The sequence below is a fragment of the Narcine bancroftii genome, chromosome 1 (genome assembly GCF_036971445.1).
Source record: "Narcine bancroftii isolate sNarBan1 chromosome 1, sNarBan1.hap1, whole genome shotgun sequence".
Classification (NCBI taxonomy): Eukaryota; Metazoa; Chordata; class Chondrichthyes; order Torpediniformes; family Narcinidae; genus Narcine; species Narcine bancroftii.
Window position 1 is genome coordinate 116,163,814 of NC_091469.1, and position 288,358 is coordinate 116,452,171.

General features: G+C 38.6%; 4 protein-coding genes across 9 annotated transcripts in view; all 4 read right to left on the reverse strand.

The window, feature by feature from the left end:
* fam151b (family with sequence similarity 151 member B) overlaps positions 1 to 64,184 on the reverse strand; it is a 404,076-nt gene extending 339,892 nt beyond the window's left edge. Inside the window, exon 1 of the mRNA XM_069936502.1 lies at positions 63,798 to 64,184. Within this exon, the coding sequence (XP_069792603.1) occupies positions 63,798 to 63,816 (19 nt within the window). The 5' untranslated portion in view covers positions 63,817 to 64,184. The remainder of the gene's footprint in view (positions 1 to 63,797) is intronic.
* Positions 64,185 to 78,327: 14,143 nt separating this feature from the next.
* zfyve16 (zinc finger, FYVE domain containing 16) lies at positions 78,328 to 204,073 on the reverse strand. Of its 4 annotated transcripts, none has more exons than XM_069936515.1 (20): positions 203,980 to 204,073; positions 182,760 to 182,936; positions 175,742 to 175,837; positions 162,918 to 165,121; positions 158,909 to 159,008; positions 152,732 to 152,914; positions 151,324 to 151,401; positions 132,083 to 132,231; positions 131,699 to 131,930; positions 127,507 to 127,632; positions 119,195 to 119,350; positions 118,611 to 118,835; positions 110,042 to 110,124; positions 108,050 to 108,154; positions 99,053 to 99,203; positions 98,884 to 98,964; positions 86,107 to 86,269; positions 83,419 to 83,524; positions 82,499 to 82,675; positions 78,328 to 80,684 (listed from the first exon to the last, which is right to left on the reverse strand). In XM_069936515.1, exons 3-20 carry the CDS (start codon positions 175,809 to 175,811, stop codon positions 80,523 to 80,525), a joined length of 4,551 nt encoding a protein of 1,516 aa, XP_069792616.1. In that variant the 5' UTR covers positions 175,812 to 175,837; positions 182,760 to 182,936; positions 203,980 to 204,073; the 3' UTR covers positions 78,328 to 80,522. The 4 variants fall into 4 exon arrangements, with proteins under 4 accessions (XP_069792616.1, XP_069792625.1, XP_069792631.1 ...); XM_069936524.1 differs by lacking the exon at positions 203,980 to 204,073 and adding an exon at positions 203,785 to 203,957; XM_069936530.1 differs by lacking the exon at positions 151,324 to 151,401.
* Positions 204,074 to 216,736: 12,663 nt separating this feature from the next.
* ccdc125 (coiled-coil domain containing 125) lies at positions 216,737 to 280,912 on the reverse strand. 3 transcript variants are annotated; one of them, XM_069936545.1, is made up of 12 exons: positions 280,868 to 280,912; positions 257,434 to 257,802; positions 254,514 to 254,572; positions 253,666 to 253,752; positions 244,671 to 244,748; positions 243,354 to 243,439; positions 240,220 to 240,302; positions 236,148 to 236,263; positions 229,639 to 229,746; positions 223,589 to 223,763; positions 221,525 to 221,661; positions 216,737 to 219,068 (listed from the first exon to the last, which is right to left on the reverse strand). In XM_069936545.1, the coding sequence occupies exons 2-12, from the start codon at positions 257,744 to 257,746 to the stop codon at positions 218,817 to 218,819; spliced, it is 1,494 nt and encodes a 497-aa protein (XP_069792646.1). In that variant the 5' UTR covers positions 257,747 to 257,802; positions 280,868 to 280,912; the 3' UTR covers positions 216,737 to 218,816. The 3 variants fall into 3 exon arrangements, with proteins under 3 accessions (XP_069792646.1, XP_069792652.1, XP_069792661.1); XM_069936551.1 differs by having other exon boundaries at positions 280,861 to 280,887; XM_069936560.1 differs by lacking the exon at positions 280,868 to 280,912 and adding an exon at positions 258,765 to 258,827.
* Positions 280,913 to 287,207: 6,295 nt separating this feature from the next.
* ak6 (adenylate kinase 6) overlaps positions 287,208 to 288,358 on the reverse strand; it is a 15,790-nt gene continuing 14,639 nt past the window's right edge. The window contains exon 5 of the mRNA XM_069936573.1: positions 287,208 to 287,470. Coding sequence (XP_069792674.1) covers positions 287,281 to 287,470 — 190 coding nt within the window. The 3' untranslated portion in view covers positions 287,208 to 287,280. The remainder of the gene's footprint in view (positions 287,471 to 288,358) is intronic.

A 288,358-nucleotide genomic window follows, 5' to 3' on the forward strand; every position in this document is an offset into this window, starting at 1 on the left:
ATACTGTCCATTAAACTACCAGATATTGTCCACTATATTAACAAACATTGTCCACTATACTGTCCATTATACTCCCATATACTGTCCATTATACTACCAGATATTGTCCACTATATTCACAAATATTGTCCTCTATACTGTCCATTATACTACCAAATACTGTCCATTATACTACCAGATATTGTCCACTATATTAACAAATATTGTCCTCTATACTGTCCATTATACTCCCAAATACTGTCCATTAAACTACCAGATATTGTCCACTATATTAACAAACATTGTCCACTATACTGTCCATTATACTACCAAATACTGTCCATTATACTACCACATATTGTCCACTATATTAACAAATATTGTCCACTATACTGTCCATTATACTACCAAATACTGTCCATTATACACCGGATATTGTCCACTATATTAACAAATATTGTCCACTATACTGTCCATTATACTACCAAATACTGTCAATTATACTACCAGATATTGTCCACTATATTAACAAATATTGTCCACTATACTGTCCATTATACTACTAAATACTGTCCATTATGCTATCAGATATTGTCCACTATATTAACAAATATTGACCACTATACTGTCCATTTTACTACCAAATACTGTGAATTATACAACCAGATATTGTCAACTATATTAAAAAATATTGTCAACTATACTGTCCATTATACTACCAAATACTGTCCATTATACTACCAAATATTGTCCACTATACTGACAATTATACAACCAAATATTGTCCACTATATTAACAAGTATTGTCCACTATACTGTCCATTATACTCCCAAATACTGTCCATTATACTACCAGATATTGTCCACTATATTAACAAGTATTGTCCACTATACTGTCAATTATACTCCCAAATACTGTCCATTATACCACCAAGTAATTTCAACTATATTAACAAATATTGTCCACTATACTGTCCATAATACTACCAAATACTGTCCATTATACAACCAGGTATTGTCCACTATATTAACAAATATTGTCCACTATACTGTCCATTATACTACCAAATACTGTCCATTATACTACCAAATATTTTCTACTATACTGTCAATTATACAACCAAATATTGTCCACTATATTAAGAAATATTGTCCACTATACTGTCCATTATACTCCCAAATACTGACAATTATACTACCTGATATTGTCCACTATATTAACAAATATTGTCCACTATACTGTCCATTATACTCCCAAATACTGTCCATTATACTACCAGATATTGTCCACTATATTAACAAACATTGTCCACTATACTGTCCATTATACTAGCAAATACTGTCCATTATACTACCAGATATTGTCCACTATATTAACAAATATTGTCCACTATACTGTCCATTATACTAACAAATACTGTCAATTATACTAGCAGATATTGTCCACTATATTAACAAATATTGTCCACTATACTGTCCATTATACTAGCAAATACTGTCCATTCTACTACCAGATATTGTCCACTATATTAACAAATATTGTCCACTATATTGTCCATTATACTCCCAAATACTGTCCATTAAACTACCAGATATTGTCCACTATATTAACAAACATTGTCCACTATACTGTCCATTATACTCCCAAATACTGTCCATTAAACTACCAGATATTGTCCACTATATTAACAAACATTGTTCACTATACTGTCCATTATACTCCCAAATACTGTCCATTAAACTACCAGATATTGTCCACTATATTAACAAACATTGTCCACTATACTGTCCATTATATTAGCAAATACTGTCAATTATACTACCAGATATTGTCCACTATATTAACAAATATTGTCCACTATACTGTCCATTATACTCCCAAATACTGTCCATTAAACTACCAGATATTGTCCACTATATTAACAAATATTGTCCACTATACTGTCCATTATACTCCCAAATACTGTCCATTAAACTACCAGATATTGTCCACTATATTAACAAACATTGTCCACTATACTGTCCATTATACTCCCAAATACTGTCCATTAAACTACCAGATATTGTCCACTATATTAACAAATATTGTCCACTATACTGTCCATTATATTAGCAAATACTGTCCATTATACTACCAGATATTGTCCACTATATTAACAAATATTGTCCACTATACTGTCCATTATACTCCCAAATACTGTCCATTAAACTACCAGATATTGTCCACTATATTAATAAATATTGTCCACTATACTGTCCATTATACTCCCAAATACTGTCCATTAAACTACCAGATATTGTCCACTATATTAACAAACATTGTCCACTATACTGTCCATTATACACCCAAATACTGTCCATTAAACTACCAGATATTGTCCACTATACTGTCCATTATACTAGAAAATACTGTCCATTATACTACCAGATATTGTCCACTATATTAACAAATATTGTCCACTATACTGTCCATTATACTCCCAAATACTGTCCATTAAACTACCAGATATTGTCCACTATATTAACAAATATTGTCCACTATACTGTCCATTATACTCCCAAATACTGTTCATTAAACTACCAGATATTGTCCACTATATTAACAAACATTGTCCAATATACTGTCCATTATACTCCCATATACTGTCCATTATACTACCAGATATTGTCCACTATATTAACAAATATTGTCCCCTATACTGTCCATTATACTCCCAAATACTGTCCATTATACTACCAGATATTGTCCACTATATTAACAAATATAGTCCTCTATACTGTCCATTATACTCCCAAATACTGTCCATTAAACTACCAGATATTGTCCACTATATTAACAAACATTGTCCACTATACTGTCCATTATACTCCCAAATACTGTCCATTATACTACCAGATATTGTCCACTATATTAACAAACATTGTCCACTATACTGTCCATTATACTAGCAAATACTATCCATTATACTACCAGATATTGTCCACTATATTAACAAACATTGTCCACTATACTGTCCATTATACTAGCAAATACTGTCCATTATACTACCAGATATTGTCCACTATATTAACAAATATTGTCCACTATACTGTCCATTATACTCCCAAATACTGTCCATTAAACTACCAGATATTGTCCACTATATTAACAAATATTGTCCACTATACTGTCCATTATACTACCAAATACTGTCCATTATACTACCAGATGTTGTCCACTATATTAACAAATATTGTCCACTATACTGTCCATTATACTCCCAAATACTGTCCATTATACTACCAGATATTGTCCACTATATTAACAAATATTGTCCTCTATACTATCCATTATACTCCCAAATACTGTCCATTAAACTACCAGATATTGTCCACTATATTAACAAACATTGTCCACTATACTGTCCATTATACTACCAAATACTGTCCATTATACTACCAGATATTGTCCACTATATTAACAAATATTGTCCTCTATACTGTCCATTATACTCCCAAATACTGTCCATTAAACTACCAGATATTGTCCACTATATTAACAAATATTGTCCACTATACTGTCCATTATACTACCAAATACTGTCCATTATACTACCAGATATTGTCCACTATATTAACAAATATTGTCCACTATACTGTCCATTATACTCCCAAATACTGTCCATTATGCTATCAGATATTGTCCACTATATTAACAAATATTGTCCACTATACTGTCCATTATACTAGCAAATACTGTCAATTATACTACCAGATATTGTCCACTATATTAACAAATATTGTCCACTATACTGTCCATTATACTACCAAATACTGTCCATTATACTACCAGATATTGTCCACTATATTAACAAATATTGTCCACTATACTGTCCATTATACTCCCAAATACTGTCCATTATGCTATCAGATATTGTCCACTATATTGACAAATATTGTCCACTATACTGTCCATTATACTCCCAAATACTGTCCATTAAACTACCAGATATTGTCCACTATATTAACAAATATTGTCCACTATACTGTCCATTATACTCCCAAATACTGTCCATTAAACTACCAGATATTGTCCACTATATTAACAAACATTGTCCACTATACTGTCCATTATACTCCCAAATACTGTCCATTAAACTACCAGATATTGTCCACTATATTAACAAACATTGTCCACTATACTGTCCATTATACTAGCAAATACTGTCCATTATACTACCAGATATTGTCCACTATATTAACAAATATTGTTCACTATACTGTCCATTATACTCCCAAATATGTCCATTAAACTACCAGATATTGTCCACTATATTAACAAATATTGTCCACTATACTGTCCATTATACTCCCAAATACTGTCCATTAAACTACCAGATATTGTCCACTATATTAACAAACATTGTCCACTATACTGTCCATTATACTCCCAAATACTGTCCATTATACTAACAGATATTGTCCACTATATTAACAAATATTGTCCTCTATACTGTCCATTATACTCCCAAATACTGTCCATTAAACTACCAGATATTGTCCACTATATTAACAAATATTGTCCTCTATACTGTCCATTATACTCCCAAATACTGTCCATTAAACTACCAGATATTGTCCACTATATTAACAAACATTGTCCACTATACTGTCCATTATACTCCCAAATACTGTCCATTATACTACCAGATATTGTCCACTATATTAACAAACATTGTCCACTATACTGTCCATTATACTTGCAAATACTGTCCATTATAATACCAGATATTGTCCACTATATTAACAAACATTGTCCACTATACTGTCCATTATACTTGCAAATACTGTCCATTATACTACCAGATATTGTCCACTATATTAACAAACATTGTCCACTATACTGTCCATGATACTAGCAAATACTGTCGATTATACTACCAGATATTGTCCACTATATTAACAAACATTGTCCACTATACTGTCCATTATACTAGCAAATACTGTCCATTATACTACCAGATATTGTCCACTATATTAACAAATATTGTCCACTATACTGTCCATTATACTAGCAAATACTGTCAATTATACTACCAGATATTGTCCACTATATTAACAAATATTGTCCTCTATACTGTCCATTATACTAGCAAATACTGTCAATTATACTACCAGATATTGTCCACTATATTAACAAATATTGTCCACTATACTGTCCATTATACTACCAAATACTGTCAATTATACTACCAGATATTGTCCACTATATTAACAAATATTGTCCACTATACTGTCCATTATACTAGCAAATACTGTCCATTATACTACCAGATATTGTCCACTATATTAACAAATATTGTCCACTATACTGTCCATTATACTCCCAAATACTGTCCATTATACTACCAGATATTGTCCACTATATTAACAAATATTGTCCTCTATACTGTCCATTATACTAGCAAATACTGTCAATTATACTACCAGATATTGTCCACTATATTAACAAATATTATACTGTCCATTATACTCCCAAATACTGTCCATTAATCTACCAGATATTGTCCACTATATTAACAAATATTGTCCACTATACTGTCCATTATACTACCAATTACTGTCCATTATACTACCAGATATTGTCCACTATATTAACAAATATTGTCCACTATACTGTCCATTATACTCCCAAATACTGTCAATTATACTACCAGATATTGTCCACTATATTTACAAATATTGTCCTCTATACTGTCCATTATACTAGCAAATACTGTCAATTATACTACCAGATATTGTTCACTATATTAACAAATATTGTCCTCTATACTGTCCATTATACTAGCAAATACTGTCAATTATACTACCAGATATTGTCCACTATATTAACAAATATTGTCCACTATACTGTCCATTATACTCCCAAATACTGTCCATTATACTACCAGATATTGTCCACTATATTAACAAATATTGTCCTCTATACTGTCCATTATACTAGCAAATACTGTCAGTTATACTACCAGATATTGTCCACTATATTAACAAATATTGTCCACTATACTGTCCATTATACTAGCAAATACTGTCAATTATACTACCAGATATTGTCCACTATATTAACAAATATTGTCCTCTATACTGTCCATTATACTAGCAAATACTGTCAATTATACTACCAGATATTATCCACTATATTAACAAATATTGTCCTCTATACTGTCCATTATACTCCCAAATACTGTCCATTAATCTACCAGATATTGTCCACTATATTAACAAATATTGTCCACTATACTGTCCATTATACTACCAATTACTGTCCATTATACTACCAGATATTGTCCACTATATTAACAAATATTGTCCACTATACTGTCCATTATACTCCCAAATACTGTCAATTATACTACCAGATATTGTCCACTATATTTACAAATATTGTCCTCTATACTGTCCATTATACTAGCAAATACTGTCAATTATACTACCAGATATTGTTCACTATATTAACAAATATTGTCCACTATACTGTCCATTATACTAGCAAATACTGTCAATTATACTACCAGATATTGTCCACTATATTAACAAATATTGTCCTCTATACTGTCCATTATACTAGCAAATACTGTCAATTATACTACCAGATATTGTCCACTATATTAACAAATATTGTCCACTATACTGTCCATTATACTAGCAAATACTGTCAATTATACTACCAGATATTGTCCACTATATTAACAAATATTGTCCACTATACTGTCCATTATACTAGCAAATACTGTCCATTATACTACCAGATATTGTCCACTATATTAACAAATATTGTCCACTATACTGTCCATTATACTCCCAAATACTGTCCATTATACTACCAGATATTGTCCACTATATTAACAAATATTGTCCACTACACTGTCCATTATACTAGCAAATACTGTCAATTATACTACCAGATATTGTCCACTATATTAACAAATATTGTCCTCTATACTGTCCATTATACTACCAAATACTGTCAATTATACTACCAGATATTGTCCACTATATTAACAAATATTGTCCTCTATACTGTCCATTATACTCCCAAATACTGTCCATTAATCTACCAGATATTGTCCACTATATTAACAAATATTGTCCACTATACTGTCCATTATACTACCAAATACTGTCCATTATACTACCAGATATTGTCCACTATATTAACAAATATTGTCCACTATACTGTCCATTATACTCCCAAATACTGTCAATTATACTACCAGATATTGTCCACTATATTAACAAATATTGTCCACTATACTGTCCATTATACTAGCAAATACTGTCAATTATACTACCAGATATTGTCCACTATATTAACAAATATTGACCACTATACTGTCCATTATACTAGCAAATACTGTCAATTATACTACCAGATATTGTCCACTATATTAACAAATATTGTCCTCTATACTGTCCATTATACTAGCAAATACTGTCAATTATACTACCAGATATTGTCCACTATATTAAAAAATATTGTCCACTATACTGTCCATTATACTACCAAACACTGTCAATTATACTACCAGATATTGTCCACTATATTAACAAATATTGTTCACTATACTGTCCATTATACTAGCAAATACTGTCCATTATACTACCAGATATTGTCCACTATATTAACAAATATTGTCCACTATACTGTCCATTATACTAGCAAATACTGTCAATTATACTACCAGATATTGTCCACTATATTAACAAATATTGTCCTCTACACTGTCCATTATACTAGCAAATACTGTCAATTATACTACCAGATATTGTCCACTATATTAACAAATATTGTCGTCTATACTGTCCATTATACTACCAAATACTGTCCATTATACTACCAGATATTGTCCACTATATTAACAAATATTGTCCACTATACTGTCCATTATACTCCCAAATACTGTCAATTATACTACCAGATATTGTCCACTATATGAACAAATATTGTCCACTATACTGTCCATTATACTACCAAATACTGTCAAATATACTACCAGATATTGTCCACTATATTAACAAATATTGTCTACTATACTGTCCAATATACTACCAAATACTGTCCAATATACGAACAAATATTGTCTACTATTTTAACAAATATTGTCCACTATACTGTCAATTATACTACAAAATACTGTCCATTATACTACCAGATATTGTCCACTATATTAACAAATATTGTCCACTATACTGTCCATTATACTACCAAATACTGTCCATTATACTACCAGATATTGTCCACTATATTAACAAATATTGTCCACTATACTGTCCATTATACTACCAAATACTGTCAATTGTACTACCAGATATTGTCCACTATATTAACAAATATTGTCCACTATACTGTCCATTATACTACCGAATACTGTCCAATATACGAACAAATATTGTCCACTATATTAACAAATATTGTCCACTATACTGTCCATTATACTACCAAATACTGTCCATTATACTACCAGATATTGTCCACTATATTAACAAATATTGTCCACTATACTGTCCATTATACTGCCAAATACTGTCCATTATACACCGGATATTGTCCACTATATTAACAAATATTGTCCACTATACTGTCCATTATACTACCAAATACTGTCAATTATACTACCAGATATTGTCCACTATATTAACAAATATTGTCCACTATACTGTCCATTATACTACCAAATACTGTCCATTATGCTATCAGATATTGTCCACTATATTAACAAATATTGACCACTATACTGTCCATTTTACTACCAAATACTGTGAATTATACAACCAGATATTGTCAACTATATTAAAAAATATTGTCAACTATACTGTCCATTATACTACCAAATACTGTCCATTATACTACCAAATATTGTCCACTATACTGACAATTATACAACCAAATATTGTCCACTATATTAACAAATATTGTCCACTATACTGTCCATTATACTCCCAAATACTGTCCATTATACTACCAGATATAGTCCACTATATTAACAAGTATTGTCCACTATACTGTCAATTATACTCCCAAATACTGTCCATTATACCACCAAGTAATTTCAACTATATTAACAAATATTGTCCACTATACTGTCCATAATACTACCAAATACTGTCCATTATACAACCAGGTATTGTCCACGATATTAACAAATATTGTCCACTATACTGTCCATCATACTACCAAATACTGTCCATTATACTACCAAATATTTTCTACTATACTGTCAATTATACAACCAAATATTGTCCACTATATTAAGAAATATTGTCCACTATTCTGTCCATTATACTCCCAAATACTGACCATTATACTACCAGATATTGTCCACTATATTAACAAATATTGTCCACTATACTGTCCATTATACTACCAAATACTGTCAATTATACTACCAGATATTGTCCACTATATTAACAAATATTGTCCACTATACTGTCCATTATACTAGCAAATACTGTCCATTATACTACCAGATATTGTCTACTATATTAACAAATATTGTCCACTATACTGTCCATTATACTCCCAAATACTGTCCATTAAACTACCAGATATTGTCCACTATATTAACAAACATTGTCCACTATACTGTCCATTATACTCCCAAATACTGTCCATTAAACTACCAGATATTGTCCACTATATTAACAAACATTGTCCACTATACTGTCCATTATACTCCCAAATACTGTCCATTAAACTACCAGATATTGTCCACTATATTAACAAACATTGTCCACTATACTGTCCATTATACTAGCAAATACTGTCCATTATACTACCAGATATTGTCCACTATATTAACAAATATTGTCCACTATACTGTCCATTATACTCCCAAATACTGTCCATTAAACTACCAGATATTGTCCACTATATTAACAAATATTGTCCACTATACTGTCCATTATACTCCCAAATACTGTCCATTAAACTACCAGATATTGTCCACTATATTAACAAACATTGTCCACTATACTGTCCATTATACTCCCAAATACTGTCCATTAAACTACCAGATATTGTCCACTATATTAACAAATATTGTCCACTATACTGTCCATTATACTCCCAAATACTGTCCATTAAACTACCAGATATTGTCCACTATATTAACAAACATTGTCCACTATACTGTCCATTATACTCCCATATACTGTCCATTATACTACCAGATATTGTCCACTATATTCACAAATATTGTCCTCTATACTGTCCATTATACTCCCAAATACTGTCCATTATACTACCAGATATTGTCCACTATATTAACAAATATTGTCCTCTATACTGTCCATTATACTCCCAAATACTGTCCATTAAACTACCAGATATTGTCCACTATATTAACAAACATTGTCCACTATACTGTCCATTATACTACCAAATACTGTCCATTATACTACCACATATTGTCCACTATATTAACAAATATTGTCCACTATACTGTCCATTATACTACCAAATACTGTCCATTATACACCGGATATTGTCCACTATATTAACAAATATTGTCCACTATACTGTCCATTATACTACCAAATACTGTCAATTATACTACCAGATATTGTCCACTATATTAACAAATATTGTCCACTATACTGTCCATTATACTACCAAATACTGTCCATTATGCTATCAGATATTGTCCACTATATTAACAAATATTGACCACTATACTGTCCATTTTACTACCAAATACTGTGAATTATACAACCAGATATTGTCAACTATATTAAAAAATATTGTCAACTATACTGTCCATTATACTACCAAATACTGTCCATTATACTACCAAATATTGTCCACTATACTGACAATTATACAACCAAATATTGTCCACTATATTAACAAGTATTGTCCACTATACTGTCCATTATACTCCCAAATACTGTCCATTATACTACCAGATATTGTCCACTATATTAACAAGTATTGTCCACTATACTGTCAATTATACTCCCAAATACTGTCCATTATACCACCAAGTAATTTCAACTATATTAACAAATATTGTCCACTATACTGTCCATAATACTACCAAATACTGTCCATTATACAACCAGGTATTGTCCACTATATTAACAAATATTGTCCACTATACTGTCCATTATACTACCAAATACTGTCCATTATACTACCAAATATTTTCTACTATACTGTCAATTATACAACCAAATATTGTCCACTATATTAAGAAATATTGTCCACTATACTGTCCATTATACTCCCAAATACTGACCATTATACTACCTGATATTGTCCACTATATTAACAAATATTGTCCACTATACTGTCCATTATACTCCCAAATACTGTCCATTATACTACCAGATATTGTCCACTATATTAACAAACATTGTCCACTATACTGTCCATTATACTAGCAAATACTGTCCATTATACTACCAGATATTGTCCACTATATTAACAAATATTGTCCACTATACTGTCCATTATACTAACAAATACTGTCAATTATACTAGCAGATATTGTCCACTATATTAACAAATATTGTCCACTATAGTGTCCATTATACTAGCAAATACTGTCCATTATACTACCAGATATTGTCCACTATATTAACAAATATTGTCCACTATACTGTCCATTATACTCCCAAATACTGTCCATTAAACTACCAGATATTGTCCACTATATTAACAAACATTGTCCACTATACTGTCCATTATACTCCCAAATACTGTCCATTAAACTACCAGATATTGTCCACTATATTAACAAACATTGTTCACTATACTGTCCATTATACTCCCAAATACTGTCCATTAAACTACCAGATATTGTCCACTATATTAACAAACATTGTCCACTATACTGTCCATTATACTAGCAAATACTGTCAATTATACTACCAGATATTGTCCACTATATTAACAAATATTGTCCACTATACTGTCCATTATACTCCCAAATACTGTCCATTAAACTACCAGATATTGTCCACTATATTAACAAATATTGTCCACTATACTGTCCATTATACTCCCAAATACTGTCCATTAAACTACCAGATATTGTCCACTATATTAACAAACATTGTCCACTATACTGTCCATTATACTCCCAAATACTGTCCATTAAACTACCAGATATTGTCCACTATATTAACAAACATTGTCCACTATACTGTCCATTATATTAGCAAATACTGTCCATTATACTACCAGATATTGTCCACTATATTAACAAATATTGTCCACTATACTGTCCATTATACTCCCAAATACTGTCCATTAAACTACCAGATATTGTCCACTATATTAATAAATATTGTCCACTATACTGTCCATTATACTCCCAAATACTGTCCATTAAACTACCAGATATTGTCCACTATACTGTCCATTATACTAGAAAATACTGTCCATTATACTACCAGATATTGTCCACTATATTAACAAATATTGTCCACTATACTGTCCATTATACTCCCAAATACTGTCCATTAAACTACCAGATATTGTCCACTATATTAAGAAATATTGTCCACTATACTGTCCATTATACTCCCAAATACTGACCATTATACTACCTCATATTGTCCACTATATTAACAAATATTGTCCAATATACTGTCCATTATACTCCCAAATACTGTCCATTATACTACCAGATATTGTCCACTATATTAACAAACATTGTCCACTATACTGTCCATTATACTAGCAAATACTGTCCATTATACTACCAGATATTGTCCACTATATTTACAAATATTGTCCACTATACTGTCCATTATACTAACAAATACTGTCAATTATACTAGCAGATATTGTCCACTATATTAACAAATATTGTCCACTATACTGTCCATTATACTAGCAAATACTGTCCATTATACTACCAGATATTGTCCACTATATTAACAAATATTGTCCACTATACTGTCCATTATACTCCCAAATACTGTCCATTAAACTACCAGATATTGTCCACTATATTAACAAACATTGTCCACTATACTGTCCATTATACTCCCAAATACTGTCCATTAAACTACCAGATATTGTCCACTATATTAACAAACATTGTTCACTATACTGTCCATTATACTCCCAAATACTGTCCATTAAACTACCAGATATTGTCCACTATATTAACAAACATTGTCCACTATACTGTCCATTATACTAGCAAATACTGTCAATTATACTACCAGATATTGTCCACTATATTAACAAATATTGTCCACTATACTGTCCATTATACTCCCAAATACTGTCCATTAAACTACCAGATATTGTCCACTATATTAACAAATATTGTCCACTATACTGTCCATTATACTCCCAAATACTGTCCATTAAACTACCAGATATTGTCCACTATATTAACAAACATTGTCCACTATACTGTCCATTATACTCCCAAATACTGTCCATTAAACAACCAGATATTGTCCACTATATTAACAAACATTGTCCACTATACTGTCCATTATATTAGCAAATACTGTCCATTATACCACCAGATATTGTCCACTATATTAACAAATATTGTCCACTATACTGTCCATTATACTCCCAAATACTGTCCATTAAACTACCAGATATTGTCCACTATATTAATAAATATTGTCCACTATACTGTCCATTATACTCCCAAATACTGTCCATTAAACTACCAGATATTGTCCACTATATTAACAAAGATTGTCCACTATACTGTCCATTATACTCCCAAATACTGTCCATTAAACTACCAGATATTGTCCACTATACTGTCCATTATACTAGAAAATACTGTCCATTATACTACCAGATATTGTCCACTATATTAACAAATATTGTCCACTATACTGTCCATTATACTCCCAAATACTGTCCATTAAACTACCAGATATTGTCCACTATATTAACAAATATTGTCCACTATACTGTCCATTATACTCCCAAATACTGTCCATTAAACTACCAGATATTGTCCACTATATTAACAAACATTGTCCACTATACTGTCCATTATACTCCCATATACTGTCCATTATACTACCAAATATTGTCCACTATATTAACAAATATTGTCCCCTATACTGTCCATTATACTCCCAAATACTGTCCATTATACTACCAGATATTGTCCACTATATTAACAAATATTGTCCTCTATACTGTCCATTATACTCCCAAATACTGTCCATTAAACTACCAGATATTGTCCACTATATTAACAAACATTGTCCACTATACTGTCCATTATACTCCCAAATACTGTCCATTATACTACCAGATATTGTCCACTATATTAACAAACATTGTCCACTATACTGTCCATTATACTAGCAAATACTGTCCATTATACTACCAGATATTGTCCACTATATTAACAAACATTGTCCACTATACTGTCCATTATACTAGCAAATACTGTCCATTATACTACCAGATATTGTCCACTATATTAACAAATATTGTCCACTATACTGTCCATTATACTCCCAAATACTGTCCATTAAACTACCAGATATTGTCCACTATATTAACAAATATTGTCCACTATACTGTCCATTATACTACCAAATACTGTCCATTACACTACCAGATGTTGTCCACTATATTAACAAATATTGTCCACTATACTGTCCATTATACTCCCAAATACTGTCCATTATACTACCAGATATTGTCCACTATATTAACAAATATTGTCCTCTATACTGTCCATTATACTCCCAAATACTGTCCATTAAACTACCAGATATTGTCCACTATATTAACAAACATTGTCCACTATACTGTCCATTATACTACCAAATACTGTCCATTATACTACCAGATATTGTCCACTATATTAACAAATATTGTCCTCTATACTGTCCATTATACTCCCAAATACTGTCCATTAAACTACCAGATATTGTCCACTATATTAACAAATATTGTCCACTATACTGTCCATTATACTACCAAATACTGTCCATTATACTACCAGATATTGTCCACTATATTAACAAATATTGTCCACTATACTGTCCATTATACTCCCAAATACTGTCCATTATGCTATCAGATATTGTCCACTATATTAACAAATATTGTCCACTATACTGTCCATTATACTAGCAAATACTGTCAATTATACTACCAGATATTGTCCACTATATTAACAAATCTTGTCCACTATACTGTCCATTATACTACCAAATACTGTCCATTATACTACCAGATATTGTCCACTATATTAACAAATATTGTCCACTATACTGTCCATTATACTCCCAAATACTGTCCATTATACTACCAGATATTGTCCACTATATTAACAAATATTGTCCACTATACTGTCCATTATACTACCAAATACTGTCAATTGTACTACCAGATATTGTCCACTATATTAACAAATATTGTCCACTATACTGTCCATTATACTACCGAATACTGTCCAATATACGAACAAATATTGTCCACTATATTAACAAATATTGTCCACTATACTGTCCATTATACTACCAAATACTGTCCATTATACTACCAGATATTGTCCACTATATTAACAAATATTGTCCACTATACTGTCCATTATACTACCAAATACTGTCCATTATACACCGGATATTGTCCACTATATTAACAAATATTGTCCACTATACTGTCCATTATACTACCAAATACTGTCAATTATACTACCAGATATTGTCCACTATATTAACAAATATTGTCCACTATACTGTCCATTATACTACCAAATACTGTCCATTATGCTATCAGATATTGTCCACTATATTAACAAATATTGACCACTATACTGTCCATTTTACTACCAAATACTGTGAATTATACAACCAGATATTGTCAACTATATTAAAAAATATTGTCAACTATACTGTCCATTATACTACCAAATACTGTCCATTATACTACCAAATATTGTCCACTATACTGACAATTATACAACCAAATATTGTCCACTATATTAACAAATATTGTCCACTATACTGTCCATTATACTCCCAAATACTGTCCATTATACTACCAGATATTGTCCACTATATTAACAAGTATTGTCCACTATACTGTCAATTATACTCCCAAATACTGTCCATTATACCACCAAGTAATTTCAACTATATTAACAAATATTGTCCACTATACTGTCCATAATACTACCAAATACTGTCCATTATACAACCAGGTATTGTCCACGATATTAACAAATATTGTCCACTATACTGTCCATCATACTACCAAATACTGTCCATTATACTACCAAATATTTTCTACTATACTGTCAATTATACAACCAAATATTGTCCACTATATTAAGAAATATTGTCCACTATTCTGTCCATTATACTCCCAAATACTGACCATTATACTACCAGATATTGTCCACTATATTAACAAATATTGTCCACTATACTGTCCATTATACTACCAAATACTGTCAATTATACTACCAGATATTGTCCACTATATTAACAAATATTGTCCACTATACTGTCCATTATACTAGCAAATACTGTCCATTATACTACCAGATATTGTCCACTATATTAACAAATATTGTCCACTATACTGTCCATTATACTCCCAAATACTGTCCATTAAACTACCAGATATTGTCCACTATATTAACAAACATTGTCCACTATACTGTCCATTATACTCCCAAATACTGTCCATTAAACTACCAGATATTGTCCACTATATTAACAAACATTGTCCACTATACTGTCCATTATACTCCCAAATACTGTCCATTAAACTACCAGATATTGTCCACTATATTAACAAACATTGTCCACTATACTGTCCATTATACTAGCAAATACTGTCCATTATACTACCAGATATTGTCCACTATATTAACAAATATTGTCCACTATACTGTCCATTATACTCCCAAATACTGTCCATTAAACTACCAGATATTGTCCACTATATTAACAAATATTGTCCACTATACTGTCCATTATACTCCCAAATACTGTCCATTAAACTACCAGATATTGTCCACTATATTAACAAACATTGTCCACTATACTGTCCATTATACTCCCAAATACTGTCCATTAAACTACCAGATATTGTCCACTATATTAACAAACATTGTCCACTATCCTGTCCATTATATTAGCAAATACTGTCCATTATACTACCAGATATTGTCCACTATATTAACAAATATTGTCCACTATACTGTCCATTATACTCCCAAATACTGTCCATTAAACTACCAGATACTGTCCACTATATTAATAAATATTGTCCACTATACTGTCCATTATACTCCCAAATACTGTCAATTATGCTACCAGATATTGTCCACTATATTAACAAATATTGTCCACTATACTGTCCATTATACTACCAAATACTGTCCATTATGCTATCAGATATTGTCCACTATATTAACAAATATTGACCACTATACTGTCCATTTTACTACCAAATACTGTGAATTATACAACCAGATATTGTCAACTATATTAAAAAATATTGTCAACTATACTGTCCATTATACTACCAAATACTGTCCATTATACTACCAAATATTGTCCACTATACTGACAATTATACAACCAAATATTGTCCACTATATTAACAAGTATTGTCCACTATACTGTCCATTAAACTCCCAAATACTGTCCATTATACTACCAGATATTGTCCACTATATTAACAAGTATTGTCCACTATACTGTCAATTATACTCCCAAATACTGTCCATTATACCACCAAGTAATTTCAACTATATTAACAAATATTGTCCACTATACTGTCCATAATACTACCAAATACTGTCCATTATACAACCAGGTATTGTCCACTATATTAACAAATATTGTCCACTATACTGTCCATTATACTACCAAATACTGTCCATTATACTACCAAATATTTTCTACTATACTGTCAATTATACAACCAAATATTGTCCACTATATTAAGAAATATTGTCCACTATACTGTCCATTATACTCCCAAATACTGACCATTATACTACCTGATATTGTCCACTATATTAACAAATATTGTCCACTATACTGTCCATTATACTCCCAAATACTGTCCATTATACTACCAGATATTGTCCACTATATTAACAAACATTGTCCACTATACTGTCCATTATACTAGCAAATACTGTCCATTATACTACCAGATATTGTCCACTATATTAACAAATATTGTCCACTATACTGTCCATTATACTAACAAATACTGTCAATTATACTAGCAGATATTGTCCACTATATTAACAAATATTGTCCACTATACTGTCCATTATACTAGCAAATACTGTCCATTATACTACCAGATATTGTCCACTATATTAACAAATATTGTCCACTATACTGTCCATTATACTCCCAAATACTGTCCATTAAACTACCAGATATTGTCCACTATATTAACAAACATTGTCCACTATACTGTCCATTATACTCCCAAATACTGTCCATTAAACTACCAGATATTGTCCACTATATTAACAAACATTGTTCACTATACTGTCCATTATACTCCCAAATACTGTCCATTAAACTACCAGATATTGTCCACTATATTAACAAACATTGTCCACTATACTGTCCATTATACTAGCAAATACTGTCAATTATACTACCAGATATTGTCCACTATATTAACAAATATTGTCCACTATACTGTCCATTATACTCCCAAATACTGTCCATTAAACTACCAGATATTGTCCACTATATTAACAAATATTGTCCACTATACTGTCCATTATACTCCCAAATACTGTCCATTAAACTACCAGATATTGTCCACTATATTAACAAACATTGTCCACTATACTGTCCATTATACTCCCAAATACTGTCCATTAAACTACCAGATATTGTCCACTATATTAACAAACATTGTCCACTATACTGTCCATTATATTAGCAAATACTGTCCATTATACTACCAGATATTGTCCACTATATTAACAAATATTGTCCACTATACTGTCCATTATACTCCCAAATACTGTCCATTAAACTACCAGATATTGTCCACTATATTAATAAATATTGTCCACTATACTGTCCATTATACTCCCAAATACTGTCCATTAAACTACCAGATATTGTCCACTATATTAACAAACATTGTCCACTATACTGTCCATTATACTCCCAAATACTGTCCATTAAACTACCAGATATTGTCCACTATACTGTCCATTATACTAGAAAATACTGTCCATTATACTACCAGATATTGTCCACTATATTAACAAATATTGTCCACTATACTGTCCATTATACTCCCAAATACTGTCCATTAAACTACCAGATATTGTCCACTATATTAAGAAATATTGTCCACTATACTGTCCATTATACTCCCAAATACTGACCATTATACTACCTCATATTGTCCACTATATTAACAAATATTGTCCACTATACTGTCCATTATACTCCCAAATACTGTCCATTATACTACCAGATATTGTCCACTATATTAACAAACATTGTCCACTATACTGTCGATTATACTAGCAAATACTGTCCATTATACTACCAGATATTGTCCACTATATTAACAAATATTGTCCACTATACTGTCCATTATACTAACAAATACTGTCAATTATACTAGCAGATATTGTCCACTATATTAACAAATATTGTCCACTATACTGTCCATTATACTAGCAAATACTGTCCATTATACTACCAGATATTGTCCACTATATTAACAAATATTGTCCACTATACTGTCCATTATACTCCCAAATACTGTCCATTAAACTACCAGATATTGTCCACTATATTAACAAACATTGTACACTATACTGTCCATTATACTCCCAAATACTGTCCATTAAACTACCAGATATTGTCCACTATATTAACAAACATTGTTCACTATACTGTCCATTATACTCCCAAATACTGTCCATTAAACTACCAGATATTGTCCACTATATTAACAAACATTGTCCACTATACTGTCCATTATACTAGCAAATACTGTCAATTATACTACCAGATATTGTCCACTATATTAACAAATATTGTCCACTATACTGTCCATTATACTCCCAAATACTGTCCATTAAACTACCAGATATTGTCCACTATATTAACAAATATTGTCCACTATACTGTCCATTATACTCCCAAATACTGTCCATTAAACTACCAGATATTGTCCACTATATTAACAAACATTGTCCACTATACTGTCCATTATACTCCCAAATACTGTCCATTAAACTACCAGATATTGTCCACTATATTAACAAACATTGTCCACTATACTGTCCATTATATTAGCAAATACTGTCCATTATACTACCAGATATTGTCCACTATATTAACAAATATTGTCCACTATACTGTCCATTATACTCCCAAATACTGTCCATTAAACTACCAGATATTGTCCACTATATTAATAAATATTGTCCACTATACTGTCCATTATACTCCCAAATACTGTCCATTAAACTACCAGATATTGTCCACTATATTAACAAACATTGTCCACTATACTGTCCATTATACTCCCAAATACTGTCCATTAAACTACCAGATATTGTCCACTATACTGTCCATTATACTAGAAAATACTGTCCATTATACTACCAGATATTGTCCACTATATTAACAAATATTGTCCACTATACTGTCCATTATACTCCCAAATACTGTCCATTAAACTACCAGATATTGTCCACTATATTAACAAATATTGTCCACTATACTGTCCATTATACTCCCAAATACTGTCCATTAAACTACCAGATATTGTCCACTATATTAACAAACATTGTCCACTATACTGTCCATTATACTCCCATATACTGTCCATTATACTACCAGATATTGTCCACTATATTAACAAATATTGTCCCCTATACTGTCCATTATACTCCCAAATACTGTCCATTATACTACCAGATATTGTCCACTATATTAACAAATATTGTCCTCTATACTGTCCATTATACTCCCAAATACTGTCCATTAAACTACCAGATATTGTCCAGTATATTAACAAACATTGTCCACTATACTGTCCATTATACTCCCAAATACTGTCCATTATACTACCAGATATTGTCCACTATATTAACAAACATTGTCCACTATACTGTCCATTATACTAGCAAATACTGTCCATTATACTACCAGATATTGTCCACTATATTAACAAACATTGTCCACTATACTGTCCATTATACTAGCAAATACTGTCCATTATACTACCAGATATTGTCCACTATATTAACAAATATTGTCCACTATACTGTCCATTATACTCCCAAATACTGTCCATTAAACTACCAGATATTGTCCACTATATTAACAAATATTGTCCACTATACTGTCCATTATACTACCAAATACTGTCCATTATACTACCAGATGTTGTCCACTATATTAACAAATATTGTCCACTATACTGTCCATTATACTCCCAAATACTGTCCATTATACTACCAGATATTGTCCACTATATTAACAAATATTGTCCTCTATACTGTCCATTATACTCCCAAATACTGTCCATTAAACTACCAGATATTGTCCACTATATTAACAAACATTGTCCACTATACTGTCCATTATACTACCAAATACTGTCCATTATACTACCAGATATTGTCCACTATATTAACAAATATTGTCCTCTATACTGTCCATTATACTCCCAAATACTGTCCATTAAACTACCAGATATTGTCCACTATATTAACAAATATTGTCCACTATACTGTCCATTATACTACCAAATACTGTCCATTATACTACCAGATATTGTCCACTATATTAACAAATATTGTCCACTATACTGTCCATTATACTCCCAAATACTGTCCATTATGCTATCAGATATTGTCCACTATATTAACAAATATTGTCCACTATACTGTCCATTATACTAGCAAATACTGTCAATTATACTACCAGATATTGTCCACTATATTAACAAATATTGTCCACTATACTGTCCATTATACTACCAAATACTGTCCATTATACTACCAGATATTGTCCACTATATTAACAAATATTGTCCACTATACTGTCCATTATACTCCCAAATACTGTCCATTATACTACCAGATATTGTCCACTATATTAACAAATATTGTCCACTATACTGTCCATTATACTACCAAATACTGTCAATTGTACTACCAGATATTGTCCACTATATTAACAAATATTGTCCACTATACTGTCCATTATACTACCGAATACTGTCCAATATACGAACAAATATTGTCCACTATATTAACAAATATTGTCCACTATACTGTCCATTATACTACCAAATACTGTCCATTATACTACCAGATATTGTCCACTATATTAACAAATATTGTCCACTATACTGTCCATTATACTACCAAATACTGTCCATTATACACCGGATATTGTCCACTATATTAACAAATATTGTCCACTATACTGTCCATTATACTACCAAATACTGTCAATTATACTACCAGATATTGTCCACTATATTAACAAATATTGTCCACTATACTGTCCATTATACTACCAAATACTGTCCATTATGCTATCAGATTTTGTCCACTATATTAACAAATATTGACCACTATACTGTCCATTTTACTACCAAATACTGTGAATTATACAACCAGATATTGTCAACTATATTAAAAAATATTGTCAACTACACTGTCCATTATACTACCAAATACTGTCCATTATACTACCAAATATTGTCCACTATACTGACAATTATACAACCAAATATTGTCCACTATATTAACAAATATTTTCTACTATACTGTCCATTATACTCCCAAATACTGTCCATTATACTACCAGATATTGTCCACTATATTAACAAGTATTGTCCACTATACTGTCAATTATACTCCCAAATACTGTCCATTATACCACCAAGTAATTTCAACTATATTAACAAATATTGTCCACTATACTGTCCATAATACTACCAAATACTGTCCATTATACAACCAGGTATTGTCCACGATATTAACAAATATTGTCCACTATACTGTCCATCATACTACCAAATACTGTCCATTATACTACCAAATATTTTCTACTATACTGTCAATTATACAACCAAATATTGTCCACTATATTAAGAAATATTGTCCACTATTCTGTCCATTATACTCCCAAATACTGACCATTATACTACCAGATATTGTCCACTATATTAACAAATATTGTCCACTATACTGTCCATTATACTACCAAATACTGTCAATTATACTACCAGATATTGTCCACTATATTAACAAATATTGTCCACTATACTGTCCATTATACTAGCAAATACTGTCCATTATACTACCAGATATTGTCCACTATATTAACAAATATTGTCCACTATACTGTCCATTATACTCCCAAATACTGTCCATTAAACTACCAGATATTGTCCACTATATTAACAAACATTGTCCACTATACTGTCCATTATACTCCCAAATACTGTCCATTAAACTACCAGATATTGTCCACTATATTAACAAACATTGTCCACTATACTGTCCATTATACTCCCAAATACTGTCCATTAAACTACCAGATATTGTCCACTATATTAACAAACATTGTCCACTATACTGTCCATTATACTAGCAAATACTGTCCATTATACTACCAGATATTGTCCACTATATTAACAAATATTGTCCACTATACTGTCCATTATACTCCCAAATACTGTCCATTAAACTACCAGATATTGTCCACTATATTAACAAATATTGTCCACTATACTGTCCATTATACTCCCAAATACTGTCCATTAAACTACCAGATATTGTCCACTATATTAACAAACATTGTCCACTATACTGTCCATTATACTCCCAAATACTGTCCATTAAACTACCAGATATTGTCCACTATATTAACAAACATTGTCCACTATCCTGTCCATTATATTAGCAAATACTGTCCATTATACTACCAGATATTGTCCACTATATTAACAAATATTGTCCACTATACTGTCCATTATACTCCCAAATACTGTCCATTAAACTACCAGATACTGTCCACTATATTAATAAATATTGTCCACTATACTGTCCATTATACTCCCAAATACTGTCCATTAAACTACCAGATATTGTCCACTATATTAACAAACATTGTCCACTATACTGTCCATTATACTCCCAAATACTGTCCATTAAACTACCAGATATTGTCCACTGTATTAACAAACATTGTCCACTATACTGTCCATTATACTAGAAAATACTGTCCATTATACTACCAGATATTGTCCACTATATTTACAAATATTGTCAACTATACTGTCCATTATACTCCCAAATACTGTCCATTAAACTACCAGATATTGTCCACTATATTAACAAATATTGTCCACTATACTGTCCATTATACTCCCAAATACTGTCCATTAAACTACCAGATATTGTCCACTATATTAACAAACATTGTCCACTATACTGTCCATTATACTCCCATATACTGTCCATTATACTACCAGATATTGTCCACTATATTCACAAATATTGTCCTCTATACTGTCCATTATACTCCCAAATACTGTCCATTATACTACCAGATATTGTCCACTATATTAACAAATATTGTCCTCTATACTGTCCATTATACTCCCAAATACTGTCCATTAAACTACCAGATATTGTCCACTATATTAACAAACATTGTCCACTATACTGTCCATTATACTACCAAATACTGTCCATTATACTACCACATATTGTCCACTATATTAACAAATATTGTCCACTATACTGTCCATTATACTACCAAATACTGTCCATTATACACCGGATATTGTCCACTATATTAACAAATATTGTCCACTATACTGTCCATTATACTACCAAATACTGTCAATTATACTACCAGATATTGTCCACTATATTAACAAATATTGTCCACTATACTGTCCATTATACTACCAAATACTGTCCATTATGCTATCAGATATTGTCCTCTATATTAACAAATATTGACCACTATACTGTTCATTTTACTACCAAATACTGTGAATTATACAACCAGATATTGTCAACTATATTAAAAAATATTGTCAACTATACTGTCCATTATACTACCAAATACTGTCCATTATACTACCAAATATTGTCCACTATACTGACAATTATACAACCAAATATTGTCCACTATATTAACAAGTATTGTCCACTATACTGTCCATTATACTACCAAATACTGTCCATTATACACCGGATATTGTCCACTATATTAACAAATATTGTCCACTATACTGTCCATTATACTACCAAATACTGTCAATTATACTACCAGATATTGTCCACTATATTAACAAATATTGTCCACTATACTGTCCATTATACTACCAAATACTGTCCATTATGCTATCAGATATTGTCCTCTATATTAACAAATATTGACCACTATACTGTTCATTTTACTACCAAATACTGTGAATTATACAACCAGATATTGTCAACTATATTAAAAAATATTGTCAACTATACTGTCCATTATACTACCAAATACTGTCCATTATACTACCAAATATTGTCCACTATACTGACAATTATACAACCAAATATTGTCCACTATATTAACAAGTATTGTCCACTATACTGTCCATTATACTCCCAAATACTGTCCATTATACTACCAGATATTGTCCACTATATTAACAAGTATTGTCCACTATACTGTCAATTATACTCCCAAATACTGTCCATTATACCACCAAGTAATTTCAACTATATTAACAAATATTGTCCACTATACTGTCCATAATACTACCAAATACTGTCCATTATACAACCAGGTATTGTCCACTATATTAACAAATATTGTCCACTATACTGTCCATTATACTACCAAATACTGTCCATTATACTACCAAATATTTTCTACTATACTGTCAATTATACAACCAAATATTGTCCACTATATTAAGAAATATTGTCCACTATACTGTCCATTATACTCCCAAATACTGACCATTATACTACCTGATATTGTCCACTATATTAACAAATATTGTCCACTATACTGTCCATTATACTCCCAAATACTGTCCATTATACTACCAGATATTGTCCACTATATTAACAAACATTGTCCACTATACTGTCCATTATACTAGCAAATACTGTCCATTATACTACCAGATATTGTCCACTATATTAACAAATATTGTCCACTATACTGTCCATTATACTAACAAATACTGTCAATTATACTAGCAGATATTGTCCACTATATTAACAAATATTGTCCACTATACTGTCCATTATACTAGCAAATACTGTCCATTATACTACCAGATATTGTCCACTATATTAACAAATATTGTCCACTATACTGTCCATTATACTCCCAAATACTGTCCATTAAACTACCAGATATTGTCCACTATATTAACAAACATTGTCCACTATACTGTCCATTATACTCCCAAATACTGTCCATTAAACTACCAGATATTGTCCACTATATTAACAAACATTGTTCACTATACTGTCCATTATACTCCCAAATACTGTCCATTAAACTACCAGATATTGTCCACTATATTAACAAACATTGTCCACTATACTGTCCATTATACTAGCAAATACTGTCAATTATACTACCAGATATTGTCCACTATATTAACAAATATTGTCCACTATACTGTCCATTATACTCCCAAATACTGTCCATTAAACTACCAGATATTGTCCACTATATTAACAAATATTGTCCACTATACTGTCCATTATACTCCCAAATACTGTCCATTAAACTACCAGATATTGTCCACTATATTAACAAACATTGTCCACTATACTGTCCATTATACTCCCAAATACTGTCCATTAAACTACCAGATATTGTCCACTATATTAACAAACATTGTCCACTATACTGTCCATTATATTAGCAAATACTGTCCATTATACTACCAGATATTGTCCACTATATTAACAAATATTGTCCACTATACTGTCCATTATACTCCCAAATACTGTCCATTAAACTACCAGATATTGTCCAATATATTAATAAATATTGTCCACTATACTGTCCATTATACTCCCAAATACTGTCCATTAAACTACCAGATATTGTCCACTATATTAACAAACATTGTCCACTATACTGTCCATTATACTCCCAAATACTGTCCATTAAACTACCAGATATTGTCCACTATACTGTCCATTATACTAGAAAATACTGTCCATTATACTACCAGATATTGTCCACTATATTAACAAATATTGTCCACTATACTGTCCATTATACTCCCAAATACTGTCCATTAAACTACCAGATATTGTCCACTATATTAACAAATATTGTCCACTATACTGTCCATTATACTCCCAAATACTGTCCATTAAACTACCAGATATTGTCCACTATATTAACAAACATTGTCCACTATACTGTCCATTATACTCCCATATACTGTCCATTATACTACCAGATATTGTCCACTATATTAACAAATATTGTCCCCTATACTGTCCATTATACTCCCAAATACTGTCCATTATACTACCAGATATTGTCCACTATATTAACAAATATTGTCCTCTATACTGTCCATTATACTCCCAAATACTGTCCATTAAACTACCAGATATTGTCCACTATATTAACAAACATTGTCCACTATACTGTCCATTATACTCCCAAATACTGTCCATTATACTACCAGATATTGTCCACTATATTAACAAACATTGTCCACTATACTGTCCATTATACTAGCAAATACTGTCCATTATACTACCAGATATTGTCCACTATATTAACAAACATTGTCCACTATACTGTCCATTATACTAGCAAATACTGTCCATTATACTACCAGATATTGTCCACTATATTAACAAATATTGTCCACTATACTGTCCATTATACTCCCAAATACTGTCCATTAAACTACCAGATATTGTCCACTATATTAACAAATATTGTCCACTATACTGTCCATTATACTACCAAATACTGTCCATTATACTACCAGATGTTGTCCACTATATTAACAAATATTGTCCACTATACTGTCCATTATACTCCCAAATACTGTCCATTATACAACCAGATATTGTCCACTATATTAACAAATATTGTCCTCTATACTGTCCATTATACTCCCAAATACTGTCCATTAAACTACCAGATATTGTCCACTATATTAACAAACATTGTCCACTATACTGTCCATTATACTACCAAATACTGTCCATTATACTACCAGATATTGTCCACTATATTAACAAATATTGTCCTCTATACTGTCCATTATACTCCCAAATACTGTCCATTAAACTACCAGATATTGTCCACTATATTAACAAATATTGTCCACTATACTGTCCATTATACTACCAAATACTGTCCATTATACTACCAGATATTGTCCACTATATTAACAAATATTGTCCACTATACTGTCCATTATACTCCCAAATACTGTCCATTATGCTATCAGATATTGTCCACTATATTAACAAATATTGTCCACTATACTGTCCATTATACTAGCAAATACTGTCAATTATACTACCAGATATTGTCCACTATATTAACAAATATTGTCCACTATACTGTCCATTATACTACCAAATACTGTCCATTATACTACCAGATATTGTCCACTATATTAACAAATATTGTCCACTATACTGTCCATTATACTCCCAAATACTGTCCATTATACTACCAGATATTGTCCACTATATTAACAAATATTGTCCACTATACTGTCCATTATACTACCAAATACTGTCAATTGTACTACCAGATATTGTCCACTATATTAACAAATATTGTCCACTATACTGTCCATTATACTACCGAATACTGTCCAATATACGAACAAATATTGTCCACTATATTAACAAATATTGTCCACTATACTGTCCATTATACTACCAAATACTGTCCATTATACTACCAGATATTGTCCACTATATTAACAAATATTGTCCACTATACTGTCCATTATACTACCAAATACTGTCCATTATACACCGGATATTGTCCACTATATTAACAAATATTGTCCACTATACTGTCCATTATACTACCAAATACTGTCAATTATACTACCAGATATTGTCCACTATATTAACAAATATTGTCCACTATACTGTCCATTATACTACCAAATACTGTCCATTATGCTATCAGATATTGTCCACTATATTAACAAATATTGACCACTATACTGTCCATTTTACTACCAAATACTGTGAATTATACAACCAGATATTGTCAACTATATTAAAAAATATTGTCAACTATACTGTCCATTATACTACCAAATACTGTCCATTATACTACCAAATATTGTCCACTATACTGACAATTATACAACCAAATATTGTCCACTATATTAACAAATATTGTCCACTATACTGTCCATTATACTCCCAAATACTGTCCATTATACTACCAGATATTGTCCACTATATTAACAAGTATTGTCCACTATACTGTCAATTATACTCCCAAATACTGTCCATTATACCACCAAGTAATTTCAACTATATTAACAAATATTGTCCACTATACTGTCCATAATACTACCAAATACTGTCCATTATACAACCAGGTATTGTCCACGATATTAACAAATATTGTCCACTATACTGTCCATCATACTACCAAATACTGTCCATTATACTACCAAATATTTTCTACTATACTGTCAATTATACAACCAAATATTGTCCACTATATTAAGAAATATTGTCCACTATTCTGTCCATTATACTCCCAAATACTGACCATTATACTACCAGATATTGTCCACTATATTAACAAATATTGTCCACTATACTGTCCATTATACTACCAAATACTGTCAATTATACTACCAGATATTGTCCACTATATTAACAAATATTGTCCACTATACTGTCCATTATACTAGCAAATACTGTCCATTATACTACCAGATATTGTCCACTATATTAACAAATATTGTCCACTATACTGTCCATTATACTCCCAAATACTGTCCATTAAACTACCAGATATTGTCCACTATATTAACAAACATTGTCCACTATACTGTCCATTATACTCCCAAATACTGTCCATTAAACTACCAGATATTGTCCACTATATTAACAAACATTGTCCACTATACTGTCCATTATACTCCCAAATACTGTCCATTAAACTACCAGATATTGTCCACTATATTAACAAACATTGTCCACTATACTGTCCATTATACTAGCAAATACTGTCCATTATACTACCAGATATTGTCCACTATATTAACAAATATTGTCCACTATACTGTCCATTATACTCCCAAATACTGTCCATTAAACTACCAGATATTGTCCACTATATTAACAAATATTGTCCACTATACTGTCCATTATACTCCCAAATACTGTCCATTAAACTACCAGATATTGTCCACTATATTAACAAACATTGTCCACTATACTGTCCATTATACTCCCAAATACTGTCCATTAAACTACCAGATATTGTCCACTATATTAACAAACATTGTCCACTATCCTGTCCATTATATTAGCAAATACTGTCCATTATACTACCAGATATTGTCCACTATATTAACAAATATTGTCCACTATACTGTCCATTATACTCCCAAATACTGTCCATTAAACTACCAGATACTGTCCACTATATTAATAAATATTGTCCACTATACTGTCCATTATACTCCCAAATACTGTCCATTAAACTACCAGATATTGTCCACTATATTAACAAACATTGTCCACTATACTGTCCATTATACTCCCAAATACTGTCCATTAAACTACCAGATATTGTCCACTGTATTAACAAACATTGTCCACTATACTGTCCATTATACTAGAAAATACTGTCCATTATACTACCAGATATTGTCCACTATATTAACAAATATTGTCCACTATACTGTCCATTATACTCCCAAATACTGTCCATTAAACTACCAGATATTGTCCACTATATTAACAAATATTGTCCACTATACTGTCCATTATACTCCCAAATACTGTCCATTAAACTACCAGATATTGTCCACTATATTAACAAACATTGTCCACTATACTGTCCATTATACTCCCATATACTGTCCATTATACTACCAGATATTGTCCACTATATTCACAAATATTGTCCTCTATACTGTCCATTATACTCCCAAATACTGTCCATTATACTACCAGATATTGTCCACTATATTAACAAATATTGTCCTCTATACTGTCCATTATACTCCCAAATACTGTCCATTAAACTACCAGATATTGTCCACTATATTAACAAACATTGTCCACTATACTGTCCATTATACTACCAAATACTGTCCATTATACTACCACATATTGTCCACTATATTAACAAATATTGTCCACTATACTGTCCATTATACTACCAAATACTGTCCATTATACACCGGATATTGTCCACTATATTAACAAATATTGTCCACTATACTGTCCATTATACTACCAAATACTGTCAATTATACTACCAGATATTGTCCACTATATTAACAAATATTGTCCACTATACTGTCCATTATACTACCAAATACTGTCCATTATGCTATCAGATATTGTCCTCTATATTAACAAATATTGACCACTATACTGTTCATTTTACTACCAAATACTGTGAATTATACAACCAGATATTGTCAACTATATTAAAAAATATTGTCAACTATACTGTCCATTATACTACCAAATACTGTCCATTATACTACCAAATATTGTCCACTATACTGACAATTATACAACCAAATATTGTCCACTATATTAACAAGTATTGTCCACTATACTGTCCATTATACTCCCAAATACTGTCCATTATACTACCAGATATTGTCCACTATATTAACAAGTATTGTCCACTATACTGTCAATTATACTCCCAAATACTGTCCATTATACCACCAAGTAATTTCAACTATATTAACAAATATTGTCCACTATACTGTCCATAATACTGCCAAATACTGTCCATTATACAACCAGGTATTGTCCACTATATTAACAAATATTGTCCACTATACTGTCCATTATACTACCAAATACTGTCCATTATACTACCAAATATTTTCTACTATACTGTCAATTATACAACCAAATATTGTCCACTATATTAAGAAATATTGTCCACTATACTGTCCATTATACTCCCAAATACTGACCATTATACTACCTGATATTGTCCACTATATTAACAAATATTGTCCACTATACTGTCCATTATACTCCCAAATACTGTCCATTATACTACCAGATATTGTCCACTATATTAACAAACATTGTCCACTATACTGTCCATTATACTAGCAAATACTGTCCATTATACTACCAGATATTGTCCACTATATTAACAAATATTGTCCACTATACTGTCCATTATACTAACAAATACTGTCAATTATACTAGCAGATATTGTCCACTATATTAACAAATATTGTCCACTATACTGTCCATTATACTAGCAAATACTGTCCATTATACTACCAGATATTGTCCACTATATTAACAAATATTGTCCACTATACTGTCCATTATACTCCCAAATACTGTCCATTAAACTACCAGATATTGTCCACTATATTAACAAACATTGTCCACTATACTGTCCATTATACTCCCAAATACTGTCCATTAAACTACCAGATATTGTCCACTATATTAACAAACATTGTTCACTATACTGTCCATTATACTCCCAAATACTGTCCATTAAACTACCAGATATTGTCCACTATATTAACAAACATTGTCCACTATACTGTCCATTATACTAGCAAATACTGTCAATTATACTACCAGATATTGTCCACTATATTAACAAATATTGTCCACTATACTGTCCATTATACTCCCAAATACTGTCCATTAAACTACCAGATATTGTCCACTATATTAACAAATATTGTCCACTATACTGTCCATTATACTCCCAAATACTGTCCATTAAACTACCAGATATTGTCCACTATATTAACAAACATTGTCCACTATACTGTCCATTATACTCCCAAATACTGTCCATTAAACTACCAGATATTGTCCACTATATTAACAAACATTGTCCACTATACTGTCCATTATATTAGCAAATACTGTCCATTATACTACCAGATATTGTCCACTATATTAACAAATATTGTCCACTATACTGTCCATTATACTCCCAAATACTGTCCATTAAACTACCAGATATTGTCCACTATATTAATAAATATTGTCCACTATACTGTCCATTATACTCCCAAATACTGTCCATTAAACTACCAGATATTGTCCACTATATTAACAAACATTGTCCACTATACTGTCCATTATACTCCCAAATACTGTCCATTAAACTACCAGATATTGTCCACTATACTGTCCATTATACTAGAAAATACTGTCCATTATACTACCAGATATTGTCCACTATATTAACAAATATTGTCCACTATACTGTCCATTATACTCCCAAATACTGTCCATTAAACTACCAGATATTGTCCACTATATTAAGAAATATTGTCCACTATACTGTCCATTATACTCCCAAATACTGACCATTATACTACCTCATATTGTCCACTATATTAACAAATATTGTCCACTATACTGTCCATTATACTCCCAAATACTGTCCATTATACTACCAGATATTGTCCACTATATTAACAAATATTGTCCACTATACTGTCCATTATACTAACAAATACTGTCAATTATACTAGCAGATATTGTCCACTATATTAACAAATATTGTCCACTATACTGTCCATTATACTAGCAAATACTGTCCATTATACTACCAGATATAGTCCACTATATTAACAAATATTGTCCACTATACTGTCCATTATACTCCCAAATACTGTCCATTAAACTACCAGATATTGTCCACTATATTAACAAACATTGTCCACTATACTGTCCATTATACTCCCAAATACTGTCCATTAAACTACCAGATATTGTCCACTATATTAACAAACATTGTTCACTATACTGTCCATTATACTCCCAAATACTGTCCATTAAACTACCAGATATTGTCCACTATATTAACAAACATTGTCCACTATACTGTCCATTATACTAGCAAATACTGTCAATTATACTACCAGATATTGTCCACTATATTAACAAATATTGTCCACTATACTGTCCATTATACTCCCAAATACTGTCCATTAAACTACCAGATATTGTCCACTATATTAACAAATATTGTCCACTATACTGTCCATTATACTCCCAAATACTGTCCATTAAACTACCAGATATTGTCCACTATATTAACAAACATTGTCCACTATACTGTCCATTATACTCCCAAATACTGTCCATTAAACTACCAGATATTGTCCACTATATTAACAAACATTGTCCACTATACTGTCCATTATATTAGCAAATACTGTCCATTATACTACCAGATATTGTCCACTATATTAACAAATATTGTCCACTATACTGTCCATTATACTCCCAAATACTGTCCATTAAACTACCAGATATTGTCCACTATATTAATAAATATTGTCCACTATACTGTCCATTATACTCCCAAATACTGTCCATTAAACTACCAGATATTGTCCACTATATTAACAAACATTGTCCACTATACTGTCCATTATACTCCCAAATACTGTCCATTAAACTACCAGATATTGTCCACTATACTGTCCATTATACTAGAAAATACTGTCCATTATACTACCAGATATTGTCCACTATATTAACAAATATTGTCCACTATACTGTCCATTATACTCCCAAATACTGTCCATTAAACTACCAGATATTGTCCACTATATTAACAAATATTGTCCACTATACTGTCCATTATACTCCCAAATACTGTCCATTAAACTACCAGATATTGTCCACTATATTAACAAACATTGTCCACTATACTGTCCATTATACTCCCATATACTGTCCATTATACTACCAGATATTGTCCACTATATTAACAAATATTGTCCCCTATACTGTCCATTATACTCCCAAATACTGTCCATTATACTACCAGATATTGTCCACTATATTAACAAATATTGTCCTCTATACTGTCCATTATACTCCCAAATACTGTCCATTAAACTACCAGATATTGTCCACTACATTAACAAACATTGTCCACTATACTGTCCATTATACTCCCAAATACTGTCCATTATACTACCAGATATTGTCCACTATATTAACAAACATTGTCCACTATACTGTCCATTATACTAGCAAATACTGTCCATTATACTACCAGATATTGTCCACTATATTAACAAACATTGTCCACTATACTGTCCATTATACTAGCAAATACTGTCCATTATACTACCAGATATTGTCCACTATATTAACAAATATTGTCCACTATACTGTCCATTATACTCCCAAATACTGTCCATTAAACTACCAGATATTGTCCACTATATTAACAAATATTGTCCACTATACTGTCCATTATACTACCAAATACTGTCCATTATACTACCAGATGTTGTCCACTATATTAACAAATATTGTCCACTATACTGTCCATTATACTCCCAAATACTGTCCATTATACTACCAGATATTGTCCACTATATTAACAAATATTGTCCTCTATACTGTCCATTATACTCCCAAATACTGTCCATTAAACTACCAGATATTGTCCACTATATTAACAAACATTGTCCACTATACTGTCCATTATACTACCAAATACTGTCCATTATACTACCAGATATTGTCCACTATATTAACAAATATTGTCCTCTATACTGTCCATTATACTCCCAAATACTGTCCATTAAACTACCAGATATTGTCCACTATATTAACAAATATTGTCCACTATACTGTCCATTATACTACCAAATACTGTCCATTATACTACCAGATATTGTCCACTATATTAACAAATATTGTCCACTATACTGTCCATTATACTCCCAAATACTGTCCATTATGCTATCAGATATTGTCCACTATATTAACAAATATTGTCCACTATACTGTCCATTATACTAGCAAATACTGTCAATTATACTACCAGATATTGTCCACTATATTAACAAATATTGTCCACTATACTGTCCATTATACTACCAAATACTGTCCATTATACTACCAGATATTGTCCACTATATTAACAAATATTGTCCACTATACTGTCCATTATACTCCCAAATACTGTCCATTATGCTGTCAGATATTGTCCACTATATTGACAAATATTGTCCACTATACTGTCCATTATACTCCCAAATACTGTCCATTAAACTACCAGATATTGTCCACTATATTAACAAATATTGTCCACTATACTGTCCATTATACTCCCAAATACTGTCCATTAAACTACCAGATATTGTCCACTATATTAACAAACATTGTCCACTATACTGTCCATTATACTCCCAAATACTGTCCATTAAACTACCAGATATTGTCCACTATATTAACAAACATTGTCCACTATACTGTCCATTATACTAGCAAATACTGTCCATTATACTACCAGATATTGTCCACTATATTAACAAATATTGTCCACTATACTGTCCATTATACTCCCAAATATGTCCATTAAACTACCAGATATTGTCCACTATATTAACAAATATTGTCCACTATACTGTCCATTATACTCCCAAATACTGTCCATTAAACTACCAGATATTGTCCACTATATTAACAAACATTGTCCACTATACTGTCCATTATACTCCCAAATACTGTCCATTATACTACCAGATATTGTCCACTATATTAACAAATATTGTCCTCTATACTGTCCATTATACTCCCAAATACTGTCCATTAAACTACCAGATATTGTCCACTATATTAACAAACATTGTCCACTATACTGTCCATTATACTCCCAAATACTGTCCATTATACTACCAGATATTGTCCACTATATTAACAAATATTGTCCTCTATACTGTCCATTATACTCCCAAATACTGTCCATTAAACTACCAGATATTGTCCACTATATTAACAAATATTGTCCTCTATACTGTCCATTATACTCCCAAATACTGTCCATTAAACTACCAGATATTGTCCACTATATTAACAAACATTGTCCACTATACTGTCCATTATACTACCAAATACTGTCAATTGTACTACCAGATATTGTCCACTATATTAACAAATATTGTCCACTATACTGTCCATTATACTACCGAATACTGTCCAATATACGAACAAATATTGTCCACTATATTAACAAATATTGTCCACTATACTGTCCATTATACTACCAAATACTGTCCATTATACTACCAGATATTGTCCACTATATTAACAAATATTGTCCACTATACTGTCCATTATACTACCAAATACTGTCCATTATACACCGGATATTGTCCACTATATTAACAAATATTGTCCACTATACTGTCCATTATACTACCAAATACTGTCAATTATACTACCAGATATTGTCCACTATATTAACAAATATTGTCCACTATACTGTCCATTATACTACCAAATACTGTCCATTATGCTATCAGATATTGTCCACTATATTAACAAATATTGACCACTATACTGTCCATTTTACTACCAAATACTGTGAATTATACAACCAGATATTGTCAACTATATTAAAAAATATTGTCAACTATACTGTCCATTATACTACCAAATACTGTCCATTATACTACCAAATATTGTCCACTATACTGACAATTATACAACCAAATATTGTCCACTATATTAACAAATATTGTCCACTATACTGTCCATTATACTCCCAAATACTGTCCATTATACTACCAGATATTGTCCACTATATTAACAAGTATTGTCCACTATACTGTCAATTATACTCCCAAATACTGTCCATTATACCACCAAGTAATTTCAACTATATTAACAAATATTGTCCACTATACTGTCCATAATACTACCAAATACTGTCCATTATACAACCAGGTATTGTCCACGATATTAACAAATATTGTCCACTATACTGTCCATCATACTACCAAATACTGTCCATTATACTACCAAATATTTTCTACTATACTGTCAATTATACAACCAAATATTGTCCACTATATTAAGAAATATTGTCCACTATTCTGTCCATTATACTCCCAAATACTGACCATTATACTACCAGATATTGTCCACTATATTAACAAATATTGTCCACTATACTGTCCATTATACTACCAAATACTGTCAATTATACTACCAGATATTGTCCACTATATTAACAAATATTGTCCACTATACTGTCCATTATACTAGCAAATACTGTCCATTATACTACCAGATATTGTCCACTATATTAACAAATATTGTCCACTATACTGTCCATTATACTCCCAAATACTGTCCATTAAACTACCAGATATTGTCCACTATATTAACAAACATTGTCCACTATACTGTCCATTATACTCCCAAATACTGTCCATTAAACTACCAGATATTGTCCACTATATTAACAAACATTGTCCACTATACTGTCCATTATACTCCCAAATACTGTCCATTAAACTACCAGATATTGTCCACTATATTAACAAACATTGTCCACTATACTGTCCATTATACTAGCAAATACTGTCCATTATACTACCAGATATTGTCCACTATATTAACAAATATTGTCCACTATACTGTCCATTATACTCCCAAATACTGTCCATTAAACTACCAGATATTGTCCACTATATTAACAAATATTGTCCACTATACTGTCCATTATACTCCCAAATACTGTCCATTAAACTACCAGATATTGTCCACTATATTAACAAACATTGTCCACTATACTGTCCATTATACTCCCAAATACTGTCCATTAAACTACCAGATATTGTCCACTATATTAACAAACATTGTCCACTATCCTGTCCATTATATTAGCAAATACTGTCCATTATACTACCAGATATTGTCCACTATATTAACAAATATTGTCCACTATACTGTCCATTATACTCCCAAATACTGTCCATTAAACTACCAGATACTGTCCACTATATTAATAAATATTGTCCACTATACTGTCCATTATACTCCCAAATACTGTCCATTAAACTACCAGATATTGTCCACTATATTAACAAACATTGTCCACTATACTGTCCATTATACTCCCAAATACTGTCCATTAAACTACCAGATATTGTCCACTGTATTAACAAACATTGTCCACTATACTGTCCATTATACTAGAAAATACTGTCCATTATACTACCAGATATTGTCCACTATATTAACAAATATTGTCCACTATACTGTCCATTATACTCCCAAATACTGTCCATTAAACTACCAGATATTGTCCACTATATTAACAAATATTGTCCACTATACTGTCCATTATACTCCCAAATACTGTCCATTAAACTACCAGATATTGTCCACTATATTAACAAACATTGTCCACTATACTGTCCATTATACTCCCATATACTGTCCATTATACTACCAGATATTGTCCACTATATTCACAAATATTGTCCTCTATACTGTCCATTATACTCCCAAATACTGTCCATTATACTACCAGATATTGTCCACTATATTAACAAATATTGTCCTCTATACTGTCCATTATACTCCCAAATACTGTCCATTAAACTACCAGATATTGTCCACTATATTAACAAACATTGTCCACTATACTGTCCATTATACTACCAAATACTGTCCATTATACTACCACATATTGTCCACTATATTAACAAATATTGTCCACTATACTGTCCATTATACTACCAAATACTGTCCATTATACACCGGATATTGTCCACTATATTAACAAATATTGTCCACTATACTGTCCATTATACTACCAAATACTGTCAATTATACTACCAGATATTGTCCACTATATTAACAAATATTGTCCACTATACTGTCCATTATACTACCAAATACTGTCCATTATGCTATCAGATATTGTCCTCTATATTAACAAATATTGACCACTATACTGTTCATTTTACTACCAAATACTGTGAATTATACAACCAGATATTGTCAACTATATTAAAAAATATTGTCAACTATACTGTCCATTATACTACCAAATACTGTCCATTATACTACCAAATATTGTCCACTATACTGACAATTATACAACCAAATATTGTCCACTATATTAACAAGTATTGTCCACTATACTGTCCATTATACTCCCAAATACTGTCCATTATACTACCAGATATTGTCCACTATATTAACAAGTATTGTCCACTATACTGTCAATTATACTCCCAAATACTGTCCATTATACCACCAAGTAATTTCAACTATATTAACAAATATTGTCCACTATACTGTCCATAATACTGCCAAATACTGTCCATTATACAACCAGGTATTGTCCACTATATTAACAAATATTGTCCACTATACTGTCCATTATACTACCAAATACTGTCCATTATACTACCAAATATTTTCTACTATACTGTCAATTATACAACCAAATATTGTCCACTATATTAAGAAATATTGTCCACTATACTGTCCATTATACTCCCAAATACTGACCATTATACTACCTGATATTGTCCACTATATTAACAAATATTGTCCACTATACTGTCCATTATACTCCCAAATACTGTCCATTATACTACCAGATATTGTCCACTATATTAACAAACATTGTCCACTATACTGTCCATTATACTAGCAAATACTGTCCATTATACTACCAGATATTGTCCACTATATTAACAAATATTGTCCACTATACTGTCCATTATACTAACAAATACTGTCAATTATACTAGCAGATATTGTCCACTATATTAACAAATATTGTCCACTATACTGTCCATTATACTAGCAAATACTGTCCATTATACTACCAGATATTGTCCACTATATTAACAAATATTGTCCACTATACTGTCCATTATACTCCCAAATACTGTCCATTAAACTACCAGATATTGTCCACTATATTAACAAACATTGTCCACTATACTGTCCATTATACTCCCAAATACTGTCCATTAAACTACCAGATATTGTCCACTATATTAACAAACATTGTTCACTATACTGTCCATTATACTCCCAAATACTGTCCATTAAACTACCAGATATTGTCCACTATATTAACAAACATTGTCCACTATACTGTCCATTATACTAGCAAATACTGTCAATTATACTACCAGATATTGTCCACTATATTAACAAATATTGTCCACTATACTGTCCATTATACTCCCAAATACTGTCCATTAAACTACCAGATATTGTCCACTATATTAACAAATATTGTCCACTATACTGTCCATTATACTCCCAAATACTGTCCATTAAACTACCAGATATTGTCCACTATATTAACAAACATTGTCCACTATACTGTCCATTATACTCCCAAATACTGTCCATTAAACTACCAGATATTGTCCACTATATTAACAAACATTGTCCACTATACTGTCCATTATATTAGCAAATACTGTCCATTATACTACCAGATATTGTCCACTATATTAACAAATATTGTCCACTATACTGTCCATTATACTCCCAAATACTGTCCATTAAACTACCAGATATTGTCCACTATATTAATAAATATTGTCCACTATACTGTCCATTATACTCCCAAATACTGTCCATTAAACTACCAGATATTGTCCACTATATTAACAAACATTGTCCACTATACTGTCCATTATACTCCCAAATACTGTCCATTAAACTACCAGATATTGTCCACTATACTGTCCATTATACTAGAAAATACTGTCCATTATACTACCAGATATTGTCCACTATATTAACAAATATTGTCCACTATACTGTCCATTATACTCCCAAATACTGTCCATTAAACTACCAGATATTGTCCACTATATTAAGAAATATTGTCCACTATACTGTCCATTATACTCCCAAATACTGACCATTATACTACCTCATATTGTCCACTATATTAACAAATATTGTCCACTATACTGTCCATTATACTCCCAAATACTGTCCATTATACTACCAGATATTGTCCACTATATTAACAAATATTGTCCACTATACTGTCCATTATACTAACAAATACTGTCAATTATACTAGCAGATATTGTCCACTATATTAACAAATATTGTCCACTATACTGTCCATTATACTAGCAAATACTGTCCATTATACTACCAGATATAGTCCACTATATTAACAAATATTGTCCACTATACTGTCCATTATACTCCCAAATACTGTCCATTAAACTACCAGATATTGTCCACTATATTAACAAACATTGTCCACTATACTGTCCATTATACTCCCAAATACTGTCCATTAAACTACCAGATATTGTCCACTATATTAACAAACATTGTTCACTATACTGTCCATTATACTCCCAAATACTGTCCATTAAACTACCAGATATTGTCCACTATATTAACAAACATTGTCCACTATACTGTCCATTATACTAGCAAATACTGTCAATTATACTACCAGATATTGTCCACTATATTAACAAATATTGTCCACTATACTGTCCATTATACTCCCAAATACTGTCCATTAAACTACCAGATATTGTCCACTATATTAACAAATATTGTCCACTATACTGTCCATTATACTCCCAAATACTGTCCATTAAACTACCAGATATTGTCCACTATATTAACAAACATTGTCCACTATACTGTCCATTATACTCCCAAATACTGTCCATTAAACTACCAGATATTGTCCACTATATTAACAAACATTGTCCACTATACTGTCCATTATATTAGCAAATACTGTCCATTATACTACCAGATATTGTCCACTATATTAACAAATATTGTCCACTATACTGTCCATTATACTCCCAAATACTGTCCATTAAACTACCAGATATTGTCCACTATATTAATAAATATTGTCCACTATACTGTCCATTATACTCCCAAATACTGTCCATTAAACTACCAGATATTGTCCACTATATTAACAAACATTGTCCACTATACTGTCCATTATACTCCCAAATACTGTCCATTAAACTACCAGATATTGTCCACTATACTGTCCATTATACTAGAAAATACTGTCCATTATACTACCAGATATTGTCCACTATATTAACAAATATTGTCCACTATACTGTCCATTATACTCCCAAATACTGTCCATTAAACTACCAGATATTGTCCACTATATTAACAAATATTGTCCACTATACTGTCCATTATACTCCCAAATACTGTCCATTAAACTACCAGATATTGTCCACTATATTAACAAACATTGTCCACTATACTGTCCATTATACTCCCATATACTGTCCATTATACTACCAGATATTGTCCACTATATTAACAAATATTGTCCCCTATACTGTCCATTATACTCCCAAATACTGTCCATTATACTACCAGATATTGTCCACTATATTAACAAATATTGTCCTCTATACTGTCCATTATACTCCCAAATACTGTCCATTAAACTACCAGATATTGTCCACTACATTAACAAACATTGTCCACTATACTGTCCATTATACTCCCAAATACTGTCCATTATACTACCAGATATTGTCCACTATATTAACAAACATTGTCCACTATACTGTCCATTATACTAGCAAATACTGTCCATTATACTACCAGATATTGTCCACTATATTAACAAACATTGTCCACTATACTGTCCATTATACTAGCAAATACTGTCCATTATACTACCAGATATTGTCCACTATATTAACAAATATTGTCCACTATACTGTCCATTATACTCCCAAATACTGTCCATTAAACTACCAGATATTGTCCACTATATTAACAAATATTGTCCACTATACTGTCCATTATACTACCAAATACTGTCCATTATACTACCAGATGTTGTCCACTATATTAACAAATATTGTCCACTATACTGTCCATTATACTCCCAAATACTGTCCATTATACTAACCAGATATTGTCCACTATATTAACAAATATTGTCCTCTATACTGTCCATTATACTCCCAAATACTGTCCATTAAACTACCAGATATTGTCCACTATATTAACAAACATTGTCCACTATACTGTCCATTATACTACCAAATACTGTCCATTATACTACCAGATATTGTCCACTATATTAACAAATATTGTCCTCTATACTGTCCATTATACTCCCAAATACTGTCCATTAAACTACCAGATATTGTCCACTATATTAACAAATATTGTCCACTATACTGTCCATTATACTACCAAATACTGTCCATTATACTACCAGATATTGTCCACTATATTAACAAATATTGTCCACTATACTGTCCATTATACTCCCAAATACTGTCCATTATGCTATCAGATATTGTCCACTATATTAACAAATATTGTCCACTATACTGTCCATTATACTAGCAAATACTGTCAATTATACTACCAGATATTGTCCACTATATTAACAAATATTGTCCACTATACTGTCCATTATACTACCAAATACTGTCCATTATACTACCAGATATTGTCCACTATATTAACAAATATTGTCCACTATACTGTCCATTATACTCCCAAATACTGTCCATTATGCTGTCAGATATTGTCCACTATATTGACAAATATTGTCCACTATACTGTCCATTATACTCCCAAATACTGTCCATTAAACTACCAGATATTGTCCACTATATTAACAAATATTGTCCACTATACTGTCCATTATACTCCCAAATACTGTCCATTAAACTACCAGATATTGTCCACTATATTAACAAACATTGTCCACTATACTGTCCATTATACTCCCAAATACTGTCATTAAACTACCAGATATTGTCCACTATATTAACAAACATTGTCCACTATACTGTCCATTATACTAGCAAATACTGTCCATTATACTACCAGATATTGTCCACTATATTAACAAATATTGTCCACTATACTGTCCATTATACTCCCAAATATGTCCATTAAACTACCAGATATTGTCCACTATATTAACAAATATTGTCCACTATACTGTCCATTATACTCCCAATACTGTCCATTAAACTACCAGATATTGTCCACTATATTAACAAACATTGTCCACTATACTGTCCATTATACTCCCAAATACTGTCCATTATACTACCAGATATTGTCCACTATATTAACAAATATTGTCCTCTATACTGTCCATTATACTCCCAAATACTGTCCATTAAACTACCAGATATTGTCCACTATATTAACAAACATTGTCCACTATACTGTCCATTATACTCCCAAATACTGTCCATTATACTACCAGATATTGTCCACTATATTAACAAATATTGTCCTCTATACTGTCCATTATACTCCCAAATACTGTCCATTAAACTACCAGATATTGTCCACTATATATTAACAAATATTGTCCTCTATACTGTCCATTATACTCCCAAATACTGTCCATTAAACTACCAGATATTGTCCACTATATTAACAAACATTGTCCACTATACTGTCCATTATACTACCAGATATTGTCCACTATATTAACAAACATTGTCCACTATACTGTCCATTATACTTGCAAATACTGTCCATTATAATACCAGATATTGTCCACTATATTAACAAACATTGTCCACTATACTGTCCATTATACTTGCAAATACTGTCCATTATACTACCAGATATTGTCCACTATATTAACAAACATTGTCCACTATACTGTCCATGATACTAGCAAATACTGTCGATTATACTACCAGATATTGTCCACTATATTAACAAACATTGTCCACTATACTGTCCATTATACTAGCAAATACTGTCCATTATACTACCAGATATTGTCCACTATATTAACAAATATTGTCCACTATACTGTCCATTATACTAGCAAATACTGTCAATTATACTACCAGATATTGTCCACTATATTAACAAATATTGTCCTCTATACTGTCCATTATACTAGCAAATACTGTCAATTATACTACCAGATATTGTCCACTATATTAACAAATATTGTCCACTATACTGTCCATTATACTAGCAAATACTGTCAATTATACTACCAGATATTGTCCACTATATTAACAAATATTGTCCACTATACTGTCCATTATACTAGCAAATACTGTCCATTATACTACCAGATATTGTCCACTATATTAACAAATATTGTCCACTATACTGTCCATTATACTCCCAAATACTGTCCATTATACTACCAGATATTGTCCACTATATTAACAAATATTGTCCTCTATACTGTCCATTATACTAGCAAATACTGTCAATTATACTACCAGATATTGTCCACTATATTAACAAATATTGTCCTCTATACTGTCCATTATACTAGCAAATACTGTCAATTATACTACCAGATATTGTCCACTATATTAACAAATATTGTCCACTATACTGTCCATTATACTCCCAAATACTGTCCAATTATACTACCAGATATTGTCCACTATATTAACAAATATTGTCCTCTATACTGTCCATTATACTAGCAAATACTGTCAGTTATACTACCAGATATTGTCCACTATATTAACAAATATTGTCCACTATACTGTCCATTATACTAGCAAATACTGTCAATTATACTACCAGATATTGTCCACTATATTAACAAATATTGTCCTCTATACTGTCCATTATACTAGCAAATACTGTCAATTATACTACCAGATATTGTCCACTATATTAACAAATATTGTCCACTATACTGTCCATTATACTACCAAATACTGTCAATTGTTCTACCAGATATTGTCCACTATATTAACAAATATTGTCCACTATACTGTCCATTATACTACCGAATACTGTCCAATATACGAACAAATATTGTCCACTATATTAACAAATATTGTCCACTATACTGTCCATTATACTACCAAATACTGTCCATTATACTACCAGATATTGTCCACTATATTAACAAATATTGTCCACTATACTGTCCATTATACTACCAAATACTGTCCATTATACACCGGATATTGTCCACTATATTAACAAATATTGTCCACTATACTGTCCATTATACTACCAAATACTGTCAATTCTACTACCAGATATTGTCCACTATATTAACAAATATTGTCCACTATACTGTCCATTATACTACCAAATACTGTCCATTATGCTATCAGATATTGTCCACTATATTAACAAATATTGACCACTATACTGTCCATTTTACTACCAAATACTGTGAATTATACAACCAGATATTGTCAACTATATTAAAAAATATTGTCAACTATACTGTCCATTATACTACCAAATACTGTCCATTATACTACCAAATATTGTCCACTATACTGACAATTATACAACCAAATATTGTCCACTATATTAACAAATATTGTCCACTATACTGTCCATTATACTCCCAAATACTGTCCATTATACTACCAGATATTGTCCACTATATTAACAAGTATTGTCCACTATACTGTCAATTATACTCCCAAATACTGTCCATTATACCACCAAGTAATTTCAACTATATTAACAAATATTGTCCACTATACTGTCCATAATACTACCAAATACTGTCCATTATACAACCAGGTATTGTCCACGATATTAACAAATATTGTCCACTATACTGTCCATCATACTACCAAATACTGTCCATTATACTACCAAATATTTTCTACTATACTGTCAATTATACAACCAAATATTGTCCACTATATTAAGAAATATTGTCCACTATTCTGTCCATTATACTCCCAAATACTGACCATTATACTACCAGATATTGTCCACTATATTAACAAATATTGTCCACTATACTGTCCATTATACTACCAAATACTGTCAATTATACTACCAGATATTGTCCACTATATTAACAAATATTGTCCACTATACTGTCCATTATACTAGCAAATACTGTCCATTATACTACCAGATATTGTCCACTATACTGTCCATTATACTCCCAAATACTGTCCATTAAACTACCAGATATTGTCCACTATATTAACAAACATTGTCCACTATACTGTCCATTATACTCCCAAATACTGTCCATTAAACTACCAGATATTGTCCACTATATTAACAAACATTGTCCACTATACTGTCCATTATACTCCCAAATACTGTCCATTAAACTACCAGATATTGTCCACTATATTAACAAACATTGTCCACTATACTGTCCATTATACTAGCAAATACTGTCCATTATACTACCAGATATTGTCCACTATATTAACAAATATTGTCCACTATACTGTCCATTATACTCCCAAATACTGTCCATTAAACTACCAGATATTGTCCACTATATTAACAAATATTGTCCACTATACTGTCCATTATACTACCGAATACTGTCCAATATACGAACAAATATTGTCCACTATATTAACAAATATTGTCCACTATACTGTCCATTATACTCCCAAATACTGTCCATTAAACTACCAGATATTGTCCACTATATTAACAAACATTGTCCACTATACTGTCCATTATATTAGCAAATACTGTCCATTATACTACCAGATATTGTCCACTATATTAACAAATATTGTCCACTATACTGTCCATTATACTCCCAAATACTGTCCATTAAACTACCAGATATTGTCCACTATATTAATAAATATTGTCCACTATACTGTCCATTATACTCCCAAATACTGTCAATTATACTACCAGATATTGTCCACTATATTAACAAATATTGTCCTCTATACTGTCCATTATACTAGCAAATACTGTCAATTATACTACCAGATATTGTCCACTATATTAACAAATATTGTCCACTATACTGTCCATGATGCTACCAAATACTGAATATTATACTACCAAATATTGTCCACTATATTAACAAATATTGTCCACTATACTGTCCATTATACTACCAAATACTGTCCATTAAACTACCAGATATTGTCCACTATATTAACAAATATTGTCCACTATACTGTCCATTATACTCCCAAATACTGTCCATTAAACTACCAGATATTGTCCACTATATTAACAAATATTGTCCACTATACTGTCCATTATACTGGCAAATACTGTCAATTATACTACCAGATATTGTCCACTATATTAACAAATATTGTCCACTATACTGTCCATTATACTAGCAAATACTGTCCATTATACTTCCAGATATTGTCCACTATATTAACAAATATTGTCCACTATACTGTCCATTATACTCCCAAATACTGTCCATTAAACTACCAGATGTTGTCCACTATATTAACAAACATTGTCCACTATACTGTCCATTATATTAGCAAATACTGTCCATTATACTACCAGATATTGTCCACTATATTAACAAATATTGTCCACTATACTGTCCATTATACTCCCAAATACTGTCCATTAAACTACCAGATATTGTCCACTATATTAATAAATATTGTCCACTATACTGTCCATTATACTCCCAAATACTGTCAATTATACTACCAGATATTGTCCACTATATTAACAAATATTGTCCTCTATACTGTCCATTATACTAGCAAATACTGTCAATTATACTACCAGATATTGTCCACTATATTAACAAATATTGTCCTCTATACTGTCCATTATACTCCCAAATACTGTCAATTATACTACCAGATATTGTCCACTATATTAACAAATATTGTCCTCTATACTGTCCATTATACTCCCAAATACTGTCCATTAAACTACCAGATATTGTCCACTATATTAACAAATATTGTCCACTATACTGTCCATTATACTCCAAATACTGTCCATTAAACTACCAGATATTGTCCACTATATTAACAAACATTGTCCACTATACTGTCCATTATACTCCCAAATACTGTCCATTAAACTACCAGATATTGTCCACTATATTAACAAACATTGTCCACTATACTGTCCATTATATTAGCAAATACTGTCCATTATACTACCAGATATTGTCCACTATATTAACAAATATTGTCCACTATACTGTCCATTATACTACCAAATACTGTCAATTATACTACCAGATATTGTCCACTATATTAACAAATATTGTCCACTATACTGTCCATTATACTAGCAAATACTGTCCATTATACTACCAGATATTGTCCACTATACTGTCCATTATACTCCCAAATACTGTCCATTAAACTACCAGATATTGTCCACTATATTAACAAACATTGTCCACTATACTGTCCATTATACTCCCAAATACTGTCCATTAAACTACCAGATATTGTCCACTATATTAACAAACATTGTCCACTATACTGTCCATTATACTCCCAAATACTGTCATTAAACTACCAGATATTGTCCACTATATTAACAAACATTGTCCACTATACTGTCCATTATACTAGCAAATACTGTCCATTATACTACCAGATATTGTCCACTATATTAACAAATATTGTCCACTATACTGTCCATTATACTCCCAAATACTGTCCATTAAACTACCAGATATTGTCCACTATATTAACAAATATTGTCCACTATACTGTCCATTATACTACCGAATACTGTCCAATATACGAACAAATATTGTCCACTATATTAACAAATATTGTCCACTATACTGTCCATTATACTCCCAAATACTGTCCATTAAACTACCAGATATTGTCCACTATATTAACAAACATTGTCCACTATACTGTCCATTATATTAGCAAATACTGTCCATTATACTACCAGATATTGTCCACTATATTAACAAATATTGTCCACTATACTGTCCATTATACTCCCAAATACTGTCCATTAAACTACCAGATATTGTCCACTATATTAATAAATATTGTCCACTATACTGTCCATTATACTCCCAAATACTGTCAATTATACTACCAGATATTGTCCACTATATTAACAAATATTGTCCTCTATACTGTCCATTATACTAGCAAATACTGTCAATTATACTACCAGATATTGTCCACTATATTAACAAATATTGTCCACTATACTGTCCATGATGCTACCAAATACTGAATATTATACTACCAAATATTGTCCACTATATTAACAAATATTGTCCACTATACTGTCCATTATGCTCCCAAATACTGTCCATTAAACTACCAGATATTGTCCACTATATTAACAAATATTGTCCACTATACTGTCCATTATACTCCCAAATACTGTCCATTAAACTACCAGATATTGTCCACTATATTAACAAATATTGTCCACTATACTGTCCATTATACTAGCAAATACTGTCAATTATACTACCAGATATTGTCCACTATATTAACAAATATTGTCCACTATACTGTCCATTATACTAGCAAATACTGTCCATTATACTACCAGATATTGTCCACTATATTAACAAATATTGTCCACTATACTGTCCATTATACTCCCAAATACTGTCCATTAAACTACCAGATGTTGTCCACTATATTAACAAACATTGTCCACTATACTGTCCATTATATTAGCAAATACTGTCCATTATACTACCAGATATTGTCCACTATATTAACAAATATTGTCCACTATACTGTCCATTATACTCCCAAATACTGTCCATTAAACTACCAGATATTGTCCACTATATTAATAAATATTGTCCACTATACTGTCCATTATACTCCCAAATACTGTCAATTATACTACCAGATATTGTCCACTATATTAACAAATATTGTCCTCTATACTGTCCATTATACTAGCAAATACTGTCAATTATACTACCAGATATTGTCCACTATATTAACAAATATTGTCCTCTATACTGTCCATTATACTCCCAAATACTGTCAATTATACTACCAGATATTGTCCACTATATTAACAAATATTGTCCTCTATACTGTCCATTATACTCCCAAATACTGTCCATTAAACTACCAGATATTGTCCACTATATTAACAAATATTGTCCACTATACTGTCCATTATACTCCCAAATACTGTCCATTAAACTACCAGATATTGTCCACTATATTAACAAACATTGTCCACTATACTGTCCATTATACTCCCAAATACTGTCCATTAAACTACCAGATATTGTCCACTATATTAACAAACATTGTCCACTATACTGTCCATTATACTAGCAAATACTGTCCATTATACTACCAGATATTGTCCACTATATTAACAAATATTGTCCACTATACTGTCCATTATACTCCCAAATATGTCCATTAAACTACCAGATATTGTCCACTATATTAACAAATATTGTCCACTATACTGTCCATTATACTCCCAAATACTGTCCATTAAACTACCAGATATTGTCCACTATATTAACAAACATTGTCCACTATACTGTCCATTATACTCCCAAATACTGTCCATTATACTACCAGATATTGTCCACTATATTAACAAATATTGTCCTCTATACTGTCCATTATACTCCCAAATACTGTCCATTAAACTACCAGATATTGTCCACTATATTAACAAACATTGTCCACTATACTGTCCATTATACTCCCAAATACTGTCCATTATACTACCAGATATTGTCCACTATATTAACAAATATTGTCCTCTATACTGTCCATTATACTCCCAAATACTGTCCATTAAACTACCAGATATTGTCCACTATATTAACAAATATTGTCCTCTATACTGTCCATTATACTCCCAAATACTGTCCATTAAACTACCAGATATTGTCCACTATATTAACAAACATTGTCCACTATACTGTCCATTATACTCCCAAATACTGTCCATTATACTACCAGATATTGTCCACTATATTAACAAACATTGTCCACTATACTGTCCATTATACTTGCAAATACTGTCCATTATAATACCAGATATTGTCCACTATATTAACAAACATTGTCCACTATACTGTCCATTATACTTGCAAATACTGTCCATTATACTACCAGATATTGTCCACTATATTAACAAACATTGTCCACTATACTGTCCATGATACTAGCAAATACTGTCGATTATACTACCAGATATTGTCCACTATATTAACAAACATTGTCCACTATACTGTCCATTATACTCCCAAATACTGTCCATTATACTACCAGATATTGTCCACTATATTAACAAACATTGTCCACTATACTGTCCATTATACTCCCAAATACTGTCCATTATACTACCAGATATTGTCCACTATATTAACAAATATTGTCCTCTATACTGTCCATTATACTCCCAAATACTGTCCATTAAACTACCAGATATTGTCCACTATATTAACAAACATTGTCCACTATACTGTCCATTATACTCCCAAATACTGTCCATTATACAACCAGGTATTGTCCACGATATTAACAAATATTGTCCACTATACTGTCCATCATACTACCAAATACTGTCCATTATACTACCAAATATTTTCTACTATACTGTCAATTATACAACCAAATATTGTCCACTATATTAAGAAATATTGTCCACTATTCTGTCCATTATACTCCCAAATACTGACCATTATACTACCAGATATTGTCCACTATATTAACAAATATTGTCCACTATACTGTCCATTATACTACCAAATACTGTCAATTATACTACCAGATATTGTCCACTATATTAACAAATATTGTCCACTATACTGTCCATTATACTAGCAAATACTGTCCATTATACTACCAGATATTGTCCACTATACTGTCCATTATACTCCCAAATACTGTCCATTAAACTACCAGATATTGTCCACTATATTAACAAACATTGTCCACTATACTGTCCATTATACTCCCAAATACTGTCCATTAAACTACCAGATATTGTCCACTATATTAACAAACATTGTCCACTATACTGTCCATTATACTCCCAAATACTGTCCATTAAACTACCAGATATTGTCCACTATATTAACAAACATTGTCCACTATACTGTCCATTATACTAGCAAATACTGTCCATTATACTACCAGATATTGTCCACTATATTAACAAATATTGTCCACTATACTGTCCATTATACTCCCAAATACTGTCCATTAAACTACCAGATATTGTCCACTATATTAACAAATATTGTCCACTATACTGTCCATTATACTACCGAATACTGTCCAATATACGAACAAATATTGTCCACTATATTAACAAATATTGTCCACTATACTGTCCATTATACTCCCAAATACTGTCCATTAAACTACCAGATATTGTCCACTATATTAACAAACATTGTCCACTATACTGTCCATTATATTAGCAAATACTGTCCATTATACTACCAGATATTGTCCACTATATTAACAAATATTGTCCACTATACTGTCCATTATACTCCCAAATACTGTCCATTAAACTACCAGATATTGTCCACTATATTAATAAATATTGTCCACTATACTGTCCATTATACTCCCAAATACTGTCAATTATACTACCAGATATTGTCCACTATATTAACAAATATTGTCCTCTATACTGTCCATTATACTAGCAAATACTGTCAATTATACTACCAGATATTGTCCACTATATTAACAAATATTGTCCACTATACTGTCCATGATGCTACCAAATACTGAATATTATACTACCAAATATTGTCCACTATATTAACAAATATTGTCCACTATACTGTCCATTATACTACCAAATACTGTCCATTAAACTACCAGATATTGTCCACTATATTAACAAATATTGTCCACTATACTGTCCATTATACTCCCAAATACTGTCCATTAAACTACCAGATATTGTCCACTATATTAACAAATATTGTCCACTATACTGTCCATTATACTGGCAAATACTGTCAATTATACTACCAGATATTGTCCACTATATTAACAAATATTGTCCACTATACTGTCCATTATACTAGCAAATACTGTCCATTATACTACCAGATATTGTCCACTATATTAACAAATATTGTCCACTATACTGTCCATTATACTCCCAAATACTGTCCATTAAACTACCAGATGTTGTCCACTATATTAACAAACATTGTCCACTATACTGTCCATTATATTAGCAAATACTGTCCATTATACTACCAGATATTGTCCACTATATTAACAAATATTGTCCACTATACTGTCCATTATACTCCCAAATACTGTCCATTAAACTACCAGATATTGTCCACTATATTAATAAATATTGTCCACTATACTGTCCATTATACTCCCAAATACTGTCAATTATACTACCAGATATTGTCCACTATATTAACAAACATTGTCCACTATACTGTCCATTATACTAGCAAATACTGTCAATTATACTACCAGATATTGTCCACTATATTAACAAATATTGTCCTCTATACTGTCCATTATACTCCCAAATACTGTCCATTAATCTACCAGATATTGTCCACTATATTAACAAATATTGTCCACTATACTGTCCATTATACTACCAAATACTGTCCATTATACTACCAGATATTGTCCACTATATTAACAAATATTGTCCACTATACTGTCCATTATACTCCCAAATACTGTCAATTATACTACCAGATATTGTCCACTATATTAACAAATATTGTCCTCTATACTGTCCATTATACTAGCAAATACTGTCAATTATACTACCAGATATTGTCCACTATATTAACAAATATTGTCCACTATACTGTCCATTATACTAGCAAATACTGTCAATTATACTACCAGATATTGTCCACTATATTAACAAACATTGTCCACTATACTGTCCATTATACTAGCAAATACTGTCAATTATACTACCAGATATTGTCCACTATATTAACAAATATTGTCCACTAAACTGTCCATTATACTAGCAAATACTGTCAATTATACTACCAGATATTGTCCACTATATTAACAAATATTGTCCTCTATACTGTCCATTATACTAGCAAATACTGTCAATTATACTACCAGATATTGTCCACTATATTAACAAATATTGTCCACTATACTGTCCATTATACTCCCAAATACTGTCCATTAAACTACCAGATATTGTCCACTATATTAACAAATATTGTCCACTATACTGTCCATTATACTCCCAAATACTGTCCATTAAACTACCAGATATTGTCCACTATATTAACAAACATTGTCCACTATACTGTCCATTATACTCCCAAATACTGTCCATTAAACTACCAGATATTGTCCACTATATTAACAAACATTGTCCACTATACTGTCCATTATATTAGCAAATACTGTCCATTATACTACCAGATATTGTCCACTATATTAACAAATATTGTCCACTATACTGTCCATTATACTCCCAAATACTGTCCATTAAACTACCAGATATTGTCCACTATATTAATAAATATTGTCCACTATACTGTCCATTATACTCCCAAATACTGTCCATTAAACTACCAGATATTGTCCACTATATTAACAAACATTGTCCACTATACTGTCCATTATACTCCCAAATACTGTCCATTAAACTACCAGATATTGTCCACTATATTAACAAACATTGTCCACTATACTGTCCATTATACTACCAGATATTGTCCACTATATTAATAAATATTGTCCACTATACTGTCCATTATACTCCCAAATACTGTCAATTATACTACCAGATATTGTCCACTATATTAACAAATATTGTCCTCTATACTGTCCATTATACTAGCAAATACTGTCAATTATACTACCAGATATTGTCCACTATATTAACAAATATTGTCCACTATACTGTCCATGATGCTACCAAATACTGAATATTATACTACCAAATATTGTCCACTATATTAACAAATATTGTCCACTATACTGTCCATTATGCTCCCAAATACTGTCCATTAAACTACCAGATATTGTCCACTATATTAACAAATATTGTCCACTATACTGTCCATTATACTCCCAAATACTGTCCATTAAACTACCAGATATTGTCCACTATATTAACAAATATTGTCCACTATACTGTCCATTATACTAGCAAATACTGTCAATTATACTACCAGATATTGTCCACTATATTAACAAATATTGTCCACTATACTGTCCATTATACTAGCAAATACTGTCCATTATACTACCAGATATTGTCCACTATATTAACAAATATTGTCCACTATACTGTCCATTATACTCCCAAATACTGTCCATTAAACTACCAGATGTTGTCCACTATATTAACAAACATTGTCCACTATACTGTCCATTATATTAGCAAATACTGTCCATTATACTACCAGATATTGTCCACTATATTAACAAATATTGTCCACTATACTGTCCATTATACTCCCAAATACTGTCCATTAAACTACCAGATATTGTCCACTATATTAATAAATATTGTCCACTATACTGTCCATTATACTCCCAAATACTGTCAATTATACTACCAGATATTGTCCACTATATTAACAAATATTGTCCTCTATACTGTCCATTATACTAGCAAATACTGTCAATTATACTACCAGATATTGTCCACTATATTAACAAATATTGTCCTCTATACTGTCCATTATACTCCCAAATACTGTCAATTATACTACCAGATATTGTCCACTATATTAACAAATATTGTCCTCTATACTGTCCATTATACTCCCAAATACTGTCCATTAAACTACCAGATATTGTCCACTATATTAACAAATATTGTCCACTATACTGTCCATTATACTCCCAAATACTGTCCATTAAACTACCAGATATTGTCCACTATATTAACAAACATTGTCCACTATACTGTCCATTATACTCCCAAATACTGTCCATTAAACTACCAGATATTGTCCACTATATTAACAAACATTGTCCACTATACTGTCCATTATACTAGCAAATACTGTCCATTATACTACCAGATATTGTCCACTATATTAACAAATATTGTCCACTATACTGTCCATTATACTCCCAAATATGTCCATTAAACTACCAGATATTGTCCACTATATTAACAAATATTGTCCACTATACTGTCCATTATACTCCCAAATACTGTCCATTAAACTACCAGATATTGTCCACTATATTAACAAACATTGTCCACTATACTGTCCATTATACTCCCAAATACTGTCCATTATACTACCAGATATTGTCCACTATATTAACAAATATTGTCCTCTATACTGTCCATTATACTCCCAAATACTGTCCATTAAACTACCAGATATTGTCCACTATATTAACAAACATTGTCCACTATACTGTCCATTATACTCCCAAATACTGTCCATTATACTACCAGATATTGTCCACTATATTAACAAATATTGTCCTCTATACTGTCCATTATACTCCCAAATACTGTCCATTAAACTACCAGATATTGTCCACTATATTAACAAATATTGTCCTCTATACTGTCCATTATACTCCCAAATACTGTCCATTAAACTACCAGATATTGTCCACTATATTAACAAACATTGTCCACTATACTGTCCATTATACTCCCAAATACTGTCCATTATACTACCAGATATTGTCCACTATATTAACAAACATTGTCCACTATACTGTCCATTATACTTGCAAATACTGTCCATTATAATACCAGATATTGTCCACTATATTAACAAACATTGTCCACTATACTGTCCATTATACTTGCAAATACTGTCCATTATACTACCAGATATTGTCCACTATATTAACAAACATTGTCCACTATACTGTCCATGATACTAGCAAATACTGTCGATTATACTACCAGATATTGTCCACTATATTAACAAACATTGTCCACTATACTGTCCATTATACTAGCAAATACTGTCCATTATACTACCAGATATTGTCCACTATATTAACAAATATTGTCCACTATACTGTCCATTATACTAGCAAATACTGTCAATTATACTACCAGATATTGTCCACTATATTAACAAATATTGTCCTCTATACTGTCCATTATACTAGCAAATACTGTCAATTATACTACCAGATATTGTCCACTATATTAACAAATATTGTCCACTATACTGTCCATTATACTAGCAAATACTGTCAATTATACTACCAGATATTGTCCACTATATTAACAAATATTGTCCACTATACTGTCCATTATACTAGCAAATACTGTCCATTATACTACCAGATATTGTCCACTATATTAACAAATATTGTCCACTATACTGTCCATTATACTCCCAAATACTGTCCATTATACTACCAGATATTGTCCACTATATTAACAAATATTGTCCTCTATACTGTCCATTATACTAGCAAATACTGTCAATTATACTACCAGATATTGTCCACTATATTAACAAATATTATACTGTCCATTATACTCCCAAATACTGTCCATTAATCTACCAGATATTGTCCACTATATTAACAAATATTGTCCACTATAGTGTCCATTATACTACCAAATACTGTCCATTATACTACCAGATATTGTCCACTATATTAACAAATATTGTCCACTATACTGTCCATTATACTCCCAAATACTGTCACTTATACTACCAGATATTGTCCACTATATTAACAAATATTGTCCTCTATACTGTCCATTATACTAGCAAATACTGTCAATTATACTACCAGATATTGTCCACTATATTAACAAATATTGTCCTCTATACTGTCCATTATACTAGCAAATACTGTCAATTATACTACCAGATATTGTCCACTATATTAACAAATATTGTCCACTATACTGTCCATTATACTCCCAAATACTGTCCATTATACTACCAGATATTGTCCACTATATTAACAAATATTGTCCTCTATACTGTCCATTATACTAGCAAATACTGTCAGTTATACTACCAGATATTGTCCACTATATTAACAAATATTGTCCACTATACTGTCCATTATACTAGCAAATACTGTCAATTATACTACCAGATATTGTCCACTATATTAACAAATATTGTCCTCTATACTGTCCATTATACTAGCAAATACTGTCAATTATACTACCAGATATTGTCCACTATATTAACAAATATTGTCCACTATACTGTCCATTATACTACCAAATACTGTCAATTGTTCTACCAGATATTGTCCACTATATTAACAAATATTGTCCACTATACTGTCCATTATACTACCGAATACTGTCCAATATACGAACAAATATTGTCCACTATATTAACAAATATTGTCCACTATACTGTCCATTATACTACCAAATACTGTCCATTATACTACCAGATATTGTCCACTATATTAACAAATATTGTCCACTATACTGTCCATTATACTACCAAATACTGTCCATTATACACCGGATATTGTCCACTATATTAACAAATATTGTCCACTATACTGTCCATTATACTACCAAATACTGTCAATTCTACTACCAGATATTGTCCACTATATTAACAAATATTGTCCACTATACTGTCCATTATACTACCAAATACTGTCCATTATGCTATCAGATATTGTCCACTATATTAACAAATATTGACCACTATACTGTCCATTTTACTACCAAATACTGTGAATTATACAACCAGATATTGTCAACTATATTAAAAAATATTGTCAACTATACTGTCCATTATACTACCAAATACTGTCCATTATACTACCAAATATTGTCCACTATACTGACAATTATACAACCAAATATTGTCCACTATATTAACAAATATTGTCCACTATACTGTCCATTATACTCCCAAATACTGTCCATTATACTACCAGATATTGTCCACTATATTAACAAGTACTGTCCACTATACTGTCAATTATACTCCCAAATACTGTCCATTATACCACCAAGTAATTTCAACTATATTAACAAATATTGTCCACTATACTGTCCATAATACTACCAAATACTGTCCATTATACAACCAGGTATTGTCCACGATATTAACAAATATTGTCCACTATACTGTCCATCATACTACCAAATACTGTCCATTATACTACCAAATATTTTCTACTATACTGTCAATTATACAACCAAATATTGTCCACTATATTAAGAAATATTGTCCACTATTCTGTCCATTATACTCCCAAATACTGACCATTATAGTACCAGATATTGTCCACTATATTAACAAATATTGTCCACTATACTGTCCATTATACTACCAAATACTGTCAATTATACTACCAGATATTGTCCACTATATTAACAAATATTGTCCACTATACTGTCCATTATACTAGCAAATACTGTCCATTATACTACCAGATATTGTCCACTATACTGTCCATTATACTCCCAAATACTGTCCATTAAACTACCAGATATTGTCCACTATATTAACAAACATTGTCCACTATACTGTCCATTATACTCCCAAATACTGTCCATTAAACTACCAGATATTGTCCACTATATTAACAAACATTGTCCACTATACTGTCCATTATACTCCCAAATACTGTCCATTAAACTACCAGATATTGTCCACTATATTAACAAACATTGTCCACTATACTGTCCATTATACTAGCAAATACTGTCCATTATACTACCAGATATTGTCCACTATATTAACAAATATTGTCCACTATACTGTCCATTATACTCCCAAATACTGTCCATTAAACTACCAGATATTGTCCACTATATTAACAAATATTGTCCACTATACTGTCCATTATACTACCGAATACTGTCCAATATACGAACAAATATTGTCCACTATATTAACAAATATTGTCCACTATACTGTCCATTATACTCCCAAATACTGTCCATTAAACTACCAGATATTGTCCACTATATTAACAAACATTGTCCACTATACTGTCCATTATATTAGCAAATACTGTCCATTATACTACCAGATATTGTCCACTATATTAACAAATATTGTCCACTATACTGTCCATTATACTCCCAAATACTGTCCATTAAACTACCAGATATTGTCCACTATATTAATAAATATTGTCCACTATACTGTCCATTATACTCCCAAATACTGTCAATTATACTACCAGATATTGTCCACTATATTAACAAATATTGTCCTCTATACTGTCCATTATACTAGCAAATACTGTCAATTATACTACCAGATATTGTCCACTATATTAACAAATATTGTCCACTATACTGTCCATGATGCTACCAAATACTGAATATTATACTACCAAATATTGTCCACTATATTAACAAATATTGTCCACTATACTGTCCATTATGCTCCCAAATACTGTCCATTAAACTACCAGATATTGTCCACTATATTAACAAATATTGTCCACTATACTGTCCATTATACTCCCAAATACTGTCCATTAAACTACCAGATATTGTCCACTATATTAACAAATATTGTCCACTATACTGTCCATTATACTAGCAAATACTGTCAATTATACTACCAGATATTGTCCACTATATTAACAAATATTGTCCACTATACTGTCCATTATACTAGCAAATACTGTCCATTATACTACCAGATATTGTCCACTATATTAACAAATATTGTCCACTATACTGTCCATTATACTCCCAAATACTGTCCATTAAACTACCAGATGTTGTCCACTATATTAACAAACATTGTCCACTATACTGTCCATTATATTAGCAAATACTGTCCATTATACTACCAGATATTGTCCACTATATTAACAAATATTGTCCACTATACTGTCCATTATACTCCCAAATACTGTCCATTAAACTACCAGATATTGTCCACTATATTAATAAATATTGTCCACTATACTGTCCATTATACTCCCAAATACTGTCAATTATACTACCAGATATTGTCCACTATATTAACAAATATTGTCCTCTATACTGTCCATTATACTAGCAAATACTGTCAATTATACTACCAGATATTGTCCACTATATTAACAAATATTGTCCTCTATACTGTCCATTATACTCCCAAATACTGTCAATTATACTACCAGATATTGTCCACTATATTAACAAATATTGTCCACTATACTGTCCATTATACTCCCAAATACTGTCCATTAAACTACCAGATATTGTCCACTATATTAATAAATATTGTCCACTATACTGTCCATTATACTCCCAAATACTGTCCATTATACTACCAGATATTGTCCACTATATTAACAAATATTGTCCACTATACTGTCCATTATACTCCCAAATACTGTCCATTAAACTACCAGATATTGTCCACTATATTAATAAATATTGTCCACTATACTGTCCATTATACTCCCAAATACTGTCAATTATACTACCAGATATTGTCCACTATATTAACAAATATTGTCCTCTATACTGTCCATTATACTAGCAAATACTGTCAATTATACTACCAGATATTGTCCACTATATTAACAAATATTGTCCTCTATACTGTCCATTATACTCCCAAATACTGTCAATTATACTACCAGATATTGTCCACTATATTAACAAATATTGTCCACTATACTGTCCATTATACTCCCAAATACTGTCCATTAAACTACCAGATATTGTCCACTATATTAATAAATATTGTCCACTATACTGTCCATTATACTCCCAAATACTGTCAATTATACTACCAGATATTGTCCACTATATTAACAAATATTGTCCACTATACTGTCCATGATGCTACCAAATACTGAATATTATACTACCAAATATTGTCCACTGTATTAACAAATATTGTCCACTATACTGTCCATTATACTCCCAAATACTGTCCATTAAACTACCAGATATTGTCCACTATATTAACAAACATTGTCCACTGTCCTCCCAACTTTGGCGTCTATTGCAAACCTCCTCCTCTCTCCACATCAAGTCGTCCATGTCTCCGATAAACAACACGATCCTCGTGCTGGGAAATCTCCAATCTTTAACCATCTCCTTCAGACTCAGCCTCTGACTCTCATGTCGTATTTGACCGGGATACGGAGGGGTGTCGCCTGGGCCGCCGAGGCCCACAGTCAGGATCCCGTCCATGTCTCTGTCCTTACCTGCTCTGCAGGCCTCCATGTCGGGTGGTCTCCGGGCCCGGGCCCGATGTCGAGCGCTGCGGTGCTGCCGTCTCCTTCAAGCCGCGAGCCTGCGAAACGGGCTGAACGTGCGGGAGCCGCTGCCGTGGGCAACCTCAGCCGCCGCGTCGCCACCGAGCTGCTGCACCGCCTGCAAGCCTCGAACCCCAGGCCAGGTTGCACGGAACCTGAGCCATTCCCAGCCACACGGCAGGTGCAGGGAACCTGGACTTTTCCAGGTTTGGGGGAAGATCTGGGCATTTCAACTGTTTTTTGCCCAGATTGCACCTCAACTGTTTGGTCTCGAATTTTCCCAGGTCTATTGCATCAGAAATCTTGCCTTCATGGCTGAATTTTCGAGTGGATTTGCACTATCCATCTCTTGCTTCAGGAGCATGTCTCCCTTTCCTCCCAGCTCAAGGTGTGCAAAGAGGGGCACCTGTCCTCGAGATCAATCCTCGAGTTCACATTTCTACCACACTGCCTGTTATCGGCTGGGATGTTGCACAGGACCTCGAGGAAGTACAAAACAATTATGGTGGAATAAAGACTGGGCCTATTTGAACTCCACCTCAGAGTGTTCACTTTGTTTGACCTCAGGAATAGGCATTGGTGACGAGGATGAACTGAGATTCTTGATATTGAGCTGCACAGGAGAAAATGTGGCATTTGGAGGAATTGAAGCCACGGGAATTAAAGCTTTGTCTCCATTCCACCCGACTGGAGAAGCAAGCACAGTTAGTGCTCGCTGGGTGGCTTGGTACGAGGCGTTCGATTCATATGCCGACAGCTTGGGACTGTTTGTCGACGGGGCGACGCTGGCGAAGCTCACACGGAAGTGGGCTCTACTCTTGAATACCGCTGAAGCTCAAGACGATTTAAAAGACGCTGGCTGACATGGCCAGCTGATTATAACGGGGCTGTTGAAGCCTTGAAAAAGCATTTTGTTGTGGAATCAAATGCCACATTCCAACGCCTGATCTTTTGACAGATCAAACAGAGGGACATGGAAAGCATTGCTCATTGGTCACACAACTCAGGAAGGTGGCCAAAGGTTGCAATTATGGAGCAGGTTTGGAAAACCAGATTCAAGATCAGGTGGTTCAAAGTTGTACAACCACTTGAGACATGTTGTTGGAGAAAGATGCAACACTCACACTGGCAGAAACATTGACAATAGCAGCATCATTTGAAGCAGTGGAACCTCAATTTCAGATAATGAAATTGGATCGTGCCCCCAGTTGGACATGATAGTGCATGTTCTGGTCAAGTACATAAGATATTTACCCCCGCAAGCAAAGGACAGGAACTTGGCAAGCACACTTGTCATTCAGAAAGTGATCGTGAATGTTATCGATGTGGCAATATCAAACATTTTGGCAAGGATTCGTCCTGTCCGGCCAGGGGTCAAGTGTGCAGAAGCTGTAGTAGGAAGGGCCATTTTGCCAAGACATGCAGAGCCCCACCCCAGGCAAGAGGTGAACCCGGACATACAAATAATTGAGGAGGAAGAAGAGGGATGAGAGGCGGACATCGGTCGAGGGGCGGACAAAATGGACATCATGTTGAAAATGGCTGGTGTGAATGTGAATGTACACATGATGATGATCAGGAGAAACAAACTGAGACAAGATCTACTTTTGCCATTAACAATAAACATGCAAATGAAAAGGTGCCAGTCGTGATTGGAGATGTGAAGGTGGACACCATGGTGGACAGTGGGAGTGACACCAACATGATAGACAGTGGGAGGAACTGAAAAAGATAAAATGTACAACCAGAAGATGTGAGAAAAAGTTGTTTCCATACACTTCATCAAAGCAGCTTCAAACAATTGGATGCTTCTTGTGCAATATAAAAGCTCACCAGTACTGCACCATTTACTCAACATATGGAAGAAGATTCATGTAGAAAGGTAAAAAACAAATTACCAACTACCAAAATTATTATTGACGCAAAATCAACCTTTCACAATAGATAACCTTTCCTGTAGAGAATGGGAGAGTAAAGGAATTAAAAGAATAGAAAATTGTTTTTTGGGAAATAATTTATTATCTTTTGAACAAATGAAGTACCAATATGGGATAACTCACAGTACAATGTTTGCATACCACCAACTGAAAAAGTACTTAAAGGACAAACTGGGAAGCAGGCTGAGATTACCAGAAGGAAGCAGCTTTGAATATGTGATTACAGACACAACGATAATTAAAAGATTTATAACGAACATGTACATCAAGCTGCAAGAGAAGGAAAATAATGAAATAAGCTATAAACCCAAACAAAAGTGGGACAAAGATTTAAACATAAAGATAAAAAATGAAATATGGGAAAAGTTATGCTCTGGAACTATGAAAAATATAATAAGCATGAGGTTACGCATGATACAATATAATTGGTTACACAGGCTATACACCATGCCCCAAAAGTTAAATAAATGGGACCCAACAGTATCAGATAGATGTTTTCGCTGTAAGAAGGAAACGGGAACAACAGTACATGCAATTTGGGCATGTGAGAAAGTGGAAAAGTTTTGGGAAGATCTAAATCAGGTATTAAATAAAATCTCAAAAAGCAACATACCAAAAAAATCCAGAGATCTTTCTTCTAAGTAATATAAGAAGTAAAGAATTAGGCCTCAAACTGGATGAAGTGCAAAAAAAGATTTATTATGATAGCCTTAGCTGTAGCAAAAAAATGTATAATGTCAACTTGGAAATCAGAAGAGAGCCTGAGAGTATAGCAATGGTACATAGAAATTAATAAATGTATTCCATTGGAAAAAATAACATAACATTTAAAAAATCAAGTCACATTATTTGAACAAATTTGGGAACCGTACATGGAACACAATAGAGATGGCCTACCGCGGACCTCCATCCCCTAAATTGATAGAATGAGAAGACGACGAAATGAACTGATCCAGTGTGTAAAAGTAGATGACACAATTTTCTTGTTTATTTTGTGTGATGACATTGTTTAATGGTTTTATTGTATTGTATATGTTGAATGTTTAATGGGTTTGGAGGGGGGTGTGAAGGAGGGAGGGAAGGTGGGGGGGGGGGAAAGGGGAGAAAATGCCACTGTGTATATTTCAAGAGGGAAATGTTTGTGTGTATTTTGATTGATATGCTTCATAGTGTGAAAAATAAAAAAAAATATTTAAAAAAAAACGAACAATTGGATGATTTACAGGTGGGTGTTCAGAGTAATCTTACACCACCTACCACGATGGCAGAGTTTGTTGTCATAGAGGAACAAGGGGAACCTCTGCTGAGTAGGGAGATGGCGCAGGCAATGGGTATATTACGTATAGGTCTGAATGTGAACTCAGTGCAATCCTATATTGATCTGAAGGAGGAATTCCAGTCAGTTTTTGAAGAATTTGGAAAACTAAGGAACAGGCAGATCAAACTGAAAATAGATCCAGAGGTCAGGCCAGTAGCACAACCCATGAGAAAGACACCATTTGGGCTGAAGGAAAAAGTAGAAGCAAAAATACGTGAACTTATCCAACAAGACATAATTGAACCAGTGAGTCAATCCAGTCGTTGGAGATCAGACTATGTATTGATATGAGGAAAGCAAACAAAACAGTAGTGAGGGAAAGGCACCCCATTCCTACAGTGGATGAAGTCCTGCAGGAACTATAGACGAGCAAAGTCTTCTCGAAGTTGGATTTGAAATGGGATTTCCACCAGCTAGAACTAAAGCCAGAGTCAAAAAAAATCATTACATTCGTCACACTTTGTGGATTGTTTAAATATAAGAGGTTACTATTTGGTGCAAACGCTGCTCTGGAGATCTAGCAACACGAAATCCACAAAGTGATCTAGGGAGTTCCAGGCACAGCTAACATCTCAGATGATATCATTGTTCATGGTGCCACACATGAGGAACATGATGAGAGACTTAGACAGACATTAGCTCAGTTGATTGTCAATTGACAATTGTCAATTGACAGTTGACTGTCAGTGGATTGACAGTGAATGCAGACAAATGTTTGCTGGATGTATCTGAGATAGTGTTCCTGGGTCACAAGCAGACTAGTGAAGGTATCAATCCAACTGAAGATAAAATCAAGGTAGTTGCAGAGGTTCGAGAACCAAGGAATGCAACAGAAGTGAGGAGCTTCCTGGGCCTAGTGAACTGTTTGAAAGACTGTCTTACAACCTACTCACTCACATTGGTGGCTCAGAGTAGGCTTAGCTGATGTCGTGTGTGCCTTGTGAAATGCACAACAAGTCTGGCCAATGAGTTGCAAAGTCAGCAACATTTTAAACTGTCTTCAGACATCAAAAGGTTGCATACCATTAGAGCCTTAGTTTTCCCAGAATGTTACTGCACCCCGCATTCCAATACGCTGAAGTGGTTGTTTATAAGCAAGTTGTCTGCAGCCGGCAGCACAGGCATTTAAAACTTGCCTGTTCACATTTCGGGAGATTTGCATCTCAGCAGCTGTGACCAGAGGGAACATCCCTTGTGTCTCACCAACCTCCCCCAAAGACCACTCGACCCAGGAATGACCAGCAACCCCCCCCCTTGAGAGAAGAAGCCCGCAATCCGGGGGACAACCACTTCCTCCCCTGTGGCAAGATCACGCAACCCAGGGGGGCAGTCAGCCAGCCATCCCCCGATGGAAGATCCTGTGACCCAGGTGTTAACCTGCGAACGAAAGTGTAAAAAAAAAAGCCGCCGGTCGATGATGCCGCTGAGACCTTTTCCTGCCGACCAGGCAGCACCGCACTGCTAAACATAACACAGTTTACCGGCTCGGCAGCCAGCCAGCAAACTTCCAGCAGCAATGGAGAGTCGCTCAGCACAGCGCCACCTGTCAACTCCTGTATGACACTACAGACTTTAAGCAGCAACAGATAGTCACTCTGCAGAGCACCACCTGCCAGTTCCTGTGGGTCATTGCAGACTTTAGCTGCCACTCGACTTTCTACAGTTAACTCTTTCTTACCAGACTTTGAGATTAGCACTATAGACTCTCCCAATTACCAACAACCTGCTTACAGTACGGACTTCCAGCTTTGGTAATGTGTTTCCAACGTTTGATACTGTTCTGGATTTCTCACGTGCCTTAACTGAAATTATCTGTAATCAACTCTGAGTTTTTACATCTGTCTGTGATTACCTTTTGCATGCGTTAAGGGTCTCACATGATTCCTACTGTATTTATTCATGTTGTCAATAATTGCTTGCAGCTTCCAATTTACTTGGGTGTGGTGATTTCAGAAAGAAGCTGGTCAGATTGATGTAAGGACACCATGACATTAATTACAAATGCAAGATATGGACAGGTTCAGTATAATTTTTTACACCAATTATATTTTACCCCACAAAAGTTATACAGATCAAAAGCAGAAATTTCAGAGATGTGTTTCAGATGTTGGACTGAGACAGGAACCTTTTTACATGTTACATGGTCATGCGTGAAGTTGAAGCCATTTTGGCAAGAAATTACAAAAAAATTAACTAACCAGGAGTGGCCTTCACGGTGACCTAGAGCTATATCTACAAGGCAATTTTACAGAAATAAGCAGCAAATTGAATAAATATCAAATCTCATTTATAAAAATAGCACTGGGAGTAGCGAAAAAATGTATCGCGATCACCTGGAAGTCCAATTCCACTCTCCTCATAGCACAATGGATTGTGGAAATGAACAGCTATGGAAAAAAAGTCACATATAGTTTTAAAGAATAAATATGACACTTTTGTAACGATCTGGCAGCCACACCTGAACCAGATAGGGCCCCAAATACAGTAATAAGAAAGAAAAAGGACTATAAATGCAACTATTATATATATTTAAATATGGTTTCCGCAACTGTATTCTATATTGTTCTATGCCTCAAGCTTTGCCAAGGTGAGGCAGAATGCAAACGAGGAACAACCCAATGGAATTAATGTCACTTTTTCTAATTTCCTCTTCTATTTGATTCTATTTCCATTTCTTACCAACTTAATTGGGTTTAATTTAGAATACCTAAAATAATCACAACTAATGCTGGACATCGTAGTGGAGTAGTGGCCGGTAGGAGAATACCAGCCCTCTCCAGAAAAGAAGAAATAAAGTGAAGAAAATACAAAGTTCAAGAAATACAAAACATATTGTTTTAATTTTTTAATATTTTCTTTTATTAGTCCTCCCAAGCAGTTTCTGCATAGATCTGTTCTTTGATCATTACCTGTGATGTGAGACATGGAAGAAAGCCTCTACTTCCTCAGGAGTTGGCGGAGGAGCTAGTGGAGTTGTTCAAGTGAACCGGTACGGACTTGAAGGGCCGACATGGCCTGTTTCCGTGCTGTAAACGGTTATATGGTTATATGGTTATATATTTAAAAGATATGTAAGCTCTGACAGTGTGTATGGAAAGAGGGAGGGATACTTTTGTTTTAGTTGTTGTTTGTAAGGAAAAGTTTTATATATATTGTTAATTTGAAAATTTCATTTTTTATACTTCTGAGAAAAAAAATCAAAAATAAAATGTTTTTAAAAAGCCTATGAGCTCTACTTCAGTTGTAAAATTGGAGGCCAAGACAAACCCTGGGCTCCTCACATTTGTTATGCAACTTGTGCAGCCAACCTGAGAGCTGAGCTTAGCTCAGCATTATTATACAAATTAACATGTTAAATTCAATAAAAGTTCATTTCTCCAACTTCCTCATGATACAGAACATCTGAAATTATCTTTGTGTTCATCTTGAAGTTGTCTATTATAATCCCCAATTTTTAAAAATTGTTGCACAGTGTTATATTGCCATCTCAAGTTTAGATTCCTCACCTTCAAGAGCAGGCTTTTGGTCAACTGCTTGTAAAGAATCTCTATCTTCAAACCATTTAAAGAACTCTGCTTCAACCTTCCTTTGAGGAAGTGACTTAAAAGTTTGTGGCACTCAAAGTAAAATGTTTGCTCTCTTAAATGAACAGCATCTTATTTTTAAAGAGAAACCCACCAATTCCTAATTCATCAACATGAAGAAACATCCTCTCCCTTCAGACCATCAGGGCATTAAACATTTAAATCAAGTCCTTCAACCCCCCACCCCCCAAAAAAAATTGCTGTGGATGTAAGCTTTTTCAGTCTTAATGCAACTCATCTATTTCCTGGTACAAGTGTAGTAATCATTCTCTGAAGTGCCTCAATACTAGGTGCTAGATGTGGCATCACCAAAGTCATATACAAGGGACAAGTCATCAACCCTTTCAAATTTGCTCCACTATTCATCTTGATGGCTGATATAAGCTGTTTAGAAGAATGTGAGGTGATCCTGTTGGAAGTAACAAAACCCTAAACTCCTGAGATTGCAACTCTGATAAATGGAATTCAGAACACGAGTATAACCTTTTTATTTGTGTTGACCTCCTATTGTGCATCTATAATTACATGTTCCGACCTGTATATTTGGCTTTTCTAGATCATACATGATGACACCAAGTTCACCCTCCATTTCAGGTTCCACAATGACTTAATATTTATAAAATATACCACTTTTTTTCCTTACCAAAATGGACACATTCACTTTTTTTTAATCCATTCTGATCATTAATTTACTCACTCTAACTTTTTAAATAAAAAACAGAAAATGCTAGAAACATTCAACTGCTTAGACAGCATCTGTGGAAAGCAAAAATTCTATAAGCTTTTGAGAACTTCTACAATTTTCTCTTATAAATTTTGTCATTTGCACTTTTGATTCCCAATTTTCTCCTTATCCCTGTGTGGCTTCCTTTTGTCCTTGGCACACCTTACTTTTCTATTTACCTTGGCCTCTAACAAATACTGCAAACATACTATCGATGGCTTCATCCAATTCATTTTAATGAAAAATTGAGGTTCCAGCACCAATACCTACAAATATTTCTTGGAAGGTTTTGGGTTTGCACTCATCCAGGTTTCTGATTTATCAAATGCTTTTGATTTGCATCTTTTAGTTGAAGGAAAATGTAATGTTTGCAAATGATATATGTGTGTGATGTCATTACATGATGTTTTTAGTACATGTCGAAGGTCCTCCATGGCTGCAAGCTGCAAGAGTCTAATAAGCATCCCGTTTGAACCTTCCTTCGATTGAATGCGTGAGTTATTATATACCTACATACTCAACACTGGCGACGAGATGAGGATGGACACTGCTGGACTGAATTTTTGAATGGGAAGGTGAAGTTTGCAGCCATGTGTGGGAGTGAACTTCAGCACGCTTCAAAGCTACAGTCCGCTCCTCAGTACGTCTCACCTGTTCGTTGGCTGGCGGAGGAAGTATAGAAGAGAAGAAAAGACAGGTTTGCGCATTTTATTTGGGTGAAAGAAACAAGCAGAGAGGGCCATTAGGAATGGAATGTACCACACCTGATGTAAAGATTGCCTGATACTGTGTACTACTGAGATATTAGTCACATATTGGAACATTAGTTTAAGGAGAATTGTAATTTTAATTGGACGTTGGATATGTGTACGCAATGAACACGGTGTTGATGATGGAGTGGGAATCGGATTTCTGAACATTTAAACCTCAGGAAGGGAACATGGATTCCTACATCAATAGACCAGAGCAGTTTCTTGTTGCTTTGGACATAGACGATACTGAGTGCAATGCATATAAATGTCAAGCCATTTTACTGAGGTGTTGGGGACGAGCTGTACCAAACGCTGCAAGATTTGGCATTTCCAGACAAACTTACTAATGAGAGTTTTGGTGAACTGTGTATGTTGCTAAGAAAGTATAATTGTCCCAAGAAATTGGCAGTGACTGAGAGATTTAAGTTTTATAATACATTACAGGCTCCTGGCCAAAATATGTCGTGGTACGTTTCACATTTGAAGAAAATGTGTCACTTGTGAGTTTTCAGGTGTGCAATTGACAGAGGTGCTGCAGGATCGATTTGTTGGCATCTACCAGCATTCAGAAGAAACTTCTGGCCAAAAACTATTTGTTTTCACAAGCCGTGGAAGTGGCGCTGGCTAATGAAGTGGTGGTCCTTAATGCCAAGGACATGGCAAGGAATGATGAACCAGTTAACCAGTTGTCCAAGGGATCAAAAGGTAGGTAGCCTGGTTCTTCAGGATGGGTGAAGAAGAGGTGTGATCGCTGTGGTCTGTCGAATCATAAACAGGATCAGGGTCAATACAAGAATGCAGCCTGTTATCGATGTTAGAAGACGGGGTATCTTTGATCAGAGTGTTGTGCTAAATCTGTTGAACAAGTCCGGGGCAAGACCTCTTCAATCAGGACAACAAGGCAAGGCAGCACCAGGGCGACAAAAAGGAAATGGATCCATCAAGCAAGTAGATGAGAACAGTTTTGTGGAGAGTTTGTTTAACATTGATCGGAAGTCGTCAGCCGTGGCATTCAAGATGGTGTTGCAAGTGAACAGGCAGGACCTGGAGATGGAACTTGATACGGGGGCAGTGGTATTCATCATCAACTTCTGAGATTATCAGGAGAAATTCAAGCATTGTCCTCTTGAACCACACCTATATGGATAATCAATTGAAGTAGCAGGAGTAATTTCAACCAATATATTCTACCAGGGACAGAAGGAGGCACTTCCTCTGCTGGTAGTCCAGGCTGACAGAAATGCACCTCCTTTATTAGGACACTTGTGGTTAGCTAATCTCCAGTTAGATTGGTCAAAGATCTTTTCATGAGGACAGTACATTACCAGCATAAATGTTGGATCAATGCTACAAGAGAAGTGTTCTGACGTATTCAGACAAGAGTTTGGAAGTGAAGGAATTCAAGGTAACACTCCATGTTAAGGGGAATGTGGTTTCTGTTTTCCATAAGGCCCACAATGTAACGTATGCTCTACATCCCTCTATTGACAAGCAATTGGGCTGCATGCAACATGAAGGGGTGATTGTTCTGGTTGAATTCAGTGAATGGGCAACCCCACTAGTGTGCATTCCTAAAGCGGATGGACGAGTTAGATTATGTGGTGATTACAAGGTAACCGTCAACAAGAACATTCATTGTGATCAGTACCTGATTCCCACTCTAACAGAGGTGTTCAGTAAGTTGGTAGGACGGAAGACGTCCTCAAAGATTGATCTCAAGTGTGCCTATCAGCAGATTCTGCTGGATGAGAAATTACAATAGTTAGTGACCATCAATATGCATCGGGTGTTGTTCTCATACACCAGGCTTCCATTTGGGATCTCATCCAGTCCTGCAATATGGCAATGTTTCATCAAACAAGGGTTGGCTGGAATAGAGGGTGTCTGTGCAACCATGGATAATGTGCTCGACACTGGAGCTGATGATGAGGAGCACATGCAGAACCTAGACAAGCTGTTTGCTCAAGTCTCCAAGTAGCATCCTGCTTGTCAAGCGTGAGAAGTGTTCGTTCATGCAAGGTGAAGTAACCTACATAGGAAGGAAGCTATCAGCAGAGGGGATCCAACCAATGCAGGATAGGGTTGATGCCATTTCTCGGGCTCCTGCACCCAAGAATGGAACAGAGTTGAGGTCATGGTGAACTTCCAAGCTCCTTTTCTCCCACATTTGTCCACAATGCTACATCCACTGAACACACTACTGGGTGATGCACCATGGAAATGGAGAGATAAGTGTGAGGAGTCCTTCAATGCTGTGAAGAAGGCGATCAGTTCAGACCCACTGCTGACTCACTACAACTCTTCAAAGGCAGTGGAACTGAGTACAGATCCATCTCACTATGGCATAGGAGCAGTCACTTGCCATATCAAAGATGAAAGAAGATGCCTACAGATTTCCTGTGCATCGAGAAGTCTGAACAAACATGAGAAAGGTTACATGCAACTGGACAAGGAGGCATTGGGTATCATGTTCGGAGTACAACCTTTTATTTGTATGCATGAAAATTCATCATTTGCATTGATCATAAACCACTGGAAAGGATTTTGGGTCCAAAGACATCAATTCCAGCACTGGCTACTCAGGGACGATCATACTTTTTGCTTTTGACTATGAGTTGAAGTTTGTGGCTGGGAAGGACACATAGTGACAGATGTTCTGTCATGTCTCCCACTACCTGAGACAGTGACAGGAGATGATGCCTTGTACAATATTGTGATACATCATTTGGAAAATTTACCAGTTACGAGTGATGGTGTGAGAAGGAGGATGCTTACAGACCCGATATTGTCACAAGGGCGCGGATGGGTCAAGACCAGGAATTGGCCGAATGATGTCCACAATGAGCAGTTGAAGCCATTCCTACATCAATGTCATGAGTTAACAGTGGAGCAAGATTGCATTGTCTGGGGATACAGGGTGGTCATTTCCCAACACCTCCAAGAAGGTGTGTTGTTGGAACTACAAACATCACATCCAGGAACAGTACAGATGAAATAAATCGTGTGGTGGGTAAACATTGACAGGGACGTTGAGGGACTAGTGAAACAATGTGTAACCTGTCATCAGTCTCACAATGTTCCAGCAGTGTCACTACTGATGCCATAGGTCTGGCCAAGAAGTCCATGGAGTCGCATCTACATTGATTTCTCCCAGGAGAAATAGGACTTCCTAGTCATTGTGGATGAACATTCAAAGTAAAAATCATCATGTTGACTCAAACAACAGCAAGTGCAACCATCAGAGTGCTGAGGGACTTCTTTGCTAAGAACCGCATACCAAACTAAGTAGTGAGCGACAATGGACCAGTTTTGTGGTGAAGAGTTTCAACACTTCCTGAAAATGAACGGTATGAAGCAAGTGCTAGTTGCACCCTACCATGCTGCAAGCAACAGGGCGGCAGAGCGAAAGTTGAGTGCCAGCAAAAGTATGACTCGTAGCACACAGCAGTCTCTGGACAATTTCTGCTATCATATAGATCAACGAAGCACCCAACCACAGGACAAACACCATCCAGTTTGTTCCCGAGACCGTGAACTTTGCACAAGATTGTCCCTGTTTAAACCCAATGTGGAAACCACATTAGAAGTCAAGCAGAATAATCAGAAGCGACATCACAACCGAATTTAGGAGAATTCTATCCAAGTGATCAAGTACTGGTGAGACTTCAAGGTGGAAGGTACCTGGCATAGGGGTACAATCGCTGAGCACATGGCGCCCAAATCATACACTGTCAGCATGGATGACAGCTGAGTGTGGAAACACCACATTGACCAGATGAGAAGGGCAGATTTTGACTCGTCTTTTGCATGTGATGCGCAGATAACCAAGGAACAAGCCCGCATTGATCCATCTACTGCTGAACAAACAGTGGCCAGATGATCAAGAAGCAGGAGAGAGAGGTATGATCGTCACCATCTCAGCTAGTCAGAGAGGAGATTGCAGAATCTGAGAGGCCAGAACTTGAGACACTGGATAAAAATTCAGAAGAGTCTGTGCCCCAGGCTACCCAGCTACACCAGTGAGGCTTATTGCATAGATGTAATAAACAGCTGAAGATTGTAAATGTAGATAAGTTACCCTTGCAATGTAATGTTCTGGGTTTTTTTAAAAAATGTAAATAGGTAATGTGTATCACAGATAAATAGTTAATCTAGTTTCCTATAAAGGGGGGAAGGTAAGAAACATTATTGTGGGAAGCTAGATATTTCTGTCATAGGACAAGGAAGTTTAGGGAGGAATGTAATGTATGGAAATGATGTGTGTGACATCATTACGTGACATTTTATTACATGTCAAAGGCCCTCCATGGCTACAAGCTGCACAGTTTAAGAGTGTAATAAAGTATCCCATTTGAACCTTCCTACAATTGAACATGCGAGTTATTGTAGACCAACATATTCAACAGAAAGGGCTTAGTGATATCAGGAATCAAGCCAATTTTTGCATGGTATCCAACTTCTGATCTACACTTGTAGTTCGCTACATGGGTTGAGTTTCTGTTAATTGTAAATCCCAGGGTGGTGATGGGGGATGGTGAGATGATGACATTGAATATCAAGGCATTGCCTGGCACTTACCTGGCATAAATGTTATTGAATATTTATCAGCCCATGTCTGAATGTTGTTTAGGCAGACAACAGTTTCATTTGCTGAGAGTTTGTGAATAAAATCATCATACTGTAAACAGGATCAAACATCCCCACTTCTGACCAGAGATGGGAAGTCATTGTTAAAGCAATTGAGGTTAATTTGGATCCAGGGTTTTGTGCTGAAAAACGAGTGATGTCCAGAGACTGGGACGATTGACCACCAGCCACAACTATCTTCTTTTGCATATAGTATTACCTTAACCGCTGCAGTTTTTATATTATCCATAGACCAGTTCTACAAAAACAACTGTTAATTATTTAATTCAGGCTTTTCAATTTTTTATTTCTATGAAGTTCTCCAAGGTCAATGTTAATTTGTGCAACATTTCTTTCTACATCTCCACCAAATTTCATAACTTGTTCATGACAATAATTTCTAATTCTGAAATTCTGATTCATCTTACACCACCATCCAGGGATCTAAACAGTCCTTTCCATGTGAGACAAAGATTCACCATATCTAACCTCTTTTACTGTATTTAGTACTCATGGTGTGCCCTTCTCTATAATCAGCAAGTCCAAATGCAAAATAGATGACTGATCTGCAGAGTAGCTGCATCTGTCATTACAGCCATCTGATCTCATGGCTACATTTCATTTTATTGCAGGGTCGGTGCCAGAATGAGTGTTAGCGGTGGGAGGCCCATTAAAAACCAACAGTGCTACTCAAGTACCATCATATGTGCTACAAATTACATACCGGTCAAATAGCAAAACAAAAGAGAACGTAATGAGATTTATAGCTCAATAATCACAAGCTCCTTTAAAAGTAATTTGCTTTGAATCCATATCCCAATATTTTTATTGAATTTTAGAGATGGAAGAGGACACAATGAAAGGCTTGATGCCTTAAATTATAATTTTTTTGTGGGCAGTTGTGATGCAGCCAGTGAGCCCGTGATGCCTCTACTGGTTCTATGAACGCACTACCCAGTTTGTCCAGTTTTCTGACCTTTCCTTGTCTCCCTCTGAATGTTAATCTTTTCATCTTTTTACCTATTTCTTTCTTTCAGACAGTTTGCTCGAGATCATTACTTTACTTCAAAATATTATCCAATTATAGTTGCTTTTAATCATCACTTTCCAACAATAAACACTTTTTGCCACAGAAGCAGTTTCCTCTTAATTACTTTGTTTCAAAGCTCTCATTGGAAGGACACAAAGATTTTTCTGAAGCTAACAAGCTTCAACCTAGATGTGCAACAATAGATTGCATTCATTTCCCCCCACCAAATACAAGTTGGAGAAAGTTTGATCCCCTCAATCACAGTAAGTAAAACTTAATTCCTAAAGGCATTATTAAAAGTCCTTTTGGTAATGTTTAACTGCCTAAATGAGAGAAGATGGAATAAGTCATATCTAAATTTGGCCACCAATGTAATTTCCCCCAATGGATTTTACACCAGCGACCCCTCACCTTCAATGTCACAACACTAATCTTCCTCAATCCTGGTTTTCAATTGTTCCCTTCTTAACCACTTTAATACTAGAAGAGCAATGATTGAATAGCTTGGTTTAATTTTCTGTTATTTATTTTCATCATAAATATACAAGGATACATATAAATAAAAATATGCATGAAATTAATAGTTTCTCATTTACAAATTTGAGATCAATGCATTTAAATTCCTTAACATTTAAGGAGAGTACAGTTTGACTTTGCCATATGTTACAAAACATGTTGCATATTACATTTGTATGTGCAACATAATTTACTACTTTGACCTTCCAAGCACATTGTTGAAATGATTTGAATGACAACTGCCAATCCATCCATTAGTAGTAAATAGCCAAGCACTACACTTGGAGAAATAGAAAATATTAATTCTACATACATGTAATACAAAACCTACAAGAAATTAGGTGAATAAGCACAATTAACACTTTTCAGAAACCCAAATAAAAACAGATCCACATGTCCTATGGTAGAAAAATTGTCTGTAGTGAAACACCAACTCCAGATTAAAGCACACAGTTCCTGTACTCTTAAGCCGATGTTTGGTTTGGTTTTTAATTTAAATATACCCGCTCATGAATCTCAAAATTGTAGGCTGATTTACCTCTTGTATATAATGCTTATTTGAAATTATAACTGTCACTACATTTTATAAACCTAATAAAAATGTTAAGAAAGAATTATGCTGGAAGTATTTTACAATTGAACATTACTGAAAATCTAAGCCTCATACATATCACTGTTATTAGCATAAATCTTGTGCAAACAAGTTTATGAAAATGTATTTTTATTTTTGTAAGAAAAAGTTATTGTACATAAAGACTATTAAAGAGCATAATTAATTATTTAACAGATTCAGAGCCTCACAAAGGAATATCAAGAGCATGAACTACGCTAAACGAGAAAATAAATTTGTTCAACATCCTTATTATGGCTTCCTGAATGCTCCATACCTCAGGATAGAAGCCTGATGAATCCAAAGCAACACTGCTAGCAGATTCATTTTCTTTAATTGAAAACCATTGCAGAGTGAGTCTCCTTGTTCTATATTTTACCAAATGGAGGAAACAACTCAAATTAATAACAGTTGCCAAACAAATGGCATTATCCATAGCAGAACTTGTATAATTCACATAGAGGATATTGACTGCTTGAATGGCTTTTAAACTCTCCAACCTCCAGTCAACTTTAAAAATCTGCATTAAGTTCCTCACTTTTTATATGGAACTAGCAAACCTATGAAAATAGAATCAGTGTTCTGATTGTGGTTACATATGTTCTTTCCACAAACTTCAGTTTATAAAACAAGCTTTGTGCAAGATTTTGGGAGGTGCAGTTTCCTTTTCTTTATTTAATTTGAAGATTTATGACATTTAAAAAGGCTTAAAGAATAACTACAAATCTGTGGGCGCAACGTAACCAAATTTTTAAAAACAAATATAGTGCCCCCCCCTCCTTTATCTGCAGTTTCAGTTAACCCATAGTCAATCACGACCCGAAAACACATATTCAGATCATCTGTTGTGGTATTGTAGTGCTTGTGTTCAAGTAACCCTTTTAAAATATTGTTATAATTGCTTTATTTTATTATTATTGTTATTAATCTCTTATTGTGCCTAATTTATGAATTAAACTTTATCATAGGTGTGTATGTATAGGGAAAAAACAGTATTTATAGGGTTCAGTACTATCCACGGTTTCAGGCATCCGCTGGGGGGGCGGTCTTGGATCATACTTCTCATGGATAAGGCGGACTACTGTAATTTTTCTTTCTCAATTACTGCATATATTTTGAAAAATTACCTTTAATTGAAAATGACCTAAACACTGCTGCACCAGTTAACTTATGAACTTATTATTCAGGCTTTTGTCAACACTCAGCCATACCTTGGTTTTGTTAATTTGATACACATAAATTATTAAACATATGACCACATTAGCACCAGATGATCTTGTGGTCTTCATTTCTCCTTGAAAAGATTGAGGTATGACAAGTATTCAAAATGGGAGCGCAAAAATCTGGAGCACCGTGTGATTCTGAGACTGGAGATTTCACATTTGAGATTCTCTAAGGGGACTATATTACTAAATATAGAGAGGCTTCTGAAAGGGAAAATAGTCATTGGGTTGTATGGATTGAGCCCTGTATCCTTGAGAGAATTCAGAGCAGGTAAGCAGTTCGCAAATTCTGTGCAATTTTCAATTGTACTTCAAGGCTAAATGGATCCAGGAAATCTATACTTTCTTCCCTCTTCAAAAAAGACGTTCAAAAATAAAGAACAACAACTCCATTTCCAGAGGACCATTGCCAGTATACGAGCTTCCATTATGAATTACTGGAATTATAGCACTATCCAGATCATTCATGTAATGTTGGGGAAGAAGCTGGCCCCTTGACCCAGCTTGGTATTCAACCTGCAACACAGAGAAAAACACACATGCTTTACATACTCAGAAGTTACAAGACATTTTCATGCTTAATTCAATTTATTGTTCTGGCTATTTGGGGAAATAAAACTGGTGGAATAGGTAGCTATGTGACAACTGAATTTTAATGCTGAGACATATTATGTTACATTTTGGTAGAAATAAACAGTGGAAAATGAGTGAGAATGCAGAATTCTAAAACAGTATAAGAACAGAGAAACCTAGATGCATACGTGTTTAAAATGCACACAGCATGCTAAGCTTTATAATTAGGGACATGAGGAATACAAGTGCAAAAAAATTGCATTCAAAACTTTACAAAACACTGTTTCAGGCATAAATGGAATATTGTGTTCTGTTGTGGGCACCATATTTTAAAAGATGGAAAGGCTTTAAACGGTGCAGAAGAGATTTACTACATAATTTTAAGGATAAGGCATATTAGTAAAGAAGAGATCGAGAATCTCAGGTTGCTTCCTAGATCAGAAGAGGCAGCAAATCAATCTGATATAGGCACCAAAATCATGAGAAAGACATAGGAAAAGAACTTGTCCCTTTTGGAGGAAGTGACAAAAATGTGGAGACATAAGTGAATAAATGAAGGATCACAATGTGACACAAATGATTTGGGTCTAGGGTAGTAATGCAGACAAATTCCACAGAAGTGTTCAAACGGAATATGAATAAATATCTGAAATAAAAGAATTTCCCAGGTAATGGTGGGGGGGTGGAAGAAGGAATAATTGAATGCAATGGCTTCACAGGGCTGAATATCTTCCTCCTGTGCTATAACTATTTCACGAATCTGTGAAACTACGGAGTTCACTGTTTCGGCAAATAGGTATGAACTCAGTAAATCAAAATCAACCAATAAAATTAATGAAATGTCTAAATAGGTGGAAGCTCCTTCCTCAGTAAACTTCAGTTCATCTAAAACTCTTTTGCTCCTATTTGATTCTGTGCTGACTGATTTAGAATGACTCTTGAACTAGAATAAAAAAAGTCAACTTCATATCTGGGCTCTTTGAGACCTTACCCCTCAGTATGGCAAGCTGCTTGAGCCCCATTATCCTCCAAAATTTGACTTTAATCTTGTCCCATGTAGATCCTGGTCATTTGTGGCAGTGCTTTCAGTTATTTAAACTCCAAGTTTGAGTATTCCTCTTTCTGCATCTCCAATATTAAAAATTTCCTGAAAACTAGGTGCAGCCCAGAAAAAGTCTGATTCTTTGTCACCAACTTTACTGATCCCTTTTTTAAAAAGACATAGAGCATTGTAACAGGCCTTTCTGCGCATGAGCCTGTGCCCTCCAATTACACCAATTAACCTACACCCTGGCAATGGACAAGGCCAATGACAGAAGGAATAATGAATGAAATTGAAATGGTTGACTATTGGAAGTTCAAGGTTTGATCCACAGAGAGCCAGTGTTTGGCAAAGTGGTCACGTGGTCACTCAATCTGCATTAGTTATTACCAGGTAGAGGACGCTACATGTCTGCTATACATAACACATGAGATAAAATGGAGGGAATTGCAGAAGAAAACCAAGGAGCAGGGAGGAAAAGGAGAGGTATTTCTCTGAACAGCACGTACTAAATGGACAAAACATTAAAATATTTACTTTTATCATTAGTTTTATGTTCAGGTTGTAAATACCTGTGATTAGGAAGGTGAAAAAATCTACAATCTGCAGTTGATTACTAAAAAGGATTTACCATATTTTACATACAGACAACACACACATTCTTGTTAAAAATATACACTTCTTCCAAAAGCAGTTATATGATGCTTTCATTTACCTTGTCAGTTTCTAAAGAGACTCTGAGACTCAGTTTATTTATTTCAATTTCTTTCAAGCTTTTCAGGTGAGGACACAGTGCAGAACAGCAAGCTGTTGCAATCTCCTTGCTCAGTTGACTCTGCACAGTTGGAATGGTAGGACTATGTGAATCATGATTTATTTGCAGATAGAATACCTAGAATGAGATTAAATGCACTCGTTAATTTTAATTATCACGGTGACACATTTACACTTAAATAACTTTGCACCAAAGGGACTTGGGAGTCCTACTGCAAAATTCCCTAAAGGTTAACTTGCAAGTTGAGTCAGTAGCAAGGAAGGCAGATGCAACGTCAGCACTCATTTTGTGAGGATGAGCGATATAATGCTGAGCCTTTCTATGGTGTTGGTCAGGCCACATTTGGACCCTACAGCTAAGGAAAGACCACATAGTGTGGATGTGGAGAAGATGTTTCCAGTACTGGGAGAGTCTTGGACCAAAGGGCACAGTCTCAGAATAAAAGGATTTCCCTTAAAAACAGAGATGATTAGAAATTTATTCAGCTAGAGGGAGGTGAATCTATAACATTCGTTGCCACAGACTATTGCGAAGGCCAAGATATTGGATAGCTTTAAAGAGGAGGTCGATAGGTTCTTGATTAACAAGGGTGTCAAAAATTATGCGGAGAAGGCAGGAAACTAGGGATGAAGGGAAGAATACATCAACCATGTTTCATATGGCAGAGCGGACTCAATGGGCCGAAAGACCCAATATTCTGCTTCTATCTCTTACTGTTTTACAGGGAGTGCTTCCTGGAGTATTACATAATTTAATGCATAATTTTGAAGGTGGAAGAAATAAAAAAATACATTGATTGCTTCACTGTTTATTCTCAAAATGGGCTTTGTCATACAGTTCTAAACAAAATAATCACTGACCTCAGTACACTTTATAACAATGCCATCTGATTCAAATTCATTTTCTTGCAAGATCTTGTTGCTAGGAATATTTTCCATAGACCGCCCATCAAGAGGACTTATAATACTGTAAATGAAATGTGAATAGTTTATCAGAATACAATCCCAGAAACAAAAACACATTTAATATATATCAACATTTACAGGGATCCATGATGGGACCATTGCTGCTTGTCATTTTTATCAATGATCTGATGATAATATGATAAACTGGATCAGCAAATTTGCAGATGGCACTAAGATTGGGGGTGCAGTAGACAGAGAAAGGCTCTCAAAGCTTGCAGAGAGATCTGGACCAAGCTGGAAACATGGACTGTAAAACAGTAGATCAAATTTAATACAGAGAAATGTGAGGTGCTGCACTTTGGGAGGACAGTCAAGAATAGGACTTCAACAGTTAATGTGAGAGAACTGCAGAGTGTGAGAGAACAAAGGAACCTGAAAATACAGATAAATAATTCCTTAAAGCCAGCATCACAAGTAGATAGGGTTGTAAAGAAAGCTTTGACCCACTGGGTTTCATAAATCAAAGTACTGAGTACAGAGGTTGGGATGTCATGTTGAAGTTGAATAAAACTTTGGTGAGGCCAAATTTGGAGTATTGCAGTTTAGTCACCTCCCATCAGGTATCAATAAGATTGAAAGAGTGTAGAGTGTAGTGGGACTGGAAGAGCTGAGTAATATGGAAAGGTGAAATAGGTTAGGGAGTCTTGAAGTTTCAGAGAGGGGAGATTTGATAGAGTTATACAAAATTATGAGGGCTATAGATAAGTGTAAATGCAAACAGGCTTTTCCCACTGAGGTTGGGTGAGGACAAAGATCAAGGGTGAAAGGTAAAATGTCTGCAGGGAACATCAGAGGGTAATGAGAGTAGGGAACAAGCTGCCAACAGAGGTGGTGGATATGGGTTCAATTTCAAGTTAAGAGATAATTGGATCCATACATTGATGGGACGGGTATGGTTAGGGTGTAGGTCAATAGGATGAGGCAGTATAAATAATTCAGCACAGATTAGATGGGTGAAGTCCTGTTTCTGTGCTGTAGTGCTCTATGGTTCCATCAAAATAGAGTTCAAAAATTAAATCACTGCAATATTCAAGATTAAATTATATCAAATATAAATTCAACGCAACTATATCAAGGAGTGTGGCAAATTCATGCCCTTTCTTGATTCTTTGGTTACATTTTGACCATGTTCTTTGAAGCAGAGCATAGAATAACTAACTTCCAAAGGGCCAAACTTCATCTTTCAACTTGCACCTGTTACATTGCACCATGTGCAAATTCCAGTGTTTGCATTATTGGTAAGAAAACAAAACGTCTTTGAAATTCTATCTTTTCCACTTTCAGTTTGCTTAACAGTTCCAAACTGTATCCAAACTGACATCAAAATCTCACTAATCCCCTTCTTCTGCCAGAATTGCAAGCAAGCCAATATTCAAAGGAAATCTCTAACTTCCACTGCCAGATCATTCCAGTCAGCATCGAGACCTATTGGTCAGACCCCTTTGTTCACATAGCCGACACAAGACTTGAAACAGATACTCAGCTGTGGCTAGACATTATAAGGTGGACAGAGGAAGAGATTCAAGCTTGTTCATAAAAAGGTCCTTGTAAAGGCAAACCCCATAACTCCAGGGAATCTCTAGCCATTGTTATGGAGTCCAGAGGACCCCACAAACCAGCAGCAATAGATATGCACCACAACACAGGGTCACTTAAACAAAAGTAGTTTTTAATTATAGTTAAAATTTTAACCTACTTACTTAACCTACCTAACCTACTTAATTCCCCCCCCTCCCCCCCAATACTAAGCGCAGGTGTGTGTAATGTATATTTAAGATTAGAAAAGTTCTTTGGATCACAGTCCAATCTCATTGGTTGCAGACAATTCTTGTACTGTGCACAGAAGCTGCATTAACAAAGTTCACCAAACTTTGGTGTTTAACAGGCAAATGGTTACCACTCAGGAGGGTTCTTGCTGGTTTACAGAGAGAGATTCCTTTTGTTCCAAGACATCTGCAACTGATTCCTTTCCAATCAGCCTTGCTGACGAAACTTGCCCCCTTCAGGGTTCTCCAGATGATCCTCTTTCTTTCAGGACACCTTTCAGACAGACAGCCTTCTCCTTTGACCAGACAGTCTTTCAAAAGTTTGCCAGCTTTGTCTTTCTGGAACTGATTTCTGTCTCCTCTCTCTCTGTTTCACACCCTCTCTCTCTGAGACAAAACTGTTCTCCCCTGCCTGCAAAATTCACATGCTCTCCAAGGCGAGCTGCATTCTGCAACTTTGTTGCTCTCTTTGCAAAAAAGCATTCTGCAAAAGTCCTGCAAAAATTCTGTGTTTTAAAATGTGTTTATGTGCTAGCTACTCTAGCAATTCATCCCAAGCCATCTCTAAATACTCTGTCACACCATTGATCACTCAAGACAGAACAGTCGCATTCAGATTGGCACTGAGAATTTAAGATATGCCCAGCTGCATTAAAATGCCCAGCGTAAATAGTGGACTTTAAAAATGAATGAAATCTTCCAAAAATGATACTTCTCACTCCACAAACTAATTCAAAACAGTCAAAATTTTGTTTTGATATTTTACAAAATGTGTATTTTACTCTTCAAATATTTACTAATGTAAAAAAAATCATACCCTTTATTAATAGGTTCATCACCATCTATCCACTGAATATTTACAAATTCTCTTCTGTCATCAGAATCCAATTTTCCACAAATTATTTGAAAGTCTCTTTTCTCCCTTAATGCACGCCTTATATCATCCATGGTTTCTGGGGTTACTTGCACCATAAGTCCATCTAAAATTATAACGTATTTTCATTAAAGGAATTATAAAAATGATAAATTTAATGGCGTTTTATCCATCAACCGGGAAGCAAAAAGCAGACACATGTTGAATAAAACTACAATGCAATTTTAACAACACATATAAGGTAGCACAAAGCTTCTCTGGAGGAAGTTCTTCAAGATTTTTTCACCAATTTTAAATTTAAATTTAGACATACAGCATGGTATTAGGTCCTTCCTGCTCACAAGCCCATCCCGCCAAATTACATCCAATTAACCAACAAACCCCATACATTTTTGAAGAGTGAGAGGAAACCGATGAACGTACAAACTCCTTATAGACAGCACAGGATTCAAACCAGGCCGCTGACATGAGTGATTTGTGAAAAGTAAGCAGACAGTCATTTCAAGCTTTTATTGATATTAAATCACAATTTAATTGGATAATTATTTATTGCATGAGATTATAAACATGTCTAACATGTACTAGGGACATTTGGGGGAGAGGAACTGAAATTCAGAACTATCTATAAGAATCTGGGATCATGCAGCTTGAATTGCTTGAGCAAAAGATAAACATTATATATATTTCTTTGCAGCTTTCTGCATCTCCTTCACCCCACTTATAAAAATTACACAAGCTTGAGGTGAGAATTCATTGTATTTCAAACAGGTGGCAATTCAGATATCAATCTGAAAATATGGACAGATATGAACTGAGCACATCAAGAAAATACATTTTGCATCTAAATTTTTGTTTTAAAAATGTGTGGCGCTCTCAGGAGCTGAAGTAAATCACTGCCACCACACCGAAGGTCGTTAACGACTGTTTTTATTAAAATTCAGCACGGCCCTTTAAAGGCAGCATGAGCTCAGTCACGTGGTGCATTGTGACATCATAATCGCTGCCCAGGACGTGTGCTGGAAGGGATGCTGGAGTCAAGAAGAAAACCCTGACGATGCCATTTCCTAATGGCTTCCCCGCCACATGGCAATACAAGTGGGCTCGGTTCGCCATTAGGCTGTGCGCCGCCACACAACCGGCTATGCGTCCTGTCGCTTGGGCAGCCGGCCCTGCCATTTGGGCACGGCCGCCTGGATTGGTTGAGATAAGTCTAGGTGGGTGGCTTTCAAGCGGTCCACGGTAAACAATTCCTCCCTGCCCCCCACGTCCAAAGTAAAAGTTTTGCCCGACCGCCGGAGAACCTTGTACGTCCCCTTGTAAGGCCACTGCAGCGGTGCTCTCTGTGGTCCCTTTCTGAAAAAGACTAATTGCGCCATATCGAGTTCTTTGGGCCGACGAAATGGTCGGGTGCCGTGGAGCGACGGGGGCAGTGGGGTCAGGTTGCCCAGGCATTTACTGAGGTCGGTGAGCTGCTTGAGGTCCGAAGAATTCCCCTGGCAGGGAGAGTGGTGCGCCGTACAGCAGTTCAGCAGATGAGGCTTGCAGGTCCTCCTTGGGCGCCATTCTGATTTCGAGGAGGACCCAGGGCAATTCGTCCACCCAGTCGGGGCCGGAAAGCCTGGCCATCAGGGCGGACTTTAAGTGGCGATGGAACCTCTCTACCAACTGCGGGTGGTAGGCCGTGGTGTGGTGCAGTGTTACCCCTAAAACCCTCGCCAGCTGCGACCATAGGGTGGAGGTAAATTGAGTGCCCCTGTCGCTCATAATATGCGCCGGCACGCTGAAACGAGCGATCCATTGGCCGACCAGGGCTCTAGCACATGTCTCTGCCGATGCTTCACGGACCGGGATGGCTTCCGGCCATCTGGTAGCTCTGTCCACTATGGTGAATAGGTACCCCGACTCCCTGGACACCGGCAAGGGGCCCACGATGTCTACATGGATATGTTGGAACATTCACAGTGCCGGGTCAAAATGTTGGACAGGGGCCTGCATGTGCCTATGGACTTTGGAGGTCTGGCATCGGACGCAGTTGCGGGCTAGTGCTGCGACCTCCTTCTTGAGGCTGTGCCCGACGAATCGCTGAGCCACCATGCAGACAGTAGTCTTTACTGAGGGGTGGGCGAGATCACCCAAGCCCTCCGTTCTGTGGAACTACCGGGCACGGTGAGCCGATGGAGGTATCGCAGAGTAGCGGCTGGGCTGAAGCTGGAGCCCTGATACTGCGGTGTGGAGAGCCTGGGTTTTGGTGTCGCGCTGTTGAGCCTGTCGAGACCGGGAGCTAGCATGTTGACGGCCGGGCGGGAGAGCGTGTCAGTGACTACGTTGTCCTTACCCGCTGTGTGCCGGATGTCCATTGTGAATTCCGAGACGTAGGACAGGTGGCGCTGTTGCCTGGCTGACCACGGGTCCTTGGCCATCGATAGTGCTTGGGTGAGGGGCTTGTGGTTGGTAAAGACGGTAAAAGTCCTGCCCTCTAGGAAATATCGAAAATGGTAGATGGCCAGATACAGCACCAGGAGTTCCCGGTTGAATGCATTGTATTTGAGTTCTGGAGGCCGCAACTGCCTGCTGAAAATGGCTAGCAGGCACCACTGTCCGCCCAGCCACCACTCAAACACCCCTCCAACAGCCGTGGCAGAAGCATCGACCGATAGTGCCATGTGTGCTTCCGGGCGCTGGAAACATTGGACAGCTGCCTCCTTCTCCGGAGCTGCCCAGACACTGTGATGGCACACTGTGATGGTGTGCTCCAAGAACTGCAAAGTTTGTTTCCTGAACTGGCATTTGGCCTTGTTGACCGTAAGGTCGAATTCTGCCAGCCAGGCGAACAGGCCACGGAGATGGGCCTTGTGCTTTTCGCAAGTGCGGCTAGTAGCTACCAGGATGTCGTCTAGGTAGATAAAGACAAAGTCCAAATCCCTACCCACTGTGTCCACGAGGTGCTGGAATGTCTGGGCGGCGTTCTTCAGGTTGAACTGCATGCAGAGAAACTTGAACAGGCCGAAGGGGGCTATAATGGTGGTCTTTCCAATGTCATCTGAGTGAACCGGGATCTGGTGGTATTTGCGCACCAGATCGACCTTTGAAAAGAACCGTGCGCCATGGAGGTTGGCTGCGAAGTCTTGGGTACCTGTCTGGAGTTGTGGCGTCATTCAGCCATCTGTAGTCTTCGCAGGACCTCCAACCTCCCGATGACTTCAGGACCACGTGTAGTGGCACCGACCAAGCGCTGTTCAATCGCTGAACGATGCCCAACTCCTGGAGTCTGGAGAATTCCTCCTTGGCTTGCTTCAGTATCTCCGGAGGCAGCTGTCTAGCCCTGGTGTGGATCGGGGGGCCTTGTGTGGAGACATGATGGAATACTATGTGTTGGCTGGAGGCGATGTTGAAGCAAGGCTCCAGCATGGCAGGGAACTCACTGAGGATCCCTGCAAATTAGTCTTTGGCGGCGGTGACTGTGGCAATCTCCAATCTGGCATCGTCTGCCGTGCCCAAGCGCACCGAGAGGAAGGTGCAGGCATTGACCAGCCTCCTGCCCCTCACGTCCACCAGCAGGCCGTGAGCCCTTAGGAAGTCAGCCCCCAACAGCGCCGTGCTCACCAAGTGAACTTCTCTTACACGATCTGTATCTGTGCCCTATGAGTGCCAAAGGTTTTAATTGTGGAGCCATTGGCAGCCCGCAGGGTTGGACTGGGGGTTCAAGTCCGTGTTTCCAGCGCTGTGAGAGGGAAGGATGCTTAGCTCAGCCCCTGTGTCGACTAGGAACACTATAAATTCTTCCCTTCAATCTATCTAATCCAGCAGCATGCAACTGTTTTTTTATATTTTACAGAGGATGACTTTTTTTTATTTTGTAGAGGACTATCCAAATCACTTTTGAGGGCCATTTATATGAAATGTGGTTTAACAACTATAACCAGATGTTGTACTGATATTTTTAGATGCGTATATGAAGCTTCTAGAGTTAAGAATTTATTACCTATCTTGATTCTGGTCAGATTGCTGTCATGCAACATGCCAATAGTAATTTCCATATTTAAAGGACAGAAATTCTGACTGCTATTTTTGCATGCTAGGTCATACAGTTTGCTTAAAAGTGAGCACAGGTTGAATAACAATGTGTTTTGATAGAACCAGGAATCTCAATATTCACAGCCTAACAAATCAATCATATTTTCATGTTTACTTTGATTCCAATAAAGAGCATTTGTGGCAATTTTGGAAGAATATGATTTTTTTTCCAGTGCATGTAAAACTTTAAAACCCTCAATGAAAAATGTACTTTTGTCTTTTATTTCATATGTTCAGAACATCTACACAAGCTGGCAGTAGTTCAATTCCTATTTGTATCCAATTGCACAGGGTATCAGAACATATTTTTGTACTCAATTCTTTTTCATGGAATTCACTCCATTCTTTAAGAAGGGAAAATAAAGTTAATTCTAAGCTGGTTTGCCTAATTTACGAAAGATGAAGTTTCAGGATACTTGTGAGGGGTAGGTCATGACTCATGAGCCTAATCAAGTTTTATGAGGAAAGAATAACAAAAAAAATTGATGAAAGTAGGGTAATAGATGACGATGATTCACTTTATTGTCTTTGTATCAGTAAACCAGCCAATGAAATACAATCAGCATTGACCGGAAGTAAAAAATAGTGCTATATACATTAAAATAAAACATGTGGAATTAAAACCAACCACAACACTATATAACAACGAACTGTTAAAAAGTCGTGATTTGACAGTGTGAGTGCAGGACCACTCAGTGCCGTGATTCAGGGTTCAACATAGTCACAGCTTTGTCAAAAAAGCTCTTCTTGAGCCCACTGGTGCGTGATCAAAAGCTCCTGTAATGTCTGCTTGAGGGGAGAAGAGTGAACAGTCCGTGATTCAGGTGTTTTGCATCTTTGATAATGTTTCTCGCCAAACTCAGACATCTATCCCTATAGATATGTTCGATGGTAGGCAACTGGATTCCAGTAATCCGTTGGTCAGTTTTCACTGCCCACTGGAGTGCCTTGTGATCTTGTGCAATACAATTCCCATACCACACTGAAATACCATAGGTTAGATGTAGGGTATATTGATTTTAGTAAGGCCTATGACAAGGTCACCCATGATGAACATTCAGAAAGTCATGAGGCACAGGATCCATGGAACCTTGGCTGCATGGATTCAGAATTGGCCTGCGGAAAGCAGAGGGTAGTAGTAGATGGAACGTAATTTCCTGGAGGTCAGTGACATGACAGTGACAGACAGGATGCAGAGCTGGGTGGAAAAGTGGCAGATGGAGTTGGACAAATGTAAAGTGATGCATTTTCAAAGGGCAAACTTTAAGGCAGAGTACATGGTTAATGGCAGGATTCTTCATGTGCAAGAACAGAAGGACCTTGGGATCTATCCATAGCTCCCCCAATTCTGGCCGCCTCATTACAGGAAGGATCTGGAAGCTATGGAGAGGGTGCAGTGGAGATTTACCAGGATGATAACAGGATTGGAGAACGTGTCTTCTTTTTTTAAATAATTTTTAAATTTAATACTTCACTGCGAACCACGTTAGTAACAATGTGTGGAAATATTCAACGTTAAAATATACACAGTGACATTTTCCTTCCCCCCACCTTCCCCTACCCTCCCCATCCCATAACTTAAATAAAGAAATGAAAGAAAAAAGGAAGAAATAAACAAACAATAGAAAAATAGAAAAAAGAGAAAAAAAATCGTGTCATCCAATATTTCATACTTAATTATTTTCATGTAATTTATCATGTCAAGGAATGGAAGTCTGAAATTGGCAGGTTCTAATAGACTCTAGGTGTGGTTCCCAAATTTTTTCAAATAAAGCATATTTGTCTTTTAGATTGTAGGTAATTTTTTCTAATGGAATACACTTGTTCATTTCTATGTACCATTGTTGTATTTTTAAGGTTGCTTCCATTTTCCAAGTTATCATTATGCACTTTTTTGCTGTTGCAAGAGCAATCATAATAAATCTTTATTAACTGTTGGTAATTTAATTTATTTTAAATTATTATCTATCCTGATATAGTTTACTCTCCCTATTAAAGTTAATGGTAAAACTTTCTATTTCTCCAAGTCCTCCTGTATTTTTTTTAAATTAAGTTAGTAATTTAATTTATACAAATGATTTAAATTATTATCTATCCTGATACCGAGGTAACGTATAGCCTGTGATTGCCATTTAAAAGTGGATTCCCTTTTACACATTTTGTTCATTGGGCATCACTTCACTTTTTATCAATACAGGTACATAATCCTTTATCCGAACCCTTGGGGGACAGTGTGTCCTGAATTTCAGATTTTTCCACATTTCAGAACAAAAGCCAACTGCCCCAGATTTAAGCCCACCCAAATTGTGCTGCTGTATCCTTCCAGTCATGCTGTCATCTCTCTCCCACCCGCCCGAGTTGCGCTGCTGCCTCTCTCCCTCCTCCCCGAGTCGCGCTACCGTCTCTCTCCCTCCTCACCCGCCTGAGTCACACTGCCGTCTCTCTACCCCCCACCCCCCAACCTAGTCGCACTGCTGTCTCTCTTTCTCTCTCTCTTGCTCCGCTGTACCAGCACTAGGAAAAAAATGCTGGATTTTGGAGCTTTCCAGATTTTAGATAAAGGATTGTGTATCTGTATTAACCTTGTATCCTGATATCGCCCCATATTCTTTCAGTTTTGTATATACCCTTTTTATTGATATATCTGGGTCCGTTAAATATAGAAAACATAGAAGATAGGAGCAGGAGTAGGTCATTCGACCCTTCGAGCCTGCTCCGCCATTCAACAAGATCATGGCTTATCTTAAAGTTCAGTACCCCGTCCCGGTCTTCTCTCCTTAACCTTTAATACCCTTATACTGAAGAAATAGATCTAATTCCCTCTTAAATATATTTAATGAACCTGCCTCTACTGCCCTCTGTGGCAATGAATTCCACAGATTCACCACCCTCTGGGTAAAGAAATTCCTCCTCATCTCAGTCCTAAATGGTTTGCCTATTATCCTCAAACCATGACCCCGGGTTCTGGATTTTCCCATCATTGGAAACATCCCTTCCGCATCCATTCTGTCCAGTCCTGCCAGAATTTTATATGTCTCTATGAGATCCCCTCTCAATCTTCTAAACTCCAGGGAGTACAATCCCAATTTGCGCAATCTTTCCTCAGAAGTCATTCCTGCCATTCCAGGTATCAGCCTGGTGAATCGCCTCTGCACTCCCTCCATTGCAAGAACATCTTTCCTTAGATAAGGTGACCAGGTGTGGTCTCACCAAGGCCCTGTACAGCTGCAGTAAGGTATCCTTGTTCCTATACTCAAAGCCTCTTGATATGAAGGCCAACATATCATTTGCCTTTTTAACCACCTGCTGTACCTGCATGCTTCCCTTCAGAGCCTTCAAGTACCCCTAGGTCTCTCTGCAGTTCGCCATCTCTTAATCTATTGCCATTCAAATAGTAATCTGCCCTCCAGTTTGTATTACCAAAGTGGATAGCCTCACATTTATCCACATTGTAGTACATTTGCCATGTATCTGCCCAGTCCCTCAATTTATCCAAATCACACTGGTGCTTCCTGACCCCCTCTTCCGTGCACACAACCCCTCCTAGCTTAGTGTCATCTGCAAACTTGGAGATATTACATCCAATCCCCTCATCCAGATCATGAATGTAAATTGTGAACAGCTGGGGTCCCAGTACAGATCCCTGTGGCACCCCACTGGCCACCGCCTGCCACTCAGAAAAAGAACCATTTATCCCAACTCTCTGTCTTCTACCTGCCAGCCAGTTCTCAATCCACATCAATACTTTGCCCCCAATCCCATGAGCCTTGATTTTGGAAGCCAGTCATTTATGCGGGACCTTATCGAAAGCCTTTTGGAAGTCCAGGTACACCACATCCACTGGCTCTCCCCCATCTATTTTACCTGTCACCATCTCAAAGAATTCCAATAGATTTGTCAAGCACGATTTACCTTTTGTAAATCCATGTTGACTCCGTCCGATCCCTTCTCTGCTATGATATACTATCATATCATCCACAAATAAGCTAATTTTACTTTTATTCCCCTTTATCGTGGTCACTAGAGCTACTGCCACAGTTGGTGTATTTTTTTTTTGTGCTGTATAGATTAAATTAATAAATTTATAGACATTATCTGCTGCTTTTCTATTTTTAACAAATCCTGTCTGATCTAGCTTCACTAATTTCGGTACACAGTCTGTTAATCTATTTGCCAATAATTTTGCTATTAATTTATAATCTGTATTTAGTAAAGATATTGGTCTATGTGTAATTACTGTAATTATTGCCGTTTTACATGAGTCAGGCAAATTCTGAGTCTCTTCCACCTATTTCATTATCTCTAAGAAGGGCAGAATTAATAGACTATTGAATACCTTGTAAAACTCTACAGGGAATCCATCTTCGCCTGGCCCTTTATTATTTGGTAATGTCATTAGTGTATCATGAATTTCTGTTCTTGTCAGGGGCTTTAGTAATTCATTTTGATCTTCCAATTGTAATTGGGGCAATTCAAATTTTGACAAAAATTAATCTATTTTGTCGTTCTTCCCTGGGTTTTTGGTTTTAATACAATTGCTTATAATTTTTTTTTAAATTTCCATGAATCTCTGATGGGTTAGTTTATCCTCCTTCCTTGTTGCTGTGATAATTCTTGCTGCTTGTTCTGTTTTTAGTTGCCAAGCCAATATTTTGTGGGTTTTCTCTCCTAATTCATATCTTTGCTTTGTTTTTATAATGTTTTTCTCCACTTTGTATGTTTGCAATGTATCATGTTTTAATTTTTTCTGTCAATTCTCTCTTTTTCTCTATATTTTCTCTTCTCATTAAATCTTTCTCTATAGTTACTATCTTTTTTTCCAACTGTTCTATTTCCCAATCACATTCTTTTTAAATCTTAGTCATGTAACTAATTATTTGTCCTCTAATAAAGGCTGTCATTGCGTCCCATAAAATAAATGTCTGTTACCGAATTTACATTGGTCTCGAAATATATTTTAATTTGTTGTTCTACGTATTCCCAAAAGTCTTTCCTTTTAACAATATGGGGTTTAGCCTCCATCTATATGTTTTCAGCTAAATATCCTCTGAAGCAATTGTCAATAACAAGAGTGAGTGATCTGATAAAAGTCTTGCCTTATATTCAGTCGTTCGAACTCTCCCTTGAATCTGAGCTGACAAGAACACATCAATCCTAGAATAGGTTTTATGTCTGTTTGAATGATATGAATAATCTCTTTCTTTTGGATGTTGTTTTCTCCATTTATCAACTACCTTCATATCATGCATTGAGTTCAATGTAAATTTAGCTGCTGTATTTTTTATAATAGTCTTCCCAGTTTTATCTATTGATAGGTCAAGGTTAAAATTAAAATCGCCCCCTAGTAAAATGTGTCCCTGTGAATCTGCTATCTTTAAAAAAATATCTTGTATAAATTCCTGGTCATCTTCATTGGGTACATAAGTGTTCAACATATTCCAAAATTCTGAATTAATCTGGCACATCATCATTACATATCAACCCGCTGGGTCTGTTATTACTTTCTTTGTCTTAATTTGCAGATTCTTTTTAACTAATAGAACAATTCCTTAGGCTTTTGAATTGTATGATGATGCCACTATGTAACCTCCCCAGTCTCTCATCAGTTTGTGATGTTCTAACTTAGTTAAGTATGTTTCTTGTATAAATGCTGTCTATTTTCTCCTTTTTAAGTAGTGTCAGTAACTTTTTTCTCTTAATTTGATTTTGAATTCCATTAATATTAATAGTCATATAGTTCAATGTATTCATCTTACCCATCTATTTTTACCTCCAACCCACCTCTTCAACCCTTCCATCTCCCTTCTTCTAAAATCACTCTTTAGATTGTTCTTACTTTTTACTATACGTGAAAATAACAAAAACCATAAGAAAACTAAAGAATACTATTAAAGAAAACAACATTAAATCCTCCTTTACTGAGTTGCCCTTGCCACTTCGCAAGACATCCACAACTCCCTTTTCTACGTGGGTAGTGGTATTTACCGCAAATGTCAACAGATTTCGCAGTGGACAGATCCTTCCCCCCTCCCCAGCTCCACCACCCCCGCAGAGAAATCGCTATATATTATTTTTAAAAATATAACAAACCTTTTTTTAAAACCTCTTTTTTTCTTAAATGTCTGTAATCAAACTGTTAACATTCCAACTTATTTATACATTATCTAAACAGTCCTTTTATTATTTTCTTTATTCCTCTTCTTGTTGCTTATTTGGTAATTGGTCTGCAAAGCGAGAAGCTTTTTCTGGATCTGAAAACAGTCTATTTTTCCCACCAGGAATGAATATCTTCAACACTGCTGGATACCATAACACAAAGTTATAACCTTTTTTTCCTATAGTACATTTTTGTTAAACTCCTTTCGCTTCTTTAAAAGTTCAAAGCTTATAACTGGATAAAATAATATTTTTTTCCCCCATTGTACTCCATTGGTTCCTTATTTTCTTTCACTCTTTTCACTTCCAGTTCCAATATTTTCTATCTTGTTGTATATCGTTGTAATTTTATTAGTATGGATCGCAGTTTCTGATGTGGCCGCGGCTTTGGCACCAATGCTCTGTGGGCTCTTTCATTTTCTATTTCTTCTTGGAGTTCTTCTACTCCCAAGATCTGTGGGATCCATCTTTTTTATAAATCCTTTTTTATCTGCCCCATCTTCACCTTCTTTCAGACCCACTATTTTTATATTATTACGTCTGCTGAAATTCTCTAAAATGTCCATTTTTTGGGCTAATAGGTCATGTGTCTTCTTAATCTCATCTCCATCTTCCAATTTTTCTCTTAACTCATTCACCTCCATTTCCACTCCTATCACTGTCTTCCACTTCATCATTTCACTTTCTCATTTCTGTCATAGCATTCTCCACTCTTTGTATTTTTACATCTGTCTCTTGCATGATTTTTTTAATGATACTGAACTCAGCCATTATTGCTTCCATTAGAATCTTTATTTGACTGTCAAAAGTATTCCTTATCTACCATCTGCTTCTGTTTTTTACCTTGTTTTTCTTTACCTTGAATGTCTTTATCTTGATCTTCTTTCTCTTGCTCCATTTCTTCAGTCCGTGCTGATCCTGCTTCTATCAGTGGCCTCTCCCATCACAGAGTCAGTGTCTTGCTGTCGGGATCCGTTCCCTTTGGCGTCCTCTTTAGAATGCATATCACACATGCGTGCTGGAATTTCTTTTTCAGGCTCCGCAAGCCAACGGCTCCAGACTGCCCCGGGGACGTCGCCGCCGAGCTGCCTGATACCGGCTTCACAGCTCGGGCCATTCTCTCTGGGAGAGCTCCGGTAAAGCCTTCCTCTTTTTTTCCCTGGTGATTTCTTCATCTCTTCTTTGCTTGGTCTTGTAGTCTTTTCCTTCTTAGGAGCCATCCTCAGGTTCTTATACTTTTTATCTTGCAACCTTTTTATGTTTTTCTTCTTTGTCTTGTTTTTCTACCTTTTTTTTCAACTTTCTCTGTGGAGGGCTGGTTATCCCAAACTAGCCACTACTCCCATCACGTGACCACCCCCCAGAATGTGTCTTATGAAGCAAGGTTAGAGAACACGTCTTATGAAGCAAGGTTAACGAAGAAGGATGAGAGGCACATGAAAGATGGACAGCGAGTACCTTTATCTCGGGGTGATAGTAGCGTACACCAGAAGCAACCTGTACAAGGTGAAGGGAGGAAAATTTAGGGGAGATGTCAGGGATAAGTTTTTTTTACACAGAGAATAGTAGGTCCTTTAAATGTATTGTCAGGAGTGGTGGCGGACTCTGGTATAATAGAGACTTTCAATGACTCTTAGACAAGAACATGGATACAAGAAAAATTATGGGTGTAAGGTGGGGAAGGTTTGGTCTGTTAAGATTTAAAATGGTCCGCACAATATCGTGGGCTGAAGGGTCTGTACTGTGCTGTGATATTCTTTGTTCTATGTTTAAAAGCACATGATAGAATAGACCATAGTCAGCGTGGTTTCCTTCAGGGGAGATCTTGGCTGATAAATATATTGGAGTTTGTTGTGGAAGTAACAAAAATAACAGACAAAGGAAGTCATTGGATATTGTAACTTAAGATTTTTCAGAAAGTCTTTAAGAAGGTGTCACACATGAGGCTGTTAAACAAGATAGGAGCCCATGGTATTATGGGTAAGACAGAAGCATGGACAGAAGATTGGATAGTGGCAGAAGGCAATGAGATGGAATAAGAGATGCTACTCAGATGAATTATTATTAAATTTTGTGATTAATGTAACGTTAGCCTTTATTCAACTTGACAAATTCCAAAATACACTGTATCAGTTTAAAATCAGCCTATTAAAATATCCTGAACAACTAGCAAGGTGAACCAAGGAACATGAAAGTGAAATAGTGACAAGGTTTGGAAATTGTGAAGATATTTTGTGGAATACATCAAAACCATTGGTGCTCCTTACTCTTTCATGGAACAAGTTATAATAATTTCACTCCGCTGTATTTCCGTAACATTATTAAAATATATTTTCTTTCAATAATCTATGAGGTAAAGCATTAGTGGCAAACATTTCAAAATACAATTTGACAAGGAGATGTAACTGAGATAGGAATAAATGTTTCTGAAATGGATTTTTAAAATATTTTAAAATGCTACCATCAACTTTGTATTTCTTTTTTTCTTACCTTCCACTGAACTGCATTTAGCAATAAATCCCGAAGATGTTTTCAATGCTCCATTAAACACCACAAATGAGGCTCCTGTAACTATAAGTGCAGGAAGAAACTTAAATCGTGCAACAATGAACTATGCAGAATTCCACAAGTATAGCAAAAACTAAAACACAAAGGTTACCTCTTCTGGACTTCCCAGCAATAGTGTTCACTTGTGTTTGATAATTTTTATCATCACTTTGTATGCAGACCAGGTGTGAATCAGCGTCCAAACTAAAACACATTCCCAAAGCAATCACATGCTCATTTGAAGAGGTTACCACTTTCATGACCTGAGAAATAGAAACAGGTAATCATTAAATAACATCAATCTGATGCTCTAACTCAATACAAAAGCTATTTTATTCCACAAGAGCATAGAGAGAGGAATGCTCTAATTGCAGAATGTGGGAAATCAAGGATAGCACAAGAGTCCCTGATGACATATGCAAGAGATGCATCCAGCTCCAGCTCCTTACAGACTGTGTAAAGGAGTTGGAGCTGGATGAACTTAGGATCATTCGGGAGGCAGAGGGGGTGATACACAGAAGTGATAAGGAGACAGTCACAGCCAAGAAGTGGGTAATAGGGTGACTGTTAGAAGAGGGAAGGGGAATAGGCAGTCAGTGCAGAACACCCCTATGGCCATACTCCTCAGCAACAAGAATATCCCTTTGGATACTGCTGGGGAGGATGATTTATCTGGGCAAGGAGGCAGCCAAACCAATATCACTATGATTGGCTCTGAGCCTCAGTAGAGAAGGCAGGCAGAACAATAGTCAGAGGGGACTCAATAGTTAGGGATATAGAGAGGAGATTCAGCGGCCGCAAAAGAAGCTCCAAAATACTGTGTGGCCTCTCACCTGCTCGCACCAGCAATCCTGAGTGGTTGCAGAATATTTTTAAGGGAGAGGGTGAGGAACCAGAGGTATTGGTACCAAAGACGTAGGGATGAGTGGGGGTACAGGTTCTGCAAAGTAAGCTCAGAGAGTGAAGACATGGGTTGAAAAACAGGACCTCCAAGGTAGTAATCTCTGGATTACTCCTGGTGCCATAAACTAGGGAAGGTCAGAACAGGAAGATAGCACAGATAAATGAGTGGCTTATGAAATGGTGCATGGGGCAAGATTTCTAGTTCATGGATCATTAGAACCTTTTTTGAGGAATGGGTGACCTGTACAAGTGGAATGGGTTGCAAATGAACTGGAGAGGAACAAATATCCTGGCATGCAGGTTTGCTAATGGTGTTGCAAGAGGGTGGGAACCAAAGTGAACCCCTTCTCTAAGGCAGAAGAGGTGGTTGGCACACAAGTCGAGACAGCTGTTAGGAGGTTGTGTAGGACAGGCAGATAGGACAAAATTCCACTGCCACAAGGAGTTAAAAAGTATCAAATGCAGGGCAAAAGGTTTTATATTTAAAGACACGCAGCATAAGAAATACAGTGGCTGACCTTGTAGTATAGCTACAGATTGATAGGTATGATGTGGCCATCACAGTGTCCAGTTGGAGGAGAGACAGAGTCGGAGGTGGGTCGAGTGGGTCGTGTTGGTAAGTAGATTTTAGGAGAATTTAAAAAGGGTCCGGGGTCAGGACTTTGTGTAATCAAGTTAACTGGCAAGGACCAATAAAGGGTGAGCTAAATAAAGGAGTGGGACTTCGAGGCTTTGGCTCAGTAGGCTTTGGTAAGCAGAGGTTGAGGAAGGCCTCCCAGTGAGGTAAGGTTGGTAGTTTATTTTAATTAATCTTATTTAATTTAAGATTAGGTTATGGACGCAGTTGGGGTGGTCCTGTGCTCTGAATGCAGGATGTGGGAGGTCAGGGAGAGCACAAATTTTCCTGATGACTACACTTGCAAAAGGTGCATCCAGATGCAACTCTTGGGAGACTGTGTTAGAGAACTGGAGTTGCAGTTGGATGAGCTTTGGATCATAAGGGAGGCAGAGGCAATCATAGTTAGGAGTTACAGGGAGACAGTCACCCCAAACAGACAGGAGTCAGCTAACTGGGTGACTGTGAGGAAAGGGTGGGTGGGGGTGGGCAGCGAGAGACAGACAGTGCAGAGTACCCCTGCGACCGATCCCCTCAATAATAAATATACTGTTTTAATTACTGTGGTGGGGGTAAGCAGAGACAACCAACCAGGAACAAGTTGCAGTGATCAGGTCTCTGGCACAGGGGTTGACCCTTCAGCTCAGAAGGGAAGGGGGAAAACGAGGAGAGCTCTTGTAATTGAGGACTTGCTGGTTAGGGGAGCAGATAGGAGGTTTTTTTGACAAGATCGGGGCTCCCGGTTGGAATGTTGCCTCCCAGGTGCCAGGATCAGGGATGTCTCTGATCGAGTACATAGGATTCTGGAGGGAGAGGATGAGCAGCCAGATTTTGTGGTCCACATGAGAACCAATAACAAAGATAGAAGTGGGGATGATGTCTTCAAATAAGAATATATGGAGTTAGGAAAGAAGTTAAAAATCAGGTCTTCAAGGGTGGTAATCTTGGGATTGCTATCTGTGCCGTGCACTAGAGAGGGTAGGAATAGGAAGATACGGTGGATGAATGTGTGGATAAAGAGTTGGTACAGGGGTTCACATTTGTGGATCATTGGAATCTCTACTGGGGAAGGGTTGACCTGGACAAAAAGGAAGGGTTGCACTTGAACTGGAGGAAGAACCAATATCCTGGCAGGCATTTTCGCTTGAGCTGTTGGGGAGGGTTTATACTAGTTTGGGGGTGGGGGGGGTCGGTGGGGGTGGTGGGAATCAAAATGAGAGTGAGGAGAGTAGGGTAGAACAGCACCAGATTTGAAGGGAGAGTGGAACCAGAATGTCAAAGTTAATTGGTGGGGGAGCGGGTGGTAAAAGTAGTACATGGTAATCAAAGGAATGCATGTGGGGGACATTCTCTTAAGTATGTATTTCAATGCAAGGAGCATTGTAAGAAAGGTGGATGAGCTTAGAGCATGGATTGACCCATGGAAATATGATATTGTAGCCATCAGTGAAACTTGGTTGCAGGAGGGGCATGATTGACAGCTATATAGTCCAGGATTCCGTTGTTTTAGGCATGATAGAACAGGGGAGATAAAAGGTGAAGGAGTCACATTGCTTCTAAGAGAAAACATTACATCAGTACTATGGCAGGAGAGATTGGAGGCTCATCCAGTGAGGTTATTTGGATGGAAATGAGGAGTGGGAAAGGCATGAAAACACTAATGGAACTGTATTATAGGCTAGCTAATGGGCTAAGGAAATTAGAGGAGCACATTTGTAAGGAGATAGCAAAATACAAGGTGGTGATTATAAGAGATTTTAAACTTTCCACACATTGATTGGGACACCCATATTGTTAAAGGACTGGATGAGTTGGTTTGTCAAATGTGTTCAGGAAAGCTTTCTAAATCAATACATAGAAGAACCGACTAGAGAGGGGGTTCATTGGATCTCCTATTAAGGAATAAGATAGGTCAAGTGACAGAGGTTTGTGCTGGGGAACACTTTGGGTCTAGTGATCATAATACTATTAGTTTTAGGTTAATAATGGAGAAGGATAGGGCTGGGCCTAAGGTTGAGATACTCAATTGGAATAAAGCAAATTTCAAGGAGATACGAAAGGATTTAGAGGGTGTGGATTGGGATAATTTATTTTCAGGGACGAATGTAACAGATAAATGGAGGATATTCAAAGGGGAAATTTTGAGAGTACAGAGTTGGTGTGTCCCTGTGAAGATTAAAGGATAGAAAATATAGAGAGCCTTGGTTTTTAAAGGATATTGGGAATTTGGATCTGAGAAAGAGGGATGAATACAACAGGTATAGTCAACAGGGAATATAGGAGCTGCTTAAGGCATAAAGGAGTGTAAAAAAATCTTAAGAAAGAAATTAGAAAGGCTAAAAGGATCTATGAGGTGGATTTGGCAGGCAAGGTAAAAATAAATCCAAAGAGTTTCTACAGCTACATTAAAAGTAATAGTGAGGGATAAAACTGGGCCCCTTGAGGATCAGAGGGGTAGGCTCTGTGAGGAGTCAGAGAGTTGGGGAAATTTTAAATGATTTTTTTCTTCAGTATTCACTAAGGAAAGGAATATCGAGCCAGGTGAAGTAAGGAACACTAGTAGTGAGGTCATAGACAATATACAGATTAATGAGGAAGTAGTATTGGCTATTTTAAAGAGAATAAAGGTGGATAAATCTCTGGGTCCTGACAAGATATTCCTTCGGACTCTGTGGGAGGTTAGTGTACAAATAGTGGGGGCACTGACAGAAATTTTTAAAATGGCAGTGATCATGGGGGAGATGCTGGAGGATTGGAGGGTAGCTCGTGTTGTTCTACTGTTTAAAAAAGGCTTCAAAAGTAAACCTGGTAATTATAGGCCTGTGAACCTGACGTTGGTGGTGAGTAAATTAATGGGAGAGTGTTCTTAGAGATGGTATATACAATTATTTGGAATGATAGGGATTGATTAGAAGTAGTCAACACGATTTTGTACGTAGTAGATCAGGTTTAACAAATCTTAGAGTTTTTTTGAGGAGGTTACTAAGAAGGTTGATGAGGGGAAGGCTGTGGATGTTGTCCGTATGGACTTTAGTAAGGCCTTTGATAATGTTCCGCATAAGAAGTTAGTAAGGAAGGTTCAATCATCAAATATTAATGTTGAAGTAGTGAAATGGATTCAACAAGGGTTGGATGGGAGATGCCAGAGAATAGTGGTGGAAAATTGTTTGTCAAATTGGAGGCCGGTGACTGGTGGAGTGCCTCAGGGATGAGAACTGGGTCCATTGTTGTTTGTCAGATATATTAATAATCTAGATGTTGGGGTAGTAAATTGGATTAGTAAGTATGCAGATGATACAAAAGAAGGTTGCAGTGGGATATAGGAGTTAGAAGAATGGGCTGAAAGATGGCAGATGGAGTTTAATACTGATAAATATGAGGTGCTACATTTTGGTAGGACTTATCTGCAAAGGTCATACATGCTAAATGGTAGACAATTGAGAAGTGTAAAAAAACAAAGGGATTTAGAAATTCTAGTACATAATTCTCTGGAAGTGGAGTCTCATGTAGATAGGCTAGTGAAGAAAGAATTTGGTATGTTGGCCTTCATAAATCAGAGTATTGAATACAGACGTTGGGATGTCATGTTGAAGTTATGTAAGGCATTGATGAGGCCAAATTTGGAATATTGTGTGCGGTTTTGGTCGCTGAATTATAGGAAGGATAGAAACAGAATAGAGAGAGTACAGAGATTTACAAGAATGTTGCCTGGGTTTCAGGATTTGAGTTACAGGGAAAGGTTGAGCAGGGCTGGGACTTTATTCTCTGGAACATAGAAAATTGAGAGGTGATTTGATAGAGGTATTTAAAATTTTGAGAGGGACAGATAGTCAATGTGAACAGGGTTTTTCCATTGAGAGTGGGGGAGATACACACAAGAGGACATGGATTGAGATTGAAGGAGGAAAAGTTTAGGGGAAACATGAGGGGGAATTTCTTTACTCAGAGGGTGGTGGGAGTGTAGAATAAACTTCCGGCTGAAATGATAGATCCGGGTTCAATTTTAATATATATTTTTAAAATTTTTTATTTTTCACACTATAAACCACACTGATCAAGATATATACATTTTCTTTTTCAAATATATACAGTGTTTTTTTCTCCCCCCCCTCCCTCTTCCCCCCCCACCCTCCCTACCTCCCCATCCATTCATTTAAAGTTCAGAATCTAAGATACATTAAACCCGTCAAACAATGTTGTCACTCAATAAAAATAAACAAGAAATTCCACTGAGTCAGTTCTTTTCATTCTCTTCTCCTTCTGTCATTTTAGGTGGTAGATGTCCCCAGTAGGTTTTCTCTATTATGTTTCATGTATGGCTCCCATATTTTTTCAAATATTGTAATATTATTTCTTAAATTGTATGTTATTTTTTCTAATGGAATACGTTTATTCATTTCTATATACCATTGTTGTATTCTCAAGTTATCTTCTAATTTCCAGGCTGACATAATACATTTTTTTGCTACAGCTAGGGCTATCATAACAAATTTTTTTTGTGCACCATCCAAATCAAGTCCAAATTCTTTGTTTTTTATGTTACTTAGGAGGAAGATCTCTGGGTTTTTTGGTATATTGCTTTTTGTGATTTTATTTAATATCTGGTTTAGATCTTCCCAACATTTTTTCACTTTCTCACATGTCCAGATTGCATGAATTGTTGTTCCCATTTCCTTTTTACAGCGAAAACATCTGTCAGATACTGTTGGGTCCCATTTATTTAACTTTTGAGGTGTAATATATAGCCTGTGTATCCAGTTATATTGTATCATACGTAACCTCGTATTTATTGTATTTCTCATAGTTCCTGAGCATAACTTCTTCCATGTTTCCTTCTTTATCTTTATGTTTAGATCTTGTTCCCATTTTTGTTTAGTTTTACCATTTGTTTCCTCATTCTCCTTTTCTTGTAGTTTAATATACATGTTTGATTTAAATTTTTTGATTATCATTGTGTCTGTAATCACATATTCAAAATTACTTCCCTCTGGTAACCTCAGACTGCTTCCCAATTTGTCCTTCAAGTAGGATTTCAGTTGGTAGTATGCCAACACTGTATCGTGAGTTATATTATATTTATCCTTCATTTGTTCAAAGGATAATAATTTATTTCCCGAAAAGCAATTTTCTATTCTTTTGATCCCTTTTTTCTCCCATTCTCTAAAGGAAAGGTTATCTATTGTAAAAGGGATTAGCTGATTTTGCGTCAGTATTAGTTTTGGTAGTTTGTTTTATTCCTTTCTACATGAATCTTCTTCCAAATATTGATCAGATGATGTAATACTAGAGAATTCCTACGTTGTACCAATTTTTCATCCCATTTATATATGTTCAGGTATCTTCTCCCCTATTTTATCTAGTTCTAATCTAGTCCAATCTGGCTTTTCCCTTGTTTGATAAAAATCTGATAGGTATCTTAATTGTGTTGCTCCATAATAATTCTTAAAGTTTGGTAGATGTAAGCCTCCTTGTTTGTACCATTCTGTTATTTTATCTAGTGCTATCCTCGGTTTCCCCCCTTTCCATAAAAATTTCCTTATTATTTTCTTTAACTCCTTGAAGAATTTCTCTGTCAAGTGTATTGGCAATGCCTGAAATAGGTATTGTATCCTTGGGAAAATGTTCATTTTAATACAGTTTATCCTTCCTATTAGTGTTAGTGGTAAGTCTTTCCAATGCTCTAAGTCGTCCTGTAATTTTTTCATTAGTGGATAATAATTGAGTTTATATAGATGGCCGAGGTTTTTATTTATTTGTATACCTAGGTATCGCATTGCTTGCATTTGCCATCTGAATGGTGATTCTTTCTTAAATTTTGAGAAATCCACATTGCTTCACTTTTATTTGCGTTAATCTTATATCCTGACACTTCTCCATATTCCTTCAATTTCTTATGTAATTCTTTTATTGATATTTCTGGTTCCGTTAAGTATACTATAAAGTCATCTGTAAATAAACTGATTTTATATTCCTTGTCTTTTATTTTTATCCCTTTCATTTTATTTTCTGTTCTTATCAGTTCTGCTAGTGGTTCTATGGCTAACGCGAACAATAAGGGCGATAGTGGGCATCCCTGCCTTGTTGATCTAAGTTAAATTGTTTTGATATATATCCATTTACTGTCACTTTCGCTAATGGCCCCTTATATAATGCTTTAATCCAATTAATATATTTCTCTGGTAAGCTGAATTTTTGTAGTACTTTGAATAAATAATTCCATTCTACTCTGTCAAAGGCCTTCTCTGCGTCTAAAGCAACCGCTACTGTTGGAGCTTTATTTCTTTCTACTGCATGAATTAAGTTAATAAATTTACAAATATTGTCTGTTGTTCGTCTTTTTTTAATAAATCCAGTTTGGTCTAGATTTACTATTTTTGGTACATAGTCGGCTAATCTGTTTGCTAATAGTTTAGCTATTATCTTATAATCTGTGTTAAGTAAAGATATTGGTCTATATGACGCTGGTGCGAGTGGATCTTTCCCTGTCTTTGGTATTACTGTAATTATTGCTGTTTTGCATGAATCTGGTAAGCTTTGTGTTTTATCAATCTGGTTGATTACTTCCAGGAGGGGAGGAATTAATAAATCTTTAAATGTTTTATAGAATTCTATTGGGAATCCATCCTCTCCTGGTGTTTTATTATTCGGTATCTCTTGTATTTTTACTATTTCAAATGGTTCTGTTAATTTATTTTATTCCTCTGTTTGCAATTTCAGTAGTTCAATTTTAGTTAAAAATTCATCTATTTTGTCTTCTTTCCCTTCGTTTTCAGTTTGGTATAATTGTTCGCAGAATTCTCTGAAGTTTTCATTAATCTCCATTGGATTTATGTGATTTGTTTGTCTTTTTTCCTTGATGCCAATACCATTCTCTTAGTTTGTTCTGTCTTAAGCTGCCACGCTAGAATTTTGTGCGTTTTTTCTCCTAGTTCATAATATTTCTGTTTTGTCTTCATTATGTTCTTCTCCACCTTATATGTTTGTAATGTTTCATATTTTATTTTTTTTATCTGCCAATTCTTTTCTTTTAGTTGTGTCTTCCTTCATTGCTAATTCTTTTTCTATATTTGCTATTTCCCTTTCCAACTGCTCTGATTCCTGATTGTAGTCCTTCTTCATCTTGGTTACATAACTTATTATTTGCCCTCTGATGAACGCTTTCATTGCCCTCTGATGAACGCTTTCATTGTGTCCCATTTTGCCCTTTTGTCCTATACTTTCCTACTATGGAAAACAACTAGAATTGAAGGGCATCCATTTTGCCAGAGAGTGGTGAACCTCTAGAACTCGTTGCCACAAGTGGCTGAGGAGCCAGGTACATTGGGTGTATTTAAGGCAGAGATTGATAAGATATCTGAATAGTCAGGGTATCAAAGTTTTGGGGAGAAGGGAATCTCCTGTTCCCTGTGTTAGCCTCCAAAAGGTAAATGGCCAAGGTGGGTATGGAATCAGGGCAGGGTGGGGTACTGTTGGGGCTGGAGCAACAGGCAATTTCTGCCAGACTAAATCCAATTTTGTGTAATATTACATCTGTTTTATTACATGTCAATGAAAGAATCTTGAATCTGGTAATTAATTGATCTTACAAACCTCACTGTATCTTCTCTTAGGGATTTTAATTGTACTTTTCCCCATCTCCAGATGGAGCACTAATCCCTCAATTGCAGGCAAAGTATACTGATAATTTCGAAGATCCTACAAATAGAGGGAAAATTTTAAGAATGAATAGCAAAGTTTCAACAGGGAAATACTCAATATTACTTTTTAATCTTGAATACTTATTATCACAGCAACACAAAATTCTCTTGAAATTCAGCTGATTAATGGATACCTAGTCTGCAAATTGAAATAACAGAGTCATTTTTAAAAATTAAAATGATTTGGTTAAATATAGTATAATTAATTGTAAAAGCAAATTATGTATTAAATTCCCAAGGAAGAAAATCTGCCAACCCAACATGCAACTTGAGTTGCTTCGACATTCAATGTTACACAACTGTGCGCTGACTGATAAAGGAGTAGAACCAATCATCAATAGTCTAACTCAAAACAGGTTAACTCAGAAGTCAAGTTGGCAAAAACAAATCAAGCGACAATTTAACATACATTCATAAATGCACTCATCACCCAATATGCCAAATTCATCCATTTTTAAAACTTCAAAATGGAGAACACAGGCCCATCCTCTTATTTCAATCAAACAGAAACATGGAAGCGCAGCCAGCATCACTTGGCTCATTGTATCAAAACTGTCCCTCGACTAGAACAACTCATTGGTTTCACAGCAGACAGCTTTTTGTAGCCTTGCAAATTTTTCCTCTATTTATTTATCCAATTCCAAGGCCACAAGTGAACCTCTGCTCAACATAGAGAAAATGCTTTCCAGATTCTAGCCACACACTACATTAAAAACAGTCCTCATGCTACTCTTCTTCTATTCTCTGTGACCTTGGATGTGAATAGCCTGCTACTACCTATTCTGTCCTCAGTCTTCATTGTTTTGTATATTTCAAAAAACCTTCTCAATCTGCCATGGTAACTTGTGGGACACCAACTTATAAACCCATGGGTCACACATAAATTTACAAATTATCCAAGTCTACATTATTAACATAGATCATAAAAAGTAAAAGCTTTTGGGGAACAATTCTACTTCTTCTTGTCAGAGATACACTATATTTTCAGAATTGTCTGATCATGGACCGCTTTCAGAAGAGAATCCATGATTTTTTATTGCCTCTCATTCTTCCTATCAAAATACATCACCTCACATTTCCTTGCATTGAATTTCATATGTCATGACTGTCCATTCTTTGAATTGGTTTATATCCTGTTGCAATATATTACTACAGTACTCTCTTTGCAGTATACAATACTTAGGTCAACTGCATATTGACAAATTATGACTCATACTCCAAGTCATTAATAGATACCGTAAAGACATGGCACTAACACAGATAACTTAGAAAACACCAGCACTCACCGCAACCTCTGTTATTTAGCCAATGATGTCATGTGCATCAACTTTCTACCAATTTATTTAAACCTAACTTGTGCTCAATAAATCTGTTCTGGCCCTCCTCAATTTTCATTTTCCTCCAAATAATTATTAATCCTGTCTCAAATCAATGTTTCTAAAAGATTTTCCATCAGTATGGTTAAACTAGTTGGCCTATAACATTAGTCACTCCCCAGTCCACTGGTAGGACCCCACCATCCAATGAGCCAAATCAATACTCTGCGATTTCTACCAATATTTCTCATAAATTCTGAGGATGTTTCAGCTAATCCAAGTGACTTACATTATATTCAGTGAGCTTCCATGCCATCAACTTTTACATTGCACCTCTTATTTCTCTTCCTTTGTTGCAAAAATTCCAAACACGCAGCATCTAAATAAATTTTTACATGCTTTCTTTTATTTACTTGTATTAAATTTGTTTAATGCTGTAATCTGGGTTTATCAACATCAGAAGCAGGAATAAGCCTGCATTAGTTTAAAAATGTTTATGCATGAGACGTGAGTAGGATAGAAAGGTAGGTAAAAATGTGAGAAGTCAAATATAAACTACAAATACTTACTGCTAGCAAATTTAGAATGGTGTGACCAGTTTCTCCAAAGAGTGCTTTACGGAATCGAACACTAATTAAAGGACAAGGATAAACTGTAAATGAAAATACAAACCAATTAATACCAATTGAAAATTGAAAAAAAACCTAAAGGAGCCCTATTCCATTACTTGCAGGTATCAGAAATTAAAGCGAAGAAGTGCAAACAACAATCCTGTGACAACTTGAAAAAGATAACAATTGCTGTAAAGAGATAAAGTGAGACAGTGGAGACATTCCTTGGTATCTTTCTTTGGCTTGGCTTCGCGGACGAAGATTTATGGAGGGGGTAAAAAGTCCACGTCAGCTGCAGGCTCGTTTGTGGCTGACCAGTCCGATGCGGGACAGGCAGACACGATTGCAGCGGTTGCAAGGGAAAATTGGTTGGTTGGGGTTGGGTGTTGGGTTTTTCCTCCTTTGCCTTTTGTCAGTGAGGTGGGCTCTGCGGTCTTCTTCAAAGGAGGCTGCTGCCCGCCAAACTGTGAGGCGCCAAGATGCACGGTTTGAGGCGTTATCAGCCCACTGGCGGTGGTCAATGTGGCAGGCACCAAGAGATTTCTTTAGGCAGTCCTTGTACCTTTTCTTTGGTGCACCTCTGTCACGGTGGCCAGTGGAGAGCTCGCCATATAATACGATCTTGGGAAGGCGATGGTCCTCCATTCTGGAGACGTGACCCATCCAGCGCAGCTGGATCTTCAGCAGCGTGGACTCGATGCTGTCGACCTCTGCCATCTCGAGTACCTCGACGTTAGGGGTGTGAGCGCTCCAATGGATGTTGAGGATGGAGCGGAGACAACGCTGGTGGAAGCGTTCTAGGAGCCGTAGGTGGTGCCGGTAGAAGACCCATGAATCAGAGCCGAACAGGAGTGTGGGTATGACAACGGCTCTGTATACGCTTATCTTTGTGAGGTTTTTCAGTTGGTTGTTTTTCCAGACTCTTTTGTGTAGTCTTCCAAAGGCGCTATTTGCCTTGGCGAGTCTGTTGTCTATCTCATTGTCGATCCTTGCATCTGATGAAATGGTGCAGCCGAGATAGGTAAACTGGTTGACCGTTTTGAGTTTTGTGTGCCCGATGGAGATGTGGGGGGGCTGGTAGTCATGGTGGGGAGCTGGCTGATGGAGGACCTCAGTTTTCTTCAGGCTGACTTCCAGGCCAAACATTTTGGCAGTTTCCGCAAAGCAGGACGTCAAGCGCTGAAGAGCTGGCTCTGAATGGGCAACTAAAGCGGCATCATCTGCAAAGAGTAGTTCACGGACAAGTTTCTCTTGTGTCTTGGTGTGAGCTTGCAGGCGCCTCAGATTGAAGAGACTGCCATCCGTGCGGTACCGGATGTAAACAGCGTCTTCATTGTTGGGGTCTTTCATGGCTTGGTTCAGCATCATGCTGAAGAAGATTGAAAAGAGGGTTGGTGCGAGAACACAGCCTTGCTTCACGCCATTGTTAATGGAGAAGGGTTCAGAGAGCTCATTGCTGTATCTGACCCGACCTTGTTGGTTTTCGTGCAGTTGGATAATCATGTTGAGGAACTTTGGGGGACATCCGATGCGCTCTAGTATTTGCCAAAGCCCTTTCCTGCTCACGGTGTCGAAGGCTTTGGTGAGGTCAACAAAGGTGATGTAGAGTCCTTTGTTTTGTTCTCTGCACTTTTCTTGGAGCTGTCTGAGGGCAAAGACCATGTCAGTGGTTCCTCTGTTTGCGCGAAAGCCGCACTGTGATTCTGGGAGAATATTTCTTGGTAAAATTCTGGGAGACATTCCTTGGTAAAATACTACAAAAACCTCTCAACGTGACTTGTGATTTGACTTCCATTGTACTTGATGGTACTTTAAGACAATTATTAGTATCACATTTAATTATAAACATTAATTTTATCAACTACAATAAAAAAATGCAGATACTATATATCTTAAATAAAAATAGATAATACTGGAAACACAATTGGGATGGCAGCATATATGGAAAGAAAAATAAAGTTAACATTTTAAGTTTAGCAGGTTTAGATGATAACTTGGTATATTATCAATTGTTATTTAGAAGAGATTGAAATTTCTATTCCTGCAAAGCACCTGACTCTGATATACTGTTTAATAAAATCATCGAGCATAGCTGGAAAATTTCAGTACTTCACTGTTGGTTACAAGCCTGCTGAGTGGCATATTAGCAAATTCCTTCTGAATAAATGATTGGTACTTTAACAAACCATATACCAAAAACCTACAACATGGTTGGAAGTTTTCAGCAATTCCCAAAGCAGACTGCGAGCAGTATTGGGTGCTACAACTCAAAGGGATTAACTTTCCAGTGATATTGAACTTTTATTACTTTTATAGGTAGGCAATATTTTTAACAGAAATAAGATTTATTAGGTTTTGTTCAATCAATTTCCGGAAATTCAAGACAATTGGGAAAACCTTTCCACAAATGTGGCTTTCCCTTCACCACTATCAACTCAGCCCTCACCCGCATCTCCTCCATTTCTTCTTCATCTGCCCTGGCCCCCTCTGCCCCAGACGCATCAGAGTCCCCCTTGTCCTCATCTACCACCCCACCAGACTCTGCATCCAACACATTATCCTCTGAAATTTCCAGCACTTACAACAGGATCCCAATACCAGACACATCTTTTCCTCTCCTCCCCTCCCTTCCTTCCGGAGGGACCATTCCCTCCATGATTCCCTTGTGCACTCATCCCTCCCCACCAATCACCCCCCTCTCCCCCCAAACCGGCTCCTTCCCCTATGGCTGCAGGAGGTGCCACACCTGCACCCACACTTCCTCCCGCACCACAATCCACAGCCCCAAACAGGTCTTTCAAGTGAAGCAACACTTCACTTGTGTATCTGCAGGATTGATTTAGTGCCTCCAGTGCTCCCTTTGTGGTCTTATCTACAGTGGAGAGACTCGGCGCAGACTGGGAGATGGCTTCGCTGAGCACCTTTGCTCTGTCCACACCAGTGACAGAGACCTCCCAGTAGCCAACCATTTCAGTTCTGTGTCACATACTCTTACTTACATGTCTGTCCATGGCCTTATGTAACATCCCACCAAGACCACCCACATATTGGGAACAACATCTGATTTTCCATCTGTGCACTCTCCAGCCAGATGGCATTAATATCAACTTTTCCAGTTTCTGCTAACTTGCTCCTCTCTTCCCCCTCCCAGCTCTCCTCTCCAATCATCCCTCCTCCCCTCGCTTGCTGTTGTCCCCTCCCTCCCTTCTCTACCTATTATTCCTGCCTTTGCGACCACACCTCCCCACAGCCCCGTGTTGGATCCACACTGATCCCACTGCCTCACTCTCTCCCCACAGTGCTGTGTCAATTCCCACACTGATGCCACTGCCCTGCTCTCTCCCCCTACACCCCCGCGTCAGTCTCCACACTGATCCCACTGCCTCATTCTCCCCCCCCCCTCACATCCCTGCATCAGTCCCAATTAATCCCCAGAAGAGATACCAATGATTTAGAAACAAAAACTTTTGTTGCATCCATGTGCATAAGAGTCTTTTAATGTCCCTATGGTAGCAGCCTTCACCACCATCTGTGGCGATGCATTCCAGGCATCTATTTCTCTTATGTAAAAAAAGTTACCCCTGATCTCACCCAGCAGCCACAATCTTGTCCTTGTGTCAATCAAGTCTCTGTAACAGTCACAACATCGTAATTCCACGTATTGATCTATGCTCTAGGTTCATCTCCCTTTTTCCTTCTTGCATTGAAGTAAACACATTTCATTTCTTTCAAGTGACTACATTTATGCTCCCTCCACTGCCTGTTCTTCCTCACAACCTCATTACACATTGCATCAACCTTTCCAGACAGCCTGCGGCTCCGACGAGTTCTTTCATCTGTTGCTTTTCAAAACAACAATCCATTAGTGAAGTCCCTTGGTCACTTTCCAAAATTATTGCAAAGGCTCGGGGAGCCAGTCTGTCTGGCTTGAGCAGAGCCCCAGTATTTCAAATGAGATCCGTTTTGAAATGTTCGTTTGTGACCTACACTAAAAAATCTGCTACACTTTATCTCCCAAAATCATATCTATAAACAATACAAACACAACATAATCTGTCACATTATAAGCCAATTTTGTATCCATACCTCTAATTTTCCACTGACTTTCTGGATGACTCTCTCATGCAGCACCTTGTCAAAAGCCTTGCTAAAATCCATGTAGACCAAATCTACTGCCCTACCCTCATCAATTATTTTGTTACCTCCTGAAAAACCTCAATTAGACTTGTGAGACACGACCTTCCCTTCATAAAACCACGCTGACTATCCTTGAGGAGATTGTACTTCTCCAAATGCTCATAGATCCTATTCTTTAGAATCCTCTCCATTAGCTTACATAGCACTAATGCAAGACTCACCAGTCTATAATTCCCAGGGTTCTCCCTATTACCTTTTTTAACAAGGAGACTACATTTGCCATTCTCCAATCCTCTGGCACTTCCCCTGGTGCCAAAGAGGATTAAAAATCATAGCTACTGACCCAGCTATCTCTTCTCTCACTTCTAACAGCAGCCTGAGGAATATCACATCTGGTCCCAGAGACTTATCAATCTTGATTTTTTTTTTTAATTTTATTTTTCAATTTTTACAAAACAAATATAGTATCATATCTGAAAAAACAATTCTTTTTAAAGTATTTACACTTTCTTTTAGTATAATTCACTTCTCAGACACACTGTCAGCTTACTTACAATTTTTTTTCCTCCCAAAACTTTGAAAATTAAACAACTAAACCAATTAAAGTGACAAACAGAAAGATGATAAAACAAAAAGAAGCAATTCAGTCTACTGCTAGTCTTTCTAATCTTAATTCCATTCTTTGAGGTGCTTCATTGCTGTCGGCTTTATGTATTTTGATAGCATTTTAAAACCATGGGTTTTTGTTGTAGCTGCATACCTAAGTGCTCTAGATAAGGTTGCCATATTTTGCCAAAAGTATCGTACTTATTTCTTAAATTATGTTATTTTCTCCACGGGCACACAGTTGTATCTGTATCTCCATGGTCTATTGCATGATGAGTGGGGGCGGGGGGGGGGGGGTGCGGACTTCCAGGTGATATCAATCTTGATGTTTTTAAGAAAATCTAATATTTCTGCTTCCTTAATCTCCACATTGTCCAGCACACAGGCCTGTTCAATTTTGACCTCACCATGATCAAGGTCCTTTTCTCTTATGAATACTGATGTAAAGTATTCATTTAGGACCTCCTCAACCTCCTCCGCTTCCAGGCGCATATTGCCTCCCTTATCCTTGAGCTGCCCCACTTTCATTCTCGTCATCCTTCTGTTCTTCACATACATAAAGAACATACTGGGGTTCTCCTTAATTCTACATTCCAAGGCCTTCTCATGCCCACTTTGAACTCTCCCGAGTCCTTTCTAAAGCTCCTTCCTGGCTACCATTATACACATTCATTACCCACATTCCTAAATTATCCCTTCCATCCTTTATTTTCTGCCAATCACAAGTTTGTACTTGTGTGTTCAATTTGCTTGATCCCTTCTGTGATTCTTTTTCAGGAATAGAGTGCTCAAGCACCCCTATTATCTCAAATGATTTCAATAAATTTGTACTGTGCCCAAAGCTGTAATACCTTTGGCAGTCCAAATTGTTAACAATAATCCATGAATTAGTGAATAAACTTTTTTTTAAATTACATCATCGATGATTTGATTTTTATCCATTTAACCATACAGCTTAACACTGCAATTTTTAATGCAACATCACCAAATCACTGATCTGTTACTTTTCTAGAGTTATTTTACTTAATTTATTATGTTATGTCCTTTCACTCATTTCATGATCTTTTTTTAAGTTTTCCAGATCAGGTTTTACATTGCTTTGCCCTAAATATCTTGGGATAGTTTGTTAACAAAAGGTCCTAATTCAAACATCTTTGAATCTCAGTGCAGTTTGGCCTTATGTACATATTACAGTTGCTCTGTTTGTTACAGTTTCTTGCTCTAAATTAGTGGTTTTCAAACTTTTTCTTTCCACTCACATATTATCTTAAGTCGTCCCTATGCTATAGGTCCAAGCCACCCACCTGAGACAACTGTACACCCAGTTGAGAAAATTCAGCTTAACTATTAATCCCGAAAAGTGCCAATTCAGCCAGGACACTATTGATTTCCTGGGATACAGAATAAACAAACACAGGGCAAACCCCTTCCCGAAAAGGAGGTACAGGAGTTCACTGGTATGATAAACTTTTACCACAGATTCATACCAGCAGTAGCCCACATCATGCACCCCCTCTTTACGCCAATGATGGGCAAGTCAAACGTCAATGAGTCTTCGAGGGCATCCCAAAACGCTAAAGGCACACTGGCCAACACCACCCTCCTGGTACACCCCAGACCAGAGGCGCCTACAGCTCTGACAGTCAACACCACCAGCACAGCGGTAGAAGGCGTACTGGAACAGCTCATTGAAGGCCAGTGGCAACCTTTGGCTTTCTTCAGCAGACACCTCCGTCCACAGAGCTCAAAAACAGCACCTTTGATCGAGAGCTATTGGCGCTGTACCTGGTGGTCAGACACTTTAGTTACTTTTTGAGAGGTCGGCAATTTAAGATCTACACTGATCACAAGCCGTCGACCTTCACCTTCCATAAGGTATTGGACTCGTGGTCGGCCCGGCGGCAGAGACACTTGTGCTACATATCAGAATTTACCATGGATATACATCACATTGGGGGGAGGCGGGGAAAGCACTGAGGTAGCCGATGCTCTGTCACACCCCGCGATCAGGTTGGTCCACACCCTGTCCCAGGGGATTGACTATGTGGCCCTCGCCAAGGCGCAGCCGCAGGACCCTGAGATCCCCACATATAAGGCAGCAGTCTCCCATCACAGAGTGAAAGATGTCCCAGTTGGCCCAGGTAACCTGACACTTCTGTGTGATGTTTTCACCAGCAGTCCTCACTCCATCATCCCGGCCACATGGAGGTGCCAGGTTTATGACGCCATAAATAACCTGGCACATCCGGCCATACGAGCCACCGTCAAGATGTCTGGCATGGCCTCTGGAAGCAGATCAGCCAGTGGGCCAAGACCTGCATTCACTGCCAGTCCTCAAAAGTGCAGACTCACACGAAGGTGCCCACACAGACTTTTGAACCAGCGTGGCACAGGTTCAGCCATATACATATCGATATAGTGGGGCTGTTACCAGTTTCTCGTGAGGCTTAACCTACTTAACATGGTTGACCACTTCACAAGATGGCCTGAGGCGGTCCTGCTGGCTGAGCCCTGAAACCTGCGCCAAGGCACTCAACATTGATGTCCAGGTTCGGGGTCCCAGAGCACCTAACCTCAGACAGGGGGGCACAATTTACTTCTGGGCTCTGAGCAGCACTGGCTAACTTCTTGGGGTCACAGCTGCACCACACCATGGCATATCACCCTCAGGCCAATGGGTTGGTGGAGGGGTTTCACATGCACCTAAAGGCAGCCTCGATGGCCTGGCTTAAGGGTCTCATTTTACTGGGTGGTCAAACGGCCTTGAGTCCAGCTGGGGATTTGCCCCGCGCCAAAGGAAGACATCAACGTCTCGGCAACGGAGATGGCCTACAGCGCATCTTTAATCATACCGGGGGAGTTTCTTTCCCCTGACAAATGACCAGAAGACCCCATGGCCATCCTTGAAAAATTGCGGCAAAAATTGGGGTCCCTGGCCCCGCAAAAGCCCCTACCACACAGCCAGCCCAAACATAAAGACTTGCCAATATGTGTTTGTGTGAAGGGGCACACGCCGCTCTTCCTACAGTGATGGCCACTACAGGGTCATCAGGGACAATGGCTCCACTTTCGTCCACATCGTCAGCGGTAAGGAGAAGACCTTTACTGCCAACCACCTGAAGCCGGTATATCTAGACTGTAACCAGCTGGTCTCCACGCCTCCCCTGCAACACAGGGGCAGACCGCCTAAGTCACTTCTGGTGGGGGGGTCATGTAGTGGCCTGCACATGGAGACTGAATGGCTAATGAATGCGGCGACCGTGCAAACCTGGGGTGACACTGACCATTGTCCCAGGTGACCTTCTGCACAGCGGGAAGACAGCGAGCTGTGGCGGGAACGCCAGCCAATCCCAGGCCGGCGCTCCGATGACGTGGTGCCCTGATGTCAGTGCCTGGGGCCCATATAAACACAACAGCCAGAGTAATAAACCAGTGTTGACTTCAAGGCTTTGATGTGCGTGCCATTCTTCTCCATGCTCACATTGCGCGAATGCTACAATATATTGAATAATTGAGGCAAACTTATGCCGGTTTTGCTAATCTTTAATCGTCCATCCAGATTAAGTTCTCTTCATTACTCAAAAAGTGCCTCAGTATTCTATTTTCTCAAACCATCCAATTAAAATTCAATATGTTCTTCTACCTAACCTGAATCATAGAGAAATAAAGAGATGATGCACACTAATGGATTCAACTAAAGAAATAATGTATCAGTGTTACATCAAATAGATCCAAGGCATTTCAGAATTGTGTTAATATAATTATCAAACAAGTAAAAACTCACCATTGTACTCTTTTCCCAATCGCAGCATGAGTCGAATGGGAAACACCTTGGCCCAAGGTATTTCCAGCTTGTGAATGAGAATTCCAAACAAAAATGGGCTACTTGGAATTAGTAGATCTGCTAGCATCTGAAAAGTAGGCATAACAAACAGGAAGCCACCATGATCTTTGCTACCTAGAAAACTTTCGGTGAAGGAAAATATTCCTAAATTTCCAATGGTTTTTCCTGTTTCAAGAAAGAGAAGAATTAGTAAGATTTATTTTCAAGGGTTCAAAGTTTAGCAACATTCAAGGCTCCAATTTTGAAACTAAGATTAGAGCTATTTGTGTGAAATATAATTTTTTTTAATTTTTAAGCTCCAAGTTCATGCATACAACATCTTTTAATTCAGATCATTGGCAAGAGATATATTTTCCTCCAAACTGACTTTAAATATAATTTATAGTAATATTTTAACCAAGATACTACAAGCAATAAATTTTCAAGTTTAGACCCGTTAAAATAAAAACTTTTAAGATCAAAGTATATTGTATTTGAGGAATTTTAATTTTGATTATTTGTATAATGGAGTCTTGAAGCCATACCTTTAGATGCATCCTGATATAGTGTTATATAAAAGTTAAGGATGTCTTTGGGAATTACATTTTCTTCAGAAGAACACAACAACAAAATCACAACTTCTGCCTGGCCTACGCCATGTAATCCATTAGATACAAAGCACCAGCATTTATTCGCAGCATCTAGGTATGTGAAAGGAAAAGATGAAACAAATTGACGAATTTAATCCTAATTTAAGTTTTGATTAATTTTTCAAAATATAAATTTAACAGTATTAATCATTTGAAAAATAATTTGTATTGAAACTCTACCAGCTATAATATTTTTCAGAATTACCAAATAGACTACTGGAAAGAAGCAAGGATAAAAAGGCAATTGGTGTCTGAAAAACTTCATGCGACAAGCAAGCAGCTGGGGATTAATGCTTGTATTGTGAGTGGAAGACCTGATGCCAGACAAAGATGAAACTTGAAAATTTGATAACTCAGGCTTAATGTAGAAATCATTTTGCAAATAATATCTGCCTGTATCTGAACAATATCAAGAATAGGTCAGATGGAAATAAAAGTAATCATTACAATTCAATTTGGTGAAGAGAGCAAAGAATGCAAAAGAATATATCCCAAGTGGTAAAGTGTGAAGTACTTGTATAAAGGAATAGAGGGAGCTTGAAGTACATAGAGTTTTAAAGGTGGCATGAATGAAAATGAAGATGGTTTAAAAAAAAGCATATGGAATATTTAACTTCAATGGGTGCATTACATGAGGGAGAGGTTCACAAGATTGAAGACAATGGCAAATTTATAAACATATTCTGTGTTTTCAATTTATTTTCAGTTGTAAGGAAAGATTAGATGCACTGGGATCATTTACTTTATGGCTGAGAAGATGAAGTTGTCAATGAACTGGCCTGGTAGGAGGAAAATAATAAATAGAATTCAAGAAGATTTACAAGGATGTTGCCTGGCTTACAGCATCTAGATTACAGCGAAAGATTAAGGAGACAGGGACTTTATTCATTGGAATGTAGATGGCTGAGAGGGGATTTGATAGAGGTATTTAAAATTATGAGGGGAATAGATAGAGTAGACGTAAATAGACTCTTTCCCCTGAGGGCAGGGGAGGTTGGAACAAGAGGGCATAAGTTAAGGGTAAAGGAGCAAAACTTTAGGTGAAATATTAAAGGATGCTTTTTCACTCAGAGAGTGGTGGCAGAATGGAATGATCTTCCAAAAGAGATCATTGCGGCAGGGTCCCTTCTGTCATTTAAGATAAGGTTGTTTTGTGTACATGGATGTGAGGGGTTGGAGGGTTATGGGCGGAGAGCAGGAGGGGGAAACTAGTGGAGTTGTTCAAGTGAATCGGCGTGGACTTGAAGGGCCGACATGGCGTATTTCCACGCCATAAACAGTTATATGGTTATATGGTTAATATGGTTAAATATAGAGTTGCATAGTCTAAAGACTCAACCTAAGCTTAACATGACCTGACTATCTATGCCAGATTGAAGTCAGGTTGGGTATAAATAAAGGAATAAATCTTCAAACTCTGATTGGGTTAGGTTGAGTCAGGTGTTAACTTTATATACAATGTGGAGAGAACAAAGAAAGGGATACATTTAAAAAACAATGGTATGTGTTCTCAAATATGAGGGGTGGGGAAGAGGAATGGGAGATGTGGGGGAAGACTTGAACTCTGTGTCTCTAGGTTTCTGACAGAAGGATAAAGTGGGAAATTTATGCTGGTTTCGCCTGCAACGCCCACATCCCATTTTTTAAAATGGCTGACCAACATTATATGGAAGGAGAGGTTTAGGGTTTAATAAGGGGAACACGGATGGCATATTAACTTTCGTTCTTCAAAGGATATGATGCAAACAACTTTCCTTTCTCTACAATTTCATAGCATTACAACAACACAATAGACAATTTGGCCCACTGTGCCTAAGGCAGGAAGAAAAAAGAAAAATATTATCATCGTATCTTCTTTGTTCATTTCATTTCGTGAATGTTCTCATTGGTGAATCAATAATACCCTCCATTGTCAACATCATGACAGAAAATATTAATCCAAGGAATATGTAACAATTGTTGATCCATTGATCAAGGGAACAATGGTGAACGAATTAAGCAGAAAATGATAGAGGTCAGTAAAATTAACTTCAAGTGAGAATACTAAGAAGAAGGAAGATATAAATTTGGGGTTTCTATGCTGCAGTCCATAAATGCCAGTAAACATATTTGCCTCATTATTCAGACTATTGAGGAAGAAGCACAGAGAGTTGTTGTGGATTACTTAAAAGAGATTCAAACTAGAAAATTATAAAGATAGATTATGCGAATAGTGCAAAGATTAAAAAAAAACACCTGGCAACATCTGTAACCTGAGAAGCACAATTAACATTTTATGCTAATTTTCCATTTTTCAGGAGTGGTCACTGAATTGAAACTCTGAAATCTGATCTCCTGGCTATAATTCTACTCCTGGCATACAAGCAGAAACTGAAGACTGCAGCATCGATGGTGAAAGTATGGTTGAAGGAGGATGAGGTGCACCTTCAGGACTGCTTTGAATGAATGAACTGGATCATAGTCAAGGACTCATCCTAAGACCTGAATGAATATGCAAGAGTTGTCACAGACTTCATCAAGACTTGCATGGATGAATGTATGCCCATGCACACAAACCAGGAGTTCCTCAACCAGAAGCTGTGATTAAATCAAGAGATTTGCAACCTGCTGAAAGTGAGATGGAAGGCATTTAATGCAGGTGATCCAGATCTCCACAGGAAGTCTGGATACAACTTGTGGAAGGCTATCTCAGCAGCAAAAGAGGCAGTTCCAAGGGAAGCTAGAGTCAGAGTCAGATGGCAGGGATTGCAGGCCATTACATCCTACGAGGCGAGGCCGAACACCATAAATGGCTGTGCTGCTTCACTCCCCGATGAGCTGAACACCTTTTATGGTCACTATGAGAAGGACTCAACAGTGCCAACGAGAATCCCTGCGCAAGCTGACGACCTGTGATATCTGTCTCTGAGGTCAACATCAGAATATCATTAAGGGTGGTGAACCCTCATAGGGTGTCAGGCCCTGATGGCGTATCTGGCAGGGTATTGAAAATCTGCGCCAACCAATTAATCAGAGTGTACACGGACATTTTCAACCCCTCATTGCTGTAGACGGAGGTTCCCACCTGCTTCAAAAGGGCATTAATCATCCCAGTACCCAAGAGAAGAGTGAGCTGCTTCAATGACTATCAATCAGTATCACACACACCTACTGTGAGGAAAAGTTTTAAGAGGTTGGCCATGGCCAGAATTAACATGTATTTAAGTAAAGATCTAGACCCACTGCAATTTCCCTACTGCCACAATCATTCTACAGCAGAGGCAATATTACTCAGTTTCACTCAGTTCTCGATCACATAGACACATACATCCCACTACATTGATTATAGCTCAGCCTTCAACACCATCATTCCCTCAGTGGTGGTCAACAAGTTCCAAAACGTGGGCATCTGCAGCCCCCACTGCAGCTGGATCCTTAACTTTCTTATCAAAAGGTCAGTACAAATTAGAAACAGTGTCTCCTCCTCATTGATGATCAAAGCGTGCTTAACCCACTGCTCTATTCACTCTACATCGATGACTGTGCAACCAGGCACAATTCCAACACTATCTACAAATTTGCTGATGACACCACGGTCGTCGGCAGAATCACAGACAACAATGCGAAAGGTACGCAAGGGAGATAGATCAACTAGTTATGTAGCATCACAACAACAATCTTACACTCAATGTCAGAAAAACCAAAGATATGATTGTGGGCCAGAAGGAAATCAGGAGAACATGAACCAGTCCTCATCGAGGGCTCGATAGTAGAGAGGGTCAAAAAACTTAAAAATTCCTTGGTGTCAACATCTGAGAATCTGTTCTGGGGCCTACATATCGATGCAGTCACGATGAAGGCTCACCAACAGCTGTATTTCATGAGGAGTTTGAAGATATTTGGTATGTGTCCAAAGATTTCTGAAAGTGTCTACAGGTGTACTGAAGAGAGCATTCTGATTCATCGTATCATGGTCTGGATGGACGTAACAATGCACAAGAAAAAAACTTCAGAGAGTTGTTAACTCAGCCAGCAACATCACGAGCACCAGTCTTCACTCCATTGAGGACATCTACAAGAGGTGGTGTCTTAAGAAAGCAGCCTCTATCCTCACCATCTAGACCATGCCCTCTTCATACTGCTACCATCAGGAAGGAAGGTACAGGAGCCTGAAGACAAGAACCCAACAGCACAAGGTCAGCTTCATCCCCTCTGCCATTAGATTTCTCAATGGTAATGACCCACAGACACTACCTCACTTTCTCTTATATTTTACATTATTTACATATTTTGAAATATAATTTATAGAAATATTTGCAATGTAATGCTGCCACAATAGAATAAATTTTGTGACATGTTCATGACAATAAATTCTGATTCTGATGAACTGAACAATTATAATGTTATACGGATATTTGTGTCCAATATAGAGTTCACTCATAACAAACAATTAAACTTTTAATTTGAAACTGACCAGCAACTGTACTGGCCATCTGAATTGGGTTGCTTGAAAGAGTTGGATATCCAGATGTAAAAACACAATGCTGGAGAAACACAGCAGGTCAAACAAATAAAGACACATAAGCAATGTTTTGGGCTTGAGGCCTTCATCAGGGTATGAACAAAATGTGGGAAGGCACCCGAATAAAAATGGTGAGGGGCAGGTAAGGAAAGGCAAGGGGAGGAGCACAATCCCACAGGCAGGAGGTAATAGGTGGATAAGGGAGGGAGGGCACACAAGCAAAAATGGAGAAGAGGATGGCTCTGTGAATGGAAAGGGAAGGGGGTGAAGAGCTGAAGGAAAGAAGACAAGAGGTATGGGAAAGAGAGAGAGAGAACAGGAATTAGGCTAGCAAAAACTAGAGAAGTTGCTGTGGATGTCATCACCTTGGAGAGTACACAGGTGGAAAATTAGGTGATGTTCCTCCAATTTATGGGTGGTCTGGGTTTGACAGTACGAGGTCATGGACAGACATGTCAGTGCGTAGTGGAGAATTGAACAGGTTGCTACTGGGAGATTTTTGTCACTGATGTAGACAGAGCGAAGGAATCTTGCTTTGCGGTAAAGGTACAAGATAATTAAAACAATACCATCTATGTGAAATAATTGTTTAGATTGGATTGACATAATGCATAGAAATAATGGTGGCACTGCTGGAGATGCTGTAACGGTAGCACCACTGCTGGTACGAACCCGGGAGACTAAGAAGCAGGGACACAGCCTTGCTCCCTAAGGTTCTGGATAATTAAAACAATACCATCTATATGAAATAATTTTTTAGATTGGATTGACATAATGCATAGAAATAATGGTCGCACTGCTGGAGATGCTGTAACCGTAGCACCACTGCTGGTACGAACCCGGGAGACTGAGAAGCAGAGATACAGCCTTGCTCCCTAAGGTTCTATCACCTGGTTCTGATGCCGACGACTGTGTAGGCTTTAAATGGCCTGTGAAAGAAGCCTTTTTTTTTAAATATATAAAACTGGAACATTCAGTACAAGGAAATAAGATATCAACAGTGGCTGTTGCTTTATAAGCAGAGAAAGCCTTTGACAGGGTAAAATGCAATTATTTATTCAAAGTATTACAGAGGTTCAACCTACCAGAGAAATAGATTAATTGGATTAAAGCATTATATAAGGGACCATTGGCGAAGGTGACAGTAAATGGATATATATCAAACCAATTTAAATTAAGTAGGTCAACTAGGCAGGGATGCGCACTATCTCCCTCACTGTTCGCTTTAGCAATAGAACCATTGGCAGAACTGATAAGAATAGAAAATAAAATAAAAGGGATAAAAATAAAAGAGAAGGAATATAAAATCAGTTTATTTGCAGATGGCATCATAATATACTTAACAGAACCAGAAATATCAATAAAAGAATTACATAAGAAAATGAAGGAATATGGAGAAATATCGGGGTACAAGATCAATGCAAATAAAAGTGAAGCGATGCCAATGAATAATGCGGATTACACAGAGTTTAAAAAAGAATCACCATTTAAATGGCAATCACAAGCAATCTAATATCTAGGTATTGGATTAGATAATAAGTTAGGCCACCTATACAAATTAAATTATCAGCCATTAATGAATAAATTACAGGATTACTGATAAGAAAGGTAAATTGCATTAAAATGAATATCTTCCCAAGGATAAAATACCTATTTCAATCATTACCAATTTTCTTAACGGAGAAATTCTGAACTAAAGAGAATAATAAAAAAATTCTTATGGAAAGGTGGGGGAAACCAAGGATAGCACTAGATAAATTAACAGAATGGTACAAACAAGGTGGTTTGCAGCTACCAAACTTTAAAAATTATTATAGAGCAACACAATTAAGATATCTATCAGATTTTTATCAAACAAGGGAAAAACCAGATTGGACCAAGACAGAGCTAGGTAAAATAGGGGAGAATGTACCAGAACATATACTTTATCAGTGGGACGAAAAACTGGTGCAATATAGTTCACCAGTACTGCACCATTTACTCAACATAGTTCACCAGTACTGCACCATTTACTCAACATATGGAAGAAGATTCACGTCGAAAGGAAAAAAAACAAATTACCAACTACCAAAATTATTATTGACACAAAATCAACTAATCCCTTTCACAATAGATAACCTTTCCTTTAGAGAATGGGAAAGAAAAGTAATTAAAATAATAGAAAATTGTTTTTTGGGAAATAATTTATTATCATTTGAACAAATGAAGTACAAATATGGAATAACTCATGGTACAATGTTTGCATACCACCAACTGAAAACCTACTTCAAGGACAAATTGGTAAGCATATTGAGATTACCAGAAGGAAGCAGCTTTGAATATCTGATTACAGACACAATGATAATTAAAAGATTTATAACAAACATGTACATCAAGCTGCAAGAGAAAGAAAATGATGAAATAAGCTACAAGCCCAAACAAAAGTGGGACAAAGATTTAAACAAAGATAAAAAATGAAATATGAGAAAAGTTATGCTTCGGATCTAAGAGAAATATAATAAATACGAGATTTTGCATGATAAAATATAATTGGTTACACAGGCTATATATCACGCCCCAAAAGTTAAATAAATGGGATCCAACATTATCAGATATATGTTTTCGCTGTAAGAAGGAAACGGGAACAACAGTACATGCAATTTGGGCATGGTAGAAAGTGAAAAAGTTTTGGGAAGATCTCAATCAAGTATTAAATAAAATCACAAAAAGCAACATATCAAAAAAATCCAGGGATCTTTCTTCTAAGTAAGATAAGAAGTAAAGAATTAGACCTCGAACTGGATGAAGCGCAAAAAAGATTTATTATGATAGCCTTAGCGAAAGCAAAAAAATGTACAATGTCAACTTGGAGATCAGAAGAGAGCCTGAGAGTACAGCAATGGTACATAGAAACGAATAAATGTATTCCATTGGAAAAAATAACATAAAATTTAAAAAATCAAGTCACATTATTTGAACAAATTTGGGAACCATACACGGAACACAACAGAGAGGGCCTACCACGGACCTCCATCCCCTAAAATGATAGAATGAGAAGACGACGAAATGAACTAATCCATGTGTAAAACAATTTTCTTGTTTATTTTGATTGTGTGATGACATTGTTTAATGGTTTTATTGTATTGTTTATGTTGAATGTTTAATGGGTTTGGAGGGGGGTGGGAAGGAGGGAGGGAAGGTAGGGGGGAAAAAGGTATATTCAAGAGGGATATGTTTGTGTGCATTTTGATTAATATGGTTCATAGTGTCAAAAAAAAATTAAAAAAAAAAGAGGGTGCTGAGGGGAATGGGGGCTCCTGAAAGGCCTCAGGTGCCAAAGGCTTCCTGATCATATTGAAGGTTTAGATGTGGAACACAGGTTTGCTAATGAGTTGAACTGGAGACTGTGTGGCTACAGAGGTTGCATGAGTGCTGGAGATGAATCTACTAACACACTGTTTTGAAGGGACTTTCTTTTCCTTATCTTTCTCCTATTGTTAGAGGGTGCCAGGCAATGCTCATAATGAATTTTTGCCTTACAACAGACATAAGTTGAAGTATATCATGCATATTACATTTTTATTATGTGACAATAAAAACAAACGCTACAGATCCACATTCTTGGATAACTGCAGAAGGCAATAACATCAGGAATAAAAACATTAACAAATTTCAATCTCAGTGTAAGAAGAGATACATTTCTTAGTTAATTAGTGGATCTACTCACAATTCACAAGTTTCACATCAATTAAAAGATTGGCATTCAGCACAAAGGTCAATAAATTTGCTTCTCCATCTTGTAGCAGCAACATTGCCTGGTTCTGAGTTGGATGCTCCTCCACCATGACTTGATCTTCACCATATACAAAAAGAGAATAAAGCAAAAAGTGAATGTGAATAGTGAAGGCATTTTGCCTTTACAGAATAACCAACTTCATAATCATCACCTTTAATAAAAACAGAAAAAGAGGGGTGGACAATGCCTTCACATTTCAACCATGGTACTAAATCAAGAAAACATAAAGGCAATATTGAATTATATATAATAGTGAATTAAGCCATTAATTATAAGCTATAAGCACACAAGATTAGTAAATACAGCATCCTGGAAGCATCATTGTTGTCAGAATCATTGTTGTTGGACTGGATTCCAAGTAAGAATCAGGACCCTACCCCCTTCCTAGCATCCTCTTAGACAATGTACAATCTCTGGAGAATAAAACTAAAGACCCAAGGGCAAGATTGCTGTACCAGAGGGACACGAGGATTTGCTGTGTGCTTCACAGAGACACAGCCTGCCCTTATCTCTCTGAACTTGGGCCTTTATCTGAAAGGTTTTCTTTACATCACATAGACTAAGTGACATCCTTGGGTAAAGGAAAAGGAAACAGTGTCAACTTCATGGTTAATTCTTCATGGTGCTCAGAGATTCTGTCCCAAGCCTGTTTCCCTCATTTGGAACTGAACTCCTGACCCTTCTACCTCCTGAAAGAATTCAACTCCATTGTCCTGACTGTAATTTACATCCTTCCACAAGCAGACGATAAGCTAGCACTGGATGATCTACATGCCATGATCAACAAACATCATACAGCACATCCTGATGCCTTCTCTATCATCACTGAGGACTTCAACTCAGCCAGCTTAAAGAAGGTACTCCCAAACTTCCACCAACACAAATCCTGCAACACCAGGGGATCGAACACTTTCGACAGCAGCTATACCAGCATCAAGGCCCGCCAACCACTCCATTCCATATTTGCACTTTGGAAAATTGGACCACCTGGCTGTGCTTCTCCTTCCTGCACACAGAGAGAAGCTGAAGAGCAAGGGACTAGCAGTGACGACTCTATAGAGGTGGTTGGGAGAAGCAGAAGAGTAGTTTCATGACTGACTGGAGTCAGTGGACTGGGCCATGTTCAAGGACTGGGCAGTGGATCTAAATGAATATGCCACAGTGGTTAACAATTTTATAAGAAAATGCGTTCATTAGTGTGTTCCTACTAAGACTGTCCGGGTACCTTCTAACCAGAAGCCAAGGATGAACCAAGACATCTGTAAATTGTTGAAGAACAAATCTGTGGTGTTCAGATCTGGGAGTTCAGAAATGTACAGAGAGACAGGCACAATCTCCAGAAGGCAAATACGACCACAAAAAGATAATTCCAGACCAACCTGGAGTTTCAAATGGACCTGTGGCTGGGCTTGCATGCCACACATCTGACAAAGTGAAGCAAGGTAATATAATTAATTACAATTTGTTTTCCCGGGCGAGCTCAATAACTTTGTGCTCGCTTTGAAAGGGAAAACTAAGCACTCTTGCAACTTTGCCAGTGATTCTGTGCTTCCAGATGAGGCTGAGGTGAACAGAACCTTCAGGTGGGTGAATCCTTAAAAAGCATCCAGACCAGATGGTATACCTGACTGGGTGCTCAAAACCTGTGCGAACCAACTGGCTCAAGTTTTTGTGAACATTTTTCTTGCTACCACAGTCAGAGATCCCCACTTGATTCAAAAGGGCATCCATTATTCCAATGAATAAAGTGGTCTGCCCGATACATCATGATGAAGTGCTCTGAGAGGTCATTTATGGAGCAGGTCAACTCCAGATCATTGCGACTATCATCACAACAGGTAAATGGCAGACACCATTTCGCTGGCCCTCCACTATGCGTTGGGTGACCTGGAAGACCAGAACACCTACTGCATTCCATGCGGTTGTTCACTATCTAAAGCTCCAAGTTCAAAATCAGCATTCCAAAAAAAATTATGACAGAGCTAAGGGATCTGGGACTCAGTTCATCCCTCTGCATCTGAATCCTTGACTTCCTCAATCTCTTGAATGCAGATCAATAACATCATTCCTCCTGGCTGACCATCAACACAGGGACACCTAAAAGCTGCTTAGTGCCCTGTTCTGTTCCCTCAACCGTGTGGCCATGTGCAGGCAATATACAAAGGTCACTGATTACACTTTTGTTGTGGGCCAAATAACCGGTAAATGATGAATCAGAACACAGGATGGAGATTGAGAATCTGTTTGGGTTGTCCCAGAAGAACAATCTTGCTCTCAACGTCACCAAGATCGAGGAGCTTCTTGTTGATTTTAGGAAGGGGAGACTGAGGGACATACACCTGTCCATGTTGATGAGAGGCAGTGGAGAGGGTTAGTAGCTTCAAGTTCCTGGAAGTCCATATTTCAGACGTCCTTTCCTGGACCCAGCATATCAAGACAACCATGAAGAAGGCACCCGAAGGCCTCTACTTTCTAAGAAGTATGAACAGATTTGGCATGTCATCGAATACTCCATCAAACCTCTAAAGATGCACTGTGAAAAGTATACTGAATGGTTACATTACGGACTGGTTTGGAATTTCAACTGCTCAGGAATGCAGAAAGATCCAGAAGGTAACATATAGAGCTAGGTCCATCACAGTCTCCAACCTCCCATCCATTGAAGACTTTAATATGAAGCTTTGCCTCAAAAAGGCAGCCAAACAAAGAACTGCCATCATCCTGGTCACAATCACTTCTTACTGCTGTCTTCAGGTAGAAGATACCAAAGCCCGAGACCTGCACCTCTTGGTTGAACAGTTTCTTTCCAAAGGCTCTTGCACCTGCCCTTATAACACTTGTCATAAATACTCTGCACCATTGAAACACCATTGTTTTCTTTTGCAATATGATAATTGTAAATATTATCTATCTTTTGTATTTTCTTTTTAATTTAATTTAAGGTATACTATTGTAGTTTTTCTTGACAAAGTACCTGTTTGGCTGTTTGGTGAGAAAGAATTTTGGTGCATATATACTTTGTACAATGTCTAGAAAAATAAACTCATTATCATTTTAGATTTTGCTCTTAAATTCTCAATAAAGTGACTGACCTTTCAATCTTTTTAACGAAACATGCCAGTTCTATCGAATGAGCCAAGAAGATGGCAAACATGATAGCATTAGAGATGCAAGCAAAATCTGCCAGTTTAACTCAACATGTCACATGTCCATTTTTGTTCATTTAAAAATATTAAATTTAAATCAACTTACATAAAAAGCATTCATTTGCTGATCCATTGTCTGAAGTGCTTTAATACACAAAAAAATGAGGACCTCTCCATGAAACAAGCAAAGATTAGATGCATATTTGCCTCTTACTTTTTCCTTTACATAGATCCATCCCTCAAAATGGAAAGATTTATTTGAACAATAAACATTAACGCAAGTTGAAATTTTCAACAATTTTAAAGTCACAATTATTTTGGTTTTTAGTGGTATTCAAGTAAACTGCTATTTATATGATTTTTCTTTATTTTGACTTCAGCATAGATCAGCGCTTCTCTTTTCTTTCCACTCACACACCACTTTAAATAATCCCTATGCCATCAGTGCTCTGCGATTAGTAAGGCATTGCTTAAGGTGTATGTGAGTGGGAAGGGAAGGTTGAGACCCAATTGTTCTAGAGTTGAGACCCAAACTGCTCTAGATCCAATTGTTACTGAAACATTTTGCTTGAGAAAACTTGCCAGTGGCCCATTTCCTTTGGAGTTATAAAACTATGCACGTAACCAGTCAATTAGGTACAATTAGAGCAGTGGTTTTCAAACCTTTTCTTTCCACTAACATACCACCTCAAGCAATTCCTTACTAATCACAGAGCATAGGGAATACTTAAAGTGGTATGTGAGCGGAAAGAAAAAGGTTGAGAACCACTACATTGCTACAAATTCCTACAAATAAATTGATGCTAGATAAAAAATATTTTAGGAAATATATTTATACTTCACAAAATGTGACAAGAATTTTAATTGCACTTATTTGCAATAGAAACTTCACATTTCCTTCTGATTTTTATGTTCGAAACAATTTGAATGGAATGTGCAAAAAGATTTCATGAAGCATTTCAGATATCCAGAATTACCTTTTTGCTCTCCTGTTCTAACAATAGGAGGCAGGCCTTGCTCATCATTTGGAATGAGGTTCATAATCTTTGGAACATACTTTCCAACAGCTGTCAGTGCTCTGTAGTCTGTCTGAGAAATGTCAGACTTCATATTTTGAACATGAGCTGAACCTGCTGGATCAGTCTTCAGTGCATCAACTTGACTTGAAAGATCAGAAAGTAAGTTATCACCTGCATTCTGTGATGAAGGCTGTGAATTGGAGGGAAGGGAAAAACATTGATCTTAAAGCAATTCAGAAATTTATGTTATAGAATTCTCCAATTTTTTTGCAAATTTATTTTAGTAAAATACAGAATGCAAAGTTATTGTTTAAGGAGAAGCTCGCTTGCATTAATCAATACCATTTTTAGTCCTTGGCACACATCTTCAGGTGTTCCTTTGCATGTACCAACTGGTGAACTTCCTGTCATTGTCGTTGGGTCTGCTACTTCTCCATTTGGCAGAATACCATCTGCAAACCAAACCCTTCTGTGCTCTCTAGTATAGTTACCTGTAGAAAAAGAAAAATATTCAAACATATCACACAGAATCAGAAACAAACCAGCTTTTAGGATAAGAAATAGATTTTAATATAGGAAATACTGTATCAAAAACACTAACATTAAAAGGACCAGAAGCTTCAAAGTAGAATAAACATAATTCAAAACAATGTTTACTTCTCAACTCTAAGCAGACCAAGCAATAAAAATATTCAGGAAATTGCTTGTGCAGGCAACATAAATTTTTACATATACTACCAGTTAAATGACCATAGATTTACTGTTTGAGATTTGGTTTATACCACACTTAGTAAAAGAGTAAAATAAAATCAAAAGGCACTAGTGGGGGTGTCAGTTAGTTGTATAATACCAGAACTATAAAGTTACACAATCAGAAGGATCAACTATCTTTGACTCTTATCTTGAAGCTGACCAAAAGTATGGCTTCAAATTAAGAAAGAGCTTCAAAGAACAAAAAAAAAAGGATGCTTCCCACAAGAAGAAAACCAGAGGCCATCAATACAAGATGGTTACCCAAAATCCAATTAGATGTTAACAGGAACTCTTCACCAAGTCCAGGAAAAATGTGAATTCACCACCAGGAGATTAGTTGAAACAAAGACCGACATGCGCATGAAGAAAAAATTGTAACATTAATCGATTAAAATAATGGAAATAGAATTTACAGGCAAGAAATGCACCTTTTGGTCCATCTTGTTATTAGTCCAGTTAAGCCTTGGCTTTTAATTCCCTAACTCCATACAAAAACTTTTTTTAAACACTCAGCACCTGATCAAAAGACATTTGTATTTGAAATAACCATGCAACTTTAAAATATCAATGGCTATCATCCACAAATAGTATTCAACAAAATGCATTCCAAAAAAATTCTAAAATATGTAGAATGAAAGTAGTCTCCTGGTATACATGTGTGAGTGTATTCTCTGACAGCAATAAACAAGAATTAAGAGCAGGAGAGAATGGTGTACTCTGCCATTCAGAAAGAACATGGCAGATCTGACCGAGAAGTCAGTTCCATATAACCATATACAGCACAGAACAGGCAAGTTTGGCCCTACTAGTCCGTGCCGGAACAAATCCCCACCCTCCTAGTCCCACTGACCAGCAGCTGGTCCATACCCCTCCAATCCTCTCCCCTCCATGTAATTATCCAGTCTTTCCTTAAATGTAAATAACGTACTTGCTTCAAACACCTCCGCCGGAAGCTTATTCCACGTCCCAACCACCCTTTGCGTGAAGAAATTTCCCCTCATGTTCCCCTTATAATTTTCCCCCTTCAATCTCAAATCATGGCCTCTGGTTTGAATATCCCCCACTCTTAATTGAAAAAGCCTATCCACGTTGACTCTCTCTGTCCCTTTTAAAATCTCGAACACCTCCAGCAAACCCCCCCTCAATCTTCTACGCTCCAGAGAAAAAAGCCCCAGGCTGCTCAACCTTTCTCTGTAACTCAAATCCTGACATCCTGTCAACATTCTCATGAACCTTCTCTGCACTCTCTCTATTTTGTTTATATCCTTCCTATAATTCGGTGACCAGAACTGCACACAGTATTCCAAACTTGGCCTCACCAATGCTTTGTACAATTTCATCATAACATCCCAACTCTTGAATTCAATACTCCGATTTATGAAGGCCAACATTCCAAATGTTTTTCACCACTCCATCTACCTGAGTATCAACTTTGAGGGTACTATTTACCGTAACTCCTAAATCCCTTTGTTGCTCTGCACTCCTCAATTGTCTACCATTCAATGTATATGACCTATTTAGATTTGCCTTTCCAAAATGCAACACTTCACACTTATCCGTATTAAATTCCATCAGCCATTTCTCAGCCCACTCCTCTAGCTTTCCTAGATCTCTTTTTAAGCTACGGTAATCTTCCTCACTGTCCACTATACCACCAATCTTTGTATCATCTGTAAACTTACTTATCCAATTCACCACCCCTTCTTCCAGATCGTTAATATATATATAACAATCGTGGACCCAGGACCGATCCCTGAGGAACTCCACTAGTCACCAGCCTCCAATTTGACAAACAATTTTTTACCACTACTCTCTGACACCTCCCATCCAACCATTGCTGAATTCATAACTGAACTTTCAGGAGAGCCGGTGAAAGAGTGGACATGGATATTAAGGGCGCTATATAAATAGTCGTTTAAATTTCCAGAAGAAATTTTATTGATATCCTTCACTGAACGTGATGAAATTGAAAACAAGTCACCGAAATAATTCAGGAAAATGCTGAGTAGCACGAGGTGGAAATGGCACTTTAGGCAGGTACATAAATTATGTTCAACGAAGCCCATGAAAGTCTGTAAAAGAGCCACATGCTGGGACAGTAGCCATCAGAGAGAAAGCCACCTGTGCAAGTTCTCTAATGTTACGCAGATTAGTGGCAGCTGGAAGCATTAAATCACCGATAAAGACAGATTAAACAAATATATCAGGTCAGGTTTATTTTCATGAAATTTGCTGTTTTATGGCAGCGGTATTGTGCATTTCAGATGCAAAAATCAAAAATTTAAATTTAAACATACAGCAGTTACAGGTCCTTCCTGCCAATGAGCCCACACCGCTCAATTAGACCAAATACAGGTACAATCTCCATAGGTTTTGGGAGGGTGGGAAGAAACCAGAGGCCCTGGGGAAAACCCATGTAGACACGGGGAGAACTCCTTACAGACAGTGCTGGATTCAAACTGAGCTCACTGGTGCTCTCATAACATTGTGGTAACCGTGCCAGCCTATAAATTACAATCCCTACATGCAAGCTTTTTTAAAATAAATAATTTGTGCAAAAGGACAAACCAGAAAGGACGTACATGGTGAATGGTCGGGCACTGAGGAGTGCGGAAGAACAGAGGGATCTGGGAATACAGGTGCATAATTCCCTGAAAGTGGTGTCACAGGGGGATAGAGTTGCAAAGAGAGCTTTTGGTGTCTTGGTCTTCATAAATCAAAGTATTGAGGCCAGGAGTTGGGATGTTATGGTAAAGTTATATAAAACATTGGTGAGGCCAAAAGTGGAGTATTGTGTGCAGTTTTGGTCACCGAACTACAGGACAGATATCAATAAGATAGAAAGAGGGCAGAGACAATTTACTAGGATGTTGCCCAGGCTTCAGGAGCTGAGTTACAGGGAAAGGTTTAACAGCTTAGGACTTTATTCCCTGGAGTGTAGACAGGGCAAATGCGGGGCCTGTGACATATGTTATAACCATGTATAATTACAGTACGGAAACAGGCCATCTCAGCCTCTCTAGTCCACATAGATTCGTGAAGTTCTCCAGTCTCACCTACTTGCTCCCTGTCCATAACCCTCCAATCCCCTCTCATCCAACCCTCTCTTAAATGACAAAATTGACCCTGCCGCGACCACCTCTTCCGGAAAGTCATTCCACTCACTCTCTGAGTGAAGAAGCCCCCTCTCATGTTAATTCTAAACTTTTGCCCCCAACCCTCAACTTATGACCCCTCATTCCAATCTCACCTACCCGCAAGGTGTATAGTACGGATTCTATCCCTGATGTATATATGTGTATATTGTAGTATAGGATGGCTGTGATTGGCTGACAGCGTAGCCATGCCGACTGGCAGGTCTTAAAGGGTTGCTCCTTGCCAGACCCAGATAATTCTGGACTGGTCGACCTACATGTGATACGCTCCAGTCTTTTGTTAATAAAAGCCTTGGTTCGGATCAACAAGTCTTTGATTCTTTCGACGTATTCTACAATTTTATTAATAAAAATCTTTCTAGGGATGGAGTATATGCTGCGACTGGAACGTCTCAACATCAACCCGCAGTCAGTTACTGCCCTGAATGACTTCAAGCACTAGGTGAGGTGTTTCAAGGCTTACCTACAGCTCTCTGACCCTGTCGTGGTGGAGGATGGCTAGTATTGATGTCCCACTTTTATAGCCTGTTCCCTATAATCCTTAATTTCCCTATTCTTCAAAATTCTGCATGTCTTAAATACATTCAATGAGGTAGCTTCTGCTGCTTCCATAAGCAAAGGATTCTACAGATTCACTACTCTCTGGGAGAAGCAGTCCCTAATCTCTGTCCTAAATCTACTTTTTCCACTCTATATGTTTATAAACATTTTTGCTATCTGGTTTCATTATACAATAGTGCATACCATTATGCACCTCAAAATCAAATGACCATTAGCAAAATCAGAGAAGATCTCTAGGTACACAGCATAATTTTAAGAAGTCCCAGATAACTTCCTACATCATATCTCACAATGCGCTTTTCAACAGATTTACTTCCCTTTTTCTGTGCATTAGCTTAATCTGTTATGATATCTTCTTGAAGTACTATTACTGGGTTCAGTTCATTTGAATCAACGAGAGCAAACACAGCTTGGATTCCTACTCCTGATTCCTATAGGAAATTTCACATGCCAATGTCGCAGGAAGATTCAGTCCACCATTGGGATTCATTTGCAAAGGAGTTGAATACAAAATGAGGAACTAACTCGTGGTTCTGTTGTACAAAAGACAAAGCATTTCATTAAAAAACTATTGCACAATAACTTATGATATCGGGGAGAATGTGTTAATACTGATTTGAAGTCTGGTGCTCACAAACACAGAGTAAGAATAAATGGGTCTTTTCCAAACTGGAAGGATGTGACTAGTGGTTGAAGCATCAATTGTTGGCAATAAAATGTTTTTCATCTATGTTAATGAGTTAGAGAAAGTGAGAGTGCCATTTGTCAATGATGTTGAAAAAGATGGAAAAACATACTGAAATGAGGATATTTGTAATCTGCAACAGGATAATGAAATGATGAGTAAAATCTTATTAAATGGAGCTTAATGGAAAAAGTTTGATGTACTTCAGTAAGGGAATCAAAAGACAAACTATTATTTAACTAGTGAAATTGCAATTAAGTGAAGAGAGATCTAAGTGTTCTTGTGCACGAATTGCAAAAACTCATCAAGCAAGTGCAGTAAGTCAGAAAATGGCATCTTGGCTTTTGTTTCCAGGGTGTTCCAGAAATCTATAAATGTACTAGTGCTGGTAAGGTCATGCATATCTGGGGACTTGGACCTGTTTTTGAAAGTGATATAAGCATTAGAGACAATCTAGAAGAAATTAGTTTGACTAATTCATGAGATGAGTAAAATCTTATTAAATGGAGCTTAATGGAAAAAGTTTGATGTACTTCAGTAAGGGAATCAAAAGACAAACTATTATTTAACTAGTGAAATTGCAATTAAGTGAAGAGAGATCTAAGTGTTCTTGTGCACGAATTGCAAAAACTCATCAAGCAAGTGCAGTAAGTCAGAAAATGGCATCTTGGCTTTTGTTTCCAGGGTGTTCCAGAAATTTTGGTGTAATTTATAAATGTACTAGTGCTGGTAAGGTCATGCATATCTGGGGACTTGGACCTGTTTTTGAAAGTGATATAAGCATTAGAGACAATCTAGAAGAAATTAGTTTGACTAATTCATGAGATGAGAGAGTTGTCCTATCATGAATGACTAAAGAACATGGAACTATATTCTTTGGAGCTTAAAAAATAGAGGGGTTGAAACACGATTAAAAGAGGCACAAATGGGTAGATGTTAAGATGTTTCTACTGGCAAGAACCTTGAACAAAGGGACATCATTACAAGATTGCAATGGCGAGGTCATTTTAAACAAAGATGTATACTACTACTTTCTTGCTGAGAGCAGAATTCTCTACCATGGAGGATTATGGAGGCTTGATCGCTGGGAATATTTAAAGAGGAAGGGGATACATTTTTGAATGATCAGGGAAATTGAACGCTCCAGGATACTCTGACAGAAGTTAAACCTGGGCATAAATCAGCCATAATTGTGTTGACGAGCAGGGCATCCTGGTGACATGGTCTAACTTTGTTCCCATTTTCTTGTGCCTGGTCTGACCTCATCTGGAATACAGCATTGCATTTCATCTAGGATACAAGGCATGTATGGTATGGAATGATCTCCAATTTAAGTTTTCAGGAATTTAAACAACTAAATGAAACACTGAATATACAAAGAATATTGGAAATCAAGACTACATACCAGAAATACTCCAAATCTAATTTGGATCCCCCAATCAACATGCAGAAATAAAGGAAGCAGCATCAACCACTATATTTTAAACTTACAAAAATCTTTACCTCTGTCAATCAGGAGGAACTAAAGAGCAACCTCCTCAAATTTGAATGCTCTCAAAATTCTCTTCTACCCTACAGCTGGTGTTACTGTGATGTTAATCAGCAGGTCTGCAACATAATCAATTTCAGTTGCATTTGAGATAAATGAGAATCAATCATTACCCAAATACTCTTCTTACCACAAATTGCACCTCACTTCTAACAAGTTTCCTACAGGAGTGAAGTTAATCTGCAGGGCAAATGGATAACTGTTCAGTCAAGATCACTCCAATCTCAGTTGTCAAGCATAATCTGAGACCAAGTTTAGTGACTTGTTCAATGAAGCACACCACAGACCTTACACCAAACAATGGTCCTTTGTTAACCTGCCTCAGCTGCATAACATTGTCCCTCAACCCCAACCCAATAAACATCCACCTCAAGACCTTAAGACCTATATCCCAGAAGCAAAAGGCAAACATCAGTAAAATCCACCTCCATCTTCAATGTCAGGAAATAGCTTTTGGCAATTTGAGGAACGATGTATATTTCAAAATCAAGGCCTCAAACTTGGTATAAAGTTCATGTTATATACACAGCTGTACTGTAATGCTGTGATTCCTGCACCCTTTATCCTTCTGAGAACCAGACTGCTTGCAGCAGGCATCTCAAAACACTGAAGAGATACCACCAATATTAACTCCACAAAATCCACTGCATTTTGATACTCTAATTAAGCTTAGTCAGCTGCGATGGACAGGGCACTTCATTTATATATACATCTAATGCAGTGATTCTCAACCTTTTTCTTCCCACTCACATACCACTTTAAGTATTCCCTATGCCATAGGTGCTCTGTGATTAGTCAGGGATTGCTTAAGGTGGTATGTGAGTGGGAAGAAAAAAATTTGAAAACCACTGTTTTAATCGTACCTAATTGACTCGTTATGTGCACTGTTTCATAACTCCAAAGGAAATGGGACAATGACAAGTTTTCTCAAGCAAAATATTTCAGTAACAATTGGGTCTAGAGTAGTGATTCTCAACCTTCCCTTCCCACTCGTATTCCACCTTAAGCAATCCTTTACTAATCACAGAGCATCTATGGCATAGGGAATACTTAAAGTGGTATGTGAGTGGAAAGAAAAAGGTTAAGAACCACTGATCTAATGTGAGAAACAAGTGCTATGAGCATCAGCAGAGCAGCAGAGAAAGGATACTACCCAAAGATTTTCTTTTAAGAAATACAGCACGATAACATTCCATTAACTTCTACTTTCAACTGGTCCACAAGCCAATACACCCATACAAACCAATTAATCAAATACATCTTTGCAACATTGAAGTAAACCAGAGCACCTGGAGGAAAACCAAATTGTTAGAGGGGAACGTACTAACTCCTTACAGACCACGGCAGATTCAAACCCGAGTCACTGGCACCGTAACAGCATTTCATTAGATGCTATATTAACCGTGTGGTTTTAGAATTTAAAATGAACTTTAAAGTTCATTTAAAGCTGAAACGAATTTTGTCCACATCCAGAGAATATACAGAACTAGGATTAACTACAAGGGAGAACCTGGGTGGTGGGGGAGCATGGCCATGCTTAGGACATCTTAGACAGACGTAGATTGGAAGAGCTCTGTGAAAATTGATTAAAAGACCGATTTAAAGTCATCAAAATATTTTTTTTTGTGTTAAAAACAGAAGATCCATTGGTAAGAACAAGACCCAGAAAAATAAAACTGAAGAATCACCGAGATCATCAACAGAAAGAAGGTGCAGCCGCAATGTCGGCACAAACTCAAGGAAATGGGAGATCGACACAGGATTTTACAAAAGTGATAAAATCTATGGAAGTTCTGAGTGAATGATTCTCCAAGGTGGAAAATGTTCTAAGAGTAATGACAACAGTGATTGAAGACCTGACTACTCAAGTGGGCCAGGTTAAAAACAACTTGATAATGACTCAACCCTGGAAAAAAATGCTAAGAAGTGAAAAGCAGATAAAGAGCTGATGGTGGACAAAATCGGCCACATGGAAAGTTTCAGCAGAAGAAATAATGTACAAATAGTCAGGCTGAGAGAGGTGAGGGGAAAGATCCAGGGAATTTCTTTGAAGAGTGGATCCCACAGCACTGAAAGTGGAAAAATTCAATGAAAAACCACTAATAGAGTGAGCTCATCAGCCCCAGAAGAGCAGATGACCAAAGACCAAGACTGGTCCTAGTGAGACTTTGAGTTACCGGGATTAGGAGCAACATTAGCAGTTTACAAACAGAATTTTTACATGATTTTAACCTGCCAATTTGGCAGGTTTTCTATCTGTGAATGGGCCAATTGGTGGGTACAATCTAACAAAAAACTGCACGGGTAGGCAAACCACCTCGGAGGTGGATTGTCTACCTGTGTACATGCACCGTGTGGCTGCTGGTGGTCAATTTGATGGCTGCCCAGGTAAAAAATGACATCAGTGCTTGCATGCAATGGCCGTCTTTCTTATCCATAATCCCCCACACTGCTTGAATGCCACAGCGGTTTCAGCAACATGGGGAATTATGGGTAAGAAGGATGGCCATTGCTCCTGCCCCACCTCTGCTCCCCGCAAGCCCACTGCATTCCCTACCGTCCCACTCCCCTCCACACAACCCACTCTGCTTCCTGCCGGCCCAACAGCATTTCCCCCCTCTGGCCCTGACTCCGTGCATGCTTCTGCTCCAACAGCGCCACCCTTCCCCGCTCCCCCACCCTGCTCTGCCCACACACTCCCCCACTCCAGTCATTTACATTTTGGAGGCCAACATAGAGAACAGGCATCGCAGTGAGTGAGCGACATGTCATTCAACCCATCACCGAAGGGGTGGGAGCGCCCTTAAATTCGACTGGTGTCACTACATGGGTAGGATACATGGGTCCCAAGAAGCTCCAGTTTATAAACACCTAGTGAGAGCTGTAGTGGAGTATACCAGGGAAAAGGATGGCCCAATCAAGAAGGAAGGAGGAAAGGGAGATTTCTACAAGAACTGTAAAGAGGATCCAAAAACACATGCCAGAAAGAAAAACAAGAACAAAGATAAAGTGAAGTGTAAATGTTAAAAATTGGATAAAAAAAACTATAGTTATATTTTTGAACAATTTATTATCGGTTATTTAAAATAATGTTGAAAGGTATACAGAGAGCTCAACAAACAGCAAATATTTAGTAGCAGGTTGGAGTCTTCGATTTAAGGGGATTAGTGGTACTGAAGCTAAGGGGAAGGGTTCTACCTCGAATAGTACCGCGGGTTTCCGGGGTTTCTTGATTTCGTCGACGTCACAGCATTTGTTCAAAGGGGAAAATCACTTTACTATATAATTAATCAAAAGGGTCTAATGATAGAACTGAATATGTACAAATGTAAATATGAATAGAATGTTAAAATTTATCAGTTATAACCATAACCATAAAGAGGAAAAGAGTTTTGGCACAGTTAAAAATAATTAAAGGCAGATATAGTTTTCTTACAAGAAACACACCGTACAAAATCAGAACACAATAAGTTAAAAAGGGACTGGGTAAGACAACTCATATCCTCCTCTTTTAACACCAAAGCAAGGGGAGTAGCTCATGAATATTTATGCTTCAAATATTGATGATGAATCCTTTATTCAAAATGTCTTCTTAAAAACAGTAGAGGGTAGATAAAAACAATTGGAGGAGATTTTAATTTTTGCTTGGATCCTGTTCTTGATAAATCAGCAAGAGTGACAAAGGCAAAAACTTTGAAAGTTACTCTAAACCTCTATTTAAACCGGACAAATGTATGAAAACAGTTAGACCCCTCAACGAGAGAGTACTCATTCTACTCAAAATTCATGTATCCTATACAAGAATAGATTTGCTCTTAATGTCTGCACAATTGAAAAATAGAATGGCTGAAATGGAATACTTAATGAGACTACTCTCTGACATTAATGATAATAATGACTGAGAAACAAAAGAATGTATACAGATGGCGTCTTAATACAGTTGAGAAGGACAGAATTCTGTAATTTTATCAGGGAACAAATAGATTTGTAAAACAGATATGTGGCCGACATATGATTTTATTGCCTGAAACTAGTTTTGAGAAATATGTACTTTCCATACCAAAAAAGGGGTATATATCTGATTTGTATTGTATTTTACAAGAAAATGAAAACAAGATAGATTGGGATAAAGATAAGTTGAAATGGGAAAAAGATTTAGGTTCTATAATAGCTGAAGAAGCCTGGATGGAAATTTGTCAGAATAGTATTCGGAAATTGATTAATGCTAGATTAGCAATGATTAATTATAATTTTATACATCAATTATATTTAACACCAGAGAAATTAAAAAAGTTTGGTCTTAGTAAGGTAGATTGTTGTTTTCGTTGTGATCAGACGGCCAATACTTTTTTACATACAGTTTGGTTTTGTGATCGATTGCAAAAGTTTTGTAAAGGTATTCAATCTATATTTAATAGTTTATATAATATCTATGTTGCATTAGATCCTGATATATTTTTATTAGGGAATATGCAATCATTAATTGACTTAGGCTTAAATGATTATCAGATTTCTTTTATCTATTTTGCCTTAGCGGTGGCTAAGAAATGTATAGCGCTTACTTGGAAAGATAGAAATATATTAACCTTAGATAGGTGGTATTTAGAGATGAAGTTTTGTTTAATTATGGAAAAGATATCTTTTTCAATTCAAGATAAGATGTCTTTTTATAAGCTGAAGTGGACTCCATTTGTTAAGTACATGCAATTAAGTTTGACTTAAATATGTTTTATGTGTGATATTTTAGATTTGATAACTTTTTTTATTAGTATTTTTTATTTGTTTTTTTTGTTTGTGAGTGTTTTTTCTTATATATAATATTACTAACTTTATTAATTCTTCACTCTTTATTTTGGGGGGAAGGGTGGGTTTTTTTTATATATATAGATTTTTTTTTAAGTGGCCGTATATATGGGGGGGAGGTTAGACAAGTTAGGTCATTAATGCTGTGTTGTAATAATTACTTTATTTTTATTTTTCTTTAAATGTAATTTTTTTTTGTTTTATTCATGTGATAAAATCTTTAAATAAAGTTTAAAAAAAAGGAACAAATAGATTTGTTTTGTGAAACAAACAAACCCTCTACTAATGATAGTTTCCTAATATGAGATACATTAAAAGCTTGCTTGAGGGGACAGAGAATTTCATATACAAAAAAAAAGAATATATGGCAGAGGTCAATAGCCTGGAGAAAGAAATAATAGAATTGAAAAAAATACCAGAAAATGGGTTTGAAAGAAAAATACAAAATTTTGGTAAACAAAAAATTGAAATATAATACTTTACAAACATATTAGATAGAAAAAGAAGTCAAAACAAAAATAAAGTACTATGAATTGGGAGATAAAGCACATAAAGTTTTGTCAAGGCAATTAAAGGCAGAGGAGACATCAAGGATGATAAATGCAATTCAAAAAGAATTGGACAAATTAACATATAATCAGAAAGAAATCAATGACACTTTTTAACAATATTATACAAAGCTATAGGAATCAGGCTTGAGAGTGACTCTACTGAAATGGATAAATTTCTCTCGGCGATTGAACTACGAAAATTGAGATCAGATGGAATTAGATGCCCCCTTTACTAGTGAAGAGATCAAAAAAGCCTTGAATACATTACAGGCAAATAAGTCACCAGGAGAGGATGGTTTCCCACCCAAGTTTTAAAAACAGTTTAAAGATCTTTTGATACCTTTCATAATAGAAGTATTGGATCATGAGGTGGAAACTAAGACTCTTCTGGAATCTTTCTCAACATCTATCATTATGGCACTACCAAAAAAAAAAGACCCACAAAAACCATCTTCATACGAACCTATTTCCTTGTTAAATGCAGATTACAAAATTTTGGCAAAAGTACTAGCCAATAGACCAGGGGAATATCTACCTAAACTGATAAATTCAGATCAAGTGGGCTTCATTAAAAAAAAGACAAGCTGCAAATAATGCAAGCAGACTATTTAATATAATTCATTTGAATATGTCTAAAGAAAGTCCAAGCATAATTGTATTGCAGAAAAGGGCATTTGATCAATTAGAATAACCATTCCTATTCAAAGTATTAGAAAAGTTTGGAATGGGCCAAATATTTATTGATGGATAAGAACTATCATAAACCACAAGCCAAAATTATAACTAATGGATAAATGTCATCAGTGTTTCCTTTGAGTAGATCCACTATCTCCAGGCCTCTTATTTTGGTGATCAAACTATCAGCAGAAATTATCAGGAGAGATCCGGATATAAAGGTATTCAGAGTTGGCCAGGAAGAACATAAAATCAATTTATTTGCAGATGATGTGCTGTTATATTTATCAGACCCGACTGAGTCTTTGACCAAACTAAAGGCCACACTGGAAAAATATAGGAATTTCAGGATATAAAATTAATTTTGAAAAAAGTGAAATTATGCCATTAACAACTTTTGTCTATGAAAGATACCAAAAAGGAAGTCAGTTTAAATGGAAAATGGATGAAGTTAAATATTTAGAAATAATGGAAGTCAATAATCTACAAAATTTATACAAACTTAACTATCTCTCCTTGCTTGGAGGAGGACTTACAAAGATTGAAAAATCTACCTATTACTTTAATTGAAAAGGTTAATTGTGTGAAATTGAAAGTGGTGCCAAGACTACAATATTTCTTTCAATCGTCGCCAATTTCTTTGCCTAAAAACTTTTTAAAGATACTTAATGGTCATATAAGACAATTTTTTTGCAATACAAAGTGTCTAGATTGCTATGGAAAAATTAACGCGAGAAAATAGGCTGGGAGAACTAAAATTACCAGATTTTTAAAAATATTGTTTATCAGCCAGGCGAGGTTCCTCTCATCCTTTTTCGAAGAGAAAATACTCCCTCGTGGATCCAAAAGGGACTACATACTATGAGAGAGAGAGTAGAGCAAAAGATTTCATTGATAAATGGAATGTCAAATTGATAACAAAAATAACCCCATTCTAATACATATGATTAAAATTTGGCATGAGATTAATGAGTATTGTAAAAAATAAAGTGGGGATATCACCAAAAGCACCATTGTGCCAAAATGAGCTATTGCCCATGAACTTAGGCAATAGAATTTTAAATATTTAGCATGAGAAAGGAAAAATATATTGAAGATTGCTATGAAGAAGGGGTACTTATGTCCTTTTAACAATTAAAACAGAAATATAATCTATCAAATGGAACCTTCTACTACTTTCTTCAGTTGAGGACTTTCTTGCGAGATATGGGGTCCCACAATGGCCCCACTCTCAAGTAACGAAGAGGAGGAGATCCTTCAACTGGGAAACACACTTAAATTTATAACTAGATGTTTTCTGCCCTCCAAGGCAAAAGCCAGGCCTACAAAGGTCGAGAAAGAGGTGGGAGTCAGATCTAGGTGTTACAATACCAAAGGATTGCTGGTCTAACTGGTGCTTGGACAATATGACATCAACGATTAATGTGAGATATGGATTACTTCATTTTTTTAACATCAATTATATCTTATGCCACAAAAGCCAATAAATCAATATCTGAAATGCACTTTAGATGCATTGGAAAATTTATACATTCTACATGGTTGTGTGTGAAGTTTAAGACCATACTGGCATGATATTGCTGAAACACTAACAAGAACAATAGGGGTGACCTTAACATACGATCCAGAGCTGTATCTTCTGGGCAACTTTATGGACGTCAGCAACAAATTAACTACAATTCAAATCTATTTTGTAAAGGTAGCCCTGGCTGTGGCCAAGAAGTGTATAGCAATCACTTGGAAGTCCAACTCTTCCCTACTTATTGCTCAATGGGCCAGGGAGATGCGTAGTTGTATACCCATAGATAAAAGCACTTATAACTTTAAAAAAATAAATGACACTTTCATTAAGATATGGCATCCATACTTAGATTATGTAAACCTGACTCTTCAAGGTAATGTAAAGATGTGATATGAAAGAAATGAGAGCTCTGACTGTACAAAGTTATATTCTTGAGAAGTGGGGAGGGAGAGGGAAAAGGGCAAAAGTTTTTTCTGTATTCTTTTGTTTGTGAATATTTAATATATATTTGAAATGTATAAAAATTTTAAAGACTGTATGAATATATTTATGTAAAAAATGAAAAAGTATTTAAAAAAGGGAGAACCTAACTGTTTTCAATTTTGTTGTGCAACTTATTTGTCTAAGATTTAAATGAAATTTCAGAATATCTCATTTTCCATATTTATTTTTAAAAATTGCAACTTGAAATGTAGTTACTGCACAATATGCTTTTTATTGTTCTTTTAAAAAAATAGGCTACTGTTACAGATTCCATGCACCAGATAGATTGTTTTAAGTTGGTGCAACCTTGCAATTTGCACCAGAATGATAAAACCTGCAATAAGTCTATGGGAAGAAAATGCACTGATCTCCACATATAAATTGCTGTTAAACCATTATATACCATAATTTGATGTGATAAACCAGTGCTGGATTTAGACTTGGTGAGGCCCCAAGATATATAAAGCTTGGAGGCCCTTGCTAAAAAAAATTACAAAACAAATTATTTTCAAATGAATGCATTTACTGATTACATATTTGGTTGGCTTGATCTCGATCATAGTTTATAATATAGTATAGACTGGAAACAATACTTTAATGTCATTTTTAAAATAGCTTTAACATATATTAATATATTTTAGAGGCTCCTGCGGATTGTGAGGCCTTGAGCTGTAACTTGTTCAGCTTATGCCTAAATCCAACACTGTGATGAACCTAACGATTGCTTTCAAGCAATGCCAATTTGAATCCATGAATTACAGAATGAACACAATTTAGCTTTGCAATGTAAGTTTTCCATCAAATAGATATAATTTATTATTTTCAATCCATCTTTTCACATTTCAAGGGATGACTAATTTTAAAAAATGAAAACAATTATATTTTTGATGCCCAAAATAAGTTATTAATTTTTCAGCATACTTCAGAATCTGAAAGTAAAATCTTATTAAAGAGGCAAGGCCCAAGACTGCAGATGCTGAAATCTAGAGCAAAAAGAATCTGCTGGAGGAACTCAATGGGTCAGGCAGCATCTGTGAAGGCAAAGGATAGCCAATAGAACCATCGAAGATTACAGCAAAATAGGCCATTCGACCTTTCTGGTTTGTGCCGACCAATAAAACTAGCTAGTCTCACTGACCTATTCTCATTCCATAACCCTCCAGACCACTCCTATCCATGTATTTATCCAATTTATTTTTAAAACTCAAGATTGAATCTGCATTCACTACACAAGATAGCAACTCATCCCACACTCCTACCATTCTGAGTGAAAATATTTCCCCTAATGTTCCCCTTAAACCTTTCTTTCAGCCTAAAGCTATGACCTCTCATATTAATCTCCCCCAATCTAAGTGGAAACATCCTACTCACATCTACTCTGTCCATTCCCCTCATAATCTTATAAACCTTGATCAAGTCTCTCCTCATTCTTCTTCTTTCCAACGATTATAGTCCTAACCTGTTTAATTTTTCTGGTAACTCAACTCCTGAAGACCTAGCAACATCTTAATAAATCTTCTCTGCAATCTTTCAATCTTATATCTTTCCTGTTGCTGGGCGACCAGAACTGTACACAATATTCCAAGTGTGGCCTCACCAATGACTTGAATAACTTCAACATAACATCCCAACTTCTATACTCAATATTTTGATTTATAAAGACCAAGATGCCAACAGCTTTCTTTATAACCCTGTCCACATACAATGCCACCTTCAGGGAACAATGTATATGTATTCCCAGATCTCTTTGCTCCTCCGTACTCCTCAATGGCCTACCATTTTCTGCGTACATCCTACCCTGATTCGCTCTTCCAAAGTGCAGCATCTCATACTTAACTGCATTAAATTCCATCAACCATTTACTGGCACAATTTCCCAGCTGGTCCAGATCCTTCTGCAAGCTTTGAAAATCTTCATCACAGTCCACTACACCTCCAATCTTTGGTTCATCAGCAAACTTGCTGATCCAATTCACCACGTTATCATCTAGGTCATTTATATAGATAACAAACAATAATGATCTCAACACAGAGTCCTGAGGCACACCACTCGACAAAGACCTCTAGTCTGAGAAGCAACCACCCACCACCACTCTCTGTTTTCTCCCACCAAGCCAATTTCAAATCCAGTTTGCAACCTCTCTATGTATACCTAGTGTCCTAACCTCTGAACCAACCTCTCAATGGAACCTTGTCAAAGGCCTTACTAAAGTCCATATAAACAACATCCACAGCCTTTTCCTCATCAACCTTCTTGGTAACTTCCTCAAAAAACTCTACAAGATTTGGCAAACATGACCCTCCACACATAAATCCATGCCGACTGTCTTTAATCAGCTGGTGATGGTCCAAATATCTATATATCCAATCTCTCAAAAATCCTTCAAATAATTTACATACTATTTAAAACAATGAAGCTAAAGCACTGAAGTATAAGCAATTTGGTCACACAATCTTTTAATTCATTCCACTGGGAATTTCATCAAACCAGACGTCATAACATTCCTCAAATGCCATGTCTGAAGCAGAACACAGAAGTTCCAATCTTTACTCTGCTGAAAAGCAACCAAGAAACTTCAAGTCAATGTCTTCAAGTCCCCCCCCCTTGGGGGGAAAACAGTATCATGGAATATAGAACATTACAGCACAGAACAGGCCCTTCAGCCCCCAATGTTGTGCTGACTATATATTCCTACCAAAATAAAAATCTAAACATTTCATACCTCATAACCCTCTTTTTATCTTTCATCCATGTGCCTGACCAAAAGTTTCTTAAATGCCCCTAATGTTTCAGCCTCCACCGCCATCCCTGGCAAGGCATTCCAGGCACCCACAACTCTCTGTGTAAAAAACACTTAACCCTGATGTCTCCCCTAAATTTTCCTCCCTTCACTTTGTAGAGATGTTCCTCGGTGTTTGCTATTCCTGTCCTGGGAAAAAAGTGCTGGTTGTCCATTTCATCTATGCCTCTCAGAATCTTGTAGATCTCTATTAAGTCTCCACTCATTCTTTTTTGTTCCAAAGAGAAAACTCCCAGCTCAGCTAACTTTGCCTCATGAGACTTATTTTCCAATCCAGGAAACATCCTGGTAAATCTTCTCAGCATCCTCTCAATAGCTTCCATATCCTTCCTATAACGAGGTGACCAGATCTGAACACAATATTCTAAGTACGGTCTCACCAGAGATTTGAGGAGTTGCAACAGACCTCTCGACTCTTGGACTCAATCCCCTATTAATGAAGCCCAGCATCCCGAAGGTCTTCTGAACTATCCTATCAATTTGCACGGCAACTATGAGAGATGTATGGATTTGGACCCCAAAGTCACTGTTTCTTCATATTAGAAAATTCGATACATTCTATCTTTCCTTTTTTTATTGCTTTCATTGTTTTCCCAATCTCTTAATTTCCCACTACTCATGGCTGCTCTGAATAGACTAGCTTTTAATTTAAAGCCATTTTTTATTTCTTTAGTTATCCATGGCTGCCAATCCATAACCTTAATGTCCTTGTTTTTAAAATCAAAGATACTTTTGTTGTGCACCATGAAAAATCTGTTTGAAAGGCCCTCACTGTTCCATCACATAGCCTGTGCTCCTACTCTATTCTCACCAACTCCTCTCTCATCCCAATGTAGTTTCCTTTGTTAAGGCATTACATGCTTGTTTGTTGTTAAAGATCTTTCTCACCCTCCATATGTATTAGAAAAAGATTTTCAATATTTTAGTTTGGAATTATTTGTATGGTTAAAGTTTTGCTTTACTTTATTGGTGGATTTTGACTGCACAATTTGGTGTCAAATTGGAGGGTGCAAAATACAAAATTAATCAAAATATAAGAAGCTAAATATCAGCAGAGATTAATACAGGAAAACTACCATCAGTAAACCTTGATGAAGATCTTGAGGTTGGATCAGAATTGGATTGGTCTGCACTGCAGTTCTACATCTAAACAATCTGCCAAAATTCTGTCAAAACAGAAAATACTTTTAGCAGCAAAATAAACCAGATAAATAAATAAAAACAAATTAACAAAACAAGAATTGCTGCCTCACAACTGTGTTTAATACTGACGTCTGAGCAGTTTATGCAAAGTATTCATGTTCTTCCTATTACTATATGCATTTTCTCTGGGCTCTCCAATTTGTGTGCAGATCCACATTCCAAAAATGTGCAAGTTGGCATTTTAATTGGACTCAGAAAGTGTAGAATCTGCTGCGAGTAGATGAGAATGTAATGAAAAATAAAATTAGATTAGTGTAGATAGGTGCTTGATGACTAGCATGGACTCAGTGGGTCAAAGAGCATGTACTCAGAAGATAGACATCAGCCTTTATTTAAAAATCTCCAGCAACTAAGTCAACCACAAGCCAAGTTAAATAGGATCAGTCACCCATTTCTTTAGTTGTTAGGATCCGACAACTTAGTTCCTACTGCTAGTCAATCTGAAGCACAGGGCATTTTGTAATTGGCATTTGAACTCTGGTCACAGAGAGCTAATGAGAGAAGTGGAAAAAAGTCGCATTGGTAGAATAAAAATACTCTAATATCTAATATTATACATGACTGTATTATACTAATGAAATTAAAAGTGATTTACTAACCTTGCCAGGACTGAAAAAGAATGTTTGTAAATTACCCAAGAAACCAGGAAACTTAATGTTCTAGAAATAACTAATTTCTGTTTCTATGTTGTAATTTTCAAATTTGACTGAAGGTAATTTGGAACAATAATTGTATCCTTTGAAGATGGAGTTCCAATGCACAAATTTTCAAGCAACCAATTGAAATAAGTGGAAATTCAGGAAATCAATTCTAACCTGAAGTAAAAATGCTCACAGTTCTTACATTTTCCTTTCATTTCTTCACCATTGGTTATGGTTAACAGTACTGAGAGGATCTGATCTCTTGAGACTGAAGAATATTCTGGACCGCAATTTTTTCAGGAAGGGAGAAAATGGAAGAAGAAATAATTACCAGGACAGCAGGCTTAAAATACAAGTGACATTCTGCCTTGGAGTGTAGGAGATTGAGGAAGGCCCATATGGTGATTTACAAAACCACAAGGAGCACTGGTAAGGTGAAAAAGCCATGGTATTGTTCCCAAGGTAGGGGAATCTACAAATTAAGGGTATAGATTTAGGAAGAGTGGGAAAGACTGAAAAGGAACCTGAGGGCTGTCTTTTCCCAGAGAAGGTGGTGGGATTCTGGAATGAGCTGGCAGAAATAGTAGAGGCAGGTACAACTGTAGAAGCCAATTCTGGCCATTGAAATCTGTTCTGCTGAATTATACCCAATTAACCTACAGCCCCATTTGATTTTTGGGAGAAAACTGGAGCACCCAGAGAAAACCCACGCAGACATGGAGAGAACACACAAACTCGTTACAGAATGTGCCAGATCCAACAAGGTTGCTGGCGCTTTAACAGCATCTCCAGTACACTGAACATATATTTAAAAGATATCTATACGTACGAGAAAGGGATAAAGGCATAAGGACTGAACACGAGCGAATGGGACTAGCTTGGCTGGCATGGACAGGTTGGGCTGAGAGGCCTGCTTCCACACTAACAAACATCTATGATTGTTTATCCAGCTATCCTTTTACATTGGAAATAAATCTAAGTCCAATCAATAGGATCAAGATATTGTCTTCTTTCTCTTGACCACAGAAATTCCAAAATAATGTACTGAACTAGCCCAATACAGTCTATTGGGCATGAGTACAAAGATAACCATCAGTTTGTACATTCTCCCCATGACTGCATGTGTTTTCCATTGGGGCTCTGGTTTTCTCCCACTGTTTGAAACATACAGGGTTGTAGGTTAATTGGGTGGCAAGGGCTCGTGGGCCAAAGTGATCTGTTACCGTGGCTGTTTGTCTAAATTTTTTAAAAAAAAACAATGAATGAAACTTGTATACTCTGTGTGCCCTGGTGGACACAAAAGGACATAGCTGAAGAACTATCATTAGATTAGGGGTTCACTTATTCTGACTGTATAAATTGGACCATGGAACTACCTTAACTGACACTGAAGAAAAAAAAAATGTTGCATGGTTCAGTACCAACCTACTGTGTGAATAAGAGATTACCCTCCCAAAATACAGAATATTTCTGTATAAAACTCAATGAAGATGTCGATGGCATTGTGAAATTAAAACCTGCTTTTATTTTAATAGAACACAAATTTTCATATACCTGTTTTTTACTACACAAAGCAAAATCTAATAAAACTAAAACAAATTAACAAATACCTGTGCTTTGGTTTCTTGGGTGTTTTAGTACCGAAACAGGTACCATGACAGTAGGGGGAGGGGAGTTGAGGATACCAGATGCCTGAGCTTGTTGTAGTGGTGGAACAGTGGAACAATATTCTGATGGAATATTAGGGTTAGGGCTTGGACCAGTTGGACTCATCATTGTCTTAACTGCTTGAGCTGCAAAAGACCAAATAGTTTATCAACAGTTGGTCTGAAACCACCCAACACTTCTCAAAATTACCAAGTGAAATTGATCACAGCAGCTCAAGTTCAATGCCAAGAATTCAGAACTTGTGCCACAAGGAAAACACTTTTTACATTGCAGCGTCTTCCTTCCTTCCTCCCAACAAAAATATTAAACTTCAACAAAAATAAAAACTTTTACAATACAAAAGAAAATTCAGAATTATTTAAATAAAGGATTTGAAAGCAACTCCTTGAAAAATAAAATTTATGATGAGTTGGATCTTATTCCACAGTTTGAAATATTTATAATTTGATTTGAGCACCACACTAGTAACATTTAGGCTAGTAACTTTAAATTCACTTTCTCCACTTTTATGATCGATCTCCAAGTGTCACTCTTGTTAACGTCCATTTTCACAGGAAAATAACATACAAAAGTGAATACCTCATATTCAAACATTTTACACAGATTTTTCTCGGCACAACTAAGAAATGTAGAGTGAAACCTACAAAGTGAAAAATGTATGAACACTAATTTCTGTATAGTACAACTCCAATTACCCAAAATGGACAGGACCAGCCCTATGTTGAATAAACATTTTTTTTCAGAGAACATGTCATTTTTTAAAAACAGCCCGCTTGTTTCAATGTTTAAACAATAACAAACAACAAGGGAAGGCTTTTTAAGCATTAAAATATTGTTTAATTCTCACCGAAAAATAATGTTGGCCACCACCGATTACCAAGACCTCCCAACTGCAGCTGATCCCCGATATGTCCCCATCGCTGATCCCTTGAGCAGCTTCCCAGATCAATGGAACACTCACAAATGAGTCAGCAGGCTCTGCCTTCTAAGTCATTGGAGCTCCTGACCCCAATGCCCAACTCCGAATCCTCCCGTGAGACCTACAGCACATGCACACCAGGTAGTCTGGTGTGCATGTGTGATAGTTGGCCGAGGGGAGGGTTCGGAGTTGGTGTAGGGGAGCTCCACTGTGCTGAGGAGGGAGGGAGGGAATGGGAGGGAATGCCACTGAACCTGAGATCCTGCTCCACCCGGAAGGCCACTCTTCTTGTTGACGCCAGGACAAGAGATTCTTCCGACCGCTTGCAGCTGGGAGACAATGGCGCTCAGTTTGAGAGGTAGAGTTGGAGATAAAAGTCAATAGGGGTAGGTAAAGAAGAAATGGAAAGAGAGGAGGGAGAAACCTGAAACAAAGACAATCATCGTTCTAATTTCATGTCGGGTGAATTTTTTTTTAAAGTTGTGAGGTCAATTTGGCTTCAAAAACATTTCAGATAAATGAGGATTTCTGATTTGTTTCAGATATCCTCATTTATCTGAATTTAAAATTTTTTTTGGGATAAATGAGGATTTTGGATAATTGGAGTGGTACTATATTTCATTCTCAAAGAACATGGAGAAAATAGTGAACTATCTTTATGAATGATTGTGGTTTTAACTTTATTTCATCTTTTTGGATGAAAGAGTGATCATTGGGGTTGCTACTCACACAGGAATCATCCTTGGCATAAAACAATCAATACATTGGTGTTTCTCCAATGAGCTCAATGAATAGCAAAGCGGACATTAAATACAATGACAGCTGAACTAGTGTATGATCAGCAACCCCATTGATTTTAATGGGGTTGTCAATCCAATGGAGAAGGTAATTATGGGTTTTTAATTATTTGGTATTATTTTACATTCTTAATTATATAAATATTTCTAACTTTTCAGTGGGGTCAACCATGACTAAAACAGCAGAACCAAGACATTTCTGATTTCCCAGTTTCAATAAACACTTGTTGAAATCCAAAATATTCCTGGAATTAAAAGGGATGATGTTGACTGAAAAACAATTAAGCTCAGTAAATTTTTTTTTAATTAATCTGAAGAGGAGTGGAATGCAATGCCAATATTTTTGTAATGAAAACTACAATGGCAAAGAAAAGAATGCTGAAAATATTCCTTGTCATCTTTCCAACTGTCACACTCATGATCCCAAGATGATGTAATCATGACTCTCACATAATCCAACTGAGTTGTTGTAGCAGTTCAGCTTTTTTCAAAGCCCAAAGGAGCAGGTACATGGAAAAATAAAATAAAGAATGGGTCACCATATATAAACACTGCAATACACCACAGTGCTAAGGAAACTCAGCAGGTCATGCAGCATTCATAGGAAACAAAAGGTAACCAACATTTTAGGCCTAAGGAAAAACAGGTAGATTTCTGAATAAAGAGGAGGGAGAAAGAGGAAGGAACACAGGCTAATAGGCAAGTGGTCATTGGTGAATACAGGGGGCAGGGTCGAAGAAAAAGCTGAGAAATTATAAGAGGAAAGGGAAAAGGAGGTAGGGAGCTGGAAGAATAGAGAGGCATAGAGAGAGATGGGGGGGGGCGGCATTATAATAAATTGGAGAAGTCAATATTCATGCTGTCTAGTTGGATTCTGCCAAGATGGAATACATGGTTTTTGTTCCTCTAATTTGTTGGTGGTCTTGATTTGGCAGCACATGATGCAATAGACAGAAACATCACTGAAGTGTGGAATGGTGTGTGGAATTAAAATGGTTGGCCACTGAGAGGTCCTTGCTGTTGCAGCAGACAGAGTAAAGGTGGTCAACAAAACTATCTCCCCTTCTTCATCCAGTTTCCCCAATATGCAGGAGGCTGCATTAGGAGCACCAGAAGCAGTCAATGGCATCTACAGATTCACAGTGAAGTGTTGTTTTATTTAGAAGGATGTTTGGGGCCCTGAATAGCAGGGAGAGAGGAGGTACACATGTAGTACTTCTTGCAGGCACACGGGTAGGTACCAGGGGGAAATTAATGGGAAGGAGTGGACAAGGGGGTCCTGCAGAAGCGACCCCTATGGAAAGCAGACAGGGGAGGGGATGATGTGCTTGGTGATGAGATCCCATTGTAGGTGACAGTAATTGTGAAGAATATTGTGTTGGATATGAAGGTTGGTGGGGTGAGAGATTAGGACAAGGGGAACTCTGTCCTTGTTCTGTCTCAGAGGAGTAGGGGCCAGGATGTGTGGGAAATAGAGATGAGAGGAAGGGCTGAGGTAATGGCCAGCCTGAAATGTTGGTTACCTTTTACCTCCTAAGGATATTGCGTGACCTGCTGAATTTCTCCAGCACATTTGTGTATTGTACTCAACCAGAGCATCTACAGATTCTCTTGTTGAACATCAAATGAACTCTGTTTTGCACTCACATTTGTGGCCTGATCTACTGAGCATTTCCAGTCATTGGGACTTTCTTTTAAAATTGTATTTCAGCAGATGTATTGTGTGGACTTAATAATACCAAATAGGCAGATGATCCCCAAGTTTTCTTGAACCGAGCAACATAGTAAAATTGAACAGAGATGCTGGAGAGAATAAAGTAAATCAATTAATTTCAATAAAGTATCCAAGAGTAAAGTCCTTTATGATCTCCAACTGATTCTATATCTTTGACTTAATGTTAAACTATCAAAGCCTCAAAAATTAGAAACGAAGTTAAAATAGTGTTTCTTGGAGGCTTTTGTGTTACACGTAGCACTTTTGAAATAAAACTACTGGAGGAGAATTTTGTTTAGAGTTCTTTCCAAGTCATAACATGCTGGTGGATTACTCGAAAGCTATCTCTAATGTTATCTGATGAACAGAGAACCTATTGCAAGTTTTTTGGGAATGTTCCTGAATACTGAATTAGATTTTGTAGTCATCAGCTTTGACCCAACAAAAATCTACATTTTAAGATCAAAATTCCCTCTGGTATGATTTTTTTTTCCCTATTCCCAACATCAATTGCTAGAGAAACTTACTAGCATCCAGCAACAGTAAGGTCAGCAGAGAGGCTGTGCAGTCAAATCATGTTTTAAAGAATTCTCAAACAGCTAAACAAAAATAATGAAAACTAAAGAGTGAAGAATTAAGATCGAAATTCATAAAATAAAAGGCAGAAGTATCAAAAAATTTTAAATTTGGATGTTGAATTATGTTTCTGAGTTTAAAAAAAACCTCCGCACATAACTTGTTTGATGATAAACACTAAGTAGAATTATTAAAATGTCAAAGCACGACTTGTAATTAAGAATTTTCTTTTAGCTTTTATACCTATAATATTTAGAAAAATCCTTTTCTTGTCAAAATCACTGCTCTCTGATTATGCTGACAAAGTTAAAGCTGCACCCCTTGTGTGAGCAAGGAATTACTGACACCATCATCTAGAATTGTGCATTCAACCGTTCATGCATACTCCAGAAGCTGCTTTCAGTGTCACATTGTCAATGAAACACAAAAGTGTTTTGCTGTTATTGCAGTCATATTTCAGGCCATTATCATTTTTGTTTGTCAACTACATTTCTCCATCTGATGAAAACACTTTTTGTTGCAAAAAGCTAGTTCCACAACTAGGTATCTAAAATACATGTTGCATTTAGTCATTCATTATGAAATGCACTGGGTTAGCAAGTGTCCACAATCTATTTTTTTTCAAAAGAGAAGTCTAAGTTCATCCTCCTCATCTTGCATTCATCTCTTGTCCACATGAATATTTTTAAAAGCATTAGTCTTCAGAAAGAGGAACCAGAGGAGCTTGTCTCTCTTCTCCATAAATATTCAAATTCTCAACCTAACATTCAGGCAGATAGCCAGTAACTCAGCGCTAATCAGAATGTGAATTTTGGACTTCATGGATCAGTAATGCACTGCTTTGCCTGATTCAATTAAGTTACTAGAATGAGCAGATTATCAAAACAACCATAATATGACCCACACATGACAACTGTAGTAAGTATATACCATTTGCCAATATCTTTGCACATATAAAAGAAGCATGAGGGAACACTGGAATAAATGGATGGGAGAAAAAGTTCGTGCACTAACACGAACAGGAAGAATGAAATGTCCCACCATGACACAGGTGTGTGATTGGGTGACGACTTCTTGGGACTCTGTAAGAGCTGGAATTATCATTAAGGCTTTTAAGAATTATGGAATTCGTAATGCCCCTGATGGCACTGAGGATGATACATTATTTGAAGACAGTGATACCAGCAACACTGATGCTCATTTTTTGGGCTTTGATGTGACGGTACTGATGCATGTTCGGGCATTGAAGATGATTAAAGTCTTTGTTACAGAACACTAATGTTTTATTGTGTGTTTGTTTATGATAGTTACTTTTCATAGAAGGTTTTGGCGTAGCGATTAGTGCAATGTCTTTACAGTGCCAGCGATCAGGACCAGACTGGAAGTCAAATTCTGCGCTGTCTGTAAGGAGTTTGTATGTTCTCCCCATGTCTCCATGGGTTTTCCCCGGGGCTCCAGTTTCCTCCCACCGTTCAAAATGTACCAGGGGTGTAGGTTAATGGGGTGTAATACGAACTAGTGGGTTATTGTGTTGCATATCTAAATTTAAATTAAAAATGTTAATCTAGTTAATTACAGCAGTATTATTATTAAAAAGATTTTTACCGACATCCTGATTGCATGTTCTATCCAAGTTTTATCTGTAAATACACTAAAACAATTTTTCCTAAAGTTTCCCGCTAAAATGGAGGGGTCTTATATACCAGTGGGTTCTATATGCCATAAAATACAGTAATAAAAAAAAATCAAGATCCACTGAACCTTTTGGAATGGAGAAAATGTGCACGTCAAGATCCTTACTTTTAACATCTGACCAGCCCATCTATGGCGAACATGAGAAACAGAAGTGGCATTCAAATCAGGTAAATTCCAATTTGAGTCTTCTGAGGCTGCTCTCAGCCCCCTCAAAAGGAAACTTTTTTGCTCACTTCCAGAAGAATTTTTTTAAATGGAAAAAAGCTTTCATTTTGTTTCTTTCTCTCCCTCATAAATTGACTTCTATAAAATGAAGCATTAGTCAATAAAATTAAAACTGAAATAACAGATGACTGCTTAACAATGTGAAGATATATATTAAAATAAGGTGAAATTCATGGTGTCATAAATTGCTTACCTTTCTGTATGGTGTTATAACAAACAACACAAACACGAGCTTCTTTATTTTCCAAATACTGAAGTTTACACTTTTGATTACAACAGGCAGCACAGAAAACCTAAGAGAGACATTGTTAGAATTATTATTAAAAATAACAATGAAAACAAAGTAGATGGGAAGAGTGCAAACATTCATTATATTGTGCAAAATATGTGTAAAAAAATTAAATATAATTACATTTGAAAAGAGATCTAATGAATAATTTTATTTTAAAATCATGTTGATTTCCAGGAAAAAAAAGGTGGAAGCAAGGAAATATTTTTAAAGTCCAGTATTTTTTTGGGAAGATGGACATGATTTTAGGAAAAACAATTCTCTTTGATAGACACTAGACTAGCTGTGTGAGGATGCAAAAACATGGCAGATAAAATACAATGTGGAAAATAAACAATTAACCAGGTCCCACAAGGAAGGTTAGTTCAGAAGGTTCAGGCACTATGTTTCTCAGACTGGAGGCCTGTGATTAATGGTGTGCCTCAAGGGAACAGTGCTAGGACCGCTATTGTTTGTTGTCGATATCAATGAGCTGGATGATAATGTGGGAAACTGGATCAGCAAGTTTGCTGATGACATTAAGACTGGAGGCATTGTGGTCAGCGAGGAAGGGAAAGCTTTCAAAGCTTGCAGAGGGATCTGGAACAACTGGAAAAATGGGCCAGAAAATGACAGAATTTAATAGACAATTGTGAGGTGCTGCATTTTGGAAGGACAAACCAAGGTAGAGCACTGTAAATACACTGTGAATGGTAGAGCACTGAGAGTGTGGTACAAAAGAAAGACCTGGAATACAGAAACATAATTTCCTGAAAGTGGCGTCATAAGTAGGCAGGGTTGTAAAGAAAGCTTTTGGCATCTTGGCCTTCATAAATCAAAGTATTGAGTACAGGAGTTGGGATGTTATGGTGAGGTTATATAAGACATTGGTGAGGCCATAATTGGAGTATTGTGTGCAGTTCTGGTCACCAAACTAGAGCAAGGGTATCAGTAAGATTGAAAGAGCGCAGAATGTTAGGATTAGGAGAGATAAATGTGAAAGGACTTGGCTTTAGGGTGAAAGTGGAAAGATTTGGGGAAACATTAGGCAGAACTTCTTCACTCAGAGTGGTGAGAGTGTGGAACAAGTTGCCATCTGATCTGGCAAATGCGGGTTTGTGGCAGCTCACTCTCAGGGTGAACCGGCCCCGGGTGTAACGTCACGTGGCGGGGCAGCCCTGGGAAGATGGCATTGTCAGGGGTTCTTCCTCACTCATGCCTCCCGCTCAGCGCGTGCCCCAGGCAACGATTATGACATCATGACGCACGTGGTGACTGAACCAACGCTGCCCTTAAAGGGGCACGCACTAAATCCAAATAAAAAGTCGTTAACGACCCTCAACATGGTGGCTGTGCTTTCTTCAGCTGCGCTCAGCGCCACAGGCTCACTTTTAAGTTTTAAGAATAAATTGGATAGATACATGGATGGGAGAGGTCTAGAGGTTTATTGAATGGGTGCAGGTCAGTGGGACTAGCGGAATAATGTTTCAGCACAGACTAGAAGGGCTATTCTGTTGTTTTCTATGTTTTTCTAATCATAAAAACAGAAACATTTTATTAAATGTTAAAACTTCAAGAAATGTTGCTATTTGAAGGGTCCCAAGCTTCCTTGTATACAAGTTACTAAAATCTAACATGCAGATGTAGTGGGCAATAAGGAAATTGAACAATATATTTGCTTTTATTGATGGAGAATATAAGTACAAAAATAAAGATGTCTTACTACAATTATGTGGGTGTATGGTTACATTCAACTGGAGATCCGTGCACAATTCTGGTCCCCTTGTCTAAAAAAGGACGTACTTGCTGTAAAGCAAAAATTCATCAGACTGGCTCCTTTGATGGTAAGTTTGACATGCATGGAAAGAGGGCCTATTCTCCAAATATACAAAAGTAAAAGGTGACTGAATACAAATTTTGTCAGAAGGTTTAAACACAGGTGCATAGCCAGGTTTTAATGGTAAGGGGAGTGAGAAAACATTAAACAGCGCCACTTTCACAGCTGTGAGCGTTGTGCGCATGCACACACACACACACACACACACACACACACACACACACACACACACACACACACACACACACACACACACACACACACACACAGTGACTCTTAAATTGGCAGCCACAGCCAGGCATCCAGGACTTGAAACACCCAGAACACCCAGACCCAAGTCTCGAGGTGCCCATCTCAGTTGGATCCAAACCAAACAAGTTGGTCCACTAATGAATGCAATGGAGAAGCGATCCCTTCCCCCTTTAACACTGAGGTGAAGTGCAGTATAACTCTGATTATCCAAAATCGGATTCTCTGGAATCCTGTTATCTGAATTTTTAAAAAATTTCAGATAAACAAGGATATCCGAAATTCACATTTATCCAAATTTTTTCTGGAGTCGAACTGACAAGGGACGGTGGGCTCCTGGCGCTGGGAGCACCGGACCTTAGGCTCTCGGAGCTGGCAGCTGCAGACCTTGGGCTCCTGACACAAGTAGGGCCTCAGTGGGGAAGTGTCAGTGATCAGCAGAAGCTAACATTTTTTTTTGTGAGAATTAAACATTATTTTAATGCTTAAAAAGCCTTACCTTGTTGTTTGTTGTTATTTAAACACTGTTACAAGTGATTTGCTGTTGCTACTGGGCTGCTTTTAAAAAAATGACCAGTTCTCCTGAAAAAAGTATCCGAAATGGGCCCGGCCATTTCGGATTATCGTTGTACTGTAATTCAATTAGGGAACACTAACTTAGGCGAACCTGGAGGAAATCGGCTCCCTTCAGCTCCACTGGACCAGCTACTATTACAGTTACAAAGCTTTATCCAATACAACAGTGGCCCACCCAGAACAGAGCCAGTGAGGATGAACACTCCACCAACAAAATGTTAGGAATTCACCTCCTGCTGGTAACGGCCTTTTTTTTCCCCCACTTCCAAAATTCCGTGCATTGAAAGCCAATCAAGCAGAATTTCCGACACAAACACACAAATGCTCCTTGCCAGGGTGCATCAATTTCACCCACTTGTTATTGCTTCTTTTGGTCTTATTTTGTTTTAGTTCATGCCATTGGCACTTGAGGCTAGGAGTCGACACCCAGTGCCCACATCTTTCTTCTGTGTGTTTGTGTGTGAGTACATGCAGGCCTGTTCCTGTGAAATGTGTCCATCATTTTGTCATCTGAACAGTTCCGAATGCAGTGCGTGAAGTGACTTTGTGCATTTGATTTCGTGCAGTGTGTGAATACGGGAGCATTACTGTGGAAACAATGAATCACTGTGCATTTTTCCTATCAAGAGTGTGTTAAGTTTAAGAGTCTGGTTGATTTTGGGGGGAGGGGTACAAACTTGAAGGGCCAAATGGTCTATTCTGTGTGGTGTGACTCTTGGATTCCAGGAGTGTTCAAGAAAGTAACTTGCAGATGCTAGAAATCTGAAAGAAATATGAACAAATGCTGAAGCCACTCCGCTGGTCTTACCAAGTATTTTCCAGCAGTTTGTGTTGCCATGGTGAAATGATTGTGATTTCTGAGTGTGTGGGCAAAGACCATTTACCTGTGAGTGGATTTCTTGCTCATTCTCGGAGGTGAGGGGAGAACATACGTTATGAACTGCTCCCCAAGTCCAATGCTGGCTCCTCGCACTCGGAATGAGGAAGGGCTAGGGGGAGTTTTTGGTGCGTAGATTCAGAATAAACGTGCCATCCAAGGGAAACAACACTTTCCTTGCGATGTGCCAGTGGCCCCACCAGCGCAAAGGAGGTAGTGCCTTTTTAAAAATAAACGAACGATTGATGGCATTTAAAACAAAGATCAATAGATTTCTGGATACTAATGGAACCAATAGATAGAAGAATACACTAGGGATTGATATCTATAGATGAGCAATAATTATGCTGAATGGCAAAGCCTATTTCATAACTAAATTGTGATATAGTACTCACTTTTCCACATGCTCTGCAATGATGTCTCCTCTTGGTGAAAGTAAACCTAGCATGGCACCGTGAGCAGGTTGGAGCTTCAGAATCTGGTATCCATTGTGGCTGGTTTTGTCCAAGTAGAGCTGCTTCTTTGATCAATTGTTCCGCAGCTTCTTCTACATTTCCAATATGATCACACACGATGGAATTATATGATGGCCCCAACACTTGGGTCCCATCTTCTGTACCACCAACGTAATTATAAGTGGTGTTTGAGATTGATGTACTTTGGTCTTTCTCAGAAACAGTGTCTTTTGTATCAATATACACTGCACATTGATCTACACTACCACTATCATCTGTTGGGTTGTTCTGATCTTGTTTTGGTATAGGTTTTACTTGAGAATTGAAGAGTTTGGGTCTAGCACCTCCAAAGTTCATTTGATTATTATAGGCATTGTTAATTACCTGATTAGTGTCAGTGGAAGACACTGGCTGACTCTCTTTGGTTCTGAAAGGCTTAGGAGTTGTCTCAATCTGTACATCATTTGTGAATGGAATGCTTGGAATATTTGCAGTCAGAGACTCTTTTTCACGATCAACCAATTTTAGACGTTCTTCCACCTGAGCATCAGGACTCACATCAACAGCCACAGTAGCTTCAGGATGATTCAGAAAATCATACGTCTTGAGCAGATCAATTTGACCTACACTAAGTTCTAAAGAGCCATTAACTGAAGGATTTATCATAGGTTCTTTTGAATTGCAGTGATCATTTTGCTCCATTAAGAAGGCATCAAGCTCGGCATCACTCACTAAAACATCATTTATATTACATCCATCCTTGACATCATCAAATGAAAACTCAGCTGCAAACACTGCTTCGGTGTCACTTACATGATTCGGTATTTCTTCACATGGTTTCACCATAGCTTCTTCCAATGTGTTTGTCATTAACAATGTTCTCTTGCGTTCTATCCATTCTATACATGGATAATTTTCATTCTTTTCAGCAATATTCTCTTTGCCTCCTGCATGTTCCTCTAAAGAGGTGTCACTATTATGTCCCAAATTCTGATTGGCCTCATCCGCAAGAGATATTTCTTGATGATATGGTTCTGCATTCAACTTGGAGTTCATAACTGAGCACTGAGCTGAGTCAGAGTTTACAGTTTCATGACATTCTGTTGGAGGTGATCTGGGCTCCAAATCCCCCTCTGGCTCCCCTGAGTTTACTGTGGAATCTGCCCCAGAATGTGGATTGAAGAAAGAACTAGCAGAGTTGATGGAATTATTTGTTGGATGGTCCACCTTATCAGCATTTTTTGATGAGACATTGCATGTATATCTGACTTTTAAAAAATCATTTTCCAGTTCCAATCCAGTTTCAACATCCCCTAACTCACAAGATGCCACAGTTCTAACATTATTCACATCTGCACATTCAGCCATCTTCAATCTGTCAGGTGATTCCTGTATTTTGCCATCATTGTATCCAATCGTACCTTCAAATATTGAATTGATTTCTTTGGTTTGCTGTGAAACAACCAAGAACTCTTCAGTTTGTTCATAATGAGATAATTTATCAGGACTCTCCTCTTCCTTTTGAGATTCATCATCTTTGAGTTCATCAGAATTCGCATGCTGGATTGACTCTTCTTGGTTTCTTACTCCTCCATTAAAATGTCCTGAATTATGCGGCTCTTTTTCTAGACTAGTGTGAGAAGAAATTATTCCAAAATTCCCTTCTCTCGAACATACTAATTCTCCAGCATTAACTGGAGGAGGGAACTGGTTACAATCAATCAGTAGGGAGCCACTGGTCTGGTCTTCAACAGGTTTAATTTCAAGTTCATCATTAACCTCATGATCATTTGTTTCATGAGTCACGCTTTCAGTATCACTAATTAAGTCACAGACAGGCCTATTGCCTCTGCTGTGACCTAACTGTTCTGTATCACCAGATGATCTGTTAGCAACAGTAGATAATAAGTCCAGTCCTGTAAGACTTTTTTGAGATTGTTGCAAAGTTTCTTTAGAATCAACTGTACTTGGCAAAAATGAATCAGATCCAACCAGACCACAAGATGCACCAAATGAAAGGCCGTCGCCTGCAGTCTGAGCATTGGCTTCAGACAAGTCTATGGAATACTTTGATTTTGAGTGATGAGATGGATAGTCTGAAGTTGTGGTCTCTCTTACAGGAGTCCTGCAAAATTTGTTCTCATCTGAAAAGAACAAAATGCTTGATGTTAACTGACAGTTTATCTGAAGTCCAAAAGTAAAACCAGGGAATTTTATAAAAAATGTGGTTAAAGAGTACACCGATATACCTTATTTAGGCATAGTTTCAGAAAAACAAAAATCATTTCAGAATACATCTCTTGAGGTTCCATAGGGGTTAACATTTTCACTGTGCAAAAACATATATATCCCTTGATTTTCACAAGTAATGTCAGATGACATGATGGTTTTTTAAAATTTTTTTATTTTTCACACTATGAACCATATTAACCAAAATACACACAAACATTTCCCTCTTGAATATAGTGTCATTTTCTCCCCTTTTTCCCCCTCCCTTCCCTCCCTCCTTCCCACCCCCTCCCTACCCACTAAACGTTCAACATATACAATACAATAAACCCATTAAACAATCTAAATAAACAAGAAAATTGTGTCATCTACTTTTACACACTGAGTCAGTTCATTTTGTCTTCTTCTCATTCTATCATTTTAGGGTGGAGGTCCGCGGTAGGCCTTCTCTGTTGTGTTCCATGTATGGTTCCCAAATTTGTTCGAATACTGTGACTTGATTTTTTAAATTATATGTTATTTTTTCCAATGGAATACATTTATTCATTTCTATGTACCATTGCAGTACTCTCAGGCTTTCTTCTGATTTCCACATTATATATTTTTTTGCTACAGTTAAGGCTATCATAATATATCTTTTTTGTGCTTCATCCAATTTGAGGCCTAATTCTTTACTTCTTATATTACTTAGAAGAAAGATCTCTGGATTTTTTTTGGTATGTTGCTTTTTGTGATTTTGTTTAATACCTGATTTAGATCTTCCCAAAACTTTTCCACTTTCTCACATGCCCAAATTGCATGTACTGTTGTTCCCATTTCCTTCTTACAGCGAAAACATCTATCTGATACTGTTGGGTCCCATTTATTTAACTTTTGGGGCATGGTGTATAGCCTGTGTAACCAATTATATTGTATCATGCTTAACCTCGTGTTTATTGTATTTCTCATAGTTCCGGAGCATAGCTTTTCCCATTTTTCATTTTTTATCTTTATGTTTAGATCTCATTCCCACTTTGGGTTTACAGCTTATTTCATCATTCTCTTTCTCTTGCAACTTGATGTACATGTTTGTTATAAATCTTTTAATTATCATTGTGTCTGTAATCACATATTCAAAGCTGCTTCCTTCTGGTAACCTCAGCCTGCTTCCCAATTTGTCCTTTAAGTAGGTTTTCAGTTGGTGGAATGCAAACATTGTACCATGAGTTATACCATATTTGTACTTCATTTGTTCAAAAGATAATAATTTATTTCCCAAAAAACAATTTTTTATCTTTTTGATTCCTTTTCTCTCCCATTCTCTAAAGGAAAGGTTATCTATTGTGAAAGGAATTAGTTGATTTTGCGTCAATAATCATTTCGGTACTTGGTAATTTGTTTTTTTTCCTTTCTACGTGAATCTTCTTCCAAATGTTGAGCAGATGGTGCAGTACTAGTGAACTTCTATGTTGCACCAGTTTTTCATCCCACTTCTGGTACCTTCTCCCCTATTTTATCTAGCTCTAACCTGGTCCAATCTGGTTTTTCCCTTGTTTGATAAAAATCTGATAGATATCTTAATTGTGCTGCTCTATAATAATTCTTAAAAGTTTAGTAGCTGTAAGCCCCCTTGTTTGTACCATTCTGTTAATTTATCTCGCATTATCCTCGGTTTCCTCCCTTTCCATAAGAATTTTCTTATTATTTTCTTGAGTTCATTGAAGAATTTCTCTGTTAAGGGAATTGGTAACGATTGAAATAGGTATTGTATCCTTGAGAAGATATTCATTTTAATGCAATTTACCCTTCCTATCAGTGTTAGTGGTAAATCTTTCCAATGTTCTAAGTCCTCTTGTAATTTCTTCATTAATGGCTGATAATTTAATTTGTATAGATGGCCTAGAAATCATATAGTCTAATACCTAAGTATCAGATTGCTTGTGTTTGCCATTTAAATGGTGATTCTTTCTTAAACTTTGTGAAATCCGCCTTATTCATTGGCATCGCTTCACTTTTATTTGCATTGATCTTGTACCCTGATATTTCTCCATATTCCTTCAATTTCTTATGTAATTCTTTTATTGATAATTCTGGTTCTGTTAAGTATATTATAATGTCATCTGCAAATAGACTGATTTTATATTCCTTCTCTTTTATTTTTATCCCTTTTATTTTATTTTCTGTTCTCATCTGTTCTGCCACGGGTTCTATAGCTAAAACGAACAGTGAGGGAGATAGTGGATATCCCTGCCTAGTTGACCTGCTTAATTTAAATTAGTTTGATATATATCCATCTACTATCACCTTCGCCAATGGTCCCTTATATAATGCTTTAATCCAATTAATATATTTCTCTGGTAGGATGAACCTCTGTAGTGCTTTGAATAAATAATTCCATTCTACCCTGTCAAAGGCTTTTTCTGCATCTAAAGCAACCGCCACTGCTGGCGTCTTGTTTCCTTGTACTGCATGGATTAAGTTAATGAACTTACAGATATTGTCCGTTGTTCGTCTTTTCTTTATAAATCCAGTTTGGTCTAGTTTTACTATTTTTGGTACACAGTCGGCCAATCCGTTTGCTAATAGTTTTGTTATTATCTTATAATCTGAGTTAAGTAGAGATATTGGTCTATACGATGCTGGTGTTAGTGGATCTTTCCCCGTCTTTGGTATTACTGTAATTATTGCTGTTTTACATGAATCTGGGAAGTTCTGTATGGTTCATTACTTCCAGGAGAATTAATAAGTCTTTAAAAATATTATAGAATTCTATTGGGAGTCCATCCTCTCCAGGTGTTTTATTGTTTGGTAGTTTTTTTAATATATCCTGTATTTCCTCTATTTCAAATGGTTTTATCAATTTGTTTTGCTCCTCTTCTTACAATTTCGGTAGATCAATTTTAGCTAGAAACTCATCTATTTTGTCTTCTTTCCCTTCATTCTCAGTTCGGTATAATTGCTCGTAGAATTCCTTGAAATGTTCATTGATCTCTGTTGGGTTATATGTAATTTGTTTGTCTTTTTTCCTTGATGCCAATACCGTTCTTTTAGCTTGTTCTGTTTTAAGTTGCCAAGCTAGTATTTTGTGCGTCTTTTCTCCTAGCTCATAATACTTCTGCTTTATCTTCATTATGAGATGACATGATGGTTGAAGTCAGAACCTCAAGTTAAATCAAAAGTAAATTGCTTGGGGCGTAAGAATCAGCCGTGCCTTCCAGTCCTCTCCTGACTCTATCTTATTGTTTTGTCTAGAAATGCCCGTTAAAATTCTTTAAAAGTTTAGTTAACTTCAGTGCTGTTAATTTAACTTATGATGATACAATTGGTGGAAAAGAGCAAAAAAAACGTCAACAGATCATCAAAAAACATTTTCCAAAAGTTCAAGTTTTGGAGCCTACCTACAGGAAAGACACCGGGACTCAGCCTGAAATGGATCCCAGGAGAGAGGTACAGCTTTCGGATGTAGAGATCAATGTTACATCGGTAGAGCCCTCTAAAGAGGGCGCCAAACAGCCTTTAGAACAAAGAGTTACTCAGGTTCGCACATGTGCAGTAGCATCTGACGGCAATGTTATGAATGAACCACTTGTAGTAACATCAATTGAAGTACCGGCTGGGGAAAGGCATTTATCAACTGTAGCGGTGGCACTGCAAACTGCACCTCTTGAGATAAAAGAACCTATACAACTTGATGTACTGGGAGAAATTAATACATTATGGACTGGGGAAAATCCCGGCCAGCGTCCTCCAGTCACTGCTGGAAAGGCTGTGGCTGGGGTTTCCACACGCAGCTATACTACAAGGAAGGCAACCAGAATGAAGGAAGCAACAGAAGACCCTTTGGTTATGCAGAAGAAGCAGGAATCTGTTGAGCCAGAATCTCTTCCAATTGAAAAGATTCTTGTGAATCTTGAATCTAAATTATCTTATACAATGCAGGGATTATCTAAGATTATGACTGAACTTGGTACTAGGTTCAATACTCTGATGGAAATAAATTCTCAACAGATGGCTGAGTTTGGAGCTTTTAAGCTTGAAGTGAGAGATAAATTTAATTCGTGTGAAGAAGATATAGACGAAATACGAGATCAAGTTTCAGATATGACCAAAATGGTCGAAGATTTACAAACTCAAAATAAAAATTTGGTGAAAAAGATTGATTATTTGGAAAACCAATCCAGACAGAACAATATAAAGATTATTGGTTTGCCGGAAGGAATGGAGGGACCAGACCCAAGAAAATATTTTACTGAATGGATTCCACAGGTGCTGGGTCAAGAACATTCCCCGGAAGGTATAATATTGGAACGTGCTCACAGAGCCTTGCGTAGAAGACCTATTTCAGGTCAAAGTCCAAGACCTGTTTTGGTTCGTTGCTTGAATTATTACGACAGAGAAATAATTTTACGAGTGGCTATTAGAAATGCACAACAGAGAAAATCACCCTTGATGATTCAAAATAATCGAGTTTTCTTCTATGCGGATTTGAGTCAAGAAGTTATGTTCCAATGACGGGAATTCAACTCTGCTAAAGAGTTGTTGTGGAAGAAAGGTTATAAGGCAACCTTTAGATATCCAGCTGTTTTGAAGGTTTTTCAAGATGGTTACCAACCAAAGTTCTTTGATTCTCCAAAGGAAGCTATAGCATTTGCTCAAGAGCCGCCAATTACTCAGTTTCAACAAAGACGTAGTCCGCCGCGATCTCTAAGGAGACAAGAGATGGAAGAAAAGAGCCATGCTCCAAGAAGGAATGGTTGTAATGGTGACTCGGTAATTGGAGTTGATTAAAAGAAGAGTTGTTCTTTTTTTTCCTAATGTTTTTGTTAAAAAAAAGGAATATTAAATAATGATGATGTTAGTTTAAGATGAAGTGAGAGTTGGGGAGAGAACTGGATAGGCACTATTTCCTGAAAGTCATCTGCTACGTGTGAGTTATCTCACACCCATTTTTTTTTTGGGAGTTACCACATTGCGCGGTTTAGACGGGAGGGGGTATTTTTAACCTCCTACCCGTTTTTTTTTTCCTTTTTTTTGTATTATTAGATTAAAGAGTGAAGGGTTTTTTTTGTTTAAATATAAAAAAAAGCATAAGTATTTGATTGTTTAAAAAACTAAAAATTGATGTGTTTTTTTTGTAAAGTTTATTTAGTAAATAAGGAATATTTGAAATTTAAATGTGAATGGGATGGATAAGTTTTTTTTAATATTTTTTCTTTAACTTTAAGGTGAAAGGAGTGGTAATTCTGGTGTATATTATTTTGCTATTTTAGTTATAGAACGAAGGGAATAATGGTGAAAGTTATAAATTGAATTGTACAATTCTTAATGAGGCTTGAATTTTGTTTGTGGTTTATGCTCCATTTGTTGAAGATATAGATTTCGTTGTAGATGTGTTTTATTATTTGGATATCTGAATTTTAACGTAATGATTGGGGATATTTAAATGTGGTATTGGAGCTTTTATTGGATAATTATTCAAGAGTAAAAGGGAAAAATGGTGGAAGAGTACTAAAATTGAATTGTACAATGCTTAATGAGGTTTGAATTTTGTTTTAAGATGGTGGTTTATGTGACTAATATGATGATAGATGTGAAGTTAGTTGATATTTGGTGAAGGTTTATCTCTATAGAGAAAGTTTTTTTTTCATCTTTTTTTCTCATGCTACAATTTTTTTTAAAGAATTGATTATTGTTTAAGAATTTTTGATAGACAATGTTACTAACTTTACTAATTTTTTATATTAAGTTTGAGTTAAATATATGTTTCATCTTAACTCTGTTAAATATATGCATTTAAGTTTGATTTAAATATGTTTTTTAAGTCTGATATCTTAGTATTAATTATTTCTCTTTTTGTTAGTATTTTAATCGGTTATGTTTTTGGTTTTTTTTGTAAGTGGGTTTTTTTCTCACATATATTATTAACTTTATTAATTCTTCACTCTTTATTTTGGGGGAAAGGGGGGGTTGGACTAATTTGAGTTGGGTTATTAATGTGTAATAATTATTGGGGAGGGTATAGTTTATTTAGATTACTGATACTGTATTGTAATTTTATTATTTTATTCTTAATTTTTTTTTAATGTAATCCTATATGTTATTCATGTTATAAAATCTTAAATAAAGTTTTAAAAAAATAAAAAAAGTAAATTGCTTGTTTTAACAAACCCAAACATGCATGCTAACACTTGAATCAGTCATTGCATGGCCAATGTTGCCAGAAAAAAGGGCACGGGTGCTCAAGAGAGATTTTTTTTCCATTTTACATAGCTTTATTTCACAAGCTTATTTCCATTAAATTGATCAAAAGTCTGTAAATATTACTGGTTTTAATGGACCTGTTTGAAATGTTATCTCCAAATGTGTAATTTAATCTTCATTGCAGCCAATTAAAACTTTGTTAAGTGGCAAACTGAAATAAGTAGCTTTGCAAAGATTAAATGAATATTTCCTGTATTTAATAAAAATGAATTGCTATATCGTTAAAACAAATAAAAACACACAGTAAATGCTGGAGGAAATCAGCTGGTCTGGTAGATTCCACAGGAAGTAAAGATATATTACTGATGATTCAGGACTGACCCCTTCTTCAAGGTAGAAGCAAAAAGCATGCTGCATGCATCTCAATAAAGATAGGAAGAGAAATGGGGGGGGGGGGGGGGGGGGAGGGAAGAATGCGAGGAAGCGGAGTCCAGACCAACAAATAAAAGATATTGACTGGATATGAGGAGAGATGAGAATTGATTTTGGTTTTGTGTAAGGAGACAGAAGGAAAAGAGCATGAGAGAGGGAAAGAGTGAGAGAACTAGAGGAAAGGAAATAGGGCCCAAAAATTGAGGGGGGGGGAGAAGGGGGAAGAATGGGAAGAAGTGGAGTCCAGACCAACAAACAAAAGATGTTAATTGGATATGAGGAGAGATGAAAACTGATTTTGGCTCTGTGTAAGGAGACAGAGGGAAAAAAAGTGTGAGAGGGAAAGAGAGAGATAGAGAATTAGAGGAAAGGAGATAGGAGGCCTAAAATTGAAGGGGGGGGGCGGAGTTTTAAGGAAACCAGAAAAGTTGATGTTAATGACATCCAGTTGCAAGATGCTCAGATGGAAGATGAGGTTCTGATCCTTCAATTTACGAGAGGTCTCAGTCTGGCAGTGCATGATACCATGGACAGATATGTCAGCAAGGGAATTGAAAAGGGTGACCACTGGGAAATTCACACTAATGAAGTGGACAGAGGCAAGGTGCTCAGTCAAGTGATCTCCCAGTCTCTCTGATGTAGTAGAGACAACAACAGGAGCACAGGATGCAAAAGATGACCCCTATAGATTCACAAGTGAAACATTACTTCACTTGGAAGCACTGTTTGGGGCCCCAAATAGTGGGGAAGGAGGAGGTATGGGCATAGGTGGAGCATCTTATGCAGTCACAAGGGTAGGTGCCAAGGAGATAGAACACTACAGCACAGAAAACAGGCCATTTGGCCCCTCTAGTCTGCTAGTCCCATTGACCTGCACCCAATCCATAAACCTCCAGATCTCTTCCATCCATCCAATTTATTCTTAAAACTTAAGAGTGAGCCCACATTTACCACATGTGATGGCAGCTCGTTCCACACTCCCACCACTCTCAGAATGTAGAAGTTCCCCCTAATATTCTCCCGAAACCTTTCCCCTTTCACCCTAAAGCCTTGTCCTCTCATATTTATCTCTCCTCATCTAAGTGGAGCCTACTCACATTTACTCTGTCTATACTCCTCATAATTTTGTAAACCTCTATCAAATCTCCCCTCTCAATTCGTGGAGAGAGAGGAGTGGATGAGAGTCCCTCTGGAAGGCAGAGAGGGGAATAAACGTTTGGTGGTGGGATCAAGTAGGAGGTGGCAGAAATGGCAATGGAGGATATGCTGGACCCAGAGACTACTGGGGTGACAAGGGGAATCCTGTCCTTGTTGCACATGTGGGCCGAGGGGCCAGGGCAGACATGTGTGTAATTGACGATATGTGGGCATATCCCACATGATGCCATAGAGGGAAAGCAACTTTGTTTGAAGAAGGAGAACATCTCTTATGACACTGGCATGGAAGTACTTACTCATCCTGGGTGCAGATGTGATGGAGACAGAAAAATTGAAGAAAGGAATGGAATTCTTACAGGGTACAGGGTGTGAAGGGATGTAGTCAAGGCAGCTGTGCGTGTTGGTGGGTATGTAGAAGATTTCTGTCCAGAGCACGTCTCCCGAGATGGAGAGATAGAGAGTGAGTAAAGGAAGAGTGTTGCTAGAGATGGACCAAGTGTTGCTAGAGATGGACCAAGTTCATCATGGGTGTATGAGGCAGCACCAAAGTAGTATTCAATGTAGCAGAGGAAGAGTTGAAGGACGTTGCCTGTGTAGCCCCGTAGCATGTATTACTCCACGAACCCATGGCTACCCCTTTGACTTGAAGAAAGTGGGATAAGCCAAAGAAGATGTGGAGGGTGAGGATAAGTTCTGCCAGCAGGAGGAGGGTGGTGATGGAGAGGAACTTGTTGAGCCTGTTGAGGCTTGGGGGTTTTCAGTATGGTGGATTGAGGTGTGCAGTGATTGGATGTTCATGGTAAAGATGAGCCAGTTGAGTTCATGAAACTGGAAGTTGATGAAGTGATGGAGGGCAGGTGGGGAGGGTGTGGACTGGGGGGGAACAAAACAAAATAGAGGTAAGCAGATATTAGTTCAGTAGGGTAGGAGCACATGGAAACGATCGGTCTGGCGGGGCAATTGGGTTTGTGGATCTTGGGTAGGAGATAGAAACAGGCAGTGCGGGGTTGGGAAACGAGATTGGAGGCTGTGTTAGGGAGATGACCACATGATGAGGTCAGAGATAGTGGGTGACACAGTGGTTTGATGTTTGGTTAAGAATGCCTCTATTTAAATCTTAAAAATCGTTGATAAAAATTGAAAGATATTCTCTCAATATCTTCCTAATTTGGAGCACTCCCAAAACATATGAATCAATGAGGCTTCAAAAATTTTGCACTTTTCACATAATGGATCAACATCTGCATAAAAACAAGATAATTTAAGTTTAGACATATGTATTCTATGTACCACCTTAAATTGTAATGCACAATGCCTTGCACAAAATGAAGAAAAAAAAAATTATTGATCAAACTAAGAGTGGAGTACTAATCTTCATCTGAGAATGTTATATTGAGATCACGCTACCAATCATTTTTAATCCTAGCTATTAAAGCTGATCTTAAATCCAATAAATCATTATAAATTCATGATATCAATCCACTATGAACAAACTGCAAGTCAAAAAAAATCAAGAATATTTGAATCTGCAATTTGAGGAAAATCATGTCGTTTAGACTGAACAAAATACCTAACTTGCAAATATCTAAAAATGTCTATGAGACAGACTAAATTTAACTGACAATTATTCAAAAGAAGCAAAGTTATCACAAATAAATAAATATTTATAACTTTTAGTGCCAAACCTGTACCATTCCTTATCTATAATTGGACTATCCAGAGAAAAACTGTTATAACCAAATAATTTTCTCAATCTATTTCTCATTATTGGATTGTGTCATTTTAGAAAATAAAAAGGGTAAAACTGAACCTAAAATTGCCATTTCCAAGAAAACTTCAGTTCCATTTCAAGAAGGGTGACTTAGTAATTTAAAATAGACCCACGTTCTTTAATGACTTTGGTTTTTCTTGTGAACTGGATAGACTTCCGTCGGCACCTCAAGAGAAAGTTTTAGCTTTTAGCACGTTGATAATTTTAATGAAATGAAAAGATGAACTCTCACTGATTCATGCACAGTGGCTACATGATGTAATGACACATCTAAGTTTAGAGAAAATTAGATGCAAAATTAAAGATAGAAAGTTTCAGTTTGAAAAAATATGGGGCCCAATCATAGATCACTATCATAATTGGCAGTTTTAGATGATTTGGATACTCCAGCGATGCTTTGCAACTACATCCGTTTTTGTATTTTTTTGGTCTTAATAAGTAACCTTGATTAGAGGGAGGGATTAGATTAGTACTAATTTTAGGGTTTTTTTTCTTTTTTGTAGATAAGTTGATCATATATGGTTTAATTATGATTGTCCTAGACCATAACAATTACTTGGATATTATACCAAGGTATGACGAGTGACAAGTGATTTATATTCATAATTATTTTAACAAATAATGTCAAATTAACAATTATGGATAAAATTTGAAATTTGTTGTAAAGAGCATTTATATTAATTATATGACATGTATATGCTATGATATTCCTTTGTTATATTAGTACAATATGTATATAGGATTATTATGTTAAACTCAATAAAAATATTTTAAAAAGAAAGAACAAATCGCTAGGCTTATTAATACAAATCCAATGCGGAAACGGACAGTTAGTCTAACAAATGTGCAATTAAAGGGAAAATATAGTAACCACATTTCAAATTTTATATATTACACAAAGTTAATATGATATACTAAACAATAAAGAAAGATTGTCTAAAATAAAAGGGAGTGAGGGAAAAAAATCAAGTCCTAAAAAAATTGTTCAGCCTACCTGGATTTTGCTCAAATTCATCAAGTAGTTTGTCCAGGTCACAAACTGCTGATTTAAAGAAGCTATCCATTTTGAATACTTATAAACTTGTCACCCCTGTACGAATGTAGAAAATAAATTTTGCAGTTAATTATGTCCATTTATTATAAGATGTTCCATATATTTACAGATAGATGCACTATCTCTATGCAGCCTGCGGATGGAGATGGCAGCACAGGTACAGCCTCTCAGGAACTCCCCAAGTAGGTGCCGTGCACAATCTTTAAGTGGACAAGGATGGACATTGGAACATAAGGAGTCGGGCAATGAAATTTGGGAAATAGACCTCTGAGAAGAGGCCGCAAAGTTGTGCACTTGAGTGCTGAGGGACAGAGCTTACATTGTGGCCTCAAAAACTGAAGCATCAAGGTCTCTACTGAGGCGATGTGGCCTTCAGTCTTCAGCACCAGAGTTGACGTTGTCTGTTGCCGGAGGGGGGAAAAGACGGAGGAGGAGTCCCATGCAGTGGAGTCAGAGGAGATATCCCAAGGTGTCCAGAGTGGCAGAATCGTGGCCTCAGTTCGGGGGTGCCAAGGATGCATGCCCAAGATACAGGACATCGTGGTGGGCGGTGCCGTGGCTTCGATCTCAAGAGACTGCGAACTGTGGGGTGGTTTCCCTTTAAAGTTGGCGTACACTGAACATACAGAGTTCAGTGTTATGAACCAGAGGACCCCAAAACTCAGCAGCAATATTCACCAAGACAAATGGTTACTTAAACAAAAGTTACTTTTAATTATCTTTAAACATGAAAATAGAATCAAACTTTAACTTATTATTGACTTCACACACTTCTAATTCTAAGCGCGCGTGTATGCAATGTGTGAAAGTTTAGATAAGTTCTTTGGTTCAGTCCAATCTCACTTCTCATTCCTCCAAGTTCACTGGTTCCAGGCAATTCTTATACTGTGCACAGAATTTTACATTTATAAAGTTCACCAGGCTTTGGTGCTTGAAAGATCAATGGTTACTGCTCAGGAAGGTTCTAGTCAGTTTTCAGAGAGAAAATTGTACGCTGGACACCCACAACTGATTCCTTTTTAATCAGCCACTTCAGGGTTCTCCAGATGATAACCTCTTTCTTTCAGGTCACCACAGAGTTCCTTCTTGTTTCTCTTATTTCAAGTAAAACATTAGACAGCCAGTCCTCTCCTCTTGCATGAACCACAATGGCTTTGACCAGGCTGAACTAAGCACTCACAACTCATCTTCCAAATGGAGTTTTCCACAAGCTTGCCAGCTTGTCCTGTTCCAGTCCCAGCTGTAACACTGCAGAACTGATCTCTGTCTCTTTCTCTCTGTCATAGGAAAAAAACCTGTTTGACTCTCTCTGCTTGCAAAAGCACATGAACCTCTTAGAACAGCAAATTCCCCTCCAGACAGTCTACGGTTCTGACAAGTTCTTTCATCTGTTGTCTTTTTGTAAACAACAATCCATTAGTGAAGTCTCTTGGGCACTCTCCAAAGCTTTTGCAAAGCTCTGGGACCGATATGTCTAGCATTAGCAGAACTCCAGCACTTTAAATAAGATCTGCTTTAAACTGTTTGTATGTGACCCACACTAAAAAACCTGCCCCAATTTATCTCCCAAAAACTTATTTATACACAATACAATCACAACATAATCTGCCACACCAGCAAATGCCGATAAACCTGGTCTAAGATGGCAGCGCAGCAGTACCCTGCAGCGGCCTCTCTGGTTCATTTGAACCAGTGGACATTTTAACAACTAAAGTCATATTCCAACTTGTAATCAAGACCTAGCCTTTGACAATCCATGTTCTGTGACACAGTTTTTATATATTTTAAGTAGCTTGTATGTAATTGGTGTTGTGTGTAAGAGAAATAGCTTATTTTTGTAATGTTTTATTGCCTTGTGGGGATATAGTGGTGGCCAAGACCCAAGATGACAGTGCAGCTGTCGGTCGCAGCAGCCTCTTTGGACCAGGTGCTTCTGTTCTTACACTGTTTGTAGCTGTACGTTATTTTAATGTAGCACTGCAGTCTCGGGGAAACATCTTGTTTTTCTTTTAAAGCAACAAATAAAGGCTATTACTATGACCATGCCCCCCAAATTACAGACAATCCCTGCATGATTTTAAAGAGTGGGAGGAAGCCCATGAAGACACAGAGAGAAAATTGAAACTCCTTATAAACGGTGCTGGATTTGAACCCAGGTCGCTGGCACAGAGAAAGCATTGTGTAACCACTAGGCTAACTGTGCCATCCCAAATAATTACCAAATATTTCATTCTCTCTGTATTTACACCATCCTCAATATTCTTTCTTTCTTTGGCTTGGCTTCGCGGACAAAGATTTATGGAGGGGTAAAGTCTACGTCAGCAGCAGGCTCGTTTGTGGCTGACAAGTCTGATGAGGGACAGGCAGACACGGTTGCAGCGATTGCAAGGGAAAATTGGTTGGTTGGGATTGGGTGTGGGGTTTTTCCTCCATTGTCTTTTGACAGTGAGGTGGGCTCTGCGGTCTTCTTCAAAGGAGGTTGCTGCCTGCCGAACTGTGAGGCGCCAAGATACACGGTTTGAGGCGATATCAGCCCACTGGTGGTGGTCAATGTGGCAGGCACCAAGAGCTTTCTTTAGGCAGTCCTTGTACCTCTTCTTTGGTGCACCTCTGTCTCAGTGGCCAGTGGAGAGCTCGCCACATAACACGATCTTGGGAAGGCGATGGTCCTCCATTATGGAGACGTGACCTACCAGGCGCAGTTGGATCTTCAGCAGCGTGGATTCTATGCTGTCGGCCTCTGCCATCTCGAGTACTTCGATGTTGGAGATGAAGTCGCTCCAATGAATGTTGAGGATGGAGCAGAAACAACGCTGGTGGAAGTGTTCTAGGAGCCGTAGGTGATGCCGGTAAAGGACCCATGATTTAGAGCCGAACAGGAGTGTGGGTATGACAACGGCTCTGTATACGCTAATCTTTGTGAGGTTTTTCAGTTGGTTGTTTTTCCAGATTCTTTTGTGTAGTATTCCAAAGGCGCTATTTGCCTTGGCGAGTGTTGTCTATCTCGTTGTCGATCCTTGCATCTGATGAAATGGTGCAGCCGAGATAGGTAAACTGGTTGACCATTTTGAGTTTTGTGTGCCCGATGGAGATGTGGGGGGGCTGGTAGTCATGGTGGGGAGCTGGCTGATGGAGGACCTCAGTTTTCTTCAGGCTGACTTCCAGGCCAAACATTTTGGCAGTTTCCGCAAAACAGGACGTCAAGCGCTGAAGAGCTGGCTCTGAATGGGCAACTAAAGCGGCATCGTCTGCAAAGAGTAGTTCACGGACAAGTTGCTCTTGTGTCTTGGTGTGAGCTTGCAGGCGCCTCAGATTGAAGAGACTGCCATCCGTGCGGTACCGGATGTAAACAGCGTCTTCATTGTTGATGTCTTTCATGGCTTGTTTCAGCATCATGCTGAAGAAGATTGAAAAGAGGGTTAGTGCGAGAACGCAGCCTTGCTTCACGCCATTATTAATGGAGAAGGGTTCAGAGAGCTCATTGCTGTATCTGACCCCACCTTGTTGATTTTCGTGCAGTTGGATAACCATGTTGAGGAATTTTGGGGGGCATCCAAGGCGCTCTAGTATTTGCCAAAGCTCTTTCCTGCTCACGGTGTCGAAGGCTTTGGTGAAGTCAACAAAGGTGATGTAGAGTCCTTTGTTTTGTTCTCTGCACTTTTCTTAGAGCTGTCTGAGGGCAAAGACCATGTCAGTAGTTCCTCTGTTTGCGCGAAAGCCGCACTGTGATTCTGAGAGAACATTTTCGGTGACACTAGGTATTATTCTATTTAGGAGAATCCTAGCGAAGATTTTGCTTGCAGTGGAGTGCAGCGTGATTCCCCTGTAGTTTGAGCAGACTGATTTCTCACCTTTGTTTTTGTACAGGGTGATGATGATGGCATCACGAAGGTCCTGAGGCAGCTTTCCTTGGTCCCAGCAGAGCTTGAAAACCTCATGCAGTTTGGCATGCAGAGTATTGCCGCCAGCCTTCCAGACCTCTGGGGGGATTCCATCCATACCTGCTGCTTTGCCACTTTTCAGTTGTTCAATTGACTTGTATGTCTCTTCCCGGGAGAGGACCTCATCCAGCTCTAGCCTTAAGGGCTGTTGAGGGTGCTGGAGCAGAGCGGATTCTTGGACTGAGCGGTTGGCACTGAAAAGAGATTGGAAGTGTTCTGACCATCGGTTGAGGATGGAGATCTTGTCGCTGAGGAGGACTTTGCCGTCTTGAGCTGCGCAGCGGGCTTTGGACTTGGGGTGAGGGGCCGTACACAGCCTTTAGAGCCTCGTAAAAACCCCTGAAGTCTCCAATGTCCACGCTGAGCTGGGTTCGTTTGGCGAGGATAGTCCACCACTCATTTTGGATCTCCCGGAGTTTGCGCTGAAGATGGCTGCAAGCGCGATGGAAGGCTCGTTTTTTATCTGGCCTCCGCCTGATCCTCTATATCTTCTTCTTTGGCTTGGCTTCGCGGACGAAGATTTATGGAGGGGGTAAAAAGTCCACGTCAGCTGCAGGCTCGTTTGTGGCTGACAAGTCCGATGCGGGACAGGCAGACACGATTGCAGCGGTTGCAAGGGAAAATTGGTTGGTTGGGGTTGGGTGTTGGGTTTTTCCTCCTTTGCCTTTTGTCAGTGAGGTGGGCTCTGCGGTCTTCTTCAAAGGAGGTTGCTGCCCGCCAAACTGTGAGGCGCCAAGATGCACGGTTTGAGGCGATATCAGCCCACTGGCGGTGGTCAATGTGGCAGGCACCAAGAGATTTCTTTAGGCAGTCCTTGTACCTTTTCTTTGGTGCACCTCTGTCACGGTGGCCAGTGGAGAGCTCGCCATATAACACGATCTTGGGAAGGCGATGGTCCTCCATTCTGGAGACGTGACCCATCCAGCGCAGCTGGATCTTCAGCAGCGTGGACTCGATGCTGTCGACCTCTGCCATCTCGAGTACTTCGACGTTAGGGGTGTAAGCGCTCCAATGGATGTTGAGGATGGAGCGGAGACAACGCTGGTGGAAGCGTTCTAGGAGCCGTAGGTGGTGCCGGTAGAGGACCCATGATTCGGAGCCGAACAGGAGTGTGGGTATGACAACGGCTCTGTATACGCTTATCTTTGTGAGGTTTTTCAGTTGGTTGTTTTTCCAGACTCTTTTGTGTAGTCTTCCAAAGGCGCTATTTGCCTTGGTGAGTCTGTTGTCTATCTCATTGTCGATCCTTGCATCTGATGAAATGGTGCAGCCGAGATAGGTAAACTGGTTGACCATTTTGAGTTTTGTGTGCCCGATGGAGATGTGGGGGGGCTGGTAGTCATGGTGGGGAGCTGGCTGATGGAGGACCTCAGTTTTCTTCAGGCTGACTTCCAGGCCAAACATTTTGGCAGTTTCCGCAAAGCAGGACGTCAAGCGCTGAAGAGCTGGCTCTGAATGGGCAACTAAAGCGGCATCATCTGCAAAGAGTAGTTCACGGACAAGTTTCTCTTGTGTCTTGGTGTGAGCTTGCAGGCGCCTCAGATTGAAGAGACTGCCATCCGTGCGGTACCGGATGTAAACAGCGTCTTCATTGTTGGGGTCTTTCATGGCTTGGTTCAGCATCATGCTGAAGAAGATTGAAAAGAGGGTTGGTGCGCGAACACAGCCTTGCTTCACGCCATTGTTAATGGAGAAGGGTTCGGAGAGCTCATTGCTGTATCTGACCCGACCTTGTTGGTTTTCGTGCAGTTGGATAATCATGTTGAGGAACTTTGGGGGACATCCGATGCGCTCTAGTATTTGCCAAAGCAGTATTTGCCAAAGCAGCAGGTATGGATGGAATCCCCCCAGAAGTCTGGAAGGCTGGCGGCAAAACTCTGCATGCCAAACTGCATGAGTTTTTCAAGCTTTGTTGGGACCAAGGTAAACTGCCTCAGGATCTTCGTGATGCCACCATCATCACCCTGTACAAAAACAAAGGCGAGAAATCAGACTGCTCAAACTACAGGGGAATCACGTAGCTCTCCATTGCAGGCAAAATCTTCGCTAGGATTCTACTAAATAGAATAATACCTAGTGTCGCCGAGAATATTCTCCCAGAATCACAGTGCGGCTTTCGCGCAAACAGAGGAACCACTGACATGGTCTTTGCCCTCAGACAGCTCCAAGAAAAGTGCAGAGAACAAAACAAAGGACTCTACATCACCTTTGTTGACCTCACCAAAGCCTTCGACACTGTGAGCAGGATCCTCTATATGGGTAATCATAAAACAGGTATATACAATTTGTGACATTTTCTTTAAGAACTAGTGTGCACGGAAGTAGCAACTCAAACAGTTTTTCTTTAAGAAATTAGGTAATTTCAGAGTACTCATTCCTACAAAACAACCTCAAAGATCAACAAGGAGACCATTGTCAATAATTGGCAAATTATTTAAACAAATATGGTAACTGAAGTTATTAATTAGTGCAACTGCTGAAGAACCAGTATTTAAAAGTTAAAAAGCTGGATTTTAAAAATTAAAAATTATGTAGCAGACAAATTATATGACAAATGACACAAACTAAGATTTAATTTAATTTCGACCAGGTTTATCGGCATCTGCTGGTGTGACTGATTATGTTGTGTTTGTATTGTGTATAAATAAGTTTTTGGGAGATAAATTGGGGCAGGTTTTTTAGTGTAGGTCACATACAAACACTTTAAAGCAGATCTTATTTAAAATGCTAGAGCTCTGCTAATGCTAGACATATCGGCCCCAGAGTTTTGCAAAAGCTTTGGAGAGTGCCCAAGAGACTTCACTGAAATCTGAATATTTGAGGGCATGGATAATATTCTTTTCTCTAAGATGAGACAAGAAGTTAACAAACTAATAAAATAGCAATGAAGTACAAATACGAAAAAGAAAATCTGGAGCAACTGATTTATCAGAACCAGAACAAATGCATGGAACATGGAATTAATACTGATAACCAAAAGTCCTAACTCAAAGTTTTGACTTGAACTGTTGACTTACCTTTGCCCTCTCAGATGTTGCCTGAACCACTGAGTTCCTCCAGCAGATTGTTTTCAGCTCTTTACATCTCACTTAAGATTTTCATTTGGGTGTATTCTGCAGTCTTTCCACATTGCACTGTATTCCAGTACAACAAATCCAGAGTTTAAGAGCACGTGGACAAGATGCTGGTTTATGCTGCAGTAATGATAACATAATTATTGCTCCAAGAATGTGCCTCACCGTAGCATTCCATATATACTTAATTAAAAGTCAGTGTATAAGACTATGTAACAAATCACAATTACCAAACTCTATGTCCCAAAAATCTAATTTTGTGAAAGTATTAAAACTCCCTCATAAATATAACAAATAAAGAAGAAACAAGCTTATTTAAAAGATTAAAACCACCACCTTGCAACTTAATCATAAAATCATAAAATACTGACTACCATAATTTCAAGCCACGCTCAAAATTAACTACTTGAATTTAGCCAGTTAATACAGTAGAACTTAACAGTATGACAAAAGACTTTCCTTTTAATTTCCTCCACTTTTGTCCTCCCTTGCATCTTAAAAGTTGTGTACTGCTAACATTTTCTTTTTTGAATAAAAGATCTTTAAAATAGGATCATTCTTTTTCTCTTGCAAAAGATACTGCCTGACCTGATGAGAATTTTAAGCAATTTTATAATTTATTTTTCAGATTTCCCACCATGCTTTTGAATCAGTTTCCTGTCCTGGTATGAGAAAAATCTAAGGCAGTGGTTTTAAAACTGCCCCTAAACTCAGATTCCACCTGAAGTATTCCTATGCCCTACTGTGATTAGTTGGTTGAGAACCACTGCTCTAGACCCAATTGTTACTAAAATATTTTGCTTGAGAAAAATTGTTGGCCCATTTCCTTTGGAGTTCTGAAACTGTGCACATAACGAGTCAATTGGGTACGATTAAAACATTTTTCAAGCATTTTCTTTCCACTCACATACCAATTTAAGCAATCCCTTACTAATCACAGAGCACCTATGGCATAGGGAATACTTATTTGAAAACCACTGATCTAAGGTAACAAACCAGAGCAGCACAATATTCAAAAAAATGAACCATGTAATCTTCCTGACAAATTAAAGCCAAGGGTTTTCTATTTTCTCAATACAAAGATGTTTCAAACCTTGGCTGTTATTCCTGATATCCTGCCCAATATTTATCTTTCAAACCACAAAGGAAAATGTCTAATCATTGTGACTATGCAACATGTAGGATCTTCCTGAATGCAAAATAACTGCAGTGCCCACCAAAATGTTTGAGACAGGCACATTTTTTTTTTCCTTTATTTGCTCCAGTTTTAAATTTCTAATCAAACAATTCACGTGATTAACATTCCAGGTTGTTTTCAAGGTTAGTTGTGTACATTTTGGTTTGACCATGTAGGAATTGCAGCACTTCTTTAAATACACAATTCCCTCATTTCAGGGCACCATAATGTTTGCTCAAGTTCAAGCAAACGCCTCCAAAATCACTGGAGGAGCTGCATCCTACAGCAAGACCATGATCCCAGACATACTACTAAAGAAATAAAGTTTGCCAAAGCTAAAAACTTCAATCAATAATGTTGTACAAGATTTTTAAAATATTCTGTTACCAGTTTGCTTACTGTGTTCATGTTATGCATCAATATTTTTTCTCTATGTATAAATTATGTAAAAACAAGAAAAATATTGAAACAGAAAGCTAAAATCTGGAAAATTTTGAATGGCCAATCACCCAATCTAAATCTCATTGAGCATGTCTTCCATATCCTGAAAAGAAAACTTAAGGAGACAAGCCCCGAAAACAGGCAGGAGTTGAAGGTGGCTGCAGTGGAGGCCTGACGGAGCATCACCAGAGAAAATAATCAACACCTGGTGATGTCTATGAATCACAGGTTTCAAACAGTCATTGCAAGGGAGTGCTAAACGTGACTAATATTCATGGCGATGCTATGTCCCAAATATTATGGTTCCCTGAAATGAGGGGACTACCATATATTTCGGCATACAAGTTGATCAACATACAAGTCGACCCCCATTTTTCAGCCTCATTTTAAGGGTTTTATGGTTGACCTCAATTTTCTTGTTGTCTGAGTTGGCCTGTTGACCTGTGTAAAAGTCAACCCCCAAAGATCACGACATCTGAGATTGGCCTCTGACCAGCGTACATGTCGACCCCCAAAGATCACACGGATTGATCAGCTGGGCGTTGGCTGGTAGTGATTGCTATCATGGAGGGTCCATCGACACAACACAACTCGCGATGAAAGTATGAAGCATTTCAAGTTGAAAGTGATAGAAATGGCCAAGAAAACCAACACTGAGCTGCTGCAAAAAAATATGATGTATTCAGGAAGTTGGTAAGAGATTGAAGGAAGAAAGAAGAGACTTTAAGAAAAATACCAAAAAGGCAATGTTCATTGAGAAAAGGAATCACTCGTTGGCCAGAGTTAGAAAATCATATTGCAGAATGGGTCAGCCCCTCCAGTGCCAGCTTGATATTAGCCTGGGGCGGAATGCAAATTGTGACCAAGATGATGGCAGTGAATTCCCTCAGCAGGTAGAATGGGCAACACTTGATCGCCAAATGTTCCAGGTCGGCAGCGTAGGACTGGGACATGACCATCACATCTGTGCACCACGTTGAATTGATGATGACACAAATGCCGCCTCTCCGGGTTTTTCAGACACCAGAGTTCGATCAGCACGATGGAGGGTTAGCCCCTGGGCTTCATGTCCCGAATGTCCGTGTTTAGCCATGTTTCCATAAAGCACATCACGCAGCACTCCCTGATGTTGAAGTCTGGCTTGGAGTTCATCAAGTTTATTCTCCAAGGACTGTACATTAGCCAGGAGAATGGTAGGGAGCAGAAGCCTCAGGTCCCAGAATCTCAGCTTGACTTGTTGACACCCATCCCCCAACCCCACGATCATGTGGTCAGTTCTTTACCTGGCTCATGGGTCCACTGCTGGAGTTGTTGTTGTATCTATCTTTAAAACACCTGTGGAGTTGTTGTTGTACTTGCACGAGCTGGTTAAAGGTCCCTCGGCCCAACAGAGATTGCCAATTCTACCAATTCTGCATGTTCTACCGATTCCAAGCGATCTTAGGACCTCCATAAACGGTTTCCACTGGACGGGTTTTCTAGTGCCCATGTTTGCAAATTTAATTTTATGTTTCACTTTTTGTTTGTTTGATTTTTAGGAGTTCTGAATTTGATTATTCACGTCAGGGCTGCTCGCAAAGAGTTGCCGCTAAGGGGCCATTTTGAATCAAAGACCCGCACCAACCAGCACACACTCTGTTCTTGCTGCTGCCATCAGGAAAGACACTTGCACCATCAGCTTCAGGAACAGCTGCTACCCCTCCATCTCGATGATAAACTCTATAATAGACTCATTTAAGGACCCTTATTTGTGTACTTTATTGATTTTTTTCATTCTCTCTATTGCAATCAGTTTGTTTACATTGGTTATGTTTACATTTACACTGTGTACAGTTTTTTTTGCATTACCAATCAGTCGAAATTCTTGCAAGTCCGCAGGGAAAAAAATCTTAGGGTTGTATGTGATGTCATGTATCTTCAATCTCTGTGCTTTGACAATAAATCTGAATCTGAGCTTGAGTCACATCAACAATGTTAGCAAAACCAAAGAGATTATTAGTCAGAACACGACCCAGTCCTCAAAGGCTCAGCAGTGGAGAGGGTCAAGAACCTCAAGTTCCTGGGTTCCAACATTTCCAAGGATCTGTCCTGGAACCTCCATGTCGATGCAATCATGAAAAAAGCTCACCAATGGCTACACTTTGTAAGGTGTTTGAGGAGATTGGGTGTGTCACCAAAAACTTCTCTAAGTGTACCGTGGCGAGCATTCTGGCTGGTTGTATCACTGTCGTGTACAGAGGTGCCAATGCTCAGGACAAGAAAAAAACTCCAGAGAGCTGTTAACTCGGCTGCAACATCATGGGCACCAGGTTTCATACCATCAAGGACATCTACAAGAAGTGGTGTGGTAAGAAAGAAGTCTCTATCCTCAAAGACCCCCATCACCCAGACCATGCCCTCTTTGCTCTGCTACCATCAGGAAAAAAGTACAGAAGCCTTAAGATGAGCACTCAGCAGCACAAGGACAGCTTCTTCTCGCTGCCATCAGGTTCCTGAAAGTACAATGAAACAAAGACACTGTCTTACTTTGACCTTTCGTGCACTATTTATTTATTTTTGTAAGGTACTTTAAATGAATGTTTGCACTGTCATGCTGCCGCAAACAATGAATTTCATCACTTGTTCTTGACAATAAATTCTGATTCTCAGTATGAATAAAATCTGGAATGTGCACTTTATTCACATGTGATTTGTTTAATTTCAAGTTTAAAACTGTGGAGCACTGGAGCAAATAAAAGGAAAAACAAGTGCCTTTGTCCCAAACATTATAGAGGGCACTGTATGTGTTTCCAACAAAACAACTGACTTCATTTCAAAACGACATCTATGGACTTGAAGTGTTTTCAGACAGGCTAAGGTTGTGCAAGGTCATAAAAAGATTTTTCTTCAGACGTCAACCATGGATAACTGACATGATGGATTTAGGAGATTAAATAGGACAAAAAGTGATGGTTTTATGCCCTTAAGACCTAATAATTAACAACAATAGCTCCTTCAAACACAGTCAAGGTATTTAGTTAAAAACTAAGAGAGTCTCCAGAATGGAGGACCATTGCCTTCCCAAGATCGTGTTATATGGCGAGCTCTCCACTGGCCACCGTGACAGAGGTGCACCAAAGAAATGGTACAAGGACTGCCTAAAGAAATCTCTTGGTGCCTGCCACATTGACCACCGCCAGTGGGCTGATATCGCCTCAAACCGTGCATCTTGGCGCCTCACAGTTTGGCGGGCAGCAACCTCCTTTGAAGAAGACCGCAGAGCCCACCTCACTGACAAAAGGCAAAGGAGGAAAAACCCAACACCCAACCCCAACCAACCATTTTTCCCCTGCAGCCGCTACAACCGTGTCTGCCTGTCCCGCATCGGACTTGTCAGCCACAAACGAGCCTGCAGCTGACGTGGACTTTTACCCCCTCCATAAATCTTCGTCCGCAAAGCCAAGCCAAAGAAAAGAAAAAAAAAGAAGAGAGGAGAGGGTTCAGTTTGTCTTTAATATTCTTTTTCTTGGTAAAACTAAAATCAGAGACTCCACCTATTTTTCCCCACTGAGATGAATTTAGAACAAGCAGATACAAGCTTATGCAAATGAGCAGGTACAAATATGAGCAGCACAACAACATTAAAAACTACAAATCCACCATGTCTCTCACTCACTAAATTAGTGCTTTCAGTTGTCAAATTTGCTAATCCTTCATGATTTTTTTTTAAACTCTGTTAGATTATTTTGTCCAATTCCGATAACATTTTGGAAAAATATCAGGGACCAAAAAGCAGGATCAATAATTCTTCCAAAGTGTGCCAGTCACCATGAACTAGTATAGCTCCCTATTGTCCCCTTAAGATTCTACATTGCTGCTTGTCCATTGAAGTAAGGTGGATGTCAAACTTTTCATACTAAAGAACATTCTAGTACCTTGTCTATAAGTTCAACCTCTCAACTGATTTCTCAAGTTTCCTCATCTGCTTTGCAACATGCATACATTGACTAAATAGCTTAAATGTTCTAGACTGACATGTTGAAACAGTGGAGTCTCAGAGAGATAGTTGCCAGGGTTGTTAATCTTCACAAACTGAATCTATTATCTGGATGAAAACTCCGACAATACGAGTTGCAAATCCAGGATTCAGAAATCTTGAGGGAATAGAGCAGTGGTTCTCAACCTTTTTCTTTCCACTCACATCCCACTTTAAATATTCCCTATGTCATAGATGGTCTGTGATTAATAAAGGATTGCTTAAGGTGGTATGTGGATGCAAAGAAAATGTTTGAAAACCACTGTTTTAAGCATACCTAATTGATATGTTTTGTGCACGGTTTCATAACTCCAAAGGAAATGGGCCAATGACAAATTTTCTCAAGCAAAATATCTTAGTAACAATTGGGTCTAGAGCAGTGATTCTCAACTTCCCCTTCCCACTCACATACCATCGTAAGCAATCCCTTACTAATCATAGAGCACCAATGGCATAAGGAATACTTAAAGAGGTACGTGAGTGGAAAGAAAAAGCTTGAGAACCACTGGAATGGAGGTTTACAAAGGGAAAGAGAATTAGACATGTTTGGAATGATATTTAATACTGTAAAATATTGTATAATTTGTGCTGTAAATATTAATGGCAAACTGTGCTGTATTTAGGGGATAGAAGATATCACTTTTCAAATACTTGAGTACAAATCTATCATATGACACTCCATTTCAGTATTTAGGGAATATTGCATTATTGGCGATAACATTTCTCAGGTGGAACATTTCATTGAAGATCCTTGTGCTCTCTCAACATGAGGCAAAATCTTTCAAAGAGTAACAGGGTTGGGAGGGGAAGGGTTATCCATGGAGACTGAAAAGAGATTATCTAATATCAGCATATTTCTGTTCCTGTTGCTGTCTACATTTCCAAAATTTATCAGTGACTGCAAAATATGAGCGTGGGAACCAGTGCCCCAGCTAGTGGATGGGGAGCGTGGGAACCAGGGCCCCAGCGAGTGGGCAGGGAGTATGGGAACCAGGGTCCCGGCGAGCGGACGGGGAGTATGGGAACCAAGGCTCCAGCGAGTGGACGGGGAGCGCGGGAATGTACAGCCAGATGCACCAAGCTCCTATTCAAGTTATCAGTTATAACCCAGGATGGGAAACAAATAGCCCCTCAAAAAAAAGTTTCTGCCTCTATTTCTTTCGCAGAACAAGATGAAAGTCACTGACAAGAAACACTAACTCTGCTTTTCTATTCACAAATGTCACCTGACCCACTGAGTATTTCCATCACTGAATGAGTTGCGTGTCTTGAGTAAAGTGAAATTATATATACCACTTGGCACAAGTCCACTGCAAACATTTCAAACCCTGTTGAAAGGTGCAAGTTGTCGCACAAAATTTTTGAAACTTAGCCAACCTATTATGTAACTCCATACATATGTTGACTTAAAATTCTTTCCATTAACTCAATATAATCTTATTTATTATCACATTTACTGACAGTGAAAAGCTTTAAAACCTAATGAAAAAACACTGCAGGACTATATGTATTGTCACCGAAGCCTGAAAAATTGAAAATTGATTTTAATTTCAGAAAGATTTTTTTTTCCTGTGGTAATTCATCAATTTGAAATAAACAGCTGCCATCAATGAAGGAAACCTCTATAACTTTAAAGGATAAATGGATGAGAGTAAAAAAATTGCTGGATCAATAATCAAGTATCTGAGAAAAAAGGATAGCCAGTCTTAAGAAGTCTGCAGCCTGGCACAAGTCACTTGATTGCAGTCTCTAGCTGCCTCCAGCCTGTATTGGTTCCTCGCCTCAAGTCACCAACAGCTCGCTCACCGCCTATGTTTTCTTCAGCCTCAGAGCACCTCACTGGTCCAGCGCCAAGGTCACCATCCTGTGAGTCTCCTCTGTTTCTCCTTCTCAAAAAGTGGGGGTGGTCTCGCCATTTTTGGTACCCGGGACCAGTCCTCTACTTTCCCAGAGTCTGCAACCCTTCATGGTTACTGGCCACCATGGGTACCACCATCTTGGCCCCAGATCCCAAGGTGACAGAATTTTAAATTAACCATCGGTCCCTTTAACAGGCCATTTTAAGCCTTTTCTGGAGCTGTCAGTAGTCAAACTGGGCAGTTGGACCCCACGGGGGAGTACTGTCACTCCCAGTGGGTCTGCACCAACGACAGTTCTGCCGTTACACCAGCTCCAGCAGCACTGCCATTTTTTTGGATGGTATGTTGCATTCCAGTGTCATTTCAGGTTGAGTCCACACCATTCGCAAATGGGAGAGTGAGCAGACAGATGTCGTGGTCCAAGTGTGGAGTAGGGTCGAGGTCCTGAAGGTGGAACTTAGGGAGTTAGGAAGCAGAAAAGTAGGACCTCACAGATGGTAATCTGGGAATTACTGCCTGTGCCACACGCCAGTGAAGTTAGGAATACGAAGTTGTGGCTGAAGTGTTGGGGGGTGGGTTCAGATTTATGCATCATTGGGATGTCTTCTGGGGAAGTTCTGACCTGTACAAAAAGGACAGGCTACAATTAAACTGGAGCGGAACCAATTTCCTGGTGGGCAGGTTTGCTAGAGCCATTGGGGAGAGTTTAAACTAGCTTGGCAGGGGGTGGGAACCAGAATGTGAGGGCAGGGAATGGAGCAGAAGGTGGAAACGATGATGCAATGTGTTATGGGTTTGTGAGGAAGGACAGACAGGGAAGGAAGTAAAAATATAGTCAGTTGGAGGGTTTTAAATGTGTCAATTTCAATGAAAGTATCAAGAATAAAGGAGATGTATTTAGAGCATGAATCAGTAAGTGGAATTACGATGTGGCCATTATAGAGACATGCCTGATGCAAGGACAGGATTGGCTAATGCAGGTACTGGGGTAGATATTTTAAAAGGGATTGAAGTGAGTTAAAAAGAGGGGGAGGAAGTAGCATTACTGGTCCAGGATAGTATCACAGCTGCAGAAAGGGAGGATGCTGTGGAGGGAGTGTCCACTGAGTCGGTTTGGGTGGAGGTCAGAAATAGGAAGGGAGCAATTACTGTATTGGGAGTCCTCTATAGGCCCCCAGATTGCCCTTGGGACACTGAGGAACAGATAAGTAGGCAGATTTTGGAAAGGTGCAGAAATAACAGGGTTGTTGTTACGGGAGACTTCAATATTGATGGACTTCCTTACCTTTAAGAGGGACACATGGTGCAGAATTTGTCAGGTGTGTCCAAGAAGGATCAGCCAACTAGAGGGGAGGTCATATTGGATCTAGTTCTGGGTAATAAACCTGGTTAGATGGCAGACCCTTCAGTGGGGTCGCATTTTGGTGACGGAACAACTCTGAGCTTTAGCATAACTTTGGACAAGGATAGAAGCAGATAAAATGGTAAAGTGTTTAATTGGGGAAAGGCTAATAATGATGGGATGAGGCAGGAACTAGTGAGAATAAATTGGGAACAGATGTTCTCAGGACAAAGCACAGATGTAATGAGGAGGGTGTTTATGAACCATTTGCGCAGGGTTTTGGATAGGTTTGTCCTACTGAATCAGCGAAAAGATGATAGGAAAAGGGAACCATGGTTGACAAAACCAGTAAGGCAGCTAATTAGGAGGAAGAAGGAAGCATACATTAGATTTAGGAAGCAAAAATAAAAAGGACTCATGAGAATTATATGGTAACTAGGAAGGAACTTAAGGAAGGGCTTAAAAAAGCTAGAAGGGAGCAACTGAAGGTGTTGGTAAGTAGGATTAAGGAAAACCTCAAGGTGTTCTATGTATACAAGAACAAAAGGATAACAAGAGTGAAGGTAAGGCCACTTAAGGATAAAGAAGGCAACCTGGCCTGGAGGTTGGGGAGGTCCTAAATAAATACTTTGCTTCAGTATTCACCAGAAATAAGGACCTTGGTCAAGGTGAGGTAAGAAATGAACAAGCTTATGTACTGGACAATGTTAAAATTGAGATAGAGGAAGTGTTGGATCTTCTTAAAAACATTAGGACTGATATGTTCCTGGGACCAGAGACTTGCTGCTATGGAAAGGGAGGGAAGTGATTGCTGGGCAGTTGGCAGTGAACCTTGGTCACAGGAGAGGTGCCGAACGATTGGAGAAAGGCAAATGTGGTCCCCTTGTTTAAAAAAGATAATAGGGAGAATTTTGGCAATTATAGATCAGTGGGTCTTACATCAGTGGAAAAGATTCTTAAGGTCAGTATTTATGAGCATTGAGAGAAGTACAGTCTTCTGAGGGATAATCAGCATAGCTCTGTGAGGGGAAGGTCATATCTCATGAACCTAATGGAGTTTTTTGAGGAGCTAACTAAAGAAATTGATGAAGGTAGGATGCTGGATGTGGTGTATATAGATTTTAGTAAGGCATTTGATCAGGTCCCCAATAGGCGACTCATTCAAAAATTCATGAGGCATGAAACTTGGCTGTGTGGATTCAGAAGTGGCTTGCCTGTAGAAAGCAGAGAGTTGTAGTGGACGGGAAGTATTCAACCTGGTGGTCAGTGATCTGTTCTAGGTCCCTTGCTCTGAGATTTTTTTTTAAATGGCCTGGACGAAGTCGTAAAAGGATGGATCAGAATGGCTGCAGATGATACAGCGGTTGGAGGTGCTGAACATTGTCATAGGTTACACAAGATATAGACAGGATGCAGAGTTGGGCAGAAATAAGGCAGATGGGAGTTTAATCTGGATAAGTGTGGGGTGATGTATTTTGGAAGGTCAAACATGAAAGTAGAGTGCCTGGTTAATGTTAGGATACTTAACAATGTGGAAGAACAGAGGGATCTTTGGGTCCAAGTCCATAGATTTCCCAAAGTTGATGCGCAGATTAATAGGATAGTTAAGGTCTTTGGTATACTGGTCTTTGTTAATCAGGGGATTAAGTTCAGTAGTCATGAGGTAATGTCAAAAATCTCTGAGACCACATTTAGAATATTGTGTTCAAATCTGGCCACCTCATTACAGGAAGAATGTGAAAGCTATGGAGAGGATGCAAAGAAGATTTATCAGGATGTTCCCTGGATGGAAAATATGCTGGGGGTGGGGGGGGGGGGTTGGAAGAGGGGGAGGTTTGGAGCAAAGAAGGATGAGAGGTGACTTAATGGAGGAGTACAAGAGGCATAGATAAGGTACACAGCCAGCACCTGTTTCCCAGGGTGTGAGTAGCAACCAGAACTTTACACAGAGTAATGTTGAAAATTCTCCTCTTGCAGAATTTCACATTTTTCCCAGCCACAATAATCATCAAAACAAATATTATCCCCAAAAAATTATAAAATCCCCATCATCCAGCATTCAATCAACTCAAACAACTGGCAAAAATGGCAAGGAAATAAATAAATAAAATTGTTTTAAAATAAATAAAGTTTTAAATAAAAGTTTAAAATTATAAAAAGGGTCTCCAAAGTAACACACAACCCCTTGCTGAAAATGGGGGCAAACATTCAGCCAGTGGAGCACCCCAGTTGTGTCATACCCTCAGCAACTGTTTGAACAAAGTTTCAATAAAGTTGTGTTTGAATAGACAATAGGAGCTGGAGTAGGTCCTTCAGCCTGTGAAGCCAGCACCGCCATTTTACAGATCATGGCTGATCACTACCATCAGTACCCCTTTCCAGCCTTATCCCCATAACCCTTAACTCCATTCACCACTGGGCGATTCTCCCAAAATGTCTCCGTAACCCTGCCTAGTAAGAATATTTATTTTTATTAATATGTTATTAAGTATGTTTGTAAGGCTTTATCTTTAAGTTCGAGGAAGGGAGGGTTATAAATATGATAGTGGCACAGTTAGCAGAGCAGCTAGCAGAAGGCTATTACAGTGCCAGTGACCAGGGTTCGAATTCAAAGCAACGTGCGAGGGCCTAATTGGGACACTTGTGTGGAAGTGAGTCGGGATGCATCGAGGGTGTGATCAGGTGAGTCAGGTTGCGCTGAGGGCCAGACCGGGACATTGGAGGTGAGTCGGGTTGTCAGCACGAGGGGAGGGGATTAATTATGATGTTGAAAGGCATGGATGGAGTCCATGATAAAGGTTGTTTTCCATGGTGGGAGAGTCTGTGACAAGAGGGCACAACTTCAATTCTCATTCTCCCAAATTCCAATGAGTACAGGCCAAGAGATGTCAAACACTCCTTATAATCCTTTCATTCCCAGAATCATCCTTGTGAACTTCCTCTGAACCCTCTCTGACATCAGCACATCCTTTCTTAAACAAGCAGCCCAAAACTGCTCACAATACTCCAAGGTCTCACCAGTGCCTTATAAAGCCTCAACATCACATCCCAGCTCTTATATACTGTTCCTCTTGAAATGAATGCCAGCATTGTATCAACCATGTAATATTCCTTCACACTTATCCTAACTGAACTTTATCTGCGGCTTTTCTGCCAACTCTCCATCCTGTCTACATCATATTCTAATCGACAACTAGCTTCTATGTTATCTACAACACTTCCAACCATTGTGTCATCTGCAAGTTTACTGATCCACCCTTCCATTTTTTCATCCAAGTCATTTATTTTAAAAAAATCACAAAGAGCTGGGGTCCAGAGGTGAGATGTGTAGAGCTCTACTGGTCACTGACTTACAGGCAGAATATGTCCCATCGACTATTACTCTCTGCCTTCTGCAAGCAAACCAATTCTGAATCTAAGCAGGCATCAATCCCACACCTTGACTTTTTGACTGACCCTAACTTGGAGGACCTTGTCAAAAGCCTTACTAAAATTCATTTACACCACATCTATCACCCTACCTTCATCAATTTATTTTGTCACCTCCTTGAAACTCAATTAGGCTCATGAGGCAAGATCTGCATTCTTCAAGGCCACACTGTGATGGAATATTTGGGAATGTTTTTGGGAGATAAATTGGTAAAATTAGAGTAGGTTATATACACTCAATTTAAAACAGATCATATTTGAAATACTGAAGAATTCATATTCAGTGACTTTACAAAACTATGGAGAATGCTATGCACATTTCACAAGTAGGTGCTAATTGAAATAATGTCATTAAATGTTTGGACTATTGTCTTGGAAGAACCAGAGCCAGGTTGTCTGTTTTGGATCTATTTGCAAGGCATTTGACCTCTCTGCAAAGTGCTCACTCAGAGGTTATTGCTTAGCTAAAACAACAGATGAACCAGAAGACTGACTCTTTTTATTTGCTGGAGAAGGTCAGGGGTTTTGCAAGTGTGAGAGATTGAAGGACATGCTGCTGGCAGTTTGAATCTCAGATAGAGATATATAGACAGACAGACAGACAGAAGGGAGTCTTTGACTGTGTGTGACAAAGAAAGGTATAACAAGCCAGGAGAAGCTTGTTAGAACTGTAACAGAAACTCCAGAGTGGCAGATGGCTGGAAGTGCTATCTGTCTGATGTTCCTCTTGGAATAAGTGGAACAGAAAGGAACTCTGTGATAGGCTGAAAGAAAGAGGTTATCATCTGGAGAACCCCAACATGGCAAATTTCATCGGCAAGACATTTTTTTAAATAATTTTTTTATTTTTCACACTGTGAACCATAATAACCAAAATACATACAAACATTTCCCTCTTAAATATACAGTGGCATATTCTCCCATTTTTTCCCCTACCTTCCCTTCCCCCCTTTCCACCCCCCTCCAAAACCAATAAACATTCAACATATGCAATACAATAAAACCATTAAAAAATGTCATCACACAATGAAAATAAACAAGAAAAATGTGTCATCTACTTTTACACACTGGATCAAGTCATTTTGTCTTCTTGTCATTTTAGGGGGTGGAGGTCTGAGACAACCCCTCTCTGTTATGTTCCATGTATGGCTCCCAAATTTGTTTAAATAATGTGACTTTATTTTTTAAATTATATGTTATTTTTTCCAAGGGAATACATTTATTCATTTCCATGTACTGTATTCTCAGGCTCTCTTTTGATTTCCAAGTTGACATTATACATTTTTTTGCTACAGCTAAGGCTATCATAATAAATCCTTTTTGCGCTTCATCCAGTTTGAGGCCTAATTCTTTCCTTCTTATATTACTTAGAAGAAAGATCTCTGGATTTTTTGGTATGTTGTTTTTTGTGATTTTATTTAATACTTGATTTAGATCTTCCCAATACTTTTTCACTTTCTCACGTGCCCAAATTGCATGTACTGTTGATTCCATTTCCTTCTTACAGCGAAAACATCTATCTGATAATGTTGGATCCCATTTTTTTAACTTTTGGGGCATGATATATAGCCTGTGTAACCAATTATATTGTATCATGCGTAACCTTGTGTTTAATATATTCTTCATAGTTCCAGAACATAACTTTTCCCATATTTCATTTTTTATCTTTATGTTTAAATCTTTTTTCCCCACTTTTGTTTGGGTTTATAGCTTATTTCATCATTTTCCTTCTCTTGCAGCTTGATGTACATGTTTGTTATAAATCTTTTAATTATCATTGTATCTGTAATCACATATTCAAAGCTGCTTCCTTTTGGTAATCTCAGTCTGTTTCCCAATTTGTCCTTTAAGTAGGCTTTCAGTTGATGGTATGCAAACATTGTACCATGAGTTATTCCATATTTGTACTTCAATTGTTTAAATGTTAATAAATTATTTCCCAAAAAACAATTTTCTATTCTTTTAATTCCTTTTCTCTCCCATTCTCTAAAGGAAAGGTTATCTATTGTCAAAGGGATTAGCTGATTTTGCATCAATAATAATTTTGGTATTTGGTAATTTGTTTTTTTTTCCTTTCTACGTGAATCTTCTTCCATATATTGAGTAAATGATGCAATACTGGTGAGCTTTTATATTTCACCAGCTTTTCATCCCACTTATAAAGTATATGTTCCGGTACCTTCTCCCTTATTTTATCTAGCTCTATCTTAGTCCAATCTGGTTTTTCCCTTGTCTGATAAAAATCTTAATTGTGCTGCTCTATAATAATTTTTAAAGTTTGGTAACTGCAAATCAGCATGGTTGTACCTCTCTGTTAATTTATCTAATGCTATCCTCGGTTTTTCCCCCCTTTCCTTAACAATTTCCTTATTATTCTCTTTAGTTCATTAAAGAATTTCTCTGTTAAGGGAATTGGTAACAATTGAAAAAGTATTGTATCCTTGGGAAGACATTAATTTTAATGCAATTTACCCTCCCTATCAATATTAGCGGTAATTCTTTCCAATGTTCTGAGTCTTCCTGCAATTTCTTTATTAGTGGCTGATAATTTAATTTGTACAAGTGGCTTAATTATCTAACCTAATACCTAGGTATCGGATTGCTTGTGTTTGCCATTTAAATGGTGATTCTTTTTTAAATTCTGTATAATCCGCATTACTCATTGGCATCACTTCACTTTTATTTGCGTTGATCTTGAACCTCGATATTTCTCCATATTCCTTCAATTTCTTATGTAGTTCTTTTATTGATATTTCTGGTTCTGTTCAGTATACTATGATGTCATCTGCAAATAAACTGATTTTATACTCCTCCTCCTTTATTTTATTTTCTGTTTTTATTAGTTATGCCAATGGTACTATTGCTAAAGTGAATAGTGAGGGAGATAATGGACATCCCTGCCGAGTTGACCTACTTAATTTGAATTGGTTCGATACATATCCACTTACTGTTACCTTCGCCAATGGTCCATTATATAATGCTTTAATCCAATTAATATATTTTTCTGGTAGATTGAACCTCTGTAATACTTTGAATAAATAATTCCATTCTACCCTGTCAAAGGCTTTTTCTGTGTCTAAAGCAACAGCCACTGTTGGCTTCTTATTTCCTTGAACTGAATGAATTAGATTAATAAATTTACAGATATTATCCGCTGTTTGTCTTTTCTTAATAAATCCAGTTTGATCTTGTTTTACTATTTTTGGTACACAGTCGGCCAATCTGTTTGCTAATAATTTCGCTATTATCTTATAATAGCGATATTGGTCTATATGATGCTGGTGTTAGTGGATCCTTCTCCATCTTTGGTATTACTGTAATTATTGCTGTCTTAGATGAATCTGGGAAGTTCTGTGTTTCTTCTATCTGGTTCATTACTTCCAGGAGAGGAGGAATGAATAACTCTTTAAATGTTTTATAGAATTCTATAGGGAATCCATCCTCTCCAGGCATTTTATTGTTCGGCAGCTTTTTTAATACATCCTGTACTCTATTTCAAATGGTTTTATCAGTTTGTTTTGCTCCTCTTCTTGCAATTTCGGCAGTTCAATTTCAGATAAAAACTCTTCTATTTTATCATCTTTCCCTTTGTTCTCAGTTTGGTATAATTGTGCATAAAATTCCTTAAAGTTCTCATTAATCTCTATTGGATTATATGTAATTTGTTTGTCCTTTTTCCTCGATGCCAATACAGTTCTTTTAGCTTGTTCTGTTTTAAGTTGCCAGGCTAATATTTGTGTTTTTTCTCCTAGTTCATAATACTTTTGCTTTATTTTCATTATGTTCTTCTCCACCTTATTCGTTTGTAATGTTTCGTATTTTATTTTTTGTCCGCCAATTCTCTTCTTTTTGTTATATCATCCCTTGTTGCTCATTCCTTTTCTATACTTATTATCTTCCTTTCCAACTGTTCTTTTTCCCGATTGTAGTCCTTCTTCATCTTAGTTACATAACTTATCATCTGCCCTCTGATGAAGGCTTTCATTGTATCCCATAATATAAATTTGTCTTTCATTGATTCCATATTTATTTCAAAGTACATTTTAAATTGGCGTTCAATATACTCTCTAAATTCCTGCCTTTTAAGTCACATGGAGTTTAACCTTCATATATATGTTCTTGGTGGGATGTCCTCCAGTTCTATTGCTAATAACAGGGGTGAATGATCAGATAACAATCTAGCTTTATATTCAGTTTTCCTAACTCTCCTTGAATATGGGCCGACAACAAAAACATATGTTTTATGCCTACTCGAATAATACGAGTATTCCTTCTCCCTTGGGTGCTTCCCCCTCTATATATCCATAAGTTTCATTTCATGCATTGATTTAACCATAAATTTGGCCACCTTATTCTTTTTGCTAGCCCTTTGTCCAGTTTTATCCAACATTGGATCCAAATGAAGGTTAAAATCCCCTCCTATCAATATATTCCCTTGCGTATCTACAATCTTCAAAAAAATATCTTGCATAAACTTTTGATCCTCTTCATTAGGTGCATATATAATGAGCAAATTCCAAAATTCTGAATATATCTGACACTTTTTCATTTCATACCTCCTTGCTGGATCTATTATTTCCTCCTCTATTTTGATTGGTACATTTTTATTAATTTACATAGCTACACCTCTAGCTTTTAAATTATACGATGCTGCCTCTATGTGCCCTACCCAGTCTCTCTTTAATTTATTATGTTCCACTTCAGTTAGATGCGTTTTCTGCACAAATGCTATGTCAATTTTTCATTTTTTCAGTAAATTTAATAGCCTCTTCCATTTAATTTGGTTATGTATTCCATTGATATTTAGTCATATAATTCAATATGGCCCTCATACCCTGTTTACACCTCATTTCCGTGTCCTCACCACCACCATCCGCCTTTTCCCCATTTTCATCTCTCAGTTTTCCCTTTTTAAACTCAATGTATGACAACACATTTAAAACATAAAATACTTCAACTGATATATTTTTATTAGGGAATATGATAATATGATAAGAGTGAATTAGATAATTACCAGATCTCTTTTATTTACTTAGCGCTGGCAGTGGCCAAGAAATGTATAGCGATTACTTGGAAGAATAGAAATGTATTGTCTTTAGATAGGTGGTATTCAGAGATGAGGTTGTTTGGTTATGGAAAGAATATCTTTTTCTAGACAAGATGTCTTTTTATGAGTTAAAGTGGACCCCATTCATTGATTATATACAACTTAAATAAGTTTGAGTTAATCATTTTTTTTTCTTTTAAAAAAAAATTTTTTATTATATATTTTTCTATATATATGTTTTCTTTTTTTTATTTTTTTTATTAATAGTTGGGTTTTTTTCGTAAGTTCTTTTTGTTTTTGTTTTTTTCATATATATTCTTATATAATAAAAAAATTTTGGGTTAATAATTAATACTTAATTAATATTTTTTTATATATATCTTTTTTTTAAAGATATATATATTTTTTTTTAATTATACTAATAGTATTAATTCTTCACTCTTTATTGTGGGGGTGGGGAGGGGGGTTTAGGGGTTAAAAATAGTTTTTTTTTAGTCTTAGTTTTTAGTTGTTAGGGGGAGATGCCGAGATTGGTATTGTATTAACTATGTCACTTTGTACTTGTATTACTTTATTTTGTATGTTTTCTGTACGTGAATTACTTACTTTCTTCATATGTTAAAATTAATAAATAAAGTTTCGAAAAAATAAAATAAAATACTTCAACAACTCCCCATCCAATATTCCCTTAGCCCCAAATGTTCCCCCTCCCTCTCTGAGTTACCCCTTATCCCTTGCTGGGCAACCACAACTCCCCTCTCCATTTGGATTGTGAACCCGGTCGCAAGCGTCAACTGATTTCGCAGTGACGGTCACTCTCTCCCACCACCCCCCCAGAAGACTTTTTTTTTTAATTTTTTTTTTTTTTTTTTACACATCTAACAAAGCTCACCCTCTTTTTTTCCCCCCTTGCTTCCTTTCTTCCCTTCTCTTTCCCTTCTTTAGTTCACACATATACATTATTTTTACATCTTTATATGTATTTTATCGCCGTTCTTCATTCTTGTTACATCTCTTCATCTCTCCTTCTGTCCTGCAGGTGTTCTGCAAATTCTCGTGCTTCCTCCGGGTCTAGAACAGTCTGTTTTGTTCCCCAGGGTTAAATATTTTAAGCACAGATGGATCTCTTAACATAAATTTATAACCTTTTTTCCATAGGATCAATTTTGCTGTATTAAACTCCTTCCTCTTCTTTAAGAGTTCAAAACTTATGTCTGGGTAAAAAATTAAAAAAAAATTTTTGACCCTTGTACTCCAATGGTTTTTTGTCTTCTCTAATTTTATTCCTTCCCCGCTCCAGCATATTTTCTCTTGTTGTATATCTCAAAAATTTTACTAAAACGGATCTTGGTTTTTAATGTGTCTGTGGTTTCGCAGCTAGTGTTCTGTGTGCCCTTTCTATTTCCATTCCTTCCTGTATTTCTGTCATTCCCAGGACCTTTGGAATCCATTCTTTTATAAATTCCTTCATATCTCTCTCTGCCTTCTTCATCTTTCTTTAGGCCCACTATTTTTATGTTGTTTCGCCTTCTATAATTTTCCATCATATCAATTTGCTGAGCTAACAACTCTTGTGACTTTTTTGTCACTTTCTTCCAATTTTCTTAAGTCATTCACTTCCATTTCTACAGCTGTTTCTCATTGTTTCTAATCTTTTCCCTATTTCTGTCATGACCAGCTCTATTTTATTCACTTTTTCTTCTGTACTTTTCATTTTTCTTTTCATTTCACTAAATTCTAATGTCAACCATTCTTTTAATACTCTCATTTGTTCTTGGAAAAAAAACTATCTATATTCTGTCCATCTGTTTTATCTTCTATTTCTCTGTGCAGATCTTGGTCTTCTTCCTTTTCTTCTGTGTCTGCACCTGTGTTTGTGTCTTCTTCTTCTTCTCTTCCTTGTATCTGTGTCTCTTCTGACTTTCTTGGTGAGTTGCTTGTCTCACTTTGCTGGGCTTCTTCTTGCTTGGCTTCTTGCTGTTGGTCCTCTTCTTTTGGGCTACTCATCTGTTGGGCCTCCTGCTGCTGCTCTTCTTTCCTTTCACTCCCTTTCCTGTCTCTTTCCTCTTCTTCCAGCTGAGAGCCCTGGTGTCGGGCATCCCTCAGCTGGTCACAATGTTTGCCTGCTCCTCAGCGGAATCCCCCCCCCCCCCCCCCCGTCGGTGTTCTCCTTAGTAAGTGCACTGCGCATGCGTGACTCCTCGCACTTTTGTTTGGCTCAGAGAGCCATTTTTGCAGTCCAGCAGTCGGAGGGTCGCGACTCTGCGGGGTCGTCACCAACCTTGGAGAACGGGCTCTCTTCTCCACGATGGCTCCTTGTTTCTTCATGCAGTTAAGGCCTTCTCCTTTCTCTTCCGGCATCTTTTCTTCTTTTTTTTCCCGTTGTTTTCACTTTTTCCTTCTTGGGTGCCATTTTCTTTATCTTTTATTTGTTATATTTTGTATTTCTTGAACTTTGTATTTTCTTCACTTTATTTCTTCTTTTCTGGAGAGGGCTGGTATTCCCCTACCAGCCACTACTCCATCACGTGACTCCCTCCTCAGCAAGACACTGAGGTGACTAATGGTGGTACCTCAGTTGTGGAAATCCTGGAACAACACATCTACAAGAACCTACAAACCTACAAGAACCTTCCTGAGCAGTAAACATTTACCTTTCGAGCACCAAAGCCTGGTGAACTTTATACATGTTAAATTCTGTGCACAGTATAAGAATTGCCTGCAACCAGTGAACTTGAAAGAATGAGAAGTGAGATTGAACAGTGAACCAAAGAACTTTTCTTAAATTTACACATACACATTACAGAGACGTGCACTTAGAATTAGAAGGGGGTTAAGTCAATAGTGATAAGTTAAAGTGTGATTCTGTTTTCATGTTTAAAGATAATTAAAAACAACTTTTGTTTAAGTAGCTACTTGTCGTAGTGAATATCTATTGCTGCTGGGTTTTAACAATGCTTCTCTAAATTTTCATAATTCCTGACCCTAAAAATCCTAACCAATCGTGATGAAAGACTCATTGGTCTATTAATTCCCACGATTCTCCCTCTTACCTTTCTCAAACAACAGGATTACAGATGATACTATTCAAATGTCAAGTACCTCTCCTGTGATCAGGGAGGATGCAAAGATAATTTCCAAAGTAATGTTGACAAAGGTCTATGCAGACCTATATTTAAACATATTTCTAATAATTCTTTATACTATTTGAAATCTCATTTTAAGATTTGTAGTGACACTGTAATCACCGCACAACCAACGTTCAATAAATTCCAATGGTCTTTAATTAAGTTTATTTTTGACACCACAACTGATGAATATTTTTGTGTCTTTGCTACCGTCAAGTTACTCTTTGGGTCCGACCAGGGATGAACTTAAGTCAGGGTGGAAAGAGGGTGGGGCGCCAGGTAAGAAATGTGGCACAGGTCAATCGGTGAACGGGACAGAGAGATACCCAGTCTCAGTGCGAAGAGAGGGGAACCAAGGGAGTGAGTAAACGAGGCCGAGATCCAGTGGGATGTCATGGGTTGGAGTTTTAGAGAGCTGTGCAGTGGGGGGCAGAGGGGTGTGGGAAGGTGGATACCAGAGCAGGACTCTGACGCCCACCCAGATTTTCTTGTTAAGGCAGCGATCGCGAGAAATGTCAGCATACTCAAACCTGCACCGTCCTCTGGTGTCTAAATCTGCTGTGGCCATTGGCCTGGCACCGCTGCTTGTACGGCCGCCTCTCTCACAAAGGCCGAGCAGAGTTCAGCCCAAGAAGGCTTTCACGGGGACGGCCGTCAACCGGTTAAATATGTTTTATCGCTGAAAGTTCGGCGTAATCCATTAAATGGCAGCTGGTAAATATTACCGTCGGAGCAAGGGGACCGAACCCCGGAGCCTCGCCGTCGACACTTCAGCAGGGCCCGACCCAGAGCGAGTCCAGGCGCATGCGCACCTCAGGCTGCCCCCCCCCCCGGGGGGGAGATCATCGGTTGCCCGAGAAACCGAGCGCTGCGCATGCGCGCCTCAGACTGACCCCCCCGGCAGGGGAGATCATCGGTCGCCCCAGAAACCGAGCGCTGCGCATGCGCCGGATTCGTTGGCTGGTCTGAGGTCAGCTCTGCTCTTCGACTGAGCCGTCACCGGTGTGATTCGAACGGGAAGCGTGGAGCGTCAAGGGAGCACGGTTGATCTAATTTAGATGGAATGTTAAACGGGGACCCAATCCTCTTTCTCAAGAGGCGATGTCCAGTCTCGGGACACGATCTGCGTAAAAATAAGTCACCTGTTGTTCCAGTGTTTACAAGTCGGCTGACACTTGTAGAGCATCTCAAAAGAAACAATAGATCTGAAATTATAAGCTCAAGTCTTTATTCAGAAGAAATGATTTAAGATCTACGATCACTGTTCAAAGCTAAAGCCATTATCAGTCCCACTTATCGCCCCTGACAATGTCGTACTGTGTGGAGAGTAAGAGTCTGCATCGACTGAAATCTGGAGTAAAACCAAGGGTTTGTCAGACAGCATCTGTGGAGGGAAATGAATAGTCCTCTCTGATTCGAGACATTTAATCCAGGCTGAAAGAATAAAGGAAAAATATATTTTTCTTTCTTGCTGTTTCTGGTAAGACTACAGGAGGAGGACAGTGTCTTTGTATCAGTGAGAATTGGAGCACTCATTTCCCTCTTGTGAAGTCCTTCTGCTTAGCAAAGATAGAATACCGTGATGGTGACTTCTGTCAATTGGTCTGCGCAGTCCTTCAGTATGCAACCAGATATGTTTGGTCCCACTCTCTTGTGTGGGTTTTTTTTCCCCCTTAGATAGGGTTATGCTCACCTCAGCTGCAGCCATTCAGGGGGACAGAGCTGGTGACTTCAATCGTGCCAACCTGAAAACGGTCTTTGCACAGTTTTAACAGCACATCATCTTTGCCACCAGAGGAAAAAAAACCTTGGATTGGGTGTACATCATCATCTCTGGTGCAACCAAAGCTGCACCTCTCCCCCACCTTGGTTACTCAGATCACATATATGTTCTGCTAACCCCAGCATACAGACCACTGGCAAAGCAAACTAGGTCAGTTTGTCGAGAGATCAGTGGCCCAGGGTGTGGGAGGAGGGGAGTACACCAGTACCACGAGACTGCTTTGACACCACCATCTGGAGCTGTTTCAGGAGGTACCACCTACAATGGTCATGTGAACACAGGGGTACACAAACTCAGTGACTGGCTACCTCAGCAAATACATTGAGGATGTCACCGAGATCAAGTGCTTCGCAACTTGGGCTAACTAGAAACCATGGTTGGGTGCAGAGGTCTGGGCACTTCTCAGAGCTCATGATGCTGCTTTCAGGACAGGGGATAGGATGACACTAAGATCAGCCACGGCAATCTGGAAGGCAAAGCTTAGGTAATGCAAGAAGATACACAGACAGCTATGCAACACATATGACATAGCCACATGTGGCAAGAAAATCAAAAGATCAAGACTATAGTATCATCTGTCAACCTTGAGAGTTAAAGACAATGACACTTCCCTTCCAGAGAGACTGAAAATCTATACAGTTTGATGAGAAGAACCTGATGATGCCGAAGAAAGCTGACCCCCCTGAATGGGCCCCCTGCATAGCTGCAGCTGAAGTGAGGAGAACCCTATCCAAGGAAAAAAAAACCCACACAAGAGAGTGGGTCCAAACATACTTGGTTCCATACTGAAGGACTGTGATAGTACTGACCTATCACCAATGTATATAGTTACAGTATCCAGAGTATGTAATGACTGTGCTTACAGCGATTGGCTGAGAGCTTAGCCACCCCAACTGTCTGGGCCTTAAAGGGTTGTGTCCCTAGCCAGGTCGGATCATTCCGGACTGGTCGGCCACCTGTGAAGAGCTCCTGTCTTTTGCTAATAAAAGCCTTGGTTTGGATCAACAAGTCTTTGGTTCTTTCGACGAGCTCTACAATTTTATTAGCAAAAAGAATTTCTTTTTAAAAAAGCGATGGAGCGTCTGACTCGGCCAGAAAAACTTGACTTCGACCCACAGTCAGCTAAAGCCTTCAAAGCCTTTAAGTTCTGGCTGTTGAACTTTGAAAACTTCCTAAGGCTCATTGAGTTGGAGGAGGATAACCAGCGTTGCTGTCTATGGTGTCCTTGAGAGTCTACGAGAACATCCAGGATGAGACCACTTACACCACAGCCATAAAGGTACTGAAAGAACTGTACGATCAACCAATGAACAGAGTTCATGCCCGGCTTGTGCTTGCGTCGAGGAAGGAACAGCCCGGCGAGTCCAGCAGGGCACATTTACAAGAAGTAAAGGCTTTGGGCAAGGACTGTAACTGTGTGGACAAAACTGCTGCCGAGATCACAAACGATCTCGTCAGGGATGCCTATGTGGCCGGGCTCCGATCGAATGAAGTGAGGCTGCGCTTGCTCAAACAAGGGGTAGAAAAGCTAGAGGATGTGGCCCGGTTTGCAATCACAATGGAGGATGCAGCCTTAAAGTCAAACGAGTTTTCTAGGGACTGGACCCCACGTTCTGATGTGAGTAGAGTGCCCTTCTACCCTACCACCCCCCAATATACTGACGGCCTGTCGGCTGCTGCTACACTGCCCCCTGCGAACCCAAAATGTTATTTCTGTGGGAGGGACAAGCACAGCAGGTCCCAGTGCCCAGCAAGAAAAGCCAGGTGCCAGAAGTGCCTTAAAAATGGCCACTTTGCTGCAGTCTGTAGGTCTAAAATGGCCGCCGCCAAACACAGTGCCTCGTGTGAAGCCCAACTGCCACTAACCCATTCAAACTCTTCTTCCCCAGAGCTCTCATCCAATGAGAGCGAGGGCTCCCCTGCACGGCAATGCCTGACGTCAGGAGACGCCGAACCCAGAAGGGGCAGCCCACCCTCGCAACCTTGATGTTGGCCCGCCTCTCGACCCAGCCTCGGTCCCGACTGTTGCGCCCGCTCTTGCCACGGCCACAACCACCCCCGGGGCCGACGATACCGCTGCTGCTGCTGCCACCGCCACAGCCACCCCCGGAGATGACGCTACAGCTACCGGTGCCCGCTCCCCTGCTGCCGCTGCCCACACCGCCGCCGGTGTGGCCACCGCGACCGACTGGGGACCCGCCGCCGCTGGTGTGGCCACTGCGACCGACTGGGGACCCACCGCGGCCAACCAGGAACTCGCCTTAGCGTCCATCGCTGACGACCGCCGTGACCGACGACCTACCCACCACCAACTGCGAGCAACAACCCCCACTACTTACTGTTCATCCGCCGACGCCTCCACAACAGCACCTCAGGGAGTACCTCCAACCTGCTCCTCCAGCGCTGACTGCGCCTATGACGTCATCCCGTTGCGTGACGTCAACACGCGGAACTCCCCTGTCAACAGGATCAGTGGCTGCTTCAATAACACTAAATCAGCAATGCTCTCATCCCATCACTAAAGCAATGGATCTGATTAAAGTGCATGGACACGACACCAATTGCTTATTTGACTCTGGGTCAACTGACAGTTTTATCCGGCCAGATCTGGCCCTCTGTTGCGGACTTGACATTATCCCCACTACCCAGAGGATCTCATTAGCGACAAGGTCGCACTCGACCGGGATAAAGGGGTATTGCATCACCATGCTGGAAGTACAGGGCGTAGCGGTCACCCACTTCAAATTATTCATCCTTCCCCAATTGTGCGGCCCAGTGTTGCTGGGATTAGACTTTCAGTGTCAGTTTCGAACAGTGTCCCTACACTTTGGGGGACCCCACGCACCCCTCTCGGTATGCCATCGCCCCACCCTTGACATCGCCGCTGCACGCGATCGATGAGTCTGTCCCGTTTCAAGTCGAGAGCGATGCATCCGACTTCACTCTGGCAGCCACCTTGAACCAGGCCGGTCGGCCTGTAGCCTTCTTCTCCAGAACCCTCCAGGGTCCAGAGAGTAGACACTGCTCGGTCGAGAAGGAGGCCCAGGCCATAGATGAAGCGGTGCGTCGTTGGAGACATTACCTCGCTGGGAGGCGCTTTACACTATTGACTGATCAACACGCGGTCTCCTTCATGTTCAGCAACACCCAGCGAGGTAAGATAAAAAACGACAAAATCGCCAGATGGAGAATCGAACTCTCTACCTTTAACTATGACATCCTGTACCGGCCTGGTAAGCTCAACGACCCGCCTGACGCGCTCTCCAGGGGGACATGCGCCAGCGTACAGATGGACAGACTACAGAAACTCCATGAGGTGCTCTGTCATCCAGGGGTCACTAGGTTTGCCCATTTTGTCAAGGCGTGCAACCTACCCTACACAGTCGAGGAGATTTGGTCCATGACCCGAGCCCGTTCAGTGTGCGCTGAATGCAAGCCCCACTTCTTCCGTCCGGGGTACTCCCACGTTATCAAAGCCACCCGCCCCTTCGAGCGTCTTAGCATAGACTTTAAGGGGCCCCTACCGTCGACCAACCGTAATAACTACATCCTTACAGCCATCGACGAGTACTCTCACTTCCCGTTCGCTGTGCCCTGCCCAGACACCACCACCACCTCAGTGATACAGGCCCTTCACAGTATCTTTGCCATTTTCGGGTACCCCAATTCCATCCACAGTGATAGGGGGTCCTCATTCATGAGCGCAGAGCTTCAAAAGTACCTTCTGGAGTGTGGTATCGCTTCAAGCAGGACCACCAGCTATAACCCACGCGGTAATGGCCAGGTCGAGAGGGAGAATGCCACCATCTGGAGAGCGGTTACACTGGCTCTCCAGTCTAAAGGTCTCCCCACCTCTCACTGGCAGGAGGTTCTCACTAGTGCCTTACACTCCATCCGCTCCCTCCTATGTACCGCAACAAATGCCACCCCCCACGAAAGGATATTCCTTTTCTCGAAGAAATCCGAATCAGGAACCACTGTACCGGCATGGCTCACCGTCCCTGGCCCCGTCCTTTTGCGATGCCACGTCCAGCACTCAAAGAACAACCCCTCGGTCGACCAAGTGACTCTACTCCACGCGAACCCGCATTACGCCTACGTTGAGTTCCCAGATGGGCGGGAGGACACCGTTTCAGTGCGGGACCTATCTCAGGACGCGGTAGACCCAGCAACCCAACCCCCCCCCAACCCAACCTTCCCCAACTCTTTATTCCCCAGGCCCTGTGCCAGAACAGAAGGACCAACAGCACCTCAATGACCCGGGCCACCCTGCCGACAACACGGCTGGGGAATTGAGCGAAGGAGCGGACGCACCCGACGAGCCCGCTGGCGACACCACTCCAGCGACCCCAATCACGGCTCTCACGCCGGATGGTCAGACCCCCTGACCACTACAGCCCTTCCTTTCATTCTCTCCCTTGTTTTTTTTTTCCTTCCCTTCTCCCTCTTCAGCCCTTCCACCCCAGGGTCAGTTCTCCAAGAAGGGGTGAATGTGATAGTACAGACCTATCACCAATGTATATAGTTACAGTATCTAGAGTATGTAATGACTGTGCTTACAGCGATTGGCTGAGAGCTTAGCCACGCCTACTGTCTGGGCCTTAAAGAGTTGTGTCTCTAGCCAGGTCGGATCATTCCGGACTGGTCCGCTACCTGTGAAGAGCTCCTGTCTTTTGCTAATAAAAGCCTTGGTTTGGATCAACAAGTCTTTGGTTCTTTCGACAAGGACTGTGCAGACCAATTGACAGATGTTTTCACAGATACCTTCAACACTTCACTGCAGCACTCAGTAGGGTTCAAGAGAGCCATCATCATCATCCCAGTACCCAAGAGGGTGACAATAACAGGCCTTACTGCCCTGTGGCAGTGACCTCCACCATTATGAAATGCTTTGAATATCTGCTGATGGATTGCATCAAAGCACACCTCCTACAGATGCTGGGCCCATTTCATTTCGCCTGTAGAAGAAACTATTCCACAGACATTGCTCTAACATCCTGACCCAGATGGAGAATGACATTCATTGACTTCAGCTCGTCATTTAATACAATCATTCCCAAGAGGCTGGTGGAGAAGCTGTCCTTGCTGGGACTCAACACCCCTCTCTGTAATTGATGGAAAGACCACAGTCTGTCTGCATTAGTAACGGAACATTGAGCATCCTCACGCTCAGCCTACACCTGTTCATGCTACTGACCCATGCCTGCATGCAGCTCCAAAAGTGTCATCAAGTTTGTAGAAGACACAACAGTAGTTGGCCTCATCAGCAAAAACGATGAATCACATGACAGAGAAGAAGTGGAAAACCTTGTGATTGATTCTCAACATTGACAAAATGAAGGAGTTGATTGTGGACTTCAGGAGGACCAGGAACAACCACCCTCTACTTCACACCAATGACTCTATAGCAGAGACATTGGAGATCACCACGTTCTTTGCAGTTCACTCAACTACAGACCTATCAGTGACATGCATCTCCTCACTGTCAGAAAGGTGCAGCAGTGACTACACTTTGGCAAGAGTGAATCACGCAAGGCTACCACCCACCATTATTTCAACAGGAGCTCTATCAACAGGATCCTGGCTGGCTGTCTAACAGTGTGGTATGGTTGCTGCAGAGAAATGGATCAGAAGTGAGTCTACAGGACCATAAGGGTCCCTTCCTTCCTGCCTCCCCCATCTTCAAGGATCATTGTCTGAAGAGAAAATCATTGAGGACCCCTTCACTCTGTCTTTCAGATGTTCCCATCGGGAACGAGATACATGAGTATCAGAGCCAGCACCACCAGACGGAGAAAGCTTCTTCCCACAGGTAGTAAGAATGCTGAATGATCAATGGTGGTGCTCACAATAACCATCCAAGACTCATAGTTATTAAACAATATTTATTTATTTAAATGAATACTTGTCCTGCATATGTATTGTTTATCTGTATGTGTGTATTGTTTGACTATGTGCCTGGGTATTTTGCATCGAGGAGCGGAGATAGTTGTTTTTGTCAGGTTGGACTTGTTCAATCAGATGACAATAAACTTGACTTGATACAAGGGTGGTACAAGGGCTGCCCGGCCCCGGTCCGGGCAGTATGGACCGACCTAGGAGGGGAGGCAGGCCCCTCCAGCCCGGGTAAGAAACCTGCATAGGAGAAGGCCACTCCGATATAAAACCTACGACCCAAGGACCTCGCTGCCACGTCCCAGCTTGCTTGGCCACGGCACACGAACCATGGGTGTAAATGGTGGGGCCAGTACTGCGCGCACTGCACTCCACCTAAAAGCTCCTTTGCGCAGGCCCGAGGACAGGTCCACGTCCTCCCCCTCCACGTCCTCCCCTCCACGTCCTCCCCCTCAAAAGATGCTCACAAACTCAAGCTAGAATGCTGGAACATCAGAACCATGCTAGACAAGGCTGACAGCCACCGACCTGAACGTCGGTCTGCCCTCATTGCACATGAACTCCTCAGACTTGACATCGACATAGCCGCTCTCAGTGAAGTCCGCCTGGCAGATGTAGGCAGCCTCCAAGAACGCGGAGCGGGCTACACACTCTACTGGTCTGGCAAGCCTTCGGATGAACGACGCCTATCTGGTGTAGGCTTCATGGTCAAGAGCTTCATTGCCTCCAAACTCGAAAACCTTCCGACAGGCCTCTCGGACCGAATCATGTCCATGCGACTCCCACTTCAAAACAAGCGTCACATCACCCTCATCAGTGTCTATGCTCCAACCCTCCAGGCGGAACCAGCAGAAAAGAACAAGTTCTACACCGACCTGCGCAACCTCATCCAACGTACCCCTACAACCGACAAGGTTGTCATCCTGGGCGACTTCAATGCTCGTGTCGGCAAAGACTCAGAAACCTGGCCAGGAATCCTGGGCAAGCATGGCGTCGGCAAGTGCAACGACAATGGGCGCCTCCTGTTGGAGCTCTGCGCAGAACAGCGATTTGTCATTACAAACACCCTTTTTCAGCAGAGGGACAGCCTTAAGACCACCTGGATGCACCCCCGATCCAAACACTGGCACCTCCTGGACTACATCCTGGTGCGAGAAAGTGACAAACAAGATGTGCTCCACACCAGGGTCATGCCTAGCGCGGAATGCCACACTGACCACCGACTGGTTCGCTGCAAGCTCAACCTTCACTTCAAGCCAAAGCCCAGGAACAATAAAGCCCCCAGAAAGAGGTTCAATGTTGGAAACCTGCAGTCAGACGAAGCGAGAGGAAACTTCCAGGCAAACCTCAAAGCAAAGCTCGACGTTGCAACCCGCCTCACGGACCCGTCCCCTGAAACCCTCTGGGATCAGTTGAAGACTACCATACTGCAATCCACTGAAGAGGTACTGGGCTTCTCCTCCAGGAAAAACAAGGACTGGTTTGACGAAAACAGCCAGGAAATCCAGGAGCTTCTGGCAAAGAAGCGAGCTGCCCACCAGGCTCACCTTACAAAGCCGTCCTGTCCAGAGAAGAAACAAGCCTTCCGTCGCGCATGCAGCCATCTTCAGCGCAAACTCCGGGAGATCCAAAATGAGTGGTGGACTAGCCTCGCCAAACGAACACAGCTCAGCGCGGACATTGGCGACTTCAGGGGTTTCTACGAGGCTCTAAAGGCTGTGTACGGCCCCTCACCCCAAGTCCAAAGCCCGCTGCGCAGCTCAAGACGGCAAAGTCCTCCTCAGCGACAAGATCTCCATCCTCAACCGATGGTCAGAACACTTCCAATCTCTTTTCAGTGCCAACCGCTCAGTCCAAGATTCCGCCCTGCTCCAGCTCCCTCAACAGCCCCTAAGGCTAGAGCTGGATGAGGTTCCCACCCTGGATGAGACATATAAGGCAATCGAACAACTGAAAAGTGGCAAAGCAGCAGGTATGGATGGAATCCCCCCAGAAGTCTGGAAGGCTGGCGGCAAAACTCTGCATGCCAAACTGCATGAGTTTTTCAAGCTTTGTTGGGACCAAGGTAAACTGCCTCAGGATCTTCGTGATGCCACCATCATCACCCTGTACAAAAACAAAGGCGAGAAATCAGACTGCTCAAACTACAGGGGAATCACGTTGCTCTCCATTGCAGGCAAAATCTTCGCTACGATTCTACTAAATAGAATAATACCTAGTGTCGCCGAGAATATTCTCCCAGAATCACAGTGCGGCTTTCGCGCAAACAGAGGAACTACTGACATGGTCTTTGCCCTCAGACAGCTCCAAGAAAAGTGCAGAGAACAAAACAAAGGACTCTACATCACCTTTGTTGACCTCACCAAAGCCTTCGACACCGTGAGCAGGAAAGGGCTTTGGCAAATACTAGAGCGCATCGGATGTCCCCCAAAGTTCCTCAACATGATTATCCAACTGCACGAAAACCAATAAGGTCGGGTCAGATACAGCAATGAGCTCTCTGAACCCTTCTCCATTAACAATGGCGTGAAGCAAGGCTGTGTTCGCGCACCAACCCTCTTTTCAATCTTCTTCAGCATGATGCTGAACCAAGCCATGAAAGACCCCAACAATGAAGACGCTGTTTACATCCGGTACCGCACGGATGGCAGTCTCTTCAATCTGAGGCGCCTGCAAGCTCACACCAAGACACAAGAGAAACTTGTCCGTGAACTACTCTTTGCAGATGATGCCGCTTTAGTTGCCCATTCAGAGCCAGCTCTTCAGCGCTTGACGTCCTGCTTTGCGGAAACTGCCAAAATGTTTGGCCTGGAAGTCAGCCTGAAGAAAACTGAGGTCCTCCATCAGCCAGCTCCCCACCATGACTACCAGCCCCCCCACATCTCCATCGGGCACACAAAACTCAAAACGGTCAACCAGTTTACCTATCTCGGCTGCACCATTTCATCAGATGCAAGGATCGACAATGAGATAGACAACAGACTCGCCAAGGCAAATAGCGCCTTTGGAAGACTACACAAAAGAGTCTGGAAAAACAACCAACTGAAAAACCTCACAAAGATAAGCGTATACAGAGCCGTTGTCATACCCACACTCCTGTTCGGCTCCGAATCATGGGTCATCTACCGGCACCACCTACAGCTTCTAGAACGCTTCCACCAGCGTTGTCTCCGCTCCATCCTCAACATCCATTGGAGCGCTTACACCCCTAACGTTGAAGTACTCGAGATGGCAGAGGTCGACAGCATCGAGTCCACGCTGCTGAAGATCCAGCTGCGCTGGATGGGTCACGTCTCCAGAATGGAGGACCATCGCCTTCCCAAGATCGTGTTATATGGCGAGCTCTCCACTGGCCACCGTGACAGAGGTGCACCAAAGAAAAGGTACAAGGACTGCCTAAAGAAATCTCTTGGTGCCTGCCACATTGACCACCGCCAGTGGGCTGATAACGCCTCAAACCGTGCATCTTGGCGCCTCACAGTTTGGCGGGCAGCAACCTCCTTTGAAGAAGACCGCAGAGCCCACCTCACTGACAAAAGGCAAAGGAGGAAAAACCCAACACCCAACCCCAACCAACCAATTTTCCCTTGCAACCGCTGCAATCGTGTCTGCCTGTCCCGCATCGGACTTGTCAGCCACAAACGAGCCTGCAGCTGACGTGGACTTTTTACCCCCTCCATAAATCTTCGTCCGCGAAGCCAAGCCAAAGAAGAAGACAAGGGCTGGTGGGTAAAAGGCAGAATCAAGTGAGAGTGATTGGCAGATCAAATCTGGTAGAATGCTTCTTTCAACCCATTGTCAGTCACCTAATCCTTTGTTGTTCCAAAGAGAAAAAAAAAGCCTTTCTTCATCAGGGCTGTTCTTCAATCTACACAACAACCTGGTAAATCTCCTCTGCACTCTCTCTAAAATTTCCTATAATGAGGCGATGATAACAGAATGCAATACTCCAAATGTGGTCAGTTAAATGCTTATGATTCCTGAACTCAATCCCCCAACTAATGAACCAATGCAATGCACATCTTCTTATCCAGGCTATTAACTTGTGCAGCAACCTTGAGGGATCTATGGACTGGGATCTTCCAAATCCTTCTGATCCTTCACACTGTTAAGAATCCTGCCATTTAACATTTACTCTGCCTTCAACATCAACCTTCCAAAGTGTATCATTTCACACTTGTCAGGATTGAATCCTGTATTTCCTCTTCTCTGCCCAACTTTGCATCCCGACTATAATCCTGTTATAACCCAGGAAAACCTTCTTCACTATTCACAACACCTCCCATCTTTCTTTCATCTGCAAATTTAGTGGTCCACCCCTCCACTTTTTCTTCCAAGTCATTTATGAAAACCACAGACTGGGGGCGCCATAACAGATCCTTGCAGAATGCCATTTGTCACTGACCTCCAGGCAGAATACACTTCCATCTTCTACCATCCTCCAAATTGTGCAGGCAAGCCAATTCAGAATCCAAACAGCCAATGTTCCATTTATCCCAAGCCTACCTTGACAAACATGTTACTAAAACCCATATACCTTGTAAATCTACTGCCCTAGCTTCATCAATTTCTTTTGGCACTTCCTCAAAAAAGGGATGGTGGAACGGAGAGCAGTGACTTGGGTTAGAATCCAGTGCTGACTGTAAGGAGTTTGTACATTCTCCCCACGTCTGGTGGATTTTCCCCGGGTGCTCTTGTTTCTCCCATCCTTCAAAATATACTGGGCTGAAGGTTAATTTGGGTGTAATTGGGCAGCACGGGTTTAAAATGGCCAGAATCTGCTTCTCCTGTACTACAAATAAAATTTACAACCACTCAATTATGCTTGTGAGGCAACCTGTGCCTCACAAGGCCATCCCTGAGAAGACTGCTTTTTAAAAAAATGCTCATATCTTCTCCAATACTTTTCCCACCATTGATGCAAGACTCTCCCTCTTACCTTTCTTAAAAAAGGAGACTATTCTCCAATCCTCTGGTCGACCAGTCAGTACGAATTGGAAACAACATCACCTTCTCACTGATTATCAACACAGATGCACCCCAAGGAAGCATGCTTAGCTCACTGCTCTACTCATTATACACCCATGATTGTGTGGCCAGCCACAAGTCCAATGCCATCTACAAGTTCACCGATGGCACCACAGTTGTCAGCAGAATCACAAAGGACAATGAGGAAGCGTACAGGAGGGAGATCAGCTTGTTGAATTGTGTAATGACAACAACCTTGCACTCAACATTAGCAAAACCAAGAGGACGATTGTAGACTTCAGGAGGAACATGACCCAGTCCTTATCGAGGGCTCAGTAGTGGAGAGGGTCAAGAACTTCAAATTTAACAGTTCCGAGCATCGGTCCTGGAGCCTCCACTTTGATGCAATCACTAAGAAGGCTTGCCAGCAGCAATACTTTATGAGGTGTTTGAGGAGATTCAGTATATCACCCAAGACTCTCATAAACTTCTACAGGTGTACAGTGGAGAGCATTCTGGCTGGTTGCATCACAGCCTGGTATGGAGGTGCCAAATCTCAGGACAAGAATAAATCCAGAGGGTTGTTAACTTGGCCTGCGACATCACAGGCACCAGACTTCATTCCATCAAGGACATCTACATGTCTTAAAAAAGCAGCCTCTATCCTCAAAGACCCCCACCACCCAGGCCATGCCCTCTTCACTCTGCTATCATCAGGGAAAAGGTACAAGTGCCTAAAGATGAGCACTCAATAACAGAAGTATAGCTTCTTCCTGCTGCCATCATACTTCTGAATAATCAATAAACCAAAGAAACTGCCTTACTTTTTTGCAGTATTGTTTTTATTTTTTTATATAGTAATTATCGTAAGATGGTTATAATCTGAATGTTTGCACTGTGATGTGATGCTGCCACAAAACAACGAATTTCATGACTTGTTCATGACAAATTCTGATTCTGATCTCTTCTGTGGCCAGGAGCATGCAAACATTATTGCCAACACCCCAACAATCACTTCCCTCGTTTCCTGTGGTTATCTGGGGTATATTGTGTCCAGTACCGGGGACTATCTGAACATTTTTAAGACCCAGCACTTCTCCTTTCCCAACCTTGACATGCTCCAGCACATTAGTCTGTTCTACACTGACCTCACATTCACCGAGGTCCCTCTCCCTAGTAAACCCTGAAGCAGTATTCATTTAGGACTCTCTTACCTCCAGACACATGTTCCCTCCTTTATCCCAAATTGGCCCTACCCTCACTCTAGTCATTCTTTTGTTATTCACATACATGTAGAAAGTCTTGGGGTTTTCCCAATTCTACTTTCCAAGGTCTTTGCATACCCCTTTCTAGTTCTTAGTCTATGCTCATGAGCCCTTTCTGACTTTGAACTTCCTAACCCTTGGGTATGTTTCCTTCCTCTTGTCCCAACACTCTTGTCAACCATGGCTCATTTACCCTACCAGGTTTTTCCTATCTCAGTAGGACAAACCTATCCAGAACCTTGTGCAAGTTGTCCTTAAACATCTCCCATATTTCTGCTTTCCAGAATCCAGAAATGATGCAAGGTTACATCCAATGCTTCTAACAGCCTAAAATCGAAGGGGGTTTGTCACCCTTTTAGTCCCATTTTCTTACTCAATACATTTTTTTAATGATGATTGATTTAAATTTCTCCCTCTATTCTATGTCAATGTTCTTAATAAATAACTTAAAAGAAATTGGTAGAATCTAATTTTGGAATAAAACATATGATAAGATGAACAAAACCAGTCCATAACTCTTTTGAATTGGAGCAGATTACTGTTTGTGTCTGCAGCCATTTATATGTGATAAATAATATTTAATAGCCACAATTCAATAAAGTGGTGAATAAATACTGTTCCCTCCCATGTCACATTAAATCCTGACTAATAAGATTCTAGTGAAATTGAAAACAAAATCTGGTTACAAATTTAAAAAGTTGTTTGTGCATTTCCTTAAATAAAATCAAATACATTTTAAAAGTAATTCCAAAATATCATTTTCTATTTTACCTGAGCTATGTTTACAAGTCAACTTGAAATAATTGTACAGATCTTTAACATTATTGCATTTCTCTACAAAATGATCTTCAAGGTGCTTTCTTTGAAACCTGCAGAATCCAAATTTCATTGGTCTTTTACACAAAGTGATATCTTCAAGACAAATCCACATGGCTGTTACCTAGATTCTTCACTTTGCATCTCAAAGATCAGACCTGAAAACAATGTTCACTTTAATTGGCCAGTTTTATCATAGTTTGCCTAGATTTGTGCTCATGATTTAAGATTCAAGATTCCTTTATTATACATGAAAGTTTATCAACTTTTGCCTACTAGAAAGGCAACCCCACCAATAAAAAGAAGAGAAGCAAAAGAGAGTCATTTCAAAGATACCGTGTCCATGGATTTGCCACCCAGTCCTCCTTCAGCCTCAAAGCCTCCTTTTCAATCCATTGGCAAGCCCGTGTTCCCAGAGATCTGAACCTCCAATGCAATCAGGAAGCATTCAGCATCTGAAATCCCTTAGGGACCTGCCCTCAGCACTCTCTCTATATCCCGGTCCCATTACCTGATCCCCATTAGCCAGTCTCCAGCAGGCCACAACCAGATGTGAGTACTTCAGCTGCCAGTCTCTGGCAGCCCACAGCCTGTGTGGATCCTTTAGTCATTTAGATGTGATAAATAATATTTAATAGCCACAATACAATAAAGTGGTGAATAAATACTGTTCCCTCCCATGTCACATTAAATCCTGACTAATAAGATTCTAGTTCTACCGCTGCTTTGGAGGAGTTGACTTTAAAAAATGATACATAAAATTTCCACTGCGTTTCATCCAAATGCATTAAATATTTTGATGCAAAAGGTATATTTTTAAAAAATTTCCATATATTCATTTTTCTGTAAAATAACTTGGAGGAAAAGAATAGGTCCTCAGAACAGTTCTGTGCTCCTTTAAGCTTTGATCAACTGATGGGCAAGAAATATTTTTGCACTCTTGTGATTTGATTTGACATCGAAGAACTTTGGAACTGTCAGTAGCTGGGGTCTCCTTTGAATTAATTCGATTTTGTCCTTCAATACTCCGTGCCAACATGTAACTAACTTTTCTCTGATGCGCCAGAGCCTCCTCCTTATCATTTAACTGTCAACATAAAGGCAAATAGAATTTTATTAAAATCACTCATTTATACAAGGATAAAAAATTGTCAAGCAGGAACTGAGAGTAAAGGAATTGTCAATGCTTCAGACTGGATTCTTTTATTATCATATAATAATAATAAATGTATTACACAAAATTTCCTTTAAACGCAAAGAGTAGCCATTAGTATTGCCTGACGCCCCTTATAGTAAAGAAAGAGAAGCAAAAGAAAGTCCCTTCAGAGTCATTGAGTGTCCATGGATTCCCCTCCAGTAGTCCTGCAGCCTCTACAGTTGCAGACTCCTGTTTGATCTGTTGGCAACTCAAGCTCCAGATCCAAATCTCTGATACCATCAGGAAGCATTCTGCGCCCAAGGCCCTTCAGGAGCCCTTTAGAATCGCGGCTCCCATGAGCCAGTCTGCAATCTATGTCGGTCTTTCATCTGCTGAGTCCCTCACTGGTCTGCTGCTGTGTTCACCGTCCTTTAGGGTCATCAACTATGCTTTTCCTTCTGAATTGGCGGAGTTGTATCTCCCTAATTCTGGTGCCCTGCACTGGTCCACTAATCTCCCGGAGTCCCAACCCCTCAAGGCCACTGCCAGCACAGGCGCTGCCATCTAGTGCACAGAATCGCAGTTGCAGGATTTTAAATTAAAACACCATCAGCTCCTTTAACAGGCCGTTTAATGCCTGTAGGGAACCAGTGGTTGGACCCTGTGGAGGAATGCAGTGTCTCTGCTTCCACTCTCCTCGGGACCACACCATCAGCAGCGCTGCAGTAACAGCAGCTCCAGCATTTTTTTTTAGATGCTTCAGTTTCTTGACCCAAAATCTCAACAATTCTTTTCTCCACAGATGCTCTGGAGTTCCTCCAATGTTTTTCAAATGAACATTTCAGCATCTACAGTCTCCATCTACAGTCTCTTTTTTCATCAATCTATAATAATTCATTGGATTGATACAAATGAGGAAGACCATTCAGATTTATTCTTATTCATTGACCCAAAAATCTTCAATTTATTCTTAAAAGATTTTTTCCTCTCCAATTTCCTGCTACATTCTAAAGATGTGTCAGACTGTATGTTAAAGAGGTACTGTAAATTACCTGCAATGTAGTTGGGTGGAAGGAGGAATGGAAGGGTGGGGGAAAGGGGGCAGGGAAGTTCTAATGGCCATGCAAGAGGAACTTGTCTGTGAAAATGCATTTGATTAGCTGGCAAAGACTGAAAACAGTGAATGGCTTCCATTGGAATGTGCAACACAAGTGTGAACGTGGCTCAGACAACAGTCTCATTCAAGTCAAATTGTGGATCCAAGCTGCAACATTGCTTTCAATATTTATTAGGCTGATGATTTAATGTAAATCTATAACCCCAAGTTCGGCGGGCTGCAACCTCCTTTGAAGAAGACCGCAGAGCCCACCTCACTGACAAAAGACAAAGGAGGAAAAACGCAACACCCAACCCCAACCAACCAATTTTCCCTTGCAACCGTGTCTGCCTGTCCCACATTGGACTTGTCAGCCACAAACGAGCCTGCAGCAGACATAAATCTTCGTCCGCAAAGCCAAGCCAAAGAAAGATAACCCCAAGTTTTATTTCTAATCTTTTCTCACAAGAGACCTTGAAAACCTGATACATCTACATGGCTATTCCCTTCACTGTCATCATACTTTTCACAGATCAAAAATAACAGGACTTCTTAAGATATAGTCTGGCCAGATCTCAAACATGCTATTTTGAATTCTACTGTTTTACAATGTAGTATATTATCAAGTGATTTTGTTGACTGCTATGAACTGGAACATTGTGTATATTAACGTTCTTGGTTGCTATAAATGGTTATAGTAATAAAATTCTTCCTTATGCACTTTGGACATTTAATTTCATTTGCCAATATTTTATTAACTTTATTATTGATGATTTCAGAAGTGTGAGCTCCATGTTACTGAGAAATGTCCAGTTAATAATGAGATCACACTGTTGGCCAATCTTTACTCCTTAGCAAACTAGATACCACGAGAAAAGGTCTATTGTGATTCACAACACCTTTTTCCACATTCTCCAAATTAACAAAAGCAATTTGGTTTTAAAATTGAGAAAATAAATCATATATTTATTAGTTTTAATGTCTAAATAATTTTGTTCAGTTTTAGTAGAGAAAGATGGCTACAATTATGAAACCATAAAAGATCACAAATTAGATGTTACAACTATTCAATTATTTGAAATGCCATTGAAGAAAGAAAATTGCACAATAAACTTTTTATTCACTTATTTTTTCTTGAAATATATGCAATTTATCCTAATAACTTGTATTTGTCTCCAAATATTCAATGAATACAATATAAGAATTCATTATTTTTTTCAACTCTTGAACAGTTGATGCAAGATTTTTTGGAATCTATTCTTCCTAGCCAGAATTAAATATTAGTGGTAATATTAAAAACATTACAGACCAAGTCGATAAGAATCCTCAGCACTTCCTGTGTGTCATCCAACATTTCCAGTTTCTTATAGTCTGCAGTAGAATTAAACAGCCCCTTCAATCTTTGCCCAAGTGTTGTATGATTCACTTCTTTTTTCTCACCAGGATCTGGAATGGTGTGGAAAACAATAAGATCTGAATGCAATATAGGGGTAATATTCAAAAGAGTGTGACAGAGTATATAGATATGTTTTTAGGAGATAAATTGGGAAAGGTTTGTTAGAGTAGGTTACATACAAACACTTTAAAACAGATATTATTTAAAATACTGGAGCTCTGCCCCATGCTAGACATATCGACTCCACAGCTTTTGCAAGAGCTTTGAAGAGTGCTCAAAAGATTTCACTAATGGATTGTTATTTACAAAAGGCAACAGATGAAAGATCTTGTTGGAGCCACAGATTGTCTGTAAGATAATTTGTGGTTCTAAGAGGGTCATGTGGTTTTGCAAGCAGAGTGAGAGAAACAGGCTTTATCTCAGAGAGAGAGAGAGAGAGAGAGAAGGAGGGAGATCACTTATACAGTGTTACAGCCAGCAGAGGCAGCTGGGATTGGAACAGGATAAGCTGGCAATCTTCTGGAAAACCTCATTTGCAAGACGGCCTGATCAAAGCCTTTGTGATTCATGCAAGAGGAGAGGACTAGCTGTCTAATGTTTCAATTGGAATAAGTGAAACAAAAAGGAACTCGGTGGTGACTGAAAGAAAGAGGTTATCATCTGGAGAACCCTGAAGGGGCAAGCTTCGTCAGCAAGACACTGGAGTGGCTGATTAAAAAGGAATCCGTTGTGGATGTTCTGGAAAACAAATCTCTCTCTGAAAACTGACAAGAACCTTCTTGAGTGGTAACCATTTACCTTTCAAGCACCAAAGCCTGGTGAACTTTATAAATGTTAAATTCTGTGCACAGTACAGGTACACAATCCTTTATCCAGAACCCTTAGCGGACCGTGTGTTCCGAATTTCAGATTTTTCTGGATTTCGGAAAGCCAGATTTAAGCCCAACCAAATTGTGCTGCCTTATCCACCCCCACCCCCTTCCAGTCGCCCTGCCATCTCCCCCCCTCACCCGCCGGACTCGCACTGCCGGTGTCCCCCCGCCCCCAGCCCACCCGACTCGCGCTGCCGCCACTCTCCCCACTTGCCGGATTTTGGAGCTTTCCGAATTTTAGATGTTGGATAAAGAATTGTGGACCTGTATAAGAATTGTCAGCAACCAGTGAACTTGGAGGAATGAGAAGTGAGATTGGACTGTGAACCAAAGAACCTTTCTGAACTTACACATATATTACATACACTTGCGTTTAGAATTAGAAGGGGGTTAAGTTAGGTTAGTTGTTAAGTTAAAGTGTGATTCTGTTTTCATGCTTAAAGATAATTAAAAGTAACTTTTGTTTAAGTAACCATTTGTCTTGGTGAATATCTATTGCTGCTGAGATTATGGGCCCTCTGAGTTCGTAACAAGAGAAATCTCCAAGAAACAAAGTTGGAACTGAATTATGACTAAAGTTAATATACGCATTTTGCACACAAGACATCAGACAATTTAAAATATAGAAAAAGTTCCACCGTTCAACTGAATACATCAGAGTAGTTTTTCTGCTGTCCTGAGATTGGGGGGCAACTGCCAAGCAGCTTCTTCCTAGACAGGAACATTGGCACCATATAGCAGTTCAGGATCACTCTCCGCATAGGAGGCAAGCCCCAATGAAAAATGGCTTTGACAGTCAGAGAGAAGTAAACTCAGATAAATAAACAATCAACTGCTGAGAGAAAGACCTTTTGTTTGACCAAATTAAGTTGGTTTAAAATGTTTTTAATTGAAGTTAAGAATATGCAGTTTTTACTTGTTTAAAAAAAACATCAAAGACAATGAGTAATATTTAATTCAGTAGCAGCTTTGATAGTCAGCAAGTGAAGTAGACAGGTTCTGCTGAACTTCAGCCTACACTCGAAAGCCCAAGTACAGGCTTATCTGCCAGATCAAAAAGGATTGAGCGAATGATCTGAAGCCAACATCCACATTGTGGACATACCTTCTTTGGATAGCATCTTCACAAGCCCTTTCTTAAGATATTTTCTATGCATTTTTCCCACTTCAGTAATTCGAAGAGTTTGGTCATTTGTCCTTTTCAGTTGATGTTCAAAGGCACTTCTAAATGCATCAGCCACAAGATGCGCCTCTTCCTTGTACATTCTCTGATGATCAAGCTGATGACACAGAAAAAAATAATAAAAAAATAAACTTTTAGACATACAGCACGGTAACAGTCTCTTTCGGCTCACGAGCCCATCCTGTCCAATTACACCCTTTTTGAAAGGCGTGAGAAAACCTGAGCCCCTCCGGAAAACTCACGCAGAGACGGAGCATGGACACACTCCTTACAAACAGCGTGGAAGTTGAACCCTGATCACAGTCACTGGTGCTGTAACAATGCTGAGCTAACCACATTTAACCATCATGCTAACTTCCCCAAAAATGCCAGAATTTTTAAAATATTCTTGCAAAAGACACTGAATCACCCCATCCCATTTGTTCTCAATCTACTGATGGGCAATAGATATTTTCAGAAACTATAGAACCATTCAAACCTGTTATACTCTATCTATATCCCTCATGATTTTGTATACCTATCAAATCTCCTCACGGTCTTCTATGCTCCAGGGAATAAAGTCCAAACCTTTTCCTGCAACTCAGTTCCTCAAGTCCCAGCAGCATCCACATTAATCTTCACTGCCCTCTCAATTTTATTGAGGAGTAAACACAAAATTCCGTGGACACCGTTGTTGAAGTAAAAACACAAAATGCTGGAGGAACTCAGCAGGTCAAACAGTCTCCTTTCTGCAGCAAAGACAGAGATACATAACTGACGTTTCGGGTTTGAGCCCTTCATCCACACTTGATCCTAGTCAAAAGGCCAAGAAGTGATGAGCCCTTCAAAGTAATTTTATTGATATCTTTCCAGTAGTTAGGTGATCAAAACTGCACACAATACTTCAAATTTGGCCTCACCAATGTCTTGTACAATTTTACCACAACATCCCAGCTCCTATAATCAATACTTTGAAAAATGGCACCAATGTTGCTGCTGGTGTAGATCCAAGGAGAGAGGGGAGTGGAGGCTCAGCACTCCTCCACAGGGTTTGACTGCCCAGTCCGACTATCAACGGGTCCGCACAGGCTTTAAATGGGCTGTGAAAGGAGCAAAAAGTGTTTTATTTTAAAATCCTGTGACCGCTGGGTCTGGGACCAAGATTGCAGTGCCTTTGCTAGCAGCGGCCTCAAGGGGTTGCCAGGGAAGCAGAGGACTGGCACGGCACGAGATAAGGGGGAGAATATACCACATTTGAGAAGGAGAAGCAGAGGAGGTGACACGATGGGACTGTGAACATAGCAGGTGACCAGAGAAGGGCTCTGTGGCTGAAGAACAGACGGCGGGCTGTTAGGGACTCAAGATGAGGAACTCACGCGGGTTGCGGGAAGCTGGCAACTTGCGGTCAATGTACTCACACCAGACTGAGGTTGCCTGGAGACTGGCTTGAGACTTGCTGAAGAGGTACCAGTAAGAGGGTGCTAGAGGCGGGAAGGGCTTTAGACGTTTGGATCTGGAGTTCTGGTTGTCGATGGTTTAAACAGAAGACTGTGTGCTGCAGAGGTTACAGGAGCACTGGAACCAAATCCACAGACATTCAATAAGTCTGAAGGGACTCTCTTTTGCTTCTCTTTCTACAAGGGGCATCAGGAAATTTCTGCTGATAGCAAATCTTTCATGTACTATTACATCTATTTTATTACATGACAATAAAAGAATCTTGATTCATGAAGGCCAATAGGCCAAAGGCTCTCTTTATGATCGTATCTACCCGTGATGTCACTTTCAAGCAATTAGGTGTCTGTATTACCAATCTCTGTCCTACTGCATTGCTCAGAGTCCTACTGTTTACCATGCATGTCCTACTAAAACGCAACATCTCACACTTGTCTGCATTAAATTCTATCTGCCATTCTGCAGCCCATTTCTCCAGCTGGTCTAGATGCCTCTGCAAGCTTTGAAACCCTTCTTTGCTGTCCACAACACCTCCAATTTTTGTGTCATCAGCAATGAGCTGATCCAATTTACCATGTTATCATCTAGATCAGGGGTGTCAAACTCAAATTCACGGAGGGCCAAAATAAATATTTATTGAAAATTTTCAACAACATCTGCATGTTTTCTCTTCTTTCAACATATGTAATGTTAAACTTTTTCTTATTAAAATAAATGTTTAATAATAGTTTTGGATAAACTCTTTCCAGAAGCATTAACAAATGAGAAATAAAATATTCAATAAATAATATTTCTCTATAGAGGATTTGTCAAATGTTGCTAGTGTGCTGTCGAATAGTAAAATCTGAGGGCTATTGAGAATGTGGGAGAATAACATGATTCCTGAAACAATCAAATGGGTGACTGATTGTGGGCATGAACTCTAGCAGGGTTATTTGCCATGCCCTTTTTCCATTGGTACAGATATCCTTTGATTTACACACTTTTCAAGTTTTATGCCTAATGAGCTTGTATCCAGGTGCAGGACCATTTTTAACCAGGAATATATTTATCACTGTGACATGAAACTATTGGAAGATCGTTTTATCCTGAGATTAAAGTTCATAATACTTACTCAGGCCTGTGTGCGGGAGGGCGGGGTTTGCGGGCGATCTTGTTGGACAACGACAGTGCGGGGGCATCGGCTCTCGCTGCAGGGCGGCATCTCGGTGGATCAGCGGTCCCGTCACCGTGAGTCGCGGGTCGGCCTGCGGCAGGGAGGGGGAGTGGGCAACGGTCCTGGCGAGGTCAGGCCCGAGGCCTCCGGTTCCGGGCGCTGGGAAGCGGCCTTGGCTTCCCCTGACACCGGCCAGGCCGCGCTGCGGTGGGGGGGGGGGGGCGGGCGGCGGGACACGACAGTGCGGGGGCATCACGGCGGATCAGCGGCCCTGTCACCGTGAGTCATGGGTCGACCTGCGGCAGGGAGGGGGAGTGGGCAACGGTCCTGGCGAGGTCAGGCCCGAGGCCTCCGGTTCCGGGCGCTGGGAAGCGGCCTTGGCTTCCCCTGACACCGGCCAGGCCGCGCTGTGGTGGGGGGGGCGGGCGGGGAGACTCGACAGTGCGGGGGCATCGGCTCTCGCTGCAGGGCGGCATCTCGGGGGATCAGCGGCCCCGTCACCGTGAGTCGCGGGTCGGCCTGCGGCAGGGAGGGGGAGTGGGCAATGGTCCTGGCGAGGCTAGGCCCGAGGCCTCCGGTTCCGGGCGCTGGGAAGCGGCCTTGGCTTCCCCTGACACCGGCCAGGCCCCAAAACCAGAGTCCACGGTGAGACCCTGCAACGTAAACAGAGGAGGTGGGGGCGATTAGCGGGCTGATGCCAATGCATTCTGGGATTTGTAGTATTACTGTGCATGCGCTATACTGGCGCGGCGGCCAGCGGGCCACCTCTAATACATTTTTGAAATGATCTTGTGGGCCAAATATAATTATATCGCGGGCCAGAGTTTGACATGTGTGATCTAGATCATTGATATATATGACAAAGAACAATGGACCAAGCACTGATCCTTGATGCACATCACTAGTCACAGGCCTCTTGTTGGAGAGGCAATCATCCTCTACCACTCTCTGGTTTCTCCCAAAAAGCTAATATCGAGTGCAGTTGACTACCTCACCATAAATACTGAGCAAATAAACCTTCCTGATTAATCTCCCATCTGGGACCTTGTCAAAGGCCTTACTAAAGTTCATGAAGGCAATATTCACAGCCTTTCCTTCATTAACTTTCCTGGTAACCTCCTCAAAAATCTCTAAGATTAGTTCAACATGACCTACCACACACAAAGCCATGCTGACTATCCCTAATCAGTCACTGACAATCCAAATATTTTTATATCCGATCTCTTAGAACAACTTGCAATCATTTATCAACTACTGATGTCAGCCTATAATTTCCTGGGTTATTTTTGGAGCCTTTTTTAAACGATGGAACAAATGAGCTATACTCCAATCCTTTGGCTCCTCACCTGTGGCTAAAGACATTTTAAGTATATTTGCCAGGACCCTTGCAATTTCTGCATTAGCCTCCCTCAGTATGAGGGGATACCTTGTCAGGCCCTGGGGATTTATTCACCTTTATTCATTAGGACAATGAGCATCTCCTCCTCTTTAAATATTACAGGTTCCATGACCTTTCTGTTTGTATGCCAAAACATTTTTGATCTCCCCATCTCGTCTGGCTCCATACATAACCAATAACTTTGATCTTCAAATAGACTAATTTTGTCCCTTACTAGTCTTTAGCTCTTTATACATCTGTAGATGCCCTGAGGATTTTCCTTCACCTTGTCTGCCAAAGCAACCTCATGACTTCTTTCAGCCTTCTTAATTTCCCTCTTAAGTTTAATTATACTCTTCAGGCACCTCAGTCACTCCTTGTTACCTTTACATTCTTCTTAACCAGATCCGCAATATCCATCAAAAATCAAAGTTTCTTATGCCTGCTAACCTTGCCTTTAATTCTGACAGGAATATACAAACTCTGTACTCTCAAAATTTTACCTTTGAAAATTTTCCACCTACTGTTTCCATACACATACTTTTATCACCTGTCCTGTCTCATTCCTTAATAGGAGATATAGAATTGCAGTCTCTCTAGCTGGCACTTAATATACAGAAATAGAAAACTTTCATGAACACATTTCACAAACTCTAAGCCATCCAGCCCTTTTACAGTATAGGAGTACCAGTCAATATGTGGAAAGTTAAAGTTACCTCCTTACACAATTTCATGTATATTGCAGCTGTCAGCTATCTCCCTAGAGATTTGCTCCTTCAATTCTCCCCATTAATGTGGTCATACCTTTCTCATTCCTCAGCTGAACCTATATAACCTCAGTGGACAAGCCCTTTTGTCTGTCCTGTCTCAGCACAGTTGCTTTTCCCTAAGGGAAAAGGGAGATATGGGAGGTTTTCATTACTGAAACAAGGGTAAATGGAAGATGTCCCGACAACTTGAGCATCTTCTATGACTTCTAAATTCATTGCAATTAAGCTCAAACTTTTTGACAAGCAAAGAAACATAAGTGAATCTCCTGAGCTTTATAAATAAAGATCTTATTGAAAGTCATCACCTGTTGTGTTTTTATACTGAAAATTAAAGCTCGTATATTTATAACAAGAGTCCTAATACAGAATATGCATTTCATTGTCTTAAATAATTTCAAGAAATAAAAAATACAACTATCATTTTTATGAACTGAACATTGGAACAAATTCAAGCCCATTTGATGGTTTATATCCCTCTCCAAAAAAAAACTTTCCCTTTTTCTGTACAAACTTTTTGGAGAATGCAGCACACATTCTCGTTGCAGCTTTTTCCAATCAAAATGGTTGATTAATTTTATAACCTGTGCTGCATACTCTTCTACATCTATACCTCTCTGGATATCAAATTGAAACTATACTACCTCTAGAAGGAGAGCTTTGTGGATACTTTGCTTCTTTTTAATATCTACGTGCAGGTATTAAACTCGCAGTCATATTTTTTAATGTAAATTGTATCTTTAAGGCGATGCCAAATATTATTTGACTGATTATGTGAAAGCAAAGAGATAATAACATGCCAATTTCCTCTAGATTTATGCCATCTTAGCTTTGGCAAATATTTGGTGAACCCAATTGCCTCCATCTAGGCTTTTGTGGTAATGGTAGTACTGAAGTATCAAGGAATTTCACTCCCCACTATTATTAAATAACATTGATGAGTTCTGATAAAATATATCACTGGCCTGAAAATTTACCTACGTTTCTCTGTGCTCGCTAGTCTACATTTTCAAGACTCTCTATTTGATTTTAAAGAACAAATTTTTGCTAAAAATTTATTCTTAGAATAAGCTCTTCAATAATGTCAATAATATTAATATTCCACAATTACACAGTCTAAAATAGCAAGCACATTATAAACAATAAGAGATGAAAATAATTTTATGAAAAAGTGATGTAACTTTAAAAATTCAGAAATTAATTTTATCCCAACAAAATAACTTGTATGGTGACAAACCTCTTGCTGCAGTCCCAACAATTCCTTTCGTGTAGCAGCTGCCATTCTGGCACAGCCACAAGGGTCCACTCCAATACCATTACAGTGACATGCTCCAAGTATTCCAAGCTGAAGAACAAGAAGAATCAGAAATGATGGGAGTGATATAATCAACTCATCATTTATTGCTAGCTGATTAGTGATGGGTATGATATTGTTATATGAACCAAAATTGCCTATGTTATCAAACTTGTTTTGGACAACCAGATTCCAATAGCATTTCACAGGCTTTGGTCATATGATACTATATATGAAATGCGCAAGATCAGTGGTTTTCACACAAATACACAGAACCACACCACCATGACAACAATCTCCTCACTCGTCAGGAAGGCGCAACAGCAACTGCACTTCCTGAGAAGACTGAAGGAGGCAAGGCTACGAGCCACTATTATGTCAACCTTCTAGAGGAGGTCTATCGATAGCATCATGGCCAGCTACATCACAGTGTGGTATGGTTGCTGCAGAGAAATGGATCGGAGGTCAATCTGCAGGACAATAAGAATGACAGAGAGGATCACTGGAGTCCTCCTCCCCCACCCCTCCAAAATGATGTGATCAACTGAGATCATTGTCTGAAGAGGTATGACAGAGTATTTAGAGGTGGCTTGGGAGGAATTGCTAGAGCAGGTTGCACACAAACATTTTAAAACACAGAATATTTGCAGGACTTCTGCAGAATGCTTTTTGCAGAGGAGCAACAAAGTAGCAACATTCAGCAGCTTGCCTGGGAGAGCATGTGATCTTTGCAGACAGGCCAGAACAGTTCTGCTCTCAGAGAGGGATGGTGTGAAACAGAGTGAAAGGAGACAGAAATCAGTTCTGGAAGGACAAAGCTGGCAAACTTTGGAAGGCTGTCTGGTCAAAGGAGAAGACTGGCTGTCTGAAAGGTGACCTGAAAGAAAGAGGATCATCTGGAGAACCCTGAAGGGGGCAAGTTTCATCAGCAAGACTGATTGAGAAGGAATCAGTTGCGGATGTCTTGGAAAAGGAATCTCTCTCTGAAAACCAGCAAGAACCCTCCTGAGTGGTAACCATTTGCCTGTTAAACACCAAAGACTGGTGAACTTTGTTAATGATAACTTCTGTGCACAGTACAAGAATTGCCTGCAACCAATGAGATTGGACTGTGATCCAAATAACTTTTCTAATCTTGAATATAAATATACATTACACACACCTGCACTTAGTATTAGAGGGGGGGGGGGGGGGGGGATTAAGTAGTTAGGTAGGTTAAGTAATAAGTTCAATTCTGAATTCTTGTTCAATTCTAATTAAAAATGACTTTTGTTTAAGTGACCCTGTGTTGTGGTGCATATCTATTGCTGCTGGTGTTTGGGGACCTCTGGACTCCGTAACAGAGGACATGGAAAATCATTGAAGTCTTCTTCCACTCTGCACACAGCACCTTTCAGATGCTTCTGTCACAAAGAGATACAGGAGTATCAGTGCCAGCACCATCAAGCTGAGAAACAGCTTCTTCCCACAGGGCAGTGAGAATGCTGAATGATCAAAGGAACTGATCACATTAGTCACCTGAGGCTCTCGTATTCATGAAACAATATCTATTAACTTATTTGCATATATCTATACTTGTCCTGCATGAGTATTGTTTGTATGTGTGTTATGTCTGGTTGTGTGTTTGCATATCTTGCGTTGGAGAACACTATTTCAAAAGGTTTTACTTGTGCAATCAGAAGACTTAAATAAGAGATTGAAAGAGTTCCAATATGCAGAGGGATTAGCTTGCTACAGCACATTTTGCAACCGGCCAGTAGACAAGTAGTTGGGAAAGCTAATGAGAATGGTGGCTAGAATCAGAACACTTTACAAGAGAACAATTGACAGTGCCCTGTGTGGTATCATTAAATCAATCAAGAAGATCGCCAGGTTCTTCCCTTCCTATATTGATGACAGTCAACAGGAGTGTTAAATAGGACTCAAAGAATTATTCAGGATCCCTATCATCCATCACTCAGTTTCTCCATCAGGAAGGAGGTACAGGAGCAACAAAATCAGAATTGCCAAGCTGAGAGGTTAATATATGGTATCCAGAAACCCAAGGTTTCTTATAAATGAAACAGAGTAAATTATTTATACATATTTATGTTACATTACATTTTATGTGATTAATATGTGGTGAATTTGTGAGAAATGTATTCTGTGTGTATGCATGTGCACCGTGGTCCCTACAAAACGCTGTTTCATCTGGTTGTAAATCTACAGTCAGACGATAATAATCTTGAGATGTAAGAAATTCTACGCTGAAATTAGAAGAGGGTTTGGGTGAATTAAAGCAAAGAAAAAGAAAAATAGTCCAGGGCAGTCATCATCAGAAAGTATCAGAAAAGGGAAGATTAAATAAGAATAAGAGTGGACTAGCACAGAATAAAGGAAAAATGGTAATGTAGACTACAAAGATTCACAAGACTATGAAATCATACGAAATAGGAGCAATAGTTGGCCATCTAGTCTGTAGTTTCCCACAACTTTTAGCCACTTTGTATGCATTAGCTTTTAATTTGATTTTATTTCTCAAGTTATCCAAGGTCAGTATCCCTACCTTTACTGTCCTTGATTTAAATGGTCCGAGAGACTTATCCACCCTTGGATCATTCAGCTTTCTAAGCAACTTCTCCCTTGAAATAGTAACTGCACTCACTTCCCTTCCCTATATAACCATATAACAATTACAGCACTGAAACAGGCCAATTTGGCCCTTCTAGTCCGCATTGATCCAAGTACCCTCCTCTAATCCCACTTACCAGCACTCTGCCCATATCCCTCCAACCTCCTCGCATCCATATACTTATTCAACTCTTTCTTAAATGACAAAATTGACCCTGCCTCCACCACCTTTCCCGGAAGCCCATTCCACTCAGTAACCACTCTCTGAGTAAAGAAGTTCCCCCTCATGTTACTCCTAAATCTTTGCCTGTCAACTCTCAACCCATGACCTCTTGTATCCATCTCTCCTACTCTCAATGGGAAAAGCCTTTCAAATCAACTCTATCTATCCCTCTCATTATCTTAAAAACCTCTATCAAATCCCCTCTCAGCCTTCTACATTCCAAGAAATAAAGACCCAATTTGCTCAATCTTTTCTTGTATTCCAGATGCTGAAACCCAGGCAACATTTTTGTAAATCTTCTCTGCACTCTCTCTATCTTGTTAATATCCTTCCTATAAATCGGTGACCATAACTGCACACAGTACTTTAAAATTTGGCCTCACTAATGCCTTGTACAGTTTCATCATTACTTCTCAACTCCTATATTCTATGCACCCTTTGACATCTGGCTCACTGCTAATGTTTTCCACAGTGAAGACTGATGCAAAATATTCATTTAGTTCCTCTACCATCTCCTTATCTCCCATTATTTCTCCAGCTGCATTTTCTAGTGGTCCTATCTACTCTCACCTCTCTTTTTACTCTTTATATACTTGAGGAAGATTCCTCTTTGATATTATTTGTTGGCTTTCTTTCATACTTCATCTTTTCCCTACCTGAGTTTTTTTAGTTACCTTCTGCAAGTTTTTAAAAACTTCCCAAATTTTACTTGCTTGTGTGCCCTCTCTTGAACTTTTAGGTTTTCTTTGACTTCCATTGTCAGCCACAGTTGTGACATTTTTCCATTCAAATATTTCCTCATTTTTGGTGTGTATTTATCCTGAAACTTCCTAATTTCTTGCAGACACTTCATCCATTGATGCTCTGCCGTATTCCCAACTAGTGCTCCCCAGGGTCGGTGCCAAGGAGGGGTCATCTGCAGGCATTGCCTCCCGAAATGAGGTGCTGTGCCTCCAATGGCCGCGGCAATCCCTGGCTGTCAGACCTGCCCACTCCCTCCTGTGTCAGAAGTGTCTAGGTTGACAGTTAGTGACTCTACACCCGCCCATGGCTACGTTACTAGTGTGTGTCAAGCATCAGTAGCGTCTAATGACACTTGACACAATAAAAAGAGCATCCTCATGCCCCACATCAGAGGGGTGGATGGCATTACCGATAGGTAGGTCCATACCAGCAACCCCCCCTTACAAATCGACAGGTCCTTGTTGCCACCCCCCTCCCCCACTGAACAAGCCCCCTCAAAAATCACTAATACTCTCCTCTAACACATATTCTGGTGCTGACCTTGGTGCCCCCTTCCAATCTACTTTGGCCGGTTCCTCTCTCATACCACTGTAATTCCCTTTTCTCCACTAAAATACCTAATTTTAGTTTCTCCTTGTTAAATCTCAAATTGAACTCCTATTATGACCACTGCGCCCTAATGGTTCATTTACTCAAAGCTTCTCCAATCAACTCTGGTACATTGCACAACACCCAGTACACCCGATTCCCTAGTGGGCTCATCAACAAGTTGCTCTAAACTGCCAGAGACAATCTATAAATTTTCTCTTTTTAGATCCAGTCCCAACCTGGTTTTCCCAAACTACTTCAGTGTTAAGATCTCCATAACTACCATAACAGAGCTCTTCTGACACACCTTTTCTATTTGCTGTTGTATTTTGTTGTCCACATCCCTGCTACTGTTTGGAGGTCCGTATGTAACCGCCAACAGTGTGTTTTTATCCTTGCCATTTCTTAACGCAACAGACAATGATTCTACATCTTCTGATCATATGTAACCACTTTCTAATGATTTCATGTTATTCCCTACCAACAGAGCCACGCCACTTCCTCTCCTTACCTGCCTAACCTTTCAATAGACTGTGCATCCTTGGACATTCAGCTCCCAATGGCATCCATCCTTTAGCCACAACTCTGCGATGGTCATGACATCATACCTACCAATCTGTAGCTGTACTACGAGGTACTTTTTTGAATCCATGTCCCTGTTGTAACTCACCCCAATGGTTGCAGATTTTGCCCTATCTTCCTGTCCTTCCATATAAACTCCCTACCAGCTGCTTCCACCTGTGTGCTAACTGCCTCTTTACTTGGGTTCTGACCTGCCTGCGAATCTAGATTAAACCACCCCCCCCCCCCCCATCCCACTTTCCCAATAGCAAGTCTCCCTGCCAAAACATTGGTTCCCTTCCAGTTTAAGTGGAACCCAATCCACTTATACAGGTCACTTTTTCCTCAGAAAAGGTTCCAATGATCCAAGAAGTTGAAACCCTGTGCCCTGCACCATCTCTTCAGCCACACGTTTGTCTGTACTATTTATCTGGAATGTGTACTTTAATCACAAGTGAATTGTTTAATTACAAATTTAAAACTGTAAAGCACAGGAATAAATAAAGGAAAAAAGGATCTTTGTCCCAAACATTATGGAGGGAACTGTTCTTACTGCTGTGGGGAATGGCCTCAGGGTTTCCCTGCACTGCCTGCCAGCTCCCTTTCCTGCTCCTGACTGTCACCCAGCTACCTTCCTTCTGCCTCCTAAGTGTGATTACATCCCTGTAACTCCTATCTATCACCCCCTCAGCTTCCAAATGATCCAGAGTTTATCCAACTCCAGCACCAATTCCCCTGCATTGTTTGTAAAGAGTTGCACTTGGATGCACTTCTCACAAATGAAGTCATCAGGCATAATTGTTGCCTTCCTTGACTATCCACATTCTGCAAGAAGAGCATGTCCCGAACAGTAGGACTGCTTTTAAGGAAGACAATAATCATGGCCAATTTTAATAAGATGTAAATTGGACAAATCTAATTTGCAAGAACAGCCTTTGGCAAGAGTTCATTCAACATGGTTTCTTAAACTAACAAGTATATAAACCAGGCAGGAGGCAGGCTATTTTAAATCCGGAATTCTACAATAAAACATGGTTTATTTCAGATCTGATGAAGGGATCTGGAACATTAACTGTTTCTTTTTCCGCAGATACTGCTTGATTTGCTGGTTTTTAAATGTTGTTATTTCAGGTTTTCATCGGAAGGAATGATCATAGAACAGAAGAATTTTATATTTACTTTGAAAGAAACTGGAATCTGAAATCTGTCTTAATCTAAAAGCAATTATAATGGTAATGACAGCAAGGTGGATAAACCAAGCTGAGAAAATGAATTTAAATGGCAAGGGAGTACATCGGCATTAATCAAAGCACAAGTGTATTTCAGCTAAAGAAAGGCTCTGTGGCATCTAACGAATGAAAATAAAAGACAAAATTGCAAAAATTAATAGGCGGCCAGATGATTGGAAATTAACATGTCTCTGAAGCATTAAAGCAAATAGGCTCAAAATATTGGAGAAACATGAAACTGCAGATTCCAGTATCTTCAAGATGATCTCAGTGGGTTCAGCAACATCAGTGAGAGAGACAAAGAATAGACAACATTTCAGGCTGGAACCTCTCACAGGCACTCAATATTGCTGCTCTTAAACTGCATTACTACATTTTTAAAACTTTAATCTTAGAATAATGATGTTACAAAGCATTCAATATTGATTTATGACTTAATGTCAAATAAAACAGATTACCAATAAACAGCAACCAGATAAAGAAAATAGAATTTTTACCTCTAATGCTGTAATCTCAGAAAATCCATTTCTGTTTGTTGGCAAAGTTCTTTGGAACGTGAGTTGATCCTTTATGTTGAGCATTGCGAAAAGTTCTGAACACTGCTGACTCAATACTTAGAAAAATTCAATAGGTCAATTTGTGAAAGGCAAAAAAAAAATACATAAGTAATCTTAAGTCAAACTTCAAATATGGATGGAAGCCTTCAAAATGCTTTGCTACCTCTTGATGGCATTTAAAAAAAAATTTTACTCCCCGATGCCAGAGATGACTGGAAAACTGGTGAAAGGTTTTCACCTAGCAGACTGGGTTTTTTTTTGTGCAAAGGGGCAAAGAATTCACAATGACTTTCAAATTTATCTCAGCTCGCCTGATTTCGAGTAAATGGGAATTTAAGTGTCAAGATCTCAGCAACAACAGAAAATTCAGTTTGAATGTTGGCCTTATAAACAAGGAAATGGGATTAGTAAAATCTGGTTGTTCAACTAAAAATGAGGACTATTGTTTTTCAAATTAGCAATGTTAAAGATCATGGTGGAAGAAAATTGTGTGACTTGGACTGTTCACTTCAATTTGGAGGAATTTTACAGTGGATAAGTGACACTTGGGGGAAAAAATTCTGTGAGATGTTCCATTAGATCAGTGGTTCCCAACCCTTTTTATGCCCCACACCACTAAAAAAATTTAATATGTTCTCGCACCCCTTAAAGTAATAATTTATTTAAGAATAAAGGTGAAAGTGACCAAAACAAATTTGTATAATCAATTTTTTAATTATATAAACAAAAATGAAACATATGGAAAAGAAAAAATATTACAACAAATTAAAAGTTGCGTAAACCCTACAAAAAAATTAAATTTTCATCCATGCATGAAATTTCTTTTAAAAAATTAAAGAACTAATGTTCAAATGTTCATAAGCCAATTTAAATTTAATGACTCTTTTGTTCCTGTTTATTGCTTAAGAGTTTTTCAAAACGTGGCACTTTGTTGCTGATAGTAATCCGCACGTCTGCCTGTGCACCCAAGCGATTTCTAGATTTTGTCTCGATTGACAAAAGGGCCCTAAATCCAGACTCGCATCAGTATGTCGTCGCGAACGGGATGAGCACAGTTAGTGCTTTTTCACAAAGTCTTGGAAACATGTCCATTGCCGATCACCAATATTGTTCCAAAGTTTTGCTTTCAAACTGCATTCAAGAACACGATTTGTGCACAGTTTAATAAGATCTTCCTTCAGCTGTTCATCATCCGACATATTATCCAAATTGAAGGAGTATGGATTTATAAAAAAACTGAAATGTTATCTCACACCCCCTGGAATGCTATCTCGCACCCCTGGTTGGGAAACCCTGCATTAGATCAATAAATTTGCAGTTGGACCATCAAAATCAAAAGGTTTTAAGTAAAAATTGTTGGTTTATTGAGCAAAAATGGAGTTCCGGTATCTACGTTTGGCATTAATGACATAGTAAGGGATGAGGAAAGAACAAAACAATTAGGACACTATGCGGCCCGCTAACCAGGATGTGATGAGGTAGACAAAACGGTCGAAGACCACGGCGACTGCACCGACCCCGTGGGAGCCAACGACATTCATCCCAGGTGACAACTCACATGGCAGGAAACAACAAACAATGGCAGGAATGCCTCCCAATTGCAGATCGGTGCTGCCGTGACGTCACTAGTCAACAGCAGCAGGGAGAGAATATAAGCAGAGCTGTCAGTGCAATAAATCAGTCTTCGACTTCAACTCCTTGTGCAGGTATTGTTCTTTCCACACTTCGTGGTAGCGCACACGCTATATCGGTGACCCCGGCAAGTCCAACTGGCAGTTGGACCCGAAGATGACAAGGCACTTCCTTGTTGACACCAGCGCTGAAATAAGTATCCTTCCACCCTCGGCCTACAACTCCAAAACAGCAAGCTGGGCCCGACACGGAGGGTAGCGAACAGCACCATCATACAAACTTTCAGCATCTGCACCATCCCCTTCCACTTCGGCAGCAACCAGTTCATGCGGACATTCACAATTGCGGCTGTGGCACAACCGCTCCTGGGAGCAGACTTCCTGTGAGCCCACTGCCTGCTGGTGGACCATAAAGACCTTTCAAACGACACCCCTGGGAAGCCAAGTTACCTGCCCCCCACCTCTATCCGACAACACATTTATGAAGATCCTAGCGGAGTTCCCTTCGATTGTGGTACCACAGTTTTCCATCGAGGAGCTAAAGCACAAGGTAAGGCACCAAATCTCACTGAGGGCTCCCCATTCCACGCCAGGGTGTGCTGCCTTCACCCATTCCCCCCTAAAAGCTCACCCTTGCCAAAGGAAAGTTTTAAAAAGTGGAAGAGCTGGGGATAGTGCAACATTACAACAGCCCCTGGGCCTTCCCCTGCACATGGTACCAAAGGCAGCAGAAGTGTGGAGGCCATGTGATGACTATCACCACCTCAGTGAGGCCATCACACCCAACAAGTACCCTGTGCCGCACATCCAAGACTTTATTGATATCTTACAAGGGCCGTGGGTGTTTTCAAAAGTCAACCTCATCGGTTATCATCAGATCCCAGGCCATCCCGATGGCATCCCTAAAACTACCATCATCACCTCTTTTGGACTCTTTGAATTTCTTCAATGCGGTGCACAACCTGGTGCACCCAGCCATTAGGACTTCTGTTAAAATGATAGGTAGGGTCGTCTGGCACAGCCTTCAGAAACAGGTCAGTCACTGGGTCAAGACCTGAACTTTCTTACAGACATCAAAAGTGCAGACACATGTCAAGGCACACCATCCCTCCCCGCAGACCTTTGAGCCAGCGTGATGACATTGCAAGGCTGCTTCCGGTCTCCCTTGGGGCGAGATATCTCCTCACCATGATTGACTGCTCCACAAGGTGGTCAGAGGTGGACCCGCTAGCCGACACAACCACTGAAACCTGTGCCAGGGCATTGAACACCTGGGTGTTGAGGTTCGGAGTCCAGGAGCATATGACCTCTGATAGAGGTACAGTTCACTTCAGGATTCTGGGTGGCGCTGGCCATGTTGCTGGGAACTCAGCTCCATCATACCATAACTTACCACCCTCAGGTTAGCGGGTTGGTGGAGCGGTTCCACAGGCACTTAAAGGTGGCCTTGACGGCTCGGTTCAAGGACCTGAACTGGGCAGACAAGTTACCCTGGGTCCTCCAGGGGATCCACACCACGTCAAAAGAATAATTCAACTCCTCAGCAACCGAGATGGTATACGACACATTGTTGCTGATACTGGGGGAGTTCCTGGCCAAGGACCCCATGGCTTCATTGACTAAGCTGAGGGAAAGATTGGGTGCTCTAGCACCTCCGCCGTATGGCCAGGCCAAAGCCTATGTCCCTATGGAGGGGGCCACACTGAACACCTCTGCAATGGCCATATGAGGGGTGTATAAAATAATCAGACACATGGGTCGACATGTGTGCTGGATATCGGTGGTAAGGAAGAGATTTATAATATCAACCGCCTCAAATCAGCAAATCTGGACATTAGCCAACCTTGCAACCCCCGCATATGCAGAGGTTGGCCACCGAAAGTGGTGAACAGTGCACCGATCGGTTCTGGGGGACGGGGTGATGTAGTGGCCAGCTAACTGGGACATGACCGATTACACAAAATGGCCGACAAACGCAGTGACCACGCCAACCCTGCAGGGGCCAATATGCTGTGTCCCAGGTAACCACCTGCAAGTCATGAAACAATGAGCAATGGCGGGAATGCTACCCAATAAGAGATCAGCACTGACGTCACTCCTGTTGTCAGCAGCAGGGAGAGAATATAAGCAGAGCTGCCAGTGCAATAAATCAGTATTCGACTCCTTGTGTGTGTATTGTTCTTTCCATATTTTGCAGTAGCCCGCATGTTAAAACACCCTGCTTTAGATGGCAATCTAGCCACTCCTCATGCAGACCTATTTGCATGAAGATTGGTGGGATCAGGAACAGTCTGCAGCACTCAACATCAATACTCACACATGAATAAAAGGTAAAGTCACCCATCTTGGAAGAGGTTAAGAGGAGAACCCACAAAACTTACATGCATTTTCTGATTTGAGATCCCGAATCTCACTATCTCTTGTTTCCAATTTTTTTTCAAGTTCAGCATTTTCCACACACATTCTATGAAGAAAGAAAGAACTAGTTTGCTGTGTTCTTACATTAACACTTTTTAAGTAAATAGAATTTACAGAAATGAGCCAATAAATTAACTTACGTTTTAAATAATTCATTAAGATCAGTCCTTACTGAATTAATCATATTTGCTATCACCACAAGATGAATATACTCACAGAATCAAATACATGATGCTTAATCAGGAATGTAGTGATTGAAAACTTTATTGCTCTACATTTGGGGATTTTGATTTTGAATGAGATAACCAAAGATGAAGAAATAAGAACATACAAAATAATAGGAGGAGCATGTCATTTGGCTCATCAAGCCTTCTCCACCATTCGGTAAGATCATGGCTGACCTAGCAGAGACTCAGCTCCACTTTCCTGCATTTTCCCTATAATCCTTAATTCACTAACTGTATAAAAATCTATCTTAAATATATCTAAGGAGCTAGCCTCTTTGGCCGAGAATTCAACAGATCACTACTCTCTGGGAAAAGCAGATCCTACTCACCTCTATCCTGCATTTCAGGCAATGGTTATGAGTACTGGTCTCACCTACCAGTGGAAACAACATTCCTGCCTCCCTCTTATCAATCCCTTTCATAATTTTATACGCTTTTAGAAAATGTTTCTAGATTCCAGCTAGTCATCCCCTCTATTCTCCTCATAGGCTTGCACCCTCATCTCTAGATTCAACCTGGTAAACCCCCTCTGCATTGCCTTCCAGAGCCAATATATCTTTTCTTATGGAATGAGACAACAACTGCACGCAATATTTCAAATGCAGCCACATCAGTGCCCTTGACAGTTGCAAAAGAACACCTCTACTCTTAAATTCAATCCCTTTACCAATGGCCAACATTCCAATTGCCTTCTTATCTGTTGCATCTGCAACCAACCATCTGCGATTCATATAGAAGCACTTCAGCATTTCTCTGCACAACAGGGTGGAGGCCAAGTGGTGACTATCTTTCACTATTCAAATAGCAAATTGATTGTCTATTTTTCCTTCAAAATGAATGACCTCGCATTTACCTACATTGTACTCCACCTACCAGACCCTTGTCCATTCATTTAATCTGTCTTTTTCTCTCTGCAGACTACATGTACAGCACAATTTACTTTTCCAGTTAATTTAGTCCCATCAGCAAATTTATAGATGTTGCAATTCCCTCTTCCAAATAGTTAATGTGTATCGTCAACAATTGTGGGTCCAGCACCAACACTGCAGCACCCAGCTCACTACTGTTTGCCAACCAGAGAAAACTCATTTATTTCAACTCTCTGCCTTCTATTGGTTAACCAATCCTCGATTCATGCTAATAAATTACCCCCCAACTCAGTACAACAGTAACATCATCTACAAATTTGCTGTCGATAGGGGATGAATCAACATACAGGATGGAGATTGAAAACTTGGCTGAATGGTGCACCAACAACAACCTTACACTCAATGTCACCAAAACTAAGGAGCTGATTGTTGACTTCAGGAAAGGAAAGCCAGGGGAGGAGTCACATAATGGAGTAGTGGCCGGTAGAAGAATACCAGCCCTCTCCAGAAAAGAAGAAATAAAGTGAAGAAAATGCAAACCTCAAGAAACACAAAACATAACAAATAAAAGATAAAGGTGTGCCGTTTTGTGTGGTCTGGTTATTCGATGCAACAACAATCACCTTCCAAATTACCTGATATGCTTGATATTTAATTTCCAATCATATCCATTCAGCAACCACATCTCTGTAATTACCACTAAATCATACCTCTTTATACTGTTACAAGTTATATTATATTTTATATTATATGTACATATGTCTTTAAAAGAGATAAATTGTGGGAGTTTAGTGTCAGTCACTTCACAGATACTTACACTTCACATCTCATTTAAAATGCAAGAGCTTTGCTAAAGCCAGACATTCAGGCACCAATGATTTTGCAAAGACAATGGAACTGCTTTGGGAAAGAACTTGAAAAGCAGGTGCAAATGAAAAGTCCGGGCTCAAGTGCTGATAAAGATCTTTCAAGGATTGGATTTGGAGCCTTGGGAGGGGTTCTGGTTTTTAACAAGCAGAGAGAGAGGAAAGAAAACAGGATTCTTCCCTTAGAGAGAGAGGTCAGCTCTGCAATTGAGGCTGCAACATGGCAAGCTTGTTGAAAACCCCATTTTGAAGATGGGTTGTAAGTTCTGAGTTCAGCCTATTGAAAACTCTTGTAGTCCTTACAAGAGGAAATGGCTGGCTAGTGTTTCTCCTGAAATAAGGGAAACAAGAGGAACTCGGTGGTGACTTGGAAGAAGAGGTTATCATTTGGAAAACCCATGATGGGGCAAGTTTCTTTGGCAAGACACTGAAGTGACTGATTGGAGGAAATCAGTTTGTGTGTGTGTCCAACGAGCAACAAATATCTCTCTGAAACCAACAAGAACCTTCCTGAGCAGTAACCATTTACCTGTAAGCACCAGAGCCTGGTGAAGTTTCATAAATGTTAAATTCTGTGCACATAATAAGAATTGCCTGATCCTGGTAAACTTGGAGAAGTGAAAAGAGAATGATTGGACTATTAAAGCAAAGAACTTTCCTGACTGAACATATACACAGTACATACACATGTGCTTGGAATTAGAGGGGGTTAAGTTAATAGTGATAAGTTAAAGTTTGATCATGCTTTTATGGTTAAATAAAATTAAAAGCAACTCTTGTTTAAGTAACCATTTGTCTTGGTGAATTTCTATTGCTGCTGGGTTTTGGGGTCCTCTGGGGTCGTAACAGTACTGATTTGTGCCACAAGTTCATTGATCTTGTTTCAAAAACTACATTCAGATAAAATGCCCTTACACTCATTGTCCTTTTGGAATCTAATAACTATTAACAGATGACCAGGAACATCACAATAAGACGTGCTTCATTGGCATTCCTGAAGGCCAGAGAATAAAGGCAATTTACACACTTCATTCATAGCACACATTGCTTGACACTGGATTACATTTTCAGACAAAAAAGATACCGTGGAACTACAACAATGAAATATCACTATATTCATAACAAATCTGCTAACCTTTCAAATCTTCCAATCCAGAAATGTTCCAAATTTTTAAATTTATCTTGTGTGAAGTCATTTTCCCACTGTAATATATTCACTTCCTGTAACAGAGCCAAATCAATCAATGTGCATGGTGCCAAATTAAAATATATTGTACATGGTTTTCAGAAACCTCTATCTTCCTTCAACTAATAAAATCCGCCACAAACCTAACATACAAGCAGGTGAGTTACTTCATCTTTATTTACTTGGCTTGAAAACATTGAGATATGATAAAGTTTATAAAAAAGATTCTGGAAAAAATAAATGGATTTTGAAACAAAATTAAATACTACCCAAAAAACAGGAAGATTCGTTGCAGTATCTTAAAGTAATGCCCAAAATACACAATGAGGGATTAACTGTGTACATAGATGATTTTCACCATTATAATTTGTATAATTCACAGAATGAATTAAACATTTTAGTTATTTAATTGATGAGAAACAGGGCTCAAGAGTTTTCATCTGCTGCAATCAATAACTTAATCTATCCTTTTCCATGAGAATGAAACCTTTCTCCTCTCCAGGGTTGCCTCTGCAACAATTTATATTATAGCACCAGCGACCCATGTTCGAATCCACCACTGTTCGTAAGTATATTTGTTCTCCCATGTCTGCATGGGTTTCCTCTGGGTGCTCTGGTTTTCTCCTACCATCCAAAAATCATAAGGGGTTGTAAGTTAATTGAGATGTTTTGTGGCAAGGGCTGGTGGGCTACAAGGGATTGTTACTGTGCTGTATGTCTAAGTTAAAAATTAAATTTAACCATGGTTTCAATACATCTTTCTGCAAGACACAAAATAGGAAGGAGCCAAATAACCCCAATCCTTCCTTTCCCAGTTCTGAACTCTAACTTCTAACTTTTAGAAATGACTAATCAATCCTCTTCCACCACTTTCCAGCAATATCTTCCAAATCAAAACTTCCTGCACATTATTCCCCATCAGGACTCTTACACTGATCAAAAACAATCAAATGGAAATGACTGTTGTCTAGCAATGACAGTTGATGCATTATCACGTCCAAAGATCAGGCAAAATAAATGGAAAAGGAACCAAACAGGCCACACCATTGGAGAAAGAAATAATACTGTCTGAATCTTTTAAAATAATAACAAGTTACAATTACAATTTCAAAAACAAAGCTGGCTACCAAACTGAATGCACCTTATTAGTATTTTCATTATAACAGATCAAATGCTCTTGGATGAACCACAAAGTCAAGATTTGTTGGGAAAAAAAAGCATTTTACAATGAGAGAGAATAAAAATTTCACATCTTGACTTTCGTACCTTTTCTAAAATCTTGTTTCGTTCTCCTGTTTTTTGAAGTAAAGTCTTTGTATGAACGGTGGCTTTATCAAGCATTGTCTGATTAAATAAAGTAAAATATCAAATCATACAACATACAGAGCTTATTATAGTCAACTAGAAAAATAAAAGCACTTAAATACCTGTCCTAAGAACATAAAGAATAGGAGCAGTAATTAGGCTAATTTACCTCCATTTAATAAGATCATGGCTAATCTGCTTGTTCCCAATAACCCTCAAGTGCCCTGGTCTTCAAAAATCTGTCTTTTTATAAGGCAGGCTCTACTGCTTCATTAGGCAGAAAATTACAGATTAACTTTCTCTGGGAGAAGAAATTCCTCTTCATTTGTCTTAAATCTACTCCTGCAAATCTCGAGTATGTGTCCCCAATGTTGAATGCTGAATGGTGTACCAACAACAACCTCTCACTCAATGTCACCAAAAAACAAGGAGCTGATTAGAGGCTTTAGGGAGGAAAATCCAGAGGTGTAGATCAAGTGATCATTGGGGAAATTAGAGGTGGAGAGGGTGAGTGAATTTAAATTCCTGGGAGTCACCATCTTGGAGGACCTTTCCTGGTCCCAACATATTAATGTCACCATGAGAAAGAATGCCAGCACCCTCTACTTCCTCATGAGTTTGCTGCAGTTTGGTAGACATCAGAAACCTTGGCAAACTTATACAGATGAGTACTATGAAGTGTGCTGACTGACTGTATGATGGCCTAGCAGGGAGGCACGAGTGCCTCGAAGCAGAAAGTCATGCAAAAGGTAGTGGACAAAGTGCAGTACATCACAGGCAAAATGCTCCCCACCATTGAGAAAATCAACATGGAACACTGCCGTCAGAGCAGCAGCAAGCATCAAGGATCCGCACCACCGAGGACATGTTCTGTTCTCATTACTGTCATCAGGAAAGAGGAACAAGTACCACAAGACTCATACACCAGGTTCAAGAGTAGTGGCCACCCCTCCACTATCAGACTCCTAAACAACAAATCTGAATCAGAGACTCATTTAAGGACTCTTACTATGCACTTTATTTATTACTGGATATATTTTCTGTATTTGCAGTTTTTATACTGAAGAGCTAGTTGATGAAGTAGACAAAGACGATGTGGTCAAACAATAATCATGGCTTTTATTAGTAGAAACTTATGGTACAATAATGAAAGACAATAGATGCATATACAGTTATATCCAAGGGGAGTGTCCTTAACAGTAGAGATAATGCACAGCCAATGTTAGTACAGCAAGGCTCGCCAGAGGGGAGACAGGCAGCTTTGCAGACATTCACCAGTCTCCCCCCCGGCAGAAGAAGGGTTAAAATCAAAAGGACAGCTCCTGGGAAAGACTGAAGCAAGCAATACATGGATACCATGTTTGGCCTTGAGATACTCTAACAGCCAAAATACACCAGTATCTAGGAAGCAATCGAAATATAATGAGATGTTTTATGAATATGTCAGCCTATCACATTGTTTACGAATTCTGGTGCTTCGTCTCAAAACAGGTGGCTCCTTTGTCCTGGGTCTGTAGTGTGGGAAGGACTGGCTTCTGGACCCGCTCCAGAATCGCCAGCGTGAAGCAGTGGAGCCTCCCCATGGCCATCTGAAAACTTACTAGGGGTCACAGGCTGGGGGTGAGTCCAACCTCTCAGGCTCACTCTGAGTAGGGGTGCGAGAAAGGGGCGAACCAGGCGAGGCCAGATCTCTTAGGGGAACACTGTCAGTACTCCCATCTGGGAATTTAACATGAGAGTAGGTGGGGTTAGTATGCAGTAGCTGAATTGGTTGGACTAGGGGATCTGTTTTATGTGCCCGAGCATGGCTCTTCAGCAGCACGGTTCCAGGCTCAGATAAACAGGCTGGCCAGTCCATCACAGTTCCTGATTTCCTAGGAAAGACAAACATACGTTCATGAGGTGTTTGATTTGTTGCAGTACACAATAAAGACCGAATAGAATGTAGTGCCTCAGGCAGCACCTCCTGCCACCGGGTAACAGGGTAACCATGTGTTTTTAAAGCAAGATTAACAGTCTTCCACACAGTAGCATTAGCTCTTTCAACCTGCCCATTGGCCTGCGGGTTGTAGCTTGTGGTACGGCTGGTAGCAATCCCCTTTCGTAGTAGGGGTCAATGCAGATCAGCACTCATGAATGCTGAGTCTCTATTGGTATGAATGTAACTGGGAAAATCAAAAATTGTGAAAATTCTGTCAAGTGACTTAATGACAGATGTTGACGAGATGTCAGGGCAGGGTATCGCAAAGGGAAATCTGAAATATTCATCAATTACAGTAAGGAAATATAATTTTTGTTGTTGGAAGGTAACGGCCCTTTAAAATCTAAGCTAATCCTCTCAAAAGGTCAGGTTGCCTTGACGAGAGTGGCCTCTGGAGCTTTGAAGTATTGCGGTTTGCATTCTGCGCAAACAGGACAGCTTTTATTCGGTTTCCTGACTTCTTCCAGAGAGTAAGGAAGGTTGTTAGCCCTGATGTAGTGGAAGAATCTCGTGGCTCTTGGGTGGCACAGTCTGTTATGGATCTCTTTTAGCCCCTCCAGCTGAGCACCAGCAGCAGATTGTGACAATGCAGAGGGATCATTTAACCTGCCCGGTCTGTACTGGATCTCATAATTATAAGTTGAGAGTTCTATTCACCAACATGCCATCTTATCGTTCTTGATTTTACTTTTGTGTTTAGTACTGAACATGTAGGCAACAGATTTCTGATCAGTGACAAGAGTAAATTTTCTGCCAGCTTGAAAGTGTCTCCAGTAACAAACAGCTTCAATAATAGCCTGGGCTTCTTTTTCAATGGCAGGAAGTTCAGGTCCACGTAACATGCGTGAGAAGAATGCCACAGGTCTGCCTTTTTGATTAAGAGTTCCTGACAAGGCACAATCTGAGGCATCAGTTTCCACTTGGAATGGGACATCCTCGTCAATGGATGAGAGTGCAGCTTTGGCAATATCAGCTTTAATTCTCTCAAAAGCCTTCAAGTCCATTGGAGAGAGAGGAAAAGATTTAGTGTCAAACAGAGGGCGTGCCTTCATAGCGTAGTCCCGAACCCATTCGCAGTAGTAGGAAAAGAATCCCATACACCTTTTAAAGGCTTTTGCTGAGTTTGGGGGTGGTAACTTCTTAAGGGGGGGCCATTCTTTCTGGGTCGGGGTGGATTTCGCCCTTGCAGACAATGTAGCCCAGAATGGGTAGCTCTGTTGCGTTGAACACACATTTGCCCTCGTTAAATGTATTTTAGCTGTTGCTAAAAATTTCTTTAAGTTGTTGTCGTGCTCAGCCTGTGTTTTCCCACAGATAGTGACATTATCCAGATAGGGAAACGTACCCTGTAACTCATACGTCCTAACAATCTTATCAATTTCCCTCTGAAACACGGACGCATCATTAGTGATTCCAAAAGGTACCCTTTTAAACTGGTATAACCCCTCATCAGCCTCAAAGGCTATATAGGATCGTTCCTTTTTTTTTAAATGGGTGGTAAGCTGCTTTGAGGTTGATAGTGGAGTACACTTTGTATTGCCGTATCTGATTAATCATTTCTTTGATGCGTGGCAGGGGGTAGGCATCCAGGTTAGTGTAAAGGTTGATTGTCTGGCTGTAGTCAATAGCCAGCCGGTTCTTAGTGTGATTTTTCACAACTACCACCTGGGCTTACCACAGACTCTAACTGGGTTCAATTACTCCCTTTTTAAGCAATTTCTGGGTCTCAGCTTTGATAAACTCACGATTCTCTTTGGTGTAAGAACGGCTCTTAGTGGCAATCGGCTGACACTCAGGGGATAAATCACTGAAAAGGGAGGGAGCTTTGATCTTTAATGTGGACAGACCGCAGTAACTAGCGTGGAGGATGGTAAATGTGGGTAGTGGCCCACCGAAATTTAACATTACACTGTTCATCTGAGATTGAATATCTAACCCCAGTACCACAGGAGCGCAGAGCTCCAGCATAATAAAGAGCCACACATTAGCCAGGTAATGTCTTTGCAAATTTGAAGTAACTTTACACTTGTCCTGTACAGTTTTTGTAAGTTCACTACAAGCCATCGATATCTTTCGTTTCGCTGGATATCTCCGCAAATTTAAGGCTCTGGCAACTCTCTCGTGGATGTAGCTGTCAGTACTCCCCGAGTCTATTAGACAATCAAGAGTCTCACCATTCACCTCCCTTTTCATAGTCGACCGTTCCAGTCCGTAACATCCCCCATGCTTTGGAGTCAATTGAGCTATCACAGGGGATCTCACCTCGCCGTCACTTGAAGTCGATTCAGCCTGCTTGTCTGAAGATTCCCCCTTTTCACAGTTGTCTTCCATTCCTGCAGCTCCTGGATGCATTTTCTTGGTGCTTCTCTTCTTCTTATCAGTGGGAGTACTTTTCACCTTACACACTTTAGCAAAGAGGCCGAGTTTCCCACAATAGCTGCAGGTAGCAAATCGAGCCAGGCACTTCTGTCTGGGGTGCCAGCTCTTATCACAGAAGTAGCATTTTTCAGGAGTTTGCCTTTTCCTTTCCTTCGGGGTTCCAGCACTCCTGGATGATTCCTTTTCAGTTTCTAGTATTTCACTGGACCACATGGCACTTCTCAGTGTTTTGGCTAGAGCGACTGCCCGGTCGTAGGTTAAGGGCTCTGTCTCCAGCAGCCTCTGTCGGATGTAACTGGAGTCAATCCCTTTGACTAAAGCATCCATCTTCAAGGCATTGCGGTGTTGTTGCACATTGACTGCCCTGACATCACATTCATTTGCCAGTGAGTCGAGGGCCAGTGCATAGGCAGCATCACTTTCCCCGGGTTTCTGGCATCTAGTCAGCAACTGGTGTTGAGCAAGCACCACATTCTGTGGCCCTGCACAGCAAGCAGTCAGACTTTCCCGGGCTATAGCCAGAGCGGTAGCTCCTTGTGTTACAGCGAAAGGGACAGGTGGCCCCACTGTATCGCATCATCGACTACATTGTTTTGAGCCATGTAGTAATCGAAACAAGCAATCCAATGGTTGAAAATTTCTCTGGCCCTCGGGGCAGACTGGTCGATTATCAGCCGCTCTGGCTTGAGGGCTTCATCCATTTCTGCAAATAAAATTGAAGTGCCAGTTGATGAAGTAGACAAAGACGATGTGGTCAAATAATAATCATGGCTTTTATTAGCAGAAACTCATGGTGCAATAATGAAAGACAATAGTTGCACATCCAAGGGGAGTGTCCTTAACAGTAGAGATAATGCACAGCCAATGTTAGTACAGCAAGGCTCGCCAGAAGGGAAACAGGCAGCTTGGCAGACATTCACCACATATACATTTCCTTTCTTTGTTTACATTTCTCTCTTTTGTGTATGTACAGGACATCTAAAATCCAGAAAGCTCCAAAATCTGGCATGTGGGGAGAGAGACGGCAGCACGAGTCGGGCAGGCGAGGTGGGGGAGACCGGCTGTATGAGTCGGGCAGGGGAGGGGGTGGGGGAGACAGGCAGCACGAGTCAGGCGGGCAAGGGGGGAAGACTGGCAGAGCGAGTCGGACGGGTGAGGGTGGGGGAAGATGGCAGAGCGAGTTGGGTAGGAGACTGCAGCGCGAATTAGGCGGGTGAGGGGGGGAGACGGCAGAGTGAGTCGGGCGAGGAGAGTGGAAGATCACAGCGCGAGTCAGGCAGGCGAGAGACCAGCAGGGTGAGTCGGGCGGGCGAGGGGAGGAGACCAGCAGCGCGAGTCCGGCAGCATGAGTCGGGCAGGCGAGGTGGGGGAGACAGCAGCACGACTGGAAGAAGGTAAGGGTGGATACGGCAGCAATTTGGATGGTCCTGAATCTGGCTTTCCGAAATCCGGAAAAATCCGAAATTCAGAACAGTGTCCCCCAAGGGTTCCGGAGAAAGGATTGTGAACTTGTATCTTTTTCTTGAGTACAGAAGTATAAATTCTGCCTGGCCCATAGAAAAAAAAATCTCAGGCTTGTATGTGAGGCTTGTACTCTGTGACAATAAATTTGAAATTGAACCTATTTCAAGTCTCACTTACCACTGGAAATAACTTTGCAGCTTCTATCTTTTCTCTCATTTTCAAAATTTCATAGGTTTTCATATCCCCCCGCCTCAATCTTCTAAATTCCAATGAGTACAGTCCTTGGCCACTCAATCTCTCTTCATGAACTTACCCCCTCATTTTAGAAATCAATCTGGCGAAGCTCCTTTGTAAAGCTAGTCTATCCTTTCTGAAGAAAAGAGATGAGAACTGCACACAGCTTTTCAGGTGCAGCCTCACCAATACACCACAAAATTTCAGCAGGACTTCCCAGCTCTTAAATTCAATCCTGACCTTCCTTAATTCCCTTGAATCCATAAGAATGTGAGTCAATCATGGGCTAGATTGGATAAAGATTTCCTTTCCTGGAGGAGACAAGTGAAGCAAATACCATGTCATAGTCGAATTTCACGGACCAATTTTTAGAGTAAAATTTAGGGGGTTGACTTTTACGCGCATACTACTTTTGACTGCAGTTTTGTGCGGGGTATCGGAAGCTTGTTGGGACAGGCGGTGTCACATTTGTGGCCCGAAATGTGAAGTTAATGAAACATTAAACACGTTTATCAGGTAAACTTCTCTGGGTCTTTATTCTCCCGTTTCCTTTGTTCTCTTGCTTGTGCTCTTATCTCTCTCTCATACCACGTGACTTCCGGTATATCTCATACATATTCATTATCATGACAGGCGGGTGGCTGGGACTGGGTGGAAAGTCTACATTCAGGGCGGCAGGAGCTCAGAGGGATGGTGGCCAACCCATATGGAGTTCAGATAGGTGGGAGACCAGGGCCAAAAAATTGGGGGTCAGGGGGGCTCGACTTTTACATGCAATGCATGGAAAATATCGGATTATTTGGCCAAAAATAAGGAGGGGTGGGGTGTTGGGTTGATTTTTACACGGTATCACCTAGAGTATTACACACGTTTATTCGGTGGGTTTCCGAACAACAGAACAGCAGCTCCACAGATATAGTTTAAAGAGCAGAACAGCAGATTAAATTAGTTGAATTTATATACAGTGCCAGAGATTTCAGCTGGGGCAACTGGATGCAAATTCATTATACCTTTGTTATATCTTTCCTATTTACATTAAATGGGCTAACCTTAATAAAATCAGTTAGTTGCAACATCCTTGCAAATTTCCATATTTTAAGTGAAATATATAAATGAACAATGCAGATGCCCTGCCATTAAAAATAGGCACAAATACTGAACTGATAAAAAACCATTTTTGAACAACCTGTTTCAATATTTTAGGCTTTTTTGTTCTTTTTACTGCCAATACTGAATTCTCAATAACAAAGAAAAGTGATATTTTCAACTTTCTGACACATATATAAATCTAGCAGGCATCCTTCAGGCAACTAACTACAAAGTGAGATAAACCCTTGGACATGGATGACAGTAAAGGAAACAACACCAAGCATCCTTGGAGGCCTCAACCTGGATGTGAAATTGACATATCACTAGAAGATCTCAGTTAAGTACATGGAACCCCTAAAATTTAAGGCATATTAAAGAGTACTAATCAAGCAGCATCAGGGAAAATAAGTATTTAAAATGTTGGGCCAAGGAACTTTCAACAAAATGTAAAAGTAAGTAAACATGTTGATTTGCAAGGGTGGGAGTGAAGTTTTAGAGAGTACATTAAGAAATATCTGTAAGAAGGTGCAGGCTAAAGTCAAAACATAACAACAACTTTAAAAACTGCAGTTGGTGACCAAAAATGGAAAAAAAAATCCTGGCTATTATTTAAGTGTCCAATTTTTGTGTTCATTAATTTAATTTGCAGCTTTCATCTTCATAACAAATCCAATAATGGAGAAAGCCAAGAAATGAGAAACACAAATGATGCAGATGCAGGAATCTTGAGCAAAGGATTACTGGAGGTACTCAGAGGTCATATAGCATCCATGTCTGGAGCCTTTATCAAAACTAGAGGGATGGGGTAATGACATTACATATGTAAATAGGGAAAGAAAAGGGGGAGGGCCTGGAGATGATCGGACAGAAGGTGCAAGAGGTGGAGAGACTGGGAGAGGGAGAGACCACAGTGGGGAAGGGGGTAAATGACATTCAGGTTAGGCTAGGAAGCAATGGTGATGTTCACAATACACAAAAACATTTATTGTCCAGTTCAAAAAGGAAAAAAAGGAGCCACAGAACCTTAAATGGTACCACCATCACAAATTATCCCACCAAAATATCAGGGGAAACCAGTGGCCAGTAATTTAAATGCACTAATCTCATCATCCCATCACAGCTAAAGGAAGTTGACAAGTAATTCACCACCTTATCCAAAATGCCTCAGATCACCATCTACAATGTTTATGCCAGGAGTGCAAATCAATATTTACTGGCATACCTTCAACAACACTAAAGGACCTCAACAAGCTTTAATACAGGGAGGTATACTTTGGGTTCCTCAACCAAATACAATAATACATAGGTGGTTGTATCCAGCATATCTGGGGATCAGTAAATGACGAATAAATGAATTTTACAGTTGCTTGAATTTGCAAACTTACAGCGAGGCACACCAATTTTCAACTTCCGTAATTTTTACATATTTATTTTCCACAATTTTTTTCCTGGTTGCTTGAATTTTGGATAACAGGGGTTTTACTCTATCTATTTCTTCCATCACATGCCGCAATCAATATGAAGTTGGGGGTGGGTATAGCAAATCCAGGATGCACTGCATTCATTAATATCACTTCTATGCCACCACCTTCCCCATTACACTGAAGGAGAACAAGAATAATCAAGTCCAATTTTCATATTAAGTCACAAAAGATCCTAACTTGAACATGGTGTTTTGGCAGAACTTGAATTTAGAGTTTACCAATTGATATGGCATTTATGTTTTGAGATGTAACCAGCCTTATATTTCATAAACAATTTTGGGGAATAGCATTGAACGGGAATTAATAGCACCACCGTAGAGCTCACCATACTCTGCAGTATTTTCAGTGCTTCATATTTTCCCTCGAGTTGTTGTTGTGTTACTTCAAGCTCAGATCGTAGAAGTTCTGCCTCCTGGATAATACAAGGCTTCAATTACTTACAAGAGAGAAGTCAATAATCAAACATACACTTGAAACAAGCTTATTAAAAGGCTGGAATACCCCAAAGTGTTTCTGAACAAATAGGGCTCACCCGAAACATTTGTTACCCTTTGCTTCCTGTGGATGTTGCGAGACCTGCTGAGTTTCTCCAGCACTTTTGCACATTGCACTAACTCACAATCAAAACTTTTGCACAATGATCTTCAATGTTACTCATTAAGATGGACATTGCCAGAATAATTTTTAATCGATTAAAAACTGGACAGGTGGGAATAACTTTCTCTACATGCTTTGAACACAGAAACAAAAAACTATGAAAGTAATTCAGAATAATTAGTTGTGCTTAACCTTTTAATTAAAATGTACATGACCCTCAGGCAGTTTTAAAATGTAGCTAATTTTAGATTCAATTTTGGTGCATACCCAAATTTAATATGAAGTCATCTCTTAACATGCATAGTTGATTTCTCCTTTTTGCTTTTTAAAAATGTACGTGAACTTGAATAGGTTGAAAAAACAAGATGTAGCAAATTAATTATTTTTCTCCACTGTATTTAAGTGTCCAATTTTTGTATTCATTAATTTAATTTGCAGCTTTCATCTTCAGTGCATTTAACGTATTTAAATTTGGAATATACCCTCTACAAAAAGACAAATCACTTGGTCAAAATTAGCTAATTAAAAATACAAGTAGTGACAGAGAGAAATTACCACACAAATAAAATAAATCACCTGCATAACTTCCTGGAGCCTCAGTCTTAATTCGTTATTTGACATTTCAACTTCTGGACCTAGAAAGGCGACGTATGATTCAGAAATCAATAAACATGCAGTACATTGCAAAACCAAAACCAAAAAAAATCTAAATAAACAATTTAGACCTCTTCAATATTTCTCTCTGAAAAAAATTTTGTCATTTATTTACTTTTTTGTTTAAGAAACTTTTCTATGTGCAAGTTAGTAATGCTGCTCCCCATGTTAAACATTTCTGTCGTTTCCAGGATATTCTGAAGTGTTTTAATTGGCTATAAAACACTTTGGAATATCCTGGAAATGACAGACTCCAAAGGTGATCAAAAGCTGAGAAGCAAGCACAGCTCTCTTATACCTGCACCTATGAACCAATTAAACACACCTCAGTAATCACAAACACCTGTGACGTCAAGTGTCACAAACATTAGAGTGCCCAGAAATGAGGAGACTACGTATAAAAAGTAGTCAAACCAAAATGTATACAATAACCTTAAATAAAATCTGGAATGTGCACTTTAATCACACAAGAATTGCTTGAATACAAATTTAAAATGGGCGAATAAAAGAAAAAAAATTGTCTTTGTCCAAAACATTATGGCACCAGGGAGGATGTTTTGGTGGCCTTAGAGGATACTAAGTAAACAAACTCCCATGACCTGATGATGGGCATTTTCACATCTGTGGAAAATAACTGTACAGCCCTTTGCTGAAATATTTACATTATCTTTGGTCTCAGATGAAGTGCCAGAACATTAAATGGGACCTAATATTTTGACATTCCTTTAAAATAGCAGCAAGAACAACCCTGTAAGCCCATCATGAGTAGTGGAAGTATTGTAGAATGGAGGGGTACAGGTCGACATGTGAAGATGATGTTTGGCTTGCTTGTCTTCATTGGGTAGGATTGTAAATATAAAAATTGTGCAGAGAATAGGTGAGATCACATTTGAAGTACTTGTGTGCTCTTCTGGTTGCCTCATTATAGTAAGGTTATTAATAAGTTGGAAGGGTGCATAGAAGATTCATGAGGATGTTGCTAAGACTTGAGGGCTTGAGTGAGAGAGAGAGAGATTAGATAAACAGGATCATTATTCCATTGAGTTCAGAAGGCTGATGTTAAAGAGGATGATAAAATTGTAATGCTCAGTCTTTTTTCCAGGTGACATTCTTTTAGTCTGAGAGGACAAATTTAGTTGGGGGGGTGGGGGGGGGTAGATTTAAGAGGAACCTGAGGAGCAAAGTTTCACTCAGAGGTTGTTCCAAATCTGAAAAGAGGTAAAAGTGATTATAATTTTGACATTCAATAGACATTGGGACAAATACATGGATAGGAAAGACTATGAATGACATAAACCAAATGCACCAAACAGGATTAGCCCAGAATACCAAAATGGTCATCATGGACAAATTGGGCTGAAGGGTCTGTTTCATCCTGTATGTGGTATGACTCAAATACAGGAAGATTTTAAATTTATCAAACATGTTCTACACAGAGTAAAACAAGAGAGTCTGTAGACACCGTGATTGAAGTAAAAACACAATGCTGGAAAAACTCAGCAGGTTAAACAGTGTACTTTATATAGCAAAGATAGATACATAACCATTTCAGGCTTGAGGCTTTCAACAAGGCATGACAAAACTTAAGAAGGTGCCTGAACAATATGGTTTGTGGGAGGGGTGGGGGGAAGCACAGTCTCACAGGTAGGAGGCAATAGGTGGATAAGGGAGGGAGGGAGGCCACACCAGCAAGCAGGGGAATGGGAGGGGGGTGGCTCTGTGAATGGAAAGGGAAGGGGGTGCAGAGTTGGAGGGAATGGGAAGGGAGGGAGAACAGGGAGTAGGCTCAAAATGGAGAAGTCGATGTTAATGCCATTCAGTTGGAGAGTGCCCATACTGAAAATTAGGTGTTTACGGGTGGTCTTGGTTTGACAGTACATGAGGTCACGGACAGACATGTGAGCATGGAGGTGGAGTGCAGAATTGAAATGGTTGGCCACTGAGAGATCCCTGTCACTGATGTGGACAGAGTGATGTACTCAGCAAAGCGATCTCGCAGTCTGCATCCAGACTCTCCGATGTAGGGTAGGCTGCAACAGGAGCACTGGACTCAGTGGATGACTCCCGCAGATACACAAGTGACGTGCTACTTCACTTGAAAGAACTGTTTGGAGCCGTGAATGGTGGTGAGGGGGGAGGTGAGAATGCAAGTGTGGCACTTACTACAGCTTCAGGGGAAGGTGCCAAAGAGGTGATGAATGGGAAGGAATGAGTGGATGAGGGAGTCAGAGGAAGGGGTCCCTATGGAAGGCGGAGAGAGGAAGATGTGTCTGGTGGTGGGATCATGTTGTAGGTGGAAGAATTTACTGAAGATAATGTGTTGGATGCAGAGGCTGGGAAGGTGGTAGGTTTGGATAAGGGGGAAATCCTGGGTTTGTTGTGTCTGGGGGTAAGGGGGCCAGGGCAGATGAGTGGGAAATAGAGATTTCAGATGATCTTGACTGGAAGACCTCATCTTGGGAAAACGAGTCTGGTTTAAAAACATTAGTAATTTTTCTTAGGTTATGCACCTATTAAACAATGTTAAAAGTGTAAATATCAAAAAACTGTATCACAACTTTTCAAATCTAATGATCAATGCAATACAAGTACAGTAAAATTCCCCATTATCCAGAATCCACACAAGTTGCAAGACGCAACCTGCAAAAAAATTGTGAAAAATAGATAGGTAAAAAAAAATGAAAGATTAAAATGGACGCCTCCTAGTGGCTAGTTCACTCATCACGCAACACACAATCTCAAGCAACTGGCAAATTCATTTATCTGGCATCTATCAATCTCCATATGTGCCAGATACCTGAAATTTTACTGTATTACAATCATGAAAACATTAAAAATTTACCAATATTGCTCAAGTGTCTGCTGATATCAGTCACGCCAGAAGTCGTAAGGTGTTGAAAAGAATCATAAATGCTGCCGTTCTGGGTCCAGTGGAAACATGGAATCATGTTCTTTTCATTCTTATTTACACTTCTACCAAAAACATCGGCGTTGCAATTTGATCCTTGCCTTGATCTTGCATTCTCAGCAACTGAACAATGTGGCTGATCATATATTCCACCAGGTTTCCTGCAAAGACCATCACCCAAATCTCCACTTCGCAGATCATCTTCCTCTTGTACTTTCTCCTTTGGCACTCCGTGTATTTCAGACATGAGAAGGGCTTGCACTGGTCCAGCACCACAATTAATCACGCAGAAACTAAACAAAACTGAGAAAACAAACGTATGAAATTAAGATGATTTGCAAAAATATCCAAAAATCTGCTTCCAAAGATTTAAGAAGATAAACTTAAATTAAAGTATCAGTTTGAGCATAAAGACTTGATCACAAAACTAACATAAAAAGACTTTGGGTCAGACTTTGTTGAGAAACAAATGCTTGGTCGTTCCCTGGCAACTCTCTCCACAGTTGTTTATTGTGGTGAAGCAAAATTTGAAATCACCCCAAGCATTTAATCTGGATTATCTATCCTGATTTGGACCTACTAGAGGATTCATATGAATACAGATTCCACAACCATAAGGAAAGCAGTCAACAATGCAGTAAATTATATTGTTCCTTTCATTTACTAGTAGTTTTTTTTGTCATACTTGTTTAAATTGTTTTTTTAGCAGGTTCAAGGCATTTGAAATTATTTAAATAAAAAGGGGAAAGAACATTTGAAAAAACAGCTAATCCATAGGTGTGGCACATTTTGTCAAATGTTTTCATAAGGTTTGTACAGCCCCACCCTTTTGACTACATCATGGTATGTTGCAAAGGCTTCACCAATGGAATGTAATTAAATAAGATAATTTTTTTTTAAATTCCTGCAAGCCAGGCAGAATTTCTTATTACTGGAAACTGTAAAGTGCATTCAAGAATAAAGAAATGTAAACATAAGAAATGAAAACAAAATAAATATTCAATAATAAATAATAAGCAAAGCTAGAATCCTTAAATGAGTCTCTGAATAAGACTATTGGTTGAAGGGTCGCAGCCATTCTTGAACCTGGAGTACAAGTCTTGTGATATCTGTATCTCGATGTAATGGGAGCAGCAAGTAAAGAGTGCATCCTGGGTGGCGTGGATACTCGATTGCTGCTGCTCTCAGACGGGAGTATTCCATGTAGATGTTCTCAATGGTGGGGAGGAGTTTTGCCTGTAATATACTGTGCTGTGTCCACTAACCTTTGTAGGGCTTTCCACTCGGAGGTATTGAAGCCCCCGTAACAGACCATGATACAGCTGTCAGCACACTTCCCACTACACATCTGCAGAGGTTTGCCAAGGTTTCCAATGATGTACCGAACCTCCTGAGGAAATAGAGGTGCTATCATGATTTCTTCACAATGGCATTAGTATGATGTGTCCAGGAAAGGTCCTCTGGAAATAGTGACTCCCAGGAATCAAAATCAGAATCAGAATTTATTTCCATGAACATAGGTCAGCATTACAGGTGCAAAATTGCTATAAATTATATTTTAATTAAATAAATAAGTGTAAAATAAGAGAAAAACAAGGTCGTGTCTGTGGTTCATTGCCCACTCAAAAGTTTGATGGCAGAGGGGAAGAACCTGTTTTTGTATAATTGGGCATTTGTCTTCAGGCTCCTGTACTTCCTTCCTGATGGTAGCAGTGAGAAGAGGGTGTGGTCTGGGACCTGAGGAAAGAGGCTGCTTTATTGAGAAACTCCTCTGGTAGATGTCCTTAATGGAATGAAGACTGATGTCCATAATGGTGCTGGTCGAGTTCACAACTCTCTGAAGTCTTTTCCCATCCTGTGTATTTACACTTCCATACCAGTCAGAAATGCAACCCCTTAATGCTGAACTCTCAATGTGGAATTCAGGAAGGGAAAATCAGGAGTACACAATCAGTTCCTTAGTTTTGACGTTGAGTGCAAAGTTGTTGTTGTGACAGCACTTACCTAGCTGATCAAACTCCTGTACACTTCTTCATTGCTATCTGTGATTATTTCCACAACCATGACATGATTGGCAAATTTGTAGATGGCATTTAATTGTGCCTGGCCACTCAGTCATGTGTGTACAGTGAGCAGAGCAGTGGACTAAGCATGCATCCTTGAGGTGTGCCTGTGTTGATTGTCAGTTAGAAGACATTGTTTTTGATTCATACTGACTGTGGTCTTCAGATGAAGATGTCAAGTTGCAGGAGCAGGTGCAGAGGTCAAGGTTTTGAAGCTTGCTGACCATTACTGAGGGTATGATGGTATTGAAAGCTGAGCTGTAGTTGATGAGAAGAGTAGCGTGATGTATATGTTGCTGTTGTCCAAGTGATCCAGGGCTGAGAGTAGAGGCAGTGAGACTTCATCTGCTGTGAAGCAATTGTGATGGTGGGCAAATTGCAGTGGGTCCAGATCTTCAGAATCAGAATTTATTGGCGTCTCCATACCAGACAGTGATACAACCAGCCAGAATGCTCTCCACAGTACACCTGGAGAAGTTTTTGAGAGTTTGGTGAAATCCCATATTTCCTCAAAACATCACAAAGTATAGCCACTGATGAGCTTTCTTCATGATTACATCATCATGGAGGCTCTAGGACAGATTCTCAGAGATGTTGACTCCCAATTTGAAGTGTTTGACCCTCTCCACTAATGAACACTCAATGCTTTAATTGGGTACGAGTCAATTCTATCCATGACCAACTTCTCAAAGCATTTCAACTCAATAGATGTGAGTGTTACGGGCGATAGTCATTGAGGCACTCTTCTCTTCTTGGGCTCCATTATGATTGAATTTAAATTTGTTCAACATCTCCACCTCTGATAGCCCAATCATCACTGGGTCATACACTTCTGATTTTTTCTTCCTAAAGTCAACAATCAACTCCTTGTTCTTAATGACATTAAGTGTTTGGTTGTTGTTAGTACACCATTCAGCCAAGTTTTCAATCCCTCGTCTGTATTCTGTCTCCTCCTTCCCTTTTAATACAGCTGATGAGCAAATTTGTATATTGTGTTATTGTCGTACTGACCCACAGTCATAGGTGTAAAACGAGTAGAGCGGGGTGTAAGTATGCAACCCTGTGGTGCTCTGGTACTATGGAGATTGTGTAGGAGATATTCTTGCCAATCTGCCCTGATTGGAGTCTGGGGATGAGGACATCCACGATCTAATTTCACAGTGGGTTAGAGTCCCAGGTCTTAGAGTTTGCTGAATAGTTTTGAGGGGATGATGCCATTTAATGCCAAACTGTCATCAATAAAAAGCATCCTAATAGATGCATCTTTGCAGTCAAGGTGTTCCAAGGTTTTGTATAGAACCAATGAGCCATCTGTTGTAGACCTGTTATGTCACCACCCAGACAGGCGCTGATATGCTTCAACACCAGTTTCTCAAAACATTTCATCTTTGTGGATGCTATTGGTTGATAGTCGTTTAGACAGGTTACCACACTCTTCTTGGGCACCGGGACGTTTGAAGCCTATTTGAAACAAGTGGATACCACACCTTGCTGGAGTGAGCTGTTGAAGATATCCATGAATCAATTGGCCAGTTGGTCTACGTAGGTTTTCAGTGCTCAGCCAGGTACTCCGTCTAGACCAGATTCTTTCCTTGGATTCACTCTCCTGAAGGCAGCCTGCACATTATCTTCAGATACTAACAGTAGAGGATTATCAAGGGATGTGGAATGTACAGTGGTTCTTCTTTGTTCTGGTGGTCAAATCGAGCATGGAGGGAAGCTTTGCTGTCTCTTACTGCACTAGATTTGTCATTTGTCATTAACAGGTTATGTCATTTATGCCACAGCTGTCGGGTATCCTTTGTTGTTTCCATTCTTGTGGAATCTCCATTTTGCCTAGGACGTGGCTTTCAGTAGGTAATACTGTGCCTTGTGTAGCATTCCTGATCTCCAGACTTAAATGCAGATGCTGGGGAACTGGAATGATAAGATTAGGAACCATATACATGGATGCTGGAGGACTTAGAAGGCCATGCAGCAGCCATGGAAAATAACAGTCAAGCACATTTGGCACCAATGGAAGCTTACACAGGTAAGTCTCCTCAAATTTTTCTCTGTTATGGTGAGTATATTGGTGCTGCCTCCTGCTCCCATGATGAACTCATAAACTATATCCACTTTGCTGCCAACTTCCACCCCGACTTCAAATTCACCTGGTCCATCTCTTGCAACTCTCTCCCCTTTCTTGGTCTCTCTATTTCAGGATACAAACTATCTATAGACATTTTTTGTAAATTTACTCCCACAGTTACTTCTTCTCATCCTGCCTCCTGTAAGGATTCTGTTCCTTTCAATTCCTGAGTCTCTGACGCATCTGCTCCCCAGGATGAGGCCTTCCATTCCTTCCAGGACAACTGAGATGTCTTTCTTCTTCAGAAAACATAGCTTCCTGTCTACTGCCTTTAACTCAACCCTCTCCCACATTTTCCCTCTTTCATGCACATCTGTACATCTGTCTAGGCTCCTCTCACCCTCACCCAGGCATAACAAGAACAGGATTCCTCCTGTCCTTCCTACCACCCCACCAGGCCTGCATCCAACATATCATTTTTAAAATAATTTCATACATTTTCTGGTAAGTCTCAGGACCAGTGGGGAGAGAAGAGGAGCAAGGACTCAGCAACCAGAGAGTGTCGGACCGGACTTTGTGCAAGTAAGTTTAAAAAAGGAGCGGAGGTCAGCTTACACGTTAAAACAGAAGGGTGGTTGGTTCAATTGAGTGCTACAGATATAGGTAATAACATAAAAAGAGGGAGAGCTCAAGCACAGCAGCCAGTGTAGAGCGGCCAATGTGTGAGTAACTCAGTGTAGGAGTGGGACTTTGAGGCTTTGGCTTGAGAGCCTACTGTGAGGAGGAACAGGTGAAGAGCAAGCAAAGCATTTGCAGTGGTTATATAAAAATCACCTCATTACAACTAATTAAATAAAATAGGAATGTAGGATCAGGTGATGTATTGTAGCTGCATGATGTGGGATCAGGTGGACCCCGTTGTGGTTCCTGATGACCACATCTGCAGCAAGTGTTAGTTGCTCGAAGAATTCAGGCTCAAAACTGATGACCTGGAATCTGAGTTTCAAACACTGCCACCCATCAAGAAGGGGGAGAAGTACCTGGACAGTGTTTCAGGAGGCAGTCACACCCATTAGAAAACTTGCTTCAAATTCAGCATGGACACATGGACGCAGAGTGTGACTGCGAATGAGGCAGGTCATGGGATTCAAGTGACCAGTGCTGTCGGAGCCTCAGCCCCTTGATTTTGATCTTGTCTCACAAGTCTGAGATCCTTGCTCTTGTGTGGATAAGAGTGGGGACTGAAGGAAAGATGAGCAACCTGACCATGGATGGCATCATGGTTCAGGAAGCCATTCAAGAGGAGAAAGGAGAGGTATACTAGTAATTGAAGAGTATAGTTAAGGGAATAGACAAAGTTCTCTGTCACAGGGAGAGATTGTCCCAAAGGTTCTGTTGCCTTCCTGGGACATCTTATCTGACCTGCAGAGAAATTTGCAGTGGGAGGGGAAAGATCCAGTTGTTGTGGTCCACGTGGGTACCAATGATATAGGAAGAACCAGTAAAAAGGTTCTACTAAGGGAATTTGAGGAGCTAGGGACCAAATTAAAAAAGCACACCAAAGAGCTGGCAATCTCTGAATTACGTACAAATTGGCACAGGGTCCAGAAGATTAGAAAGTTAAATGTATGGCTCAAGGATTGGTGTGGGAGGAGTGAACTCCAATTCATGGGAAATGGGCACCAGTATTGGGGAAGGAAGAAACTGTTCTGAAGGGACTGGCTCCATCTGAACTATGATGGGACCTGGATCCTGGAGAATTGCATAATTTGGACTGTGTGTGTGGGGGGGGGGGGATGATTAAACAGATTGGAGCGCGATTGATAAAGCAAAAGAGAAGATTATGGATAAAGTAAAAACAAAAGTTACAAAGCAAGATTAGAGGGGATAAAGTCAAATACAAAAGAGGCAAAGATGACCAGATTTTAAAAGCACAATGGTCACCATATATAACCATATAACCGTTTACAGCACGGAAATAGGCCATGTTGGCCCTTCAAGTCCGTACCAGTTCACTTGAACAACTCCACTAGTTCCTCCACAAACCTTATCTAATGCCCGTAGTATTTGAAACAAGGTTCGTGAACTTGTGGAACAAATCAGTACAAAGGGGTATGAATTAGTGGCCATTACAGAAAGGTAATAAGATTGGAAATTAAATATCCAAGGATATCAGGTAATGAGGAAGGACAGGCAGGAAGGTAAAGGAGGTAGGGTACCACTCCGAGTTAAGGATGAGATCAGGGAAGCGGTGATAGATGATGTAAGATCCAATGACCCATCCAATAACACTACAGTGGGACAGGCAATAAACCAAGAAATATCAGAGGCATGTAAGGATGGAACTGCTGTTATCATGGAGGACTGGGTGAATCAGGTTGGTCAAGGCAACCTTGAGGAGGACTTCATAGAATGCATACATCTTGAACAGGGAACATGGTATCTTGGATCAGGTCCTGTGCAATGATACAGGTAAAATTAGTGATCCTATTCTTAGGGATCTTCTTGGAAGGACTGATCACAGTATGACTGAGTTTTTCATACAAATGGAGGGTACAATAGTTTGGTCTAAAATCAGTGTGTTATGCCTAAACAATGGAAACTAGAAGGGAAAGGGGGAGGAGTTGGCCAGGGAAGACTGACAAACTCTATGGAGGGACTGATGAGGAACAGTGGAAAACTTTCAGAGATTTTTCACGGAGCTCAACTAAAATATATTCCAGTTAAAAGCAAGGGGCACTAAGGGTGGGGACAGCCACCTCTGGATAACTAAGAAAATCAAGGAAGGCATCAAACTGAAAGCTCATGCATACAAAGTCACCAAGAGCACTGGGAAAATAGAAGAATAGGAAAACTTTAAAAAGCAACAAGAATCACGAAGCGAGCAATAAAGGGAAGATACATAATGAAAAAGATTAGCACAAAATAAAAAAATGAACAGCAGAAGTTTTTATTAATAAACATAAAACATAACAATTACAGCACGGAAACAGGCCATTAGGCCCTTCTAGTCCGCACCGAACCAAACACCCCTTTCTAGTCCCACCTCCCTGCACAATGCCCATAACCCTCCATCTTCTTCTCATCCATATACCTGTCTAACCTTTTCTTAAATAATACAATTGACTCTGCCGCCACTAGCAGAAAGGGTGGCTAAAGTAGTGATTCTCAACCTTTTTCTTTCCACTCACATACCACTTTAAGTAATTCCTATGCCATCGGCGGCACTCCATGATTAGTGAGGCATTTCTTAAGGTGGGATGTGAGAATCACTGCTCTAGACCTAATTGTTACTGAAATATTTTGATGAGAAAAATTGTCATTGGCCCATTTCCTTTGGAGTTTTGAAACTGTGCACGCAACAAGTCAATTAAATACCATTAAAACAGTGGTTTTCAAATTTTTTTCTTTATACCACCTTAAGCAATCCCTCACTAATCACAGAGCACCTATGTCATAGGGAATTCTTAAAGTGATGTGTGAGTGGAAAGAAAAAGGTTGAGAATCACTGGGCTAAAGTGAAGGTTGGTCCCTTGGAAGGTGAAAAGGGGAAATTGATATTGGGTAATGAGGATATAGATAAAGCTTTGAATAACTATTTTGTGTCAGTATTCACAGTGGAGGACACGTCAAATATGCCAGAGACAGCTGACATGGATTTGCTGAGAGGCGAGGACTTGGATGTTATAGTTATCACTAAAAAGGTCATACTCAGTAAACTTGAGGATCTAAAGATTGATAAATCCTCCAGCCCTGAGGTAATGCATCTCAAGGTACCAAAAGAAATGGCAGAAGTTACAGTCAAGGCTTTGGTGATAATTTACCAACTCTGGACAGGTCCCAGTGGGTTGGAAAATGGTGAATTTCACGCCACTATACAAAAAAGGGTTTAGGCAAAAGGCAGGGAACTTTAGGCCAGTTAGTTTAACATTTTTAGTTGGCAAAATGCTTGAAGCTATTATTAAAGAAGAAATAGCGAGGCATCCATCAGGCAGACACAGGATGGATTAGAGGGGAGCAGATGGACATTGTTTACTTGGAGTTCCAGAAGGCATTTAATAAGGCACCACAAAAAAGACATACAGAAGATAAGAATGCATGGAATTGGGAGTGATGTATAAGCATGGATAGAGGATTGGTTAACCAATAGAAAGCAGAGAGATGGGGTACAGGGGTGTTTTCTGGTTGGCAATCAGTGATGAGTGGGGTGCCGCTGGGGTTGGTGTTGGGCCAGCAAAAAAACAATCTGGAAGAGGGAACAGAATTTAGTGTATCTAAGTTTGCTGATGACGCTAAATTGAGTAGGAAAGCAAACTGTGCAAAAGATAGAGACTCTGCAGAGAGATGTAGATAGGTTAAGTGAGCAGGAAAGCATCTGGCAGATGGACTACAATGTTGGCACATGTAAGGTTATTTACTTTGGAAGGAAAAAAAGAGATCAGAATATTATTTAAATGGCAAATGATTGCCGCATGCTACAGTGGAGAAGGATTCAGGAGTGCTTGTGCATGAATCACAAAAGGTTGGTTCACAGATGTAGCAGGCTATCAAGAAGGCAAATGGAATGTTGGCCTTCATTACTAGATGGATTGAATTTAAGAATAGGGACGTTGGCCTTCATAAAGAGGGGATTGGAATATAGGAGCAGAGATGCTCTCCTGCAGTTGTAGAGGGCCCTGGTGAGACCTCACCTGGAATATTGCATCCAGTTCTGGTCCCCAAATTTGAGAAAGGACATACTTGCTATCGAGGGAGTGCAGCACAGATTTACAAGGTTAGTTCCTGGGATGAAAGGATTGACATATGCTGAAAGGTTAGAAAGACTGGATGAAGGGAGACATGATTGAGGTATACAAGATTATCAAGGGGCTAGACAGGGTGAAATTGGATTACATGTTCCCAATGTTGGGAGAGACTGGGACTAGAGGGCATAGTTTAAGAATACAGGGAAGGCCCTTTAGGATAGAGAGGAGGAGAAATTTTTCTTACCCAGAGAAGTGTGGATCTGTGGAATGCTTTGCCGTAGAGAGTGGTAGGGGCAGATTTGCTGGATATGTTCAAAAGGGAGTTAGAAAAGGTTCTTGTGGGCAGGGGAGTTAAGGGTTATGGGGATAAGGCTGGGAATGGATACTGATAGTAAATGATCTGAAAAATAGCGGTGCTGGCTCGACGGGCCAATTGGCCGACTCCAGCATGCAAGTATACAAGGTGAGATCACATCTAGATGTACTACATGTACTTCTGGTCTCCATGCTGGAGGAAGAATGTACTGTTTTTGAAGGTGGTCCAGAGGACTTCACCAGGTTGATTCCAGGGATGAAAAGGAGAGATTGTGTCATCTGGGGCTGTACTTGCTGGAATTTAGAAAAATGAGAGGGGATCTTATATAAACATACAAAATTATGAAAGGCAATAGATAAGATAGAGGTAGGTAAGCTGTTTACATTGGTAGGGGAGACTAGAACTCGGTGACTAAACCTCAAGATTTGGATAGTAGATTTAAGATGGAAATGAGGAGGACATGCTTTTCCCAGAGGATGGTGAATCTGCGTAATTCGCTGCCCATTCAAACAGTGAAGGCGGCCTCAGTAAATATAGTAATTAAAGTGTTATGGAGTCCAGAAGACCCCAAACACCAGCAGCAATAGATATGCACCACAATACAGGGTCACTTAAACAAAAGTAGTTTTTAATTAGAATTGAACAAGAATTCAGAATTGAACTTTAACTTATTACTTAACCTACCTAACTACTTAATCCCCACTCTAACACTAAGCGCAGGTGTGTGTAATGTATATTTAAGATTAGAAAAGTTCTTTGGATCACAGTCCAATCTCACTGGTTGCAGGCAATTCTTGTACTGTGCACAGAAGTTAGCATTAACAAAGTTCACCAGTCTTTGGTGCTCAACAGGCAAATGGTTACTACTCAGGAGGGTTCTTGCTGGTTTTCAGAGATTCCTTTTCCAGGACATCCACAACTGATTCCTTCTCAATCAGTCTTCCTGATGAAACTTCAGATGATCCTCTTTCTTTCAGGTCACCTTTCATACCGTCAGTCTTCTCCTTTGACAAGACAGCCTTCCAAAGCTTTGTCCTTCTGGAACTAATTTTTGTGACTCCTCTGTTTCACACCCTCCCTCTCTGAGAGCAAAACAGTTCTCCTCTTCCTGTAAAGATCACATTCTCTCCCAGAATTACTCTCCTGTTGTCGATACTTTGTTGCCTCCTGCAAAAACCATTTTGCAATAGTCCTGCAAATATTCTTTGTTTTAAAATGTGTGTGTGCAAGCTGCTCTAACAATTCCTCCCAAACCACTTCTAAATACTCTATCACAAAAGGAATTAAGGACATGGGGGAAAAGGCAGGTAAGTGAGATGAGCCTATCATTAGATCAGCTATGATCATGTTGAATGGTGGAGAAAGGCTTGATGAGCCAGATGGCCAGCTCTTGCTTCTATTTATGTTTTTATGTTCTACAAAGAGATCCCATCACAAAAAAAATCTTCTTCCCTCCACTTTGCACAGGGATCACACATCATCCCTTCACATCAATCACCCCCTTGGTACACCTGTGACCATAAGAAATGCTCCACTTGCACTTACACCTCCTTCCCCTCCACTATTCAGGATCACAGAATTGCTCTGAGATCTTCGTTCTGTCTGCTGCAACAGTGAGGACATCGCAGTAGCCAAATACCTTAATTCCACACCCCAATGCCACACTGACATGTCCATCAATGTACTGCCAAATTGAGGCCAAACACAGATTGGATGAACTCCACCTTATATTCTGACTCAGTAGTCTCCAACCAGAAAGCATCATTATTGACCTCCAATTACTTCCTCAAAGAACTCCAACAGATTTGTCAGGCAAAATCTCTCATGCTGACTTTGGCCTATTTTGTCTTGTGCTTTCCAGTGCCCTGAAAGCTCATACTTAACGGACTTTCAAATCTTGCCAACCACTGAAATTAGGCCAAGCTAATCACCCTATAATTTCCTGTATTTTGCCTCTCTCCCTTCTGGAAGAGTGACACTTGCAATTTTCCACTCCTCTGGAACTATTTCTGACTCGAGATTCTTGAAAGATCACGACAATTGTGTTCAAAATATCTTCAACTTCCTCTTTCAAGTCCTTGGATGTTATTCATCTTCGGATTCTCAATCACCTATTCTTTAGTAATCTTTGCTTGGCTTCGCGGACGAAGATTTATGGAGGGGGTAAATGTCCACGTCAGCTGCAGGCTCGTTTGTGGCTGACAAGTCCGATGCGGGACAGGCAGACACGGTTGCAGCGGTTGCAGGGGAAAATTGGTTGGTTGGGGTTGGGTGTTGGGTTTTTCCTCCTTTGCCTTTTGTCAGTGAGGTGGGCTCTGCGGTCTTCTTCAAAGGAGGTTGCTGCCCGCCGAACTGTGAGGCGCCAAGATGCACGGTTGGAGGCGATATCAGCCCAATGGCGGTGGTCAATGTGGCAGGCACCAAGAGATTTCTTTAGGCAGTCCTTGTACCTTTTCTTTGGTGCACCTCTGTCACGGTGGCCAGTGGAGAGCTCGCCATATAACACGATCTCGGGAAGGCGATGGTCCTCCATTCTGGAGACGTGACCCACCCAGCGCAGCTGGCACCCACCTGATTTGCCTGTCCCCTAACTCTTTTGAATATCTGGCAATGCCACTGGTATCTACAAAGTCTAGATTATGTTTTAAAAATTGAAAAAAAACAATGGATCCAAAACTGGCCTGAGAATTATGATTAGTGCTTCTACAATTTCTACCTTTTTTGAAAGTAATTTCCTAAATATACTCCATCTGGACACTCAGTAATGCTAATGAGCCAGATCATACAGTTTAAATTAACAGGAAACTTCCCACTGCCTACGTTTAATAAGTTTGATCTCTTATCACCACTTCACATGTATTCACTGGTTCAATCATAAATACTCCAGACTTAATTATTCCAGTGGGCCAACAATTCTCTCCTAAAAGTAGCTCATCTAATGTTTCATCTACATCTCATTCCACTTATCCAGCACATTATCTCTTTTCCCACCAATTTGTTTTTAGAAAATTGCAGTACATTATGGGTAATTCAGCCATGACGTGCTAACCTATATAAACCTGTTTCATGACCAATCTAATCCAGCTCTCGCTTACACCCATAACCCTCCATTTTTCTTGCATCCACGTACCTATCTAAGAGTCTTTTGAACGTCCCTGTTGTACCAGCCTCCATCACCAACCGCAGCAATGTATTCCAGGCATCCAACAATCTAAAAAACACTACCTTTGATGTCTCCCCTAAAATTCCCTGCACTGACCTTAAACAGATATCCTCTGGAATTGGCCTTTGCTGCCTTGGTTAGAAGTGTTGGCCGTCTCCCCTTCATAATCTTATATACCTCTATTAAGTCTCAGAATCAAATTTATTGTCATGAAATTTGTTTTGCAGTGGCAGTATTATGCAGAATAAGATGCAAAATTACTATAAATTACAATTCGTAAATACAAGATTTTAACACACTCCATCTCCTATTGTCTCTGCGTGCAAGCCAATACCAAATCCGCACAGCCAAGTTTCCATGCCTTTACTCCAATAGAAAACCCTAACACTGTATTGCAAGGGTGTCAAACTCAAATTCACGGAGGGCCAAAATTAAAAACTTGGACTAAGTCGAGGGCCGAACTAAATATTTATTGAAAATTTTCAACAACATCTGCATGTTTTCTCTTCTTTCAACATATGTAATGTTAAACTTTTTCTTATTAAAATAAATGTTTAATAATAGTTTTGGATAAACTCTTTCATTGTCAATGTCATTGGCCCATTTCCTTTAGCGATCTGAAACCGTGCACATGACGAGTCAATGAGGGATGATTAAAGCAGTGGTCTTCAAACTTTTTCTTTCCACCCACAGACCACCTTAAGCAATCCCTTACTAATCACAGAGCACCAATGGCATAGGGACGCGAGTGGAAAGAAAAAGGTTGAGAACTGTTGTATTGTGGTAACTCCACATCTGATTAGGTTAATTGTTAGGCAAGTGGTCAGAGAAGGACCCCCCCCCCCCCCCGCCACCCCAAGAAAGGCTTAAATCACAGGAACAAAATAAGCTTCCGTCTCACTGCTCCCAATCTTACTCACAGTCCTGATGTGGAATGTGGGGTTGCAGCTCAGTGTTCACCCGAGTTCAGGTGCTGTCTGTATGGAGTTTGTACGCTCTCCCCTTGTCTTGGACCAACAGGTCGGTCGCCTGACGAAGGCACCCTAACCCCCCGTTGAAACGCCGGCGTCCGGGGCGGTGGAGGAACTGGCTGAGAAGAGCGCATTGCTCCCACCCCCCTCCCATGGTTGGAGAGGGATTAAACTGCGATCTCACGGCGCCGGGCTCGTCTCCAACAAAAGGAGCGGGAGGCAGGGTCCGCCGCGCACGGAGCGAGGGGGAAGGCATCGCCAACGAGACTTTCGGTCCGGCGTCGCCGCTGAAGCGCAGACCCAGTGAGGATGGTCCCCAACTCCAGCCGCGTCTGTGTGTCCGGGAGCCGGGCGGGCTGAGTGCGGCGCTCCGATCCCCGGGATTCGGGACTCTGAGATCCCTCCACACCTCCAGCGTCTTCATTTTCACCTTCAGTGTGCATGCGTTATACTGGCACGGCGGCCAGCGGGCCAACTCTAATATATATTTAATATGATCTTGCGGGCCAAATATAATTATATTGCGGGCCAAAGTTTGACATGTGTGCTGTATTGGTTCCACAAACACCACATCCACCGACCTACCTTCGTCAAATTTGTTACCTCCTAAAAAAACTCAATTAAGCTTGTGAAGCTCAACCTGCCACTCACAAAGCTATAATGACTTTCCCTAAGAAAACAATGCTTCTCCAAATACTCATAATCTTGTCCTGAAGAATCCTTTCCAATAGTTCGCCCACCACTGATGCAAGACTCACTAGTCTATCATTCCCACGATTCTCCCAATTTCCTTTCTTGAACAAGGGGACTACACTTGCCATCCTCCAATCTATCAATACCACTCCTGTGGCCAGATTATTGTCAAGTCTCAAGCAATCTCTTCCCTCGCTTCAGCCCTGGGGTCTTATCAATCTAATATTTTTTAGAAGCTCCACCACTATATCTTTCTTAACCTTACATTATCCAGTACATTTGCCTGTTCTACACTGACCTCACGTTCATCAAAGTCTCTCTCCCGCGTGAGCACAGAGGCCAACTATTCATTAAGAAAGATCCCCCTCCCCGAGGAGTCACGTGATGGAGTAGTGGCCGGACGGTGAACTCCAGCCCTCTCCAGAAAAGTCGGGAAAAACAAGAGAAAACACAAAGGCACAGAAATAAAAGTTACAGAAAAGTGAGTATAAAGGTGGAAAGAAGATGGCGACAAAAAAAGAAAAATCGAAAGCAACGGTAAGAAGAGAGGAAGAGAAGACAAAGGAGGAAAAAGGTGAAGGCCTTACCTGTCCGAAGAGGCCCGCTGCGGAGAGAGAAACCCGCTCCCTCAGGTCGGTAAATAATGGACTACAAAAATGGCTCGCAGAGCCGAGTAAAAGTGCGCAACCGCGCATGCGCGAAGTTTCGCGCATGCGCGATGCGAATGAAAAAAAACACACCGACGGGAGGGGGGACCAGCTGGGGAGTCGATCTCCACAGCCGGCAACGACAGCTGCAGAACACCTGCAGCAAGAAGAGACCACAGAAGACAACAGAAACAAGAAAGAAGAGGAGGAAAGGGCAACAAAGAAACAACAGATGGCCAACCCAGAGGAAGAAGAAGAGGAAGAGTATGGTGAAATAGAAGAAGAAAAGAGAGGCAAGGTAAAGGATATACTTGCTCTTATTAGAGGATACATGGAATCATTTAAAGAATGGCAAACACAGGAATTTAAGGATTTAAGAAAAAGAATAAACAACACAGAAGAGAAAATAAATAAAATGGAGATGACCTTAACAGAAATGGGAAAGAAAATGGACAAGATGGAAGAGCGGGCAGTAGCAGCAGAAATGGAGGTAGAAGACTTAAAAAAGAAATTGGAGAAATCTAATAAAAAAACTAAAGAGACACAAGAACTACTAGCTCAAAAAATAGATACAATGGAAAACCATAACAGAAGAAATAACATAAAGATAGTGGGCCTTAAGGAAGATGAAGAAGGCAAGAATATGAGGGAGTTTATAAAAGAGTGGATCCCTAAGACCCTAGGATGTCCAGAACTACAGCAAGAATTGGAAATAGAAAGGGCACATAGAGTATTGGCCTCTAAACCACAACCACAACAAAAACCAAGATCTATTGTAGTAAAATTCCTAAGATATACTACAAGAGAAAAGGTACTGGAGAAGACAATGGAAAAAGTAAGAGAGGGCAACAAACCACTGGAGTATAAAGGGCAAAAAATCTTCATTTATCCAGATATAAGTTTTGAACTCCTAAAGAAGAGAAAAGAGTTCAATACAGCAAAGGCGATTTTATGGAAGAAAGGGTATAAATTTATACTAAAGCATCCAGCGGTATTGAAAATATTTATTCCAGGACAACAAAACAGACTATTCTCGGATCCAGAAGAAGCACGAAAATTTGCAGAACAATTACAAAAATAGACTGAGGGAGGAAGACGGGTAATGAGAGTTAAGATGATCACAATTGATATGTATGTGGGTAAAGACAAAAATAGACTGAGGGATGAAGACGGGTAATGAGAGTAAAAATGATCACGATTGATATGTATGCGGGTAAAGAGGTATAAGAGTGAATAGAGACAAGGAGCATACGTGAATGTATCTGTACTTAGAGGAAAATATAGATAGTATAGACAAGAATTAATAAGGGAAGGTAATGGAATAGAGAGAATAAGGAGGGAATTAAAAGAGTGACCTTTGTGACATATGAAAAGTGAAATCTTTTCTGGGGGAGGCGGGGTGGGGGGAAATAGCGGTCACTGCAAAATCAGTTGACGCTTGCGAGTGGATTCGCAAATCCAAATGGAGAGGGGAGATGTGGTTGTCCGACAAGGGATAAAGGACAACTCAGGAGGTGAATGGGAGATTGGGAATAAATAAGATAGAAATAGGAGAATAAGGAAAATGTTGGATGTTGTAGGAATGTTGTCTTATAAAGAGTTGAAAATAAGAAAACAGAAATGGAAAAGGAGGAAAGGTAAAGATGGAAAAACGGAAAGAGAAGATAAACAAAATATAAAAGGGCTACGCTGAACTATATGTCTTTAAATATTAATGGAATACATAACCAAATTAAAAGGAATAAACTACCAAATTTAAATGAATAAATGTATTCCATTAGAAAAAATAACATATTGGTTAAGAAATAATATTGAAATATTCGAACAAGTATAGGAGCCTTACATTAAATACAATAGCGAAAACCTACCGGGGACAAACATTACCTAAGTTGATGGAAGGAGAAGGAAAGAAAAGAATGGACTCAGTAGAATTTCTGGTGTAATTTTGTTGAATGACAACATTGTCTGACTGGATTAATGCAACCTAGATTGTATACCTAAAATGGATGAGGGGGGGGGTGGGGGGGTGGTTTGGGAGGAAAGGGGGGGGGGAGAAAAAGTCACTGTATATGTGTGAAAAAGAAATTGTGTATATCATGGCTAATGTGATTTATGGTGTGAAAAATAAAAAAAATTTAAAAAAAAAAAAAAGATCCCCATCTCCTCTGCCTCCAGACACATGTTCCCCTTTGTATACCTGAGCAATTCTACCCTCACTTCAGTCATCCTCCTGTTCTTCAGAATCCCTTGAGGCTTTCCGTAATCCTGCTTGTCATGGCCTTCTCATGTCCTCTTCCAGCTCTCCGAGGTCCCTTCCTATGTTCTCTCCTGGCTATCTTACAACTCTCAAGAGTCCTGCCTAATTTTGGCGTCCTGAACCTTGTGTATGCTTCCTTCTTCCTGTTAACCAAATGTTTCACATCTCTTTATCCTACCATCCTTTCTCTGTCTCAAATGGGCCAAACCTATCCAGAACTTCATATTTCTGCTCTGAGAGAACCTCTGTTCCCAGTTTACTTGCCCAAGTTCTTGCCTGATCCCATTGTAATTAGCTCTTCCCCATTTCATCTGCTCCTATCCTTGTCCAAGCCATTGATAGAGGTCAGGGAGTTGTGGTCATTATCTCCAAAATGTTCGCCCACCAAGAGCAGCCACCTGACTAGGTTCATTGCCCAGGATAAGATCCAGTATGGCCTCTCCTCTAGTAAGCCTGTCCACATGCAGTGTCAGGAATCTTTCTTGAACACACCTAACAAATTCTGCCCCATGTAACACTGTTGCACTAAGGAAGCGTCAGTCAATATTAAGCAAGTTGAAGTCCACTGTGACAACAACCGTGTTATTTTTGCACCTTTCCAAAATCTGCCTGGTTATCTGCCCCTCAGTGGCCGGGAGGCTACCAAGGGAACAAAAGAACACTCCCAATACACTGTAGAGCTATTGTTCCCTTCCACCCACACTGAATCAACAGACAAGCCCTCCACAGCAGTAATACTATCCCTGATTAGCAATGCCACTCTTGCCCCCCTTTACCACTGTGTCCCCATCCCTTTTGAAACAAGAAACAGCCAATCTTGCTCAAAACAGTCAAGTGTCTGGAATGACCACATCTTAATTACATCGCTAAGTTCATTACCTGCCCTTATTCTGACCTATTATTTTTCTCCATTAGTTATCTGTTCAATTACTTTATTGTTTCCCTACCATTATAAACCTTCATTTTTAGTTCAAAATTTTCCTTTTGTTCCAGTCATGGTTCCCACTATTCTATTACCTCCAATCTGGTCCCCTCCCCCTTTCCCTGCCTAACAAGACTAATGCTTGAGCTTCTGATGCAGTCCTTCTTCCAATGTATCTACCAATAATGGCTGTGCTCCCTTTGTCCCAGTGGCCGATGCAGTTTAATCTGGATAAGTGTGAGCTGATGCATTTTGGTAGGTAAAACGATAAGGCAGAGTACATGGTCAATAGCAAGATTTTTAACAGTGTGAAAGAATAGAGGGATCTTGGTGTCCAAATCCAAAAATCTCTTAAGGCTGCTGCAGTTAAGAAGGCCTATGGGATTCATTTATTGGAGGATTAAGTTCATTACCTGCCCTTATTCTGACCTATTATTTTTCTCCATTAGTTATCTGTTCAATTATTTTATTGTTTCCCTACCATTATAAACCTTCATTTTTAGTCGAGAGGTCATGCTGCACCTCTACAAATCTCTGGTAAGTCCATACTTAGAATATTGTGTTCAGTTCTGGTTACCTCATTGCAGGAAGCACGTGGAAACTATAGCCATTTTCAGGAGGCCACAATACCCGACTGTAAAGCCGCACATTGTACTCCTGTGCAGCTGTCGGGTGGCCACCTGAAACTGGAGTACCCGGCCAGGAGGGTTTATTTACCTAACCCTTCTCCAGTAGGTGTAATATCCTGCTTGAGTATCCCCTGTTGCAGCTGAAAGGAGCAGGGGCTGCCAGAGGGTGGGCTGATGACGTTGCGGTGACGTCATCAGCCATCAACTCCGTCCTGTAATCTGCAGTGATATCGCAAGACAAGAGAGAGCAGGGAATGAAGATTGCTCGTGTAAAGTGGGAGATTCCACCATAAAGCAATGGGGTTAGGACTCAACGTACATGCACTTTGGCTGTTCAAGTCATCACATCAATGGTTAATAGGTTGGGAAAGCACCCACGATGCACATCTCCAACTGTATTCTTTATATTTTTGAACGGTAGTATTTGGATTGCTGGTGGAAAAACAAATTACAGTACTCCTCATTTCAGATGTAAAACACTAGTCTGCAGACTCTGTGATTGCAGAACAAACAAAATGCTCGAGAAATTCAGCAGGTCAGACAGCATACTTCATACAGTAAAGATAAAGGTACATAACCAACATGACGGGCTTCAGCCTTCATTTCAGAGTCTGTGATAAACGTAACATCAAGTGTTCAAATTCAACATGTGCGAATCACGGGGTCATCATGTTGAATTGTAAAGGGTCCAAATGCAATGAGATCGGAAAACATTTGTCTTATAAAGCAGGTGCTTCGGACACGCAAACATGCCACACGAGTGGTATATGGAAGGAAAAAAATCTGATTCTTAGTTCGGCCATTTGTTTATTCTATTTTCTCCGCCATCGATCTTGTTTACTTGGCATCCAGCTGTGGGGCCCCTGCACCATCCTGTAATGAGGCAAGATGTTCCTCCATTTTCTATTCTTGATGGGTCATTTCAAAACACTTGTGCGCAAAAGTGCTGGAGAAACCCAGCAGGTCATGCAGCGCCCATAGAAAGCGAAAGGCAACCGACGTTGAGTCTGAAAAGTCTATTTTTTTTAAAAACTTTAGCTGAATTTTGTATTTCTCCAGTAATTTTGTCCCCTGCTCTAGACCTCAACATCTGCAGGTTTTCTTGTTTACGCTAATTCTAAACTGACCATTCCCAAAATTAAAACTTCAAAGCACTTTAGTTTTGAAAGTTAATACACACTTTTCCCCACACTTCCTTTCCCTGACCTTTAATTGAATGAGGTCGGGGTGGGATCCAAAGCGTGGGCGGGACTAGGCCATAGTCCCGAGGAGGCGGCATTCGCTGGTAGACGGCTATCCATCAACTGGCACGCTCAAGTGACAGAAAGGCGTCCACTCCGTGGTCACCTGAACATGCCAGCTGCACTCCCCCAGCCGCGACTGCTGATGCATGATCTTTGTTGGAACACCTGAAAGCACCTTATGAAATTTACCAGGATGTTACCTAAATTGGAAACTGTCTTATGAGGCAAGGTTAAGGGCTTTTCTCCTTGGAGTGAACAAGGATGAGAGGCGACTTAATAGAAGTCTACAAGATTTTAAGAGGCTTAGATAATGTAGACAGTCAGTACCTTTTTCCCTTTGGCAGAAGTAGCAAACACCAGAAGATGTCTGTACAAAATGAAGGAAGGAAAGTTTAAAGGAAACTTTTTTTCTTTGTTACAAGCCCAGAGGACTCCAAAACCCAGCAGCAATAAGAAATTCACCAAGACAAATGGCTACTTAAACAAAAGTTGCTTTTAATTTTCTTTAACCATAAAAACAGGATCAAACTTTAATTTATTACTATCAACTTAACTTAACCCCCTTCTAATTCTAAGCGCACATGTATGTAATGTGCGTATGTTCAGGAAAGTTCTTTGTTTCACAGTCCAATCTCACTTCTCCGAGTTCACCAGTATCAGGCAATTCTTATACTGTGCTCAGAATTCAACATTTATGAATTTCCACCAGGCTCTGGTGCTTAAAGGTAAATGGTTACCACTCAGGGAGGTTCTTGTTGGTTTCAGAGAGAGATTTGTTACAAACTGATTTCCTCCAGTCACTTCTGTGTCTTGCCAAAGAAACTTGCCACATCATGGGTTTTCCAAATGATAACCTCTTCTTCCAGAATTCCTCTTGCTTCCCTTATTTCAGGAGAAACACTAGCCAGCCATTTCCTCTTGTAAAGACTACAAGGGTTTTGAACAGGCTAAACTCAGAACTCACAACCCATCTTCAAAATGGGGTTTTCAACAAGCCTGCCAGCTTGCCATGTGGCAGCCTCAATTGCTACTGTAGAACTGACCTCTCCCACTGCTTGTAAAAACCAAAACTTCTTGCAGGGCTCCAAACCCAATCTTTGAAAGATCTTTATCAGCACTTAAGCCCAGCTATTTGCACCAGCTTTTGAAGTTCTTTCCCAAAGAGGTTCCATTGTCTTTGCAAAATCACTGGTGCCTGAATGTCTGTCTTCAGCAAAGCTCTTGCATTTTAAATGAGATGTGAAGAGCAAATATCTGTTTGTGAAGTGACCTACCCTCACCTTCTATCTCTTTTAAAGACATATTTATATATAATTTTTAAAAAAAACAGACTTGTGGGTGCCTGGAATGCATTGCCAGGAATGCTGTTGGAGGCTGGAACAATAGGGGCATTTAAGAGACTCTTAGACACGAATGAAAGAAGAATAGAGAGTTATGAGGTAGAGAGGGCTTTGCTTTTTGAGTAGGTATATATGGGTCAGCACAACATCATGGGCCGAATGGCCTCTGCCATAATGTTCTTTGTTATGTCTCTATTTCACTGCATAAAAACCTCTAACATTTCCATCGGTTTTCCTTCAAAAGCTCCCAAAAAGACCAAGCCTTGAAGAAAAATTTTGGTCAATCTTAATTTTTATTCCATATCTGAAATATTTTAAGATATTTTGCTTCTATAAAGTATTTAAATGTTCAATCTAATAATAATGGCTTAATTAATGTAATATTCTAATGTCTCTTCAAGACAATCAGATGCAACAACTATGTTCAAGAGGCATTTAGACACTTAAAAGACAAGATCATATTCAAATGCAGGGGGATTGGTGCAGATGGGCAAAAAGGTCAGCATCGACGTGTGGGCCAAAAGACCCATTTCTGTGCTGCACAACTCAATGACTTAATAAGTTATATTTCAGGTGGCTGCTCATCTATTAATTGGCATAACCTCATCATCAAAACAGTTCTGTGCGAAACACCCTACTTCATTACATATTTGAAAACAAGTTGTATTAGATTAGTGAACAGCATTTAATGAGATCATTATAGAAAAGCAAAACTGAATCAGCTGATTAAAAGTTTTTAAAAACAGAAATATAACCTCCACCACATTCAGTGACAAATGCTGAGAATTCTTATCATCTGAAACAATTTTTTGAATATTAATTCCTAAATTCTGTGATGTACTGACAAGTACACCAATATCAACAATTTCCTAACATTCAAGATTGATAAACATAACCATCCATATAAAACATTATAAAGTTGTGTTAATCACAATCGGTCACTGTAAATGCTATGCTTCACCTGGACAATGTATTGACCTCATACCACACAGCAGCAAGTTCTATTGGGGGAGAATGGGGGGAGAAGGAAGAGCAATCTCAGTGGCATTTGCTGGGGACAAGGGAAAGGGTGGAAGCCTTTTCTGATTTATTGATTTCCAGCATATGTATACTCTCCTCCCCACACCCTCCACAAACACATAAAACTTTTTCCTAAAACCTCACCTCCAAACCACATTCAGTGAGGATTGGTAAGAACATCTCCTCCACAATCTCCATCAGTACCGGAGCACAACAGGGCTGTGTTCTTAGTCCCCTGCTCTACTCACTGTACACCCTAACCCTATGACTGCATGGCTCAGTACAATAACACCATCTACAAATTTGCTGACGATACCACGGTAATGGGTTGTATAAAAAGGGGAGAAGAGTCAGCATAGGGAGATTGAAAACTTGGCTGAAGGGTGCACAACAATCTCACACTCAACTAAGGAGCTGATTGACTTCAAGAAAGGAAAACCAGTGATCATTGGGGTATCCGAGGTGGAGAGGATCTAAGTTCTTGGGAGTAACTATCTCGGAGGATCCTTTGTGGACCCACAACACTTAATGTCATGGTGAAGAATACATGTCAGCGCCTCTTCTTCCTCAGGAGTTTGCAGAGGTTTGGTATGACACCAGAAATTTCTACAGAGGTGTGGTGCAAAGCTGCATCACGGTCTGGTCAAGGGACACCAAGACCTCTGAGCGGAAAGCCCTCCAAAAGGTAGTACAGGCAAAACCCACCCCACGACTGAGTACATCTCCAGGGCACTGCAGCAATCAACAAGGACCCTCATCATCCAGCCAGCCCACTTTGTTGTGTTTACATTTCTTTCGCGCTTTGTTTTGAACGTCCATTAATTGGTAGTTGTGCCTCACCAGCGGGGGAAATGGATTTCAGGGTTGCATTCTGACCAGAAATCCCCTGCACTCTTTTCAAACAGTTGACCGCGATAAGTGGCGGACTGTTCAGCTGGTCCAGACTCTGAATGGAGCAACTCGGCGTCCAGCCAAGGGAGGCTGGGACTGACTGACACAGGTGAAGGCGATGCCGCTCTCCAGCCCATCCGAGCCCCATCGCCGGGAGAGAGACAACTCCTGGAGTGGGTGAAGCGGGAGCTCCAACTTTTTGAAGAACCCATTCTCCTCGTCCGGAACGAGTGTGAAGCAGCCGCCGGACTTGCTGCGCGCAGTGGAGGAGGAGGCAAGGACTCAATGGCAGAGCTCAGTTCCCAGCCGACCCGGGGCACGTCACCAGCCTCCCATCACCCCCCACCACGCTTCACTCCTGCCCGCTCTGATCAATCCCTTCAACGTACTTCTTACCTGCTCGGATCCCGGAAACGCTAATTCCAAAAAAAAATGGCCGAAATGCCAGTCACACGGATGACCCGCCCTTCAACGACGTCACATCCCGTCCGGAGGAGCGCGTCATTCCCTATTAAAAATCCTTTGGCCCTTTCTGTCTTCAAGATCTATTGAAAGCAAGTCCATCTGTTGAACCACTGTTCCCACATCCGAGATTTAAAGTTGTTTCTAAACTTCTCCCTCTCCCAAAGTATTTCCAGCAATTTGCTTTTAGTTCAGAGGTTTGTGAAATTTCGAGGAACCTGAAAGCGAGCAAACTCAGGGAAGGAGAGAGTGGACCTCCTGCACTTTCCAACTCCAGGACTGCATCTTACAACATTCAACATGCAGGACTTTTGACCTCAGATTGTTTCCCTGACAAATTAGAAGCCAATTCCAGGATGCTACACTGCATTTGTTTTGTTCAAATTATAGACACTGGCAACTCAAATAGGTCAGGATTCTAATTAGAGATAGCACTCGATCGCCCAGATTAATGAAGGGTAGCATCTCGACAAATGATCATGCAAAAACATAAGATGCAAAACATAAAGTTTGGCAAAGTACTTAATTTGTTTATTAAAATACCTAGTTCACCCTTGGAGTTTCACAGTTTTTTTTTGTTTTTCTAGCTTCTCCAGCACACCAACTTTCAGTTCAAGTCAATATTTTCATTCACAGGGAATTGCAGATGTGTTTGTACTATGGCTCCTCGAGATGGAGTAGACTTTAAAGGTTTATTAAGTGTTGATTTATATGCTATAATCAAGTTAATGGACCATTATTGTGCACTGACTGGTTACCCTTGCAAAGGTCTGCAATAATATCCACATTGTCCACAGTAATATTGCCACTAACAGAGCCAACACTGTCAATTTCCAAGTGTTTCAACCACACTGCTGCAAGATAATCAATGCTGAGGGTCTAATGGAACCTTGCCAAACACCTCCACTCCACCCCACATGCTAATCTTCAATCAGCCCAATGCAATAGAGCTATCTTTTCTGAAAATCACGCTAAAAGCATCTTCGAGTGTAACTAGATTGATCAATGCACGTTATGCAATGATTAATTAATTTTTTTTACATCAACTATATTTGACACCTGAAAAATTAAAAAAATATGGTTCTAATGAATCAGATTTGTGTTTTAAATGTGGTGATACGGTTGGAACTTTTTTTCATGCTATTTGGTCATATGCAATCTTTTTGGAACAAAATTCAATCGTTTTTAGAATATTTCTATAAGATTAAAATAGTTTTAGATCCAACAGTATTTTTATTGGGTAGTTTGCAACCTCTGAAAGGCTTGGGATTAGTTAAGTTCCAGCTTGCTTTTGTATATTTAGCTTTATCCGTAGTGAAAAAATGTATTGCTAGTAAGTGGTAAGATACAAATATGACTGATATTAATAAATGGCATAATGAGATGAAATATTGTTTAATAATGGAAAAAATTATGTACGTTGTGCATGATAATTATAATTTTTTATTAATAAGTGGCTGTTATACTCAGAATATTTACATTTCAATTTATACTGATTAGATATATTAATGTATATTTAACCATAACCATATAACCACTTACAGCACAGAACAGGCCAGTTCGGCCCTACTAGTCCATGCCGTAACAAATCCCCACCCTCCTAGTCCCACTGACCAGCACCTGGTCCATACCCCTCCAGTCCTCTCCTATCCATGTAACTATCCAGTCTTTCCTTAAATGTAACCAATGATCCCGCCTTGACCACGTCTGTCGGAAGCTCATTCCACATCCCTACTACCCTTTGCGTAAAGAAATTTCCCCTCATGTTCCCCTTATAATTTTCCTCCTTCAATCTTAAACCATGCCCTCTAGTTTGAATCTCCCCCACTCTTAATTGAAAAAGCCTATCCATGTTGACTTTCTCTGTCCCTTTTAAAATCTTAAACACCTCTATTAAGTCCCCTCTCAATCTTCTACGCTCCAGAGAAAAAAGCCCCAGTCTGCACAACCTTTCCCTGTAACTCAAACCTTGAAATCCTGTCAACATTCTCGTGAACCTTCTCTGCACTCTCTCTATTTTGTTTATATCTTTCCTATAATTTGGTGACCAAAACTGTACACAGTACTCCAAATTCAGCCTCACCAATGCCTTGTACAATTTCATCATAACCTCCCTACTCTTGAATTCAATACTCCGATTTATGAAGGCCAACATTTCAAATGCCTTCTTCACCACACCATCTACCTGAGTATCAGCCTTGAGGGTACTATTTACCACAACTCCTAAATCCCTTTGTTGCTCTGCACATCTCAATAGCCTACCATTTAATGCATATGACCTATTTAGATTTGCCTTTCCAAAATGTAACACCTCACACTTATCTGTATTAAATTCCATCAGCCATTTCTGAGCCCACACCTCCAGCCTTCCTAAATCACCTTTTAATCTACGGTAATTTTCCTCACTGTCCACAACACCACCAATCTTTGTATCATCCGCAAACTTGCTTATCCAATTCTCCACCCGTACTTCCAGATCGTTAATATATAACAAATAGTGGACCCAGGATCAATCCCTGAGGAACTCCACTAGTCACCGGCCTCCAATTGGACAAACAATTTTCTACCACTACTCTCTGACACCTCCCATCCAACCATTGCTGAATCCATTTCACTACCTCCTTATTTATACCTAATGCCTCCACCTTTTTTCCTAACCTCCTGTGGGGAACTTTGTCAAAAGCTTTACTAAAGTCTAAATAGACAACATCCACAGCTTTCCCTTCATCCCCCTCGAAAAACTCAATCAGGTTTGTCAAGCATGATCTACCCCTGACAAAAAGCAATCCCTGTACCTCCAAATATTTGTAAATACCATCCCTCAGAACACTTTCCATCAACTTGCCCACCAGACGTCAGACTCACGGGCCTAAAATTCCCAGGTTTACATTTAGACCCTTTCTTAAACAGCGGAACCACATGCGCCACCCTCCAATCCTTTGGCACTACCCCCGTGGCCAGTGACATCCTAAATATCTCTGTGAATGGCCCCACTATCTGTCCACTAGCCTCCCTGAGTGTCCTTGGGAATATTTTGTCGGGTCCTGGAGGTTTATCCACCTTTATCTTTTTCAACACAGCCATCACTACCTCCTCGGTTATCCTTATATGCTTCATTACCTCCCCACTATTTTTCTTTACCTCAACTGGTTCAATATTTTTTTCCCTAGCAAAATCATTCAAAATTTCCCCCATTTCCTCTGACTTCTCACTCAGCCTACCCTCGCTATCTACAAGGGGTCCAATTTTATCACTCACTAATCTTTTACTTTTAATGTACTTATAGAAACCCTTTGGATTTATTTTTACTCTGTCTGCCAAAGCCTCTTCGTGCCTTTTTTTGGCCTTTCTAATTTCTTTAAGATTCCTTCTACACTCCTTGTAGTCCTCCTTCAAATTGTCAGCTCCCTGTTCTTTATACCTTTTGTACACCTCCCTTTTTCTCCTAACCAAATTTCCAATATTCCTCGAAAACCAAGCCTCCCTATGACTTCCAGCCTTTCCTTTGATCCTCACTGGGACATAACTACTCTGTACCCTCAAAATTTCTTTTTTGAATATCCTCCATTTTTCATTTACACCCTCACCTGAAAATATCCTGTCCCACTCAATACTCCCCAAATCCCTTCTTATTCCTTCGAAATTTGCTCAGAACCTCAACTTTAGGCCCCTCCTTGCTCTTCCCTAAAACTACCTTAAAATTAACAGAATTATGATCACTAGACCCAATTGGATCTCCAACATTAATGTCTGATACCTGACCTAGCTCGTTCCCTAACAGGAGATCCAGTATTACACTGTCCTGAGTCGGTTCTTCTAATTGATTCAGAAAACAATCTTGAACACATTTAATGAACTCTAGCTTTTTTAAAAAAATATTTTTTTTTTTTTTTTAAATCGCACTTGACAATAAGTCATGACACATACCATTTTCCACCTCAGAAAATGATACTGAAATTCATCAACTTTAAGTTTTTCAATGTAGCCTTTCATCAAAGAATGTTTGAAAAATATGCCTCACCTTATCTTCATTTACAATCTTCACAATGCATCTTTTGTATCTTTACTTCTTCCATTCCCAATCCTGTGAACTTTAAACCATTATCTGACATTTAAACTTTCCTAACAAGACTTGAGATTTCATTCCTTCCTCTCCTACTCACCTTCTTGACAATTTAGATATTTGTGCTTAAACTTTTTCCAGTTCTAATGAACCGGTCACCTGAAAGTTAACCCCCTTCATATTTAAAAACAAAATTCTAATTTTGTGCACATGAACAGTACTGTAATTTCTTTATAGCTTTCAGAAGACAATTATGAAGCATTAGCTCTAATTGTCTGGATGACAGCAGCTCCAACAACACTCACAAGAGCTTGGAATCATTCTGATCAGCCCACTATATTTATTTTGTATTAATCACCCTATAATATCAGTTCCTCCTATCACTGCCATCGACAAAATGCACTTGAGTTAGTTAACCATAATATTTCAACAGCATTGCACAAGCTCTCCCAGAAGTGTGTACTACCACATGCAGGTTCCATTGGATCCCCATTGGATTAGCTCCCTGTTCTTTTATTGTTGTTGGATGCACATTATGGAATTCTCTGTCCAAAAGGAAAGCTATTTTTCAAAAAAGCTCAGGATATTTAGGGATAGGGAATAAATGCTGGCTTTCTGTTTTTCCAAAAATAAGTCCAGGAACATAATCTAAAACAAGAAACAGAGTCAATGGTAATACACAAATGCTTTGGAGAAACTCAGCAAGTCACACAGCATCCAGAGAAAGAAACCTGATGAAGGGCCCAGGCCTTAAATGTTACTTACCCTTTTCTTCCTATGGAAGCTGTGTGATCTGCTGAGTTCCTTCAGCACGTTTGTGCATTCCAGTAACATAATGATATTTCTATATTTATTTTAGGTGGAAAGGCTTATACCCTGTGCTCTGATGTAACGATCATAAAATGGAGTGAGTGAATTACAGTAAAGTCCTTAATACACAAAGAAATATGAAATTAATATAGTCTATTTTCTTCCAACTCATTTTATAGTTGAAAATTATCCCTGATAGAGGGAAATAAGAGTCTGCAAATGGTTGGTGGGACTGATTAGAGGAAGCTGCAGATGGTTGTATTCTATGAATTATATCTTTATATTGTCAAGAGTAAGATTCAATTTGTCATGGCAATTTCAATCTCTAATTAAAAATTTTTCCTTGTTGAAGTACTCATGGTTGTAAATTGAATAAATAGATTAAAGTGAATCATAAGTACACTAGTTCCTAAATAAACTTGGTCCAGTTGACTTAACAATACTTTGAAATAAGAGTGTCTAAAGTGACACCCTTATTATTTATCAAGAAATAACAATTACATTTAGAGATTAAATTACAAAAAAAATACAATGTTCTGCATCATAGTTTTTAAGCTTTCAAAATTTTTCAACTTTTCTTTAGATATTTGTATGAAATGACCAAGTACAAAATACTAAATTTGAATGAATGCTCAGATAGTATAAAAGTTTTAAACAAAGATTTTGTCACCAATATAACATTTACATAAAGTTAATATTGTTTTTCAACATCCAGGTGTATGTTACCAGCCAGTTAAATCAGACAGAATAATGAGTTTGATGGATCAAGTGTATCCATTATATATGCCACTGAGCTCAAGTTTGATCAGAAATGGTGGGGACCATCAATGAAGACTTCAATTTACCCACATCCTCCAAAAATAAACACTTCGAAACAAATGGTACTTACAACAAAGCAAAGCTCTGATAGTACTGCCCCGAAATACCCGTTTCTATTTTCAGCTGAGGTCTAAGAAATTCGACTTAAACTCTAACTTCTAATTCAAGGGACAGTACTACCCAATGAATAATGGGTGAAGAATTGGTTAGTTGAGCCAATATCAGAAAGTTCACTATCATCAATCCCATTATTTCAATATGTACAACCAAGTCCTATTGTTTGGTTTTCTCATTTTTAAGTGCATTTACCCAAGAGAGTCTATTTAGTTTCTTCAAAACAGATAGAAAGTGCATCAGTAAATGACAAGTAGTGTTTTTTTTAAATCCTTTACCAGCTTCAGCAATATTGACTTGCACACCTTGGTTTAATAGCAAAATCATGTGCAATAACTAATATACAATTCTGTCCCAAGATACTTAATAAATACATCTCTGTATTGCCCAAATGATTTTTTTAATGATTTCTACTGCTTAAAATACCAGTTCATTTCCATAATGATAATAATAATTGAGAAGCAGCTATCTCAGCATATTAGTTTTTATTCGTGCCAGCAACCCATCTTCTAAACACAAGACGCTCCTTAATTGCCAGCATTTAATTGTGATCTTTCATCCACTGTTCGACCCACTGTACAATCTGTTCTACGTTCCTTTCTAGGTCCTCAGGTGTGTTGCTGGGTAACTGATGCACAATCTCCTCTCGATATGATTCCATTGCTTCTTCATAGATGGTCTGGAAAATCTCACACTGTAAGTTGTCCTGAAGTTTTTTCCCACTGTAACCCCTGAATAATGATAAATTAAACAATGACTTTCACGAGCACCTTTTTTGAACATTACATAGTTTCATTAATAGGTGAAAAGCAACACGAATACATCAAAATGCATCATAAATAACTCCTTTTATTAGAAAGTAAAATACAAAATTATAGTTTAAAAAGGAATATTTTAATTAATTTCAAGATCATGTTTTCTCAAAATAATTTAACCATATATTTCAATTAATTATAAAATTGATTTTACATGGGTAATTAAATATCAGATATTGGTCTATATCAGTCAAACTTTATCAGTCCCACCAACCATTTTCAAACTTTTTCTTTCCACTCACATACCACCTTAAGTAATTTCTTACTAATCACAGAGAATCTATGGCATAGGGATTACTTAAAGTGGTTTGTGAGTGGAAAGAAAAAGTTTGAAAACCACTGGTTCAGACTAACAAGTGGCAAACTGAATTCTTAACCTAGAATCATTCAACCCTGTCACTTCAGTATGGAATCTTCATGATTCCATTATAGGAAGGTGGATCAATCAAAATATTTATCAAACACTGTAAATTTTCCTTTAATCCAAATGGAACAGCATGAGCAATAGCTGTGAAGATATTAGTTACCACTTTGCCTTCCAAACCGAATAAATCTCACATTTCTAGATCTATTAGTTTCAACTGTTGAGATGAACATAATTCAGGATTATCTAATCTATGACATGTGAATTGATCTTTCTTAATTTGAAAAATAATTGCGCATCAGGGATTTTGCAATAGCAAAAGGAAGTGTTAAACAGATAATTTCTAATTAATAACCCCAAAGATGTACATGTGGATATTGAGTTAAAGCAAAACTTGGTTGTTCCATACATTGAATTAATTTCTTCTGACAATTGTTATT

Excerpts from the sequence above, each read along its gene's own strand:
- zfyve16 (XM_069936515.1), bottom strand. The coding sequence starts at position 175,811 with ATGGATAGCTTCTTTAAATCAGCAGTTTGTGACCTGGACAAACTACTT. Across the intron at positions 151,402-152,731 it reads CCCAAGAAACCAAAGCACAG|AATATTCTTCAGTCTCAAGA; the intron begins GTATTTGTTAAT and ends ATTGCGGTCCAG. Across the intron at positions 131,931-132,082 it reads TGTGCCAAGGACTAAAAATG|CCTTCATCACAGAATGCAGG; the intron begins GTATTGATTAAT and ends TCCAATTCACAG.
- ccdc125 (XM_069936545.1), bottom strand. The coding sequence starts at position 257,746 with ATGTCTGAAATACACGGAGTGCCAAAGGAGAAAGTACAAGAGGAAGAT. Across the intron at positions 254,573-257,433 it reads CAGACACTTGAGCAATATTG|GTCCAGAAGTTGAAATGTCA; the intron begins GTAAATTTTTAA and ends TCGCCTTTCTAG. Across the intron at positions 244,749-253,665 it reads TGAAAATACTGCAGAGTATG|ACAATGCTTGATAAAGCCAC; the intron begins GTGAGCTCTACG and ends TTATTTAATCAG.